This window comes from Coffea arabica, chromosome 3c (genome assembly GCF_036785885.1).
Source record: "Coffea arabica cultivar ET-39 chromosome 3c, Coffea Arabica ET-39 HiFi, whole genome shotgun sequence".
In the NCBI taxonomy this organism is placed as follows: Eukaryota; Viridiplantae; Streptophyta; class Magnoliopsida; order Gentianales; family Rubiaceae; genus Coffea; species Coffea arabica.
In genome coordinates this window covers 1334535-1610944 of record NC_092314.1, presented here as the reverse complement: position 1 = coordinate 1610944, position 276410 = coordinate 1334535, and the positions used below count along the sequence as shown (strand labels likewise).

The window sequence follows — 276410 nt, the reverse complement described above, 5'->3', positions numbered from 1 at the left end:
ATCATACTAGTGTGTGCTGGGAAGTTGCCACTGCATGAGCTTGGTGCTAGCACATTAATGCTTATGTAATGCGTACAAGGTTGTTTGCCATTGATGTTCCTGTACATCATGTAATATAATGATTCTGCTATTTCATTAGTATCAAGAATTGGCTTCTCGTGCGTTTGAATTACTCTATCTCTCACAATTTTAGTGAACATTTCCAATTCAATTTGTTCTATCTTACTTTTACTCTATATGAAAAACTAACTAAATTGCTTCAGGTGAGTTGGCTACGAGTAATGCATCTCTAGAGTTTAAATTCCAGTAGGCAGCAGAGGTATGAGAGGAGTCGCTCCTTTTCTTAACACTTTGTAACTTGAAGGAATAGCAGCATTAAGGCATTCCTCCTCTTTTCATGATCATTAGGCAAGTAATGCATTGTTAGAGGAAAGTGTAACGAATTATTAGGAGTGTAATAGTATATATATATTTTGGAGTACTTCTCAACGCGTTTTGGTTAGATTCAACTTCCACACCATTAAAACATCATTAGTTCTTCCTCGCTGTGCATAATAATCACATCTCCATCCTTTCTCCTCTAATTACCAAACAATGCGTTTAAAAAAACTTTTAGTCAGAAAATTAAAAAAAAAAACAAAAGAATTTGTTGTCATTTCCCAAGTCTTTCCCGTTGGCATTGCAGAAACAGCTAGCTAGCATCCCTTGTAATTTCTTCATTTCCATGCTGCGAAAAGATGTACTCCATCCGCTATCTGCTGCGTCCTATTGGCTTGCAATGGCCGTTTTCTTTTCTTCTTCTTCTTTTTTTTTTTTTTTGAATTTTCTTTGAGCAAGAATATCCACTTTTAGAGACATTTGTAATCCTCTCCTAAAAGACGCTTTCGGTTAAATCAGCCCAAAGAAATAGTAGTATTATAATGGAAGAATCGTACCGCCAGTGCTGGTGATTTTGAAGTATGTACGTAGAAGCAAGTGCACAAGATGATAGAACTCTGGAATTCGGTGCATGGACCTCAAATATATGTTTTGATAAGGCCAAAGCCAAGAATACAACTGTATATATTATGGTATCCCCAAAGTGAAGAGAATTTATTTGGTTCCCTGTGTCCCATGCAGCAGATTCCTTCCTCTTTTTTTTCACACACTAGAGGGTGAATTGATGCTGTTCTTTAAGTGAAGCCCAGCTGCCCTTCCAGCGCCCACCATAATTTCTTGTGATTAGGGGCGTCATTCTTTACGCAAGTGTCGGCCCCTAGGTAGAAAAAGGTGTTTCACAAGTTCGATGAGTTTGGCAAACCACGACTTCTGCTGCCTCTAACCCATTAATTAACTCATCGCTTTGGGACCATCCCTCCCAGCAAGCTGCTCGTGCAATAATCAATTCAACCTAGTACGTGAAAGCCAATTTGTCAGGAGGTAATTAGTCTTAAAAGTATTTGGATTTCTTGATTTGAAATTTTCTTTTGCTCTAAACTATCCAAGGAAGAAGCCAAGTTGTGGTAGTTTTCTTTCGTCCTTAATTTCTTTCTTTCTTTCTTTCTTTTTCGATCAATACCTAAATTCAACGATCTGCAGTGCTCCTACTCTTATTCTAACTTATCTAAAAAAAGGTTCAACTCAGCCAGCCAAGGGTGCTAGAAGGGGTGGTTTCCATATCTAAACCCAAGAAATTACACTTAGGCCTATAACTTCATATATACTTCACCTGTTGGTCAGTGCTAGTAGTCAAGTCCTTATTATGCAATAAAAATTGAGCTTCCAAAGCTCGTAGTCAAGTCCTTATTATGCAATAAAAATTGAGCTTCCAAATTGTTTCTAAATCAAGACATAGTAGCTAGGTAACACAAAGAGATCAGACTCTTAGTCCCGTTTAAGCTAGATTGGCGATTTTGGACGTCAATTTGATCAAATGCTTATTTTATGTTTGTAATCAGTTTTTAGAAGCAAAGTTAATATTACCAATTCATGGTCTGGCTAGCATGTTCAAAAAAGGTGCTCTTCTCTCATGCACGCTTTTCTTTTGTATTTGTCCCAAATTATAAGATTATTTACCTTTTAAAACGGAAAAATACAGGTTTTCGTCCCCAAACTTTGGACACAAAACACATTTCGTCCCTCATCTTTCGGGCATGACACATCTGATGTCTGAATTAAGAATTTTAGACCAAATGTCATTCACAAACGGCAATTTATCCACCATTTAACGAAACCGGTCACATGAGATTCACGTACCGTTAAGTGAAAGTTTCTGTCCGAAAGAACCCAGGTGGAAAAAGACGTTGTCTCCACTTTCCCTTTTCCTTTCCAAATCTGAACTCTCTCTCTCTACAAGCTCGCTTATATTTGTGTAAAACCATTTTCCCCTTTCCTTTGCCTTTCAATTTTTACACTTTCAAAAGCGTATTCCAAAAAATTATTGAAGATCGAAGAAGAAGAAGCTGACCTGCTGGCATCCACTAAGTAACAAAGCGGAAAAATATGTCGGTGCGAAAGAAGGAGTTGAACGATTGTGCCTCACCAAATTATGGTAAGTTGTCCAAGGTTTAATAATTTGTTGATTAAAGTATTAATAATGAAAATGTTGACCTTTTAGTGGCAAGCTATGTAGATGTGGTCCTTCACATGCGTGTTTGTGATATATTATTATTGTTTTTTTTAGCTGAAAATACTAGCAGCAGCTTGTCACATAACCTTTTAAGCAATCTTGGTAGGAAAAGTTGAGCTCATATTCATATCACATCAGCTTTACATAAAAGGGCTATATGGTTGGTATAAAACATTATTCTTAACGAAATGGAATTATCCTGTTTACCCATGAACATGTTCTACACCAGTACTCGAGGAGCATTTCATTGAAGAAAGAAGACGGTCGAAAGTAAAAACAAATCTCATGGATCCAGTGTTTATTCCAAATGAAGTGATACTCGAGTACGGTTATCCTTTGCCCAGTAGCTACATAGTTGGTTCATTGTGATATATTATTGTTAATGCTAGGTCCAGCTACAAAGTTTGAACTTTTTTTTTTAATATGATACATAGGGTCCTTGATGTCTATTTTACAGGTGTAAATCTTATTAATGTTTAGTCGACATTGTTTGAAAAGATTAATTTTTGTAATGGTTAGAACATATGTGTTTGAATTATAAATCTATGGTCCCCAAATTATTGCACTTTGCCGTCCTCAAATTATTGTTAAGCTTATAATAATAAGTTTATCCAATATTGTTAAAATATAAAAATAATGGTTTGGTTGCTTATTCAGTATTTGATATATTCTTTTTGTTTAACTATCAGAAAAAAGTAGCTCACTGATTACACTAAAATGTCACTGTGGAGGGTTGATATTTTACACTCCCCAACCGCATTATAAGGTGGAGATGTATGTGTCCTTGATTATGTTGAGAGTATAGGCTTGAATATTTTTGAAATGGATAGATTAACTGAGGATGTTGGTGTGTTTGGTCACAAAGTGTACTATGGTTGGGAGAATAATAGCTTTAAAAGGATAGACAATAGTAGAGAATTGCATGAATATATTCTAAGGACTGCTGGTTCAATTAGGGAAGTTATCTTGTACCTTGAAATCTCATTTCATGAAATTTTGGTTCACCAACTTGGCAATGATGCTTATAAGGTTGATAAGAATGAAGAAGGTCTTGCTAGTGGTAAATATGGTAAACATGATCATGAAGAGAGAGGAAAAGATAACAGTGATTCTGATTCAGCCAATGAGTCTTTCTTCTCAGCAGTAGATTTTGATTATAATCAAAGTGAAGAAGATGATGCTGATTTCAAAGATAACATAGATACAAATGCTGAATGGTTTGGTGTCTCACACTATACGGAATTGAAAACTAATTTGGCAAAACAAGGACAGGTTGAAGCTAATTTGATTCAGTCTGAAGATAATGATGTAGCCCCTGTCTCTGAATCAGATTTTGAGAGTTTGCATGGGTCTGATGATGAAAATGGTAGTAATAGGTGTGTTGTGTTCAATCCCAAGGACATGGATAATCCAAAATTGAAATTAAAGATGTTTTTTAGTACCATCAAAGAGTACAAGCTAGCTATTACAAACTACAGTGTAAGACAGGGGAGGCCTTGTAAATTTGTGAAGCAGGATTTGGTTAGATTGAAGGCAAAATGTAAAAGTGAAGGCTGCAATTAGCATATTTATGCTAGAAATTTTGGTGGAGAAGGAAGTGTGCAAATTAGGACATTTGAGGACATTCACAAATGTGACTTTACATATCAAAATTTACTTGTAAATTCTGGTTGGGTTGGTAGAAAGTATTGTGAGGAGTTTAGATCCAATCCTAAGGTAAATGTGAAGCATTTTAGAAAAACAGCGATGAAGGAAAACAAATGCTCCTTCACAAAAAAAACAAACATATAGGACTAGAAAAAAGGTTTTGGACATTATTCATGGTAGTTAAAGTGACCAATATAGCAAGTTAGGAGCTTACATGCATGAAATTCAGAAATATAATCCTGGTAGTTCTATCATATTAAATACTGTAGATGGCATTTCAAAAGGGCAACAAAGATTCCAAAGACTTTACATGTGTTTTCATGGAGTGAAACAAGGATTTTTGGTTGGGTGTAGGACTTTGATTGGGGTAGATGGTACATTTTTGAAAGGAATAGCAGGGGGTATTCTATTGATTGCTATTGGATTAGATGGTAATAATGGCATTTTTCCTATTGCATATGCTGTAGTTGAGGGTGAAAACAAGGAATCCTGGACATGGTTCTTTAAGTTACTCAAAGAAGATTTGAAAATTGAAAGAGATTATAAATGGACAATCATGAGTGACAAGCAAAAGGGACTAGTTCAGGCCTGTATTCATGTTTTTCCAAATACAGCTCATAAGTTTTGTGTAAAGTACTTACACAGCAACTTTTTTACTGTTGGGTTCAAAGGGGAAGCTCTAAGGAGAGCATTGTGGGCTGCTGCAAAGGCAACTACACCAGCAGAATTTGTTAGGAAAATGGAAGAAATGGCAGTAATTGACTTGGATGCTGCCAAGTGATTTGATGATAAACCACTATCTCAATGGAGTAGAGCTTACTTTAGCATCCATTCGAAATGTGATATGCTATTGAATAATATTTGTGAATGTTTCAATGGCAAGATTTTGGATGCAAGAGAGAAGCCAATCATTGAAATGATCGAATTATTAAGATTGTATATGATGCAACGAATGCAGCAGAATAGAGACATTGCAAGACAAAAATGGAAAGAGTATATGTATTGTCCTAGAATCATTGAGAGAGTACAAAAGAGAATGGATAAGGCAACACAATGTTTTCCTTTCAAGTCAAACGATGATTTGTATAAAGTTTCCTATCCATATGGTGATCATTATGCTGTGAACATTAAAGAGCAAACTTATTCATGTAGGAGATGAGAGCTGACAGGAATTCCTTGTCCCCATGCAATTGCTGCACTTTGGTTAGCTAAAAAGGATCTCATGTTATATGTATCCAGCTGGTATATAGTTGAGACATACCTAAAGAGCTATGAAGGAGCTATTTGTCCAATGAATGGGGAAGAAAATTGGGAGAAGACTGATGTTGATTGTCCAAAACCCCTTTATATGATAAAACAGCTGGAAGACCAAAAAAACAAAGGAGAATGACTGCTGATAAGGAACAGCAAGCAAAGGAAAAAAAGGCCAAGAAAATGAGTAGAGTGGGGCAGGTAATAAGATGCAAATACTGTCTGCAACAAGGCCACAACGTGAGATCTTGTAAGCTTAAAAATGATGAAAACAATGCCTCAAGATCCGGTATAAAAAGTAAAGAAACTGCCTACAATACAAGTTCTGATGAAGTTAACAGTGGAGACTACGATAAAGTTAATTGCACTGAGATTCTGATTACATGTACTTCCCAAATATTCGACAAGAATCCAAATAATAAGTTTGCCAAGCTAGCAGTAAATCTTGTATACAATTGTTTTGATGTTAAAGTTTTATTTTATCTCCCTCTATTCAATAGGCTATAAAAATTAAATTACTTTGAGTTGTTTTTCTTACTTTGCAGAAAAGTCTACATGTAAAAAGCAGAGTTCAAGATGGATCAATGCATGATGTAACAAAACTAGCAACTTCAACTGTGAGTGTTGTACATGCTCACCACAGCAGCAAAGTTTATCATTGCAAGTTGATGTTGAGACAGGCACTATCTAGTGAAAAGTAACAGGGAATTTGTTTTTGTCCACATATGGCCAACCGTTCATTATATATTAGAGCAATTTCTGTTGATGTTCATTATATATTAGAGTAATTTCTGTTCATTGCATCTGCCTTCATTGAGGGGTTTCCTTTTAGAGTCTTAAGTTCTTTCTATATGATCTAGTCACTTATTTGTTATCCACATACCATTTCTGGTGGTGCCAATACAGATTTTTTCTTTGTAATTTATTTATCTAGTTGTTTTCCATATGTAAAGAAGGTCTTTTATGTTCTTTAATACATTTAACCTTTCAGGAGACTAACCATTTAGAAGATATTGCTGTTACAAGTTCAGCCCCAACTTCTCATGACTTGTATGAAGTTTTCGGTCTAAAAAGAGCTCAAGTTAAATACAGTCAACTAGTACATGGAACAAAAGAGAAAGAGCATGTACAGATGCTTGTCAAGACCAAATCTGTCCACAGGGAAGTTGCTGCTGCTGCTGCTACCAAACGAGTTGTTGGTTCTTCAAGAATGAAGGGGAAAAACAAAGTACTATAAATATTGATAGTAGAGCCTTAGATGGTTTTTTTGTTTTGATGTAGATTATGGACTGAGGTTGACAATAGGAATGGTCCTTTTTTTGAAGCAGACATCATATTTTGGTGTGGTCACTTTTTTGTTTGTTGTCCTCAGAATTAGTGCTACGATGTGAACACATGGTTTTGGTTCTTTATTAATGGAAATTGTCTGGTGTAAAAATTTGTCTTGTCCATATTCAGGTGATTGGTACATTTCTTTATCTTCAAACCAATCTTATTGACAGATTATTTGTAGTCTAAACAAAAAAAAGAACAACCAAATTACCAAACTAATGCTACATAAACAAAAGAGGTATATAGAAACTCAATATTCCACATAAACAAGAAAGATACAAAGGATCAAGACCTAATCCTATATTCTCACTCGGTAAATTAAGTTAAAACATGCTACCATTTGCAACAACCAATCAATACTACTACTGCTGCTGCTAATCCAATCAAAGTTGTACAAACACTGAAATGAACTAGATTTAACAGCTTCAATGGAATAGCTCACTCCAAACTTAGCACTAATTTTCGCTCCATTGCATGTCCAGTCCTTTTTACAGTGACAGATATAATCAGCAGCATAGCCAACAGTATGATGACCACAATCAAAATTTTTTCCCTTCTACGGCTTTTTGCAATTGTTTCTTCCATCCGATTTACCCTTCTCAGCAAACCCGATATAATAATCCTTCCTCTTGTACAAATTGGTTCATCATGCCATTCAAAATATTTACACCTGTCAGGTCTCTATAAAGATAATCCCATTTATAAACATCAGCAAAACACAGTCACAATTCAATTTGAGTTGAAATAGTAACAAAACTAAAAAATTTCTTACTGGCCATCTTGAGCAACCATAAAATCGTCTCCCTGGATTATCATCCCGCCAATATGTTGCCATTTTTTGCCGCAATTCGCAACCACACAGCCGGGTGTTGCTGTTTAATGATGATGACGATAACGATGACGACTCAAGATTTCTAGATCTCATTTTAGAGAAATACAACCACAATGCTGGGTGTTGCCTTATGCAAGTTTCTACTTTATTTCTTGGCAAAATTTGATTTAGAAGAGGGGATTTGCTCTCAGCGAAATTTTCAGATAGAGCTTGAGCGTAGGCTTGGAAATTTGCAGAGGAAGTCGTTGAAGTGAAAGGAAAAGGGAAAGTGAAAGGCAAGGAAAAGTGGAAAGTGAACTTGTAGAGAGAGTGTGAGTTCAGATTCGGTTTTGGACAAGGAAAGTGGAGACAACGTCCTTTTCCACCTGGGTTCTTTCGCACAGAAGCTTTCACTTAACAGTACGTGAATCTCATGTGACCAGTTTCGTTAAATGGTGGGTAAATTGCCGTTTGAGGATGACATTTGGTCTAAAATTCTTAATTCAGACACCAGATGTATCGTGCCCGAAGGATGAGCGACGAATGTGTCTTGTGTCCAAAGTTTGGGGATGAAAACCGGTATTTTTCCTTTTAAAACAGTATCTAGTTTATCACTTTATTACTGTGTTCATATTTAATGTGCATCTTTATATATCAGTAAATTTATTACTCCATTAATCAATTATTCTAGTAGAAGTAATTTTATAAATATATTACGAACTAAAACTAGCATTAATTGAAGGGTGCACGAGGAAAGTACTAGCTAAAAATGATTACATGAACTATATTAACTTGCAATTCTTAATCTGCATAAAAATGAAGTAATTAACATATCTTTTTGGAACGGAGGGAGTATACAAATAAATACGTGTTTAACTTACGTCGTCGTGATTACATCGTAAAATTCAAGTGTAATAGTGTGCAAACAGCTCATAGTCCATGTGGTAAATTATCCAATTGATCTGAGATAGAACCTTCAAATATTAAATTGGTTTCAAATTGATATATATATAAATAACCAAAATGAAAAAAAAAATTTACTACAAGTTGAAAAACTATACAGCACCCACCAAGACATATAGTATAGGATTTTTACTCCCCTTTTCAGCGCTCAAAACATATATATATATATATATATATATATATATATATATATATATGCAAATTCAGTCACTAACTATCATTGAAAAAATGGCTACTGTTTCCTGTTTTCCTTCCTATTGTTTCTTGAGAGAAAAGGGATGGTAAGAAAGAGGGAGAAAAAATTGTACGATATGCAATGGACTACCTTGGGATGGAATGAAAGTGTACCTCAATACTCACAGAAAAACTTCATCTCATTTCTTTAAACAGAAATAATAACAGTCAGTAGACAATAGCCAGAATACGTAGAGAGAATCAGTAGATGGTGTCTTGGAAAAGCAGCTTTTAAATGCATAGCCACTTTTTGAAAGTTTCTTTTCATTATCTTTTACTAATTTTCCTTAAAAATTTAGCATTAGCGAGTGAATTTATACTCGTGGCATCTGTTCTCGCCAATGGTCCCATATTTACCACTATAAGCACGGAACAAAAGTTGATTTCCAGGCTAAGAACACATGCTCTCTGATAATTAACAACAATGTTCTTATCCTGGAATTTTTGATAATCAAATTCTGGTTTAAGAAGATTAATTGTTTGGAGCCATGGACCACCCAAATCAAGCATCAAGCCCCAAATGGTAAAGTCATGTTTGGGCCCATTTTGAACAATGAAATGAGAGACCATTCAAAGAACACCAACGCACGACATGAGCAATGGACAGACAGACTCCGGGCTGCGAAGATATTGGGTTGACTGCAGTAGCGTACAAAATAAACGGAGATGTCGAAAACAGGTTTATGCCCTGAAATAGATACAATACCATGCATTGTTATGAACAGATAGAACTACTCTGCAGCTGAGCTGAGCTGAGCTGAGCGTGTTCATGTACAAAGCCGCATCATCATATGGAGCATGACACAGAACCTAGAAAATGCTTAGAAGGACATCAAAGTGTAACTTTTATCTCCTTCTAGGCCGTAAAATTAAAGAATGTCTAGAATCCCTCATACCTAGATTAAACAATCACATTAACACATGCAAACCACCAAATATAATACACATTCAAAAATTCCCCCCTTCCTTTCCTTGACCGTTTTCCCCGATTTCCAATCTGCTCCACTCGGCAATCATGTTATCGCTTGAAAGAGTCTGCGTGCGTCAGCAGAGTTCCTTGGCCAAGATTAAGCATTTGATTTGGTAGTAGAGAGCTAGTTGGTGCAGTCAAACCCATGGCAGATGGATAGCCAGATTACAAGGACAAAAAAGAGGATAATTCCAAGCACGATCAATTTAATCTTCATATTCTGATACCACATTTTTCGCCGTATTTGTGTACCCTTGCTCTTGAATTCTTGAGCCTGTAGATAAGAGAGAGAGAAGATTTTAAGAAAGTCGTTGCGGTTCTTCGCACCGTTGTCTTGTGTTAAGTTCACAAATCACATTAAGAGAATGTGTGCAGGAAAGCAGACAAAGATTAAACCTACCGAATCACGTAGATCTTCAGCCTTGTTGGAAAGAATGGTTAGGTTTTCCCCTCTTTGAATTGCCTGCATTGTAGTATACGAACATCAAATTCTCAACAAAGAAAGCAGCGATTGATTGCTAATCACCAACAATTGAGCGTGGATTAAAGATTCATCAGTTCTCGGTCATGAAACATCAGTATCAACAATGATGAAGTATTATTTGCTACAAATTTCACATTATGGGCAAATATGAAAAACATACAGATGGACGGAGCCATCAAGTAAATTACTTCCTTCAGCCCTGCAGGAAAGTCCCTCCAATAAGCTGAAGTACCAACGATACGCTCTCACCATGGAACAAAATATGCATCTACCTTATCTATACATTTCATGAGGAATAACCACTGCTCTGAACCTTTAAGCTGTCGCATGAAAGCCTTAATCAAATCGAACTTATCCTTTATACACAGAGAGATGCTTAACACAGAAAGGAAGACCATGTACGACACGGATATGTAATAGGAGGTAGAGCAACATTACTAAAGAAATATGGATGGATTAGATAGAAGCTCAACTGTTCAATTACCAAACTCTCTTGAAAATTTTAAACAGAGTACATTGCCCCAAAACATTAAAAAACTAATCTTATCCCTTAAATGAATTAGGTTGTGCTAAGTCAAATAACAGGCATGAAATGACTAAATTAAGGAATGATAAAATCCAACATTCTACTTCAAGTTCAAAGTTGCACAGATAAAGAAGAAAGAGAAAAGTAGAATCCACAGGCATAAAGAAACATTGGAACAGAAGTTGCAGCTGAGCTTAAATCATTTTTTTGAAGCACGTTAACGTACCGTGTCTATATTCTCCAACATAATACTTTTCACTTCTGAAACTTGGGCCTTAACTTTTAACAGCTTCTCAATCTCATCAGCATGGTCAATTATGTACTGCATATGCTCCTTCATAATGGGTCTGTAAATAAAGTAATGCAATTACCCAAGTAATTCTACCTCTTCAAAAGCACAATGATTTGATCAAATAAACTTCTACTTTTCCACATACCCAAACTCCTTATTTAGACTTTTGGCAGCTGCTGTATCTGCTTTACCGCCACCATATCTCTTCTTAAAATCAGCTCTCACACGTTCCAGATATGCAATAGAAATCTGCTTCCCAACAGACTCTTTGGCAACAACACAATAGGCTGCATGGGGTAATAACATCAAAATAAGAGAGTCGAAGTCAGTGAAAAATATATTTAATTAGATCCATCACCTGACGAGGTCAAGTTAATGAGAAACACCACCTACAGGATGCGAAATAAACCTCATAGATATTGAACTCTAAGAAAGCTAGCACATGCCTTAAAATGTCATATGACTTCAATTTTTTGTCGTAACATGATTTCAGCATAAAGTATGAATTACATTGTAGGAAAATCAGAGTGCAATTCTGCCAAAATTTTCCAGGAAAACATGTAGCAACTGCAGATTATAATGACAACTTACAGCCACAGTTCTTTTATACAGATTCAACCTAGGATAAGCACCAAAACAATGATATAAAAGACAAGGGTGGTATGTGTAACCAAAATAGCTATCTGTAAACTACATAATGGAGTTACCACAAACCTATTTAGTCAATTCAGAACGACATCATTACCTGCCTTTTATTTGATCCAAGAAACTCCTGATAAGTGCAGGAGATAGAATGAAAGATGACAGAGCAATCAGAAGTTTAATCTTTTGTATTCCCTGTGGTCTCTGCCGATTCCAAAAGCTTCTTTTCTGAGTGCTTCATTTTCATGTTTAGTTTGCCCAATCATGTGGCAGTAAAAAAATTTTGCACAGTTGAGAGGAAAAAACTGAATCTAACTCTTAAAACTATAATGCTACATAACAACTTAAATGCTTCAGTTAAGATAATCAGATGTCTTCCCAGGACCACATCTTTAAGTCCTCTCTATTTCCAAGACTCCCAAGCATTTAAGCTCCTAAAGTTCATGAAGATATGAACTCTCTTATGACTTTGCCACATGTTTCAATATTCAGTTTAAGCGCTAATGAACCAATTACATTAATTCCATGTCAGGCAGCCAACCACCAAACATAAACATTACAAACCCGCTAATTGCCTGAACACAATCCATACTCAACGCTCAAGTAATATACTTTGCTTCCATGTATTGCTAAGAAAAAAACTAAACCTTAATAGCAATGAAACGAATTCGAAAATTCCAAACCATGAAAGAAACCTAAATTGAGCATTGCATATCTTCACAGCTTAATTAAGCAAACAATCTTTCTAAACTTCAATCCTCAATGTTTTCTTTATTAAACCAAGAAAGCTCAAACGACTAAAATTTACAAGCGAGAGCGTTTGTCCGGGTGGTACATCTACCCTTCCCCAGTGTTTTGCTGGGCTTTGGCTCTTGATTACCATTTGCAGCACCTATTCCCCCCAATCCCCGCTGATATCATCATAATTCCAATAACTTCATCCAGGTAAGTCCAAAGCAAGTAAAATATAAAAAGACAAAAGAAACCAACTAATTTGTTTGCTAAAGATGGAAACTTTAGATTCCGAAACGATAAAAACTCCACCTTTATACTCCAAACACTAGATCCAACAAAACCCACAAAATATTTAACTTGAATTCAGCTTCTTTTTTTCTTCCCAACTACTATAACTCATTTCATTTCTCAGGAAAAAATAAAAGAAAAATGCATAAAATTGAATTAGGCAAAAAATGTTCAAAGCACCAAACGAAGAGCAAACCACTAAAAATCTAAGTTCAGCTTTTTGCAGTGTCACGAGCGAAATAAGATAACGGGGTCAAAGAAATTCATCCAAAAAAGCCGAAAGATAAAGGAAAAAAAAAAAAAAAAAACTTGCCGTAACCATCTTCAACGAGGAAGTTAAAGGTGTGGTGGTCACAGTTGTAAGTAAATTTGTTGTTGGTTGAAGGCAATCTCTGAAGACACTGAGCAGCAATGGCCGGGAAGTTGCCGGTGAATTCGGTGAACTCTGCTAAAACCATTGTACCTCGTGCAACAAAGCTGTATATAAACGATTCTTGACCACCCATCTTCACACTCGAACACGAGAATTGGACAAAACTCAGTGAAGGATTCTGTTTGTTCTTTTTAACGTTGGAGAAGAGCAGTCCTGGGATGGGAAATTAGAATATCTTTGTCTGATTGATTTATTCATTTGTAGTACTAGCAAAAGTTAGAAGAATTATAATACTCGTATGGTAAAAGGAAACTATTTTTTATTATTTTCAATTGCTTTGTTGCGAAGGTAGCTAGCTCATTTCGCGTTTGGGAAATTTTGTTTTGATATTTTCAAGCCATCCAAGGAGGCAAGGACTCTTCTAGAAATTCAAGACTGGAAAAATGGAGGATGAATTTTCATGGAACACGGTGTCGTTCCAGTTTGAATCATTCAATACAGGACTCAGCATCGTGGAGTTGCCTCTCGGGGTGAAAGAATAGTTGATTAGCCATTAAATCAAATTAAGCAGTGATTAGTTCCATCAAATATTCCCATTTGGCCTAACGAGTGTAAATTTTGAGTCATACAGATAAAATTAAGATACTTAATATTGATCCGATGGAAATTATTTGAGTTTAACCTAAACAATAATCAGACTGAATTAATAAATTAAATTAGTTATGTGCACTAAGTATTGTATTAGTCCCGTTCGACTCCTATTTCATATTTCTAACCCTCGCATGCTTTTTACCATTGACAAGTTTTGCTTTAAAGGAAAACTCCAAAAAAAACTTTTGCAAAAGTTTCAAAGTCGAATCAGTAACTTCACGTTCGCGTGACTAATAATCTGTAACATTAGTCATTAGCCTATAGCATTAACATCTAATCCTGCCATACTAATACTAGTAGTATAATGGACTTGGATCCAAGTCAATAGAGGGCAGCCAAGAGCGGTGGGAAATGATTTGCACCGGGGAAAAGACTGAAGAGTGGGCTGCCATAATGGACCAGCATTTGATTATGTTTTTCGGCTGCAGGTAGAAGAAAGGTACGCTTTTACGATAGTTATTGTGGGGTGGGGACAAGAAATTTACTTTCAGCTTGTTTGTTTGGGAGGGGTTAAGGGGAAGAATGTGACATGGGATGATATGATGCTTGGAAAGGTCAAGGAAGGGGAATTGTTGGGAAATGAAGGCAGAGATGAAAGGAAGCAGCATGGCTTGGAAAGCAGGAAAGGTCTACAAGCTTTGAAGCAGCATGGCATGGCTTATGAAAGAACTGCTATTTTTAGTCTACATGCTAGAAAGTTAAACACGTTTAACAACTAGAAAGTCCATAACCACGATTTGCCTTGAAGCATTTCCTCGAAACAATCCCCTAATGTTCTAGCTCTGTTTGCTAGAATAACCTGCTATTTTCTTCCAAGTATAATTAACTGAACCTTGAAACTCCCCCTAAAGAACAAGGGACAGAAACTCCTGAACAAGAACAGAAATGGGAAGATGTACTCTTCCAAGTTCCAAGGGGAACTACGACCCCACTACAATTTAAGCATTAAGTCTTCTTCTTCTGGAGCTTCTCATCCCGCCCCAATTTAAGCACAAGTCCAGATCAAGAATTCCGGACTTGTGCTTAAATTGTAGCGGGACGAAACTCCAGAACAAAAATCCCTCTTCCGGATGGAGATTGCTGTTAGTTTATACTTTACATTTTTCCAATACTCAAGTTTTGATTCCCGAAAGGAAAGTACCTCCACATCCCAAAGCCAAACATGAATAAGAAGAGTTTGATATGCTTGAGGTTGAAATATTTTGTAGTTTGGAACACGTACATATGTATTGGAGTTTAGAAGGTAGTCCAATGGTGGAATGTTTGCTCTATTGGTCTCTGGTGTGGGATACCAACCTCGGTGACTAGAAATAAAATGAAAAGAAAGAAAGAAAGGCTTGTTTGGATCACAGTCACTGGGCTCCAAAGGGCATTGTCAAAAAACTTGTACTTGGAAATGGGGTGGGCTGCTACAGTACATATATATGTCATGGTCTGGATTCCATCTCCTCTTCTTGAGTGTAATGGGTCGAGTGAGTGGAGGAACGGTCGTGTCCAAGGCACAGTCCATGATGTGTGTGCAGGCTGCAGCTACAAAAAATTATTTAAAAATTTTTTAAAGATTTTTTTTTTTTCCAAACGATAAGAGATATTTATTGAAACCATTTTTTTTTTTGTAAGAATTGGGCCTTGTTTGGAAGACAAGTTTTTTGTCAAGTTTGTCTGCTACAAGTTTTTTAAAAACTTTAGTTACAGTAACCTCAAAAAATTTCTTAAAGTTTTTAAACTATACACTTCAAACTATTCAAAAAAAAAAAAAAAACACTTCAAAATTTTTTAAAAAAACTTCTGCAGTAAACTATAGTAAAGTTTTAAACAAACACCCAAAAAACTCACATGCCAAACAGGTTATATATATATATATATATATTTTAATACATACATAGAAAATTCACATTCATATAATATATAATGTGCAAATATACTATTAGTGTTTGGTGGTGGATAGTTATGAGAATAGAGGTAGGAAGAGATGCAACACTGACAACTATATATGAAAGGTAATTTTTAAAAAATCATAAAATGATAGCTTTTAATTTATATCAAGAGGCTCTCTACCCTTTTTTATGTGTAGTATATATGATTTGTGACAGTGAACAAATAGATAGAATCACATATCATAACCACATCAAATTTATTATAGAATTGGAAATTTTACTAGTAATCCTTTTTTAACGCCAAAAGAAAGAAAGAAAGAAAAAAAAAAAAGATGTAATATAAATTTACCTTAGTGATTGTGTCTACATGGATTAGGAAAAAGGTTGAACATTAAGTTAACAACAACATGTTATGAAGTGAAGCATCATTCGACTTACATTTTAAGAGATTAATCTACAAACCTCCTTGTGGTGTTCTTTTCTATATGCTTTGCTTTGATGACTAGTTAAAGATTGAAGAGAGATTGAATTGAATCATAACATTAAAAAAAAAAATTTTGTTGGAGGCCACAAACAACAATTAATGTAAAGGTCGGAGGAGTTAAATGCAATTAGCCACTTTTGAAACATGAATTTTAGGCTTTCACGGTACAACCCAAGCTTTCATCTCTTTTTTCTAGCATTAATCTACAGAGTTTTCCTCGCCTTTTTTTTTTTCAAATTCTTAAACTAGAGCAATTTCGCCCGCCCAAACCGCCACATTACTTGTGTTTTTGAACTATAGCAGTTGGAGTACTTGACTTCCGTTTGGTTTCTTCTTCCCATTATTCATTTTGTCCTCTTCTTAGCTCTAATCTTCAGTCTTGAAGCTACATCTCAAAACCCTAATAAAAAATTCAGAAACTTTGCTTCCAAATTCGAATCCATCCCACATTTTCTCCTCCCAAATCTACCATGGCTACCTCCGATTCCAATCCTTCTGCCGCCACAGCTCCCACCCTCTCTCCTGCCGTCCCTCTCTCCGCGGTATCTGCTCGCTTTTTTTTTTTATGCTTGCTTAGTTTTTTTTTCTTTTTTGATATTAGTGATTCCTGTCTCTTTAACATTCTTTGAATTTCGCAGAAGAAAGAAAATGTACCCGTTACTCCTAAGCTTGCGGTATGTTTTAATTTCTTTCGAGTTTGTTGTTATTTTCATTTGCCCTACAAAGGTTCATCTTGTCTCGATCGAGGTCGTACGTTAGGCTTTCAAAGGCTGCACCTTGTCCTCAGAGGGTGATTTTTCGCAATGGCTTAAAATTTTGGTTAGAATGAGGAAAACCCGGATTCAAGATTTGATCTTTAATTGATAAGCTTGCAGAAGTAAGGTGCAATAAATGATTGCTACTGGGCAAGTTGATTTGTGGTGTATATTAGTCTTTTTCACGGTTGTACCTTCGTCTCAGAGGATTGTTCCTGATAGTGGCTTTAGAATTTCATCAGCAGAAAAAACTATGTTCAAGTTTTGATCTTTACTTGATGATGTTGCGCTTTTCTCTTTGGTGGATACTGGATAGTGGTTAGTGACTGTGGCCTAGATGTTCAGAATGAACAGAACCAACTTGCAAGTTTTGATCTTTGCTTTTTTTCATTGTTGTCAATTTTGTTCAACAAATGACCTCATTGATGTTTGAGATGTAAATGCATTTGACTGCAGGAATTGAATGAATCAAGGCAAGAGCTGCTCAATAGAATTCAGAATTTGAAACAGGTAATGTCATATCTCACACTCTGTTTCTTATTGTGGTTTGTGTACCTAAAAGCTTATGCTTTAGTTTTGTTGATGTCTTCTGTTTGATGCTTTAGGATCTACAAAGTTGGAGGTCCAAGTTGGACACTCAGGTTAAGGTCTACCGTGATGTAAGTGTCAGAATTTGCTTTTTGTTGCTTCCTATCACATATAATTTCGTGACATTATTTAGTTGTTTTTTGAAATTCTGAATGCATCTTTGCTGGAAGCTAATCTTGAGTTAAAAGACCAACTGCACATTATTCTTTATCTGAGTTTGCCAAAGTGAGATATGTTAATGCAATTGATTTACCAAAATTCTTATACTAAAGATCTAATTCAATGGAAGGTATTAATGTTATTCATAACTATCTTCAAATTAGACTACTGCAGAAAAGGAAATTTGAAATGGAAAGTACTGAGGTAAACAGCAGATGCATGGAGGATTCTCTTTAGTGCTGATAGCATTCCCATTCCCCATGAGTTTGAATTTGGTAATTGTATGTCTGGCTTTATCTTCCTGCAAAATAGTATTTGACCTCATCTATTGTATGTTTGTCATTTGGCACCTTTTAGTTTTAGCTGCTTGACATTGCAAATGGAAACAAAATTATTCAATTGTCACTGCTGCTTGCCCTCATAGTCTCAAAATGGTGCCTGCCCCGCACGTTGGTATCAGCTGATAAGTTTCAGGAAATTGACTGCTCTAATTAGTTTGAAATTACTCTTTGCCAGATGGACTACTGCAATTGCCTTGCCCTCCTTTAGTGAAGTACCCCTTGATCATTTGTTTGGAAATATGTCACTTATGGCCTTGGGATCAGTAGAAGAATTAGCTGAATGGAAACAGCAGCACTAATTGTAGGATTCCCTTCCATTGCCTAATTTTCTTTCTTTCTGCAGGAGCTTTCAGAACTCAAGAAATCCCTCAATGTTGAAGTAGATCAGCTTCGATCAGTGAGTGGCCATTTTTACTGTCTCTCAAAAGCTTTTGGTGTTTTGACTGTGTACTTATAGTTGTTAAAAAATGTACATCCAGGAATTTCAAGATTTGAGGACTACTCTGCGGCAGCAACAGGAGGATGTTACTGCCAGCTTAAAAAACCTTGGGGTATGCTATATCATGACATCCCTTGACCATGCTATTATGTCATTCCTTGCTTGACCAACTGTTATCCCAATTGCCTGCTTTTAATCATCACTAGAGTATCTCAATGTTACTCTTTGCAGCTTCAGGATGTTCCTGTGGAAAATAAAGAGACTGTTGCTCCTAAGATTGAAGTCAAGGATGAAAAAGATCAGGATTTACCCAAGGAGGAAAATAAGGAAGAGGTTAATAGCTAGATTATGTTCGGCATCATCATGTCTGTTTCTGAGCTTATTAGCTCAGACGTGTGAACGCTTGAGTGGCAACCAGTTATATTGTCAGGAAGGGTTTCAGTTTGTCTAGAAATAGGTGAAGCTCTCCTCAGAAGTACTTAAATCCAATGAACATACGTCTAGCTGCCTCTCTAGCTAGGCTGTTGTAATTTGTATTATTTTCCCTATCCATGGACGAAATCCTTCATCAACAAACTAATATATCTCTGAAAGAAATCGATTCTAATTTACTAGTTGTAAGGCTGCTCTGCGTGTCCTAGTAAAATGCGGTGGACCATTTATTTTTGCCTCCAAAAGTTTGATGGGAAGGACACAATTAGACACCTTGAAAAAAAACTACTTAGCAATCAAACAAAAATTTGAAGTCGCCCTTGGACAATAAGGGATTTTTTAGTCCTTTTTCGTAAGTTTAACCTGCCTAATTGCACACACAAAATCTTTGTTCAATGATCTTTTATTTTTGAAACATTAAGATTCTATATTTAAGCCTGCAGGGGAATCCACACAATCATTCATGGTTAAAAGAAGTAAAAAAAAAAAAAAAAAAAAAAAAAGGGACACAATTCAAGTAGATAAAGGTGTGTTCCACTTTCACCTTGGCGTTGCCTTGGCCCTACATCTCATCTGGTGCCTGGTGGGTATTTATTTCACTCACTCAATTCTTATTTCGGAGCAGCTTAATTAGATCTCGAAATAGTGTGTCCGAGTTACCTCTTTATAGTGTGTTCGAGTTACCTCTTTATCGCTCGTGTATCTTTAGAGGCGGGATGCATAGGCACAGGAAAATTAATTTGATAAAATTGAAATACTTTTTGTGTTGAGAAAAAAAAAAAAAAAAAAAGTAGTGCTAGATAGTAGTGCTGCTACCTAACCCCATAACTCTTTCGTTTGACACTCGAAACACACTTTCGAGGCAGTAGAGTTTCGAAAGACACCAAAGCTAGCCTGTGAGCATGAATTTTCGTAGTCTTTTCTCCGGGATTTCTGTAGTCTTTGTGGTCTCCGACTTAAAGAGGCTCAATGACTTTGTAGCCGAACCCAAACATGTAGATTTGATTTACGTTCTTGTCATTTTATCAAACCTTTCCACAGGATTTTATACACATCTTGAAGCAACGGTCAATACACTCATCTCGAGTGCAGCTCGTAGGGGTTGAAAAGTTAAAAATCTAGTGAATAAATTCCTGAATAAAAAGCAGGGATAATTGCCGCAAATACATGGCAGCTCGGACACAGATTGGAGCGTGTAACATATAATAATTGCGTAATGGAAACTTTTGAAGTAGCAGTAGTATTTGTTTGCATGCATGCATCAATTGGGAGCATATGGTACAAGGAGGAAAAGACAGAGAAAAGCAAAAGACGTACATTCTGCTGCCACCCCACTTCTCATCACTTTGAAAAAGCAAAGGCAGCAAAGTTACCGTACGGTAGAATTGCATTCTTGGTGTACTCAATTGGTCGATCTCATAATAATGTAGAAAAGGCTTCTCTAAAACAAAAAACAAAAAAAAAAGATGCAATACCCACTATGTATTTAACAATAATATATATGGAATATACCTGTATTATTTTTGGTAATAATAATAGTAGTGCACTAGAAGAATTAAGTGATGTCAATTTGGGCATTTACCCAGGTTAGATTTTCGAGTAAATTGGTTCTAAAATGCATTTTGTCACTCCATTATATTAACCTGGGCTGGGAACCATGGATACTGCTGCTACTCCCCCTCTGAACCATATAGCGCTGTACATGCACGAAGTAATCCCTTCGTCCCGTCTATTTTGTCATGGAAATTCAATTTTTTAAAAATACTGATTTGATCGTGATGTTTGTGCTTTTTTTTTTTTTCAATTTTACCCTCATAAATTCAAATTTTAAATTTGAACAGTAACTTGCATATGATTAGAAAGAAATGCTACATTGAAAAAAAAAATTAAAAGATGTTTTGACTTTTCTAACATAACAATTGTTTTAAAACATTTTAAAATGAAAAGTATGACACTTTTAATGGAATAGAACGGATGGAATAATAACGTTGATCGTTGATTCTTAGAAATTCTAAAGATTAAAATTACATAACAATAAAAACAATCGTTATTAGTAGTAATTAACAATGATAAATCATAGAAATAATTTGGAAACAAAAACTAGTAATTGCAATCTTTTCCAGGACCCCTCACTCTTTTTTTTTTTTTTTTTTTGAAAGGACTCGTGCCCTCGTTCTTAATAGTTGTCCTTGTCGTCAATTGGGAATTCTATAGTACGTTTTAATTAATTGGTCATTCATTCGTGATACCAACCCCACAAGGCTAGAAATACTTTTGTTTTGGCGTTGGAGGAGGCAGCCAAGTCAAGCAATTCCATGCAGAAACTCGTAAGCAAAAGATATCTTGGCTATTTAACAATTACTCCCTCCGTCTCACTTTGATAATCATGTTTTTCTTTTTTTATCTGTTTTCACTTTGATAAGCAAGTTGTTGTTACTATAAACCTATCCCACTTAATGAGAGTTGATTCTTTTTTTACCATCAATTCAAGTTTCCATAAAGTTATACTCTAATTAATGTGAGAGTATTTTAGAAAAATAGTTGCCTAAATTGATTATTCCAACAAAGTTAACTACTTTTTCTTAAATTGTTTAAAAAAAATAATAAGAACTATCAAAATGGAACGGAGGGAGTACATGGTGACGGAGCATTGGATTGGGCAACAGGGCAAGTTGTGTGTGTGACTACCCTTATTCCCAGACGTTGATCCTCTCAACTTTTCTCCAACCCCACCGGCCACCCCACAAAAATTTCCTCCCAGGCCATTTCCTTTGCAAAACCACCATTAATTAGTGGAGGTGTTCTTGTTCCCTAGAACAAAATAAGAGAAGCCGAGAATACTCTAGTGTATATTGGTGATAGGAATCGACTTAATTCTGTTACGAAAAAAATAGAGCTGCAGCAAAGGAAGCTGCAATGATTTATCTTGAAGACAACCTAAAAAAATTTCTTATATGTTTTAAATCAGTTGAATTTTTTTTTTATATCTATTGATTGCATCTGATGATTTATTTTGCTGGAAGACAATTTGAAAATTTCTTTATATATTTCAAATCTGCTGAAAAATTTTTCAGATCTATTGCATCTGTTAAATTGCAATCTGATTTGTTATGTTTTTTCTAATGCATGTTCCACGTAAATCAAATCATGCTGGACAATTGTTAATGAATTTTGCTTTTTATCAAAAAGAGGAATTACCTCTGATACTACCTCTTTGCCAAATTTGGTGATGATAGTTTAATGATAGATTATCAATTGCTTTGACAAACTCTATCCTAAGCACCACTTTGTGGTTCAATTTGTTTGGTCAAACTCTTCTTGCCAAAAGTATTTAGAAACCATAGAATAGAAAACTCATAGATCCTAGCAAACGTTTTATGGTTGATGTCTATTGTCCGTCATTAATATTTAATATGGCTGTTTAAGCGTTAAATTAATCATTGTAATTTGAGAAGAAGTACCCTTGACCGGAAAATGTAAACATGGACTCTGTCTGGATTAACTGTTTTTGGGGGTGTTTTTAAAAAATTTTGCTGTAGTAGAGTTTTTAGATTATATTTTGAGATTTTTTCAAAAAATATTTTGGAATATTTAAGAGTAAAAGAGTTTTTAGAATATATTTTGAGATATTTTTTAAAATTTAAATTAATTTTTAGATTACCTTTTAAAGTACTTTTTAAAAATTTTTATTGTATTTGAAAAATCAGTTTTTAAAAAACACTTCTATCTATCCGCAATCAAAACAACAAAAAAGAATTTGGGATTTTCGGTGACATGTTTCTATACCAATTCAATGCCATTAATAGTATTGCGTCAAGTGTCATGTTATTATTTAAATTTGTATTAAACCAAGTCAAGTTGAATTATTAGAAAATTAAAGTGTAAATAATAACAAGACACTTGATCCAACACTATTGGTGGCATTGGATTGGCATAGAAAACATGTCATCGAGGATCTCAAGTGACAAAAAAGGATCATTAATTTATTAGCCTTGGTTACTGTGAACAATTCCGCAAGGAAATTTATTTATGACGACCCGATTCACGATGGTTACTAGTACTTAATAGGCGTAATAGAGCATGAAAATGTGCACCGTATCCATCGAAATTTTACATCCTAAAAGAATATCAATGACATTTAATGCAGATTTAAGAAAAAAAAATTGAATACATGCAGATTTAAAAAAAAAATTAATGCCTAACAAATACTACATGATCTGCAATAAATGAAGTATATCCAACTGTCCAAGTATTTTCCCTCGAAGAAGGGACAGATGCATGCTCAAGAAGAACAGGCATCTTATTCTTGCGTCATTCTCATCATATCGACTTTTGGCTATACCTGATAGCGAACCCTCCCTCCCCCCCCCCCCCCCTCTCCTTTTCCGCACCTTTCCCGCTGTAGGGAGAGTACACTTGGGACTAACAAACAAGGCACTCAACTCAGGTCTCCTTAAGCAGCATTCACTCCTCCTTCAAGCTTTCATTTCTCCCAAGTCCCCAAACTCTCCATCTCTCTCACACACAACACACACTCATGGAAGAACCTTTACAATATCAGGTATAATATATGCTATTTGTGGTTGTTTCTGCAAGTATCTAGTTAATTTCAGTTGTATTCTACTTTTAAAGCTCAAATATTCCTTCTTTTTTTTCAAGACATGGGCTCTAAAGGTATCTATCCACTGTCAAGGCTGCAAGACGAAAGTCAAGAAAGTTCTACAAAGCATTGAAGGTACTCTTTAATTCTCAATAACATGTTCCCTTCATCATTCTGCTGGATTTCCTAGCCAAAACCTGCAAGATATGACAAAAATATCTTCCTAAAACAGAGAGTTAACCTTGAAACCTCAAAAAAAAAAAAAAAAAGAACTCTTTATTGTCTCGAGTTTCTGAGAAATTTAGCCGTAGCCCTTTTTGGACTTCGTTTTTGCATGTACAGGTGTCTATGCAGTTGCTATTGATTCACAGCATAAAGTCACTGTGACGGGGAATATTGATGCACAGACTTTGATAAGGAAACTACTCAAAACAGGGAAACATGCAGAGTTGTGGCCTGAAAAACCTGCTGGAAAAGATAAAAAATCAGGGAAATCAAGCAGCAATGAAAAAGGGGGTGACTCAAAAAATGGTGAGAACAGTGAAGAAGAAGAGGAAGAAAGTCCAGCTGGGAACATGGAAGCAAACGTCAACCCTGCTAAGAACAGTGAAAAAGGTACAAAAGTTGTCAGATTTGCCGGAGTTGATGGAATTGCCGGAGATCAAAGGGAGATAAAGATTGATGGGAAGTTGCCTGGAAGCATTCCGGCTACTGCAGAAAAATCTCCGGCGAGTGAACAAAAAAGCAACGCTAACAATGGGGGTGGTGCGGAAAAGAATAATGGTGGAGCAGGAGGACATGGAAAAAAGAAGAAAAAGAAAGGGAAAAAAGGTAACAGCAACAATAACAGCAATGCAGGTTCAGCATCTGCTCTTGCTCCCTCAAGCACAGGAGTGGAAGGTCCAAGGGTGATGAGTCCTAATCAGGCTACAGATCAGATAAATCTCACCCCTTCAAATCAGCATATGTTCCAATATCCACCAAGTTATTCACCTTATCAAGCGTATGTCGTGAGTTACAACGCAGCACACCCAACCACCTGCACTGGTCCAATTTGGTACATGTCCCCATCACCATACCTGTATGCATGTACTTACCCAGAGGTTTATCCAGAGTACCCTACTCCAGCACTGAGTACGTTTGAGATTTTGAGCGATGAGAACCCTAATGGATGCTATATAATGTGATCATCCTGCTAAGATGAAGATGTTGTATTTTGAGATTTCAAGACTGAGACCGTGGGAACTTTCTTTTGTGTGCATCAAGAAACTGTACATAGTGCAGGCAATGGAGGAATGGGGAGTCAACGTCACCTTTTGAGTTTCCTGATGTACCTTTAATTTTGCTTAGGATTCACAGATTAGATTAGTAATGACTAATGACTATCTGTCTCACTTTTTGGAACTTCCGATGAACTTATAGAGTTGTATTAGTGGAGTACTTGTATTTGCCCCGATGCCCGTTCCTAGAGTTTGTTTTGGGTTACTACTTCTGATGATGAATTGAAGCAACTGACCACCGAAAATTACTGCTAAAAGCCGGTGCAAAGACTAATCACCTTGTGATCAAGAATGTAAGGGTGTTGGGATAGAGTATTATTTAAAATATATATTGTAGCACTTTTTGCTATATACATGTGAGATAAGAAGTTGATTGAAAGTATAAAAAGATATGTAAATGAAATGTTATTTGAAAAAAATTGGCTATTCGAATGTGTTTGGATTGCTGAAGTATTTCATAAAATATTTTGCTTGTATCATAAACGAATTTCTCAATTCATTTTTATATATTTTTAATTATTTTTTATCTGACATATACTCCCTCCCTTTTTTTATAACTGACGTTTAAGAAATTTGCTCTTAAGTACTTTTATCTGTCGTTGTATTATCTCCATGCAGCATTAATTATTTTTTTATAATTTTACCCTTTTATCTCTCTTTACTAATACAGGGCTCTTAATTACTATTCCTAGTAATTATTACTTCTCTCTTTGCTTTTGGCCTAATAAAACAACACCATTTAATACTCTGGTGAGAGAAAACATGAGTGAATTGGATAATTAATGAGGGTACAAAAGGAAAGTAGTGTATAGATTTAAACAATGAAAAACTTTTCTTAATTGGTGTGCAAAATCTTAAACGTCAGTTATAAAAAAAGGGGGGGAGTATCACGTTACAGAAAGTATTACAGTAATTATTTCAAGAAAGTGTTACAGTAATTATTTCAAATAATATTTCAGTATTAGATGTTGATACACTTGTGTACCAGACACAAGGCCACATCTCAAGTAATATGCTACATAGCATAGTGGAATGGAAAAGCAGATATCCCTTCATTTTTTTTTGTTGTTTGGGGTTTGGGGGGGGGGGGGGGGGGGGAGGGGTTGGGAAGATGAGAGTTAAGTAGAGGGGAATTGATCCCCTTCCGAGGCTAGGGCAGGCAATTGATGCATCTATTCACCTACTACCTATACAGGAGATTGTTGGCAGCGGGACTCAAATCTGAGCACTCCTTAGGCAAAGGGAACAAGCCTTACCAATTGACCGAACCCGATTTGGGAAAACCAAAGTGTGATCTAGCTTTTTGCTCCCGTTTTCGACTTCCCAATTGACAAAACAAGTTCCTACTTGAATCCCTGGTCAAGCAGGTTACAATTTAGGACATAATCTCGATCAGTGACGCTAAAGTTTAGCCATGGACTTATTGTTCTTGAACTTTCTGCTGGCTTTAATCCCAAAACAACAAAAACAAGAATGGCATTTTGTCCGTGGAGTCGTACTAAGTAGGGTTAATTACATTTACCTCCCCTGAAATTTGACCATATTACCAATCAATCTCTGTAATTTGTCCAAATAACGGTCTCACCCTTTGAATGATCAAACATTTAACAAAAACCCCCTTAATGCCGAAAATGCCCTTTTTGAGGCCATATTGCATTAAAAAAAGAACATATTTTTATTTATTAACCTTCAAGTAATCCAAAAAAATCATCAAAAAGTTTTTGCTTATTATTTTATAAAAATCATATCTTTGCTTCCATAAATAGTTTTGAATCAATAATTATTTGAAATCTTAAAAATGAATATTAAAAATTAGATAAATTGAAAGAAAAATAAAAAAGAAGCAATTATTTTAAATCCTCAAGTATGGTTCGAATTTGTGGTTCAAGGCATGTTGCGGAGAGCATAAGGTATGGTTTTTATAAAATAATAAGCAAAAACTTTTTTCTATTTTTTTGGATTGTTTCAGGGTTAATAAAATAAAAATATGTTCTTTTTTTAATGCAACATGGCCTCAATAAGGGCATTTTCGGCATTAAGGGGGTTTTTGTTAAATGTTTGATCATTCAAAGGGTGAGACCGTTATTTGGACAAATTACAAGGATTGATTGGTAATATGGTCAAACCTCAGGGGAGGTAAATGTAATTAACCCTACTAAGTAAGGAGTATAAAGGAAGTCAACAGCCTCTGCTTGAAAGTCGAAATTATTCCACTTCAAGGAGAACAAGGACTCTCAAAAAATGGGATCGTTTTAGAGCACAGATTCCAAACCACAGTTGCAGATATAAAGTTGGAATTCATATCGGGTGGTCTCTTATAGCCTCCTTAAATGCTCGAAAGCTAAAGCAGGCTCTTGACAAATGGACTGACTATTTATACTTCCTCACAAGAATGCCGCATCTTATTCACACCCCATCCTTTGATCAAAATCATATCCTATTGAAGGCCGTTCCCCACAGAAAATCATTTTCTTTTTATGTGGTAGAGCTAACTTCGTAAGGTCAGAGCTCTCATTATTGATTTTATTCTCTAAATCCCATTTGACATTCGGAAGCTGAAATGGAATAGACATGCTTGCTTGAATATTTGTGTTTCAAATCTCTCAAAAGGCCAAGAGGCAAGAGTGGGTATTATTCAACAATCGAGTACTTCTTGATTGTTCTGGTCCGTCCAAAGGAAACCTGCATCATCATTTGACTAGAGGCACTTCGCAATGATGGTTTGGGTACGTACATAAGCCAGCAAAGACAGCTGAAACCTGAAACTCTACCGACCTTTGTCCTCGATCACAATGGAGTTTTCACTTCAGTTACCGCACAGCTGTCTGGATTTTGGTGTAAAGATTTACCACATTTCCCACCTGAAACAGGAAAAGAGGAGGAGGAGGGAAAAGATAATGAAAAAAGCTACCCTTGTTAACTTCACCTGTTCGAATCTGCAAGTACCTCAGCAACGATGATTAATGTGTACTTCTTTGATCATTTGTAAATTACTCGTTACCATTCTATTCATGGTTTTACCATACCCAAGCAAATAAAGTAACACTCCATTATAACTTAGCAGCAAGGAATTGTCTTGGATCTCCTATAGGGGGAATCAGAGAGGTTGTTTGATGTGGTGCAAGCTAGGTCCTTCGTTTACTGGTGGGCATGGAAACACTTGAAAGCTTAAAGTAGCGGGCATAGATTACATTTGGAAATCTTGAAAGGTCCAGAAGGTACAAAGTTGAGCACTAACAAGAGGAATCATGTCAACATGCAAAGACGAAACATGATGAGACTGGATCGGCCAATAATAATCTGCACTGCGAATCTTTTTCTCCTGAATTGGAGCTAAATATTTTGATAGGAAGAGGCCCCAAAAGATTAGCACGTCATGTAGGACACAGTTTCCTCTAAAATTCTTCACTACTTTTGTTTATAAAGATTCTTCATATTGCAACCCCCGCCCCCCTTTTTCCCCAAAAAAAAAAAAAAAAGATTCTTCATATCTAAAATTGCTTCTTTTTTAAGCCTCCTGTCTACCTATGATCCCAAAATTGAGATTACAAAATATACCAGTTTGTGTGATGGTTGAAAAATTATATTAAAAAAAAAAACCCTTTTGGAATTGGAAAACAATTTATAACTTGTACAGATTGATAGAGATGTTTGATGGAGATGCTTAATGAACAGGAGCAATTATATACAATCCAAATCAATAGTAGTTTATCCTACCAAATGCCAAACAAAAAAGAGTGACTTTCCTCCCTCCTTTTCTAGTTTCTTGCAGTCATAATAAGCGTGCAGATGCTTTTGACGTTCTCTTATTCATCCCCAAGATTATCACGATTACTGTAATATCATCGTGATATTTCCTCCTCCTACCAGCTGGAATACTCATCAACTCCTCAATTGTGAAACCTGCACAGAATTACTAAAAGTTCTTACTAATATCTAACTGATACAGCTCCCACAACCCAATTATTGAAAACACGCCTTTTTTTTTTTAATCTAGTAGGGCATGGAAGTCCAAGTAATGCAATTGGTTTCCACACAATAAATACAGATTTAAAAGATAACAGAAAGAATAAAAATCTGAGTAGCCAATTCCAAGAAATTTGAAAACTCAAATTTCATCTTCTTAGCATGGAAGAGTACTCTTAAGAGTGAAAAAAAAAAATTTTAGTAAACATTTACACTTAAGGTGTAATTGTTTTACACTAAAATATTTAAAAATTTATGCTCAATTCCTTTAGAACTCTGCTGATCCTTGATCCTCAACACAAAAACTGAAAAAAAAAAAAAAAAAAACATAACACAAGGGTCATACCTGCACAATCTGCTGCTCTTACAAGAAGCTGCTCAACAAGGAACTTTGCTGGATCACCAGAAGGGTAACTTGAAATATAAGAATAGACAAGCTTTACAATTTCTTCATTGCTGAAGAAGTCAAACAAACCGTCACTCCCAAGAACAGCGAAGTGATCATAGTCAGAAATTTCATGCACTTTTAGTGATGGTTGTACAGATATGTAGGGAGGACTGAGAAGATTGCGAACTCGAAGGATGCCCATCAAAACATCATTCATATGCTTCTGCAAGGAAAGAATGGAGCAGATGTGGAAATGGATGAATTATCTAAAAATTCAGTAGAACATGTCTCAAGTCCTTGTACAAAATAGTAGCATGTAGATATGATATGGTTACAGGTAATGCGTATTTTGGTAATTTTCGCAATATGACTGCAATCCTTCAAATGCAGAAAAAATCATGTTACTCTACCTTCTTCAAGTAGCCTACTCCAAGCGCCCGAGTGACCTTCAACTTCCCTTTGACTTTTCCACCTACAATGATTGATGAGTCATGAGGATGATCTTGTAAAAGTTGAGCTTTTTCTTCTTCATTTTCTACAGTATGAGTATCAGAGAGCTGCACAGCTAGTAGCCCGTCATCAGAATTCATGTCACTGCATTCACCGCATGTCGCTAATACAGCTCTACTATCACCTACATTTAGTACGTACAAGTTCTTTCCATGGAGAAGTACAACCAATACACAAGATCCGACAGACACTAAGTCAGGGCGGTCTTCCATTTCTTGTTCAACCATGTGTAGAAAATCATTCTCAGCTTGAGCAAGAGCACGTTGAAGACTACCAAGCACTCTTTCCTTAATTAGACCGCATGATTTTTCAAGCTCCACAAATGAATCTCTAGTCACAATGCAATTGTCATCTTCACAGACATAAGGGATATATTTATTAGCATTTGACAAGTCAGATGCTTTAATAACTGCTTGATCAAGTTCCAAGTCTAGTAAGTTAAGATGATATCCTATTGTATCATACAACGTTCCAGCAAGAAAATCAGCTGCATCTCTTCCATTGAAGCCATCATATATGGCACAAAAGAGCCATCGATTCTCTTCAGAACAAACAGCTTGAACTCGATCTTCTCCAGCAGCACCGCCTGCAACTTCTACTTCTGTTGTGTTCAGGAAGCCATCACTCTTTGGAGCACTAGTTGACTTTGGAGAAAAGGAATCATAGCCATGTAGCTCATTAGGAGTCGATGGACTGCAACTCAAGTTTGACATGCTACTTTGAAGAGAAGATGATAACAGATCCAACCTTGAGAGAGATGGAGATGAGGGAATCCTCCGAAATGAATTAGGAGAATCCCATGTTGGCAATATTTCTTCCCCAATCAACCCGTTGCAAATGTTTGTGTTCGCCAATGTGGCATTGGCACTTAAAGCAGCACCAGACAAATAAGAGAATGAACCATTGGTTTTTTGGGTTTTTATTGCACAAGGGATGTCAATTCCATTTGATAAATTGTTATCATTCTCGTAGCTGCATTGATACCCAAAGCTAATTTCGATTCCTCTCTTTGCATCATTTATCACCTCTCCGTGCATATTTCAACCTGAGTAAAAATATCGTAATATATAGATAAAGATTTTTTTTTCAATTAATCTTCTAAATTAAGACAAATGCATATTAGCTATTTTTTGAAAATTTTGACTGTAAGAGCGAAGATATTAAAAAAAAAAACACGTTTAGTTCAATTTGCATATGAATGGAAAAAGGTCTAGACCCATACATGCCTTCCTTGATTTCTTTATAACCAGATTAGGTAAGGTAAATTGGTAGAAAGACAGAAAGAGGGGAAAAACACGCACACACAGAGGAGCCTCAACCTTGCAAGCATCAAGCTCACAAGATGAATCATGCAACGATCTGGAGCCCCTTACTGTGCAGGTTTGGAAGTCCTAAATATAACTGAAATCTATTACCCCTGTTAATTTCTCTAAAAGCACAACTAGAAAGCGTAGAAACTCTACCCACAGAACTAATATAATAAGAAAGCCGAGGATCCATAAAAGTTAGTCGAACTATTGGAGTACATGTACGCTGGCAGAAATCTCTATCATTTTCTTATTTCTCTAGGTTCTTTTGGCCTACAACATTGTACCATTTCTTTGATCAACGAAACTTCTGCAAACTAAATGAGTTAGTAAGTAATTACTGTTCCACTAACTTGCTTTAGAAAAAACCTAATAAACACGAACATAGAAGAACCAAAATTGCATTCTGAACTTGTATAACCGCTAAAGAAAAGCTGCAATAATTAGTTACAGTTCGATCAAAATCTCTAAAAGATTTGCTCTTCTGTATAAAGCATCATCAATTACTTCTCCTTCCATTAGACGTATCACCAATCATGATTGCAGCAATACGAGGCTAGTAAGTACTACAAGTAAAATTCTAGAAATCCCACAACAGAAACCATCACCATAACAAAGTCAAGCTCTCAAAAATCAAAACTTTCGCCACTAAAATTGAATTGGATTGCAAAGGAATCATGCACCAATACATGTAATATGCCTTCAAGACACCAAAGAAAAGGAAACAAGCAATTCCCACTTACCCTGTTGGATGCAACCCCTGATGATCAGCAGGATCTCAATTCCTCTAATGCAAGTATATCTAGACCATACACACCACCTTTCTCTAGCAGTTCTAATATGTTTTTTGTAGGAGAACTGAGGGAAGAATTGCAGTTAGTAAAGGGTTGATAGTGTCATAAACAGGCGTGTGTTTGAGTGTGTGTGCGGAGAATATAAAAAGAGAACGAGTACTAGAAAACCAATACCAGCTGGGATCAACTACTTTTTAGATAAAACTCAAACAAGAATCTGACAAGAGAAAGAAAAAAGAGAGAGGGAGAGAGAGAGAGAGAGGAGAAGAGTGAGGTGGGAGCGGAAGGCGGGGAATTGGTTTACCGTTTACCGAGTTTAGAATACATAATTCATTGGCTGACGTTTGTCGAAGATGGGAAGTCAAAGGTTTGAGGTTCACCATTACCGGTAATTTTGCTATGCAGCAAACAAAGCATACCAGACGGCTGCTGACAGTAATGCCACTAGTGAATGAAGAGGTGTCCTTTTCTCCTCTGCCTCTGGTACGGCTTTGATGATGATATTTGTTTGGTTTTGGACTCTCCAAATTTTGCTTGGTGCGAATTATTCTCCACTCTTTTTTTTTCCCCCTTTATGCAATGTTTCTTCAAAGATGTCCGCCCCTTTTCCAAGGGATATTGCTTTTCTCACTTTCTTCAACATGGACTCAAAGGACTCTAATCCATGCAAGGATGAAAAGTGAAAATTATCAATGTATCCTTTTTTTTTTTTTTTTTAAAGAAAAATTTGGCAGACAAGAGTAAGGGAGTAAGGGCATGTTTAATAAAATTAAAATCTAAAAATTAAAATTTGAAATTTGAATTCTGATTCCATTAAATTACTGAATTGTGTATTTGAAGATATATCACATTAAGTGATAATTGAATTACTTATCACTTATTTTTTAAGCAAGTTTTATCTAGAAAAATTAAATTACTTTTTTAAACGTTCTATTTCTTGTTATCAAATGCGTCTAAAGATGTTATGAAATGAATCCATTAAATTTAAATATTGAATTATCAAATAGGATCTAAATCATATTAGCGTGTCGATTCTAGCATGTTATAGTATTGGCGATTTTATTGGGGCTTTTCGTGGTGTAGAGAAGCTGTTTAGATAAGAGTGTTGTGGCAGTCGCAAGTCCCTTCCCTTGATGGGGAAACAAACTGTATTCGTAACAAAAAGTTATTACTTCAGCATAATTGGACAATGCATAGTCATACCATTTTCTTTTCTATTCCATCTCCAGCAGAGTTTAATGTTTGTATTTGAACGTAAAAGAACTACTATAACAAATATGGCTGCTTATACTTTCGATATCATGAAACAAAAACAGAGAGAACAAAAAGTGAAATTGGAGGCACTGAGGACTGCTTGCTTATCTGGAAGAAATTTTCGGTTTGTGAACCTTTCAGATTATCCTAATTTTCCATCCACAAAATATCCATTTCATTTCATGCAAACAACATGTTTTGTAGCGGAGGGGAGGAGTAGCCAATTTACATCTCTGATGTATGGTAGGGACACAGATGAGGACTGTGAAGGAGCCCAGAGCCTCAATTTAGATCGTTTCAGGGTCCATAGGTTAGTATATGGACAAATCTGTAAGCCTCTGCAGGATGAATGGTAATTAAAACCACTGGAATAGCTGTCTTATGGCTATCATGCATAGTGCTACGAACCAGCCGAGTCGAATTTTGGTCTAATTGAACTGGATCTTGACTTAGTTTTATTGAACTCGAACTCGACGAGCTGACAATTTAAAACTCGAGCTCGAGCTCGACTCGATTCAAGCCGAGTTTGAGCTCGAAAAAATGAAAAAAAAATTTATTTTTAAAAAATAAATAAAATAATATTTTTTTCTTAATAAATAATAAAATATTAAGAATATATATATACAATTTTATTATTAAAAAATTTAAATATATATATACTGCAAGCCCTTTTGATTTTTCAAACGTAGACTACCACTTGCAAGCTTGAGTACCTTGAAGACCCCAGTTCATTCATTTCAAGCTCCATCAGAAGGTGATTGATGTGCTTATTGAATAAAGTAGACGAAAAAGCTACCTTCCAAAGTGGCTCCAAAACCCCCATTGGCAGTATATGCCCCAAAAAAGCAGCAAACTTTGAAGCAGAAGCAGAAGAACAAGCAAAAGAGAAATGAAGCACGTTGTGGTATTATTTGACTAGGCACATTGCCCACCAGCAAGTTGGTTCAAGCGTAACTGTTCTTGAATATAGTCAAGCAAATAAATACCCCCAGTTAATACTGACATTGCAAAATGCTCACTTGAGCTGAACTTGTAATGATGCCATCCCTGATTATTCAATATTTATCTTCTTAATGACCAATGTCACCTTCAGATTCCAAAAGCTACTGGTAGGCCACCAACGTTTCCTAGGGCTCAACATTGTAGAAAACTTTAGTCATCCCCTTCTTCACTCGAATTTGAGAAACCTGGATGAGAAAGAATTGGTGATTGCACAAGAACTCAGGCCTTCCTAAATCATAATATATTGAACTAACCGTCCGGATTAAGTCGATATAAGTACCTTCACGCCCAATATTTCTGAAATGTCAGAAACATGTGTGCCGCCACAGGGACATCCAGGCTGTTCTCCTAACTTAATAATTCGAGGATTGCTTCCCTGCATGATTGTAAAGTGCAAGAATCTGATAAATAGTACCTTTGGTACTGGAAAGGGTTATGGGACGAAATCTGCCCAAACAGAGACAGGCAAGTCATTGATGAAGGTAATAAGAAAAGATAATACTAGTCAGCCAATATTTTAGTCATCTATCTCTCCTTTGCTTTCTTACTTGTGTGTCCAACGAAAATACCATCTCCTTGAAAAATAAGGCTGCACACAACCAGCAAATCATAGATCCCCAGGATCCATGGACCACATGGTTTGACAGCGTTTTGGAGTTTGGATCTTTTACCAATACAGCATCTTTATCAGATAACAGAAATATGTCATGAGTGCATTGATATCTCAATGATAGCATTTGACTACGACACACACAGAAAGGATTCCAATTACATTGTAAATGATTCATAGACCCTAAGAGAATATTCACCAAAATTGTCCATTACTGAAGTTTCATTTTAGTTGTTGTAAAAGTTTTTCTTAGAAAGGTTCGGACAAAAATTTTATAGCTCATATGCTGAAATACTGATATAGGGAAAGTAGTTGGTTGCGGGTAACCTATATGCAACAATAGAAGCTTACCTTGGGGATGTAGTCAGGGAGGCAGCCATCGCACAGCGCAGCAGCTTCATTGTATGGTAAAACCGAAGCAAAAACCTGAAAGTCATATGCAGTGTTTACAAACATGATTATTCACTTTTCTGGTTGAAGACGAAAGAAAAAGAAAACTTACTTTCCCACCCTTGGCAATCAAGTTGTTAGCTTCTAGCTCTAATTGCTGCTGCTTACTCTGCAATTCGTTCTGTGGAACTGTTCCTTTATATTCCACATATGGCCTGACAAAAATTTAAAATTGCACCCTGCTAAGGCAAATAAGCAATAAAACTGGACATTTACATGATCATTAAAATGTTTTTCGGTCACAGAACAACCAAGTTAAGGGTAATTGATGCATGGAAGTGTTCCAGAGACCTGAAAAACAAAATATCATTGATTGCACGGGGGTGATTCCTTTTAGATCAATGGACAACACATCATGCTGCGGTAAGGTCAAAAAAATGGAAGCTCATTGGGTGAACAGATTAAGTATGCTCTTGAAACACAGATAAAGAACATGCCGTGACAACTTGGAAATGAGCTTATTTTTCGTCCTCTAGCTTTTGCTGTTTGTCAATTTGGAATTCTCTACATTGTCGGCCACAACTAAGAGACAAGAAAAGTATGTTCGACATTTTGATGTGGCCACACTGTTAATCGTCCACATGATTATATGATTAGGAGTATGGAGGTTCAAAACATGATTGGAACATCTTAATGACAATGATAGCCCCTCAACGATTTTATAGTTCCTTTTCCACTATCATATGCTGCCAGTAAATTCTTCCCTCTCATATCAAGCTCACTCTTATGAGATATCTATGCCTCGGAGAAACGTAAAATGGATGCATGATATAGAAGAAAGCCAACTTATGTTCAAACTTCCTGAAATAGCAGACACAATACATTCATTGCAGAATCAGCATTTATATGCCACACAATAAGCATATGCCTTAAGTTCATGTATGTGATCCAAATCCATACCCATCAGGGAAGTGGTAACCTTTGCCAGCCACTAAATGACCTAATCCCGCAATTGCTGTACATGCATCCAGAAGATGCCCAGCTGAATGTAACCTGAAAAAGTTCTATTGGCTTAGAAAAATAAACCATGGCTACAAAGAATACCAAAACAATAGTAACAATAACTCCAAATTCAGCAGGATTATGTGCCTGTGAACTGTAACCATCTTGAGAATGTTGGAACCAGAAAGGAAAAAGAGTCCTATATAGACTAAATTGCAAACAATCATATTGAAAAGCCGAAGATTGTAGCTATCAAAGCTATTGAAAACTACTGTCTAATAGTCCAATTTCTCAGATGCAAACAAGTAAAGAAATAATTAGATTAAGCAACGTGTAAAAGATCTGCCTACAACCTAGTCTGCAGCCATTTCCTGGATTGGATTTGAATTCCACGTTGCACTTTCTTTTAAAAAATCAAATAAAAATTGATGGATTTCTTAGTTTTCCATAACTAGTGCAGTGCATGTTTTGAAGATCAAATGGACTTCATTCACCCAAAAATTATCAGAGCATCTTATTCCTTTATCACCATAACCATAGAAGAGACCTGAAATTGGAGCATCTTATGCCAATTCCCACCTACACACACATGCTCCACTTTTTATAGTGATCCAAAATATACAGCAAAAGTGCAGCAGTGCTTGAATGAGCAAACACCAAAATATTGATACGTAAAGCATTCAAAACAAATATAGTGATAGTCACTAGGGATTAAAAAAGAAGCACAAATCATAAGCAAGCAAATTGGAATGCTAGTTTTTGGATCTTTGAACATCAATCAAAACTTTGAAGCGTGTGAAGGATATTGCCTTCTCATTATAAGTGCTACAGACAGCAACTCTAACTCCTTTACCCAAAGTCTGATCAATCAACCTGTAAAATTTTTTAGACAAACTCCCAACCAAGTACAAATGGGAAAGTCCACAAGTGCAATTCGATTATTTATTCATTCATGGTGGGGAGATTATATTTGCTGAGCCATCGTGAGAATGGAAGAACAGAATGTTTTTTCCCCTTTGGCTGAATGAAGTCGATCCACTAAAAATGGCAAACACAATAATTATCATATATGCATCTAACTTTCGACAAAGAAAGTTGATCTTCCAAAGATGTAAAAATTTATCTATTTTTAACGCAAAAAAAACAATGTTTGAGTAAATAACCCTGGAACAGAAAAAGAAATAGCATACAAACATCAGATATCACAGCAACCAACTTATCATACAAAGGGTCAAAAGGACTGGGATTAATTCTCGACGGTGGCATACCTGGAATTGAGCTTTCGCCTTTCTCCATCAACCTGCAATAACACTTCAGCTCCTTTTTCAATTTTCGATTCCAACGCCTCATTTTCAGAGTTCGCGAAGAAACCATAATGGTACACCTTTTAATTTTCAAGCAAGCAATAACTTTGATAAGGAAGGAGACAGATAAAGCAATAAAAAAGAAAAAAAAAATAAACTTGACCAACATAGCAATACGAGGGGATAACAAGTAAAATCTAAAATTGAAAAAGCATACTATTTTGTCCTTCGATCGAACGTCTTGAACAGAAAACTTGAAGTCAGAATTGAAAATGAAACCAGTATCTGCAGGTTGGCCACCGCCTTGTGGATGAAAAATGGTGGAGTCCAATATTAAAACTTGTTTACCATCCTCACCCTACCAAATTGGATTGAACCCGATAATCATTTCCAAAAATAAACAAAACCCGTCAACCTCTTACTAGATTGTCTATGATTATCATACATGTTAACTTGTTTGGCAGTAGTATCAAGTTTCAGGGTGTGGACTGTGTGTTTCTAGCCATCACTGACTGATATGAGCAAGTATTAAACTAACCTGGAATGAAGATAGGATAGTTGCATTAGATTGAAGCTTCCACATTTCTTCATAGTATTCCAACTTTGTCGGATTAAGATTCTCAGCCATAACTGCAGATTTGCAGCTCTGTGGTAGTTATTAATGTTAAGGTAAATAGCAAGAAAATTTCCTTTCTCTGATTAACAGTATAGAAATGATGACATCAAAATTATCTTATTATTATGATGCTTTCACTTTAGAAAAGTCAACGTTGGCTGCCTCAGGATGAACAATAATTTGCTAGAATCGACAATTCGTTGAAGCTTCAATGGTGAAATTTGAGGAAATGTGTTAAAGAGAGGGAAAAAAGAAATGCTTCAACTCTCTCATGCTTGACTTAGACTGGGCCTTGATCGTCTAAATTAAAAGGCCAGCTAAAGAATGGGACTGACCGCCTACTCTAGTTGGGGATTGGGTTGGGCTTGGACCTGACATAATCCCCATTGTGAAGTTGGCGCTTAGGCCAAGTCTGCTTCAGCTCGACTAAGACATTGTATGTGGACCTGTTCCCAAAACCCAGGTCATGTGGCCTCAGTGTTGACTGGTCATTCTGATATTTTGTCGTGGTCCAACTTTTTTTTTCAACTCTTAAGCATTCATAAGTTATTATTCTCCCAAAAAAAAAAAAAAAAAAAAAGAAGAAGAAAACAGTTAGTGTCTTTTATGCCGTTTTAGCTAAATAATTGATTGACTTGCGAACAACAAAGTATGCTATTGGATAATATATTGTATCGTTTTTGTTGGAGATAGTCTTGTCATTCTAAAGAGCAAAGAAAGATGTAACCGTCATCATCAGAATCAAGATCATCCAAACTTTTTATCTTTAAAAAGAAAAAATTGTAATACATAATTCAAAATTTGCAATTTTGATGGCCTCTGTACATTCTAGTATAGAAATCTAAGAAAGTAGAAGCCAACCTTCCTGCAAGAGATCCAAACCTATTGGGACTATAAATAAAAATGATACTTCCAACAATTTCTTTGTTTTCGAAGCTTTCTAATTTCTAGGAATTAGTTATTTCAACAACCTTTGATGGTTATACGGATATCTAAAGTATAAACAAGATGAATGCTTGCTGTCCCAACAATTCTTTTAAATCCCGAGCCCTATTAGAAGGAAGGGGTAATTTATAACAAAGTTTTCGTACCGTTGATTTCTAGAAGTGGTGGTGCTTCTTTCTCTACGCTACCTATTAGTACTAATGGAATAGGATTAACCCATAATACAAATGCCAACAAGATTAAGAACCAAAAACAACTATTGATCTCGAACACACTTGACACTTGCTCCTAATTATTGTGTGTGTGCAGCAACCCTCTTTGATTATGTACGATCTACATATTGAAGGTGAGTTGACAAGTGGCTATTGTTATTATTATCATCTCAACAACAATGGAGTGTAGGGCAACCTTTTTTGATTACCAGTATTATATCATCCAAGTGCAACGAAAATGACTAGACGACGTGCAAGTAACTGCCGACAAGATTTCATATTTGTTGAAATGAAGGGGGCCGATTGGGGCTTTTCAAGGCAAGAATGGGACTAGCGTCATCTCTTGGGCATTTGCAGTCACGAGTCAGTCGAGTCCACATTTACTCCTTTTTCATTTTAGTAAATTTGCACTGTCTTCTTCCTTTTAAAAAAGAAAAAATGACGGATATGATAGGGAAGATGATAAAGTTGTGTGCATGAAAAATAACAAAAACCAAAAAACAATATGATTGATCACACACACTTTCGGAAAAAAAAAAAAGATCACACACACTTTCGGGTCTGTCGGGTCTAGTCGGTTCTATTTGATTTAGTCGGATCCGTAAATCTGATAGTCCCTTATACAATCTCTTTAGACTCCCATTCTCTGTAAAATAGAATAGGTTAAATCATATAAATGTTATCGTTATAATAAAAAAAAGAGTTAAAAACATAAAAAAACCCCTGTTGTATATCTAATACATAAAAAATTCCTATGTCATTTCAAAACATACAAAACGATACCTCATTTTTTGAACTAAATTATAAACTAACAGAATTCGTTAAATTTAACGAAATCCGGTAAATTTAACGGAATCCGATAAGTTTAACAGTCGAGACCGTCATTTTCGTTAATTTTAACGAATTTTGTTAGTTTATAATTTAGTTCAAAACATGAGGTGCCGTTTTATATGTTTTGAAATCACAGGAGATTTTTTTGTGTATTAGGTATACCACATGAGGCTTTTTATTTTTAATCCTAAAAAAAAAATCACACACACACACTTTCTCCTAATTATTGAGTATTTACTCACCATACTGTAATCTCACTAGTGATGGAGCGTACGACTTACCTTCTTTAATTATTGGAGCATTATTATGCAAACCTCGATTAGTAGGGGTGGGCGCGGGTCGGATACCCGCCTATTCATCATTTGACCGATCCAACCCGCACCTTGTAGGTCAGTCATTTTCTGACCCTTACCTGTCCCGCATTTCAGTGGGTACCCAATTATAAGATACTCGCTAAGATAGGGTCGGGTCAGTGAATACCCGCCTCGCCTCATTTATCATTTTATTTTTTAAAAAAAAATGATTTATACAAATTTAATTTTATATTTTACATATTCATCTAGTGCCTAAGAGAAAAGGCTTCTCCCTTCCAATCAACGAGGGGCAACACTCCAAAAAGGCTAGCGAGGTACTCTATCGATCGGTTTTTAGCACTACGAGATTTAATAAATTTTTTTCTAAAAAAAGGTTTCCCACTAAGGAACAAGAATGTGAAGATAACATAAGATAAAGGAAAAAAATTATAAGAGTTCAAAATCAATAAAAAGTTTGAAATAAGTAGTACAATTTTTAATATATATGTTTCGCGTTAATTAAACTTTTTTCTATAAAATATAAGATCATAACCTTTACAAATGAATCTTGTAAATAAACTATAATATCTCATACTCCCTCCGTCCCACTTTGTTAGTCTTGTTTTCCTTTTTCGTCCATCCCAAATTGTAGTCCACTTTCCCATTAAGAAATGTAGTAATCTTTTAAATTGTCTAAAATACCCTTATTAAATATCTTGTTATTAATACATTGTTATTAAATACTAACCCACTACATTGAATACATTGAACTTTTCCAATACATTGAATACATTGACTGCATTGATTAGCATAAGGGTATTTTAGGAAATTATTAATCTAAATTTATGTTTCCAACCAAATTAATTACACTTTCTTAATCTATGTGAAAAAAAAATCAAGACTAACAAAACGGGACGGAGGGAGTATTTGTAATGTAATTTGTTCAATAAAATTACTTATTTAGTTCTAAATTATTATTTTATATTGTGTGTATAAAAATAAAAATAAAAAATATATATATGCGGGGGCGGATCGGGTACCCGCGAATTTTTTAATTATATGATCCTAACCCGCCTTGCATCTTAGTGGGTACTCGACCCTCTTTTGACCCAATCAAATAATAAAAATCGAATATTCTAATTTTCGTATCGAATATGACGAATTTTCGTATTTAGCGGATAATTTTGCCCACCCGTCGATTACTTAGAGAGAAGAACAAGTGAATGCCGACAGGAAGTACTTTATATGCTTATCATTGTTCAAATCATAGCAGTAATCTTTCCAAATTTTGACTGAACTCTTGCTTTTTGCATTTTCGAGGTAATTGGAATTATAAAATGAAATACTTATTAAATTTTCTAACAGTATCCAATGAACGCCGGTTAAATTCCGTGTGACAGATCAGATCAGCAAAGTAGAAGTAAAAGATCACGCATGGAAATTCGAAGTCAAACTTCAGCCCATTGGATTCTAATTTTTAACACATTCCCTAGTGGATTAAAGTGAGTTGGAAGGTTCCCAGGTCCTAGTCAAGACCTCTGGAGCATCATCCACAACTTTATCTTCATATGCAACTTTGCATATTCCACGAAACCTGCTTAATCATAACTTTTTGCATTTTAAATGTGGTAAATTAAACTTGTATTTCGGCTTATAAGTATGTGTAAATCAGATCCTTGCAAGTCAAAGTACCATATCTCCTTCTCAATTCAGCTTGCTGCTTGTAGAATGTATATATATAGTTTGAATAATGCATTTCCAATCAATAATGTGCAAATGGTCAAATTAACACAATCTCGGTTGCACAATGTTCAATATCTCAAAAGATTGAACGGAACAAAAGAAAACAAGAAGATCATTTCTTTCTTTGAGTTTGAGGGACTCGAATAAGACGCTTTTTTTTTTTTTTTTTTTTCAAAGTTTAGTTTGAAGGGCTAAAAGGAAAGCTTCGTGGCTGATTCATCCATAATTGACCGGATTAAATAACTGGTGGAGTACATCTTTTTAAGGACTAAAACTGGTGGAGTCTCTTCACCTATAAATAAAGATGCAACAATCCATTTCTTCTTACACAGCAAGTAATCAACCCCATACTTCCTTTATTCCCTTGCATCAGTACCATGGCATATCTTTCCATATTTCCTCTCTGTCTCTTCTTCCTCCTGATCTCTCCCTCCATAGCTCAGACAACCTCGTTTAGACCCCGTGCTCTTGTCCTTCCACTAACCAAAGACTCAGCGACCGGTCAATACATCACTCAGCTCAGCCAAAGAACACCGCTTGTCGCAATAAGACTAACCGTGGACCTGGGAGGCCAATTCTTGTGGGTGGATTGCGACCGAAACTACATCAGCTCATCTTATAGGCCAGCCAGGTGCCGGTCAGCGGTATGCAACCTTGCCAATTCTAAGGCATGTGGCCAATGCAACGGCAGCCCCAGACCAGGGTGCAACAACAACACTTGTGGACTCTTCCCATACAACCCCTTCATTCGCACGTCCACTAGCGGTGAACTTGCACAAGATGTTGTATCTTTGCAATCCACCGATGGATCAAATCCTGGCCGCATTGTCTCTGCCCCGAGAGTTGCATTCACTTGTGGCCCTACCTTTCTTCTTGAGGGTCTTGCCAAAGGAGTCGTGGGAATGGCTGGATTGGGAAGAGGCCCTATTGGACTTCCTTCGCAGTTAGCCAGTGCCTTCAGTTTTCCAAGAAAGTTTGCAATCTGTTTGGGCTCCAAGGGCGTCATATTCTTTGGTGAGAGCCCGTACAATTTTCTCCCAGGTAAAGATGTTTCCAAATCGCTCATTTACACCCCGCTCTTCATCAATCCGGTTAGCACTGCGGGGTCTTTCTTCCAAGGGGAGAAATCAGTGGAGTATTTTATTGGGGTGAAATCCATTGAGGTCAACGGAAAACCGGTGGCAATAAATTCGACATTGTTGAAGATTTTTGACAAAGATGGGAACGGTGGAACCAAGATCAGTACTGTAAATCCCTATACCGTGATGGAAAGATCAATTTATAAGGCTTTTACTAGTGCATTTGCTAAAGCATTTTCAGGGGTGCCTAGAGTGGCACCAGTAGCACCTTTTGAGGTGTGCTTCAATTCCAGTAAGTTGGGCAGCACCAGAGTTGGTCCTCCAGCTCCTACCATTGACTTGGTCTTGCAAAGTCAGAGCGTGTTTTGGAGGATTTTTGGTGCAAACTCAATGGTGCAGGTCAAGGAGGATGTGTTGTGCCTGGGATTTGTGGATGGAGGTTTGAATCCCAGGACTTCAATCGTGATTGGACTGCACCAGATTGTGGATAATCTACTGCAGTTTGATTTGGCAAGGTCCAGGCTTGGTTTTAGCTCAACTCTCTTGTTCCAGCAAACCACGTGCTCCAACTTCAACTTCACATCAAAAGCTTGAAGAGGGCTTCTTCCACTGAAAACTTCTCAATGCCATTGCATGTGTGTTTTATATTTCTTTTTCATAACTTGTTTGTTGTAAATAAGTTATGTCGCCCTTCAGTTCACGAAAGTAATCTGTCATTTATTTTGATGAATAAATGAGGAAGTCCTTCTCTGAGTTAAAAGTCATATAACAGTGAGGCCTGAGCCTATTAACAGCAGAAATTTTATGCTGCTCAATTTCACCTTCATTCCTTCCTCCTCTGCTTCAGTAAATTGTCCACTTGGATTCGTCTCAAGATTAAAACTTGTGAACCTTCCATTGAAAGAATAGATTGAAATCATAAAGTATCTATATATTGTAGAGATATGATCACAATATTCCAATAGAAGCAATTGGCGGTCAATTTCATATATATATATATATATATATCTTTGCCTACATTATTGTGTCCATCCCATTAATGGTTATAAATACTCCGAGTGTTGAAGCAGACAAAAGCAGCTAGGAAAGATAAAAGATATCGGCGACGGATGAGACCAGCCAAATAGAAGTTAAAGATTTTGAGAGTTGTAAACTTGAAAGAGTTGTAAACTCACATGCACTAGCTTATCACTTGAGATTTTGAGAACACAATACTCCTTCCGTCCCACTTTGATAGTCCTGTATTCCTTTTTTATCTGTCCCAAATTGTAGTCCACTTTCCAGTTGAAGAATGTAGTTGTATTTTAATTTTCCTAAAATACCTTTATTCAATATAAGTACTCCCTCCCTTTTTGTATAACTGACGTTTAAGAAATTTGCTCTAGTATACTTTTATCTGTCATCTTATTATCCCCATACAGCATTAATTACTTTTTCACAATTTTACCCTTTTATCTCTCTGGTATTAATACACTCCCATGCATTGCTTTTAGCCTAATAAAACAGCACCATTTAGTACTCTAGTGAGAGAAAATATGGGTGAATTAGACAATTAATGAGGGTACAAAAGGAAAGTAGTGTACAAATTTAAGCATTGAAAAACTTTTCTTAATTAGTGTGTAAAACCTTAAACGTCAGTTATAAAAAGAGGGAGGGAGTAGTTGTTACTATAAACCTATCCCATTTAATGAGAGTTGATTCTTTTTTTACCATCAATTCAAGTTCCCATAAAGTTGTACCATATTTAATATGAGAGTATTTTAGGAAAATAGTAATCTAAATTTACTTTTCCAATAAAGTTAACTATTTTTTCTTAAACTGTGTGAAAAAAGAAACAGGACTATCAAAGTGGGACGGAGGAATTATCCATAAAGCATTGGGGTAAATATGCCACAAATTTAGAGATATAATAGAAAAAGAATAAAGTTAGATTTTAGAGGCTACGGAGATGGTGCTATAAATTCCAAGATCACAACACATGTTGCTATTTTTGCCCGGCTTTTGTTATCTTCCCTTTGTGTTGTTTGGCGAGTGACTAGGAAGTTGGAGTAGGGATGGCAATGGGGAGCGGATATATATATAAATATATATATAATTATATATAATATGTAAGTTAATTAGTTATAAACTTATGATAATGATATTATTAGTTAGATGTATTATATAATGTATATTAGTTTATGTAATATAATTGATATTATCAATTATATGAATAATTATACACGTCTGCTAATAGAATTTATTAATTAGTTATACTAAATTTACTAATACATTTATACTAAATTTCTAATTACACTTAATATAATAACATTTTTTTTCTCAAAAAAAAAGCACAAACACAATAATGAATTAGTGATTGCATTTGTACTAAAAGTGAAAACTTGACTATTTTAGTTATATTTATTTCATCATATTGGATTGTATTCAAATAACTTCTGTTTGATTGTTTTTATGAGTTTCAATTGTAAAATTACAATGAATAATAATTTGGTGATGTGTTGATATTTTAGTAATTGATTATTTATTAAAATTTAATTATAATAAAATTTTATTAACCCCGCGGAGGCACCGCGGGGGAAGCGGGGCGAGGGCGGGGCAAGGCGGGAGAAGCGGGAGACGGGGGACGGGGGGAACTAATAGGCAACGGGGCGGGGGATGGGGGATGGGGAAGGGGTCCTCCGCCCCAACCCCGCCCCGTTACCATCCCTAAGTTGGAGGGTTCCTTCGATTGGCCTCTCGCATCTTGCATCTTTATATATGTGCAAATTTGAATATTCTTCAAAAACTACTCAATCAAAGGCTTTTCTATGGTCAAATAAAGCAAATTTTTTTTTATGTAAGTGCTTGAATTTTGTAAATAGTTCAATTGAGCATTCTAAACGTTAGAAATTTGTACTTGGGCCAATATGGTTCTGTCTAAATTAGATCCTTGCAAGTTGAAATATTTTGTATTTTCTCAATTTAGCGTGGTTAAAATTACATAAAATAGTAATTTATATCATTTAAGGTCAATTGACCTAAAATGCCACCAAATTCGAACTCGAACTCGAACTCAAATCAAATCAAATCAAGCTCGAATTCAAGTTGGGAAAAAAAAGATGCCAATTTGTTTGCAGTCACGTATACAATAACACGTAGTACTTGGGTACAAGTGCAATATTTCTGCATAAACGATTTTTTAATGAAGTAGTAAAAAATGAGTAATGTTTGCATGCCAATAATTGTTCCTGGTGCTACACTCTTAACATTTCATTATATAAAGGAAAATGGAGTGCCAAAGGATTATTGAGGACCGTAAATATCATTTTACAAACACATAATACGTGACAAATTTCCATTGGTAGACTAAATTTAGAATGAAAGTTTTCATAAAAATTGCAAGTGAAATATATCGACCTTCAATTCAGGATAATGTAATTTGTATATCAACCAACCATTATGCTGAATATATTATGAGACAGTAAAGCTAGAGAAATTCCACTAAGAAATGAATCTGCTGAGAAATAATTTTGCTGGGCCTTTGTTAGACGCAAAGCTACAGAAACAGGGCTGAGTTTCAATCTCAATTTAGGCGCCACAAATTGGGCTTTTATCCGTGGGTTGAGTTCTCAATTTAGCCTGAGGGAGGAAGCCAAGAAAAGTAGGGATGGGATGACAACGGAGTGCGTCGCCGCCCGCCGCTCTGTTGCCCAAAAACTCCCTCCACCTCCGCCCCGCTCTACTTCTCTCGCAGGTGATAATTTGCTTTTTTTTCTTTTTCTAGAAGCCTTTATTCAATAAATCTAGACTAAATGCAAAGAATAAAATAAAATACAGAGCTGTAAGAAAAGTGTTGAAATAAAACACCAAGAAAATTAATAAACTCAATTGGATTGTATAAATAACATTCAAAAATATTCATAAAATACGTAATATGCTTGTGCCAAATATCAATTAGAAATTTGAATAGAAATAGAAAAAAGTTATGTTTAATTAACAAATATTCTAAATTTATTATTATTAGATTATATAATATATTACATTTATTTATACTAATAAATTGAAGTGGGGGATGGGGCGTGGTTATCGTCCCCCGCTCCCTGCTCCATTTAAAACAGAGTAAGAAAAATTCCCCTCGTCCCCACCCCCACCCCATTACTTCCCTTCGCAGGGCGGATGCCCGCATTGCCATTTCTTAAAAAAAGTAATCCCATTTTTTAAATTGTTGTTTGCATTACTAAATATTCCCTCAACTATGTAACATGACAACATAATTTGCTACACCCAACTAATTACTTGGGGCCCACATCGAAAGATCGTGGGGTTTTTATTCTGGATTTAAGGTCCATGGGGAGCCCTTCCTGTCACCAATTGGCTGGATAGGATTTCTCTGTGGATCCCCCTTAGATTGCTCTGTTGGACCGGTTTCTCGATGCTCTCTGCGTCTACTGAGTGTAAGTGTGTGTGTGTGGGTTTCTATCCTTGAGGTAAAAAAACTAATTACTTGGGGCCTCACAAAATTTATACACTCTAGCAATGTATCCCGGACAATAATTGACTTCTATAATAGTATTCACATGTTTTTTGATGGCAACAATAATTTTTTACACTAATAAAAAACTCTTATCAAGAAAAGTGACAGCTCTCTTGAAATCATTTCATCTTTAAAAATTGTCAACAACCTTTCCCCTAACAAAAACATTCCCATGAAAGTCGAATATACCATAACTTTCCTACCACGTACTAAAAACAGCGAATCCACCAAAACTTTGCGCAATAGATCTTCTATCCCATACTCTACTCTGTACCACTTTCTGTCCCACTTTTTATTATATTGTTATTTTTCCTACATAAATAACATGTTTTAATTCTTTTTTGCTCCCTTAAGATCCAATAACTATTAATTAAGTAAAAAATAAATATAACAGCTTCAAAAAAGCAATATATAAAGAAAATTAAAAAATACAGCAGAAAATTCATAAAAAATCTCATTTTTTATGCATTTTGATTTTTTGAGTTTGTTAAATTTTGTGTATTACTTAATTAATAGTTATTGGATCTTAAGGAAGCAAAAAAGAATTAAAACATGATGTTTATGAATGAGAAATAGCAATATAATAAAAAATGGGACAGAGAGTGGCACAGGGTGTGGGACAGAAGATCCGTTGCGAAAACCTTGCCGGCTACATACACTAGGATAGAGCCCATAAATAATGTCATCATCATAAATTCTACATTCACAAAGAGTTAAAATAATGATAATTTCAAACATTTGGAGACAATGGATGTTTGAACTATCACTACATAAATTTCATTCAACAATGCTTTCTACACGTTCAAATATACTTTTGGTGTACGAGCTAATATAAATTATAGCATGGTTAGCGGCTTAATCCAATATAAAGAAAGACTTTAGAACTAAACTGACCATGCTCAAATTTCACCCATGCGTTGTCAAAGTTGACGAGTAAGTTGTAAAGTATCCATGCTCGGCCTCTGAAGCATCCATCACATGTACATGCCCTCGTGCAAAAATTTGCATATTTAATCATTCATCCACCATTATTAGACATGCTTATTAATCACATGAACTTCTCAAATTCTCATCTCAGGTAACCTTAAAATAACCAAACTTCTAAGGCATCATTCATCTATAAAAAGCCCTGATACAACAGCCCAACCTTCCATCAAACAACTACTTTTCATCACGTACAATGGGATTGCTCTCTTCTGTAATTTCCATCTGTGTTTTGTTCTTCCTAATCACTTCCTCCACAGCCAAAACAAGCCCTTCAAAACCGCATGCGCTTGTTCTTCCACTAGCCAAGGATGCCTCCACCGGCCAGTACATAACTCATATCAGCCGAGGAACCCCCTCAGTCCCAGTGAAACTAACTGTAGATCTTGGTGGCCGGTCGTTGTGGGTGGATTGCGATCAGGGATATGTTAGTTCATCCTATAAGCCCGCGCATTGCGGCTCAGCTCAATGTTCACTTGCAGATTTTCATTCTTGTTGGGACTGCTTCAATGGTCCTAAACCGGGGTGCAACAATAACACTTGTTTACTCTTCCCGTACAACGCGGTAACCCAAAGTAGCACGATTGGGGAGCTTGCACAAGATGTTGTTTCTTTGCAATCTACTGATGGATCGAACCCGGGACAAATTGTTTCATCCTCTAAAGCGCTCTTCGCCTGCGGCTCTACATCTCTCCTGGAAGGTCTAGCTAATGGAGTTAAGGGGATTGCTGGACTTGGAAGGGGAAAAGTTGGACTTCCTTCTCAATTAGCCAGTGCCTTCAGCATCAAAAGAAAGTTTGCTATCTGTCCAGGCTCCAGTGGGGTTATATTCTTCGGCGATAGCCCCTACAATTTTCTCCCTGGTAAAGATATTTCCAAATCACTCACTTACACCCCTCTTTTCATCAACCCTGTCAGAACTGGCGGTACTTCTTTTGAAGGGGAGCCTTCTGCGGAGTACTTCATTGGGGTGAAATCCATCAAAATCAATGGAAAACCTGTGTCGATAAATTCGACGCTGTTAACCATCAAGGAAGGAAATGGCGGTACAAAGATTAGTACTGTTGATCCTTACACTAAACTAGAGACGTCCATCTACAACGCTTTTACTAAAGCTTTTGTTAAAGCTTTTGCTGGAGTTCCCAGAGTGAAGGCAGTGCCACCTTTTGGAGCATGCTTCAACTCGAGCAATTTACCTAGCACAAGAGTTGGTCCTCCAGTTCCAACCATAGATTTTGTGTTGCAAAGCAAAACGGTATTTTGGAGGATGTTTGGTGTAAACTCAATGGTTCCAGTGAAGGAGGACGTACTGTGTCTTGGATTTGTAGATGGAGGTGTGGAACCTAGGACTTCAATTGTGACAGGGGTGCACCAGATTGAGGATAATCTACTGCAATTTGATTTGGCAAGGTCCGTGCTGGGTTTCAGCTCAACACTCTTGTTCCAGCAAACCACATGTTCCAACTTCAACTTTACAATAAAAGCTTGAGCAGGGTTTCTTCTACGACAGACTACTTGAACAATTGTTGCTTGTTGGATTTCCACAGGAGTATTAACTTGGCTTTTTTGTTCTTTTTACCCAGTTTTTGCTGATGATTTCGGAGTTTCTATCTGTTGTTTAGTTGAGCCGAGCGAGGGAAATGATGTTTCAAGTTTGATTTGTTTTAATAAATGAGGAAAACTTTGATAAACCCAATTCCTTTCTACACGCTATGTGATAAAATCAGACCTCCACCCAATTTGTACTTTGAACCTTCTTAAGATACTGCAATATCGGATTTGCAGGCTGAAGCTACAGCAACGTTCCTTGCGGCATCAATTTTGCAATTTCGCCCTAAGCGCACTTACAGCTTCCAATTATTTCTGTCAAATGCAATTTGCATCTTTCAACCATTATCATTTTGCTATTTGCACCTTAAAGTATTAATTATAGCACTTACCATCTAAATTTACCAATTCATAGGAGACAGCTCGTTGCTCGAATGTGTTGCAACCTAATCGATTTTGAGAGAGAACTGAGGGGTTCAGGCGGGTGGTGCACTAGTACTAACAGTGCACCATAGTAGTTACAAATAGTATGAGGTGCATTTAGGAATGCATGTTTCGGTCAACCTATTTCTAGACATGCGCTTGTAGGTTTGACTACAAATAGAAATTTGACATCTGTTTCACACAGTTATCATTCATTTGCCTATTGACCATGGCAGAGCTGCTCTCATGCAAAACATTTGCCAGAACCTTAACACCATGACTGAAGGTTCACCAGCTGAATATGTCATTCAAGATATAGCCTTAAAATTTTCAAGCTAGGGCCAAAGTTGGCATAGTACACAACAGAAAAGATCTCAGTTCCAAAACGGAAAATTCACTCAATTGCTAAACAAAATAGGAATTTAGATCAATGCAAAATCTCATTATAGTCTAATTCTACTGTTGACGAGCTTCAACTTTCTTCTTTTGCCAAAGACGATCAAGGGCACTGTCAGCGTCACCCTGAAGAGAAGCGACAACAAATGTCAACTGTCAGAAAAGAAAATGAAAAAGAACAAAGAAGAGAAATTGTGGAAATGCATATATTTCACTGCCAAGTTAAGCACTTAACTTAGAAAAATGGCTAAAAAGAAAGTAGTAATAAATAGCCTGTAAATACTGACAAAAGGATAATTGGAACTGCCACTTAGTGTGTATATTGTAGCACACAAATCTCTTTAACAAAATATAGTCCACTGTTTCAAACCAATTTGGTTAGTACAACAAGAATTACAATACTTTGTCTCCCAATTTCAAGCAGGGGATAAAGTGCATACATTATCTTACCTTATACCACCCCCCCTCTCTCTCTTTCCCCCAACCTTCTCAAAACAAACCAACAAAAATAAATAAAGAACCTTTTTCCTGTGGGAGGAGGGGAAGTAAGGAACCTTAAATATCATTTACAGTCCTTTCAAAGTTATGTTAATGAACACATTAAAATTCCACATACTTGTCACCAATTATGGTCTCGGGAGAAACTAGCAAAAACCAATTTGAAATCCAACAGTAAGCTCCACTAAAAATCTCAAATGGATTGCATCAGAGAAGCACATAGGGTAGGCAAATAATGATCAACAAACATGGCAGGAAGAAGAAAAAAAGTCCAAATAAAATGAATCAGCATATTTCAAATCCCAAATACAAAAGCAGATAGTCAGTTTCAATGGTATGTACTCGACAATAAATGGTGTTCAAAATTTACAAACAAGAGGCCAACCTGGGCACGAACAAAACCACAGAGAGCAAAAGTAGAGAAGTTGCCAGTGTAGATGCCCCTCTCATCCAAATGCCCAACGTTGACCTGAACAGAGGCATGATCCTTTGAGGTGATCAACCTATTTGTAGCGGAACTGCAATTACATGACACCAACAAAGTCATAATGAATAAGAAAATGCCCAGCCCACAGAAAACCTTTGATTAGACCATAATGTGGGATGGAAAAGACAAAACTAATGCAATATAAACAGACAAATCTGCACAATTACCATTTCCTTGGGATGTAAAGATCCATGTTCTGTCCTTCCTCGTTCTGCATCTTTGCAACAGTTTGTCAAAGAACCTGTTTGAAGTTCAAATTGTAAGTGCTAGAAACAAACAGGTAGTGTCTAGAGTTCAAAATCATTAGCAGAGATGAATCATACAAATTATCCACATTCACACATAAAAATGAAAAAACACACTAACTCGTTTTTCATTAAAAAGATTAATGGGACACAGTATCGCTTTTTTCATGTATCTGATGCCAATTCACATTTCTGGGTCTGGATTGAAAACAGAGTACAAACACACATAACACTTTCGTTATCAATACACCGGAACAAGTCCAGAGTTTAATTTTCAAAAAAAAAACTACCAAAACTAAATCCCCAAATCTTCATTCATCCAACAACAATGAGATTACAATATTCTCCCAGGCCACAAATTCTATTCAAACGAAAAAGAAAAACAGAAACATCTCGGCAAAACGCATCCAATGATGAATTTAACAGCTAAATTTTCCTTTTACGGGGGCAAAATTTATTCTTTCGTAGCGAAAACTAAAAGAAAAAGTCAAACAACAAGATTACAATTAGCAGACTAGTTATCAAGTTTTTCCCTGACAGTCAACCAGTAAAACAACAATAAAATCATGGATTTGATTATCGCAAACTACAGAGACTTCATCTACAAATCTCTTATACCAGCAATTACAATGTACAAACAAATCTATACATACATATACTACTACTCGTTCAATGGAAAAGAGCAGAAATTACTCTAATCGGAAATACTTCCGATTTACCTGGCCAAATGCGGCAGATTTCGGTGGCGGGCAATTGAGGAGGAAATCTTAGCTCTGCGGCGTGAGGGTTAGGGTTTAGAGCGACGGGAGCTCCTTAAATAGATCACGCTTTTTTCTTTTTATTTTGGGATAATTTCAGAAACCTCGCATGAGGTTTCTAATAATTTCATCAGCCTCCCTTAATATTTGTACAGTTATACAAACCTCCTCTGAAGTTAAGGTTTTGATAGCAAAATTAATCTAATTAGAAAAAGTAACATTAGAAAAGTATTTTAAAGAAAAAAAATAAAACTTTTATTCCATAAATAGTCCTTAGCATGTATATAAATTGTATTAGTAAAAGAATAAAAAAATTAGAAATTAGAAACAATTACTACATAATTTCACCACTCAAAAGTTCGCATTTAATAATTAGACAATATAAATAATCAACAAAATTACACTAATGATCACAAGATTTAGCAAAACAAACCGATCATCTCTTTTAACATGATATTTGTTATGATTCTTGTGATTTAAAATAGAAAAATTTTCAAACTTTGCCTTTCCTTTTCCCTTTACTTCCACGGAATTATTTGACAAATGTTATAGCTTTAAGAGTTTTAAAGAAAATATCCTCATGAACAACTTTTTTTTTTTGCCTGTATTTTTTCTTCTACCAAAACCCTTTTTCTTATATTGTGTATAACTGATTTCTGGTCTTTGTCAAATTTTATCAATCACAATATAGTGCCATTAGATATATCAATTGATGGATTTTGTAATTACAAGTCATCGTTCATCATTAAAAAAATTTTCAACATTTATTTCCGTTAATTAGTGCTCGATCAATTACTTAATCATCAAATATTAGTAAAGGAAAAAGGAAGGAAAAGAAGAGCAGAATTTGAAAATTTGTCTTTTTTTTTAAAATCACAAGAATTATAGCAAACATCATGTCAAAAGAGATGATTAATATGTTTTCTCGAATCTTGTGATCATTAGTATAATTTTGTTACTTATTTGTGTTGTCTAATTTATTGAATGTGAATTTCGTGAATGGTGAAATGTGTGTATTAATTATTTATAACTTTTAATTATTTTCATTCTTTTAGTAATACAACTTATATACATGCATAAGGGGTATTTATGAAATAAAAGTTTCATCGCTCTTCTTAAAGTATTTTTTTAATATTAATTTTTTTAATTGGACTAATTTTGTTATCAAAATCTTAATTTTAGAGGAGGTTTGTATAATAGTTATAAACATAAGGGGAGGCTAGTGTGATTGTCAAAAATTTTAGGGGAGGTTTCTAAAATTATCCCTTTTATTTATTTTTTTCTTTTTGGCTGGGTTGCTGGTTTTAACTAATATTTAAGTCTGGGCCTTCAATTAGCTTACCATTTTACACATAGACCCCTAATGGTTTTCTGCATCGTTCTTGGGCCCGATTGAAAACTTTAAGAGACAGACTTAGTACTTGACTTAAACAACGACAGAACAATTTTGTCAATGAACAATTTTGTTTAAGAAAAGAAAGAAAAAGACCGTGGAGTTATAACTTATAACTGTAGCAAAATGACATTTGAGACATGTCTAAGAAGATCAAATCGCCTATTAATAGCCCTATAGTTTGAACTTGGAGCATAAATGCCAAAATGAACAATTTGTAATCAACCAATTTTATGATTACGATTTGATCAAAAAGCTAATAAAAAGCTCCTAACCTCTTTGGATCATTAGACAGTGAAGAATGAAGATGTTGCTGTAAGTTATTACCACAAGCTCCTAACCTGTTTGGGCAATACTTTTGTTTTTCTTGAATCTCTTGAGTATAGTGAAGCTTTTGTTGGTGGCAAACGTGACAGGTAATTGCCAGAGTAGAGTAGTGATTTATGACCTAAAAATTGGGTTAAAGTAAACGTGGATGGGTAAGAAAGGTTTACCATTTATGACCAGAAAACAAATAATTGGGTTCAAGCTAATGTGGATGGGGAAGAAAGGTTCATCAGATGGAAGAGCCCTCTACTAAACCTGTTTAAAGTAAATATGGACAGGGCAGCAAGGAGAAACCCGAGTAACGCCGGAGCAGGAGGAGTTATCATAGACGCAGTGGGAAGATAGATAGGTGTGGCAAAGCCATGCCTGCTACCTAGGCTTTTAGTCTTGAGATAAATGAGATGGCCTGCCTCTCCTTAGAACCCCAAAAAAGAAAAAAAAAAACTTTTTTTTAGTATTAAATTTTTTTTTTCAAGTAGAAAAGAGGTGTGGATTTAAAAAGTGATGAACGAAAATGAGATTAAATTTTAAGATTTTTAAATTGTGTGACCTCAATTTTAGCCACTAAATCGGGGTCTTTTCGACAACAAAAGGTTATTTAAAAATGATGAGCAACTAAGGGTTGTTTGATAATATAAAAAAATGCTGAAACTAAACCTTTTCAGACATTCAGATGTTTTGATTGTTTGATAAATGAAAATCCATGTGCTGAATTTATTAAGCAGTGCTAAACTTGTGTGCACTTTTTTCAGCACGAAAATGCTAACTGAATGCTTAATTCTGATAAGAATCAATATAATTACTTCAACTATCTTATCTTATCTATCAAATCTACTCTTGTTTGTTAATTATATTCAAAATTCTTGTCTAATTAAAAAACCTGATATTTTCTATCTAACGGTTTAGGTTTCTCTTTTCTCCCTTTTTCATGACTTTCACTTCTTCTCCACACTCCTCATATAATATATTTCATATTTTATATTAATTTGATTTAAAAATAAATATTGTTATTTTTATACCTAACAATTTTAAGCTAATTAAATCATAGGTTCTATTTTTTTTTGAATGAAAAGATATAAGGGCAAAATTGTCAACTTAAATTTATTAAGCATTTAGTTATAAATATTTATTAAAAACTAGGTTTAACATTATAATTCAGACATTCATATATTTCTTTTCAGTATTTAAAATTCAGCAAATTAATTGTTTCAGTATTCAGATTTCAGAATTCAGATTAAGTTTTATCAAAAGAACCTAAGTATGAATAAAGAGAAATGAAGCATTTATTTATTGTAAATGTCTCAGGATAACGGCAAAAATCCTCCAATTAAGTACATCAAAAGCACACACTCATTTATTTCTAATTCCAATATACATGAAAGCAACACATGACTGTTAAAAAAAATAGAAATAAAAATATACAGAAAAAGCAATTAGCACCCCAAAGAAACATGGGATTTTTCTAAGTCAAAAGTCTGTAGGCGGTAGTCCTAGTTTACGAAGTGGCAGTTCTTCCTTATCTCTCCTCGAGTGCCCGTGAGGAGTTCAATTGAGCCCATTCGCACCATAGCAGCTGCAAATTTCCGAGCCCACAAATTTTCATGGTCTGCATTGTTCTTCACCATCTTTCTTGTTGAAGGAGTTGTCCAGAGGACTTGATCAGAAAACAGCAACCCTTTATGCTTCTCCAGATTCTTATAGTAATGATTATCAAGTCGGTCAGGTGTTGTTGGATCAAATGACACCACCTGATTAGGACCTGTGCTAGCACTTGGGGAAATTCTTGGACATTGGCTTCTCAAGTAATTTGCATAAGCAGGATCAAGAGATGGATCTTGCGAGTATTTTGAGTTGAATGAGTACAAACGATGGACGAAATTCGAGCAGTGAGAGCCGCCTATGGAATGAGCACCAGAAAGTGTTACCATTTCCTCTAATGACAACCTTTTTCTGGCAAAATTTTCTCTAAGCACTGTAACGTTGGAAGTTGCCATCGGGAGATTTTCAGCTGCTTCGGAGGCTCGTGAAATTGTTCCGTCGCGACGCCCGCTGGGAACAGCGTAGTGTATTCCACCAGCCCTGGAAACACCATCTCTAGCCGCAAAGGCAATAATGTCTGCACAAGAAACTGTATTTGGACATTGAGCTTCTATCTTGGCCTTGGCCTCATCAATCAACTCAAAGCCTTGTACACCAAAGTTGGCGGGGCCATCTTTTTCAGCAACATTTCCTGGTACTGAATTCAGAAGAACCGATGCATCACAACCCTGCAAATTACCATGAAGTATTTTACTAAGTAGCACTAAAATAACAGTTTCGACAATCATGAATGATGCCATGTAGTTGCACAGATGGCTGCAACTATTCATTCAAACCAAACTGCATGCATTAGTTTTAAGGGGAAAAAAAAAGGAACCATATGCGTAGTATCTAAGATCCATTACCCTGACAAAACAGTCATGGAAGTGAAGTCTAATGAGAGCAGGAGCTATCCCTGAATCATTAGCATATGCTTGGCTTACAACACTTTCCACTATAGCTTCTGCTGATGGACATGTCTTTCGATAGAAGCCCACTTGCAAAGATGCAACTTTTGCTGAATAGCTCAAAAAAGTTGCAAGAAAAATTGTCAAACAAGTGAACAGATATGCCATTTTTTTTTCCCAATGAAGCTGATTAATCCTAGTATGCTGAAGTGTATATAGGTCTAAACTTAAGCTAATGTTCTTGGATAATTATGAGAAATAAAGAGAGCGATGTTGAGTTTGATGCGGAGTTCACAAGGTTTGGAGATTGCAATTTATAGCATGTTTGCTGGAGAGTTCAAATTTGAGTTGAAAGCTAAGATCCGCAGAAATGCTAAAACAGGCAATACCGGGGAGATGCTTGGCAAGACTGCTTTGACTATAAAATTCTCTAGATAATAATAAACAGATAAAGGCGTGTGGCTGCCACAGGATTTCCACAAGTCATTGTTAACTTTAGAATTAAAATATGCTAAGAATGCTTAGCTGGTCATCCAACACAAACCGCGGCTTCACCAACTCTTTTGATTCCATTTTGCAATCATAATTAAAGGACTACTAAACTTGGGATGCAGATATTAACCATGGTATAGACTGAAGTTAACCGGGTTGATTGAGGAATGACAAGAAACAAAACAATGCTCGAAACTTAGATTGCCATCAATCATTCTCCTATTTTAGAAATCCCTTTTCGATCCTATCTTCTCATGAAGAAGTGTTGCCAAACTCAATAGTGCTGATGATCATGACCTTGGTTAAACTTCATCATTGGATACAAATGCTATGTTACATGACAGATCTAAGCTGAAATATTACAGAATTGAAGTGCAGATGTATAGTTGTAGATTAACCATGAACCATTCACAACCATTGATGTCAAAACCTTGGTTAATGCAAGTGGCATGAATATATGCATCCGCCGGTGTGAACGTCTGAAAAGTAATGGAGAAGAAAAAGATACCATCCTAGAAAATTGAATGAAGGAACAGTCAGGAAACTAGTTCTGCTGTCTTCGGATTTGGGGGGAGTACATCAGTCTATCCTTCTCCAGCTTAGACAAAAAAAAAAATTTTTTGGATGAAAATTCTGTTTAAATTAATTTATTCCATATAAGGACAAAATTCGTGGTCGTGTAAAATTTGCATTCTTCTTCTATAGATTATCATATATGGTATGAGTAGCACCTAGTTTGAAACCTTGAAAGCATTCCGAATTTTGTAATGTCTTTGTCTTTCAAACTATCTTTGCTTTTATGTACAACAAGTATAGATAATTTCAGTTTAGCTCAGTAATATAATTTTTAATTTGCTAGGTCATAAAATAAAACAAACTCTAAAAGCAACCAACCTCTTTCTTGCTTTTTGTACTAGTGTTCTGAAAATATGGCCGGTTTGACCGGTCGAACCGTCAACTGGTCATGTCTCCGATCTGATCAATAGCTGAGCCAAAAATTTAATTGAACCGGTCAAATTTGATTAAAAAAATTAATTAAACCAGTAAAAATTGGATGATTCAACCAAATTTACTGACTTCTTTACTTTTTAAAATAAATATTACATCTTTACACATTATTTAAAATTAAAATAATTTTAAAAAATACTAATTAAACCTTTGAATCGAGCGAATCACAAACCAAAAGCGTTTCCAATTCATTTTCTGATCCAGATTTAAAAACATTGCTTTTCACAAAGGTTCTTATCGACTTCATTGAATGGTTACCATAGATAGCCCTTGATGAATAATGGTTATGTTATGAGCCCCAAGTTGTAAAACACATTTCTCTAAAGAGTTCAAATAAAAACCTTTGTGACTGGGGCTATGGTTACCCAATAGTCAACGTCTTTCCCGGCCCACGAAGCTTTATTGGGGACGGCAAATAACTGGATCTAATTCGTCCCTTTGGTGCACCCACACGTATAGGAAAGGAAACCCTCGTAAAGAATAAAGAATAGACGGGCGGGAACTCTGGGCCAGTGAATGATGAGTTCAACAAAGGCCTTGTTTGCTTCGGCATCAAATAGTTCAATACGTGTCCTTGTCTGTATGCTTGAAAACTTTCTAATACAGCCCAAAAGCTACCCACAAACTTTCTTTATTAGTATTAATTTTTTCTTTGACAAATTGGATCCTCTATATGCTAATTCTCGGGGGAAAAAACAAAAGAGAAAAAGGGCTGTGTCACACGGAACGGATCCTGTCCTGAAATGAGAGAATGGCCTTGCTAATTAACTAAGACATGGTCTACTAATTAGTCAAACCTTTCAGCTGCTGCAAGGGAAATTTTTGGGTTTTACTTTTTTTGTCAAAAGCCACAAAACATCTACTAACAAGGTTTGTTACCGAATCAAGTCGAATTCGAGTTGTTTCACTCGAATAAAAAATGCTTGAATTTGAATTTGTCGAGCTCGAGTTTGAGTTTTTTTTTTTTTTAACTTGAACTCGAATTCAAACTCAAGTTCAATCAAATTTAATCAATCTCAATTGAATTTTTGAACTTGATTTTTTTAGTTAATCTTTCACGATTTTATACTAAATAATTAAAAATTATATTATAAATGCACTGCTCAATAAGGTTCGACCAGTGCTCGAACTTTAATTTTTTCTATCATAAATGCATTGCTCAACTTTTAATTACCTTCTTATTGAGTAAGTAGCAATTGAAACTCGACCTTTGGCTAAACACACTCGCGTATTTTTTTTTTCCAAAAACGACAACAGTTGTATAACCTAATCTATTCTACACTAAAGGGGAGGGGACGGACCTAAGAAGATCCAGGGATAACCCGAAGGAAACTGAACCATCACCGAACCAAATAAGTACACAATACACCTGTCTGAATTTTTTAAAACAAATCATTTAAATGTGATATTTTGATAGGAGGCAAAGTTTGAACCTTGTTTCTCGCCCCCACCAAGGTTTGAATACGAGTAGTTTGATTGGTTTGCAGCCTATTAGCCTAACCAACACAGTAAGTTCCAATAGTTCTTTTGCCGGAAGGGAAGGCCATCTTTTTCGTTAGTGGAATTACACATGTGAGCGGGTGGCGTCCTACCGTAAACCAGAAGAGAGGGAACGGAGTAAGTGGTTGACAGCTGGTGACGAGTGGAACTCAATCGATCTGATTTGACTAATCATAATACAATGCGGTGTAGTGTTAGTATGTGGAGCTTGTTGATTTGCCAAATCACGTTCGTGGTGGCACACGTAATTGTAGAAGACAGACACGAAGAACAACTCTAAATTGAGTGATGAGCTTTTTGTAAACAGGGGGAGACTTTTTCAAAACGGTAGTTATAGTAGTAGTAGTGCTTCAGCCAAGAAAAAGGAAAAAGAATACGCGGAAATGGTAAAATTTTAAAATGGTCACAGATGATTGATACAATCTGGGCTGGCTTCAATTAAGATCCAACTTTGCACAGCCAAAAAAAAAAAAAAAAAAACTGGCCACATAGAGATAGGGGTGGCGTGCGTAATGGGGAAGCGGTGCTGGAATTTAAGTCCATGCAGCAAAATTAGGCTTTTATAGTAAATGCTTGGGGTTCAAAGCATGAATTGCTTGCCTTGTTTGGATTGCGGTTTTCCGCCGAAAAATTGTGTTGTTTTCCGTGATCACATTTCCCTATTACCTTTTTCCCTCACATACATCAAATCGCTACAGTAATTTTTCCATGAAAAATGACGGAAAATACAATCCAAACGGCCTCTAAGTAAATGAATGTCTCTCTTGCTACTTTGTTGCTTCGAATTTGTTTTGCCGCAGGTAGGATAATAACAAACAATAAAAACATCAACCAGAAGTAGATATATATTATTATGGTGGTTGCATTTTTTGGTAGAGTTTGAAGATAAAAAAGCAAAAAAAAAAAAGGGACATTTAATCAATGCATGCATGATTGAATGAACTTTTACTTCGTGATCATAATTTTTCCAAATTGGAGCCACCCTTGCATCCATCCACCGTCAAAAAATCAGCATCCAAGCTAGACATACCAACCAAGCTAGACATTTCGATCTCTGTTTGGATTGCATTTTTCTAAACTTTTTTATAGATAAATTATTGTAACAATTTGATATATATAAGAAAAAAATTGATTAAAAAATATATTTACATAAAACGTAACAATTTTTCTTTAAAAAATTGCAATTCAAACACACCATCGATTAATTACCTCCACTCAACCACCCCATCTCATCCTCTAAACCTTATAGTAGAGTGTTACACCAACCCGAATAAATGTCCACAGCTTATATAGCTTAAAGGTGGCACATCGTGGCCTGCAATGCCTCCTAGAGGATCTAAAACACTTCCAAGTCCAGTTGAACACATCATAGGTCTTAATTTTACACCCAAATTAGCTATTGCATATGAGTGTATTTGAATTGCAAATTTCCAAAGAAAAAATGCTATAACATATTTTTCAATTACTTTTTTATTTTACATGCGTCAAATTGTTATAGTAAATTTTTTTTAAAAAAAAACAATCCAAATAAATCCTCGATTTTTCCAGTCGTGTACATTTGCTTCCAAGTCTCAAAGCTTGCTGTCACAAAAAGGTAAAGTGAAAAATATAACAACATATAATAAAATTGCTAAAAAAATGGCATGGTCCATAAATAATCATAACGTCAAGGTCATTCTCAAAGTCCAATTTCCCATATAATTCCATCTCCTCCTTTCTCTCTCCTGTTCCCTAGAGCCAAGGCTCTTTTCCTTTCTTCTCACTTCTCTTGAGCTTTGAAGAGCAAACAGAGAAGGCCAAACGAAAAAAAAAACCCAGAAACCCAGCCCACACCCCAAGTTTCGCAAAGGAAAAAGAAAGGAAAAGGAAAAGCAGAATGGTGAAGCCAAGTGCTGGGCTTTTCTTGATCTCAGCAACCCTGTTTGCAGCGACAATGCTGGTGTCATTCTGGGCCGTGGGGGATGCAGCAAGTGGGTCCCACGAGCTCAGCTACTACTTCCCGGCGGTGACCACCTCGACGGCGTCGTTCTGCAATGGGGGCTCAATTGAGAGCTGCCTGATGAGCGAGCAAGAAGAGGAGCTGGAGATGGACTCAGAAACCAACCGGCGCATTTTGTATTGGAGGAGAAGGTACATTAGCTACAGTGCGCTGACGAGGGACAGAGTACCATGTTCCAGACGGGGTTACTCTTACTACAACTGCCGACCTGGTCGTCCGGTGAATCCTTACAACCGAGGCTGCAATGCCATCACCCGTTGCCGCCGGTGAAGCCTCACTAATTCCGGTGGTTTCTGGACCTTGTTCAAAAATGGATTGGTCACGGGCATATCTATCTGTTCATGACAATAATAGTATTTTATTGCTGCGCTACCTACTAAATGGTCTACTGCTGCCTTTTTTTTAATTTTATTTTTTAAATTATTACTATTATTTTAATTTTGGAATGAGCCAGCTGTTTCTGTTTCTGCATCATCATTACTTTTCTTTGTTGCTTTCCTCAGCATAATTTTGCCTGTCAGTTTCTCTCGTTTACGGTATGAGGGATGCATTTGTCGTCATAAAATTTCTACCTCTTGAAACAAAAATTGGTCATTCTGATTGATGGATGGGGAAATCATCGCTGGATATGCAATTCGTAAGATCTAAAGGATTCTGCTTCCTCCTTTATTTTGTGGAGAACTTTTTCTTTTTTTCAATTTTGGGATTTGTGAGTGTTGGTCGGTTTCTTTCGGGACCAATGACTAATTGAAAACCATATCCCACTAGATGGATTCCATAATTCTTGAGCAGAAAGCTGTATTCTGCATTTTTGCTGGGCTTCCTATTTCTCAACTTTAGCCATCATTTGCCATGAATGAAATGGGTTAACTCGTATGGACGCAGAATCAGAGAGGCCGCAACCAGCATTTTACTTTTTTTGTGGGGGGTAAGAAAAACCAGCAGTTTACTCACTCGCCCAATGATGATTGATGAAAGATAGGCCTTTCTGTAACAGTGCAATATATCTACACCTTCATTTACTTTCTAAGTTTAGCAAGAAGATTTTCTGATTTACCGGCAATAATGGTTTGAAGGACCAATTCCCAAAAGAGGTGCTACGAATTCAGGACAATGATCAATAAAGGAATAAAAACAAGGACCAAAAACAAAGAGAAATAACGTTACAATTCCACAGTTTGCGGACTGGGAGCATCACAGCCTCGGAGAAACAAAGCATGGGCATAGCAAGCACTAAATTAGTAGGTTTCATATACTCATATCATAGTACTACTTGAGTTGGTAGTGGTAAGGTAACACATTTTTAATGAAATGAAATGGATAATGAGATGCCATTTCATGATTTTCATCTGTGTTCAAAACAGAAAAGTAATCTCCCCAAAGTTAAACCCTATCGAAAAATGATGCGACACCAACCTCAGTTGAAATACAACAAAAAATTAGCAGTCGGAACGCAGACCACAGCCAATAAAGTGAAAAAACCATCAAGTACACAAGTCACCGACAGATTTCTAAGGTCACTGTCATATCCTGAACAAAGAGAAACCTCACACATAGCTATCAATTATTTTCTTCAATTAAAATCAGGAAAACCGGTCTTTATCAACTGACCAATGGCAACCATCACATGCTCCGGGTTTTAAGGCACACATTTTATGTCCCACAACTATAGAACTAATACTAACTGCAAAATCATTCCCACCAAGGAAATTTTCAGAGCTGGAAATTTTCAGAGCTTTCAGGATCAAAAAAAGGTACAATTTATGGGATGTTTGCAGTAGAACCTGGATCCTTCACAATTTATGGGATTCAGCAAGTTGCCACCAGCCAGGTTGCATGGACTTGCAGCTGCACGTGTAAAAGTACACTATCTACCAGTACAAAGAAACCATTTGTATTAAATGGCGCTGCACTTTAAACTCAGTCATTCTCGATATTTATAAGAACAAACAACCAAGTGAGTTCTTATAACGCTTTTCAAGTTCTACACGATTCACAGAGAGATTTAAGGAATAAAACCGGCAAACCAGAAGGCACTCCGTATCTTGGTACAATGATAGGCAGAGAATGCCATGGCAGATGAAATTAGGCATTCCAAGTAGTCACAAAATTATCGTTTACTGTTTCCAACTAATAGTATCATGACCAACCCACAAATATCCAACGCAACATGTCATTGCTCAATCTAAGCAGAATCATCAGCTGACTTTGGCTCATCTTTTGACTTCGGCTGTGCTGACGGAGATGGAGAGCCCTCTTGACCCATCTCAGCTCTAAGATCATTGATGCTCTGTTCCAACTCATCAATCCGGTTGCCCATCTCATCAAGTGGAAACATGGTTAAGAAAATGCATGCCTTAAGGCCCTGAATCTCATTGATGGATGAAAGCAAAATGTACTTCACATTTGGAGGACAGCAGGCACAAAATAAAAAGTAAACTGGCATATATCAACTTAAGAAGTTTTCGTTTCCCCCCTTTTCTTTTTCCTCTTTTTCCTCGTTTTCTTCTATAACTAAATGACACATTCAGCTCTTCACGGGAATAATGCATCTATGAATTTAATGATAGCATTCTAGAAGAGTTCTAAATCTTGTATTTAAACAGTGATTACCAAAAACATCAACATCACTATAAGAAAGACAATCAAACTTCAGTTAACACATTTTTTGGTCCATCCAAGTGCCTCAACGTTTGACACCGTATGAAGAAACCAAGGTGTAATGGGGCCTATCTAACAACAACCCCAATTTCCAAATTCAATTGCTTAAAACACCATAATTACCATGTAAACTCTAAAAAAAAAAAAAAATCAGAAAAAGTATTGAAATGTCCAATACAATTATTATTGCGCATGTATGGCATACAAACTACTCATGCAACTTTGACAACAACAAAGCAAAAGGTCCAAACTGCCCTTTGACTGCAAATCTCCACCTATTGTATAAGAACAGTATTTCCTCCTTTGGAGATCACAGATTAATGCTGGCACCACATAACAAGAGGGAGCTGCATGCTATAGTCTTAACTACATGAGAAGTTAATGACTAGATTTCCGAGCAAAGAAGGCAAGAAATTAGAACAGACAACAGATAACTTTTGCACTAAACTAAATTGATATACAGCATCTAAGAGAAGTTTATAAGACAAAGATATCAAAGTCATTATTTCATCAACAGAATGGACATGGATAAAATGGAAGGATATTCTTTGTAATAATTGATTCCGACATTGCTTGAAACCTGGATTGCTGAAATAGAAATGGTGTATGAGTGTCAACACAGCTTATTTAAAAGTTTGTGCATGACTAAAACAAATATATTACAGCCCAAAGCTATAGAAAGAAGAAAATGGTGCAGATTCAGAGTGAAATGAAAATAATAAAGAAACTTAGACCACAATAAGGAAGGAAAAAGAAGATGCAGACATACCATTTGTTGAAGAAGGTTTTGTACCTGTTAAAAATAAACATAGTCAGCGACTAGCACAAAGAGACAATATCAGATATTGCATAATAAGGATAACTTTCAACCAGATAGCAAACGCTCAGACATACGTCGCCAGAATTGAGAATGAAAAATTAGTCAACAGTAACTGACAACCAGTAAGACCATATGTAATCACAAGATATTGAAAATGTAACAAAATTTCACAACACAGGATAAATCACAGAGAAAGGATGCTTACAAAAGCAGTCATATCAGCAGTGCTTTGCTTTGAAGCATCACCATCATGCCCATCCTGCCAGCAAAAGAACACAGTATAATTTACACAGATGAAGGGCCATAAAAAGGCATTTCTTTGGATTTAAGTTACATCATACATGAATTCTATGTTCTTTCAATTTGAATCTTATAGCAATCAAAAGGTACACAACGCATCATCTAAATTTTAACGAACTGACCTTATTATCACCAATACAAGCAGATTTCAAAGCAACAGCACATCCAGTTAAATATGTAGTCACTAGTGACGATAACGCTTAAGATGTCAGACCCCATACTTATCTAGAATTTTAGAGTATGATATTACAAAACAATACCTGTGTGCTTATCAATGACATCTATTATGATGCTGGTAAGGTCCCACGTAATGATTCTTCTAGAGAGGTACCACTATCTCTCAGGTGGAAACCAAAGAATGAATCAGAAATCATGGAACCCAGTGACAATGTTGAGTGTGCTTATTGTAGAAAGAAAAAAATGATAATTATTAAGCACTAATGAAGATTGTTATCCACTCTTCAAACTATCATTTAGGAACAAGACAACATCTCAACTATTAAAATTTCAGAACAAATCTGATGCTGCCAACTTTTTTTCCCGTCTTTTCTCACCAAGATGGTCAAACACAATACCATTCCATATAAAATGGGATAAAAAAGCTTCAATTAGTTGGTCAATATCTTCCTTTTGACAACCAAAATACGTTAATAACCTAAAGAGCAAATCCCCACAGAAAAAAGAAACTTCAAATAACTCCTCATCCACAAACTAGTTAGAGGTAATTTCATTTTTTTTTTAGTTAATTTCGTTACTAGTTAAAAGACTAATATCCATGCTAAACAACACAACATCGTCTTTTGAAATCTAGATACATCGACTTAAGAAATCAATCATAACATTTTATAGCAAAACTGTCCTTTCTAATATTATTAGTTCAAACCCCAAAAAAGTGTATAGTACCCACTCATTCATATTTGGCTAAATAGTACATTTAATACCCAATCATCTTTTTAACACGCAGGTACACCAGCTGATGAAATCGATCTATACTCTTTCCACCCAAACAAACCTTAAAGTTCTCCTTAAAAACACAAGGAGTTTCCAGATTTCAAGAGTTATTGCATCTATCACTTTCCTTTGAAAGAAAAAAATCCAATTAAACTGTGCCCCTAATTTTTCCTTTTTGATAGAACAACAATGCGGAAAGAGAAGGTAAGGCCACACCACAATGAGCCAGGCGCAGCTAAAAACTGAGCAGGGAACCATATACTTCCTAGAAGGGTAGCCAGGAGCCACATAGAGACCCCATCCATGTCCCTAATTTTTGTTTCATCGCTAAGCGTTTTCTAAAAAAGTAAAAGGAAAAACCAAAAAGCACATACAGCGTAAAACAGATAACAGATCAAGCATGCTCGCAACAAAATTAAACATCACCAAAATCAGAAATTTTACAACCAGAAATCATTCATTGCTTGCAATGGAACAACAATTTGCAGCAAATATAAGGAAATTAAACCAAACCCTAGAAGCTAATTTGTGCGAAGCAGATTCGAAGCAAAAGAGATATTTCTGCTGAGTAAACAGATAAATCAATTGATACGAACATGGAAATTGAATTTAGCCACGACATTACCATTTTCTCGGCGTTCTCAGTGGCTGTTGGCCCGAAAGAAGGAGACAGAGTTAGTGTGTGAGTGTGTTGGCTCTCCCCTTTACAGAACGAAGAAAAGAATGATGTGGGTGTGATTTTGAATTTGATTGGCAAGCTCGCAAATGTGTAAATTAGGAAGACGCTTGGATGATGCGAAATGACAAAATTCTCCCCTTCGCATGTCATGGCTGGTAAGACGACGGGAATATTTGTTACGGAAAATCTACGAGAAAATGCATACGTATGTACATATCTTCTCTTCAAGCTACGTTTAAGGATGTAAATTAATCAAGCCATTCAATTCTAACTTGCAAGTAACTCAGTCAAAGGTTCAACTCGAATTCGAATTAATTTCGAGTTATTTGATAAGGAAATTGAGACGAATTCGAATAGAAAAAAAAATCAAAACTCAAATACTCGTAAAGTTATTATCAAATGGTGTATTTATGATATAATTTTTAATAACAGATTAAAATTTTATGAAATTCACTAGAAAAACGGGTTTGAAAACTTGATTGAATTCAATTAAACTTGATTTGGTCAAAATCGAGTTTAAGTTCGAATTCAATTTTAAAGAAATTTAAATTCGAATTCGAGCGCGATTAGTTTTACTCGAACAAAATTTGAGTAGTGCACCGCTCCAATTTAATTTAACTTGATAGTAGCACCGTGCTGTGGCTTCAAGTGAATATCTATCTATCAAGTATTTTTATCCACGAATTGCTCTTAAAATCACAATATGTAAATGGAGTCTGAAATGATAGACAATAAGATGTACGAAAATCATTTATAATTTCTTCTCTGCTTGAAAGGCCTACTTCAGTCACCATTTGACTGTTCTTAACATGTTCCTTGAATATGCTTTCTAGTTATTGCATTTTATGCTATCACTAATTACCCTGTATCAAGATGGCTAGTACATCAAACCCAACGAGGATAACTTCCATATGCCTATTCAGGAAATTCGTTAGTCAAAAAATTATTGTATACCCATATAAATCTCAACATTTGAAAGTGGAAGCACAAAATTCTCGTGCTCATTCAAAATAGTTAATGTAACACTTTGTGTTTGTAATGTGATATATATATATATGAAATAAAAAATGATTAAAAAGAAAAAAAATATTATTAAAAATGTATTTATGATACAAGAAAAATAAATAAAAAAAATCAACATCCAAACATACTCAATAATTGGTATACAATTTCCCAACAAAAAAAAAAAAGAAAAGCTAATTTACTCCGTTTGAATTAGTTATTTATTAGGGTGTTTTTTAAAAATTTTACTGTAACAGCGTATATGCAAAATTTTTACTATAATTTTTTAAAATATTTATTTTATTATATGAATGAAATGTTTTTGAGTTATTTTTATTTATACATTACTGTAATATTGTAACATTGTAATCACTTGAGCTATTCTGTGCACAGGAGCCTAGATCGCCTCACAAGTTTTGATTCCGTTCCTTATGCCTACCCAATTCCATTTCTTAAATAGTGATTAGGCTTTTACCGGGTCTCGCCTCTAATCATCCATACAGCACCGATTGTGGATCTGTAGTCTGAAGAAACCAGCCGAAGTTCCAAAAAGAATGGAATATGCTTCACCATCCCACTGCTCCACATGTCATGAATGAAGGATCTTCTTCATCAGTTGTTTATAATCATTGGTACCTCCCCTTTCAACAACTTCATCATTCTTTGTTTATTGACAATTAACAACTAATACTAATAATGATTACAATCGAGTTATAGAGTAATTGAATGGTTACTAATCAATCAAATCATCACCTTCCTAAAAATCCTTTCACCATAATTACCATATCAAGTCTAATATTGCATACCACGTATGCAAATTGATGGGTTTAATTAGCATTTTGAAATGACCCGTTTCTTATTAAGTTAGTAACAAGAATGTCAATGGAAACAAAGCTAAGATTTAATCAGGTACTTACACGGAAGGGTCAAGGATTGTGTGCCTTTTTCCACTCTTGAAAGTCGAAATGAACTCCATGTGTTTTATACTGTATAAGAAACACTGGATTTTCTAGTTTCTTATGATCAACACAAAAGCAAATTTGTTTTCATTTAGTCCGTCAAGTGATGTATCTTATGTTGTTCAAACATTGAACCAATAAACCATCAAGCAAATATGATTTTACTTTTAATATTTGCGTAAATTTTATATATACCGACTGACAGTATATATTTTATCACAGTTAGATTTATGACATACGTGTAAAAGTTGAGTTTTAAATTCAAAATTTATACAATTATTATTTATTCTTATCACAGTTAGATTCATGACACACGTATAAAAGTTGAATTTTAAATTTATATAATTATTATTTATTTAAAATACTGTCAATATAGAAAAAATTAATCATTAGTATTTTAGTACCCAAAAAAAAAAAAAGAGATTCAAGGCATCGGCATGCAACTAGAGCTGTTAATCGAGTCGAGTCGAGCCGAGCATTTGGCTGCAAAGCTTGACTCGAGTTTAATTCGAGCCGAGCTCAGCTCGAGCTTGTTAAGAAAACGAGCTTTAAAATGTGTTTGAACTCGACTTGTTAAATGTACATGTGACTCGAGCTCGAGCTTGTGCAAATTAACCTTAATAAAAACTTATAATTTTAAATTTTTATAATTTTGATTTCTAAAATAATAAATATGCCTTTCATTAACGAGATCTAACGAGCTTACTCGACTCGTTAACTAAACGAGCATGTTTCGAGTTCGAACTCGACTCGTTAATTATCAAAATTAACGAGCCAAGCTCGAGCCTTAACGATCTTTCGAGCTACTCGATTGAGTTAACAACTCTACGTGCAACGTGTATAGACAAGTCAACTTGGGTCCGGGGCAAAAAAAACTCCAATAAGGTAAAACGTCGCGCTTTCTGTTGGCTGTATCTGGTTTGTATTTGATCCGTTCCACCACATGATGACGGGACCCGCCGGACAACTAAGGCTGAGAGACATACCACGCTGATGTGATGGCTAAGTCCCCACTCTCGTACGCGTAAAAGTTCACGTTCAAACTTCGAGCCCTCATTACCTTAATCTACTCGTTTCGTTTGAACAACAAACAAAATGAAATCCTTAACAATGGGAAAATAACTAAGATAGGCCTCTAGCTTTTCACTGAAATTTGTTTAGTCGCTCAGCTATTATTTTCACTTAAATTGGTCCTCAAAATTTTTGTTTCTGTGTTAACTCTGTCCCCCTTGTAGTTGCTTCCCCAAATGAAAAGAAAGAATAACACTTCTGATTGATGCAAGGTGCATATGTAGAAACCATTGGTCATCTTACAAGTGGTGCTAATCTTATTTACTCTTTTCTTGGTATTTTAAATCTGTTAAGTAAATAATAGACTATGATAAAAAGTGTTACTTCCATAATATAATTGAATCTTTAATCAATCAAGGTCTCCATCTTAAATTTGACCAAAATTTTTTTTTTTAAAAAGAAGATTTTATTTCAAATGTGTGATCCAAATCATGCCCTTTGAATCTGCATGGCATTGAAGATTATTGGAAAGAAAAATTAGGCTAATATTGTGACAATTTTTTGTAATTTGTATATTCCAGGTAGAAATTTTATTAACAACATGTTTATGATGGAAAAATATTTTGAAAAAGAAACTGAGAAGTTCAAATGAACTCTTATGCATATATCGAGTCAAGCAACTATTGGGGGACGGAATTAGCACCTAAATAGAAGTTCGAGGACCAATTAAATGAAAACAGAAGTTGTGGGGGTAAGAAAAAGTTAGAGAATTGTTTTCGCTATTCAACCCTCCTAAAAAGGTAGTAGTAATGTGGACATATTCCCTCTGTCCGAACCCAACTCTCTCTCTCTCTCACACACACACACAGCTGTTCTCTCCTTTCCTTTCTAATAATAATCACCTTCTTTCCATATTCTTTTCTCTCCAGCTTCCTTCAAATCTCGCCTCTCACTCTCTTCACCGACACCACCCCCACCCAATCACCACTCGCCCAACAATCCCTTTACCCTATCCCGTACCGCAAATTCATACCCTAGCTCTACTTTCTTCAAACCCCTCACACATCTCAATTTGGTAATTCAACCAAAGGCTAGAATAGAAACCCATTATCATATTCTTCTTCTTCTTTTTTTTAATATCTCCTATATTTCCACTTTTCCAATGAAACCCATCTCCATTGTCTGACAATCGCTCCTAACATTTATTATTTCGTAGTACTAGACTTTGAATTATCACGTACTGTTTGATCTTTCCTCCTAAAGAAGAAAAAGATGCTGGAAAGATGCTTGAGCCCGCGTCGAGCTAGGCAAATGCAGAGGCTCTTGAGAAATGGGAAGCTCACACTTCTTTGCCTGTTTCTTACGGTCATCGTTTTAAGAGCTAATCTGGGTGCTGGAAAATTTGGCACACCCGAGCAGGACCTTAATGACATCCGGGAAACCTTTTCTTACATCCGCCGGCGAGCTGAGCCCCGCCGTGTTCTTGAAGAGGCCCGGCAAACCTTTACTGCCACGGATAATGGTGCTTCTGATACCAATAGTTATGCTGATTTCGATATTAAAAGGATAATCGCTGATGAAGATGACGGTGATGAGGTAGTGTACAAGAGAGATCCCAATCAGCCCTATAGTTTGGGCCCGAAAATATCGAATTGGGATCAGCAGAGAGCTGAATGGCTGAAGAAAAATCCCAACTTTCGGAATTTTGTAGCACCCAATAAGCCTAGGGTGTTGTTGGTTACTGGTTCGTCGCCTAAGCCCTGTGAGAATCCTGTTGGGGATCATTACTTGTTGAAATCGATAAAGAATAAGATTGATTATTGTAGGCTACATGGGATTGAGATTTTCTATAATTTTGCCCTGCTTGATGCGGAGATGTCTGGGTTTTGGGCGAAATTGCCATTGATCAGGAAGCTTTTGCTTTCGCATCCTGAGGTTGAGTTTCTCTGGTGGATGGATAGTGATGCTATGTTTACGGATATGGCGTTTGAATTGCCATGGGAGAGGTATAAGGATCATAATTTCGTGATGCACGGGTGGAATGAAATGGTTTATGACCAGAGGAATTGGATTGGGCTGAATACTGGTAGCTTTTTGTTGAGGAACTGTCAATGGTCTTTGGATATTCTTGATACTTGGGCACCTATGGGTCCTAAAGGCAAGATAAGGGATGAAGCTGGAGAGCTTCTGACTAGGGAGCTTAAGGATAGACCGGTTTTTGAAGCTGATGACCAGTCTGCTATGGTTTATATATTGACAACTCAGAGGGAGAAGTGGGCCGAGAAGGTGTACCTTGAGAGTGCTTATTATTTGCACGGTTATTGGGGAATTTTAGTGGATCGATACGAGGAAATGATTGAGAATTATCATCCTGGTCTGGGCGATCATCGGTGGCCACTTGTGACTCACTTTGTCGGTTGCAAGCCTTGTGGAAAGTTTGGGGATTATTCAGTTGAGAGGTGTTTGAAGCAGATGGATCGTGCACATAATTTTGCAGACAATCAGATTCTTCAGATGTATGGATTCACTCACAAGTCACTTGCTAGTCGGAAAGTCAAAAGGACACGGAATGAGACAAGTAATCCTCTTGAAGTGCAAGATGAGCTTGGGCTACTTCACCCTGCATTTAAAGCTGTTAAGGTTTCTGCTTCTTAGGTGCGCATTGGAGGGGTAGATTTGGAATCAAGATTAGGTTGCCCTATCTGCCTTATTTTTGTTTTTTGGGGGACTGTTAATCATAATACATGTCATTTTGTATTTTGTTGTTGTCTCTCACTCGTCTAGAGCTCTGGTTCTTGTATTCCTTTATTTGTCGCAATCTTTATGTGAAATAGTCTTAATGAAAGCATAGTCAGAATTTGTATTAGCTGTTAACTTTGGCAGTATACTTCAATTAATGCAATATCTAAGGAAATGCGTCTTCTGGGTTGCATTTTCTGTTTCCTGGACAGTGCGTTTAATGGATCACTGAATGTAGTCCAATAGTTCATCAACTTGCACTTATGGAATTTAGTCCATCATTAGGTGGTGAGCGTGATTCATAGTAATGTACTCCTTTTTATAGAATTTGGTTGCTTGTCTATATTTGGTTCCTTAGCATAATCTAAACCATTAATATGTTATGGTTGTCTGTCAATTGTCTATTATCTGATTCATTTGGGTGTTTCTAGTAGCAGAAAGTTGTGAAATACGCTTGTCATACGATGGCACATCACATCTTTCAAGTGTTTTGAGTTTCTGTCATATTATACCTTAGCGCAAGCAATGAAAGGCTTTAAACTGATGAAGTATGTGATTGAACATGCCCAATAAGCCACTGTCTAGTATGATGAACATGACAGGATTAAGTTGACAAAATATTGCGGCACACACAAGTTGCCTAAGGTTTGTAACAGAAGCTTGTGATATTTGAATCAACTGCTCTGTGAATACACCAGTTTTTTATAGGTAATTTGGTAATACTTTGTTCTATATATTCATTTATGAGCTGCAAGTTCAATACTACTGATTAATTAGCATAATTTTAACACTGGAAGCAGTTATGTATATGCATGTTGTAATAGTTCCATAAGAGGAAGAATGTGAGAAGCTTGGTGGATGGACTTCATTTCTTCTCAGTTATTAGTAGGCTGGACTCCTAATGACTTCAAGGCATGTCGTTTTCTGCTTTTCCACCATCTGTTATTTTGATAAACTTTTGTTGCTGCTCCTGAACTTGCCTGAGCGCTGGAACGTCTGTATTAGGTCTGCTTACAAGTTGGGTATTGCCCAGAATATGTTGGATGTAAGGTAGAGTTTTGATACTGATATCAACTTTAAGGGAATAGAGACACCATCAAATTCGTCTTGAACAACTTTTGCTGACAAGATTGGTTTCCGAATCCATTAGTGACAATAGGCTAACAAAATTTGGTGAATTGACGGGGCAATGTCCATATTGGAAGCAGTTTGAGATCGACCTGTTGTGTTTGTCAAGCTTATTGGTGAAACTTTGTTGACCATTTTTAAGGTGTCTGTCTCTGCTGCAAATAGAGTTCTGGCATTCCTAATATTATTGACAAGTTTCTAAATCTTTGAAATTGAATTGGATCTGTAGATGGAGACAGAATATCAGCCGATTGAACGTCTCAAATGTGTTCCTGATCTTGGTTCTTTCTTCCTTGTCTTGATATTTGGATTAGAATTATGGCTTAGTTCATTTAACGTGCGACTGTTACACAACAGCTGAAGGCTGGAAAGAAGGTGCTTGGCTAACAAATGGACCTGTTTCTGCTGTATGTATGTATGCCTGTTGTTTGTTATTGGAATAAAATGGAACAGAATTCTAAACAGTGTGATAGTCAGTATCTGACATGGTTGTAGACTTTCTCTGATCCTTACGATTCACTGCAAATGGTTGCGATGAACTCTGCTGGGTAATTGCAGCAATATGCTATGTCGTTGATCAGCCTGTGATGCGGTAACCGATAATACCTTGATGGACTAAGCTGTTATGTTGGCTTAACTCTCAAAGAGTTTGAGGCTTGAAATTTGCACAGTGCGCATAGATGCCCGAGTATCAAGGACGCAAGAATTGTTATGTATTTGGATTGTTAAGCATAAGCTTGAAACCTAGTAGTACTGCTGCCTGACTAACATGGAGAAAACAGTGACAAATACACAGTAGTATTCGCTTTTTGAAGTTGAATGGAAAAGGTTACTCCACAGAAGAGTTTCTGTATATAGTATAATTTTGTTCTTTGCGGCACTAGGAATAAAGGCCACGTTTGATAAGATCAGGCTCTGTGGTCTTAGAGCATGGGCGCCGCGAAATAATGAATGCAATTGCTGAAGCTGATGATAATACGCCATGAGCCAAAGGTCAGGTGCCAGTTGGCCTTTGGTGATGTGATAAACTGGTTGAAGTCAGATAGAAAACTGAGTGGTTTATGGATTTATTTTAGTTCACTTTTTTGCTTTTGGCCCTTTTCCTTTTTTGTCTTTTCACAATGCGGCCGACAGATGGAGAAAAGATGAATCATGGTTTAGCTTCTTGCTGCTGTGATTTCAGTCTTTTCTTTTGTTAGAACACTCGGGAAACCACCAAGAAGTTTGATTTCAGGCATTTCGTGGGTAGCTTGTAGTTGTAAAATATTATTATTGACTGATACCAAAAATGTGCGTGAATGATGATGAACCAACCCATTTGCCTAGACAATGAACTAATCTGTTTTGTTTTGACTGATAGGATTAAAAAAAAGACTAACCAGCACGAGGATACATAATCACACAGCTTGAAACAAGCTTTGAGGATCCAATTCCACGGACTTCATCATGAGTACTGCTTCAAAAGGAAGATGACTGGTTCAAGTTATGCTCTGTTAAAGCGCCATGCTTTTTCCATTGCATCCCCCCCTGATATATATTCCATAAGCACTAGCTTTTTTGTTGCGATTGGTATAACCTACAGCTTCGCTTTTGTGCTTTCTGCTCCTATAAGATTGATTGGGATGACTTAATCTGTATGGTGAACCTACACTACGCTACACTATTCAGAAGTATACCTTTGAAAAGCAAAAACGATAAACTGCTGTGCGTTCAAACAAGAAAAGCACCAACAGAGAATTAGTTCTAAAGCGTATGCTAAGATGTCCGAATTTTCTTGTAAACAATTAATTAATTACAGTCTTATATAAGAAATACTGCGAATTAGCAGTAAAGCTAAACCCTTTTTTTGCTAATACACACCCCATTGCTATCTATAGGGAAAAGTGATCGGAGTTTTGATTGAATATATTATTTAATGAACCTTAATTTTTATTAGCAACTATCAATTATGGTTATATGAATTATCAATAAATAATAATTATTTTTTATATATTTTATTTTAGTGAATTTTCTACATATTTACCATTACAGCATAAAACTACTTTTTGTGAAAATAATAATAATTTCAAATATATTCAAACACAAATTACTTTCATTAGTTGCATATGTGAACGTGTGTGCCTTAGACACTAGTCTTAAATAATCAATTACTTTAGAGTAGTTGGCTATCAAGAGAGGCTTAAGGTTTTACTTGGACGTAGGTCAAGAAATCATATCCCTGGCTTGCATTTTAAATTCAGAATTTTCTTAAAATATTTTACCAGCGGGTGTATAGATATCTATTTAGATCGATAGTGGTTTACTCTCCCAGATTTTCCGCTTGACCCTTTTGGGTCCTTCCTTTCTCCTAGTATAAACTATAAAGTAGGACTCCTAGTATAGGGTAGCAATATAGATATCCGTCTAAACTGGTGTTGGTTTAGTTCCTTCGAATTTTCCTCCTGACTCCCTTGAATCCTTCCTTTCTTCCAAAGTAGGACTTCTAGTATAAACTTCTAGTATAAAGTAAAAAGTAAAAGTAGGTGTAGATGTAGAGTAGAATCTACTGGCGGTAGTCCAGTCTCCTCAGGTTACCTCCTGACCCTTTTGGATCCTTCGTTCTTCCTAATATAGACTTTTAGTATAAAGTAGAGATAGACGTAGAATAGAATCTATCGTGTTGGATAATAAAAAAGGAAAAAAAAGAAAAAAGAAAAAAGACACTAGTCCTAAACAAGGTGGTAGAGTTCCAGTACAAGAAAGCTGTTGCGGCACTAGAACCGCCCCACTACTTTGTCACCTTCTGTCAGTCAGTCAGTCTTCTCTTAAACCCTAGATTTTCTCTGTCATCCTATACATACGGATATATACGTATACACATTTGTACACACACGAACACCCCCCAATTCTTATTCATACAGAACTAATTCCAATAAAGCTCCGAATTTTAGAGAAATTGAAAAATGGAGGTTCCGGTTGTAGAAGAGGGGAAAGAGCTAGTGAAAAACGAAGAATTTAATGTCGCTTCAATAACGGAGGTACCGGCGTCATCGTCTTCGAGTTCTTCTCCCGTGATTGGGCGGTTTAGGTTTAATAATGGAGTGGCGGAGCTTCGGTTTGGTGAAGATTCTGAATCTAATTTATTGCCTCATTTCGATCTTCGTTGCACTCAGGCAAGTTTTTTTGGTTTTCCTTTATATTCGTGTAAATTCTATATTTGAGATATAGCTTGGGGAGTGCAAGCTCCACATTTAGGATGTTTCATTAATAGAGAGAGATTGTATTGTTTGTTTTGTGTGTGTGAAATATTATTTTGCAATTTAAAGTTTGGAAGTTTTAGCTGGGAAAAAAGGACATATTTTTAAAGTATTTTATGGTTAAAAAAAAAATTATAACTCGAGGAATGTCCTTTCATCGAAGGCAACAATGCTACTAAGATTTTGAAAGAAGGTGTAAAGTTTATTATTTTTTTTGTTTAAGTTTAATGTCTATTTAAGTAGCTTAGAGCTGTAGATGTCCTGTTTTGCTAACTCGTTCCATGGTGTGTTAGAGTAAAAGTCGGAGGTGTTTTTGCGATAGATCTTAAGGAATTTGTGTGATGCTGTTTTCCTTCATCAATTTTTATCTTGAGAAATTGCAAATAGAAGTTAATTAAAGCAATAGAAAAGGTGGTGAAAAGCCTAAAACTTTAACATTTGTAGTAATGTCATCTGACTGTTGAGACTTGCTTGCAATTCTCTTGAAGCGTGAATCGTTTTATTTTCTTTTCGTTTTTGCCAGCTTTTTAAACTAAGCCAAGTTCAGTCAATGTGCATACAAGAAGCTTCGGAAAGTAATAAAGAGGTACAAGTTACTGATTATCAACTCTCATTTACTTTTATGAACCGTGCATTATATGGAATAGTTTTCTACATTTTAAATTTACTTGAGCTGTTCAACAATGGTGGACTTCTGATTTCTTTTCATCTTAAAAGAATGGCCATGTTTTACAAGCTCGGACTGATTTTTGGTATCTGATTTGACACCCGTTGACCCTGGTATGCCTACACATTCAACTTGTAGTTCCCGAGACCTGCAAGTTGGGACATTGTCCCAAAATTTTTGACTAGACATGCTAAGGATCTTGAAAGTTTTAATCTTCCAGATCTGCATTGTACTAAAAGAACCCCGGAAGGGGGGGGGGTTGTTGGCATCTTTTCTGATCCAATTTCTGTGACTATCAGGCTAACATCCTCTCTCTCTCTCTCTCTCTCTCTCTCTCTCTCTTTCTGTGCATGTGTGTGTGTGCACTGTACTGTATAACCTTGGATATATGGACTATTTTGTGGTGCAATTGCGGATTAAAGTTGTGAACTTTGAGCATTATTTTACTAATCATGCAGTAAGGTTTCAAATTGATCTTGCCAGATGAAATAGTTCTTCAACTATTTTATAAAAGCCTTAACAAAGAATTTACTTGTAGTATAAATTCTTTTATTTGATACCAACAAATAAACTGGAAAAGAAATATAATTCTCTTGTGCTTGGCATTATTGTGGAAGCTGCCCTTGCATTATCAGATGTCCTTGTGTTGACTTTGTGCTTTTGAACCAGAAAACCTATTCAAGGGGAATCACCATTCAATTTAGAAACGAGGAGGAAAGTAGGGCCTTCCATTGTGCATTTGATCAATGGAAGAAAGAAGTGGTTTTTCAAGGTCTGTTTTGATATTTATCTATGAGTTTTGGAGAATGGACTGGCATGTTGACTTTAGTTGCATATTGCATGCATCTTCTGTTTCACATGACTGAACTCCTCTTTTGTCTGTTGTGGGTGAGGTTGTTTCTTCTGATGCATTCAATGGTTAGGATAGTGTATCAAACTTGGACTTTTTGCTTCATTTTGTATACATAATTTTTCATTGGGACAAACTGCATTTCAAATGATATTGCATTTTCAATTTGCATTTAGAGGCAGTTCCTTGAGACTTTTAGATAAGAGATGGGCTCTTTATCATTACTTTGATTCCTGTAATTTTTAGATGTTTGATATTGGCTAAGAACAATAACTTAATTTGGCACTCATTCTTTTTCTTTCAGCCTCACATTTGCCAAATGGGACTGTGTTGGCATCACAAAGCAAATTTGATAGCAAAATAGAGGCATCTTCTGCTAAAATGTACTTCCACTATTATGGGCAACTATTGCATCAGCAAAATATGTTGCAGGATTATGTGAGAACAGGTTAGAATTGTAATCTGTAATTTTGTATTCCTTCAACCTCATCTATGTTGATATTTTGTTTGAACAAGGTATATGTTGCTACTAAATAGGATCCTTATTAAGCTGCTAATTTAATGCATGATGTACATGGCCATGGTCGAATAAAAATTAGGCTGTCTTAACATGGTTGGGCTTGTGCCCTTGCTTGGCTTAATGTAATGAATTTCACCTCATTTTAGCTTTTTCTTCCTTTTTGTTTTGTGAGTTCCTGTTTCAACCATTCTTTCTGTTATACACCTAGCAATCCCTCTCGTCGTTACAAAATTCCCTCTAATGGATTAGGCATTCATAGCTGACAAGCTTGATATGTAACATATATTCGTAATAATATGTATATAAGTAATTAAAATTGTGCAATAGCCTGTTCTGCGATTTCTGAGCTGAAACCTTAGCAATTGAAGTGTGTTTCTTGCTGTATGTAAATCAAGACAGATGGAAAATCAGTATGAACATCTTTTCTGGAATTTCATTTAGTTGCAGCACGATGCTGATACTTAAAGCAAGAGTTGTAATGATAATGCTAAAATTTTTCCCCTTTTGTTTGTTTTTTCTTAAACTATGAAGCCGTGCCATTAATAATTTGTATGTTTCAGGAACATATTATGCTGCTGTCATTGAGAACCGTGCCGACTTTTTTGGCCGTGTAGTTGTTGATGTTGGTGCTGGTAGTGGCATTTTGTCCCTATTTGCTGCCCAGGTTTTCCTAATTACTTGTATCTCTCAGAAACATTTGCTCTTTATTGTGGTTCCTTTTGTGAGAAACGATATGAAGAGTTGTTTTGGCAGCTTGCTCACTCTCTCTCTCACAGGCTGGTGCAAAACATGTCTATGCTGTTGAAGCGTCTGAAATGGCAGAATATGCGCGTAAACTTATTGCTGGGAATCCAATACTTAGTCAAAGAATTACTGTGAGTGCTTGTCTTGGCATTTGATTTGTCGGTGAGAATCATTATTAGCTGTTATATAATACAATTGGAAGTTAATATTCCCATCTATATTATAATAGGTAATCAAGGGCAAAGTTGAAGAAGTTGAATTACCTGAGAAAGCTGACATCTTGATATCTGAGCCTATGGGTAAGTTCACTTTGTCATACTCGAAAGGAGATCTAGTAGATGAGGTTCCTGGTTCTTGTCATTGCAATGCCATACTGAATGACTAGTGGTCTGAGATGGAAGAGATGAATTTCAAAACTGTTAATTGTCTGCTTTTTATGCATTGACGTTCATCATCTTCATTTTCCAAGTCCCTTTAGAAGTTTCCTCTGTCTTCATTTTGGGTCTTCAGCATGTACCTTGAATTTGTTTACACACAGCCCCTTCTCACCAAAAGAAAAGACCAAAAAGAAAAAAAAGGGAAAAAATTGATTGCTGAGTTGTGGCTGAGGAGTTTGGCATCTTTTCTTTTTCATACTTGTTATTTTAATTTTTTTTTTTTTTGCAGATTCCTTTCCTCTCCTATTGCCTTTAGCTGACTAGTCTGCATTTTTTAGTCATGAATGTTGTTATCGTAATGCATGGGACGGCAGCATGCTCCTTTTTGTTCACCCCTGTGCGTGTGTGTGTGTCTCCCCCCAGCAGGGCGGTGAAGTTAAAGTTTGATTGCCCTTGTCAAATAAATCTTATGTTATTACTTCCCATCCAGCGCATGCAATACTTGAGGCACATGTGGCCTTTTTCTTTATTGGGCTATTGTGATGAATATTAATATGTTTACCATCTATTTGACGAGAAGGATTCCCTCATGCAGGCACTTTGCTGGTCAATGAGAGAATGCTCGAGTCCTATGTGATTGCAAGAGACCGTTTCCTTGTTCCAAATGGAAAAATGTTCCCTGCAGTGGGAAGGTAATTTCAGTTTGTAAAAGCAGTGTTCTAGAGACTATTACAACCAAGGCACTCTTTACTTGTCATTCTATCTAAAAACTAAATTTTCTTCCCTCCCCCACCCAAAAAGAAAAAATAAGAAGCATTTTTAGGTTAACAAAATCAGTTAGCAGATTTATGGGTAGAGATACAATTTAACTGCCTTAATATGAGTATATTTTGTTCACATTTTGTCCTAGACAAACGGAAAGGTCAAATCTTGGTTCAAATGTTTACTTATTCTTGATTTACTGCACGACATTCTAGCAAATGAATTTCAAAAGAAGCATCAACTATTTTTTAATTTGCGAGAACTTTGTTTTTGTTGCTTTCTTTTCTTTACTAAGCATAGTCATCTGCTGCTGCTAAGCAACACACATGATTTTGTTCACATTTTGTCCTAGACAAATGGAAAGGTCAAATCTTGGTTCAAATGTTTACTTATTCTTGATTTACTGCACGACATTCTAGCAAATGAATTTCAAAAGAAGCATCAACTATTTCTTAATTTGCGAGAACTTTGTTTTTGTTGCTTTCTTTTCTTTACTAAGCATAGTCATCTGCTGCTGCTAAGCAACACACATTATCCATGTAATCCGAAGTTTTGTCAAATATGTTGAGATAGACCTTTTCCAGCCATATGTACCCATTTTCTAGCATGTTAAGGCCTTCTAGGTCTCTGTTTACCTCAGAGGTTGATGAGGCTTCTTTTCTCATCCAGTGTAGCAGTATGATTGCTTGACTTGTTTGCTTTTGCAGAATACACATGGCTCCTTTCAGTGATGAATATTTATACATAGAAATTGCGAATAAGGTATACATTTGAGGTGTATTGTTACCTACTTGCTCATTACTGGGTGAACCCCCTGGGGGGGGGGGGTGGGGGGGAATACAAAAAGTCTGTAATTTTTTCGAAGTGGTCCTAGTGTCATGGTTAATTTTACTGTCCTTTGACAACACATACCTTACCATGAATTTCCATTCATTTCTTGTCTTCTAGGCTCTCTTTTGGCAGCAGCAAAACTATTATGGTGTTAATTTGACATCGTTACATGGATCTGCATTCCAAGGATACTTTTCACAGGTCTAACTTTTTTATTTCTTAGAGTATTGAATTTGGACTTATTTATGGTTTATCTTGTTGATTTTCCTTTTTTACTCAACTGTTTTTTTGATGTTCTGAGGAGGGTGTTTTGAACACCAATACAAGTTAGAGCTATGTTATAAATGTAGAAATGTCTGATCAATATTAACATGTCTATGTTATTAAAGAACCTCTCAAGAGTATATGATTTTGGACTTTGTTATGGTTTGCCTTTAGCAGAATTTGTTGCAGGTTCTTTGCTATTTAATTTCCTATAACCTCTGTGACTAGTTGGAAAACTTTTAGCTGATAATCTTCAAATCAAAATGAAGGAAGGGGTTTTGGAAATAGAAGTGCATTTTCAGTGAACAATGTCAAGTAAAAGGAGGTGATGAGAAAAGCTTGCATTCATGATCAATGTGTGCTATATCTTAGCTTGTGCAAAATTTTCTGTAGACTCAAAATATGTTACATTAACTTCAGCCATCCTATTGGACTTGCTGGTTTGGTGGGACTCATAAACATCTGCATTTTTCTTCCAAGTCTTGAGAAGAAATTTTTATTTTTGTTCTCGTCCATCTCTGAAAATTTTTTCCTGTCACTTCTCTGCCCTATTTTGTAGTAAACTATCCATCAGTCTCCCTTTCTTTATTATTGGTAAACCCTCTATTTGTCTTTTCTTTGGAGAGAATAGGTTTTTAATTTTTGCCTTATCAATTATGTGCTTTCTTCTACTCACAACCTGCATCCTGTTTGCTACAGCCTGTGGTTGATGCTTTTGATCCAAGGTTATTAGTGGCTCCTGCAATCTCTCATGTGATAAACTTCACTTCAATCAAGGTACTAGTAAAATCTCTGCTGCTGCAAGTTACGTGCTCTTTACCAAGCAATGGTCCAGTCGTACCCCCAATTTCTTTCAATTTAATTAGGTGAAGAAGGGTCCTGTTATACCTTGAATATGCTGGGGTGTTTACATGAAGGAAGAAAAATTGGCTTTGATTTGATCCCTGATTGGCATCATGAGGATAATGTAAAATCTCAATCGTATTTCAGGAGGAAGAATTATATGACATAGACATCCCTTTAAAATTTGTGTCTTCTGTTGGCACTCGAATTCATGGTTTGGCTTGCTGGTTTGATGTACTATTTAATGGAAGGTAAGCCATTCCGTTTTTGTCTCTTCAGTGGTCATTCTAGTTATTGATTGCATTTTAAAGCAATTGTGTAAAATTTCTTTGCCTGCAGCACTGTTCAGAGGTGGCTGAGCACAGCACCTGGCTCACCTACCACCCACTGGTACCAGCTACGTTGTGTTTTATCTCAGCCAATTTATGTCATGCCAGGACAAGAAATAACTGGTCGACTTCACTTGGCTGCCCATACTGCTCAGAGCTATACAATTCACCTGACATTATCTGGTTAGACATTATAGTTCCTTCTACAATTTACTTGACTTGGACTTGTGATAATTTTAGTTTCTCTTAGTTGCCAATGTTACCATATTTTTGTTAGTAAAAGAAAAAACTCTATTGGTGTCATTAATAGCTAAGATGTGGGGCCCTGGTGCTGAACAAGGTGGAATACTCCAAACTTCAACGGGCAAACTTGATCTAAAAGAACCCTATTACCGGATGTCTCAACCCCAGGTCTGCCCTGCGGCCCAAGACCAACAATCGCAGCAATTGTTGCAAACACAGGTATTGACTGGCATCATGTAAAACCCTAGTTTATCTTCTTTGATTTTCTGATATAGTGATTAAGAATTGAACAATTGCAATACATGGCTTCTCCTTCGCAGTATGGTATACATGGACTTTTAGGACATGACCTTTCAGGATAGAAGCGTAATTGGTATCCCGCTTGTTGTGAGAGTGCTACTGTTGTAAAGCAAATGAAAACTGGTGTTAGTAGCATGCCGCTTCCCCCCTCCTCTCTTCCTTTTGCCCCCATCATTTCTTGTTGATTTATGAGCACTAGTTGGCTTTGTTATGCAATGGAAGGAAAAATGGCTTAGTGATTCTGGTACTCTGGTCCAAAATGGTCTCCTCTCCTTTGATTATGCTTTGCGACTTGTTTCTGGTTTTATTGGGGTCATGGCGGTGGTGGGATGCCGTAATTCTTTTTTCTCGATGATGACTCGTAACTTACGCGGCTTATCCTTGGTAGGATATACCAATATTATCCCAAGATGAAGATGGAGGATCAGACTTGATGCAACAACCATTTCAAGAATCTGGTGCTGAGTTCAATTCTCTTTGAAGCCATTGGTTGGTGCCGAGCTCCCATACGTGTAACATTAAGCCATTTGGCCAAACAATAGTGGAAGAGTCTTAATCTAGTCACGTAGTTTTAACCGATGGCTTTTCCATCTGTGCCTGTAAATTAAAAAAAAAAAAATACAAAGATTTACTTCATATTCTTCAAGTGGTGGCAGATATTTTACAACTAAATCGCCTCGTTGAAAATTACTGAGTCAGGCTTAGAGCTAGTTCTTCTATAGTGACTTTTCTTTTAATAGTGACGTTTCATTGGAATTGCGTCTCTTTCCGCGCAGTGGCGCGGGTAGACGCGGGTAATTTGCTCAAGTTAATTTTTGGTAATAAAAAGAAGAATTATTTAGTTTATTTCCTTAAATTTGCTGAAACAAAGATTGTTGAATCAAAATCCCTCGGCTAAGATTCTTTTTTATGTTTTGAAGGGTGCAAAATTTCTTCCACAAAACTTCCAGATTCTCGAAGCAAAGATTATTCGATAGGCGGTACCATAGGGGGGTCAAAGGAAAAAAAAAAAAAGAAAAGAAAAAGTAGTATTAGCAGTGAATAAAAATTCTGCAGCAGAGAGCTGCAAGCAATAGCATGAATAGGATACAAGACAAAGTTGCCATTCCCCAGGTCTAATCTCATTCGTGGCCGTCAATGAAGCAGGCGACAGGCAAGGCAACCCTCCGTTGGTTTTCCACTGATAAATCCCTTGTCCTCGTCTTTTCTGTAGTTTCAACCCGTCACCAGGTGTCGTATGATACTGGTTACTACTCCTCGCATGTCTGACGCAGAGCACAAACACGCCTCCCTCTCTGTAGCTTGTTTCTCATTTCATTCTATTGAACATTTGTTTCTCAAACCCCAGTAGATGCACAAGATCAAACATTTGATCATAAACCACCCAAAATAATTACTGGGACTAAATTTAACGAATAACTCTAGCAACTGCAACATGGTAAATGATGAGTTCACACAAAAGAATTTCTTTGGGGCCAGTCCATTAAACAGCAGAACTTAATCAGAAAACTGCCTTGACCAAATGTGCCATAGGACCGATCACCCCATCTAACTCTTTCCTTGAGCGTTCTATCAAGTTCGGGGGTCATCTCTGCGAGGGATTAAAAAACATAAAATAAATCAGGCAGGCGCGCAAGAGACGATTAGTAGTTTTTGTGAAAATCTAGATAAAAAAATTTAAGCAATCATTCTCCACATTGGCTGAGTAACCATATGCGAGAAGAAGAAACGTGCTGTTGAGGATGCATATCTTAGCAAGTTGCTCTATGCATTGATCAGATTCTTGATGCAATGATTCATGTACTTTTTTTTTTTTTTTTTTTTATAGTACTAACTAATACATGCAAATTAAAACAACCAGAAAAAAGAAAATCTTTCTTCTTGTGTACCTGCTTCTTGCAAACAGTTCGTCTTTCTCAGCTTCTAATTCCTGCATCCTTGCTTCAGCGTCTCGTTTCTCAGCCAACCCCTTGCCCCATTCCAATTTCACTTCCTGATAAGAGAAAATTGTAAATGGCTGAGGAGAAGTCAAGTCGGGAAAGATGGACAATGCGTATACTTGAAGAAAGAACAAGTTAAAATCATATATTAGTCTCATAAATGCCTAAGATACAGACCAGAACCTATATGTTGCCAATGAAACAAACTGCTTCCTGTTATTTATCCACAGAAAAAGCTTAGGAAAATACACTAAAACGACCACTAAACTATTAATCTAGTAAATTTTTGGCAGCTAAACTATTAAATATCTCCAATTACCATCAAAATCTTAAAGGTGTACATGTTACACTATTACGCCCATTATCAGGCGATTAAGCACACAGAAAATACCAAGTGAAAGTCACCTGATATATTTTCTGTGGTCATTTATGTCAGCATAATGGAAAACCAAAAACAGGATTAAAAAAATAAGGAAAAAGTACAGCCTCCATCCTCAGGCCCGAACAGATCCACCATTAGAAAGGGCACAGCACCAAGGTGCAACACCACAATTCCCTAAAATTCAGCTCAACGATCAATAACCAATTAAAGCAAATGTTTTCGCCCTTAAAAATAGTTGAAACACGAATTCATTACTTTCGAATTCAAAACCAATCGTGCTAATTTCTTATTTAAAGAAAAAAAAAAAACACAGCCTGTGAACCAAAATTCTGTAGCATGGATATAGAACTCGGTTCTCATCCATCACCAGCAGTAGCATTGAGTTACTCTCATCCAACTGTCCAATAGAAAAGGGAAGATGTCCTCCTTTAACTTCTTCCTCCTTCCCAAATGAAAGCACTAGCCACCCAAGATGGGACGGCTGGCATTGAAGTTGATCAATTGGATGCATTTCCATTGCTTTGCCGGCTAAGACATTGCCACCTGATATGGGTGGTGTGACATAAAATACAACCCAAATGAAAGCACTATCCTAAAACCGAAGACAGACCAAAAAGGGGCAAAAAAAAAATACTCCTAATCTAGAAATTTTCTAGCCAGACAAGTAGCTCTCGGGAATGCTTATTTGGGTCAAGATAAGAGAAATACTGAAGTCTTGCATCAAAGACCGGGTTTTTTTTCCCTGGGTAAATACACAATTCAAGTTAATCCTCCTCATCAATCGTATCACCGAGGTAAGACACATAAAAAGCAAGATAACGTGCACTAACCAATATAATTCTTTCTCTTCTTCTTTTTGGTCTGAAGCACTATCCATAGATTTAACTGTGGGAGAGCAACTAAAAATTTCAGAACCATACACAATAAATCATGAATTTCATTGCCAAATCGCTTGGTTATTTTTAAGAATTAGGTCTGTTTAAAGAAAGGAGAACCTGGAAGCTACGGTGACGGCGGTGGCAACTGAGAATGCAGTGGCGGGACCGGCGATTGCAGCTGGGAAAAGCGAAGGGTAGAAGCGGCGAATGCAACGTGGGCGGTGTATTTTGGATCTAGACTTTCAGGTGATGTTGGAAATTTGAAGTGACATAACACTGAGGATATGAGCTGCAGACTTTTATGGAGGAGCTTCTGCGTTCTGAATATGTATAAAACTACACATACGAAGACGAACGAGAAAGCTGTAACTAATTTGTGATGTTGTCGGTAGTTTTTGTTGTATTCTAATTATATATATATATATATATATTTTATTCACTGCAAAATTAAAATCTATAATCATTATAGTTTCTAATTTTGAATAATTAGTTTTTGAGATGTTTTCATATTTTAATGATATAAGTATATGTTTTAATCACTAAAAGAATTTAAAATATATAATCAGTCAACGAGCGGATTTTGCTGAATCTGATTATTTAGTTTCCATATTTAGATTCCGCAAAATCTGAAGCAACCGTCGAACTCTAAACTGAAGTCGATTTTCCAATATCAACTCCAGCTTTTAAAACTGCCGCCACTCTTCAGACTGGATTCTGACTACTTCATCTTGTACTGAATTCGAGGGCTTCGTGATTGGACAGCATCATAATGGAAGAAGCAACAATTCAATAAGTATTAAACTGAACAGCTTGTCATCGTAATGGAAGCAGATGAAACAGTTTTTGCATTAGAAATCTTGAAAATGCTTCTTGCACTGATCAGCTAAACCACTCGCAGCTTTTCTACACATCCCTTGTTTTGAATACAATTACCGGTTTTCCTAACAGCAAATGGGATGTACTACTTCCCCCAGAATTGCCTCTAAGCTGTTCAGATCAATGTATTTACATATCAATTGACACCAAAACTTGCAAGTTCCAAAATTTGGGTCTTCTTCAAAATAATGAAATCCGAGTAGCTAACTTGCGAGGCCCGATGATAGCTTGGCTGAACTGAGAGTGATTCAAATATGGCCTTCAAAAAGCTTATCAGGGCTCTCTCACCTCCCCAAGTTTTTCATTCAGCTCACAGCTGCCAGAGCAGGTTCTGGCTGACCGGCGACAACATTGTAACAGCGGCTGCAAAGTGAAGGGTGCTCATCAAAAGAGCCAACTTGAGGCGAAAAATTCCAACATCGTTCACATTTTGAGCCCGCTGCACGCGTTACGCGAATCCATACTCTGTCTTTTCCTCCAATGAGAAATTCTCCTGTGTATGATGCATCTTCAGTATGCTCGTTTTCCAGGGATGGAAGAACCTCCACCTGCATCACACAATTAATCATCATAGCTGACAAGGCAAACTCAACCCTACCCTCATTCATGTCTTGTACCTGTAGTAAACCAAACAATTATTTCTTATTTTCAAAAGGATTAAAATATAACCATCAAAGAGGTGATGTATAAAATCACTCAATAACTACTAAACCTCTCCTTTATGATGGTTATGGCCCAAGTTCTGTCTAAAACATGACTTGCAGTTTAACCAATATTTGGAATCTTACCTCCAACTCAATTCAAATCCTCTTCCAACGTATCAAGTAAACCCTTTATGAGACACAAGTCATAAAATTAAGAAAGGCTTGATTGGACAGAATTAATTTTGTCCACCTTCAGTGAGAAATTTCGTAAAAGCATTCGATGGCATCTGAAGTGCAATACCGGGTTAATCCCCAGAAAGCCTAAATTCAAATGCTTCAGAAAAGATTGAAGAAGAATATCAAGATATATAGTTGCTTATCCCAGCTTTGAAGATATTTGAGAAAATAACAAGGGCACTTTACTGTGTGTCGCTTTTGCCTTAGTCTGCGTGACCATTGGCTGTTCTAGTTTGTGTTGTGAGTCATTTGCACGTCGTGGGTTTTATACTGTAGTAAGACCTTTATTTGTTTACTGACAGCTTTTAAGTTTTGAGGGAACAAAAGAAAAAACAAGGGGAAGGACATTGTCAAACGGAGAACGACCAGGTTCCCACATAAACAAGACAAGTCTCTCAGACTGTAATGGTAACCTCCTTAATAGTGTGCCACAAGCATGGTATGGAGGACTGCACCATGGCATAACTGCCCGTGCTGCACAAGTCCAGGAGTTCCAAAAAAGGCAAATAAAAACAAAGAAAGAGAGTTCGTTAATGCATTGTCTTGGGTAAACTAAATGCAAAGAAAATCGGCTTGTTATACACATCAGACTAACTTTTACGTGATTTACTAGTTTAAATTCCAAGAGTCAGCAATTGCAAAGAGATATAAACCATGAACCAAATTACCTGAGATGTAATGAATATACGAGGTAGCGTATCAGCATCAGTTTCAGATTTACAAGCTTCTGTCAATCTTGCAGCTAGAGTATCATCTGATGTGTGGAGGTAGACCTTCGCCTCTAAACTTGAACCAATTAGCTTCCCAGATCGAGCAACCTCTAGCACTTTATTTACCTCAGTTCTTAGCTGGTCAAAGTATGTTAAGTTAGAATTAGTTGTTAAGCTCAAATCTGGTTGATAGAAAGAAAGATATGCATAAATGTGCACGTGTATACACATCTTTAGAGAGAGAGAGAGAGAGGACAAGCATTTTACTTTAGTTCATACATTTTCTCAAATCACATTGAGAAATTGTGAAGTTGACCAATGACTTGACTAAAATAACAAGCTACAAGAAATGTAGCTGTTCAGTGCCATCATTAAGCAGCAAAAAACAAGGACTTAAGGTGAGAAATGGAGCTAAACCAAGGAAATCAATACTGAAGTAAATTGAAGGCCTATAGCTTTCAATTCTTCACCACAAATCTATGCATCTATCTAATACGAAAAAGAGGGGATTAGGCAATATCATCCAAATTTGGTCATCATGACAACTTTATCTCTTAAAATGCTTTTTACTCTAGATGCACTTTTTGTCTTAAACACACAGATTTGAAACTGCAGTTACTGCACATATCTTGTAGTCTTTTTTCACAGATAAGTATTACCTCAAGAATTTTCCCCCAAAAATTGACTTCTTCGACAGGAAAAGCGAGATATCTTTCCTTAATTATAGGCCATCTTGACTCAAAGACAAATTTGGCAATTTGCCCTTCTTCATTAGTATATTGAAAAGGAAGATGTTGCCAAACATCCTCAGCCAAATGCGGGAGGATGGGCGCAACCACCTTTACTAGGGAAAGTAAGTGTTCTGCAAGGACACTTTGGCAACTCCTCCTCGTAAAGCTCGTTGTTCCCCTAAAATTAATGAAGTAAATAGAAGCCTCATTAACACATTTTAATTGCTTTTCATGAAACAGGGAGGCAGGAGAAAAATGGTATATGTCCATTGAAAGCAGAAAATATCTATGAAAATGCATAAGAATGATTGAATTTTATACCAACACACCATCATTCTATTTTTGGATCATATTTCTCATGAAAAAAAGGACAAAAAAAAAAGATAGAAAATGATCAAACCACAAATGCATGGATAAAGAATATTTGACAAATTGTAATCGCACCTCAAACAATGGACTGTAACTTTTGCACAAGAAACACGCTTTTATAACTTTTTCTAGAACATGAAGAGATCCTCAAGACATAAGCAAGTCAGCTCAACAGCATAAAGCAGGTTTTGAAAAAGAAGCTTACCCAACGTAAAGACGATCTTTGGCAACGTCAAAGTAAAAGTTTGAGAGATCGACGATCACAAAGCGTTGAATAATCTGTAAATATTTGGACAAGATAGGAAGGGAAAAGAATATGAGGCTCACTGCTACAACATCAGATAAAAAAAATTCTAAGAAACTATCTAATAAAATCGTAGAATATCACATATTTATCCACTATGCCTAATTCTGAAAGTTCCTGGTTACTGGAATCTCTATGGACTTTCTTCTTCTGTTCTGGTATTCCACTTGTTGCCAGTTATAATCACTTAGGAGGCATCCATTTGAAGGATACAAGGTAACAAGTCTAAAATGCCATTGGTCAAATGTTCCATGCCAAAATCCTTAGAAACACTGAGTAAACACATAGATCTAGCATTATGCTGCATAAAAGTAGCTTGTTATATGCATCACCCACCGGGAAAATTTCCAGCACACTTCATTGACATTTTAAGAATAGTATTTAGGAATCATTCTTTTCTCAGAGAAAACTCACTAACACGGTTAAATGCCCTCAGGACCACGTTCTGAGAATTCAAGGAATAAACTGTTCGATGGACAGAGGCAACATCTTCTAACAAAATTTTTTTGCCACACTGAAGTGAATGTTGCCTGTGACAGCCTCAACTCTTGATCAAGCATTACATTGTGTTTTCTGTGTATGTGACAGGGATCAATGACAATCTTCAGTTTGACTTTTCTTTCGTTCCAGAATTTGGAGTTTCTTTGCACAGGGAAACATTTATGGTTTCGGCATAGTTCAACAGGAGGGTTGGCTGACAGGATTGCCTCAGATGCCAGGCACAATGTCCAAATAGTTTTAATGCAGATTCTTGTATTGTTCAAAGTTTCTCATAGAAATACAGTTCAAAATTAAGAATAAGCAACAAAAACACTAGAGCAAGTAAGTGATAGACAAATAGTCATTAAAAAAATGGATGGCTTCAGAGAATCCAGGAAGTGCCCGAATCAACGATCAATGTGCGAATTTGAGCTTTTAATAATGAAAGTCAAACCACCTGATTTTATGTGATCAGACTTGTTTGTGAGTTCAAGTTGGTACTGCTCATTTAGTTTCATTTTGCATTTGAAGTCCTATAACATGGTCAACTTTGTCCATGCTGTAGCTTCAATGGGAACTATTCCCAAGTCTCTTCATCATCCAGAGAACCATCTTAGGCTTCTGTCAAGCAAGCAAGTACATTTTCTGGTATAAGGGAACTATTATCGTTGCTACTCGTATATAAGGCTCAATCACATTACTCGACAGAGGTGTTTCACATGTGGTTTTTGTCTCATTCCTGAATTAATGCAGTCAATACATCAAACAAAAGGTATACCTGAAAAATTTTGAAGAATTGATATTGTTCATAACCCTCCTTAATGTTCTTGACAACATTCTCAAGCTGAAATAATGCATGCTGATCAATCTTTGGAAGTTCATGATATGGAACAACATAATCAACCTACAAAATGAAACCGCAAATGTTAAGACTAAAAAGGCTGATGTGAATATACACATGCTACATCTGATATTTCAGTGTGTCCGTTTCAAAACAGGGAAGAAGAGATTAATGATAGAGATATTATCTTGTTGACATGTATAAAGGAACACTATTGACACTTAAATAGTAGACAGAATGTATATCCCAAAACAATACAAGCAATCATAAGAAGTCAGCCTTACTTTCCAGTCATGAAGGTTTGCCAAAAGAAATCTTAGAGTTCCCCGTAATTTCCGGTAGATATCAGACATTTGACGGAGGACTTGATGCCCAATCATCACATCCCCAGTATAATCTATGCTAGAAGCCCAGAGTCTTAGGACATCAGCACCATAAGGAGGAGATTCCTATCAGAAAAATGCAGTTATCACTAATTACAGAAATGAGGACGTTACACCTATACATGGTATATGGCAGACTGGTACTAACCACTTTGTTTTTTCCTCCTTCAATGATTGTAACTGGATCAACAACATTGCCCAGAGATTTACTCATCTTAAATCCTCTCTCATCCAAGACAAACCCATGAGTTACAACAGCAGAATATGGAGCCCTTCCTGAAAGAGAAATGAATAAAATCACAAAGCTTATGTTAGAAGGAGAATATTTTTGTATAAAACTGCACTCAGAGGCTGACAAAATGCAAGTAGAGAGAAAATAAACTATTTAAGAAATACTTGCTCCAACCAAAAGCTTCAAACTTGAGGCACCATATTTTAAGCAGCTATGATAATCACAAGGACAAACTGGAGATGATGGCAAGAACCCCAAGTCAAACAACAGCGGCAGGAACCAAAAGTGAAAATTTGTTGCAAGCCATTAAGGAAACTTGGGCAGAAGTTTGTACAAAAGGGAAAGCTAAGGTTCCCATCCTTGATCAACTAAGAATACTATCCAACTAGATTTTGATAATGAAATTCAAACTATGTTCAAATTTTGAGTGCCTCAATTCTCCTCTTGACACACTACACCAACTCAGAATGATAGCTTTACTTATGCTAGTCACATCAAGAAAAGTACATGACTACTAACTAACTACAGTCAGAGAGTGGCTTTACTAAGCAAGAAACTGCATATTTTTAGATTTTCAATTTAATTTCTGGCAATGTCCCTGTTTTCCCAAAAAAATTTTCCTTCCTTGTTAGACAATTTTGAAATGATATGCTGAAAGAAAGCTTCCTTGCATACAAGATGATGCGTTATGAATTCCATCTTATACATCCACAGTGCTTCACCAGAAACACCTGAGCTGGTCAAAAAGACATCTGGACAGTCCACAATCAGGAGAAAGAATAAAAAGTCTAAATATCTGTACAATGTGACCAAGTTCATCCCAAGCCCAGCATAAAATAGCTCGTTTCCATCCTCCCAACTGGGACATTTTGCATTACTTGCACAATCAGATTCCCTATCTATAAAGGTATCATATGCCTATCCCACTCAGTATGATAGCATGCTTTTAAGTCTCTTACTTTTCATGAATACAGATCGATAAAAGAACTTACGGTGAACTTGGCTCTAAATGATTATTGCCCTCCCCAGAAGTTGTTGATCAAGTGGTGAGAGCAGTCATACAGTTAAGCAGGAAAAGAAACATGAAAGGAATCTCAAAAACCTAGACTTTGAACACAATAAAAGCATAAAGGTTGGCAAAGGAGCAACTAGGAGGTTGTTTACCTTTAGTAGCAACACTTGTCAACAACGAGCTTTGGAACCAACCGCGATGCTGATCTGTACCCTCAAGATACAAATCTGCAGGAGAACTGAGTCCATTTCTTTTCTCCAGCACAGCAGCCCATGAAGACCCTACAAATTAAAAACAAACATCATACCAAAGCCCTCAGAGATTATATTGAAATTCTTAATTATCAATAGTCTCAATATTCAATATCTTATTTTGACATTGCACCCAAGCAAAACATTGCCATGGCACAATACAAGTTATGTGCCAACAAAATAGGCAAAACAGAACTGTCTTAAATATAACAGGAAACTTACTGCCATCTACGCAGTTAAGGAACATAGTATAACAAAACCTTTTAAATCAGGAAGGAGAATCCATTGCTCTTTTGTTTCAGCAAGCATAAATTAGCATGACATTTATGTGTTATTGTGTCCAATAACCAATTAAAAGAAGGAAGGCCAGCACAAGTGGGGCTTACCTGAGTCAAACCAAACATCCATTGTATCAGTCCCTTTTTCATAATCTGATGCTTTATCATGATAAGTATCAGGAAGTAATTCCTCTACCGTCATATACCACCATGCATCACTACCCTTTTGAGAAATTATAGCTGCAAACTCAGGATTGGCCAACCAAAATGGTAAAAGTTAGATTAGACTTCCCACACGGGGGAAGAAAGACACTTAGTAGTCTCATGAACCAGCCAGCATAAGAAGGTGTAACACATGTATTACACAGAGAGAGAGAGAGAGAGAGAAGATATACACTAGTAGTGTTAATAACCAAAGCAAACAGCAGCTAAAATGGAAAAATTACTTATGAGTTAAACAGTAATTCCAAGTTTTAACCTAAGTAAAAGAAAAAAGAAAAGTATATTAGTAATTAGAAGAGTCCCTCACATTTGACATGATCAATGGTTTCTTCATTCATCAGTGGCTCCTTTGTTTCCACATGGTAAAACACTGGAATGGGAACACCCCATGTCCTTTGCCGTGATATACACCAATCAGAACGGCTTGAAGTCATTGCAATGATTCTTTTTTCTCCCTGAAAATTTCCCCAAAATAATAAAAAAAAAGTACATACAATTAGTAACTCAAATAATTAGCGTTCAAGTAGGATTCTGACTGAAAATACCACACAAGGTAGGAAAATACATTTATGGATCACCAGTTCTTAGAACAGAAGCAGGAAGGAAGTATGCCCAGATATACTCCAATTTGTAACGATATCTATTCTACTGTGACTTCCTGAATAGGAAGTGCAAAGTTCTATGAATGGGCAAATTTGAAACTTTACTAAAGCACCAAGAAAAATTACAAGCGACTGCAATATCACTTACCTGAGAAGGAATCCATGTCACTTGGCTGATTGCATCAATTGCAGCATTACGGAATCCTTCCACTGATGCAAACCATTGTTCAGTTGCCCTAAAAATCGTGGGCTTTTTTGTCCTCCAATCATATGGATACTTGTGTTCTGATAGAAAGATATTTGTGAAGTTAACATGCTTGTGATCCTAACTCGATAACGCCAACAACAGATGGATCCACAATCTTGGACTGCAGGAGATAGAGTAGAACTTACTGTAGGGTTCCACCATAAGCATTGACAAATGCTTGTCCAAGTATTCTATAACTGCAATATTTCCATCACCAAGCACATCAAGCCCATTGAACTGTGCAGCTTCTTCTGTGAATTTGCCATCATCATCCACAGGGGAAAGAATAGGTAGACCATATTTGAGGCCAGTTACATAATCCTCCTGGCCATGACCAGGAGCAGTATGAACTAGTCCAGTTCCTGATTCTGTTGTGATGTAATCACCACCAATGACAACAGGACAGTCTCTGCCATCTATTGGATGAACATAGCTGAACCAGCAAGTGGCAAAACACGTTAGAAATGTAAACCTTGACATTGACTAAGAAGAATGTCAATTCTTCAATTAGTCTCATTAATAGAAGACAATTGATTAGCAGACGAACAAGACACACTCTCTCTCTCTCTCGCTTCCCCCCCCCTTTCTTTAGGACCTTCTAACAACTGAAACAGCCACAAGAAAGACAACCTCTAGATATGATTATCAGGTAACATCAAGCTAAATGCATGTCACACATTCTATGCAGAAAGTAGCTTCACGTGCACAAGGCCACAACATCAGAATTGAGAACCATCAATGAAAGACGCAAATTCAAACTAACCTGCAATTTTCGAGATCCGAACCCAACAGTTTTTTCTTTATAAGAAGTTTTTTGCCCCATTTTGCTTCTAGAGTTGGTACAAGGTCTAATGCCACAATAAGGAACAGCTTCTCATATTCTTCAAAAACATTGCCAAGTTTCTTTTTTGCATTGCCAGACAGTGTAGAACTATCTGTGGAACCCGACTGCACTTCAACAATGGCATATTGAAGCTTAGGATTCACTGCAACAGCTGAGAAACCAAAAATACGTTTAACCAGAGGTAAAAGAATGGATATATGGAGGACATTACAGATTGAGTTGGACACATTGAATTGCATGTGTCCATCTTTCCATAACTTTAAAATATCACATGCACATTACGTATCCTCTATAGCAGTCATGTACTTCTAAGTCCAACAAATTTTGACAGAAGATAACGTTAAAAGTAATAGAATTCCTGCAAATAAGCCTAATTATCTCCTTTCTAACACATGACAATTAACTTACCAGCATTAGCAGGTATAGTCCATGGAGTTGTGGTCCAGATAGCCAAGCACAAATTAGGGAAGAATTCCTCCAATAAATTGCACAAATTCGGAGCATTGACTAGTTTGAAAATGGCATACATGCTGTTGGAAACATGCCCTTCAGGATACTGCAGGTGAATTTCAAAGAAGATAAGGTGTATATAGATGAGAGGCATGTTAAGTTTGTTCATCGGGATGAATAATTATTTCAAGCACCAAAAGTTACACCATATCCCATCTTTATTGGCCCTCAATTCTCTTAGGTGTCCCAAAAGTTTTACCAAAATCAATGATTGAAGGTAAATACTTTCAAATTTCATTAATAGCCCTTAATTGTTAGAGATTTTAAGGTATAAAATTTTTAAGCTATTAAAAGTACGATTTGAATCAATGACAAAAGAGCAAGGGTATCAAAGCACTTAATGTACATCTCTAAAGTTCCTCAGAAAAGGAGAATGGAAAGGAGATGGCATGGCCAGATTTTGAATTCTTTAGTGGCAAAAGCATGCAGAAAATACAGGAAAATGGGCCCATTGAGAAGATGTATGGAAAGATCCATCTACCTCCAACTCTGCTTCAGCAAGAGCAGTGCGTGATGACGGACTCCAGTGAACTGGTTTTCTTCCCCTATAGATAAACCCTTGAATAGCCATTTTGCCAAATACTTCAATCTTGCAGAAATCAGGTAAAACAGATCAATAAGCTTCAACTCCTAAGTAGTAAACTATGAAAGCTGCAAATGCAAGCAGGTGTATATTGGCCTTCAATAAGATAATGAGAAAGATGTAAAACACAAAATACAAACGTCCCTGCCCCCCCCCCCCCCGCCCCACAAAAAAATTCAACCATGCATTGTCGAAATTGACCTGCTATAACAAGATGTGCTACAAAAATCTTAACCAAGGAAGCCTTAAAATATAAAATCCCTTAATAGCTATTCCAACTACCTGTGCAGCTTCATACTCTGGATCAAGAGTTAGATAAGGATGATCCCAGTCTCCCCATACTCCATATCTCTGAAACCCACTTTGAAGGAACCATTAGCACTGAAGAATTTCTCAGACACCCAGGGATTGATTTGTGAGAAAAAAGGTTAGCCTATATTAGTCTAACAATAAAAAACTCGAGTGAATACCCTAAATGATGCCATTTGAGCTTTCACAGTTGCAGTGGCAAATTTTGCTGCCTTTTTCCTCAACTTTAATGGTGTCAGCTCCTTCCTGGTAACCTCATCTAGTGACTGCAATACTGAAATAATTCACAAAAAGATGGAGCACAAACATATCTGTTAGATTCCCAAATTACAAGGAATTTTTGTTCTTATTAACAAAAATAAATTTGCCAGTTCAAATAAGCATACTTGAAGTAATTCTAGTTTTTCTCCTAAAGTGCCATTCTTGCCTTTCATTTTTACATTTTCTGCTTCATGCATAATTTCTAGCTTCTATTTTATATATTACAGTAACCCCTGACCAAAAGCATCATAGCATGTGAATAGTTGCCAACCAAAAATGGGAATAATGAATTAAACACAACAAATTATTACATTAATAGCCACTGATACGTGCCTTTTAGTTCTATTGGTAAGCCATGACAATCCCACCCTGGAACGTATTGAACCTTAAAATTTTGAAGAAGCTGTAAAGAACAAAGAATTATTAGACAACAAGATGTTTATGAGAACATGTAGGCACAGATGCTTGAATATGAGTATCAGCCAACAATAACTGAAAATCTGGAAAACATGGATGAACTTTCATTATCAAGATCAAAGTAGCAATATGAAGGACAGCATGGCTACCTTGTAACGGTTTATAATATCCTTCAAAATTTTATTTAAAGCGTGCCCCATGTGCAAATCACCATTAGCATAAGGAGGACCATCATGGAGAATAAAACTACCCTGTCAAAGTAACAAAACATTAATTACAACAAAGGGAGGTATGAGACAGATTCAAGTGTGCAGAAATACTTACTCCATCATTCCTATCAACAACTCTCTTAAACACCTGATGCTCATCCCACAATTTCTGAATCTCAGGCTCCCTTACTGTAGAATTTGCCCTCAAGCCAAATGTTGCCTGTGGTAGGTCAACCGTGTGTTTGTATTTTCCATCATCCTTCTTTAATCCTAAAGGGTATCAAGTACTTAGCAATTACAAAGACAGGATCCAAATCAGTATTAAGGAGTGACAACAAATATCCCTCCCTCATAGACAAGGCAAACTTCACTTGTTCACCCACACCTTACTGTTCAACTTATATTTTGCCACTTAAATTTAACTTTTTGCAGGTTCATATTATTTGGTATATTTCTTATCATCAATTAAGAAATATTTCAATTCTCAACTTCCCTGTAACCATAATTTTTATTTGGGACTTCTATGCTATTGTCCTATTCAGCCATCCCTTTCAAAGGAAAGATAAAATAAACAGGAAAACTTTATGAAGGACCTAAATATATTCAAAACAGAAGGGGGAGACTGCAAACATCAGAAACCATCAAAACGAAACCTTGAGTTCCAATCTATTCACAGTGGAATTCATTCAATTAGGTTAACTTATGCACCTTCAGACGCTTTTTTTGCTGCCATAACAGGTCCACGAGACCTTCTTTTTGCAGATGAACAGATTTCAGGACCAGGGTAGGTAGAATAGTGTCTCACATTTAACAGAGATAACAGAGATAGCACTTGAGATGATGAACATTTTCTGAGATACAGGAAGCTAACGGGTGGAGTTTTCCTGAATGATGGACAGTTCTTCAGCAATATCACCTGAGGAAATATAAGATACCAAATTAAATTGCTCCAATTCTAAAGAGGAATGATCAAGTCATTCTGCAGGATCTCTCATCTAGAATTCTTTCTAGATGATGGACAGCCTTCCACAAGCTTTGGTCAATAAGAAACAACTGGAATAGGAGACTGACACATAAATAACCAAAACAAAATTCAATTTAAAACTTCTAATCGGCCTCAGATTACCAGGTGACGAATATTGTCACTTCTCTATAATTCATAATTAAACAAAGATGAAAAGCAAAATTGGTCTATGCATACATAAAAAGCTCCGATACTTTGTTGCCAATACTTAATAGAAGTAGAAATTTTTCACTTAAAAAAAAAGTCACTGAACAGCACACACGTCTTACCATACTTCCCATGCTTAGAAAATCAATGTAGAGAAGTCAAAAAAAAAAAGGAAAAAGAAAAGTAAACATAAAAAATGGGACATGTGATCAAGCACCTAGCGTGCCAGCCAATTCAGTAAGCATCACTTTCCAAATTTCTTTTCATGATAAGAGAAACAAAGTATTCAAATATCATCTGTTTATCTCAAAAAAGGTAGAGCCTTTCTTGAAAGAAAAAAAAATAAAAATATACCCAGCAACTCAATGCCCACAAAAAGTACTGAGAAGATTGATTTAACGGTGCCTTATTCAAGTGCAATGATGCTATTGCCACGCCTTCACATCTCTATAAAGATTCAAGCTTTTGAAACTTTTCAATGCAAAATTACAACTTGAGCTCATAACTCATTAATCAATCGATAATGTTCCTATAAACGATACAGTAAGTGATACTACCTTGTAAGAGGAGTTTTGGACAGCCATGTGGACTCGACTAGTAGCAAAAGCAAACGGATTTAGCGGAGTAAAGGATTTAACGAAGAGGGTTGCTTCCGTTCAATTGCTCCACTTCAGCTTCCCCATTTAAAAGACAAATAAATACTCTAAGGGTTCAGAAAATCGTTTGAAATTTTGTGGATAAAATGGGAGTGGGGGAAGGATGTTGGCAGTGTTTCAGCTTCACAATCACAGGTTCTTCAGCCACAGACGGTTTTACAGAGTTTACGATTACTTATACTATTCTGTAATTTTTATTTTTATTTTTTTACAAAATGGCCTCAAGTTCTATTTATAATCACGTATGGCTCCGCACCCCTTTTTGGTGCTGTTCTAGAATTCTACTACAGTACATTTTATTTAACTAATTAATTAACAACAACATTTGCAAAGGTCTAAATTTTCTGGAGGAAATTAGTACTTGAAAGGTACTTCGGCCATTCTCAACGCATCTTCTGTTCTACCCTCAGTTTCACTGCCATCTCACTTTTTATTATGCTCTTATTTCTCCTTTGCAAATATTATTATATCATAAACACTGGACAAGAGTTATTATCACTTTGCTTTCTTAAACGATATTACTATTATCAATTTACCCTTAATGTATCTTTTAGTCACTTTACTCCATAGTAATTTAACTCAGCATGTTAATTAATTTTTAACAAAAATACCCTTTTATTTTATAACATTATTACATTGTTATTATCACTTTTTTTTTAAATTATAATGATATAATCGCTTTACTCTCTAATATTATTTTCTAGATATTATCTTATCGTTAATTTAAAAAATATGTTCAAAAATTTTTAAATGTACTTATCTTTTTTATATAATTCATGTGACCTTTCTTTTATTTGGAGTTGTCATCAAATATTGGGCGTTACATGTATGGATGACTACATAGTTATCTCATATACTCCTTTAGAAAAGCTTGGATATCGTATTGATTTAAGTTTTATGGTAGATCCAGACATGTAGACAAATTAAAGTGGAGCTTCTACATTTCAGCTAAATTGATTGAACCAAAAGTTTTTTAACAGGGAAATGCCTACTTAGTATTTTGGTTCACAGTCAGGGGAGTACTTTAATTGCTGTTCCATTGGAGGACAATTAGGTTCTTTTTGTAGCCACATCAAGTTAACAAGATGATTGCTATCTCTTGATGCTTTGCCCCAGAGGATGAAAAAGCAAGCTAAGAGTTGTTTTTTCTATGTTGGATTTCAACTGTGATGAGACCATGTCCGTTTGCAGATTCATCTTTGTGCAGAAGTCATTCTACCAGATGTTTCTGCATGTTTTTGTTATATTTCAGGGTTAATTATAGAAGCATCTTACTTAATTTCTCCCCTTTTTTGATATTCAATCAGCTCAAACAGTAGTATCAAGGTCCATCCTTGAACCGAGTTTGAGCTGCTCTATATTGACTGAATATCTGGCCTGACTTACTGAATGTCAGGATATGCCCGACAAAAAGATGCAAGTAACTGTGAGATTTTGTCTTGCAGAATACAGAGGTTCAGTATCTAAATGGGGGTTTCCATTTCGTTCTAATTTTCCTGATAAAAGAACATTAACTTCATAAGCATTTCTTGGTGTTTGTACGATATATCAGTTTTTTGAAATTTTCGGTTGAACGAAGTTGTTGATTAGGATGTATGTGCATGGAATGGTAATATGTTCTTGGTCCTGTTAAAACTTGCAACTCCTATAAATTGTGCCTTTTGTTGTTTGCAGGCAGAATGCTCAATTATGGCTACTGATTGTCTGCATTTCTCTTTGATATTCTACCCGGATTAGTTTTGCATAACTGAGTCACTAATAACTTGCTAATTTGCATATGTATCAGTAACCAAAGGTTCTATAACCAAATGCTAGTAATAAAGGTTCTTCTTCAAATCGCTAGATGATTGGTTATTTGGTTCATAGTAAGCAAAAACATACTCAGTTGAATCTGGAAAGATGTTCTACCGTCATCTGCATAAATAGGGCCAAAGAGTTCATAATATTACACAAGTTTGGAAATGCTGGAAGTTAAACAAATGGCAGCAGAAAAGCTGGGCTGTGCTGCAAAGGAAACCACATGTGGTGTATTCCCTATCTTCGACCAACTAGTGTGAAAAGATTTTTCCATATGGTATTGGCAATAGGAAGAAGACCCAATGTAGCAATTATAAGTTGATCAGAACTGCTTATCCGCGTAGAAACCTGCCCTCTTTTGTTACTGTTGAATCCGGCTCGAACAGTCATATTGGAATTTCGTCCCACAGATAGCTGGGACTGCAGGTTCAATCCCCATACGAGGTCTCCTCTCCACTTCGTAAGAGACAGGCCAAGTGTACTTTGGTCCTGACCAACTGGATAATCCTTTTCCCTAAGCCGAATTCCCAAGTTGGCTCCATATGCTGCATCAGTTTCACACTTAACTAGCCCAGTACTTCCCACCAAAACCAAATCTTTTCCAAGTGCAATCTCATCCTCCACCTTGAACCCAGCAATCAGATTTTCTCCTATGCATGTAATGGATACCCCTGCTGCAGTTCTATTTACTCCGAAATTACTTAGTTTAGTATCAGCCTTCAGGGTATAAGCAAGTTGCTCTCCAACTGTCTCAATATCAAATCCTGCCATTGTTGATCCTTTGTCCCCATGCTTGGCTGCAACGCAAGAATTTAAGCGGATGTTGAACACTTCCTTGTCTTTTGTCAGTTGAACATCAATGACTGCCGGAAAACGACCTGCAATGCCAAGATTGTCTTCAATACTGACACCATCATATCCACAGTCGTGGTCCCAACCATGCAAGTCCAGAACAGGCCTTGTTATACACCGCGATGAGGATTCTAAAAGTCGGTATCTATAGGCAGGATAGTCTCCATCGAAAGAAAGTGGAAGTACCATGTCAGGTACGGGAACTGCTACAGCTTCTTGGCAATCCATGTCTGGATCCTGACACTCATCCATGTCTTTTTGTTTCTTCTTTGCATCTTGAAACCTTCTAACCATTCCACTCCACTGCTTCTTTTGAAGTAGCTTTATGCGATAATCATACTCTTCAGCATATGCGTCTCTTTGTTCCTTGTTTAACTTGGCAATCTCAGATTTTGTCAGTGGCCTGAATGGTGGCAGTTGGTCATGCTCGTTCTCACTCTGTTGATCGCAATCAGATGAAAATGCCAATTCAACATCCGAGTCAAAATTCTCACCGCCTTCAATAGAAGAAAGTTTTGGATGAGAATTGGATTGTAAGAGAGAAGACATGAAATAGTGCAGAGATGGAGATGGAACTCTGAAGCCAAACAACTTCTGATAATCTGTGACTTCATCAGTTTTGACTTCAGAATCTATCTCCAATAAGATCTTCATGGAGTAACACAACAGCAGTAATTCGGATCTCCAACTGTCTCCATTGGTTAGGAAAGTCTGCTCATTTTTGTTCATTTCACACATAGAGCAGTTCTCTACGAGAGCAACTGGGATAAGACCGGGTTTCATGGTATGCAAATTACCAACAGAGTGGCTAATCAACTGCAGAACAAAACGTGATCTTCCTGAAACATATATATCATAGCTCAAGGGGTCCCCAGACGGCCCTTCTGGAGGAACTGAAGCGGCATGCGTCAAAATCAGAATGGTTTTATACCATATTGATGAACCAAGATAACCGGTGACTAACTTAAGCAACGGCAAATCACTAAGATCTCCGGTTTGGGTGTCTATACGATCAACGTAGAGAACAACATCCGGAGGAAGTTTCTTTGTGAACCTTTTTATAGAGGACAGAATCCTCCGATTAAAAGATTGATCCCCGAGAGAAGATCTAAAACCAGGGGTGTCCAATACACGAACTTCAGTGCCATTTACTGTTCCCGTAATCTCGTTCACACTAGTTGTGGCGGGTTCAAATGCATTTGTTGTTGCTTTCTCTTCACCAAAAATAGAGTTTATGGTTGCACTCTTGCCAACTCCACTTTTCCCAATAACTAGGATATTCAAAGAGAAGTTCAAGTCTTTCTTACCCTCTGCTTCAAGCCGAATTGCATCCTGCTTAGCAAAATCAAAATGGAATGCTAGAACAGAGGGCCTTCCAGCAGCAAGCTCTAGTTGGTATAAAACCTTTACAGCAACAGGATCCTCAGTAGACCTATTTAACCTATGGAGAAGCCGCAAAAATTTCACCCTAATTTCATGCAATCTGTCAATCTTCCTTTTTTCTCCTCGACTTAAATTTTCTACTGATTCACCATTGTCCATCCGCCCTGCAGTAAAAAGAGTAGGACTTAGTTGAGCAGTAGGTCTCAAACCAAGGAACCTAGAGTCTGAACCAACAGGTTGCTCCAGAGGAAACAGACTTTTGCCATCAACAGAAGTAAGCATAACGCTGCTGCTTTCAGATTTAACCCCTGTGGCAGCCCTCAGTAGTGCTGCAAGTGAAAAAGGATCAACCATATCTTCCCATTCACTCTGCCTATGCACATCCGCCTCATCACCCAGATCTCTAACAACCTGTGCCTGCAAATGACTATGAGAACTCTCTCCATGAGAAAGTAGACTGGGGGCAGTAGACTGCTCAAGTTGATCTATAGTATCCACTCCATTTGAACCTTCAAAATCCAACTCCTCGGTAACATCATGACCAACCAAATATTCATCCTCTTCCACTAAAACTGCATCGTCTTCCTCTTCACGAGTTCCTTCTGGTCCCAATTTGGTGCATTTTGATATAGCTTGCGGGATGGGGGATCCACTACATAATGAATCTTTCATGACAAGTCTTTGATACACATCCAAATCGCCATTCGTATAGCCCTCAAGATTCTGAGCAACATGTTCGTCTGAAAGCTTGACAGAGTTCATCATCTGTACTTCCTCTTCACTCGTAGCATTATCTAGAGAATCAACATTGTGGGGATCATCAAAACAATGAGACTTCGATTTTTCATCAATCTTGTGCTCAATTTTACAAACCGACTTCTCACCCTCATTAGGCTGACTGCGAACAATGGACCCATTTCCATCATTATTTGCACATTTCCCACGATCCATGGATGCAGCTTCAAATTCGTCTTTGGCTTCTCCTTCTGTGGCCTTAGCTCCTGTGAGCTCCACAGCATTAATTTCAAGGATATTTGAGTTGACAACAGTAGTCGGGTCAGGATTGTTTGCATTAGCGCCTATTTCAAAATTCATTTCCCCATTATCTCCATGGAAATCTTGAAGGTGTTCATCTAACTCGGCACCTCCTGCTTCTTCAGCAATTTCAGGACCCTTGTCTTCAATCACATCTGCAGACATGAGATGATTAGAAATCTGCTTTTCTTCCCCGTTGTCACCTCCAACCAAAACGGAGTCCTCACCAACCTCAGCTTCGGAGCCATAGTCAGATACTGAGGCATACCCATCTCCTTCTCCTACCTCGAAGATCCTGACTTTAGGGGCACTAACTAATCTCTCCAGAACCCCGGAACTGGGAACTCTCGCAACACCTAAAAATGTTTCCTCCTCTACACTCTCACTTCCCAGAGAATCATCATCACTGAACCCAGACAGCTTGGCAATTGGCACCCCTTGCTTTTGCAGCAATGGAATTTGAATATCAACAAGCGGTAAGTGATTCCCAGGAGCAGTTTCATGCTCCTCTGTGGATGCCCCTACATCTTCTACACATTTATCAGCTAAAATTGGCCTTGAACCGCTATATTCACCAGCAACATCATTTCCTACAATTTCTTCATCTGTGCAAGGCAAGACAGGCCTAGAATCATCAAATTCTCTATCTGAACTACTTTCATCATTAATCTCTTTAGGTGGGCATTTCACGAGAGGCCTAGAAACAACATATTGTTTGAGAAAGCGAGTTTCTTCGCGAATTTCATCATTAGTTTCAGCCACAAAAGCCCTCTCAGAAGCAGTTTGAATCCCTTCTTCACCACTCAAAAACCCATCAGAATCAACGCCGCTATCACTGCCATAACTACTAAACCCACTGTCTTTTTGACCATATTCAACGTCAGAATCATCCAGAGTAAGGGGAGCTCTAATACCTGTTGAGGCGGAAGAAGGTAGCATTGGAGGAGCTGATTGTGTAGCTGAAACAGGGACACCAAGAAGCCTTTTTGAGTCCATTTTATCAACTTTTTGTTAGTATTTGCTGATTTCCTTGGTCAATGAACAAAGATAAAATCCACGCCCAGGATGTAGTTTGGCATTAGGCAGGAAAAGAGTAAGAAAGGCACAAAAAGATTCTTTGGAAAAGATGGTGGTGTAAACTGTACAGGATTTTCTTTTTGGGATTTTCTGGGATTGGTGTTGTGTTGTGTTTGTTGTTTGTTCGAGGTTTCTGATTGGCAAAGATACTGCTGCTGTTGAAGTGTGGCGTTGGGGGTTTGGTCAAGTGAAGCCATAAAACATGGTTGGAGTTCGAGAGATAAGGTCAAGCGGTTAACTTAAGGCTTGGCAATTGGCATGGCTGCTTCCGGGGCCTACAATGTTCGGCTGTTCATTTTCTGGGCACAAATATTTTGCGAACCCCGCGGTTCCTTCTTGGATTATTCTGCACTTCTACTATTTTTCAAGGCTAGTCTTGGTTGTGTGTCACGCCAAGTGATCACGGGACTGAGGTTTTTTTTTTTTTTTTTTTTCTGTCTTTTGTTTTTGGGTCAAGAAACCTAATGATAATTGCTACTGTATATTATTCAAAAGCAATATTGAAACCGCTGAATAATTTAATTATGAACGTACATCTATACTATTATTTGATTGTAAATTTTTTTTACTAAGAAAAGAAAACTAGCATTTACATGTACTCATGTCCTATCATTCACGTTATTTATTTTTTTACTTGGAAAAGTACACATTGGTTGAATTAATTATTTTCATACTTCCTTACTTAAATCAACGATGACAGGAGAAAAAAAATGTAAGTGAAAGATTTCGAATTTGACACGAATCAAAGAAACTTATTCAATGATCACTCTTAATTGCTTTTTGGCCCCAAATCTTTTAGAGTTGCTTTTTTCAATAAATGCTGATTATATATTTTTTATGTTATTTATACCAATAATTGGTTTATGGACGAGTGCTCTCAAAGTAGTTGAGAGCTAAATCTACATGCTTGGGATTTCATTTCTCAATAAAGACTATCTAGAAAAAATAAATAAATCTGCGTGTTTGGATTGTCATTTTTTACAAAAAAATTTTAAATTTTTTATAAATTCATTTTCTAATCTCCTTTTTGTTTCATATTTTTTTATTAAAAAACTTTGAAAAAATAGCAATTCGAACTCATTGGCACTTTTTTTGCGATGTACTCGTTCAAACAATGCATGACTAGTTAAACATTATTAGAACAACTTTTTATGAGATTGAATCTAATATTGACAATTAAATGATTTAAATTTGGATTCCTGTACCTTATGAACGAAGACGTATGCTTGAGGCTGGCTTCGTCAGTTTCTTCTGTGGATTACTTAATTCTATAAAAGCCGTCGTAAATAATAGCAAGACTTTTAACTTTTTGTGCCATGCTGACGAAAAAGAGAGTTTTTATTTTGAGACTGAATACTTGCAAATTGAATATATAAATCTCCTCTCCGGCAGCTGGAGTTCTCAGCCTATCCTCCGCAGCAATGGCGGCTCTGGGAAGCGGCACCATGACCACGGGCCTCCCCCACCCAAATTTCGCTGCCGCCACTCCAGTTCTAAGGAGGACGCCTCTCAGACTTGTTTGCTCTGTTCCAGCTCCGACCCCAAGAAGGCTCACCAACAGAAAAAACTACCTCCGCCAAAAAGTCCTTAAAACCCTAACTAAACCCTACCCCAGTTCTTTTACTGTTGAATCGCCCCAAAAAAACCCAGCTATCCCAGTCGAATTGAAACAGGAACAAGTTCTAATCGAGCAATTTTCCGGCGATTCTTGCCCTGCCACTGTTTTAAATGAGCTGGAAGAGCGGGAAATGCAAGAATTTCGAGAAGCTGAAGTTCGAGAACCTGTTAAGCTGGTGGACGATAGAATTGGTAATGTTTCTAAAAATTCAATTTTTAAACATGGTTTGTGGTTAGTGGCGGCTTTTTTGTTTCAGACCATTTGTGCTGTTTGGGTATTTGGGTCAGCTGAATTTGAGGATAAAAATTCAGCCTTGGAGGTTGATGTGAATGGAAAAGGTAAATCAAACGTGAAATATCTAAGGAACACTGAATTGAGATTGGGAAATGGTGGGTTTGTTTATGTGGATGAAGATGAAATAGGGAAGAAAATTGAGGAAATACAAGTAATGGCGCGGGAGGCGAGGGCGAGGGAAAGATTGGAAAGAGAAGTTAATGGTTTTCCTGCTGGAGATAGTGAGGGAGAGGATGAGTTTGGCCAGAGTGGTATTGAGAAAGAGGTTAATGATCGACTGGCCAAAGTGAGGAGGAGGTATAAAGATACTCGTGGAACAGCGCCTGTGGGATCAGTTGATCGTGTGAAGGAAAATGCGGTCAGTGAGAAGAATAATTTGGCAGGGCGACAGCCAATGGATGATGTGAAGAAAGATGGTGTGAGTGAGAAGAAAAGTTTGGGTGGGAAAGAATGTGAAGAATCATTGATGTTTAAGAAGAAGTATAGATTTAGAGGTTTATCTAGCAAGCCGAGTGATAAACCCAAGGGTTTTACTGGTTTAATCGATCATGGTGTTGGTAAAGAGGCAATTACTAGTGAAGGTGGTGGGGGTGAGGTGTTGATGAATGGTGGCATAGGTGGTGATGTTGCAGATTTGTTGGTTGATGTGCGCAAGCAGGACCTCTGGCCCAGTGATTTTAGAACTGGCATGTCCATTCGTTTGGAGGATGGTGAGAAGAAACAAGTGCTGGAAGCACCTATGCTTCAAGGAACTGCTGAAAAGAAGTTAATGAAAGAAAAAGACAGAAGAGAAGCAGAAGAGAAAGTAGGCTTTGTTAAGTCCAAATCAGACGGTATTTTTCTTGAACACGTTTTTGAGATTTAAACTTACATATGAGCGCCCTTTGTGCAATTGGTGAAAGTGTGCATCATCTAGTATCCTTTTTTTTTTTTTTTGTTCAGCAATTTTCTAAATTACAGGTCTTGCACAGGAGAGAAACCAGGGAAAGCCTCTGACAAATGCTGAGATCTCAAGAAAATCAAATATTTTGGAGAAGACTGATTTATCCAATGAACATGATGTGTTGAACAATACCGGCAATTTGAAAAGCAGAGGAACTGAGAACTACCAATCAGCCTCTAAAATTGGACAGAATAACTTAGAAAATGTGACTGATTGTTGGTGGTTGAGGCTTCCTTATGTTCTTGTAAGTTCATTAAATATAATTATCTTGTTCCTTAGTCCTTCCTTTGTCCCTTTTACTATTATACCGTCACTTAAATTTTCTGGTTGTTTAAGGAAACCATCTATATTTTGCTCCCGTGTTTAGATATTAAGAAAATAAGAATGCAAAACTGAAGTGAATTACTGTTGTTGAGAGAATGAGATTTTTTCAGATGAATCACGCTTACAGAATGTTCCTGTCAACGATTTATATTAGGGTCCTTTATATCTGTCTCTGCTACTTAGGCACAAGTATTTGTGTGCTGTGTTTGATCAATAGCTGAAGTTGCTGTGCATAAGATTGTTCCCCATGTGAAAGCAATTTGTAGAACAGTTTCTTCCCCAAAGAGTCATGAAGTGATTCAAGTGAGTGCAACTGATTGTTTCGCCTTCTTGTTTGATATGTCATATTTTTTCATGACATCTTTTCTACCCTGTCCTTGTAAAACAAGTTGTGAAGTTCTATTGGATGTGGAGAATAGCGTGATCATCGGGAAATACAAGAATTTGTTTGAAAAATTATATGCAACTGATCTGCATTTTCCTCTATTTAGATGGTGGGTAAAATCTGATTTTGTTTGTTACTGCTGGTTTTTTCAGGTTATCCTCATGCAAAGAAGACTTGATGGTAATGGTGTAGAACAAGGCCTATATACTTTGAGCAGTCCTTATGCAGAGAACGACTCATCTCACATGGTTGCTTTTGAAGATCGTAGTGATGCAACCAACTTCTGTTATCTGGTGCAATCCTTCTTTGAAGATCTTGAAGATTTTACTGCTGAAATTGTTCCCTTATCAATCGAAGTAAGAACCTTGAGCTGATCTTACTAGCCAATGAATCCTGCTTCGTTAGCTTCTTTGATTTCTTCTTTTTTTTTTTTTTGTTCTCTATGCTTTGTACTATTTAAGTCCCTCTTTTTTCCCCAAAAGAAAATCCATGTATTGCGAAGTGTGAGTTATCCTGAAAATGGCAGTGAAAAAGTGTTCTACTTCACCTAAAATTATATTCACGAACCTGAGTCTTACAATTCTGCAGCTAATATGTGTATTACCCTTTTCAGGAACTCAAAGAACGAGTCAGTTCTCATACTTTGAAAGTAATTGTGGTGAAGAAGGGGCAGCTGAAGCTTTATGCTGGGCAACCGCTACCAGATGTGGAGATGGCCTTGAGGTCTCTGGTTGGACAAAATTGAAAGTAACTATGGTCCTACAAAACCAGATAGGATGACAAAAGAACCTTCGTTCTGCGGTGCAAATTTTCGTGGAGTGGTAGTGGTGGGAGTTTGCATCTGCTGATGCAGAAAAAAGATTACATTTTCATATGGTATTAGAATTTTGGGGTAGGCCTGCTACAAATTTCAAGATTGTACGAATTCTTTGTGTGCTAGGAAATGGAGAGAAGTACTTTCTTCTGTTTTTTTTTTTTTTTTTTTTTTTTTTTCTTCGCGGGCTATGTTTTTTGATATACTGGCTACGTTTCAGTTATTTAAGCTTATAAAAAGTGAGAGAGGGTAATAAAACAAAAGCTAGCCAACCTCTATTCTTTTGTCGCTTCAATGAGCACTTCATTTCTTCGGATGAATAGTAAAGCGTCAATTGTATTGACTTTTTAGCTCAACTGCCTCATGAATACCATAAATTCTCTTGAAAGCCAAAAGAATTGTGGACAAGTAGCCTTATTGCTAAACATGTTTGCGCCATCTGCATGGTCAATACTTCTTCGCCTTAATCATTTCCCTCGCACAACAATCTTGAAAACCTAGCATTCACATGAAGGAATACAAATATATGGTTCCTCCAACTGCTAACGGCACTACTGCCACCTTTTGCTACTACGCTACTTAGCCAGTAGTGGCATGAGTATTGCTAAGAAACAAGTTTAATCATAGCTTGTGCATGAATAGCTGGGAGATTAGATTGGCAAAAGCTTTGCCATTCCTCCTGCTTCTCTTCTTCATTTTCTGTAAGAGCTTCATACACCGAAGCAACAATGGCTCGAGCTGCTTCTCTTGCTTCAGGAAGCCTATCATTCAGCAATTCAGCAGCAGTTTGTATCAAAGAAACCAACCCAAATTCTTTCATTCCTTCCGGTTCCTAAGATTGATATTACATAATAAAGCACCATGTCACCATTATGAAAAAACCCTTCATAGTTGTAATCCAAAAGTAGAGTTCTTTTTTTTTTTTTTTGGCATATAACCGTACCAGCTTGGAGACGCAGCGTGAGATTGAAATTGCGGCTTTTGCTCTGATCCTTAGGTTTGAATGGCTAACATAGGTTTTGAGCTTACGGAGCAAAGGCAAAGGGGTCATGGACTCCACCATTGCCTTCACTGCATTGTCTGCTTCTTCACAAACAAACCTTTTATCTTGTGAAGCTTTGAGCAGCAGCTGCAAAAGCTGTAAGTTGACCAAAAAGCAGTCCAACTCTTAATGAGAGCACTTTTACACCAATATGGCAGAGGGAATGAAAGTTAAGTTACAGATTGCGGCCACTCTTAAGAGCTAATTCAGTCTAAGTAAAACAAATACAAACCAAGATTAAAAATGAGACTAAGATGCAAACCAGCTCGTCAAATGCATCAGATGTGGAGGGTTCCAGCAACTTATCACCGAAGGCTGTGAAGATATCAGATGAAGTCATGATAGAAGTCTTGCAAAGAGCACTTCTTGGGTTCTTCATTGCCTTCGCTGTGACCAACATAACTCTATCCCTATATTAGTACAAGATCTGCATTAGCACAATCTCGTTTCTCAGTCCCTTTTTTCTTTTTTGGTTGGGGGAGAGGATGGTTGAGAGAGAAGAATTAAGCCCTTGTTCTAAATCAAGGAACGAAGGCCCTTAAAGTCACGTCGGGTCCTCCAATGCTCAGTGCATATTTTAGGACAAACCTATGAATTAGGCAGGAAAAAATGAGAAACTTACAAGATTGGCAGCAGGAGAATGGAATGATACAGAGCGAACCGCCTAGCATCATTTAATGATTCACAAACCTTCACCCAATCTTTGGATTCCAATCCTTCAATAAGTCCCTGAATTTCAAACAAAAGACAAACGGGATCCATCAAAAACCTATTTTTCCTCTCAGAATTCAATTAAAACGTCGGTAGAACATTCAATGATATACTCAAATGAAAAGCCAATTTTTCGAAAAGCAGGTAGGGAGTTTAGGACTACTCGGACTTCGGCTTCTGGGTCAGCAATAGGTTTGAGATTTTCAGAAGGGATATAATCAACGGAGGCATCAGCAGTTGCCTGTGGAGGTTTATTTTCATCATTTACTCCATAATCAGGCTGTTGTTTCTCGGCTGTGACTGCAATTTTGGGCTGCTTCTTTGGTCTTTCTGATGGGATTTGTAAATCATCATCAGGAGGTCTCAGCGCCATGTTTCAATCAAGATCGATAACAGAATTTCACGGATGAATTAAAGGGGGTTCTTGAAAAGATGACCTTTTGAGATATAGGAAGAGAGATTGGAAGATAGAGTTCTTAGATGATGGGGTCTGACCTCCATTTCAAGAAGCGCTACTTCAATTGAAGGAGATAGTAGTGCAACGGTTATTTCGATTTTGAATTTTGAGGCTAAGGTTGAAAAACAAGCAACTTTAGGCACACTTTTGCTAACGGTTACTTTATTTATTCTCTTTTTTAAGATATTAAATTTTGAAAGTTATCAAATACAGAGTCTATAACAAAAGACCACTAATATCTTCAAATTGTTCATGCTAGCTCACAAGCTATTATGATTACAGTAGTTTTATGATAATATAAATCCCTTAATACTAACTCAGACATCAATCCTTTTTTTTTTTTTTTGTTTTCCTTTAGGTAGATTAAGAAAATGAAAAAAAAAAAAAAGATAACTCATGGCGAAGTGAATATTTAAAAATGCATATATGACAAGCATAACAAATAAGTTTTGACCACAATGAAGGACCAAAAGAACAACGGGAAATGAAAAAGGATAGCTCCTACCGGCCCTCACTTAGGCACTAATCGTGAATTAGTTTGAAACAGGTTTTTTTTTTTTTTTGCTTTTTTGTTCTTTCTTATTTTGATAAAAGAAGATATTATTAACTAAATTGCTTAACAAAGTTGAGTGAAGAATTCCATTAGGTTTGAAATTTTAGCATAGAAAACTAAATTCATATGCCACTTTAGCGACACCCATTTGGAAGCCAAATTTTTTGTCAAGTTTGTCTGTTACAAGTTTTTTCAAAACTTTAACTACAATAACTTCAAAAAACTTTTTAAAGTTTTTAAACTATACACTTCAAAATATTCAAAAAAAAAAACACTTCGAAAATTTTTTTAAAAATTTCTACAGTAAAATTTTATACAAACACCTAAAAAACTCACCGTGCAAACAGGGTTACATCAACATATTTTGCTTCCAGCGTGGAATTATTGGCCACTAGTTGACAATTCCTTCATGGGGTCTGTTTGGATTGTAAGTTATTTGGGATTATTTGAGATATTTTTACTGTAGCACTTTTTATGATGTGATGTATGTAAGATAAAAAGATATTGGGAAGATAAAAAGGTGTATTGGAAATTATAAAGATGATGTAAGCAAATAAAATTGGGAAAAGAAATGCCTGTAATGATAGCAGCTTCCTCCTCCAGTCCAGAAAGAGTTGATCAAGTAAATCAAAATATGTTATTAGTAAAGCAATAATTGAAACTCATTAGCGTAATAATTATGCCTTTTATTGGGTGTTAGTCAACTTCAAAGAATAAAAAGCATTAGTCAATTTTACAGTCATGAGGGGCGGAAGAGCATCTCCGTTGCTCCTCTTTCCAGTTTCGAAAGGAAACGTGGTTCACTCACAAAATAAAAAAATAATAATAATAAAATCCATGTATTATTGAGAGTTAATAAGGAATCAAATGCTAATATTTTAAAAGAGCGAGGTTAAATCACGAGCAAGGAGTAATAACAGCATAGGTTTGTCTAATGAGTGCCTTATCAACGCTTAAGATAAGTTTCACATGTGAGTGTGTTTGGATGGTAAATTATTTGAGATAATTTTGTAAAAAAAAAATACTGTAGCACTTTTTAAATATGATGTATGTGAGATAAAAAGATGATTGCAAAAAATGTATTGACGATGCAAGTAAATTAGTATGTGTAAATAGGTTATAAATAAGGTGTAATAATATACAATCCAAACACATGTTTTTGAAAGAATAAAGCTAATTCGCGTCAGTGTCTGATATGCACTAAAATGTTTCAAAGTAATAAAGTACTACTTGTGTGTGTCTTGAATATCGAGATAGAAATACTAAAATGACCAACACAAATTGGCTCGATTGATAAAAATGGATCATTTTTTAGCAAAAGGTCATATATTTTGAATCTCACTATTGTATAAAAGGTGTGTTATTGGGTGATACGTAAGAATCCTGGTAAACGACTGGAAGTTTAATCCTGTGACAGTGATCGAAACCGAATACATCCAAATTTTTTCTTACTTAAAAAAAAAGTATTTAAATTATCAATGTGTGTTTGCCGGTTTAAGCGGTAAATTGTAGTACTGTATTAAATTAAACGAGTGCCCATCAATACATAATAGAAAAATCCTACCAATGCTTGAAACAACCGGCGTTTCTGTATGTCGTTTTGAGTAAGAGCCTTTTGGTAACTAGAAGTCCTCTCGCCAAAATGGCCCGTTAATTTCGTTTCGGTCAAGGGGGAAAAAAAATCCCGAGGAAGATTTCCATTTCTCTTCTCAGTTCTCCCAAATTTCATAGAGGAGACCATTTGTCTCCAAGAAAGAATGGCATCAATCCAAACAATCCTGAAACTTCTCCATGACCAAACACTAACCATTTTCACACACCTCACGCACTAGATATAATAACATGGAAACACACTACCCTAACGCTACTCTCACTAGGCAGCACCACGATCAACGGACGGTTCAGAATCAGAGACCTTACAGCCACAGCGGAGGAGCCGGAGGAGGACCAAGCCCTAGCATTGAAATGCCGAAACAGCCTTCCCATACGCCGTCCGATAATGACCAGAGCAGCGCCAGTGAGCTCCGGGCAGCGGCACTGGATTGTAATCTCACTTCCCTTTGTGACCACATCCAATTGGAAGGTTTCAATAATGGCGCTTTCTCAGACGTCATCGTGCATGCCATGGGGTCCACTTACCATCTCCATCGCTTAATTCTATCTCGTAGCTCTTACTTCAGGTCCTTGTTCTTCCTACTTTTTTTATTGTTTATAGACATAACTGCTGTTGCATGGTGGGAATCGTGTAATTTTAGTCTGAATTCGTGAAAAGATGTAGTAAAGTTCATATCTTTTAGCTAGAATCATGAAATTAGAGTTCTCTGGAGACTAATTTTAGGAGGAAATTTCTGTTGGGAAGGTGTTTTAATGCTTTGGTTTCTTTCTTAACCCCATTATTGTTTGATAGGATGCCAGTGAGTCTAACCATGCTGAACACCGCAATGCTCAACCTTGGTGTGATTTTAAGATTGTCTTCGAGCTTGGGTCAATTATCATTTGAGCTGAGCTTATGTATACAAGTTTTAAACTTAATGAATTTGTGCTTCTTCTTCTTTTTTTTTTTAAGCATTATTGAGGTTGTGCTTAAAAGGTTGATGAAGAGTAAATCTTGTTGCATCTTGGTTTGATTAGTTGAATCTAGCAAGCATGACTTGCTGCCTCTTGCTTTATGAACTTGGTTGCTGTGCTTATATGCAAGAAAAAACATTCCTTCGATAGATGTATGTTGAATGCCTCGTGTCTTGGATCACAGTTGTTTGTTTTTGTACTTTGAGCTGCAGAAACATGCTTCAGGGACCCTGGAGAGAAGCTAATGCGCCAATCTTGACCTTGCATGTTGATGATAGCAATGTAAATGGGGAGGCTATCTCAATAGCTTTGGCATATCTCTATGGACATCATCCTACGCTTACGGATAATAATGCATTTCGAGTTCTTGCAGCTGCATCCTTTCTTGACCTTCAGGTACTTATTAATTCATGGGATCTAGTTATGGTTGTTTAAGCATCCATAATCTCTGGAAACAAGATGTCTGGGGTTATCTACTAAGTTGAATATTGAGAGCTGTGCTTTGGTTTTAAGCATTAAATAATGCTTATGTTCTGCTTTCTAGTAAGTTAGCTTAGCAAATTTACTAAATTGATATGATCCATAGAAACTGTATGTGGTACTTGTTACCCAATTCACTTGTATTACTCATATACACAAGGATGAGCATTGGCACACTGATAAGATCTCTGCATTGTGATGAAAGAAGTCATAATTTTAAGCTGTGGAACCAGCTTCTGCTTTCACTCCTTCGAGACCTGTTTATTGGTTCTATTGACCATTATTATGGAGGGTCCAGATTGGGCTTCTGGTTGATGGCTGGGCTTCCTTAGTTTCAATATTCAAGTATGGTTTGTGTTTATCCTTTGATAGGGCAAATGGTCATTTTTACCAATCCAGCTGAGTTCCTTGTCTTTCCCTTTCTTGAATCTGTTGCATGTTTCTTGGCTTATCTCCATGTGAACCTGTGATCATCTTTAGCAGTCTTCTGGTGGATGTACTGAATTGTGCTGTCATAAGTCAATGTTAATCAAGTAAAATGAGATTGAATTTTCGGGTATTTGGTTCTGATCTGACTGTCAGATCAAATTATTTATCTCTCTACACAACACGAGTTTTGGATAACCTGAAAGTTAATCTTGTATCTGTCAAACTGTTAGCATGTTTATTTGCTCTTCTGAACGTGTGTGCACATCTTCCTGGTGACTTTTCCACCTCCCTTGCATGCCATAGTAACCCTTGATGTTTTACATGCAGGATTTGTGTGCATTCTGCACAGATTTCATTGTGTCTGAATTGTGGACTTCAAACTTCTTAGCATATCAGGTTTAAGATTTCTGGTTATGATCTCTATCTTTTCATCATCAACATGTGCTTATTTGATACTATTAACTTGGACTTCTCAACTAGGTATTTGCAGAGAGCCAGGATTATGGTATATATGGAGAACGAGTTAGGAACGCTTGTTGGGGTTACCTATGTCAAAGTGGTGCCATAGAACTTAAGGAGGTGACAACTGGAAATGCCTGTAACACTGTGACATATGATGTTTAGAGAATTTTTTTCTCGAACTACCTTTTGAACATGCAGCTTAATTCCCTAACTGATGTATATTATTGGAGAAATTGTTTGAAATTCGTAACCTGGAATAGCTAATTCTCTTGAATGACATGTGCTTCAAAAATTCATTAGTGTGTTTTCAGGATGAAGGGGCTAATTTGAAAGACTATTAGCATGAGTAGGTTCTTGGAATCTTGCTAGAGGAAGAGTACTAAGTTTCCCATATTGGAAATGGATAATATGTTTATTTTATGTTTTGTATTTTTACTTGTAAAGAAACTGACAAAACCTTGATTTCCTTAACTATGTCACCTTCTTGAAAGCAGACACTAACTGCATAGGTTTCTCAGAGTTTTTGGGAAAGCACATAAGTCTGCGTGATTATAGATCATGAATTAAAAGGATATTTAAGTAAATCACAATATGATTTTTTTTTCAAACAGTATTGGAATAATGCTATTGTGGATTTTGGCTTAATACTTGAACATTTCTATTCTGTGATGATGGAAACTGTTTTTGCATGCATTGTTTCTTCTTGTGAATGATGTTTTATCTATGCCTTTTGCAACTCAGAATCTTTTCTGATTTCATTCTATGCATATAACGATGACAATACTGATAGTCTCTTACCTAATCCTCTGAATAAGACAGGTGCTGCCTAAGCTATCCTCTCAAACTTTGCATGCCCTGTTGACTTCTGATGAATTATGGGTGCCCAGTGAAGAAAAAAGGTGAGGAACTATTCTTTTGATTTGAATTTCAAGATTGAATCACTCGTTTGGGTATACAATGAATCACCACTCATCTGGAAGCATAGATTATAAGTAAACTAACACCTCGTAATTCCTTGTGCTGGCTGGATTGTTTTAAATAAGTCTAAACAATCAAACTCCGTGATGGTGGTGCAGCAAAATTGAAGAGCCATATTGGATTGATAACAAATCTAAATGCTAAAAAGTGTATGTTTTCACGAGGTTTTAATAGACTAACAGTTAACATCCCTGTTGATGAAAAGGTTTGAACTGGCATTATATGCTCTCCTTGCAAAAGGTGCTCTTGGCAAGGTGGAGAACGAAGACTCTGGAAATTGCAGTTCTGAGGTGGGAAAAGCTGATTATGCTGATGATTCTATAGGAAGTGGAAATAACTTGATTGAGGATTGCCCTAAAAGATTGGAACTTGAACTCGGGTGTATCGATTTAAAAGATGAGCACGAAGGCCAAAATGCTGCGCACAACATTTTGGTTGAGCTTGCTGATCAGGTAGTTGATTCACACTCTGAGGTTCAAAGTTGCAAACAGAAGGTTCAACAAACAGCATGTGAACAATCCAACACGGTGGCAGAATACCGTTCCAAACTTGGACAAGCATCATCAAGCAGCTCCTTTCCATATACAGGTGGTGGAAGTGGGTCTTCATGTTCTTATTTTGAAATGCCAAGTGGTGTTCGTCCTTGTGGATTGGGGGGAAGTACAATGGCATTGGAAGGACCTTCTGAGGAAGATTCATGCTACCAACTGAATAATAACAGTTGGCTTCCTGGAGATGAAAGACATAGCATGTCCATGAACTTTTCTCGTGATGCAAGTCTGTCCAGCGAATGGGGAAGATGCAATATGCCTCCTCTATCATGGGGTGGTAGGACTGTTGGGCGAAGAGAGGTGAAAAGTTGCTTGACTGGGCATGATGGTCTGAGCAGGGAATATTATGATGCTTTTGTCAGTATATTTGAAGCTGGCACTCTTTTATATTGCAATATGTCTTTTGAAGCTCTTCTAAGTGTCAGAAGGCAGCTTGAAGAAATGGGATTCCCTTGCAAAGCTGTGAATGATGGGCTTTGGCTGCAGGTTTGAAACTGAAATCTTGCATATTTTGTACATGTATCTTGATGATGCAAACATCTGATTTGTCTGATATCTCCTTGCTAGTTTGACATAGAATTTTGAATTAAAAATGTATAACCTGCCAAACGTGAGAGGCTATTTGCTGAACAAACAGTTGCACTTCAACAGAATATTTCACGTATCTTGTGAAAAGATTTTGCTATTCTTTACTTTCCTGAAAGCTAGTAGTCACTTGTTTCTCTATTCTTTCAGATGCTACTAAGTCAGCGAGTTCAAGAAATTGGAGCTGAGACATGCAAAAACTGTTGCCTTACGAGTATGGTATGTGCATGTAGGCAACCATATGGATATCCTTGTAGTGTTCCAGCTACTGGGTATTACATGCAAGATCATGACCAGAGTAATCCATCCAGTGATATTGGAAACGTGTTTGTTACTGGTTCTGTTCAGGGGGAAGGAAATGGCCACTTCAGGCCTGTGCGTGTACATATTCGAGGACCTATTGATGGGCTTGCTGGTATTGGACGAGGAACTACATGCGTGCCAGCAGCTGCATGGACTCCAACACGTTTTGTTTTTTCTCGCGTACCATTTGGTATGGGTAGCCGGAACTGTCAGCAATCTATCGGTAATGATGATCCAGAGAATAGAGCTGAGCAAAATGGAGACCTTGCTGGGGATGGTTTGACAGCATTGGTTGGGTTAAGTCAGGGAGGAAGTCATATGGGTAATATTCATGGGGAGCAGATACCAAGAGATTATGAAACAGAATTACAAAGCAGACTGGTAGATTCCTCTGTGACTGGGCCAAGTACTAGTGGTAGGCATATGCAAATGCTGGATTCTTCTGAGCATGATATTGGAATTGAGTGGCAAAGCACGAACAATGGGATATCATTGGACATGAAGACACCTCTAAGTCACTTCCCTCCCTTCCGCTTTGCGTGAGTAATTATTCTTTATGACTATACATTTCGCTAATTGGACAACTGCATACATGTTCAAATGGCTTCTTTAGTAGATTTTTGCAACACTGTTTGCGGGTTCAGATGTTTGATACATCTAATTGATATTGGTGTTGCACTGCCCGCAATAAGCTCGTATCTCCACTTAAACATGGAAACTGTTTGTTACTGCTTCTTCCAGAAATATGAATGAGATCATGAACTAGATTTTATTTCAATGAGGTCTAAAACTGATATAGATGGAAGAATAACTACCCCTTTCAGGTGTGTCTCTGGCCCTATGACATTATGACACATCGCATATATTTTCTATAAAGACACAGTTATTGGGCCTTTCCTTTTTTAGATAATTTTTCAGCAGGGGAAGGGCAGGAAGGAAGAGGCAGGAATGAAGGGAAATGGAGGATGAGAGTTGATCCTTTTTTCTGAGATGAGGAACCATGATCCTAAACTACTGGGTCCTATCCAATTCTCAGGGGAAAAAAAACTAATTTAACCATGAAAATTAGCAGACACCATGGCGGCTTTTTTTTTTTTAATTAATGAATATTTTCTTGAGTTCTTTGATGCTTGACCTCCCCTTTGATTCTTCTGTTTCCCACTCGACAGGGTTGAGTTTCAGGATGTACACAGGCTGGGTGATGGTCAAGTGAAGCACTCTCCAGAAGTCTTTTATGCTGGTTCGTTGTGGAAGGTATCTGCCATTCCAGTTCTTTTGTAAATGTATGTCAGATGACAACTCCCCCCCCCCCTCTTCCCCCTCTCTCTCTCTCTCGCAGTTGTAGTTTCATCCAGGTCCATTGTGATACTTCACACATATTTGTATCATTTCCTCACCTTCTTTTTTACTCACTTTTTTGGGTGTCATGAATTAATAGGTGAGCGTTCAGGCTTTTAGTGATGAAGACCCTCAAGGGCGGAGGACCCTGGGTAATTTTCCCCATGCTTCATATTAATAACTTCTACTCTCGATAGCCGTTATCTCCATCGTTCAGGTCAAGTTTTTAAATTCTTTTGAATTCAGGACTTTTCCTTCATCGGCGGAAGGCTGAGATAGCTGGTACAGTGAGAAAGGTCAGCCTTTTTCCTAGGTGGTTAGAACATGACATGGTTTCTTTGAGTGATTACATTGAGCTTCATAGAACATGTGCTTGGGAAAAGTCGTATAATGTGATGGATTATCCTATTCGTGGATTATGTTTTCTAATTTGCTGGAGTTCGTGGAAGGCCTTTAGAGTATCCAAACTTTGCTCTTCCCTTGTGGTGTTTTCTTCCACTTAGCTTTCAAGCTAGCCTCGTTTTCTTTTATTGTTTTTCAGGTCCATATGTATGTTGATTCTCGTGAAAAAGTCACTGCTAGATACCAGGTGAAATTTGATAGAGGACTCTCTTATCAAAATCTTCTACCTAGTTTTTTCAGATATGACGCACTGCAAGAATATTGTGTTAACAAATGCGGTGTCTTCTAACTTTACCTTTCTTGAGCCAGTTGATATGTCCATCAAAGAGAGAAGTAATGGTCTTTGGAAGCTTTAAGCAAACAGGAACACTTCTGCCCAAGGCTCCCAAGGGATGGGGCTGGCGTACAGCTTTGCTGTTTGATGAGCTTGGTGATCTTCTGCAGAATGGGGCGCTGCGGGTTGCGGCTGTTGTACAGCTTATGTAAGGAAGCTTGGGCAGATAAACTGCAATTCTTGAACATTTTGGATATCTGAGTCCTACCATGAAAGTTGACTGACAACACTACTATGATCTGTGTTCAGATGAAAGTCAGCTTTGCAGTTTGAGGACTGCAGTTCGGAGCTTTGTCAGAACTTTTAACAAGAAGCTAAATCTTTATCGCAAGAGTTTTACAAAGGCCAACCAACATTGGACTGGAAACACGAAAAAGTTCTTACTTGTTTTCGGAAGTTATTTAAGCGAGCTGCTGGAAAGAAATATACATCCAATACTTGAAACATAATTAGCCCATTGTGAAGGGGTAATGTGTATTTTGAGCTATCTTTATCAACATAATTAGCTCATTGTGAGGCTGATAATGAATGCTGAATTAGTAAATGATGTTAAGCGTTATTGTCGATAGAGATTCGAATCTTCTATTGAAACCCGTGCCATCATTGTCTATAATGTTGTATAAGTTGAACTATATATATATACTAGGCATTCGACCCCGCGGCTGTCCGCGGGGTGCCCATATTATGGTGTTATTGAGTGATGAAGAATGTAAAATAAAGTAGAAGAAATTATAAATAGAGGGTTATTGTTTTGTTGAATAGTATAGTAGTGATTGTAGAATAAGCAAAATACACCAAAATGGAAAAAGTAAGGAGATTTTTTAAATTTGCTAATAGTTTATGGAGTCACCTAAGGTAAGTAAATTCAGAGTTAATGCAGACTAAAAAGCTGCAACAAAGAAAAATGATTCTGTGCGAAGTAGTCAGTTTTTTGGCAAAAATCATGGGAACAAAACAGATATTCTTAGGTAATTAATAGGGAGGAGAAAATGATAGAAACATAACTTCAATCACAAGGAAAGAAAATAAGTAACTGTAGATTGATTAAGAGTAAACGAGGAAAAGGACAACCAAGAAATGCAGTAAAGAAAAACAAGGACATACCTGACTGAAGCCGGCGCGAAGCTGAGAATTTGATAACAGGCTGAGAATTTGAAACAGGGATCAGGAAAAGCCAATAGAAAATAAAGAGCTAACAGGAAGGCGCAAGAGAAAAGAGAAACATCTCTAAAGCATTATAATAGTTGGTAGTCCGTAGATAAAGAAAACCAAACCAAAGAAACTGACGGTGAAAAGGTTAATATAGATAGAACGCATATAGTCTTCAACTATACAAAGAGTTTGAGGTTTGGCAGAAGGAAACACATGCATGCATTAAATCTGACTAATGATTGCAAGTCCACTATGACAGTATGTAATCTGTGAAAGAACCGAACGAAACAAGCATATCTCTATCTGTAAGTACATGACATGAACTGTAACTACAGGTGTAACTTCTAATATGTAACCACGTAAGATAAATTTTGCGCCACGTAACCTTTAATCACCAGGGAACAACCACGTAAATTTTGATAGCATGCGGTGGCATTGTAGAAGAATTGCTATATATTTTGCTAAAAATATCTTAAAACGCAAAAGCTTTAAATTAATAATATTAGATACACAAAAAATTTGTCTCGAAATATTTTTTTTTTCAGAAAATCAATATTTTTGTTCAGATATATATTTTGCCGAACATGCACATATATAAAAAGGCACACAACTAATTATCACTTTGTCCTAAACACATTTATGTTATGCTATTCAATCTTAAAACGCAAAAGCTTTAATTTAATAATTGAGTAGTTAACAAATATTATCGAAGTAACATTTTTGAAATAGAGGAAAATTATCCGATATTTTTAAAAATAATTGATCGTATTAATGGAACCTAATACAAAGCGGGACAATTGATTTATATTTATTAGATATGCACATATTGGAATAAGATGAGAAAATAGAATATGAGCACAACAGCAAAAGGAGACAATTAACTTGTAACTGGAGCTTGACGGCAAGCTTTAAATTAATAATTGAGTAGTTAATATTAAAACACAAAAGCTTTAAATTAATAATATTAGATACACACAGAATTTGTGTCCATATATATATTTTGCCGAACATGCATATACAAATATTATCAATCTTAAACGCAAAAGCTTTAATTAGCTGTAATTTAATAATTGAGCAGTTAACAAATATTATCGAAGTAACTACTCAATCTTAAAACGCAAAAGCTTTAATTTAATAATTGAGTAGTTAACAAATATTATCGATCTTAAAACGCAAAAGCTTTAATTTAATAATTGAGTATATTAGTGTAACATTTTTTGAATTTTACTTACAAACATTTACGTTTTTAACATAAATTAAATGATTCAAAGTAAAATGTTCATAAATAGCTAGTACTTTGTTCATGTAATAGAGAAAACCAGTAAAGAGCCGGTATGCTTTGGGCAATTTCTTTTTTTACTTTCACATATTTAATTTATGTTAAATACAAAACCTATGAGTTTCCCTTTCATAAAAATATTAGTGTAACACTTTTCCAGTTTTAGCTACAAAACATTTATGTATTTTACACAAATTAAATAATTCAAAGTAAAATGCCCATAAATAACTAATATTTTGTTCATGTAATGCAAAAAACCCATAAAGAGCTGGTATGTTACAGGCAATATCTTCCATTTGTTTATTAATTATATGTACATGTATTTTATATTGGAACATGTGTAAAGATTTGTAATATAAGTTTTGCAATGTAGTATGGATTTGTCATATTTTGTATTATTTTGAATGATTATGGTTTTGATATGTTTTTCTATTGGTAAAGTAAGTAATTGTTTTGCACTTTTTTATTTTTTTGGTATTTTATTGTTTACAGTATATTTATGTTTTGTCTAATTGTGATTTGATTATTGGTTCTAATTAATTTTATGCTAGTGAAAGTTGTGAGAGTGGATTAATTGAAGGATTTCTTAGTGTGTATGATGGTATAGTTTGAGGTGTATTATTCTAGGTTGTGTTGATTTTTGTAATATTTAGTATTGATTAGTAATGTGTAAATTGTATAAAATTTTTAATTGTTTGTTGCTGGTACTATTTAACCTGTGAAGAGTAATTTGGCAGCCAAGGTTGCTGATTTTGTTTACGTATCATATATATATATATTTTTTTGCTATATATGGATGGATATAGTGGTATTTTTCTTATGTCCGAAACCCAAACACAGTGGACCAACATAAGGCGGCAGACCAGAAAAGATTTCGCAAAAACCGTGAGAGGTCCAATAAATCTGGGCAGACATATGCAGCAGGCAACGGGCCAACCACTAAAAATATTATTTACAATAAAAAGACGAAAAAGGCCAAAATCTGTAGAGAAACAACAACGAAACCAGTGTAAAAGGGTAAAATTGGAATAAGGCGACCAAAATTTAGAACCTGTGGCCGACAAGCATGAAACAAAGATGACCCCACAATGAGTTCCATCACACCTACAAAGACAAATGAGGACAAAATCAATGCTCAAATTACAAAATAACCAGTGGAAATCACTGTTGCCAACCCTTCGGCGCTTTATGTAGTTAGAGATATGGGTTGCGTAATTCTACTTATCTGATGAGGTCGACAGGGAATTGTTATATTATCTGCAAAACCTAACTAAACTGAAATCTGAAAGAAAACCCATAATCGGTGAGCGCAACTTTTTATCTCAGTTCACTTTTTTTTTTTTTGGCCCGTTGGAGTTTTAGCACAAATAGATATCATCTTTGCACAATTAATTTTAAAAAAAAGTGGTTGGAGAATCACTTTCGTTCACCGTCCTTAAAGAGTCATGCTGCTGTACAAGGATGGAGTGCTCATCAGTCCTGTTTATTTATTGTTCGATTCGTACTCATTTCAAATTACCCTGACGTGGTTGTTGTTCTACTCTCTTAGTACTTCTTATCCTCCTGTTTTATGTTCCTTTTTCGCATGAAGGAACAGCTGATTATAATTACTGAGTGTGTTTGGATTATATATTATTTTCTCCTTATTTATATACACTGACTTACTTGCATCATCAACACGTTTTTCAATCACCTTTTTTATCTCACATACATCACATTAAAAAAGTGTTACAATTTTTTTTTCACAAAATTATCTCAAATAATTCACTATTCAAACACACTTTTTATATTTCATGGTTCTAGTAACTAGATGGATGTTATATATGATAGTAGTATTTTATACGAATCTCGGCACGCATCAAGAGGAAGTGGAAGTTGGTTTTTCCTTTTCAGCCGTGGACAGGCATGAATCCTTCCAGGATTATCTGTTCCTCTATTCTAGCTTTTTATAGTATATCATTTCGCTTGCATCATAAACACATTTTCTAATCCAACTTTTTATATTTTTAACTTTCATTTTTTTATTTCCCGTTTGTTCGTCGCATCGTAAAAGTGTTATAATAATTATTTCAAATAATTTCTATCCAAACTTTGCTGTGATAAATACTAGTGTTGCAAGTTTGTGGCCTGCTACCAGTGGAAAAGCCGAGCTGTCATGTTCAGATCAGATATTTGGGAGACGTGTTCGAGTTCTTCTTTTTTGCCTTGTAAAACGCATCAGTCAGATTTCCGATGTTCTGTTTCCATTTCGTTTTCCTGAGTTCTCAGATGCTTTCAAACAACCTACTAATTGATTGCACTGTTAAACGCTGCTCCTACTATGGATTGGAAATGCATTCAATTATTGCTGCTTGGCTTCGTTTGTCCTGGAGTTGCGATCGAATTTGGTCCTCCTGCGGGTTCCCTCAGAAAAAAAAACAAAAAACAAAAAACAAAAGATTTTTGTGATCCTGCTGGAAACACCTGCTGCGTCCGTTATTGTCATATCCTACTAGCATGCCGACTCCTACCACCACGGGAGTATATTTTTTAAAAAGAAAAAAAAAAAAAGTATTGCGATGATTTGATATATATATATATAAAACTAAAAGAATCGTTAACAAATATATTTATGAAAAATATTATAAAAAATTGCAAAACAAACAGGGCAAAATAAAAATAATTGGTGGAAGGATATTCTACGCACAAATGGCGACAAGCAGAAGTGCCTAGGTAAAGTCTTAGTCGACCTGGCACCATTGGAATCCAAATAATTGGGCAGTTTGTGGCCAATTTGATCTGGACTTTCTTCAATCGATGGACAGGGTCAAGAGGGCTGGGATGAGCTGGTCCCTCCTGACATTTACTGAAAGTTGACGTGCTCTTCTTCATCCATCATTTTAGCTTAGCTTAGCTTAGCTTTGGCGGTGGGATTCACGGAGGGTATTGGGCAAATAAAATATTGGCGTCTTGTACATTGTTGTTCTTGGCACTCTGCCATTGGCGTTCCAGAATTTATCCTTTTTTTTTTGGTTGATGGAAAAGTGTGGACGCACCTCACTCATGAATCATGGTGCATGCACAAGACTCTAATGATCTAATAATAAACAAATGGTGGCAGCGGACAAAGCCACCGCCGTGAGATTTTGATTTCGCTCAATTAGGGGACAGTAAAAAGGCACCTTTACCCGCTACTATAGCCACGTGACATCCTGCTAAAATCACGTGCTACATTGCGCATATCGAGATTCTCCAATGATTGTAGAAGCTTAGCGCCGCCAACCAGCTTATTTTTTGGGTTTTTTTCATACTATAATGACCTTGCTTGGCACTTGAGTTTTTTTGACAAGTGTATCTGTTACAGATTTTTTAAAAATTTTACCTACAAAAGTTTTTAAACTATATATTTTAAAATATTAAAAAAAAAAACATATTTCAAAAAATTTTCTAAAAAATTCTACAATAAGTTATAATAAAATTTTAGACAAACACCTAAAAAAACTTACTTGCCAAACTACTTAACTTTCTCAACTGTGAAGTACAGTAAATTATTGCTCAAAATCTTTGGCGCTTTCATCCAAGATAGACTATATCTTACTTGGGCCATCTCAAAGCAATATCCACTGTTCTAGTATAGTAGTAATATTTAGTAGTATTTCTTTTAACGGTTTGTTTAACGGGTTCATAGGACGTTCGTTAAAATATATTTTAAATATTATAATTTTTAAAATATAAAAATAATTAGAAAAATTAAATAATTACAAGGGAGGAAGGATAAGATTAAATAGGAAAAATATATAAATGCAATAAGGATGATAATTATTAATATTTGTGTGTGTGTGTGTATATATATATATATATATATATATGATAGGTTAGATGAGTACTAAATGTGTTAACGAACATCTAAACAATACCTGTCAAAAAAACACTTTATTTGAATTGTTGGCCAGACACTAAAGCATTTATATTTTCGAGGTAGTAACCGTGACATGTGACAAGGACATTATCCCTTAATCACCTATGTTTGAATCGAGTGTTTCTATAAAACTTTTTAAATAAAAAAAAACTATTGTGTGGTGATTTTTTATATTCATTTCTTGGAAAAGAATGCTTTACATTTTTTTAAAAAAATTACTAGTGATAGTAAAGCAACAGGTTTAAAGTCCGTAAGAGGTTTCTGTTCATCATGAATCATTATTCTGTCCATTGCGAATCACGAGGCAACGCCCAGAAAAGCAACAAACAAACGAACGAACGAACAAAAACCCCACCACCTTTTGAGGTTTTCTCCAAGAACTATAGAAACAAACAAAATTTAGCAAAAAAGAACAAAGATACGAAAAAAAGAAAGGGACAATTCCAAAAACCTCATTTGAATGTTTTACTGGCTCCCTCAAAGTTTCGAGAATTACACTAACTTTTCTTGAGTTTAATTATCTTATAATATTTAGATCCGATCAATAATTAAAAATTATATTATGAGAGAGAAAATAATATGATTTCATCATCATTTCTCATCTACTATGTTATTTAATTAATTTAATACCGTTCCACTTATTAAAAGAAAAATACTAAATTTTGTTATTTATTATTAGGAATCAAATCACATACAACATAGTATATTATTTTATAAACAGTTTATTAAAAAATAGCATATTATAAAAAATAATATATTATTTCATATTTTTCATCTAATACAATATCCAAATTACTCTTTTCAATTACATTCTCAATGTCAAACATAACCACCAACAAATAATCAAAAATTTTGCAAAAAATAAAACACAGAAAATAGACTTTAACATCATAAACATTCTTGTTGATATATTAAGGTTGGTTTTTGGAATTTTTATGATATTAAAGTTCACTTTTTGTAATATTTTGGCTACAGATTTTTTTTAAAAATTATTTGTTGTTGATCGAATTTGACAATGGCTTTATGATTGAAAAGAATAATTTGAATATCATATTTAATGAAATATATGGAATAATATACTGGGAGTGTTTGGATACAAAACTTATCTCAAATAATATTTCGCTTGCATCATACACATATTTTCCAACCCACCTTTTTATATTCCCAACCACCTTTTTATCTCACATACATCGCATCACAAAAAGTGCTACAGTAATTATTCCAAATAATCCCTAATGATAAATAATAAATTATAGTATTTAATCCCTAATGATAAATAATAAATTATAGTATTTTATTTAATGTCTGGGTTGATATTAGATTAATTAAATAATTTAGTAGATGAGGGCAATGGGAACATCATATTATTTTCTCTCTACTAATATTACTTTTTGATTATTGGTTAGACCTAGATGTTATAAGATAATAAATTTAAAAAAAGATTAGTGTAATTTTTAAAATTTTAAGTGAAATAATCGGAAACCTCGAGGGGAATTTTTTAAATTATTCTAAAAATAGAATCAGCAGGCCACCACCTCCACCTCCACGTAATACTAATAGTACTGCTGTACTGGTACCCTCCTTCCTCGTTTGACCTTCCAGAAATCCTCGTTACCCGCAACTCCCCCATTGCCACGCGCTATTTCCTCTCCTCCGCTCACATTGCCTGTTTCTATCAAAAAAATATCTCTACGTTTTTTATGAATATATTTTTTTATTTTATATATATCAAATTATTATAATATATATTAAAAAAAACCTTCAAAAAATTGCAATCCAAACACTATATAAATTATTCTCAATTTTTTCCCTCCTTTCGTTGCGTCTCTAAATCTAGTCCAATGATAATCGTTGATTGATGAATACCAGTATCAATACAGTATAATTTGTCTATTATGCACAATAATCGTGTGTTGGTCACTTTGTCTCGAGTTCTTGAGATAGAAAAATGGTTCCGTTTGAATTGTAATTTTACAAAGTTTTTATAGAAAATGTATATATAAAATAAAAAAATAATTAAAAAAATGTGTAAGACGGAAAAGTGAGACATTTTTTTTCCTAGCAACGGTATAACCTACTCTATCCTAATCTATGGGGGGAGGGAGAGCCTAAGAAAGCTGTGATAAGGAGCTAGTAGATATACAGACCCAACTAAATCAAGGGAATTCTACTTAAGTTTCTTCCTGGTGGCCACCGAGCCGTTGACCCAGTGGTTAAAGTGAGACATTTCAATGCATAGTTTTCTACTAAGATGTGTACATGTTTTCTCCTACTATATAAGTAGCTTTTAGTAGGAGAAAAAAGGCATGGCCGGAGAGGTGAGTTTTCGATGCATGGGATTCAATTACATGCGCCATGTGAATGTTTTCTCCTACATGCAGCTTTTAAACATTAATTATTATTCTTATTTTCCTTCAAAGAATGTATCATTTAGTACCAATCGCTTGTCGGTCCTATGCATGCTAAGAATGACTTTCGCGTCCCCTAGCATTGCGTTTTTTTTCGAAAAATATATTATAGTGACATGATGTATGTAAAATAAAATTTTAATTTAAAAATATATCAAGAAAAATTCTAAAAACTCACGATCGTGCACTTAAACAATTTTAAAGGGTGCCATATGCACAAAAATGACTACTTTCTTCCATAGCACCCTGAATGACACAAAATTATTATTAGTCGCGCTTTTTTTGTGATGGAAAAGGATACAGACGTTAAATCGTGAAAAGGCATACCCAAAAAGTTAAAAAGGGATCTTTTTTTTTTTATATAATAAGAAAAATTAAAAGAATCTTGATTGCTACAGTCTCACCTTTTTTCCCATATTACGGAAGATTTCAGCTGTCAGTGGGCCGCTGGCTGCATTTCTATATTGGCCTCTTCTGACTGCTCATGTAAGCGATGAATAAGTAAAAAAAACAAACAAGATCCTGTCTTCTTCAACAGCTGCAGACTACAGAGCAGCGGAGTGGTACTATTTTTCTACAAAGAGTAGATATTTCCTATGCAATTACTGATTTAAGAAGGCTTCCTCGTTACGAGTGTACAAACCTGTCAATGGAGTAGTTGCTTCTATTTTGTCTCTTTTCTCGACTTATTTTGAAAATTCTTCTGAACAATAGTAACCACATCGAGTTTGCTTTCATTTCTGTTGAATTTTCTGCCCACAAAGTTCCTAATGCATTAGCAGGTGAATTTTCAGTTTCCATTGATACGTCTCTTGTGTTTACTTTGACATAACTCTATTTTCCGTGCTGAATCTAGCATCTGAAATTTTGAGCTCTTTGCTTGCCGGCTGCCGCACATGTATTTCTACGAAGTTCAGGGAACCAAGTACTACAAGGTTGTTTCTTGATAGGTTCAGCTGCTGTTAGACTAACTGATGCTTGTTGCTTTGCAGAGGTAGAGGGGAGGAGGATCGTCAAGTTGACTTACTAATTACTATGGCCATGGCTTCTAGATCCTGGCTAACATCCCTGGAGTGTTCAACCTCAACCATCCCATCGTCAGAAGGCCTATCTTTTCTTTCAGTTTTAAAGAACTGGTCGGAGTTCATTTTTTTATCACCATGTTCCCAGAGGATTCTTTTTTCTTCAGTTGACCTTCTTTTCCTAATCGTCTGCCTTGCATTGGCTGTCCGCAAGCTATTTTCTAGATTTTTTACAGAAAAAAATTCAAGCTCTGATCTTGATAAACCTCTACTTCCAGAAGAGAGGTCTCAGCTTAAGGTCACCCCTTGGTTCATAGCATCCGTAGCCGTGACTGCTCTTTTAGCTCTATCTTATATAGCCATCTGCATATTAGCCTTCACTCGAGGCGTTCAATCACCATGGAATCTCGCAGAAGCATTTTTCCTTCTGTTTCAAGCGGTAAGTCATGTTGTGATCTTGGTTTTGGTTGCTCACGAGAAGAGATTTGGTGCTGTTACTCATCCTATGGTCATTCGAGCCTACTGGGCTGTGAGCTTGATTGTTGTAGCTTTATTCTCGGCCACTGCAATCACTCGTATGGTAACCGTTGTTGGGGAAAACTTGGATCAAGAAATGAGAATAGATGACATCTATTCCTTGGTTAGTTTACCCTTTTATGTGTTTCTATTCATAGTTGCCATTCGAGGATCATCGGGACTTACTGTGGTCGAGGATCTACGAGTGGAGACGCATGATTCTGTTGATGCAGATGTTAATATCAGTGGCTTTGCCTCTGCTTCTTTGATCTCCAAAGCAATTTGGCTGTGGATGAATCCCTTGCTGAGTAAGGGATACAAAAGCCCTTTAAAGATGAATGAAGTGCCAACACTTCCACCGATTTTTCTAGCTGAAAAAATGGCAGAACAATTTGAGGTTAATTGGCGCAAGTCTGGTGAGAATTCAAAGAACCGTGTGATCTTTACATTGATTAGATGTTTCTGGAGGCATATTACCTTCACTGGTGTCCTGGCTGTTGTGCGGTTGCTAGTTACATATGTTGGTCCTATCCTGATCCAATCATTTGTTGATTTTGCTTCTGGGGACAGAAGCAACCTTGCTGAAGGATTTTATCTGGTATTGATCCTCTTGGTTGCAAAAGTTGTCGAAGTCCTTAGTTCACATCAATTCAATTTCCAGACCCAGAGACTTGGTATGCTCATTAGGTCCTCTTTAATCACTGCCTTGTACAAGAAGGGGCTCAGACTTAGTTGCTCCGCTAGACAGGCTCATGGGGTTGGACAGATTGTGAATTATATGGCTGTGGACTGCCAGCAACTCTCTGACATGATGCCCCAGATGCATGCTTTGTGGTTGATGCCATTACAAATTGGAATATCTTTGGTTCTTCTGTATCTATACATGGGCATTTCAATGCTTGTATCACTAGTAGCAGTTTTTGCTGTATTGATATTCACACTCATGATTGCGCGCAAGAACAATTTCTACCAGTTCAATCTTATGATGAGCCGTGATTGTAGAATGAAGACAACCAATGAGTTACTTAACAATATGAGAGTGATCAAGTTTCAAGCATGGGAAGAGCACTTCAACAAAAAAATCCTGCAATTTCGCGAAAAGGAATACGGGTGGCTCAGCAAGTTCATGTATGCAATTTCATACAATATGGCAGTACTTTGGAGCGTCCCAGTTGTTATAGCAGCTCTTACCTTTGTTGTTGCAATTTTAATGCATGTGCCCCTTGGCGCTGGAAAAGTGTTCACTGTGACGACAATCCTGAAAATTTTACAAGAGCCCATCAGAACCTTCCCACAATCTCTTATGGCAGTTTCTCAGGCAATCATCTCTCTGGAAAGGTTGGATGGGTATCTGACGAGTCATGAATTGGACACTAAGACCGTGGAAAGAGAGGAAGGCTGCAGTGACCGAATAGCACTGCAGGTCAAAGATGGTACCTTTTCATGGGAGGATGAAGGAGCAGAGCAAGTTTTGAAAGATGTCAATTTCCAGATCAAGAAAGGGGAGCTTGCTGCAATTGTCGGAACTGTTGGATCAGGGAAATCTTCCTTACTGGCTGCAGTTCTTGGTGAGCTTAAAAAAATATCAGGAACGGTATGCATCTGTTTTTTATCCTTTTATCGAATCGATTGCCTAACGTATAATGATATATATGATCCTACCTCTTGCTTGACGCATTGTACAGGTTAGAGTTTGTGGGAGCACTGCATATGTGGCACAAAGTTCATGGATACAGAATGCAACTATCCAAGACAACATCTTGTTTGGTTCACCCCTAAACACAAAGAGATACAAGGAAGTAATAAGAGCTTGCTCACTGGAGAAAGACTTGGAGATATTCGAATATGGTGACCAGACTGAGATTGGAGAACGTGGAATCAACCTTAGTGGTGGCCAGAAGCAACGTATACAACTTGCAAGAGCAGTATATCAGGATTGTGATATCTATCTTCTTGATGATGTATTTAGTGCGGTTGATGCTCACACCGGGACGGAGATATTTAAGGTCAGTGCACAGTCTTGTGCCAATTTCCGTTGGTTATTGGATTTTGTCTTTCTTTAGATGATAGTTTATAGATATTAGACTATGATCCTGCATAATCACTGTAATATTTGGGCAAGTGATGGGACTGCATGGAAACCTAATGCAAAATGAATTTTTGCAGGAGTGTGTGAGGGGAGCTCTGAAACATAAGACAATCTTACTTGTGACTCACCAGGTTGACTTCCTGCACAATGCTGATCTTATTCTGGTGAGTCTAAGCAGGCTCCAAATTATGACGTTCGCTTCTACTTGATAGGCAAATTGATGACTTCAGTGATCTGAAGCTGTCTCATATTTATGACTTTCTTTCATCAGTTTATAAAAAAGAGAGTATACATGCAGGGTTTTAACATTCATAAATATTTGACTGTGGTTTCATTAATTCATGTCTGAGTTTGTATCTAGATGTTTTCACTTAGTTGATTTAAGTAGTTTACATGTGCCATATCTGAAGCTAACACGTATTCTGCAGATAAAATTTTCATTATCCACGTCTGGTAAAGTTTGATCAACTCCACCTTTATTGCATCTTAGATATGGAAGCTTCCATCGTAATATTAGCATGTTTACATGAAAGTGAGTATGTTGCACAGAATCTCCCAAACAAGGCTATAATGCTAAAGCATGGATGAAAACATTAAACCAAAATTCTGTAGCTCAAGGTGCAATTCTTGTGCCAGGTGATGCGCGATGGGAAGATTGTGCAATCTGGGAAATATGATGAGCTTCTTCAATCTGGGATGGATTTTGGTGCACTTGTAGCTGCCCATGAATCCTCTGTAGACCTTGTAGAAAGGAGTGCAAATAATTCTGATGAAAGAACACAAGAAATATACTCCCCACGCCCACTCCCCATAACACCAAAATCACCCCACTCACCAAAGGCATTAACACCCATATCACCTGTATCAGGCCAGGGTGATCCAACTGATGAAAGCTGGTCCTTAGACGAATCTAAATCTGAAAAAGGCAATTCCAAGCTCATTGAAGATGAAGAGAGAGAAACTGGTAAAGTCAGTTTAGCTGTCTACAAGCAGTATTGCACTACGGCATATGGATGGTGGGGAATAGTAGCTATTGTAGGTTCATCCCTGTTATGGCAGCTATCCCTTATGGCGGGTGATTACTGGCTTGCATATGAGACTTCAGGAGATACTCTATTCAACCCTTCGTTGTTCATTGAAACGTATGCAGCTATAGCAGTTGTTTCGTGCATACTGGTGGGCATCAGAATGTTCTTTCAGACGTTTATTGGTCTGAAAATAGCTCAAAGTTTTTTCAGTCAAATTCTTGAAAGCATCCTTCATGCGCCAATGTCATTCTTTGACACCACTCCATCAGGAAGAATATTAACTAGGGTAAGTTTCACCTCCTTGTCCAGTTGGAAATTTATTATAACTCTCTAGTACCTGGACTGATAAAGGATCTATTTTGCAGGCATCAAATGATCAATTCAACATTGATATATTGATTCCATTTTTCTTAAGTCTGACGATTTCCATGTACTTCACAGTAATTAGCATTTTGTTTATCACATGTCAATATGCTTGGCCAACAATATTCCTCATAATCCCACTGATTTGGCTCAATTACTGGTACCGGGTATGGACATTTTTCCATCTATTTGATTTCCATTGTTTCGAATTTTCATTTTCTGAAAACTGCTGAGCTTTGATGGCTATGTCTGGCATCCCTTCAATAGTATTGGATGTTTTGCATTTTGAGACTAATAGTAGATGTGTCCTATAGATTGAAATCCTATGGAGATTGGTGAGTATTTGTGTCGCTATCTTGTACCGAGTATGTAGCAGAAGTTTCTTTTCTACACCATTCATGGTCCCATAGAATTCAATTTCGCATCAACTAATGTTCACATCAGCCTTGGTTTTAACATACATCAGAGGCTTTGCCAGCATATGTTTAAATTAAATATGCACTAGACACCAACCTGCCATTGTCTTCCCAGTAACGGATCTTATCCATTTTATGGTTCAAAATTTTTTGGCTTGCAGGGATATTATCTTTCCTCATCTCGTGAACTAAGCCGTCTTGATTCAATCACCAAAGCCCCAGTCATCCATCACTTCTCAGAGTCGATTTCTGGTGTTATGACCATACGTGGCTTCAGGAAGCAAGAGAAGTTCTTTCAGGAAAATTTTGATAGAGTTAACGCAAATCTGCGCATGGATTTTCACAACAATGGATCTAATGAATGGTTGGGTTTCCGCTTGGAGATGATTGGCAGTTTTCTGCTGTGCGCTGCCACAGCATGCATGGTCTTGTTGCCAAGTACTATTATAAAGCCAGGTGGTATTCTTTATAATTTAGAAGTATGCAACTCCTTGTGAAACGCATATCTCCTTTAAATCTTATACAAGGCTGAATTTATATATATCTACCATCATCATACATAAAAGGAAACATCCACAACAATGCCCAACTTGCATGTGTCTCTTCAACTGGCATGGATCCCATACCCCTAGCCAGTGTCATATTAGGAGCTAAACAATAGTTACAATAAATTATTCTTTTTTACATGTTTACCAAAAGTATTTAAATTTGGTAACAAACAAAAGCAATTGCAAATTTTTTTTGATGGAATGAAGAAGATAATGCTAAGCTCAATATTTAGATTTCCAAAGTTTGACATTTTGGTTTTCATGCTATCAGAATACGTTGGCTTGTCTCTTTCCTATGGCCTGCCACTGAATGCCGTGCTATTCTGGACTGTGTACATGAGCTGCTTGGTGGAGAACCGAATGGTTTCAGTTGAGAGGATAAAACAGTTCATAACCATCCCATCTGAAGCTCCATGGAGGTATAAAGAGTTTGTTCCACCTTCCAACTGGCCAAGCCATGGTGACATTGAAGTTACCAACTTACAGGTAATCTGCTTACATTTCACCACAAAAGCTTGGAGTATTTGAGCAGCTTTAGCTGCATTCCTTATAGCATGTAATTCTAATAATCTTACTCTTAAGTTGACAAAAACCTTACTGCAAATTGAAGATTAATTAGGATTGTTTTTCTTCTTCTCTTTTAGCATTGAGACTTAATTTTATTGGAATTTCCACAGAGGGAGGTATAGATGCACAATGTTTATGATTTATTTTGTACTATTGCCTTAAAGGAAATTAGGGAATACCATTAGTTAGCTTTTATGCTTGTTTAAGTCCTAGACAATGCGACTGATGTTGTCCAATATTCAGTAAATATACTAGAAATCCTTCTGAAAACTCATGTTGCCTGAATCTTGATTAGTAGGAACTGGGTGCAATGTACAGAATGGCTTTTAATCAATCTTGTCCCGCAATTTGTGGTTGGCATGATACATAGTAGTAGTTTCACATAAATTATGAAATTCATGTGCTTACCCATACTAGCAAGTAGACTTTTTTTCTTGCATGTGGAAGCTCTTGGTGAATCTCTATACCTGACTTTGAGCAGGTTAGGTATCGAACAAATACCCCTCTTGTTTTGAAAGGGATATATCTCAGAATCCATGGAGGAGAAAGAATTGGTGTTGTTGGCAGAACTGGAAGTGGAAAATCTACTCTTATCCAAGTTTTCTTTAGGTTGGTGGAGCCTGCGAATGGCAAGATTATCATTGATGGGATCAACATTTGTCAGCTAGGCCTCCATGATCTTCGATCTCGCTTCGGGATCATCCCTCAGGAACCTGTCCTTTTTGAAGGAACTATTAGAAGTAACATCGACCCCATTGGGTTGTATTCAGATGATGAAATATGGAAGGTAGTTACTACATGTCATTTAATGATCCGAGTTTCAGATCTTGTAGTATTACATTCTGACACCTGGGCGTCATCTGTCATGTTTTCCTTGTCTGTCCAGAGTCTTGAACGTTGCCAACTGAAAGATGTAGTGGCTGCAAAACCTGAAAAACTTGATGCTTCAGGTCTCCATTGCGGATCTTATTTCCCTTTTGACTCTGCATTTCTGGTTTATGTAGACTTAATGGTAATACTTTTATTATCTTCAGTGGCTGATTGTGGAGACAATTGGAGTGTGGGCCAGAGACAGCTTCTCTGCTTGGGGAGGGTCTTGCTGAAACAGAGCAAGATCTTATTTATGGATGAAGCAACAGCTTCTGTTGATTCCCAAACTGATGCTGTGATTCAAAAGATCATTCGTGAGGACTTCTCAGCCTGTACAATCATTACCATAGCTCACAGGATACCCACTGTCATAGACTGCGACAGGGTATTAGTCGTAGATGACGGTCAGTTTCTCACTACTTTGCTGATGAAGCATTCATTATTCCATCGTTAAAATTTTACAAAAGCTCTTCCCCATTCATTACAAACAGTCGAGTTTCATAGGATATTAAGTGCTCACTATATCATGAATCGTTTAGACCTCCAATTTGAGTTCTTTTTCCCTCCTCAACCCTTTCAATGCTGATGCATCTGCTTTTTGATATTTTGAGGCTTCCAGTTCCAAGACCTCTTTACAGAAGCTACAGAAGTTACATTTAGGTACTCTAATTTATGGCTTTGGTGTTATGTTCGAACAGGATGGGTAAAGGAATTCGACAGACCATCTAAGTTGCTAGAGAGGCGCTCGCTGTTTGGGGCACTGGTCCAGGAATATTCCAACAGGTCATCAGGATTATAGCACGTCCAGCTCTCCAAAGGTGCTAGAGGTTGCAACAACCAGCTCGCTTACACCTTTTCTCTTGGCTGCCTAGAACCCAATTTTGACGATTCGATTCGATTCGAGGAGGCAAGTGAATGGGGAGGGATCTTGGTGATGAAATTTTGCCTTTCTTTCTCCTGCTCATAGGCAGGCAACTGTGGTGAAGTAGTAGTAGTAGATTCGTCAATAAAGTTGCTATGATGGCGGCCTTGAGAGAACGCTGCAACAGGGTTGAAATTGCCGCGATTCTGGACTTTGCGGATCTTTTGGAGATCAATAATCTGTTAGGCTAGCTTTTCTTGTGAGACATCTGTAGCATGGCGCTAATGGCAGATTCTTGTACATCTAGAGGATTAGTTCATCATCAATTTTGAATTGTTTATGGCTAAGAATAATCAGAATAGATGGGACTTATCCAATGTTTTTGCAGGTACATTCAGCTTTTTCTGAAACTAAGCGCATTTGTTTATGTGCATCTGGTATGATCATGCATGAAACAAATGATCCATCAAGAAAAGTTTACGAGACAAATGCTAAAGCTATATGTTGTCGATACAGGAACTGAAGGCCTTACATCTAATTGGAGGAAGTGCTGCAAGATTTCGCCCCACATTTTATGAAATCTCACGGCCATGAAATCCAATACTACTATTTTGCATCCTTTTGATTTGACATCTTTCGCCCCACCAGACACCACCACAGTGACGGTGAATGCTGGACTAGTTTTTTTTTTTTTCTTAAAATAAAATTGGGTAAGTAAAAATTTATTATTAGTACATAAAAACAAACCCAACAAATGGGAGGTTTCAAGTCAACAATTCTAATTTATACAATTTATGCACTCGGATAGCACTCTAACATGTATTTTTGTATATGAAATCCAGGATCAGATAAAACTACGAGATAACATCACAATACAGTTTGTTTAAGTATAATAAAAATTTTGAAAATAAATATTAAATAATTCTCATTCTTCTTCGAGAATAATAAATATTAGTATGAATATATTCTAGATATATGAAAAACTTAAACTTGTCACGCTCCCTTACCAGAAAAATTTCTTCATACATTGTGCATTGAAGTAACTTTTTCAAATACCCCAAGTTCTATAATTGTTATTCTGAAGATTAAATCAGACTATGATTATCAACAATTAGCTGTTTGGTAAATCATCTCATACATAATTTACAATTTCACCAACACATTGTACAATTTTTTCATCAACCACGTCACACAATTGTAGAAACTATATGAATTTACTTCCAATCTCTCAATTCTCAATAGTAGCCCTAATACTACAATTGAAATTGGGATTTTTTTTTCCCCTGAAACTGAAAGTAAAACCGCGAAACCCATCAAAACCCTTTCCTTTTCGGAATCCCCCATTTCTCTCCAGGGCCCCCTCTCTCTCACACGCGCACGCACAGTGGAAAACACACACACACACTCTCTCTCTCTCTCTCTCTCTCTCTACACGTATAAAACAAGTCAAATTTTCAAAATTGATAGCCTAATTTTCATATTTTCGGCAGATCGATCGCTCCAATATTTGATCTTCTATTTCCCAACGGACTCATTCATCAGAAGCAAGCACTAATTCCAGTAGTATTAGTTCTCCCTTTGTTTTTATCTGTTTGCGGGTTAAATTTCGAAACCCTAATTTAATCTCCCCCTTTTCCATCAATTTATGCTTCTTCCTTTCCATTGCCCATACATTTCATTATTGTAGCCTCATTTTTGTTGAGCGTCGGAGAATTGATAGAGAATTTGCCGGCAATGGTTTAGGTTTCTCGATGAATTTTCGGAGGTTTTTTTCCCTGCTACAGTTTGTTAGAAATCCAGATTTTGTTTATCCATGGGTGCGTTAACGAGTAATAGGAAGCGCGGATACGACTTTAGCAGCAGCGTGAATTACGGAAGCCTAGTTTCAAATTCACCTGTTTCTAAAAAATCCAGACTTCCGGCGTCTATAAATCAGACTACAGGTCGGACGGACCGTATAACCGCAGTTTTCCAGTTTTTTAGGTATCCCGTTGAGAAAACTTTGTTCAAAAGGGAGCCTCATGCCCCTGTTAGACGGCACAGAGGTGTGTCTTCTGTAAATTTGGGGAATTCTGCTTCTAAAGTTAGTTACAAAGTCGGTTCAGCTGACGAAATGGGGAACCTTTTGAGTGGGCAATATAAAAGTACGAAAAGAAGTGCATTGGATACATTGAGGTTTAATGAAGAAGATAAGAAGGTGACTGAGGTAGCTAAAGAGGAGGTGCAGGAGGTTTCTGAAGATTCCAGTATTGAGGAGGTTGAGATTTTAGAGGTTAGGGAGGACCAGAAGTGGAAGGACGGTAATGGGGTTGTTGATGAGGACTCGAGGAAATTTGATGGGATTGCTGTGGATAAGGATTCTCGGCCATCAAGTTCGTCAGCAATGACAAATGTGAGTGATGGGATTTTGAAGGTGGAGACTACAGAGAAGTTGCTGGCGTCTTTGTCGTTAAGTCAGGAGTTGGGCGTTCCACAAGAAAGCGTGCACAAGAAATTGTTATATGTTGCAGAGAGGAGGAATGATAAAATTAACTCGTTGAATTTTCAGATTGAATATACTGAGAAGCAATTGCAGCTACAACAGTTATTGCGTCCCCAGAAGAAAGAAGAAGCTGCTAAGAAGGTAATCTTTTTGAGCCATGAAAGTATGGAATTTTCTTGCTGTGTATATTTATTTATTTATTTTTGCTTACTTTGCTTGCATTTGATTGCAGGATGTGACAGCAGAAGCTTTTAAGCCTCTTACTGAGGAAGAAGAGACTGAGGTTAACCGTGCTCTTTCTAATTCCAGTCGGTATGAGTTAATGCTGTCTTTGTTTGCCTTTAAATGGCTCCATATTGGTCCATTTTATGCTGCTGTTATCATTTCATTTTTATTCTGTGGTTTATGTACAGGAGGAAGCTTTTGGTGACCCATGAAAATTCAAATATTAGTATTACAGGAGAAGTTTTGCAGTGCTTGAGACCACGTGCATGGTTGAATGATGAGGTGAACTTTGCTTTTTTGTCAGCTTCCATGAACTTGGTGAAAAGACTTCTTATCGAGTTAGCACAAGCATTTGACAAAGGTTTTTTCCCTCTGTAAATGGGCTTTCTTCTTTTGCAGGTTATCAATTTATATCTTGAGCTTTTAAAAGAAAGGGAGAGAAGGGAGCCTAAAAAATTCTTGAATTGCCATTTCTTTAACACTTTCTTTTTCAAAAAGGTCAGTGAGCTCTCTTTTCCGCATTTAGGCAAGAAAAGGTTGATTGGTTGTAATAACTTCTATATGTATTGGTTCTTTTAGGGCTTAGACTTGAATGTGTTATTGTACCCATTTGTCAACATTTCATGCAATTTGCTTCAAAACTTACAAAATAGAAAATTAGAGTAAAAAGGCTAAGTTTGGAATTTGAATATCAGTCTTCTAGATTTTTACCAGCATTTTTTAGCATCTATGAGATTGGAGAACTTAAACTGTACACTTTTTGGGAAGCATTGGAGGCCTGGGGCCCTGGGCATGAAGACTTCTATTGCAATTATGAGTTTTCCTATTACATAGTACATGCATAGAAGTGTGGAAAGATGGATAAGCTTGAAAGAAAAATTGGTTGTGTTTTTGTAAGGTGAATATAATACTAAGGATGGAAATCTATTGCTGATGTTAAATATTGACTGCTAAGTAACATATGCCCCGTCATTCTCAAATTCTCTGCATGTTAAGGATTTCCAATTTGTTGGTCAAATCAAGTTAATGAAATTCTAGAAATTGGACTCCTGTTGCTTTTTAAATATACGGTGCATGCTTCGCTGAGATCTAGGTGGATTCAATCAATCAACTAAACCTACTTTGTGATGGTTTCTAGTTTTTTTTTTTTTTTTTTTTTTTTGAGAATGCTTTCTGCTTTACTATGAAAATTTTTGCGTGAAGTAGTTGTAGAATTGCAACTTATTCATTTGAAAGAATTGTGAGGTCATGAGTTTGATATATGATGTGATTTGATAGGTTATCCTTAGATTTAAGAACTTTTTTTGTCTTCTATGCCTCAATCAGTTTTTTGGGTGACATTTGAAATTGCAGCTAGTTAGTGGAAAGGGCGGATATAACTATCAATCAGTTCGGAGATGGACTTCCCAAAAGAAGCTTGGATATTGTATCTTTGATTGTGATAAGGTAGGATCCTTAGATCCTTAGGTTGTTTTTGTGGAGTACTGGATTTGATCCCTTGGCTTAGTTTAAAGTTAGATGATGTTTCTAATTTATTCAGATTTTTGTACCAATTCACAAAGAAGTCCATTGGTGCTTAGCAGTCATCAACAAGAAGGATGAAAAGTTTCAGTATCTTGATTCGCTTGGTGGAGTTGATAGTCAAGTGATTAAAGTACTGGTAAGCTTTTTTTTTTTTTTTTTTTTTAAAGTGCTTTGAGTCCTCAATTACAGGGTTGATAAAGTTGTCAGAGGAGTTGACTCACTTATATGGTCTTCAAACAGAGTCATAATGGGCCTTGCTTTCACTAGTTTAAGAAATCCAAAACGAAATGTCCCATATTGTTGTCTACATGTTAGCTGCAATTCTTCAATTGTTCCTATGATTGATTTAAATTTTTTTTTTCTTTCATTATAAAGAAGTAAAAGAATGTTCCTGATACATAAAGAAAGAAGACAAAAGTTTTGGTGTTTAACTCATAGTGCTATGTGGTGATGAAGCCAGTTTTTTGATATTTATATCTCCAGGCTAGATACATTGTAGATGAAGTCAAGGACAAGTGTGGCAAAGGGATTGATGTTAGTTCCTGGCAGCAAGAATTTGTTGCGGACCTTCCAGAACAGGAGAATGGGTACTGAAGTTTCTTTTTGGTCAAATTTCTGCTTGCAAAATGGTTTCAACCTGAGAAATAGTTCTAAGCTAATATCCATATCATTTAGTGATTTATCTTATGTCTAGGAAAACGTTCCTTGTAAACTGCTAATAGCCTAATACATAGCCCTTTATGTGTATGAAAGTTAGCAAAATTCTGGCCCTTCCCACCCTCAACAATAGCAGCAGGTATATGAAATAAATTTGCCTCGTGCATCTAGTGATATTTGGATAGATATTTGACATCATATCTATGTGTGCTCTCTGTTAAATTGCTTATAAGCACCAATTATAATTTGAGGTTAAAATGTGGGAGGTTAAAACGCCTACTATATCCTGTCTTTAGTTAGTGAATCTCCTCTTTGTCATCTTCTTCATTCTTAGCCCAATTTCGACTTTTGTTATTGCAATATAGATCGTGTGAAATGGCAGTCATCATCACTTTCACAGGATACCTGATTAGTCTTTTCTGCCATTTACCTTTGGGATGCTGTTCACTTTCTGTTGTTAATTGTTGTGGTTTGCTCATGTGGTATGAGCTTAAATGATTGTCCCTCTGTTTTGTCACTGGTGCAAAAAGATTGATTTCATTTAGCTCTAATATAACTGTACAAGCGAAATTAAGAATTCTTCTCCATTTTTCTTTATGAATTGTTCAATAAAACAAGGTTTTTGTCTGTGTTATGAGCAGATTCGACTGCGGTGTGTTTATGATCAAATATGCCGACTTTTACAGTAGAGATATTGGACTCTGTTTTAATCAGGTAAATGCACAACCTGAGAGATATGGTTTATTTATGTCTTTTAAATCTTCTTGAGCCTGCGATTAGCTTGACTTTACAGGATTTCGTTATTCTTTCCTGTTTGAATTTGTTGGATACTTCAGATTCTGAAGGAGATTTTAGTTTAGTATTGCAGAACATCAGAAGGAGGCATGTGCAGATTGTTTATAAACCGCAGTGTATTAAATATCTTCTCTCTGTGATGCTGTCGTAGTTCGGTGTTGAGATAGCCATAACATATTATTCCATGGAGCATTCATGTCTCTAGTTGTATGTCCTCTGTTTATGAAGGGATCAGGGGTGTATGTTATGTCAGATGAGAGTTAGCTGACACTGAATTGGTGAGATAATTAACTAGAAAGGACAGAGTTATCATGGGCCAAAGTAAAAAACAAAGTGTTTATTACTTCCGGTTGTACCATTAGCAGATTTGGTTGTGTATTATTCTAACATTAGTAGGATTGGACAGCATTTCATGGAAATTTCTGAAGCTTAGTTGATGCCTTTAGCTGCCATGTTTACCCAGTGGTTAATGTCAGAACAGGTTGTCTTGATTGTTTGGTAATTTGTAATCTGTCTGTCTATTGAGCTTTCTCTGTCTATTAAGCTTTTTCGTTATTCTGTGCATCTGTATGTCAAAGATCGAGGTATGGGTGGGGGAGACGAGGTTTACTAGGGACTTAAGCATGTTATTCATTACTGCTTTTAATATCTCCAAATGTCGTAGTTGCTGCTTTAGCTTTAGATTGAAAGGGCTCTTCTTTCTAACTTGTGTTTTCTTCTTGCCTGTAGGAACACATGCCATACTTTAGGCTGAGGACCGCTTTAGAGATTTTGAGGTCAAAAGCTGAGTGATCATTCTGGATGCTGTATATTTGCTAATTGACAGATCATGGATATGCATGAAAATGCTGGAGAACGAGGAATGAACAGATTAAAACAAAAAAATGACATCACTTGACATCCTGGTACGAGTGACGTGGCATTTTATCTTTGCCCAAGAGTTTGGTAACCTTTTTCCCCACACGTGAGGCAAATGGACAGCTATCAAGTTTTTTTTTTTTTTTTTTTTTTTTCTTTTCCTGGTATGGTTTTGTTTGGGAGCTTGTGGTTTTGATGCTGGTCATCTTCTCTGAGTGACTGCCTATTATTGGTGCGCCGAGTAAAGGTTACCTTCATCGGAGATGTAATCTCTGGGGCCCTTGTTTCACTAGGAAATTGGATTGATTCTATAGTGGTCTGCACCAATTTTTTTTTTTTGGCTTAGAATGTGAAGGCATGTATACTGCAGGATCAGGTCTCCATATTGTTAATCTTGTCTGTTTTTCCCCGTATACTTGCATTCATTTACGGAGGGATTTTTTGCGCATTCATATCTTTCCTTTCCCTCCCCCGTCTGCTGACAGATCGCCTGTAGCTGTTTGGGTGCGGTTGGATCCAAACAGGGATTGGGACGTTACCGAGTTTTATGGCTTAAAACAAAAAATACGTCTACACCTGTATTCCAACTCGCAAATCAGATTTAGTGCTTCACAAGCCCTCTTTTCGCTACGGGTATAAACGAGACGAGATTCTTCTGTCAACAGGCTCTTAGTAAACATAAACGGAGGGGAAATAAAGGATTTGGAAGTGGGTAAAGAGTGAAGTATACTCCCGAAAAATGAGAAGATTATCCCTTTCAGTACAAAGCGTACGTCTCCAAATCATTTCAACAATCATCAAACAAGAAGTCCCATAAACCCACCAACGAAAGAAGACATCACTCATTTTGGAATACATTCTCTATACAACCAACACCACCTACGAATATGATTTCTTGCATCATTGTTTGAGCCAGCAATTCTGAATGTTAAGCCTCAGCTTATACAACTTGAGTTACAACAAAGCCTATAAACGTCTCAACATTGCAATGACCACGTCACTCCGTCCTCTGCAACCAGTGCACTAGGCAACTTTCGAAGATCTTGTGGTTTATCCAAGTGCATGATGCAACTGCACTGCTGATGCCATTCTTGACAATCATAAATGTCCACATTGATACATATTTGACAAGTACTTTTCAGCTGTACCAAATTGTGACATGCAAAAGTCAGTGGATATAAAGTAGATGCGGGTCATGACATTTACAAGATATTTACCCCTTAGCGATGCACCCGCTTTCTACTCAATATTTCTTGTTCCTTCAGACGATGTTGGAATCTGGCAAGACGAGCCTGTAGGCTGACCAGACTTGCTGCTTTACGTGAAAGCACAAAACTCAACTGTGTCACGTAATTATCAATTAGGCTTCCGGGTTGATCCACCTCCGCGAGTAGTTTCATTTCCTGAAATCAGGAGCACAAGTTAGGCTGATAAGCAGTGGCACTAACAAGCATCTCTCTACAAAGATCAAACCTTTCTTTCACACCCAGACATTTCAACTGGCATATGCGCTCAGTAAAGTTACTATTTTACACTATAAGAATCCACGAGGTGCAAGCATAAGTCAGAAGCAGCATGGAAAGTACACTTACTTCACGAACAATCTCCATTGTGTCTTCAATTTCCTTTCTATGGGCAGCAATGAGGGCCTCTTCTTCCTTCACAATCAAAACAGTGAAACTACCATTTCAGCATCTACTAGAAAAAACTACTCAACATGCACAAGGAGTTTGCTTAAGCACACAACAGAAACCAACCTCAAGTATCTCATTGATACTATCTTCATGAGGTTGCTCAGGCTCATATTGCTTAGACCCAACACCATTTGTGTCGGCAATATTCACATTTTGTTGTTTATAGCTAGACGACGAATCAAAATTAGCAGCATCTTTTCTTGGCCAATTTCCCAGTTTTTCGGGCCTTTCATCCCTATATGTTTTCCGACGGGGAGGAGACACTTTCTGCACTTTCTCTTCTGTATCGACTGGAATCTGAGGATACACCTTTCGACGTGGAGGAGAAACTTTCTGCACTTTCTCTTCTGTATCAGCTGCAATTTGGGAAAATGATGTCAAGTTAATTTTCTGACTTGAACCACCATGACTGTTTTTCATATCAGACCTCTCCTTGTCGGGAGCACTGGAAGTTGCTGTACTTTCCTCCAGTCCAGAAGTATAATTTGATGTAAAACTAGAAGGTTGTTTATCAACATCACTTGAAGAATTGTAAGAAGTAAATTCCTTTTGTACAACCCTTCTGTTATCCACTGCTTTAGATTCCTGATGTTGGTCCACCAAATCCTCTACATCAGCAGAGAAAGAAGAAAATGGTGCTGATGAGGATTCCTTAGTACTGGAAGGTGGTAATGAACTTGAACCCTGATCCTTTTTTGTATTTCCACTTTTGGAGAGACTTTTAACCCTGTTCATATGATGAGCTTTAGTGACATAGTAAACTGTTATGTTATAACTCAAATTTGGTCCTACCCACCACCACACAAAAAAAGGAAAAAAATCTCAAAGAGATGACGATACCTATCAGCATATCTCAATGTATTGAGTGTGTGTTCACATGAACCAGCATTAGGAGAAATGCACGATATCATAACAGTCCTTGAGTTGCCGACAAAGGAGTCACGGAGCACCTCAGTAAGTTTGCTCCCACGAAAAGGAATATGGATCTGGTCATTGTCCAAGGCACGAATACACTCCTTAAGAGCCAAAAGACTCTTGTTAATTTCTGCTCCTTCAATCCTTAAACAGAATAAAAGTAGCGTTTGAGTGCAAAAGTGGAGCTTATTTTAAGCACATAATGAGTTAACGTGATACAAACAAGAAGAATTGCTCAACTAAGTAAAACACTTTGTTTGAAGCATCAAAAAGAAGTAAGAGAGAAGAAGAGACTTTTTTTTGAGAAGAAAATACGTTATTTAGCCAGAAAGCAATTAACAAAGAAAAAATAACTAATCTCTGAAGACGAGGTACTACTTTAGGCACTCATAATCAAGGCAATAAGAAGGCATTCTCATTGGTAAGTCAAAGATAAAGCCAAATGAATGTTAAATCGGATCAAACTCAAGAGGAAATGGCTGAGATCCAACTCCCTGCCCATGCGGCAGAAGGTTTGAATGACAAGTCTTGTAAACACATTTCCCACTATTCTGCAAAAAAACAAAAGTAGTTTCAGGAATTATTACCGTGTTTGCCGGTCAGTGTCCGTTGTATCAGCACCTCTCTCGCTACCAGCAAGATCAATGAAAGAAATCTTCCCAACAACCTTCCCGCTCCTGGATTCATTTCCGTCATTGTTCCTCCTGGAGTCTTTAATCTCATTATGCTTTTTGATAGCAAGTTGTAATATTGCATGTGACCGCGACGATTCCTCATTGGCACCAGTAGAACCTGTACTTCTCGCCGCATTTCCCCTCTCAATAAATTCTTTAACAATCTGGACATCAGATACTTCAAATTCTTGTAGTCCAACAATGCAAACTTGTTGTCGTCCATCTTCTCTCATGCACAGTTTTCTGCATTTGCACAAGAAAATGAGTAACCAAAAACAAGCAAACATCACCATTATCAAGCACTTAAATGGAGAACTTCTCATGATTGTTGCATCAAGCAAGAAACCTAACAACGCCAAAGAGAGTACTAACTTCCTGTCACTGAGAAGATCAAAAAGTTTTCCGCCATATATCTCAAAGAAGCTGAGCCACAACTTAAATCTCTGATTACGATAAACTGGCTGATGCAGCAATCTAACAATGTCTTCTGCAGCTCTAAGAGGTAATGGCTGCATTGTGTATGTCTTGCCACTCCCTGAAGAAATCACAAAGGAAAAGAGAGAAGAATGTAATTTAGTAGTATCTAACACGATTAGAATGAACAGAGGCCCATGACTAGTCAATGATTCAGAGAAAGGTCCACAAAACCACTATAACTACAGGAAACTAACTATCATGCACCCTCAACAGTTGACTAAGGAGAGGTGGTGTAAGGAAATATGTGTCATTCAGACCATTTTAACATAAGAAGTTGCCGATGGACAAGATCATAACCAACAATCCAACAAAAGAGACAGAAAGTACCTGTCTGGCCATATGCAAAACATGTGGCTTTTGTCCGCTGGAAGATGGTAGGAATAATTGGTTCTACAGTGACTCGATATACCTGATCCAATTGACAGAAAGAAGGCTTAAAACCTTCAAGGGTCAAAGAAACAAAAGTGGACATATTACAGAAGATGCAAAAATGAAAACAGTTACTTCCCAGCCTACAAATGCAGAATACATACTAGTGACACGCAGATGACCCCCAAGGAAGACTCACACAATTAGAGAGAGAGAGAATCACCTAAGTACAGCAGCACAGAGGCACGATAAAAGACTTTTTTTTTTCTTTTATGAACCAAATTCACAATTACTACAACCCCCCCCCCCCTCCAACCCAAAAAAAAGAGGGAGAGAGAGAGGAACTCTCTTCACAGAAATTTCAGAGCAATGCAGTATTCAAGGCTAATTTGTGCTACCCAAACATCAAGGGTGTTACCTCGTCATTTGTCACATGCTCATCCAGAACAGCATCAAAACAAAACTCATGCTTCTCAACGTAGGCAGTCAAGTCAACCTTCAAAATAAAATTATGGATAGTGTCATAACTAATGCGGCTAGAAAGCAAAATGAAAGAAACATGATTTTTATATTCAGCTTTCATCATCCTAAATTTCCTATGACATGGTAAAAAATTATGAAGCCATCATTTTTAAATGGTTGAGATATATACCTTTAACTTCGGTTCATGAACAGTCAAATAAGCATCCTCATGTACAGTTACAATGTCATCTTCTTTACGAGCAATTTCCTTCTTGTTCAAAGGTCTTTTACGCACCTAAGACAAACATGAAAATATAAGATGAAATGTCCTGTCACAAGAACAGCAAAGAGTGGCAAAATAGATCAGTATACATAAAAACAGCAATAAAACTCAATCTCTGCTGCAAATTGTTATTGTACAAGAATTTTATGTTATCTTATTTCATAAGAAATACTACCAAAGATTAGGCATCATAAACAATGTACTTATGGTAGATGAAAAGTATTTATTAGAAAAAATATAAGAGAGGGGGTTGTAGCTCCATAAACTTCCAACCTTTTGTTTGAATGTACTTCAAATTGGGAATTCCATGGGAATAACAGGATCTTTAGTGTCCACAAAAAAAAATGGAGGGTTCTATGGATGCTTCAGTTAAAAATTCGGGAAGAAAGAGAAGTTTTATGGTATGGTATCGAGATTGTTGGATATCTTCATCAGAAGATGAGGTAAAATAGATCAACAAATACTAAATCAAAACTTTCAAACAATTGAAATGACAATAAACTTTTCAATGTGACATCCAGTCCAACTTACGTAGACAACACTCTTAGGATTGTAACAAATGGATGTGTGTCCTTTTTTCTGATTAAACACATGAGCAGCAATTGCATATGACAGAAGCGTAAAAGGAAGTATATGTCACTGCAACCCACATTTGAAGATATTACTTCCAATCTCTTAGCAGATGGGAACATAGAAAGTTTGCATTAGCAACATCCCAAGAAGAAATAGTAATTAAACTTTCTGATGGAAAAAGCATTAAAAGATACATGTGTACATATAGAAGAACTGCAGCAAATGCAACATTGTCATGCTTAAACTGAGGCCACATAGAAAATGGTTGGTAGAAGAAAAATAGAACAAAAGCAACAACTCTTGCAACAATACGAAGGCTTACACAGCTCCTAGCAGGTCTTGAATTTACAGACCAAACCAAAAACAAAATGACAGCTCACACTCTTGTTCACACATAAATGCCATGTCCCATCAACAAACCAGTAGCCCAAATATATACTCTGTACCCCACCAATTACACAAAGAAACCCAAACACAAATCCACGCATAGACACAGAGGGATGTTGGGGAGAGTGTTTTGCAACAAGAACAACGCACCACAACTTTAATCTTAGCCACATTGTTTTCTCTTGTGTTTATATCTTTTTCACTTGCAAGAAATCCAGATGGAACATCTGCATCAGTTTGTCCTTTTTGAAGCTGACTGGGTATCACCTCAAAATCACTGTCAAATGCTTTACTCACAGCTGGCATGAAAGGTGACGGCTCAAATGGTTCCGAAATGACATGCTGAAAGAGGAAATCAAAGATACCAACCATAAGTATGTATTAGCCGTCAGCAAATAGATATGAACAACCAACTACACACCCAAATTCTGCAGTATAATGTCATCACAGCAACGTCAGAATTCATAACCATGCCAGATGATTATAAATGACTACATTTACAATTTAGTAAATCTACACATAAAATTTAACTGCCTTTAGATAGCCAAATTTAACTGTCTTTAGATAGCCACTAAATTAAACAAGGAAGCTAATACTCAAAAGCCAAAATCATGTGAAAGCGTATCTCATAATTTTTCTTTCACAAAAGAATTTCATAAACATATCTGACATGTTGTAATTCCTCATTTGAATGTAATTCTAATATATGTCATCATGTGCCATAGTGTAGAAACCTGATCAACAAATAAGAATCTCCATTGAAATAACTTGCACTGAGGAAAAAACAAGATGTCTAAAACTGAGAGTAAATGCTAAAGATCCCTTATCAAATAAATGCCCAACATCCCAAATCATATAAAGGGAACTAACAATTTAAAATAACCAAAATGGCACATTATCATTCCAAACCCTTTGACAAGTGAATGTACAGCAGGAAGCACCCAATTGTATCAAATTCGAAACTCAGGAATACCAGATAAATAAGAATCAAACCTCAGATAAGAGCTCTGTATCATCCATAGAGTGTAGGTCCAAAAGGCCAGCACCAAAATCCCCTCTAAATTCAGGAGAATAAAAGCCATCTGATGCTGCAAACCCACTCAAACTTTGGGAGGTAGGAGTGTACGGCTCAGAACCAGGTTCACCGTTAAAATTCAGGTTTCTCATTAGTTTAAATAGCCTTTGTTTCTCTTCTGCAGATTGTGCTCCATAGCCCTTTTAAACAATATCAAGTTTCTACAGTTATTCATGAACTAATATAATATAGCTAAACTGATAGGATAAATACATGCAAATATAAGATTTGGCACTTGATATTTCTTTTTTTGATAATTAGATTTCTTCCATATCAAATGCAAAATGCAAAAGTATATGATTTTTCATTTCTATGAAATGTCCTTAAATAAAGCCAATTACACAAAGCAATTTCCGAAAGAAACTGTACGAGTTACCATTTATCAAACGAGGATAACGAAAACCCAGGAACCATCAAAAGATATCAAGCGACCTATCTCCCTCCCTCTCCCTTCCCCTCCCCCTCCCCCCAAAAAAAAGGGGGAAAAAATCATGAAAACACAATAAGATATTCTGAAGCAAAATCTGGCGAGTCCTCATATCAAATATCATTTAACTTCAAAGATCGAAGGTGAAAGCATAAATAACAGACTCTCAATCTAAGTAGAAGTTTCAGGTATGAAAACCTCAATGCCCAGATAATACCAATCGAAGCACCTGATTCTAAAAAGAATTAGTCAGTGCACTTTCTTTTGGTTCGATACAAAAGTTCAATCTTTTTAGACATTTCCTTGAAATTTAGAAAGCTGAGAATTGAAGAGACATTATAGGTAGAAAAGCACCTGCATGAGAAGGTTAGGAAGGAGCCGATGATCAATACCAGTAGAGGCCAATGGAGAGGCCAGATGCTGCAACCCGGCAGACTGAAGCCACCGCGCCATAACGGCGTCTCCAGCATCACCGCTGGCGGGGCCCCCATTGCCGGGGTGATCATACAGAGCAGTGGCGGCAGCGTTGCTCTGCTGCATCTGGCCACCCATGTGGCGCTGTGATCGCCGCTGAGGAGCCAATTTTCAAGATCTAATTCCCAAAGCTTTCCCACCAAAAAAAAAAAAAGGTAATACAAGTCACCGCTAAATTCCTAAAAACACTTAAAAATCTGCCAAAACCGAAGAAAATTTTTAAAATGCTAAATTTTACTTACAGTGAGGTGAAAAGTCCGAATCAAAGCGGCACATTAACGAATTGAAACGCCCAAAATCCAATTCAAAATCAGAAATTTCGCCGGTGATCACAGAAATGAGATTAATCGGAGTTAAAATCCGCCCTAGAAATGATCAATTCCACAATGCATGTTAGGTAGCAGAAATTAAAATAAAAAACCTTATCTTGAATCTCGATATCTAAGCATAAATTTCGCAACAGATGACGCAAAAAAAAAAGGGAGCGAAAGCGGGGGACAGGGAGATCACCGGATGCCGGAGAAGAGTGAGAATTGTGCGATCTGGGGGAATGAATCAGGCTAACTGGGGGAATAGATCTGGGAGAAATGAGCAAAAAACCCTAACTTGATGGTGTAAAGAAAATATAGAGAATTTGAAGTGTATGAAATTGAGTGGGTGTTGTGCGTGTTTTTGGGATTGCTTTGGAGGGATGAGAAACAGAGAGAAACTGAGGTTAGTATTTTATCACAAGCCGGAGACACAAGCAAGTTCTGATGGAGAAATTATATCTGTATAATCTATAATCTATATTCTAATCCCATATATCTCGTTTGTTGGAGGTATTTATTGGAAGGTGATTTTTTTTTTTTTAAAAAAAAAAAAAAAGGGAAAACTGAAACGGCTATATTTGAGTATGTGAAATGACATCTTTAGTCTTTACCCTGCTTGCTTATTTTCTCCATAAAGCTAAAAATTACCATTTGCAAGATTTTATAAAATGGGTGCAAACTAAAACAAAATGAAAGCTCCGGAAAGGGTTAGATTTAAAGAGCAGAGAGGAACTCAGAGAAATTCTGAGTCCAATAAATTGAATTTCTGAGACATTAATCTCAACCACTATGCATGCCTTCAAGTGATGTATTTTTCAAAATGGCCTCCCCAGTTTTGAATAGCTTCTGGGATGCTGCCTTGATTGGAAGCTTGTGCTATAAAGAAAAACTATAATCAAAGTCATGGAGAAAAATTGGACATTCCATTCTCAGCACTTTCCTGATTACAAGCTGGTAATAAGATAGGAAAATGAAGGCATCAGTAGCCCCCCTTTTAAAGACATCAAACCCTTTTAATGTGCCAAGAAAAGTTTCCACCTTTTAATATACCCATCTTATACTACAGTTCTATTATGTGAACACCAAGTTAAACTAAACCCCTTTTTTTTTGTCTTTTGGGTAGGTTAAACTAAGCTAGTGAAATAGAGAGAGTATTTTAGTGCCCTTGTGGCATTATTGTTCTCAGAAACAGATCTGAGTAATTTTCCTGCATCTCTGACCAAACCAGCTGTGGCATGGGCATGGGGCACAGTGTACAATACGCATAGTTCTATAACTCTCGGAGTTGGAGGCAGCAGACAATTTACCCTTAGCTAGCTCAAACTTGCATGCAGTCTGATTCTCTTGTCGTCACTGCAGCAGCCAGGGATGATTGACCTGACTTGTCCCATTATTTATTTTCAAGGCAAAAAAAAAAAAAAAAAACTAGGCAGAGTGATGACATTTTTTTGTCCACTTTTAGTTTTATCAAACATATCAACTCCCACTTTTATCGCTTTCTTGATTCCACCAGTACCTACTGTAAATACTCAAAATTTGATATTCTCCTGTTCTTTCTTTTTTTTTTTTTTCTTTGGAACCTTATTAGCATGTTATAGTATGTGGCTGACTGATATTTTCAGGTTTTAGTTGAAAAAATGCTCAAATATCTATTTGATTCGGATGCCACCATAAAAATATCATCATTTCTTGATTTTGAGAAACCCCCCCCCCCCCTCCGGTCTCTCTTTATAGTTCTTATCTGACAAAAAATTATATATACATAAACACTAATGAATGCCATGGATATTGATGGTCCAAATAAACAAAGATGCTAGAAGACAATAAATAACTTCTTGCCAAGACCACAAAATAACCCTATACTATGTTAAAATCAGAAAGCAAAAAGAGGTGGTTTACTTTTCATTTCTGCTGTTTAGATAAATCGAATATGCAAATTCATCTTCTTCTTATCAACAATGCGTCAATGCCCCACCCCACAAAATAGAACAAACAAGAACCTCGATGTGTGAACTCCACTCAAAGAGCTGGTAAATAAATTGGGCAAATTAAATAAGGAAAACAGTTATAAATGCGAAATTCTGCCATTGAGTTCCACCCAAGACTCGTAACTAAAGAACCTAATGGGATCTTTATCTTTTTCTTGAACCTATTTATGTTTTATCAGACAACTCATGCTCTTAAGCTTGCCAGCCTGCTCAATATGTAAACCTATACATTATGCACGGCTCAGAAGTTGGAACTTAGAACCCATTTCGCTTTTTCTTTTTTCTTTTTTGGGTTTTGTAGGAGGTTGTTTTTGTGGTTGGGGGGGGGGGGGGGTTTGGTGGCATGGTTGGGTGGAACTCTCTTATCTATAACAATTCTTGATGTTTAATTACTTGAATAGTATACACGTGAGGCGGTCTCTGGATTTTAGTGTAAAAGCAACTGAAGCACTGATCTCTTGGCAATGCAATGTCTGATCCCAAGAACCTTCGTCATCTTAATTCGCTTCCTTATCCAAGAACCTTGCAGATGTACTACAATGGAATGGAGTGGACCCTTTACAATGAATCACGATTAGAAAAAAAAAAGGGCTGATTCAACAAGGCAAAAGTTAGTAAATTTGATTGTAGTAATAGTCAACAGAATCGTGTCCAAGTTCTTGTTTTCGGGAGACAATTGGTATATAATTACAAGGAAGAAAATCTGAACAACTCTGTACTCATTCTGAGGTTGTAATATGATATGGACTAGGAGTTTCCTTTATTTAAATGTTTTAGGTGGAAATGGACGCTAGGGGTTTGCAAGATGCTTTTGACTGCCGGCCTCTCAGATAGACTATATTCTATATTTAGGAAGATCCTTAATCAGTTTCTTGCTATCTTTTATTCTTTTGTTTTTCTTTTTTCTTTTCTTCTCTATACATAGTGATAGTGTGTGCATTCATGGCAAAGGAGTAGTACATACTAGTATAAATTAATGGTCAATTTAATTCCAAGTTGATTGAAGTTAATTAATGCGAACCACCCGAATAGTGGCAGCCCTCCGTCCTAATCCAATGAGTTGGTTGGCAGGACAGGAGGTGCTACATTTCCATCACATGCAACTATTATGAGAAGTTTGGCAGAAATGCAATTTGCAGCTAGTCTGATGCCTATGTTGCTGTTCAAATAATTTTTGCCTTTTCTTTTCGAAAATTCTGAATTGAAAATCTTGATAATCTTGATCATAGCTATTTCCACACACAAATCAAGCTGTACTAAATATGAAAGTACGAGCACCCACGAGGACTGATAAGTCCGTCTTTACGGTAAGATCCCGTGTTCGACCTTCGCTGTGGTAAAATTGCTAACATCCTTGGATAGGGCTCTGTTGGGTTTAAGGGGATTAGTCTGGCAAAAAAAAAAAAAAAAAGGCTGGAACACCCCCTAAGTGGAAAAAAATATATGAAAGTATGAGGGATTCCTCAATATGCTCTATTCTTCCATTATCTTTAATACATGTCCAAAGTCTTTTCACTAAATGTTATAGCATCTTGTAAACTTATCGTGTCAACGTTAACGGTTTATGTGTTGTACTTAACTAATCTAATCTACATTGCGCAAGGTTTAGTACATGAGTTTTACATGGATCAAAGTTAACTGAGAATTTTCTGTTCTTTTTAAATCAACCTAGCCACTTCAATTAGACAAAAAGAAAAGAAGTCTTCTTGGACGAGTTTGATTAGGTGGGCAACAAAGAAGAAGAATGATGCATACTTGCGTATTTCAAACGTGGAGCCTTAAGCACTTTTGAATCCAAGTATACAAAGATGTGCATATAAATTACCTAACTTATCATGGCTTGCCGTACACTTCTTTTGCAAAAAAAAAAAAAAAAAAAAAAAAAGCCTTGCTTTTACTTAAAGTATGTGGGGTGGGGTTGATGAGATTCAACGATTAAGAGTGCAATTTGAATGAAAGTTGGTTTCATCCATCCACTGAGACTCTTTAGCTGGTAATTAGCTCCCACCACCCTGTGCGCTATAAGCTATGATGCACCAACTTCCCAAAGATTAGCAATGATGCAGTGCTGGTATATATTATTAACACTAATGGCCTTATTTGCAGTTATTAATTAGCTTATTCATAAGATCAAAACTTGGGTTATAATAATATATGATGGATCTCACAAGGTGAGCATCTGTTATTAGGCTCTGCATGTGGCGTAATCTGAAATTAGGATATCATAGTCCAAGTTGACAAAGCAATCATGATGGCGTTGAATAATTAATCAATGAATACCGGTGGATACAGATGAAATACATGAGAATAGAACCCAATTTTCTTGGAAATATCTGATTATATCTAATGGAAATGGAAACATCTAATGATATCAAATGGTAATTACAATTAAGCCAGCAGAAGAGAGGATTTCTACTTACAGATGGTTTGTAACTTGATTGCGGAAACTAAGAAGGGACTGATTGAAGAAAATAATAAATTTTGTCCGACAAAGTAACAAGAAATTTGTTGTGTATGGATTGCATTTTCCATGATTTTTCATGGAAAAATTACCGTAACGATTTGATGTATGCGAGGGAAAAAGGTAATAGAGAAATATGATTACGAAAAATAACGTAATTTTTCGACAGAAAACTGCAATCCAAACAATTTGTCCGAGTATATTTGAATGGAATATGCATACTCCGTCCGAATTTGAAGTCACGGTCGTTGAAACTGTTAAAACTACCCTTTTAGATTCAAGATCGTCGTCGGTCGCGGCCATGGCAGCGAAATTCTTTGGTCACGTAGGATGATTTTCTGCAAATTAATAAATAAGAGTGAATTTTTGCTTTTGACAAAATAAGTTGGAGGCCAAGTAAGATATACAAAGACAAGGGTGAACATAAATAGGTTGGGGGGTTGATTACACAACCCAACACGTAACGAATATAAAGGCCCTCTCTGGTCTTCTCTCCAATTTTGTGTGAGAAGATATACGTATATTATATATACTAGTAAGGCCTGGCTGTGTCTACCCACTCTAAAGTGTTTAAAGGTAACAAAATTTGAAAGATTGTTTATGAGTTAAGTGTCATGCGTAAATATATTATAAAGAGCATCTTAATGCATTGCTGGTTAATAAAAGGAAAAAATTTGTTGTAATAAAAAGCAAGTATTAACGCATAAATAAAATAGATAGGAAAAGTGTATATTATGTTTGATGACAATTCCAATCGATTTATACAGGTTTAACAATTTGAAAAAATCCATTCAATTTGACGATTTGTAACAAATGCAACTTAATTTTAATATAGCAAACAATTCTCCAAGGCCTTGCAGCAAATATAGCAAGTAGTATATTACATTTCATTAAAGATGCTCTGTTATGTGAAGACAGAGGTAAAAAAGAGAAAATCCAGAAACGAAACAGGGAACATTTCACTAAAGAAAAAAAAAAAAAAAAAGAGTTCAATAAATTGAAACATCAGAATTTGTAGGAACTGAATGCAACATCTTTCTTTTCATTGATGCTTAAAAAAAAGATGGTTAAAACGGAAAAACAAACCCAAAGAGCTAGTTGACCAGGAACTTGAAGGACAACAGTACAACAAACTTTGCCTGGTTTATCTGCCGTGCATTGGACAGAGACCAAGTCTTCAGGAGAAAAAATTGGTTTCCTTAAGAACTCCGTCACTCGTCGCGAAATTCCGACATTCAATCCGAATTCAACGGATTGGGAAAGGACATCGTCGTTGCAAATCTAACAGCCTGCGGATCCCAGAATGCCTATATAAATGATCAAATGGGATGCGATCAGGTCATTCATAAATCATACTCAGCACTTTTTCCATTCAACGAGAAGACTGATTGAAGTCATCAAATTAATCAACAAATAAACAACAATGGCGGGTGGGAAACAAGTGATGCTTCTTGCAATTGATGATAGTGAGCATAGCTTTTATGCTCTTAAGTGGACCCTTGAGCATTTCTTTACTCCTACATCGAATGCCCTGTTCAAGCTCGTTATTGTCCATGCCAAATATCCTCCTACGTCTGTCATTGGACTTGCAGGACCTGGTAAATGAATATTACCTCTTTTCTTTTCATAAAATTTCAGAGATAAAAGGAAGCTTGTCAATTGTGTAACCCTTTCATCTGACAGATTTTCATTTTCATGCATACAATCGAATAAACTTTTAGGCATTAAGGCATGCTCTTGTTTGCATTAACAAGATTTTGTTTGCTTGTAGGATCCACGGACGTGCTACCACTTGTGGAAGCCGACCTGAAGAGGACAGCTGAAAGGCTTATCGAGCAAGCTAAGGAGCTCTGCAAGGAAAAAGGAGTGAGGAAGCTGAAAATTTTGAGCATCATTTTTGTATAGTGCAAAGTTTCTGTAGTTTGATAAGAGCCTGATGCATGATTACGATAAGCCAATCATAATTTTCTATGCAGGTGGAAGATGCAGAATTTGAAGTGATCGAAGGGGATGCCAGGATGGTCATGTGTGATGCCGTTGACAAACATCATGCATCTCTCTTGGTTCTCGGTAGCCATGGATATGGGGCTTTGAAAAGGTGAACCTATTTTCAAGTCTTTAAAAGATGGTACCAATGAATCCCTGAACTCAACCTTGTTAATTCTGCAGGGTTGTTCTGGGCAGCGTCAGCGATCACTGCTCCCACCATGCTCACTGCTCTGTGATGATCGTGAAGCAGCCTAAAGTACACCACTAAAGCCCAGGCCCTCCTTTTCGATCAATCAGATGGCAAAGAGGTTTCAGTTTTCCAGATCAAGTTTTTGACTGACTCCCTAAATGACCATCAAAGAATACAAGGATACAGTAATCTTCTATTCGCTGATCTTCTTCAATGCTGCAAGTTTAGTGTTTAAGCAATTGGTCAATCCAGTCATCAGTAGTGAGCTCATGCCAGAATAAGAGTATTTCCTTCTTTTTTTTATTTTTATTTTTTGTTGGAAGAAGCATTTGTTTTCTTCTTTTAATAGCTGACAGGGTTAATTATATATGATATTGTAAAACTAAAAACCTACTATGGGATTAACCCATTGGTCTTTAACTTTGATTTGATTCATCCTTCAGACTGGGATTAAGATTTTATGACTAATAGTCTCAGGATGTTTTAACCCTTTTGGTAGCCAGTGATCAGGTGTTTGATCTTACAAGTATGCAGACACATTATAGTCCTATGCGACACACTCGATCACTGTTCCAAGATATACAGTTTTTTTTTCTTCCTTCTTACACTTACCATAATTTCTGAGAATTTGAATAAAGCTTAATCCATAAACATGAAAATTAACTAAAATGAGGCAGAAAGAGCTTTACAGAGACACGCTAATTGTAATGGATAGCCTTCCATCTTTCCTACGAGGTTAAACTCACCACCCAAGGAAGAAGCCTAAAGTACACCACCCAAGGAAGAAGCCTAACATACACCACCAGGGACCCTCCCTCTCGAGACTTGATCAATCATATGACAAAGCGGTTTCGAGTTTTCCGGGTCACGCTTTTGGCTGCCTGCCCAGATGACCATCAGCGCATCACTTAACATAGGATGCAGCAGTCTCATTTGCTGTTCTTCATCGACATAGTAGCGAGCTCAAGCCCTCATACAAGTACCTTGCTTTTTCTTCGTAAAATTACCTGCCCATCCTAGGATTAACCCAATGGTCTTGTGACTTGTATTCAATGCATCCCATAGACTGGATCTCAGATTTTGGGACTAATAGTCACAGTGCTGCATTATACCGGTTATCAGGTGTTTGATCTTTACAATGTGTAGCCGACATATTTGCCAAATAAAAATAGATGTATATCTACAAGTATGCAGATACACTCGACCGATGCTCGAGATATATAATCTTTGAGATTTTTCTGAACTTACCATAAATCCTGAGCAATCAACTCAATCCCTGAGTAATATTATAATTTCTAAACACGCCAATTAGCTAAAAGGGAGGCAGAAAAAGCTTTACAAAGACACGCTAATGGGCGCGGGTAACATTACCAAGAATAATTAGAGAATTTTGTAAATTATAAGATACCTCTGATCCAGGAAAAACAATCATTAATAGTCAAGGAAACTCGATAAGTTGCAAAGTACACAGATCAAAAATGCAATAACAACTACTAAAACTACAGCAAGCACCAGTCCCTCTCAAAGCCCAAAGACAACATTATTTTTATCTAGCACTTGACCTCCTTCAGGCCAACGCCAAAATACAAGAAAGTCGGATCGGTGGCACCATCCTTGTAGTAAGCAAACACCAAGGTACTGTCATCGGCCATGCTCTCCCCCACAAAACTGTCAACATGAGTGAACCTTGACCATTTAGTATAAAAACTCTAATTTGCAGTGTGCTCAAACAATCAAATACTTCCAAAGAATTACAGGCAGAAAAATAAGAAAAAGAAAGGAAAGTGAACGAGGGGGCATTAAAGGAGGTTGCACTCACAATTGGAGGTCACTGAGCTTTGAGAGCAAGTACTTGGTTGCGCCCTCAATATTCTTCTTAAAATGCTCTTGCTTCTCTGCATCTATCTTTGGCGTCAACAACTTGATATACTTCTTTATGTATGCAACAAATTGCTTCTTGTCAAAAGGAGGTTGCTCCTGCAAGGTAATAAATTAGCTTCATATTCCCTAAATGCAATAGTCAACCTCATCCAAATAGTAAAATCAGACAAAAACCTGGAGCCTAAATGTGTCAACTATGTCCACCACCTTCACAGCCTGGTCATCAACACCCTCGTCCTCTCCACAACCTTCAGCAGAAGGGTTTGCACCAATGTCTACTTCAACAGCTCCTTGGACAACCCACTGGAATTTACAAATTTGCAGTAAATCAGACTTTACAAAACTCTTAATCATTTATACTCTTATGTAAGGTAAAAAGATGCTGGAATAAGAAACTCATTGGTTGCCAACATACCAACAATAGACAAGTCATAATGCTTGCACAAGTAATGATCATCATAATAGAAATTCAGATCTTTTCCAAAATTAAGCAAGTTAAACAGAAAAGAGAACAATTTTCACCTTTCCCTCAACTTCCCAGAGGATCCCGTTCTCAATTTCCTTGTATGGAAATGAGTCCGAGAGAAGCTCATCACCTACACAATCATAGAAGTGAATCAAGAAGAGAGTTAAACACAAGATTCACCAAAACAAATCAAAACATACTCTTAAAAGCCGGTGTAAGAGAAAGTAGCAGGGGACATTAATCAGCAATAGCTAATAGTACAAAATCGGATTAATTAAAATGAGCACAATCCTTCTTTTAAATCTCTTTTTATATCCAAGAGAAAGTTTAGTCCCACTCTATCAATTCAATAACAAAAGAAATTTCACACAGACTTCCGATCCAAGTTACAAAGCAGAATCAGCCTTTCTCCAACCCATTCCAAAATGTTCATAGGCAGAAAGACCAACTGGTGTTTTGGGAGGGGGATGTCAAAAACCGGGTAGATATCCACTCTCAATAGTAACAACACGTGTATATCCACCTAAAAACTGCGACAACCAAACAATTCCGCTGACCTTTTGCACCAAAAGATAAGTTCTGTAATCAACCAATTCCCGAGCGCATGCGAAAAAGACTTAATCTTTAACACGGAAATTTAAAAAAGACTTAATTTTTAATAGGAATCAAATCACAAACAATCAGTAAGAGCAAAAACAAAGAAAAATTAAACCATTGGTAACAATTCAGAATCCAATTAACCATCAAACCCCTCAAAAACTAAAGGCCACCTCAGAGCAAACTACAGATTCAATCTAACACAGATCTAGAAATTAACCTTGCAAAAACCCTATCGAAAACCCGTTATACATAACTAAAAATCAAGCCCAGAAAGCAAAAGCAACTCAATCAGATCACACATCTATAGAACTACAAATTCATTCGTAAAACCAGAAAAACAAAAGTCAAAATTGTGTGTACCGGTGAGTAAATCCTGATAGACCAACATGATGATGATGAGGACAAGCCTAGCTCTCGTATCGCTCCAGACAAAAGGGTACTGCTACAAGGGAGAGAGATTGAGCGAGAGAGGGACCTCTGAAGCTTGGGCAGCCACAATATATAGGGCGAGGGTTCTGGGGGAAGAAGAAGAACATCAATTTACGAAAATAGGATAATCTTTTCGTTTATTGACAATTTCATCCTTCTCTGTCTCAGATGAATCGGGAGTTCCAGATTTGGATTAATTCGCGGGCTCAATGACAGGACGGACTTTTTAATTTTGGGTTGGGCTCTATACTCTGTAGCAATGGAATTGTCCTGGGTAAGAAACTTGGGCCTATCAAAATTGAGGTCTGCTCTTTTGAGCAGAAAAGTTCAGCCTAACTTTTGCAGTCTGTACTAAAATCTATCACCGATGAAATTGTTCTGTCAGAAAATTTTAATTTCTGGCTACTATTCCTAAGTAAAACAATGTATAAATAAATGGCAAAAAAGTACTAATTGAAAAGGATTAAAGCACAATTAGTGCACAAAGAAATCTAGACATCTGCATGGCATGGCATGGCATCTAATGCTCTGCTCGGACCAAGTGATTCATTGAGTTGAGTGAAAGGTCTAATTCCCTTGTCATTGTAATTTGAAGTGAGTTATTAATTCTCTACTCAAGGCATATAGTTTCCTTTGAATCTATTTATTACTAAAAGAAATTGTTTTCAAATATGGATCCTCTTTGTTCTAGTGGATGTAATTAAAGTTTATGCCTCATGAGTTTTTGCCCAAGAGTGTTGATTCAAAATTTTTTTTTTTTTGGTATTTCGAACGTTCAATTGAAATAATCATATTTGTAAAACATTTTTGTTTCAAAAAATTTTTTAGATCATCTAACTGATCCCTAAATAGTCACTTGCAGATTTGAGCAAACTTATTCGCTATATATTTTATTCAACAAGTTAGAATAACTATTAAAGTATGAAGACCAAACTATGGATTAGGATGCATTGAAAACTGATGGTTCATGAACTACAAAGCTTTTAATTGGATGGAGTTGGACATATAACCTTCTGATAGTATTTAACAGCTAGAAAACTAGCAAATTAATAAGCTTTAGATACAGGTGAATTTGCGATATAGTGTTGCATTGGAGCTGATATTGCAGTCCATGGTTTAGAAAATTATTTTAAGAATTCGAAAAATATATGTACATATTTTTATAATAGAAAGAATGACGAAAGAATTCAAATAAAATGATGAAGAAAATCTATTAGCTGAGTTATGTTGCATTTTTAGTTATATTAATATCTATAGGCCATAAAAAGCAAACTTCTTTTAACTTCCATAAAACATAAATAAAACCAAATAAGATCAATACCTTACCATTGACTTTACAAAATCTAAAAAAAAAAATGCTCATATGTTTGTCATATCTTTCATTACATAGATAGGGTTTCAATTGTTTCTTTCACTGCAGTTACTAATTAGAAATTTATTATATTGTATACATTTTTAGAAAATAAAAGTGGATAATAAGTGTTCAGTTAGTGAAAACAATACTCATTTTAGGTTTTATTAATTTTCTCCTAGGTATTCCCCATGCAATACATACAATTATTAGGATGCAAGATCGATTATCATTAAAGTTTTTGCTTAATCATCACTTTTACAAAGTATAGATTAGAATCGCAAAAATACCAAATATTACTTATTTTTGAGCGAGTGTAACCTTGTTAGGGTTAGTTGTCGTCGATGACTTATACGTTATTGAGTTTAATCCTTAATTAAATGGTTACAAGATTATATTTCTCGCTGTACATGTAATATAGAAAATAGGGTTTAGACTATTAATTAAAGATATAATAATTTGATGTTACTTTATAACTCATCATTATGAGTGCAAAGTCTCCAGAAATATCCCTAGTCACGAGCAAATTAAATCCTAACCTTAATGAAAAATTTTGGTTTCACAGTTACATGTGCGTACATATACCCTTGACTAAATGCTTCAGCAGTGTAGTAAAATAACTAAAGTTGACGTTTTATAAAAGAAAATTGTATGCTTTGATATACTCATAATTCATTTGTTGCAGCACGCCATTATGTTGTTATGCTTAAAAGTTGTTTGACATGCATAAATGCTCAGATATGTTTTCATAAATTGTTTTGGTCCACAAGTTTAATAGTGATTTATTTTCTGTGTCAGCAAAATCAAATCTAGAGCAAGGTTGCACCCAAAAAGACAGGTAATTAAGATTTCAGTGACAGCTTGGATATACTTGAATAATGCCGAACAAAGTACATCAATAACTAAAACGAGTAGAGGGGTGCATCAGTTCTTTAAGAAAATTCATATTTCTCTTGTATCTTTTGGGTAATGTTACATTCGCCCCTTGAGTTTTACTAATGAAAAAAAGGCCTTCTATACTATATGTTCCTTTGTAAGCTCAACATACATGGCATTAGGGAGAGAGGCAGAATGGGTGATGAGTTTTTGTCTCAAATGTTAGAGTTGATGTTTTGGTGGTCAACTGCTACATGTAAAAGTTTAGAGGGCCAATGTTACTCTAGTTCAAAAGTACATTGTAATTTGATTTTGCCTTTTGGAAATATGGTAACCATTATTATTTACTTTCCATATTAACAGAATCATTTATGACAAGGAGCCATTCTACACCGAAGCCCAGGTGGATACACTTGACAAGGAATAAAATAGTTCATGAACCTGCTAATCTCTATATATACAAGCAAATATTATTGGGTCTAATATCTGTTAAGATACACTGTGTAGAGTGGGAGCAACAAGTGCCTGTGAGATTAAGAGTTATGGCTTCCAGAAGTCAAGTTTCTTCTGCTGCACAGGAAACTCCATTCATCGGAGAGTGTTCAATTTGCTTGGGGGACGTGGTCGACAACAACTCCCGAGCCATTGCTAAGCTGAAATGTGGCCACTCATTTCATTTGTGTAGGTTTTAAGTGGATTTCCTAATTAATGTTGCTCTTTTCATTTGCTTGATTATTGATTATCTCCATACGTACGTGATTGCCTGAGATTGAATTGTCCAAAGTCTTGGTCTTATAAGTTTTTTCACCCTACAAGTTACGTATAGCTATCTCGCTCTTTCTCTCTATCTTTTCTTTTTGTTTGTCCTTTGATTTATATTCAGTGTTCGTACCTGTCTCTCTTAGAAGGATTCTTTGATCTCGGATGCTTCCTTTCTCTTTGGTGTTTTTCTGTCTGATTTGAGTTTATGACCTTTTTTAAAATTTTTTTTTTTTTGTTTAATGGGTTATCCTTGTTCTATCTAGCGGGGGGAAAAGACAATACAACGTCAAATGGCATAGATCACCTCTCAAGAAATTCTGTCTACCTAAATGAATCTGAATTTACATGAAAGCAAGATAAGGGGAGACGATTTTGCACCATTATACTTGGTTATAAATCTTTTATTCCATTTTCTTCTCTGATTTGTGGGTGCAATTTTTACAGTTCTTTAATTACTTATAACAAAAACTAATGAAGTCCATCAATTAAAAGAACTTGGGGGTAGATACTCTCTTATATTCAATCCCAAGGGTATATCGGTTTATATTTTTACTTTATAACATCTTAAAGATAAAAAGGGTTTTGACGATTTTTCTATACCGGGGCATATAGTATGAATACTTATTGCCTGATTGACTATATTATCTTTTCCCCGGATAGAGAATTTCATATGCTTAGCCACATTCCTCGGATAATATTCGTGCCATTTTTTCATCTAATGAATTAATTTTTGTTGTGGAAAAAAAATACTTCAATTGGTTATTTCCGATTTTTCGAAGAACTTGTGGGCAAGATTAAGCATACCGGCCAGTGTATAGTTAAAACCAAAAAAAAAAAAAAAAAAAAAAAAAACTTCAATGGTAAATGGTATAATTTACCTTACAAGTGGATCGAAATTTTTGGTTTACATATATAAATCTGAATTCACATCAAAGCAAGAAGAGGGGAAGACAACTTTGCCCCGTCTTACATACATCTAAATCAGTAATTCCTCATGTAGCTTTTACAATTATTTACTGGCATTACAAAATCCAGTTTAGTGTATAGAATAATTCTTGGATAGGTCATAGGTACTTTCACTTAGAATTAAGCTCAAAGGTAGGTTTTGTTATGTTATCATACATAGGAGTTCGAAACTTGTACTGCTTTCTTTTCTTGTCTGCATCATATTTAAAAGAGGGTTTTGGTGATTCTTCTGTTGGGGAATAAAAAGAGTCCTTTTATGATTTGTTGAAGATCAGACCGTATTATCTTTTTCCCCATCCAGAATTTCATGTCCACAAACAATTGTGACTTTTCTACTAGAACTAGCAGGTGTCAGCTACCCAAATAAGTAAAGGAATAATAAGTACGTACAATTGATTCAATGGGCAAATTGGCGAGTCCACACTGTTGTAAATATTTTATTTTGCTTGATCTCTAAAAAAATATTTTATGTATCAACTTTTGTTCTTTACAAAGTCATAAGAATATTTCGGCTTAAACTGGTGGTGAACTGGTGATATATAAGCCGTTTAAGTTTGAGAATCCATGAATACCTCTCAGAAGAGAGTGAGCAAACAAAAAATGTCCTGTGTACATGTCTAGTTTTTCCTGATCTCATGTTAGTGGCATCATAACTTTTACCATAATCTCTTCCTCCTTTTATTATTATTTTTTTTGTTAATTCTACTTCTTTTTTCTACCTGCAAGTGATTTAAACTTGTTGTTTTAACTTAACAATTTTTTGTTTGTCTCTTGCAGCATGCATTGGATGCGAGTTTAACGCCAGGGGTGCAATGCAGTGCCCCAACTGCAGGTCGATGGAAACCAGCGATTGGTTGTACTGCATGGAAGCTCCTGGGCTTGATACCATTGATGAAGATCCTATGCTTGATGTCATTGCTGAAGAGAGTGATGAGGAGACCAGCAATGCAGATGCGGTAATACCACTTCTATGTCTTTAAATCTTTTTTTCAGTTCATGTTGTACTAAGGTGAAGAGTACAATTAACGTCAAATAATTTGCTATCCGCTAGATTAGGCTTGTGACTTGTAAGAACAGGCAGTACAGACGAAGGCCAGGAGAATGCAAGGGAAAATTTTTTGAAACCCAAGACAGATAGGAAGCAAAAACTAGATAGGTTTAGCCCTATATGGACTATTGCTTGTGCTTTGTCCTACAAACTAGAATGGTTTAATGATAATGGTAGCTGTTGCAAATCCAGTGAAGATGACTGGCAGTGCCGTTATCGGCAATTAACACAGAAGATATAGCCATAATTTAAGAGCAATTTTACTGTGACATCCGTTTATATATGCTAACAATAGAACTATATATAATAATTCTTGCTATGTTAATTCAGAGTAAATTTATACAGATAATTAAAGCCAGGCAAATTTACTCTAGTAATTCAGTTGCATGGCCATGCTGCTTTAGTAGACATGTAGAGGTTCTGTACCCCTTAGTACAAAGAAAGAATGTGAGCAACTTTGCTGTTCAGATTTCCAGCTTAGATACTTAAAAAAAAATGCCAATCACTAGACGATAATAATCATACATCTTATGCATTATACTTCAGCGATTGCTAACTGTAGTGCTTGAATTCTCCATGACCAGGAGCAGGAGCAGGAGCAGGAGCACCAGAACCAAAGCTTTTTTCAGTGTCTACATGGGCATCCTCACTGCCCAGGGCCCGACGAAAATGATGATGCATGGCCTTTACGAGTTTACAGGTGAACACTTTACTGAAGAGCTTCCTGCCTTTAAGATTTTGATCCTTTCCTTTTCCTTTTCTATCAAAAATTAAGCATTTGACGTTGAAATCTTCGTTTACATACCTTCTTCATTTTTCTCAGAGATGTTAAGATACAGTTACTTGTTGAAGTTAGATATAGTTTGTGAAGAGTTTTGTTGTGGGGAGGGGGGGGGGGGGTGAGTGCTTTTCAAGCTTATTACTTCTAAGTTAACATTTTTTATTCTTCAAAATATATTTCAAATTTTAGGCCTGTATGCATCTGAACTATTTCAATGCCAAATTGAACTTAAGCGTCTCCACTAAATTGACATATAATTTCAAGGAGGGCCAGCAAATAAATTGACATATAATTAACCCGGAATTTTATTCCCATGATAGAGAGAGACATGAAATTCGCTTAGCATATACTATATTGAACTATTGATATCATTCTTCTACATTTGGCAGGCCAACAGGGGCACTCCAAGTTGGAGGTAAGTTCTTCTTTCGGCAAAAACAAAAGGTTTATTTTCATTTTATTAATCCTTAAAAAAAAAAAAACAAGATGTTTGTTCGAACATGTCATGAACATGCAGGCAATAGCAGCAACGTTGGTTTCCCCGACGTCGGTGTCCCCCAGCATAACTATTTCCCCTTGACACTAGCACGGCTGGCACCACCCTCCACCCCTCTCCATGCAAGCAATATTAATGATGCTGCAATTGGCCTTGCCAACAATGTCGTCAACTATAGGCCCCCTGCTGCTCTTGTCCCCATTGGGTAAGTTCTACTCTTTTTTTTTTTAGTAGCAAGTTAAATATTCTGCCAGCTTGTTACATGATTAACTAAATGCATGTCCGAGATCGATATCCAAATGAGTCAAAACCTTTTTCTTGTTATCGCATGATCCGTCATTCAAATCCATGTTTTTTTTAATGAATTCCACGTATTTAATACCTACTGTTGAGTGTTAACCGATACTGCTACTAAATGTTCGTACATCAATATATGCATGTCTGTAATTACAACTAGTATTTTGATATAATTAAGCATATAATTATGAAGAAAATTTATTATATATCCTTCTGTTGGCAGACCTCATTTTCATCCAAGTCTGGCGACGTACCCCATTTTGCACGGGGGCAATCCGCCATCTCCATTGATGGAGGTTGTGTTAGCCAGTAGAGGAGGACCATATTGGGTTCCTCGCCATGAGCTGAACCTAGCTGGACCAGAGCCATCGGTGTTCAGTCAGGGCAGAGGCTGCACTACTGCTGCTGATCATCATGTGGAGCTTTACATGGAGCAGCCGCCGCCTCTTTTTCCATCTACCGGCGACTATGGCGGTAATCCCAGTGAGGCTGCGAATCCAGAAGATGCAGATGCTCCAAGAATGATACACTTCCTGTGAAGCTTATCATGCAGAAACCATTAATAACCCTGGATATCGGGCAACCAAACCTAGTTTGGTCTAAGGGAATTTTCCAGAAGACTTTGTTTTCTTAATCCAGTCATGTTTCGACTGCTTTGTTTTATGTTTGTGTTGTTGCGAGACATTCCTTGACTTCCTTTAAGTATTATGCATGCGTGTAATAAATGGTTTTCCCTGTCTATACCAGCTGGTGGTGAGCTGTATCAAGGAAAGAATACAATCCAATATTTTCTATAATATGTTTATTGGACTTTTTGCGTTCCTTAATCTGTCTGTAGACCGTACACATATTGCATCATTTCTGAGTCTTGCAGGGATACACTTCGATTTTTAGGTGCGGCCGAGTAAGGCATACATCTCATCTCATAGGGGCGATATGGCAAGTAGATATAGTCAGTTGATAGCAAAAGTCAGTCGTGTAGCTTTATTTGCATTACAGTTTTGGATTTCAATGTCACTTAATTTTATCGGCATATACAGTTTTATTTTCAAGGTTGGATCATGATACTTGTAAAAAGAAGCCAAAAGATGGCTACAGCATACAAGTATTAGCCAACATCATTGTCATGTAGCCTAATATTATAGGGATGTTGGACATTTCTGTGTGTAAGTTCGTCAAAGACTCAAAATTATATGCTTGGGTAGGAAGAGAACGTTAATGACTCGATTGTTCAAGATAAGTGAAAAGTTCCAAGCCAGATAGATATCATACCCAGTTAAGCACGCTTTAGTCAAAAACTAGAGAGGAATATCGTATCATTACTAGCTAGAAGGTTTATATCCCAGTCAGCCGTTTACAACCAAAATATCTGCTTCCATTTTGAAAATATGCAAACCACAATAAGGGGGTTTATTAATTTATATACCCTCAAAGTGGAAGCACTTACAAAATAAAATAAATTGGAAGGATGTTTGGCCAAACATCTAGCAGCTTTGCTGTCTCTGTTATGGCAGATAATTTGCTAGTGAATAGGATTCAGCTGGAGCATTTTCTTGCAGTCCAGCGTCAGTATCCTCATCAGGCTTGCCTCCAGTAGAGACACTGGTTGAACCTGGTTAATTCTTTCGTCAAATCAAAGGCTTGGAGTCAAAATAATGAAGACTCTATGAGAATAAGCACGATTTAGGAAAAGGAAAGAGAGTGAGATATTTATGAGATGTTTTTCTCATTCACTTACAGATGTTAATCATATTATTAGCAGTATATATAGTGCTAAGGACGAATCCCAGGCTTTGTAATGAGGTGAGTAATTGCATTTAATGAGGAGGTGTATACCTACCAGACGTACCAACCTTTTTTCTTTTGCCCTTGCGTGTGTGTGTGTGTGTGTGTGTTTGGGTTGAGAAACACAAAAAGTGCTCAATATAGAAAATGTAGCATGGAGAGGAGAAGTTGCAGATTGTTGGTTCTAAACTCACATTCCATGTAATAAGCTGTATGTTGTTGCTTATAAACTCTAGATTTGCGTAATCTTATGGTTCATGTTGTGATCCACATTCTGCAACCAAAAGAAAATATAGTTAACCAAAAGAAAATATAGCTAAATAGTTTTCATTATTGCTCGATATTTTTCGAATCCTTCTGAAAATTTCCGGAGTTGAAAGGATCAATTCTCAACGGTGGTGCTATTTGTTTAGCTGTGAAATCAGGCCATGGACATTGCAACTCTCTAATTGACCTAAACTAGGAATATATGTAAATCTTGCATGCCATGAAATGCTATTTGTTTTACATAACCAGTGTTTATTTCCTAAATCATTCTTCAAAGGAACTTTACAAAAGTGGAGTATAATATTTTAGATTATCTTCTATATACTGAGAGTCCATATACTTTTATCAATGAATGTCCGATACATAATTCGAATATAAATTTGAAATTCAAATTTTACAGATATATCATATAACTAATTATGATAGTGTATGTATTGTCTGTATAAATTACTCTAGTATTTTTGCATATAAAATTTTGTCATCAAAATAATTTTCAGGTATAAATTATTTTTCCCCGGGAAAGCTAGATCCAATTCCAAGTAGAACTTTTAAGCCCATGCAGCAAGTAGCGTAGTAACGTAAAAAGAGACTCTAGTATATCCCTTGTTCCTCCCGCTCCTGAGAATGAAACCGTGCTGGTAACTAAGCGCTTTCTAGAGTACATTCGAGACCCAAAAAGGCAGCTCAGAAGCTTGAAACCGTGCCTCTAAGTAAGCGCTGTCTAGAGTACTTTAGACGCTACGAAAAGGCGTTGTTAATGTTGTATGGAGCAGTATTTATCCCAATGTTAGAGCGGGAAAGCCAAAAAATTTGAAGCCCTCAGCCTAGAAATGAAGATGAAAGTTGCAATCTTGAAGAACGACCGAGCCATGGACCTCAGTAATAGATAGAGCAGCAGAACCCTTCAATCTCCAGAGCCCAAAGTCGATCAATTCAACCATGGATGAAGAATCCATCAACAGAATTCTTGCAGAACTGGAAGCCCAAAATCCCCTTTCAGCAATTTCTCTCAAGGACCTTCAAACCCTTCTGGATTACACACTCAGAACCAATGATTCAACAGATCTTGAATCTTTTTATGCTGAAATTTCTTCAAGAAACCTCTCTTTAACTTCATTAACCAGTTCCATTTCCTCCCTCATGGATTCTACCGGACCCACAAGAAGTACTCTTTCCCTTTTAGCCTCAAATGTTTACCTTTCTTTGCTTTTATCCCCTAATTCTCCTGTTTTAACTCTGTTCACTCCCATGGCTTTTGTGTCACTGTTGCGGTCGATTCGTTGGGCTTTCAAGAACCCATCTCTGGTTTCTAATGACGGTCCTGGGGGTGACAATCGGGGTAGAAAAAAGCGCGGTGGAGGGAGGCTAGGGGTGGGGAAAAATAAGGGAAAACAGGTGGAAGAGAGTGAAAATGACGGTGAAGAGGGAGTTATTGAGGCGAGGGTGTTTTTTAGTGTTCTGGAGAGGTTGGAATCAGTGTTGGGCTTGGTTCATTTGGATAGGTTTCCGGATAGTTTGAGGAGTTTGGTTCAGACAGTGGCTGAGATTCCTGTTGTGGCAGTTGAGGTTTGTAGGAGTTCAGGGAGTTATGAAAAGTTATGCGAGCTGAGTTCTCAGATTTTGAGTGAAGTGCTTAAAGCTGAGCATGGGGATCAGACAGTTTCTGCAGCTGAAGTTTTGAAGTGTTTGACACCTTTGATGTTTCTTCCTAAATCACAGGCTAAAGGTTTTGGATTGCAGTTTGTGGTGAATAGAATGATGAGATTGGCTAACCATTCGAGTCAGATTAAGAAAGCAGTTGTCAATTTGCCCAAGTACTTGGTGCATAAGGCCCCGGAAAAGGCTGAGCCAAGGGCTTTGGCTGTGGAATCTATTATGGAGATTGTTAAAGTTTTGGCGTTTGAGGATCAAGTTGAATTTACACATTATGTAGTCAAGATGAGCCAAGGAAAAGGTCAATTTAGGCTTCTGTCCGTTGACCTAATTCTTATGTTGATGACGACATTGAGAGACCCCTTGGGATTGGATTCAGGTGATAAAGTTGAGAACTTGTGGGGTTTGACTTGTTTGGAGGCATTAATTGAGCGTTGCTCAGATGTTACTGCTGGGATTAAAGCGAGGGCCTTAACCAATTTAGCTCAAGTTGTAGGATTTTTCTCTGGGAATAATAGGAGCAGGGCATTGTTGAAGGAAGTGATGGGGTTTGGGAATGAGGGCTTGAGTAGCACGAAATGTAGGATGAATGATCTCTTGCTGAAACGGTGTATGGATGAGAAGGCTGCAGTCAGGAAGGCGGCTCTTTTTCTGATCTCCAAGTTAACAGTACTTTTAAGAGGTGCTCTTGATGGAGAATTGCTGAAGATCGTGGGCATGGCTTGTTCTGACCCCCTTGTTAGTATACGGAAAGCAGCAATATCAGCTCTTTCAGAGGTTCATTAGCTTACCCTGAAAATATATTTTATTGATCTTTATTTTATTTGTTTTGCTTATCTAAAGTTGTTGTCTAGGAAGAATCCAATTGCATACTTTGCTCTGTAACCTAGATTTGCAAATACAATTTGTCAGATTAACATGCCTGAAATGCCTTTTCAGTTATCCATATTCACGTGCATGATTTTGCAGTTCCTAAAGCACCTTTTTGTGATTTATTCTTTAGATTTCCCTTCCAATGAGATATGATAAAAGATAAAGCCCCAGGGTAAAGCATTTTGCAACCATTGGTACTGCATGCCTCGCACAAAGCAAACTATTCTGCCACTCTTTTCTCCCAAGTTGTTATTGGCTGTATTAATCCTTTTCTTCCTTGGATGCTATAATAGTTTCAGATGCATTTTCTTTACTGCACATTGAATTAGCTGGATTTGTAATTCCTCAATCATATCTTGACATGTGTATTGCTGTGTAGGCCTTTAGATTATTCTGTGATACAAACGTAACTAAAGAGTGGCTACATTCTGTTCCACCTTTAATAGCTGACAATGAATCTAGCATCCAAGAAGAATGTGAGAGCCTGTTTTCAGAACTTGTTCTTGATCGAGTATCTAAGGTTCCATCAGATACCACATCCCATCATCATTCTTTCACGGATAAGTCAAATGGAAAGTCAAGGATTTTGGATAGAGAAATTGAGTTGTTATGTCCTGAGGGAGTTTTGTGTATACTAAAAGAGACTTGTGATGCAGAGGTGACTTCTTGGGTGAAGAAGATCTGTACAAGCTTAGGAAAGAAAAAAAGGCTCAAACCCAAGATTGCTACAGCCCTCCAGAATATCATAAGGGCATCTGAATCCCTGTGGTTGAGTCATTCTATGCCAATCGAGAAGTGGACAGCACCTCCAGGTGCCTGGCTTCTGTTATCAGAGGTGTCAGCATTCCTTCCAAAGGAGGTGGAGTGGGAATTCCTCCATCATCATTGGCAGCTCGTGGACAAGTATGAACCTGCTGGTGAGCTTAGGAGCCCACACGAAAAAAGAGATGGCAATGAGGAAATGGACATAGAACCTAATTCGGTTGCTTGGGCAGGGGACCGTGTCTTCCTCTTGCAAACAATCTCTAATGTTTCTGTGAAGCTGCCTCCTGAACCTGCTGCTGATCTAGCTCATAACTTTCTCAAGCGACTTGAGGAGTTCAACATGCATTCAACTGAGGTATCTATCAAACACTACTGTATTTTGTTCTATGAATTCCATCAGTATTGTCTTCTATTCTTTAAAATGCATTTCCTGTCCTAAATTTTTCTGTTGAATGGCCTCAAGAGTTGTAAAAGACATGAGATTTTACTTGGTTAATTAAACGGCACATCCAAAGAAGACTTTTGATATTTATCGATAATCTTCTTGATAGTTTCACTACAATAAAGCATGAGCATTTTCAGTCAATTAGGTTTCATTCACTGTCAAAAAGAGTATGTATGGAAGGCCAGAAAGCTGCATAAATGTGGTTCATATGCTTATTTTTATCCCTTACCTGCCTTGGCTTGGAAAACAATGAGTTGCATGTTCTTTATTCTCCGGTTGCTGTATGACATCTTTGGCACATGTCTAAGCAGCTTTCAAACTTTGACAGGTTAATGCTCATGTAAAGGCACTCAGAACTCTTTGCAAGCGTAAGGCCTTAAACCCAGAGGAGGCAGATTCCCTTGTCATAAAATGGGTGCATCAACTTCTTTCTAAAGCCTCCCATGTACTAGACATGTATATCTCACAGGATTCTAATAAAAACAAAAACACCTTTCTTACACCACATAGTGGTGGCACTAGGCATGGAAAAGCAGTAACAGCATCCATGAGTAAATTATTGTTACAGGCAATTACTGCAGTTTATACGATTGGTTCTTTAGTAATCATTTGTCCTTCAGCTGATTTAAAGGCAATAGTTGCAGTTTTACATACCATTATCACCTCTGGAAATTCTGATACAAAATCTAAGATATCAGTGGGGCCTGCATTTTCTGTAAAGGAGGTAGCACCTTCTTTGTACATTCAAGCATGGCTAACAATGGGCAAGATCTGTCTTGCTGATGGAAAACTGGCTAAGAGCTATATTCCTCTTTTTGTGCAGGTATGGTTTTCTCGTGGATTTAATCCTTTTACTGTTTCCTTAGAAGCCTTAAATCCTCAATGCAAAGAGAAACTAAGTGAATAGAAGTTTCTTCTAGATTTAAAGACAATGCTGTGACTGAATGGATGTGTCATAAACCCATTAGGTGACGATAGCTTTTTTATCTTCACTAATTTGGGAACATCACACTTTGTTCACATCGAGTACAGCTTTTCAAAGATTCCAAAAGTAAAAGTGAGAGGATATGACTTTGCTCTTATTCCTTTGTTTGCAGTCCTGATCATTATTCCGAAAGAGTTTTAACAGGACTAGCTTACTTCTACCTTCTTGTGATTTTCTACATTAACAATTCTTTGACTAGTACTGGTATATTCTCTGCAACCACCTTACTCTTAATGCTTATTATGGCTTAGGAGCTTGAAAAGAGTGATTGTGCAGCTCTTCGCAATAATATAGTTGTGATGATGGCAGATTTCTGTGTACGACATACTGCATTGGTTGACTGGTGAGGTTTAGTACTTATATCCAAGTCCATTTCCACATGAATAAGAACTGATTTTCTGAAAATTTAATCAATGTGCTCCATATGATTTTCACACCAACAGTTACATGACAACAATTACCAAGTGTCTACGTGACCCATGTGAACTAGTTAGAAGGCAAACGTTTGTCCTGCTTGCCAGGCTATTACAGGTGATCTTTCGTTTCTCAAGATCAACTGGGAACATATACTGCATTCCGGCCATTATGCTTCTCTTCCTTTTTCCCTTTTTCTCACCTTTTGGATTTTGTTGTTTGACTTCTTATCATGTTCAGAGGGATTATGTGAAGTGGCGAGGAGTGCTTTTCCTTCGGTTTCTGTTATCCCTTGTTGATGAATCAGATAAAATAAGGCAATTAGCTGGTTTCCTCTTCGGAAACATTTTGAAAGGTTAGACCGGCTTTATAATTTGTTGATGCTTACTGCAACATATCATCAATGGAGTCTGACTTTCATTTCTTGTGTTTCTGCAGTTAAGGCACCACTTCTAGCTTACAATAGCTTTGTAGAAGCCATTTTTGTTCTTAATGACTGCAATGCCCACACCGGACGAAGTAATCCCCAGAACTCAAAAAGTGAAAACCAGGTGTTTTGTATACGGTAAGGATGCTTTAATCCTTTGAGACTTGGAGAGTAAATCTGTAAACATTAAATAACCAGGGAATCTCTATTTTCAAGAGGTAATGACGACCAATCAAGGTCTAAAAGGATGTATGTTTATGTCACTTTGCTAAAGCAAATGGCTCCAGAACACCTTCTAGCCACCTTTGCAAAGGTTTGTGCAGAAATTCTTGCTGCTGCATCTGATGGTATGCTGAATCTTGAGGATATTACTGGACAGTCAGTTTTGCAGGTAATGATTTCTCTAAACTGCTCTCTACGTGTATTTCGGATATGCTGTTTTTGAAGCTAGGTTATTTGAATTAGACCATTTTTTCAACTGTACCCACACCATTAATTAAAGTTTTCTTTTGGTTTACCTTTCTGCTTTCCATACCTTAAGTCATCAATTCCCAAAGCTGCCTGAACTTAGAAAAGCACTGTTGTGTTGGTTAACTTCTTTGTTTTCTTCACATATTTTTGAAACTCGTCCTTCACCTGAATTTGCACTATTGGGGGATAGGATGCATTTCAAATTCTATGCAGCAAGGAGATCCGAATTCCATCCATCCGTGCATCATCATCTGACTCAGCGGAGCTGGAAGAAGATGGAGGTGAGGGCGGAGGATCAGCAGCTGTTGCTAAGGGAAGAGCTATTACACAAGCCGTTAAAAAAGGCCTAATTCAAAATACTGTCCCCATTTTCATAGAGTTGAAACGGTTACTGGAGAGTAAAAATAGTCCTCTGATTGGTACCCTTATGGAATGCCTCCGGGTCCTTCTCAAGGACTACAAGAATGAGATTGATGAGATTTTGGTAGCTGATAAGCAGCTTCAGAAGGAGCTTACTTATGACATGGAAAAATATGAAACGGTGAAGGCCAAGTCAGCAGCCGCTGAAGCTATTGCAACGAGACAGAGATCAGAAACCTATCAATCGCCCGGTGATCCTAGGATAGCAAGATCTGGTCCCTCACAAGAGCCTCTACATAGCCATTCAAAGGTGTCTTCAGCCATGGCAAGTGCAGTAGCTGCAACCAGGGCTCAGGCCGTGCTCAAGCAAGTTAACCAGGGTGCATCAACACCACCACTCAGTGCTATGAGCGTGCCTAAGCTCAAGTCTCGCACCAATGCTGTTACTCGAGGAGAGAAGTCATCAGATTTAATAGAATCTTTACGACGAAGACAATCTTTTGACTCTGACGAAGAGAACTGATTTGCTATCAAAGTATTGCAAGTCAGATCTGTTTCATGCAATTTTTGTATCTTTCTGATATAGTTTCTTTGTTCTGAGATGGAACAATGCATCATCAATCATCATCATCATCTGTGTAGGTGGCTCGAGATGGTCTTGAAGTGCACAAGTTCTGTCACCTTTCAATATTTTTGAGGGACACCTGACAATATTCCCACACCAAACTACCATTATTGACGTTTCACCCTCATGTTTGATGGTTCTAAAATTTTGACACAGCAACCATGAATGGAAAACTACTGTCCTTGTGTTCTATTTAGGGTTAAGGAGTATATTCGGATCTATAACTACCTTTTCAGAAAGAACGCACATGGCCTTAATCAGGACACTCGTTCACACATTTAACAAGTAGACCTTTAAGAAGCAAAGGGAAAATGATGGCATTGCACAAGCACTTCCATGCCATGCTTGACGCAAGGTGTCAACCAAAAACAAGAAACGAAGATGGGAAATAAGCAAGTATAATAGAACAACTTTTACATTCTCCAAAATGGTTACTGCCATAAGTCTTCAAATTTTTGGATGAATGTAGGTGTGGAAGTGGAAGCTCCTAAGGAAAAGGAGAAACAGTTTTGTCCGAGGCGAAAGAATGAAATCTTTCAAAGAGGTATGTTTCCAAGTATTATATATTTGCTAACTATAAAAAATAGTGTGAATAATAAAAAGTTTTATGAGGTGCAAAAGAGAATTGGTCGGGGACATTTTCATAATGTAGGGAAACCTCTCCCCGTCTCTTTCCTTCCTTGATCATTCCCCTGCTCCAAACAAATGTTGTTTAATCTAGCAAGTAATTTTTATTGCCTCTTTTTCCTCGGGCACCAATAAACAGGAAAAATGAAAATGTTACCATTACTAACAAACCGTTTTAAATTAGAAAATAAACTCAAAAAAAATTAGGAAATGATTTGTTTGGATAGTATATTATTTAAAATAGTTATTATAACACTTTTGTGATGTGACACATGTATACTAAAAATATAATTAAAAATATAAAAAAACAAATTAAAAAAATGTGTTTATGATTTTAAAAAAATATTATTAAAAAAAAATTTGGTATCTAACAAATACACTATCAGTCAAGAAAAACTGGCTGCTTTCACCACTTACCTTTTCTATTTATATATATTTTTTGACACAAAGATCAAAACTTCCCCCTCTCAAGAGCCCCATCTTCCCCAATTTTCCTCTGGGTCGGCCTTAAAAACTCGCGATTTCCTCTGTGCAAAGTGAGTAACTTCACTTCTTTTCTTTTATTTACTTTATTGTATAATCCATATTACATGTTCATTATCAAAGTTTCATTCGTGACTTTTGAAAGCCGCCCTAGTTTTATCTACCCTTTACCCTTTATCATGAACATGTAGGAGTTGTACCTGCTTTAGTAAATGGGAATTCTTTTGATTTTTTTTTTTCAAAAATTTCGTTGATCAGGTTAATTTGATGTCTTACTTACCATAAGATCCTGATTTTTCTGTGAAGGGGTCAAAATTAGCTCTTGGATAGTTAGGTTTTGGATCAGAAGAAAAGGAGAGAACATTGGGGTTGAATTTAATGGCCGTATCTTGAGTTAAATTGTTGAATTTTGAAGTGGGTTTTTCAAGGTCATAATGGATGGGAATAAAGATGAGGCTTTAAGGTGCATTGGCATTGCCAACGAGGCAATTGCGTCAGGGAATAAGCAAAGGGCCCTAAAATTTATCAAGATTGCGCAGCGATTAAATCACTCTTTATCGGTGGACGACCTGTTGGCTGCTTGTGAGGATCTTGATTCGTCGTCTGCTAGTCCTTCAAGTACTGTGTCGAGCAGCAATCATGTGAGAAATGAGGAGGGTGGGGTTAAGGTTGATGCGGTTTCAAACGGGGAGAGGACTTATACGGAAGAGCATGTCCAATTGGTTAAGAAGATAAAGAGTAAGAAGGACTATTATGCAGTTCTTGGTGTGGAGAAGAATTGTTCGGTTGAGGAGATTAAGAAGGCATACAAGAAACTGTCATTGAAGGTTCATCCTGATAAGAATAAGGCTCCAGGTTCAGAGGATGCATTTAAGAAGGTTAGCAAGGCGTTTAAGTGTTTGAGTGAGGATGACTCGAGGAGACAGTATGATGAAACTGGTTTGGTTGAGGAATTTGAGCATAATCAGCAGTATAATGTGAGACGGCGGAGAAGAACAACTGGGTATGGCATTTATGAAGATGATTTTGATCCAGATGAGATTTTTAGGGCCTTTTTTGGTCAGAATGACATGTTCAGGACAGCTCATGTTTACCGAACCAGAAGCGCAGGCGGTCAGCAAAGAGGAGATTTAGGTGGAAATGGGCCTAATCTCATGCTGCTACTTCAGTTGCTGCCATTTTTGCTAATCATATTGCTCGCGTATCTTCCATTTTCGGAACCTGAGTATTCTTTACAAAAGAACTACACCTATCAGTTCAGAAAGGAAACAGAAAAACATGGAGTAGAGTATTTTGTTAGGTCATCGGAGTTTGATCATAAATATCCAATGGGCAGTCCTGGACGAGAAAACATTGAAGTTAGTGTGATTAGGGATTACAAAAATATGCTTGGCCGCTATTGCCATATAGAACTCCAGAGGCGTCAATGGAACAGAAACTATCCAACTCCTCACTGTGACAGGCTACAAGAGTTTGGAGTTGCCTGAAAATTGGTAAATTTCTTCTATTTTATAAGAGACACATTCTTTATGTTTGATTTAGCCAGTTGTTACTTTTGCTGTGCAGTTCTTCATTGCATTTTTAATAAAAAAGGACTTTGTAGGGATACAATATTAATTGCTGTTGCTAATGGGATTAGATTCTGTGTTTCCCCTCTTATTATTTGATAAATAGTATTTGATTTGTATAAATGAATGAGCATTGAAGCTTCTGAATGAAGCTTATTAGTGTTGCCTGTTTGGAAATTAGATTTTCTCTTTAAGGAAACTAATGAAGTTAGGATTTGCGAGCTGTCACTATCATACTCAACTTTGAGGGTACTGGTAGATTTAGCTTCTGCATGGTTTTATTTCATCCTTGAATAATTTAATTTACCATTACAATCACACAAAGAAAGATTTAACACTTACCATATTGAGCTCCGTCTTTTAGGCAGTGATGTGCTTCTTGAAGTTGGAGTAATGTGCTGTACTTCTCAATATGTAATGAAATATGCAGCGGTGATGAAATGCAGTATAGACCCTTCTGTTTGTTGTACAGTGAGAGTCAGTTTTAGATGGAAGTTTCGTTAATCTCTTGTCTACTATGTCGTAATTCTCAACTAGTTTTTTGACTTACTGTATTCGTACTGCAATTTTGTGAGTAATAATATGGATGATTGCCTTGTCTAGTAAACATTATTGATATCCTATGTGGTCTCATGTTTTTCTCTGTACTGCCAAGTTCCCATCCTTGAGAGATAATTTAGTGTATAAACATCAATTTCTACATTGAGGAGGTGTAAATCATTATATCTTTTTACTGTCAAATACTATTTCCCTTTTTTTGTGTATCCTTGTTTTCCTTCTTTTTCATTCTTTTAGCTGTCCCTACCCCCCCTTCTCCCCACCGCCCCTCTCTCTCTTTTGTGCAAAGCAGTTTTCGTGTTGTATACATATAGGCCCACTGAATGATTGCTGGTTCATCCCTGCCAAATATAGGAAGTAATAGGTGAACAGAACTTTCCCATATCTGTAAAACGTATCTCCAGTTTAGAGATGCATCTGTCATGGAATTCCATTTTCAGGCTTGTCATGACATTCCTTTCAAAAGTTTAGGTTAGGTTGGCACATAGGGATATTGATGGCTTTGAAAAATATTGATGTCAGTCCATTTGACTTTATTTATACCTTTTCAATTCCACTAGAAACATACCTTTGACATGCGTTCAATTAAATCTCATTTAGTGTTGAATTGTTGACTACTTGCCCTTTGCTGCTTTTCATCATATGATGGTTCTCTAAGTTTTGTGCTATTGCCTGTGATTTATGTAATCTCATACTTTGTTAATCAGTAAGAAATTATATAGACTCATGGTGATTTTGCATGTTAAGGTTCCTGTACAACTTGACATGCAGATTCTTGTTGGCCGTTGAAGGCTGTCGAATTTCCAGCTGGGAATCTAACTCGGCTTTGCTTCTTTGTTGCGCTGATTTCAGCTTGGAGTAGATGGCGTGATATTGCATGACATTTGTTTGACGGACCAAGATATAGTTGGTGGGGTAGTTGATCCATTGCTCCATCACTGTTTGATCTCAAAACTGCAGAAGATGGTTTCGTGCGTCCAGGTCACCTAGTAGTGCTATTCTTATCAGTTGTATAAATAATTTGTTTAGAAATTACCTGCATTATTGCATAGTGAAAAACTATACTGGATGGAGTGACAGTTGTAGCAAACCCGTAGTTCACTTTATAATAAAATGATATCGGCAGCAGAGCTTCCTGGTTATGCAATTCGTTGTGTTCTAGGTAATTCATGATATGCTTGTCTCTATAGTCATGAATTTCTTTGCCTTCCTTCGCGGTGGTCTGGGTCTCGTATCCTTTGACTATCATCACAGCTGAAAACTCACCATTTATGCTCCAAGTTCCCTTCAGGCGTCCATCCAGGCTTTTGAGTTTCTTGTGGTTTGTGTATGGCATAAGAATCATCTTTCGTACAGGTTATATGTAAACGCCTTAGCAGATGCTGCTTGATACTTATGATTACTGGTTCTTGGCTCTGCATAAGACCCCAGTGTGTGGGTCATTGATTGTACAGTTTGACTTAGTTATCCTCCGCCACCCCCCCCCCCACCCCACCTGCGTTTATTTCAAGTTTACTGGCCATTCTGACTCTAGCTCAGTACTCTTGTGGGGATTAGTTTTACACCTCCATTCCCAAACGTAAAAGCAGAAGATATCCCCACATGCATGTGCCGGCTGACAAGCGTACTCCTAGTTTGTTTTACTCCTGGCAGTATATGTTGGTACTCGCTTTAATCATTCTTCATGCTCATGCGGGCAATGAAGGCCCCAGCAGACAGAAATTAGTAAATGGTCCATGGAAATTGTTTCGTAGCAAGGAAGAAATTATTGGGGGGACTGCTAGATGTACTATGAATGAACTAATAATTAGCCTCTCCCCAACAGGGCACCATGTATGTATGTGAAGCTTTTGTTTCTCTAACACAAATATCAGCCATTCAAGTTCTGTTCTTTTACACTTCTCTAATAGTCTCACAATTACGAGGCAGCTGCATTCGTTTTAACCTTCACGGTTGTTGAATTGTTGACGTCTTCCAAACACTTTGCAACCACAGGTAATACTACTAATAGTTGTTGTGCGCATCCCCGAATTGGTCCCAGTCTGACTTATAGTGCGTTTGGGAGGAAGGATTTGGCCACAAAAGAAAAGAGAGTGACAGATTGGGAGATTTTTTATGCCAAAAAAAAAAGAAGGGAAATGGGCCGATATGGTCGATCCATTTGTAGGCTACAGTAGAGAAAAAATTTCTGCCCGTTTTGGCCTGATTTGGACGGAAAGTGGAAGAGTGGCTAAAATTTTTTTATTTAAATATCAATTGTGTCCTTAAATGGTTATTGAACAAATTTTTAATATATAAATATATATCCAAAATCTTTCCATTTTTTCTTTAAGTTATCAAACAACATCAAATTTTTTTCTTCTTTTTTTCACATCCTTTCTTTTCTTTCACAACTTAAGGTTTCTTTTCTATCCTAAACTCCCAAACTAGCTATTCGTTTATAGGGATGTCAAAATGGCCGGAAAGTGTGTAAATTGTGCATGTGAATGTTATATAACTGTTATCGTTGTGACCAAAAAAAAAAAAAAAAGAAAGGGCATGTGAAGAAGGCATGAAGAAACTTTTCTACTTTGCAGAGTCATATTGTTTTGTTTGGTAATATGAAAAATATCTAAATTTCCATTTGTCAGTAACTGCAGAGTCATCCCACTTCTTCTGACTTTGCACCACAATTCTTCGAAAACCACATAAAAATAGAAGTCAAAATCAACGTGCAAAAAACCTAAATTAATGCGTTGTAGAAGTGAAGAAGACAGCCAATTGAAGAGAGCAATATGAACACCGGCCACCGGCCGGAATTGCCGACAGCCAATCGTCGGGTCTATGCCGGCCCATAGTAATAATAATAATAATAATATACCTCCTTCCTGTACGATTGATAAAATCTTAAAAACAACAATGGATTAAGCAAGAGTGATTTTGTCACATTGATACCGGCCATATTCACAATGCAGTACAAATGGACATAAATTGGCAATAATAATAACAATATCCGCAGCTCGCGGTATATCGCAATGTGCAAGCCTCAATTTTCATACAGCAAAGTTTTCTCTACGTCCGTCCATACAGTAGTACTGTTTACGTATACCCTTACCAGTTACCAGACAAAAATTAATGAAAGATTAAAAAAAAAAAAGAACAAACGTAAGCAAGAAAGCATAGCAGTAGCAGATTAAAATACTAATAAGTAGTAGTAAATCACTTGATCTAGTTGAAGCACGGACAAGCCCCTCCCAGCTGATTGTTCATTCTCCTGAATCATCATCACCTCCAAAGATGGAAACGCGGTTGTAGAGAAGGAACAGTATGAGTACAAGAAAGAGAGCAACGCCTACCGGAGAACCACTAACCCGGTGGATGGTGTTAGGCTCTCCAGTAGAAAAGATGCTAGAAATGAAGGAGCCACTTTCTGAAGAGAGGAACTGGATGGTGAGGAGGAGGATGATGGGGAGGAGTAAAAGTCCAACTGGGCTCAGAAGATCGGCTATGAACTCGGTGATAGCTTCACCTTGATCTCCTACAAGCATAGGGACTGCTAGCACCACCACCACCACCGCCGCCAACAGAATACCATGCGGAGGGCCGCGGCCGCGATCTTCAATCATTTTTTTGATCTTCAATGGAGAGATCTTAGCTGGTTTCCTTCCGGTTTCAAGAATGTGGTTTGGTTTTCTGATATCTTGAAGTCTTTCTTCTTACTCTTGCGGAGCTGTGGTTGTGGGGGGGATGTGTTTGCTTTTCCTTTTTCTTGCTTGGCTTTATGATGTTTGTTTGTCTTTCTTTTAGACGGCTAAATGAGTGAGACGAGTAGGCTGGAATGGCCTTAAAATGTATAGTAGTCTCATGGACGCGCTTTGTTTGAATAATTTTTTTCTTTTACACCTGAGCTATGGAAGTTGAAAAAGGGTTCTGGTTTGGATTGGTCTGCCTCGTTTCATTGCAAGAATAACCGACCGCGGGGCGGGCACTAGCATTCCTTGTGACAACTATCAGCTTGTTTGGATGGTTTTTTTTTTTTTTATTTTGTAGAAAAATATGTTATGGAGATTTAATATATATATATATATATATATATGAGATAAAAAATGATTAAAAATATATATATATATATATACATAGTAACAATGTATTTAAAATTATGGTACTATTATTTTAGGCCATGATACGAAGAGCAATACAAAATTATAGTGGGGTTTCGTACTCCACTTCCAGGAACATGCAGAAGAGTTTCCTACGTCTTGATCGCAGATTTGGAAAAACTTTTTTTTTTTTTTTTTGGGTTAATTACTGATCATTGTGGAACTTGAAACTAATTTTGCATTAACCACAGTTGTATAATAAATGTAACCCAACTTCTTAAATCATGTATTCAATAGAGGAGCCGAAGTGTTTTTTTTTTTTTTTTTTTTTTTTTGTACTTTCATTGTATGCCAATGAGCCAAAAAGTTAACAGTAAACTTTAGATTTGAGTTTTTGACCACAAAACAGGAGTTAAAAAAAGAAAAAACCAATAACTTTAATGTTTGAGTTAAAAGTAAAATATATTGGTCCCAATTTTTTTCAATCCGTCAGGATTTTTGCCTGCTGCTCCCACTCTAAACAAAACCACCCTAGGAAAGAGATAAGAGACTTTCTTTCTAGGTTCCATGCAATGTCCTACTGCATTCAATTTCACTAAGTGCTGTCCCTTTTGCCATTGATATTCCATTTCTTGATTTATCACATCATTCTCAATTCTCATAAGCAGCCGGGCAATTCCCTCAAAAAAAATTGCAGTTCATCTTGTCTAGTGCTAGCTGCTTTTCAAGGAAATGCTTATTCAATTACAGATTTACCATTGGAAGATAGTAAAAAACTACTTAGTTAAAAATTTTGCCAAGCAGCATTTGTTATAGAGTGTAAGTAGTGAGGTTTCGTTATAATAACAAAAGAATAGGAAAGAGGGCATTGGCGAATACGAGGTCTCCATCTGTTGGCTAATAATGGTCATAGAGATTCTTTTGTTATTATGATATTTTTTTAAGAATAAAATGAGAAACTAGAAAGGAAAGAGGAAAACCCAAAATTAAAAGAATTGAAAGACTAAAAAAATTGTATATTTAGAAAAGTGATTTGAATATTTTTTTTAATCATTTAAGGAGAAGATAAATATCTGCAATTTTTCTTTTTTAATTTCAATCGTTAAGGTGAAGATTTTTGTGGGAAAGAGAAAGAATTAAATAAAGAAGAAAGAAATAAATGAAATAAAAGAAAGGAAAACAAGGTAAATGAAAAGTCAAAATAATACAAGGGCAATTTTGTCCTAAAGGGGGTTAAGTGAGCAAAATTAAAGGTTAGGGGGTAAACTGAAAGATAGGATATTCTTTAAGGGGATAAAATGTGATTAACCCTTGTAATAACAAAAGAATAGGAAAGAGGGCATTGGCGAATACGTGGTCTCCATCTGTTGGCTACTAATGGTCATAGAGATTCTTTTGGGGGACCAAATTAATTAACCAAAATCTCGTAGTGGTTGCATCATCAAATATATATTTTGCCTCCTCAGTCGTCAAGAATCATGACATCTAATTAAACACCTTCAGATGGGAGCCGCGTTTTGAAATTTAAATATTTTTTGTTTAATTATTCACTAAGGTCCACAGCAAAGCAAATAGTAGTAGTACTAGTTTATGGGAGGGAGCCAAGGGGATGGCTTTGTATAAAGACTAAAGTTGCATCGCTTTAGTCAAGAAAGCCAATGCCCAATAGGTGTGTATCATGGACTTCGAGGAATTGAAAGTGTGGGAGCCTTGAAGCAACAAAGCAAAAAATGCGGTCGTTTCCATGCACTCGGGACTTGCGACTTTTACGACAAACCACATACACCACATGTTTCTCTCTTAGCTATGTATATATTAGGGCAGTAAACAAATCCAACCGCTCGCCGGTCAATATTCGATTCGATTTCGATTAACATTGAATTCAAGCTGGCTAAATTGAACTCGATTTTAAAAATATTAAATTTGTTAGATTCGCGAGTTCTAGTATATATATATATATTTTTTTTTTATTTTATTTTATTTTAATCATGAGCTAAAGTATATATTTTTTATTTTAATAGTAAAATTACATAATATATCCCTAATATTTTATTATTTATTAAAAAATATTATTTTATTTATTTTTTAAAAATAAAATAATTAATTTTTATTTTTAAACTCGATCTCAAATTCGAGTATGAATTTTATAAAACTAAGTCAAGGCTCGGTTCGACTCTACTCGACTCATTCGCAACTTTAATATATATATATATATATAGAAGAAAATATATATTCCAATTTAGTGGCATTTTTCTTGTTAAGTTGTCATTTGTCACTTGCTCTGAAATATTGTAATGGGTAATCTTTGAAGCCAAGCCTCCCCTTTAACAAGTAGGTTTTCTTTCTTCTTTTATCAAGCTTAAGGCGTCCTTGACTAAAACTTCCAATTGGAAGGTAAAATGTCCATATATCATCATTCAGGGGAAAATTTTTTTTTTTTAAAGAGGGCTTGAGATAACAAATTAACAGGTTTTTTTGAGATAACAAATTAAGAGGTTATCTTATTAGGCTTGATTGAAACATGGACACAATTTGAATGGCATGAATGAAATTGACCTTAAAAAAGAAATGAAGGGACGAGTTAAGTTAGATCCCATCATCATCAGTTCATCACATGGAGTAAGGTACGTAAACACATAAAAGAAGACAATGCAAGTTTTCTTTATTCATATCTGATGCACATCACTGACAATTTAATTAGGACCCATATGTGGAATACGGTTCTAATATGTAATGGAGGAGTGGTTGATTGAGGCTTGTCATGGTTGCTTATGGTACAAAAATAAGCCTTAAAATCTCTTAACAGAATGCAAACTGCAGTTGGGCAACGAAATTTGTTTTTTTTTTTTTCCACTGAACTATACATCAGCACAGGCACACTGAGAATAAAAAATATATATATTTGTAGCACTTAATTTAGGTTTTACCAAATTGCATGAGTTAATATCATATACAACTTAAAATTTATTTAAAAAAAAAAAGGAGAGAGTGATTTTTTTAATTTTTGTTTGATAAGAAAATTAATGGGTTGTGGAAAATAGGCCGAGGCCCAAAATCACTAATGGTTTGACAAAAAGCCTAGCATGCCATAAGGTGTAACTTGCAAGAGTCTACAATCCATTCCTTATCAATTATGCTCAAGAAGTTTTAGCCTGAGGTGCCCGTCCATCCACAAAATCCCTCTTTCTTTCACCCCTTCAGCAAATCCCCAGGCAATACTCCTTCAATACGACAAATTTCATTCCCTGCAGGAAATCTGTGAGCCCAGATAAAGTTAACATTGCTGAGGTCTAGCCCATATGCTATTTCTTCCCTTTCTTCACTAGAGAAGAAACACTCAATCCCAAAAGAGACAACAGCTACAGAAGATTGATCTTTCTTGTTCAGAAATTTGATGATACCCACATGATCATTATCCTCAGTACTGAGCTTTGATTCTTGAATAAGTGGACCTATGGTTACCATATTTTTCCCACAAAAGATAGACAGGTAATCAAGATATTTCTCATCAACTTCTCTGCTACTTTTGATCATAAAAAACTCAGAAGACAGTTCAAAACATCATGCAACTACTTCCTCAGCATCTCTATTGTATTCAACCACGGCTTTCATTTTCTTTCTTTCATAGTCCGTCAGAGAAAGTGCCTAAAATGGAGAAGTATCAGTGTTGATTCCATAAGCGTGCAGATGATAGTATAAGGACAAGGATGCAGCCCCAGAAGTTACACAGTGAAGACAAGGGATATTATTTATAGCAGCCAGTTTTGGCGCCCATGTTTGGAAGCTGTCATGTCATATATTAGCAAATCAGGGTTCAAACAGTTGAGGGTTTCCTGAAGCTGGGCTTCGCATTTTGAAAAGAACCCATGAGGATTGATGCGAGATGGGATGGTAGGTTTTTTTGTTGTGTGATAGTGCGGAGGAAGTTCAGGCAATTCTGGCAGATGAAGTTCCACTAAAATTCTATTTGATGAGCTGGAGCAGACATCTCTTCAGCAAAATTTTTTCTTCATGAAACTCAGATTGATGGCTGTAGAACAGAAGTGTACTTTGAATTTTCTTCTATTTGAGAGTTGTTTGGAGAGTTCGCAGAATGGGAAGATGTGGCCAAGAGCTAACCATGGAAACCCTGCAGACTTGAAGGTCGAGGCAAAGGGTGCATGAGTTCTAGTAGCATTAAGATAAAATTCTTGTGGACATAGATTGCAGGAGTTATTATTAAGGTAGAATTCTTGTGGACATAGTATTAAGGTAGAATATTGCTTGTGACTCGTAAAGATGATAAGAGCCAAAACCAACTAAAATAAGATAGGCACAAATACACATTCCAACCTGCTCTTGCATCATGATTCCTGATTAAGCATAAATCTACAAGATACAAAGTTGAGAGTGGGTAAATAAATCCAATGATGTTAGACGTATCAAGGGCCTAACATCTCTGATCCTTAATTACGTAATGGCGAAATAGAAATGTGGATGCAATATTGCAATCCCACTTCAAATCCAGCCTCTTTAAGATTTTCATGAATCCAAAAAGAATTGTTGTTGTACATGCCGAAGATCACTATGGAAAGAATGTAGCAAATCAGTGTTCAGTAGTTGACGGTTCCGATGAACAACGTAAATCAGACCGCAGGCGCAGGCCCTCAAGTTTCATACTACATTTTTATTTTGAGCTTTTGAAGTTTTCTTCATTTGAATTTTTTCCCATCTTTCTAGGTCAAAGTCCCTTAGATAATAATATCATCCAATCAAGATCTCGACAGATGTTAGCACAAAATAATCATTCAGTGAAAGTAAATATAATATCTCTAATCAAATGATCAATAATTGATAAATTAAGAAACAAACTTATAATGTCAATCAAACGGATGAACAAAGGATAAAAGAAACGAAGAAGAAGGCTTGGAGCAAAATAATGATTCATTCTCACAATAATACTATCCGATAGCTTTGCTCAATTAACACAAACCAGCCACAGGACCATTAAATAGGACACCAGACTAATTAAATCCTAAATGAACTTTATTATCAGTTCCACGTAGACAATTTTCTAAATAACTATAAAACCAATTCTCGTACAACTTTAACAATCAAACCAAGCACAAACTTGACATTAATATATCTATATAATAAAAGAGAGAGTTGGAAAATGAATAGTGAATTTTGGTCAAGCGGTTATGCTGCTATTTTTGTGACTTTGAGGGGCGTTTTGGTCTTTTGGTCATTGAGAAGCCTCCAGTCATCGTTCTGGTCAAATGCTACGGTGATGAAATCTGAGCTGAAAACCAAAGCATAATAACGAAAAAAAAGAAAGGCAAAAGGCATAACTTTCTATGTATCTGTACAAAGAGCAATAAAGGGACGCAGCAGTTAAGCTTCTGAACTTGTATAGATTTTCTCTAATTCAGTCAAATAAAGCTCAAGAATCATACAAATAATCTGGGCTAAAAATAAAAATTGATAATCAAGTTGGATTAATATATTTTTTCTAATTTTATTATGAGGTTTCACGTATTTCTATTTGTTTCTTATTCTTGATAATCTGTGTATTTGTTGGTTTTTCCTTCTTTTTTTTTTTGCACAGATTAAAACATTTAATCAATATAATCACAACAATTATTTTTCTTTCATATTTTTGTAAAATGCCGCTCAATAATATTAGATCATTAATCAACATTAAGACATTGTTTTTGAAATTTACAGTACTTTAATTTTTTTAATGTAAGAAACAATCTAATTAATGTTGAGTGTTCTGTAAATACACAATTATTGAGGAAATAATTAATAAATTATTTTTGGCTTTAATGACTTTAAAAAATGGATTTTATTACTGCGACATGAAATAAAAATTGTTTGGAAAAAAATGAATGCATATATTGCAAAAAAATGAAATAAAATAGTGCTCTGTAAAATTGTTGAATGCAGTGGTTATTTAGCATGTTCAAGAGTAGTTTTTGACTGCACGATTCCTAAAAATTGAACAACAGAAAAAGAAAAAAAAAAGCGAGAGACAAGTCCAACATTATTATCACAAATAACCAAAATCAGTTAAGGTGTTAAGGGTTTGGACTAAAAATGGTTTCTAATCCTACTACTTTTTAAAATATACAATTATAAAGATATATTAGTCTATATATCCATATTTACTCTATATAATTATTACAAATTTTTAATGCCCTTGTTTTTATTCTTATTCCTTTCATTCTATAAAAAAGAAAAATTAGTTTGTTATTTACTAATAGCTTGGATATCTAATAACAATTGCAGGATAACCGCTCGACAAAAAAACACTGTTTATAGGGCAACTCTCACTTTTATATTGTTAAATAGATATCCATATTTAATGTATATATATAATTATTATAAAATGTTTCCTAATGGCTCTAAATTTAATGTGTATATATTTATTTTTCCTAATGGCTCTAAATTACTCTAAATTGAAAAGCAATGTTGTATGCTATTTTTTTATTATTCTTTTAGTCAAACATGCAACATTAATTACATTGTTTCTTACATTAAAAAAATTAAAGTACTGTAAATTTCAAAAACAATGTAATAATACATGGCTCTTAATGTGGATTAATGATCTAATATTAGTGAGCGACATTATACAAAAATATGAAAGAAAAACAATTCTTGTGATTATATTGATTAAATGTTTTAATTTGTGCAAAAAAAAAAGGCCCATATTTATGGAACTTAGTGAGTAATAGAGATATACATAAATATAAATAGGTATCTTTATAATTACCTCACCCAAACCACATAATTTATACAAATCATACCACACAAAATGTTGACACTGCATTGTCTCAATTATAGTACTTTATTAACCATTATATTACAAAATATCCTTCATACTTCACAAACTATTAACACTATATTCACCCAACCAATTTACCGCACTATTATTTTATAATTCAAGCCAAACTTATACCACCTATATAATTCTCTATACTACAACAAATATACAATAACTAAAACTTGTGAAACTTAACATGGGAAATATTGCGCAGGCCGTCCCAACTAGTAATACAACTAAAACACCAATTAATTTTTGAATTCTAATTAGCTTGGTATAAATTATTCTAACAATAGAGATATATAAGTAGGGCCAAACATATATATGGAAAAAATTGTCATGAGGGCCTTCGGCTTCTCTGCTGATTGTGCTTGCTGCATAGATTCCTAAGCTCCTCCAAAGCTTCATCCAGCTCTGCTTCACCTTTTGCTCTCAACTTCTTGCCCAATTCTCTAGCCTTTCCCCTTATTTCTTCCCCATTTTTCTCTAAAACCACCAATTTTATAACTCTAGCAACCTCTTCTTTCCTTATCTGCCCATTGTCACCCCTCAGAACCTCCATTCCTACACCAATTTCCACCAAAAGTCTAGCATTAGTAGGCTGATCAAGATGCATAGGCATCGCAATCACTGGAACACCATAGTACAAACTTTCCATTATAGAACTCCATCCACAATGACTCACAAATCCACATGTGCTTGAATGCTCAAGAATTTTAGCCTGAGGTGCCCATTTATCCACAACCATCCCTCTTTCTTTCACCCTCTCAAGAAATCCTTCTGGCAATGCTTCCTCAATGCTAATTGTGTTCCCCTCAGCAAATCTAACTACCCAGATAAAACTTAAATTACTGAGCTCCAGCCCGTATGCTATTTCTTCCCTTTCTTCTGTGGACAAAAAATATTCACTCCCAAAAGAAACAAAAACCACCGAAGATTGTTCTTTTTTATTCAGAAATTCGATGGTACCCACATCATCATCATTCTCATAGTTGTGGTGTGATTCTTGAATGAGTGGACCTGTAGTTACCATCTTCTTCCCACACAAGAAAGACAAGTAATCAAGATACTTCTCCTCAACTCCTACGCAGCTTTTCATCAAAACGATCTCAGAAGATAGCTCAAAGCTTCTGAAAGCAAAATCCTCTGCAACCCCCCTATTGGATTCAACTAAGGAATCGAATTTATCTCTTTCGTAATCCCTCTGAAAAATTTCAGAAAAAGGAAAAATACCACTATCCCTTCTTGAACTAAGCTGATGATAAAAGAAAGACATCGTAGCTGCCCCTGAAGTCGAAAAATGAACTGAAGGAATGCTATGGATTGCAGCCAGTGTAGAGGCCCATGATTGGAAACTATCATAAATAACCAAATCAGGTTTCAAAGCTGTGACGATGCTGCTAAAGCTTTCCTTTGCACTTTGAAAAGAACGCATGAGGGTTGGCATGAGATGGGGTGGTAGTTTCGTTGTTGTGTGATAGCATGGAGGAAGGTCATCTGACAATCATCAGATGAGCTTTCACCTAAGTTTTTCTTGATAAAACTGAGGTTGATGGCCGTAGAACAGAAGTATATTTGGAAATTCTTTTGGGTCAGTTTTTTGGAGAGTTGCAAGAAGAGAGAGATGTGTCCATGAGCTAACCATGGGAACATCAGTACTCTGAAACTAGTGGACTCTTGTGCCTCTTCCATCTCCATGGATCTATGAACAGTCAAAATCAAACTTTGTCAAGAATTGATGGAGGCTGATGAGAATGCGAATGGAAGGTTGAATGATGGATATGATTTATTTTCTGCAACGGTCGAGCATGACATACCAAAATTTCCAATAAAATATGGCGGGCGTACCCACCCCTCGTTGTCATTGGGCCTTTGGTCCGGTGGTCATCCAAACCTTCTTAGATTTGGTGGTATGGGAGGTCAAGAATTCGAACCTTACCTCCCACAAAAATTGTCACAATATGTGACGATCTTCGTTGACCAGTTTCGATGGAATTTCTACTCACATCGAGTCCCCTCCCCTTCCCTCCTAGAATAGACTAGTTTAGGTTATAGAAATTCTATCGTGTCGACAAAAAAAAAAAAAAGTACCCACCCCTCGTTAGAAGTTCCGAAGCCAAAAAAAATTTTCAACAAAAAAATAAAAATAAAAATAAATGAAAGAAACGACAAGCATGACTCATCTGCCCAGTTGAGAAAGAATATTACTAATGGAGAACTGAATAGTTGGTCAGCTATGATTTTGCTCCAATGACTTCTCGAGAGAGGAGTGGGGTGGGGGGACAAGGATAAAACAAGATCAATTGCGAAAGCAGGAAGTGGATGTAGACTTTATCGTGAACCAGGAATGGAGTTGTTTTTCGGTTCTTCCCCTTGACCAAATGATTTACCCAAAATTTTCTTTACCTTTTTATTTATTCCATGTGTGAAAGTCTAACCACTTACATCTGCCCAATGTTATGATGTAACTAAACATAAACACTTACCGTCCATTGGTTTCATATGTTGCAATTGGTGATTAGATTAGATTATATCTGACAATTGAACGGATTGAACGAGTTATTTTTTTCACAACTTATTAACATTTTTATTATTTATATTTATTTTATTGTAAATTGAAATATTCACATCTGTTTTATTAACACTACTAGTATCAGAATGTCAAACTCAGTTCATCGCCCCATTAGCAACTTAGACAAACAGCTAAACCCTTTTCCCTTTGCTAGCAGGGCTGTCAACGGTTCGGGTCTGGACCCGGACCCGAATCGGACCCGTCAATATTTTTCGGGTATGGATAAATATATAGAATCGCGATCCGGACCCGAACCCATTTTATCTAACAGAAAAGCGGATCGAATACGGGATATATCATTCCAACCCGTATTAGACCCGACCCGTTTTAATTAATTAATAATTAGAAAAATATACCAATCTATCTATCAAAAATCACCAAAAGACATACACCTTCTTTCATTTCCCCAATTTTTCGAACCCTAATGCCCCAGCCGCACATCTCCCTCTCACTCTCTTTTCTCTTTTGCTGTGCCTCCGCCCTCCGCCAGTCCGCCGTGGAACAGGCGAAGCCAAATCCATTTCTGACGCCTACGCTGATGGTTGCAGCTCCAAAGAAGCCCAGCTCTTCTAGGCTTCTAGCAGTTTCTGTTTTGCTGCCTCCGCCAGTCCGCCGTGAAACCCGCTTTCTTTGTAGTTCACTTCTTAAACCTCTCAGAGTAAATTTACTTCCTTCACATAAATTGGCATTGGCCGTATGCCTCAGTTTGCAAACATTAAACGAACTTGTATCCTACTTTTGAATGCTTGAGGAAGCAAAATGCTGTTTCTTTCTCCCAAGCCTTAGCTAAGATTTAATGATGATTGAAGTTAAATAATCTGGCCAGCTGCCTAACATTTTTAGTGAAATATTCTGCCTGAATTGGAATCTTACCGGACCCGGACCCGGGACCCGGCGGGTGCGGTTCCGGGAGACAGATTAAGAGATCTGTCGAGTATTTGGATCGGATCCGAAATTAATACAGTGTGACAGGTTTGGGTTCGAATTTATCAATTCCGATCCGGACCCGACCCGTTAACAGGCCTATTTGCTAGTCCCATCGTACTGGCCGTCCAACCTGTACCATTTATCTCGCCCAGACCGCTTCTTAAAAGCCATGAATCAAAGCTTGACCATGACATAGGCAGAACCAACGCTGGCTATGAATAGAGTTTCATTATCTGCAGTCACAAACTAACCAAGATTAGAAACATTTCTACGGGAGGATCATAAAAAAAATAAAAAGCTCTTGTCAATATTCTATATATATTATTATTCTGTATGATAGGACGGTAACTCACTGATCGCCATTGCAATAGGACTTGAAACCGAAAAAAAAAAAAACATTATTCTGTATAATGTTTCCGAGAACGTAAAATCGTAGACAAAATTTATCGCCCAAACGAATAAAAATAACGGTCAGTAAAACAAATCCAAACTTAAATCGCAACGGATCTACAAAAAACTTTATCAAAACCGCACTTACATCCCAACCAACAGATTTAGAAAACCCTAGCCAGATAGCATTGCAAGCTACCGTCCAAACAACGGGAAATCACGTTGAATCAGAAAAGCAAAAGCAAAAGCACAAAAAAAAGGTAGAGCACCTTCTAGATCCGACTCAAAAAAATAAAAAATAAAAAGAAGAAGAAAACACGTAGGAAACTGATCATAATCTATTTGAGAGAGATCGAGGAAGGAAATCTTCTTCTTACCGGAGAAATTTCAGCAACTGAAATTGGGTAAAGGCCGGTGGTGATAGAGCAGCGGCTGTAGGGATCATGCAGAACGATAGAGACGAAGGAAAGAAAGTAACCGCATTCCCCTTATAAATTTTAGGAGTACTTTGGATCCGACCGTCTAGCTTATTTCGGATGAGTCGTGTGGATGCAAAGGTGCCACGTTAGCAGTGGGTGTGGATCATGGAGCTGCGGTCTTTGTTCGAGCTGAAATGGTATGGGTTGGGCAAGATCGGCCTTCAAATCAGTACAGCCGATGAAGGGGTTGGTGGATAAACATCTGTGAATTGGGCCCAACATTGTTGGTGCATCTACATCACAAGCCATCGTTGGTTCAAAAACAGCTTGAGAAAACACTTGCAACAGAAAAAAGATGGAATGAAACATACATTGAGGACCAGATACCAATCAACGAAAGGGGGATTAGTGGAACGGAAATGATGCTGATGAGCGCAGGTGACAGCACGGTCTGATATGTTGCATATTTCTGTTACCAAATGGGATTTGATATCTGAATCAGTTCCGATTGACGCAAAAGATGAATCCGGTGATAACTGACCTGGGAACTGAAGAGTAAAACAATAATGAGAAATGTAAGAGTGCTTATTCAAAGTTCTATGTACGTAATTTACTAGCATTTAAGGAGATAACTACTAGGGTGGAGCGGTTAAGGAAAAAAAGGGCTTGCTTTGCGGGGCACAATTTGGTTTTGAAAGTGGATCAGTACTTACTACTCAGTAGGCAGCTATAAAGGTGAATTTATGGAGAGGATAATATGTCTTTCACACAAATTTTCTTGGTGGACTACCTAAGCAGTCATTTGAGTCCATCAGCAAGAAAGCTCACACAGTATAAGAATCAAATATTGCCCTACAACAAAGGGTATATATATGTCTTCTTCTTTCTTCCTTTTTTCTTTTTGAGCGAATTGCGCGAAATGTCACTAAACTATTTCAAAGTGCCGGTTCTGGTCACTAAACTTTTTTATTAGCGCGAAATGTCACTGAACTAGTAAATCTATACCGTTTTGGTCACTCCGTGTATTTGTGCCGTTAGGAGAGACGGAAATCACTTTTTAAGGGGTAATTTCGTCTACACAATAGTTAAAAAATTTATGCCCTCATTCTTCTTCACCCACAACCATTCATCACCTACATTGCCACCCACCGCCATCACCTCCACCTCCACTCTCCTTCCTTTCCCTTTTTCTTTCTTCTTCCTCCTCCTCCCTCTTTCACCATTTGTAACAAAGAACACCCTTTATCATTACTTACCTTTCCTTACATTATTTATCATTACTTACCCTTTATCGGTCAAGAGCACGAAACTAACCTTTCATTGGATGATCGATGGACAGTATATGCACAGGACTCATGAAACTAACCCACAAGAAAAACGGCAGCAAAGCAGAAATTCAACTAGACAGGATTATTGCTCTGATGCAGAAAGGTCAAGAGCCAGGACTGAAAAAACGAGGGCGCAAATTACTAACCTCAGTTCTGATTGTCCGCCTATTCAGGAAAGGACCAAGAGGGAAAGGAAACCCAGTGATATTGAAGTAGAACCTTCCGCCACTGCTACCACTCGTGCTGCTGATGGCTTTTCCGGAAGCAACTATCAAATTGACATTCTTGATTACTTTGGGTTTTAATTGAAAAGATAAGCCATTTAAAGGTGACCCACCAAGGAAAGCAGTAGTGTTTGATTCTCCTGAAGATGAATGATTTGGCAATAAAGTGGACTTCGGCGAGGTCAAATTGATGCCTGCCACCATTTTCAAATAAAATTTCCTCCCACGCTCCCACTCCCCAAATTAGTGCCAAATTAGCGTCAGCTCAGGTGAGGCAACGCAAGAGTTGCAAATCTAAATTGTGGCCGAGAGCGCATGGTTTTAGGATTAAGTATCAGCCCCGAGGGCAATTGAATCAGGACAAGCCCTTGGGTTAATTTCGTGACACGTGGACGTCCAAAGCTGAGAGTATACACTTGGATTCCGATAATCCAAAGCTGAGAGCATACGTGGATGAAACTTCTCTGAGATGGGAGATTTTCTCATTGCCTAATCTTTGAAATCTTGAGGAAAAAAAGGAGATTTTCTCATTCCCAATTTCCAATTTTTACCGTTTGGAGCTGGTGCTCTGTGGTTTTGTTACAAATGGTGAAAGAATACAGAAATCAAGACTGGGTAGTGGGTAACTAAAAGAGGCAGAGAGTCAAAGACCAATTTCCAATTGAAAAATAGTGCCTGCATTTTTTGGTTGAAGTTTGATGGTGCCGCCATTCAGATCAGCCATCTCCTTTATGTCTTTGCCGGATACGGAACCATGGATTATGTAAAAGCTTCAAGGAAAAGGTTGTGCAGACAAATTTGCCCCTCAAAAAGTTGATTTCCGTCTCTGCTAACGGCATAAATACACGGAGTGACCAAAACGGTATAGATTTACTAGTTCAGTGACATTTCGCGCTAATAAAAAAGTTTAGTGACCAGAACCGGCATTTTGAAATAGTTTAGTGACATTTCGCACAATTCGCTCTTTTTTTTTTTCGTAAGACTCAATTCTCAGCGCCACTTCCCTTTAATTGCAGTCCTCCATCATTGTACGTTGTATCCATCTAAGGTCTGTACACAATGAGTAGAGATCCTGTGACTTGACTTCCATGGTCATTAGTTACTACTACACGTTTGCAAGTACATGAACATATAATCCTAGAGCCACAAAGGATTGAGTCCTCCTCCTTACTTTTAGTTTAACAGTACAAAATATGTGGTTTTCAAGCATCTTTGTTCTCGAAAACATGTTTGACAGAGCTCTAGAATCGGGGAGTTCAAGATTGAGCGCATTTCATGTTTTCAACATCTCCAGAATACAAAATAAAGTGAGCATTGTGAGTGCACTGAATTCGATAAAAAGAACCAAAAGGAAAAAAGAAATAATACTCCATCCGTCCCGTTTTGTTAGTCTTGATTTTTTTTTCCACACAGATTAAGAAAGTGTAATTAATTTGGTTGGAAACATAAATTTAGATTAATAATTTCCTAAAATACCCTTATGCTAATCACGAAGAGTGCCAATTAATATCAGTTACAGCTAATGGGTTAGTATTGGAAAAACTCAATGTATTCAATGTAGTGGGTTAGTATTTAATAACAATGTATTAATAACAAAATATTTAATGAGGGTATTTTAGACAATTTGAAAGATTACTACATTTTTTAATGGGAAAGTAGACTACAATTTGGGACAGACGAAAAAGGAAAACAAGACTATCAAAGTGGGACGGAGGGAGTATGTAGTATTTGTTCTCTTAAAAGAAGAGCTGATATATATATATATATATATATATATTTTCTTTGGTGTGTACCTCGAAAATAAGGGCACAGAAAATTGCAACCGGGTCATAAGATTGACTAGAGCACCGTGACCTATTCAAATAAACAGAGCCGAGATGATGGAAGAAGTTAAAGTTAAAATCTTAATAGGCTACCAACTAAGAATTGGTTAAATACTAGTATATAAATCTAGCAGTAGCTCCTACTGTACAGGAGGATTCTTTTGCGATGCAATGAGAGCATAATCATCATATGATGAACGTTTCACCAGTATTATATTTTCAAGTTGCATTAAAGATAATTAATCGCATTTAAGTCCTCACGAGCTAGGCCAATAAAGGGATCCTTTAATCAAATGTGATGTTGCATGTGACCCGCATGCAAATGTACAATTCCAACCTCTCCGGTTGGAGACATTCATGGTAGGTAGGAAGCCTGGTGGTGCTGGTTCTGTACATTGTTGTGCTGTCCCGCCTTTTTCTTGGCAGATTGCCAAAAAAAACGTCTCAGTACATATATATAAAATCCTGGTATGGCCCTTCAAATTCACTCCAAAGTTTGATAGTTCTACTACCACAAAAATTTTGAATTGCACTCAATGTAAGATTTTGGTTAAAAGTGAAAAAGAAAATCCCTCGATTAGATACATTACCCGGCGGTGTCACATAATGAAGAACTACTAGTATTTGTTTAATACTGGAGTACATAGTTTAGACTTTAGACAGAAAATCCAGTTTCCAAGTTTTGGTGACAGCTGACGGCTGAACTTACCTAATCTTGATATCACACTACTGTAATAGCTTAATGTATTAAAACAGAGCCACGAGATTTTTTTTTAAGGAATAAAACAGCTGTAGCAACTAATTAAAGTACTATTCCTTATTGGGATTCTATGGTCAATGCCATGCTCGTTGTAAGCAGCGTTGGTAAAATTTTTGCAGGCCCAAGTTCTTGGCCTCCTGTCGCCTTGCTGGGTTTCTGCCCAAATTTTCTATTGCCGCATCAAAAGAATTTTCAAGATAACTTCTCATAATGAAGACATCAAAAGAATTTTCAAGATAACTTCTCAGAGGTTACATATATCTATGCCAGCACTTTCACTACTAGTATCAGAATGTCAAACTCAATTCATCGCCCCATTAGCAACCTAGACAAACAGCTAATCCCTTTTCCCTTTGCTAGTCCCATCGTACAGGCCCTCCAACCTGGACCGTTTATCTCGCCCAGACCACTTCTCAAAAGCCATGAATCCAAGCTGGACCAAGACATAGGCAGAACCAATGCTCGCTATGAATAGAGTTTCATTCCCTGCAGTCACAAACTAACCAAGATTAGAAACATTTCCACGGGAGGATCATAAACCCCACACCCCCCGGCACCAAAATCCCAAAAAAAAAAATTTTAAAAAAAAGCTCTTGTTGATATTCTGTATATTATTATATTATTATTCTGTATGATAGGAAGGTAACTCACTGATGATCAGCATTGCAGTAGGACCTGAAACCAAAAAAAAAAAAAACATTATTCTGTATAATGTTTCCGAGAACGTAAAATCGTAGACAAAATTTATCGCCCAAACGAATAAAAAAAGGGTCAGTAAAAAAAATCCAAACTTAATCGCAACGGATCGAGAAAAAAATTTATCAAAACCGCACTTACATCCCAACCAACAGATCTAGAAAACCCTAGCCAGATAGCATTGCAAGCTATCGTCCAAACAACGGGAAATCACATTGAATCAGAAAAGAAAAGCAAAAGCACAAAAAAAAAATAGAGCACCTTCTAGATCCGACTCAAAAAATAATAAATAAAAAGAAGAAGAAAACACGTAGGAAACTAATCATAATCTATTTGAGAGATATCGAGAAAGGAAATCTTCTTCTTACCGGAGAAATTTCAGCAACTGAAATTGGGTAAAGGCCGGTGGTGATAGAGCAGCGGCTACAGGGATGATGCAGAATGATAGAGACGAAGGAAGGAATGTAACCCTATTCCCCTTGTAAATTTTAGGAGTACTTTGGATCCGGCCGTCTAGCTTATTTCAGATGAATCGTGCGAAGGCAATGGTGCCACGTTAGCAGTTGGTGTGGAGCATGGCGCTGCGGTCTTAATTAGGGCTGACATGGCATGGGTTGGGCAAGATCGGCCTTCAAATCAGTACAACCGATGAAGGGGTTGGTGGAAAAACATCTGTGAATTGGGCGGGCCCAACATTGTTGGTGCATCTACATCACAAGCCACTTTAACATTTAGAAATTGTTTAGATTGTTTGGGGGAATGGACAGATGCTGAGAAGCAAGAACAACGGATACACGAATTAGGTACGTAATTTTATTTTTCATTTTTTGGCAAATCGAGATATGTCTGACATCGGCTTATTTCTTTGATTATTATCCAAAAAAAAAAAAGAAAATCATAACAATAATGCTCTGACATGGTTCTAGTGCAAAACTAAGCCCGGTAAGCAAACTAGGCATTTGTCCGACTTTCTACCAGGCTGTTAACCTGACAGCCTGGTAGACAAAAATTTTTTCTTTTCTCCATTGGGTTTAGTCAGCCCGACAGCTACTGGAAATTTAAAAAAAAAAAAAAAAAAAACTTGAAAACCAAGCCCGGCGGCCTTTTGGTTAACCTAATACACCGAAAATGGATACACGAATTAGGCACGTATTTTTTTTTTTTGGCAAATCGAGATATGTCTGACATCAGCTAATTTCTTTGATTATTATCAGAAAAAAAAATCATAACAATAATGCTCTGACATAGTTCTGGTGCAAAACTAAGCCCGATAAGCAAGAGAAAATTTTTTTTTTTTAAAAAAGATCATGTCAATCTTCTTTTTTTAGTGGAACAGCTCTATTCCAGTCAAGTACATACTCTTCCATCCATTGTACGAGCACTTCTAAGACTTTACTTGGTCGGTGACCGCAACGGATCTTCTGTACCACTCCCTGTTTCACATCTTGTCCCATTCCTTATAATCTTGCCAAGTGTTTCTTAATAAATTAAACCCTCAAACAACTCAACTCGAACCATGTTAATTGATTAATCGATTAACCGGACAGAAAACTTAATCTCTTTAACCAAAACCAAGTAAAATAAAAACTCTTTTAACCAAAATCACAATTTATCAAATTAAAAAATCCTAAAACCCAAACAACCTCTGTCCTCTCTTCATCATCTTCACCATTCAAGCAGACAACTTGATGATCCATTGCGCAATTTAACATGCATCACTGACGCCCACAAACATTCCCGCACTAGACTATCTTTCTACCCCATTCACACACACATATTTTGCAGACTAAAATCTAGCAGGAAAATTCAAGATTTCTGAGAGGAACCCAAGTTTTATTTTCCTATTTCCTTGCTGGGTTTCTTCGAGGAACCCTCTTTGCCTCATTTTCTCTGTTTTGCCAACTTTGGGGGTTTCAAGTATTCAAGAACCACAATTTGAAAGCCAGAAAGAAGTAATATCATCAGGCTTCTCCGACAGAAAGGTACTGAGGCTTGAACTGAGTGTACATATAATCCTAGTGAAGTTATAGCTAGCTTGATCATTTTGTACACCAACAGCTTGACAAAATGCCTCCGAGAAGCTGAACCTGTAGTTTCTGAACGTAGGTTATATGGCTCAATCAGTTATCCACAACTAGTCTTTGAAAACCTGCATGCTGAAATGACGAAATGTTCTATTTTATTTTATTTTTTTTGCAATAAAAATTCCTCTAGTTCTTTGCCAGAACCTAGGAATTGTAGTTTAAAGATTACTAATTTATTAAGATATGAGGGTTCCTTTTTGTAGCTTTCTGTCTTATATGGTAGCTTAATTTTTGTCATGTATCTAATTCCAGAAATTTCTTTTTCCTCTTGTAGGAAGAGTCGAAATCAGAAGTTTTCTGATGGCTGCAAATAAGCCTCGAACGAGTAGTTTCTCTCGAAATGTTGCAGTTTCCTTGCTCGGTTTCTTCTTAGCTCTTTTTTCTTGTAGAAAAATATTTGGTTTTAGTGTAAATTTGCACCGGGTAATGGATTTTTCCGCTTCCGAAGTTTTATTTTTGGATGCAAAGTTAATTTAGCTTCTGTTGTTTGGTCAAAGCTCATCAGATTTCGTGCTCTCAATGGGCAATTGGACGAAGCTCACCACCTGTTCGATCAAATGCCTAAAAGGAAGATGAACCAAACTGTTCTGGAAAAGTTAGGTAAAAGTCTTGTAGTTTGGATACAAATGCTTAATTAAGTTCTTGATAGATGCTGATTGCTTAGTTGCCCTTTCTCCTCTTTTAAACCAAGTCTAAACTCATTTAGATTATTCTATTCTTGTTCTTGAATATTTCAGCCAATGAATAAATTACTGATATTGGAAAAAAAAGAAAAACATTTTCATTTCTTGAATTTGTTCTGCGTTGTGGAAAGTCGTTAGATTGGTTTTGGAGAAACCAAGAAAGATTCGTGTTAATGCATCTTTCACTATGGAAGCCTATATCATTCTCGTGCAACCTTGATGATGGACAAGAAGTGCAGGAGAGGAAAAGGTTCTTGAGTTGGATGGCTGAATGTTGACTATGTCTGACCATGAGAGCCAGTGTATGAGTTGGATGGCTGAATGTGCTAAAGAGAAGGGTGCAAAGGTGTATAGGGCCTGGTTTATGGACATATACTGATATACATGGTACAGCATCAGCAGCCAGGGAGGCTACCTTTTGATATCTTCTTTTGAATTTCAATAGTTTCTTTCAAACATTATTGGAAAAAGTCCAAAGGCTCTCTTACTTTGGCACAAATCAAATACAGCAATTGTAGTCACAGTACTTCGGCACTCTTATTGCATTATCATCTTCCCACCTGTCGATTTTAGAGCACTGATGTACCCGAAAACATGAAAAATGTGCAAGTAAACACATTGGTAAACAACGGTCAGCAGATCAAGCTTTAGCACACTTCTCAATTTGAATTGGTATAATGAGCAATGTAAATGATCATCTGTTTCATGAGTTGACAGAAAGAGAACCAGAAGAAAACACCATCAAAAACGCTTTCTTGTATGCATCAAGAATCCAGAGCACGTCATACCCGAGATTTACTTTTCCTTGGCCTTGAGCATTTTTCAATCTTCTATACCAACAAGTATCAGGTATATCTGGTGCTGAATGTATAAGCATCAATACAGAAACATTATGCTATTCAAATCCATTAACAAATAGAAACGCAAGCTCTTGACTTGTTGCATCAACTAGTATATCTTCTCTTCTACAGTTTAGTCAAAAGAACGTTTATTAACACAAACTTAAACAAAAATATCAAAATCAATTGAAGTATAAGCACAAAGTATTATTTCATTGAAAGGCCTAACTAATTTATGAACGCAATCCCACAATCTCGTCCTCCATTTCTTCAGAAACATCTTTATTCAATTTTCCCATTTTCAATTTCATCTTTAGCAACTTGTTGATCAGTATCATCATTATTTTGAAGTTCTTGTGCCTACAAAAACAAATGCTAAGTTAGCAAATATATTGAATTATAATTATAAATTATCAAACTAATATATATAAGATTAAATAATTAATCAAGGTTTTTTCTTACTTGGACAAAACTTATTGATGCATGTTGTTGTGCTATTAATAGGGATGGCAACGGGGCGGGGTTGGGGCGGGGGACCCCTCCCCCGTCCCCCGCCCCGTTGCCTATTAGTTCCCCCCGTCCCCCGCCCCGTCCCCCGCCTCCTGCTCCCCCCGCCCCGCCCCGCCCCCGCCCCGCTTCCCCCGCGGGGTTAATAAAATTTTATTATATAATTTTATTATAATTAAATTTTAATAAATAATCAAGTACTAAAATATCAACACATCACCAAATTATTATTCATTGTAATTTTACAATTGAAACTCATAAAAACAATCAAACAGAAGTTATTTGAATACAATCCAATATGATGAAATAAATATAACTAAAATAGTCAAGTTTTCACTTTTAGTACAAATGCAATCACTAATTCATTATTGTGTTTGTACTTTTTTTTTAGAAAAAAGTGTTATTCTATTAAGTGTAATTAGAAATTTAGTATAAATATATTAGTAAATTTAGTATAACTAATTAATAAATTCTATTAGTAGACATGTAGAATTATTCATATAATTGATTATATCAATTATATTACATAAACTAATATACATTATATAATATATCTAACTAATAATATCATTATCATAAGTTTATAACTAATTAGCTTACATGTTATATATAATTATATATATTTTTATATTTTTTTTTGTTTTGCGGGGGGCGGGGCGGGGGATGGGGCGGGGGTATACTCCCCCGCCCCCCGCCCCGTTTCTAAGCGGGGGGAAAAAATTCCCCCCCGCCCCCGCCCCACCCCCCACCCCAACCCCTGTCCCGAGAGCCCCCCGCGGGGCGGGCACCCGCGGGCACCCGCCCCCATTGCCATCCCTAGCTATTAAATTTGAAGACATCAAATCATAGCCTTGGTAGAAGGGTCCAACATCTGCCGGAAAAATAAGAAATAAAAGACCACACATACAAACAAACAGCTATAAACTTGCAAAACTATAATACTTGGAAAAAATTAAGATAAATAAGAAACAACATGCAACTAATGGTTGACATAATATCTACAAAAGCATACTATTCACTTGTAATAATTGTGTCATGTTCTTAATATTTTGCCTATTGCAAATGTCTTCTATTGGAATTCCAAATTCCTGATATAATTAAAGAGAGACAACCACAAATTAAAAATATCATTGACAAAATATATCTTCAATGTAGTTTTGTCATCTAAAGAGTAAAATATTAAAATAAAAGTTTAGAATGAATTACTTCACGAGGTTAGAAGTTATGGCAAGTTACTTTTGGAAGGAAAAAAGAAATGTTTTTTAACAAACCTGAAGATCATCATGTTCCAGTTTACATTGCTCGTGTTTTTATATCCCCCGTCCCAGTCATGCATATAGCTTTACTTTTCCTTCATCACCCACGAGGCAGAGGCAATATTGATAACTTAATCTAAATTTGGTTTACCAATCAACAAAATTATTATTTTCATAGTGGATATTTAATAAGCTAGCTGCTGCATTCTTGTTTTCAAGTCTACAATTTGACGAAGTACTCGTGTTTTTGTTCATATACCTGATGTGCGTTTGTCTAATGAGCACGCCGTGATCTTCAGGCTTTATCTCATCTTCGTTTAAAACAATGTTTCCCATGTGCAATGCCAATGCATCTTCCTGCAAACCCTTTTCGGTATGGAAAGGAAGTTCCTTGAAGAAACCCAACAAGGAAAAAGGAAAATAAAACTTGGGTTCCTCTGAGAAATCTTGAATTTTCCTGCTAGATTTTAGTCTGCAAAATTTGTGTGTGTGAATGGGGTAGAAAGATAGTCTAGTGCGGGAATGTTTGTGGGCGTTGGTGATGCATGTTAAATTGCGCAACGGATCATCAAGTTGTCTGCTTGAATGGTGAAGATGATGAAGAGAGGACAGAGGTTGTTTGGGTTTTAGGGTTTTTTAATTTGATAAATTGTGATTTTGGTTAAAGAGTTTTTATTTTACTTGATTTTGGTTAAAGAGATTAAGTTTTCTGTGCGGTTAATCGATTAATCAATTTAACATGGTTCAAGTTGGGTTGTTTGAAGGTTTGGTTTATTAAGGGACATTTGGCAAGATTATAAGGAGTGGGACAAGATGTGAGACAGGGTGTGGTACAGAAGATCCGTTGCGGTCGGCGACTCCACCTCAAGTGATCTTTCTTTAGAACATGACTGATGCGTACTTAATGTACTTTCCTTCTTGTTATTTATTTCAGAATTCCACAGACAGAAAGGGAAACCACCAATTTACATTTTGGTTCTCCGAAAAAAATAAAAAAAAAACAATATTTTTAGTTATATTCGATCCATTGACTAGCACTGCATATACTTTGCCGATTGATTTATGTGACAAGGGGTGGCAATGATATGTGGGCTTTTATTTTATTTCCCCCCCTTCATTTGCATAAACTTATTTTTATGCCAAAAGTTAAAAAAGGAGCAAGGCTGTGGTGATTAGAGGTATTTAAAAGACAAAGACGCACGAGAGAGGTAGCATCACAAATTTGAGACAACAAAGGCAACCAGCTTCCTTTGATTAGAACAATGAGCCCAACATCTTGAAATTTGAATTACAAAATGATAAATGCACTAAAATTATTGATTGTTAGGAGCATAACAGGAGCTCCATTATTCTGAAATCTTCATCAAAAAAAAAAAAATCCAAAAAGAAAATGAAAAAAACTATTACCCACCATAATCACACATAGCGAAGGAGCATCTATTTTGGCCTGAACATTCTTCAAAACAAGCACCACAATGTTGAGGATCATTTTGAATGTCTACACATTTTCCATCACAGCAAATGAGCCCAAATGCACAAGTACTCCCACATGCCCCGCAGTGGCGCGGGTCACTTCTTGTATCCTTGCAAAATTTTTGGAAACAGCAAGTGGTTCCCCCCCAAGGGTTCTTCTCAGGATCCAAGCACAAAGTTGGGTGATTTGCACAAGTGAAAACTCTGTGTCTTCCTCTCAAGAAATTATAATGTGTTGGTATATTTGCAGAATTAGCACTATCCCTTTCAGCTGCGGTCAATCCAGGGGAAGTCGATAGAAGAATTAAGACAAAAAGGGGCCGAAGATGAGTGAAGATGATAGCTTTACATGAGCGTTTTCCAGCAGCATCTATAGAAGGGAATGTTGGACTGGTAGTTATAAGCATGGGAAATCAGAAAATGAAGTTGACATTGGTCTTTTGTATTGATGAGGACGAAGGGTTCTTCTTGATCATCAGATGGCAGTGTGAAGAAGACTCGGTCATATTTATTGAATTGTCTACATTAGCAGGTAAGTTTAATTAGTCTGTCAAATCGGGGCAGTTTTATTAGGTCAGAGAGCTTAACGTAACATCTTTGAAATTGATCATAAGCATGCAACATGTACGTGAAGTAGATATGAATAGACTCATACAAGTTGTCTATATAATATGATAAAGATGATTTTCTATCCTTTGTTTCTTTTGTTTACAGGTCGAGAAGCATCTTTAACTACACAGTTTTTGACTTCTCAACAGTAGAAGGAAAAAAGAAAAAGATCATCAAAAGCGTGCTATCGCAATGTTCAACCTCTTCAAACAAAACAAATTTGACATGTTGAGGCCTTCATTTAGTGGCCATTGACAACTTACACATCATATGCTCATGGCCTCGTACTCGAATAAACAAAGCTATGTATAGTTCAGATTTAGTTATCAAGATTCACACATATTCGAATTGTCATTATCTACATATTGCAGCTGAGGCAGATCATCCAAAAGGCACCTCTAATAAGGGTTCTTCTAGGAGTAAAATGATAAGATATTTGATCGCAGTGACACTACTATTAATCTTAGCGTAAACAGTCCATTTCAGTCTCATTAAAAGCTGAGGTAAAGGTTATTCAACTATCACTCAAACTATAAGCTAGGTGAGTGTAAGCAAGCGAAAGCACAAGTAAGCTCCTTCATACATTTGATATTCAACAATGTAAATATAAATATTGTCAAGACTTTTTTTTTTTTCTAAATTTGTTGGGATTACTTTTCCAAGAAAGTTAAAGTACCAAAAGGCATATGGGGCAGAGGAAGTGGAAAACAACATGGATGATGAATTCATTTTTCACCTCAACCAATCCTATTGCTCAACTTTTTACAAAAGCAAGGGCAAGTGACATTTGCACTCCAAGAATAGCTACTGGCACTCCATTCTAGCATCTCATTACTTGACGAATGGTGGAGTGCCAGAGGATTATTTTGGAGTGCAAATATCATTTGCCAAAATAAATCACAAAAATGAAAATAAAATAATATAAGATAAAAAAAAAAAAAAAAAACTAAGCTGTCTCATTTTGGGCCGTGCGCCTAAATATGTGCAGTGCGTGATATCCAAGTCCTTAACGTCTTGATCAATTCGGGCCTCAACAGCTGAACTTGTTACATGGCAACCACTTAAGTTAAAGAGAACACCAAGTCTCTGGACTCGGAGACTCCGAAGTCCAATCACTTCTGATATGGCTTTGTAGAGTTAGGTGAGCCTGTGACCCATTTCATTCCAACGCACATATATATGTCTTCCGATATTTTATATTTTGTTTTTTCAAGAATTGGTAGAACCTTTATGTTGGATGTTTCTTTTCTAGTTATAGTAGTATTTGCTCACCAACATGTAGCTTCACATATCACTTAGAATAATCTTAACTATACTTTTCTTGCAATTATGCATAAAAATGAAAACATGGAAAAAGCAAAGACAAGGACAAGAGCAATAGAACTGACCATTTTCCAGTCATCCCTCATTTTTCTAGTGTCAGGTTTACTGGTAAATATGCTTACCGCTTATTGGTGCATTTTTAGTTACTTCCTTGGGTTCTCCATGATTAATATCATTAGACGATTTTGGTCGACAAATTATGAATTTGATGCATCTGAGTTTAGGTAACAGTCTTGTAGAAGCTAAATGAAGATGCTCGTCCTACTTTCCTTTCAATCTTTCATCTACACATGATTACATGTGATTTGATTTAATGTCCAGAAAATCAAGAATCTTAAAAAGGACGCAAATGTTTCTGTGCCCGTGACAGAATAGACCTTACCAGTGCAGTGACACTAGGGACCCCAATCCAAGAACTCAATAATGGAGTCATCCACTTGCTGAAATCTCATAGCTTTGCAATTTGCACTACCACTGTGGCAAAAGAGGTAATGGGATTGTGCAGTAAATTCTGGAATCACAGTCTGATTTTCACAAGTCATTCACAGAAGGCCTGAGAGAGTAAGCAAGCAGTGATACAGAAGCCTCTGCTAATGTATCTTGTAGGGTCTCTTTCGTGACAGCCTTGCGAGGGTTGTCATTATTGGCCTCCATCAAACCCAACAAAAGAAATTAAATTTGATCATCACACTTCCATGTTGATCACATGACCCGCTATGTCATCGGAATTATATCCCAGAATCTAGCTGTTTTTCAGGAATCGGGACCTTCTTTTTCTTCATCTCTTCTCTTTTAGTATGGAGTTTGGCTTGTGTTTTAGTGCTAAGCAAGTGTCAGATAGGTTATGCCAAATAATGTATATTTTGGCAAGGAATTTTGGTGGAAAAAAGCTACTCCAGTTGATAAAAGGGAAATGGTGCACGGTTCTGTTCTGACAGGTCAAGGAATCGATCTGTTCTGCATTTGGCTTCTTCTAGTCTTCATACGTGCTAAGGGTGAATCAAACTTTTTAGTGTCCGAGCTGTATTTTGTTTTATGTGATACCAGTCTCTGCATGGCAACCTACTCTACTACCACATCAACTCACGACCTTGTAGAAATTAAGAATTTCATTCTGTATAGAAAATGCCAGCAAATCATTTAACATGATGATCTTTCAAGAAAATAAACGACTGAGATAAATAAGCAAGCATGGTTAAAAATCTAAGCACGAAATATGCCCTTGTATCATTTTGAGAGAAATATTGCACCCCCTGTCACTGTTAGGTGATGAGAATTCAAGAAGATAGGGATGTACCTCTAGAAAAAGATGTTCCCCAAACTCCAGTACTCAGAGCTCCATCAGAAAGACTAGATTTTTTTTTTGCCCCTTGTAAGAATGCATAATTTCTTTCCTGAAACATCAATCAGATTTCCTATTCTGCTACTAACCACAATTATCTTTTTCACAACTGGAAAGCGAAGACCATAAGGTGTCGGGTTGTTTCCCCTTTCTTTGTTTGTCTGACAATAATAGGTGTCTCTGTTGGTGAGCACGCGTGAATTGAATGTGAGTAAGCTTGTCTAGAAGATGTAGAAAAGGGTTAAACATCATGGTGGAGCACTAATCCACCATGACTAATCAATTTGCCCAAAAGAAAACAAAGATGCACTGAATTTAATATAAAAAGGACCATACATGGGAAAGGAGTCAAGTACATACATCAACTTCCGAAAAGGCACTACACATTCTGCTTAGCAGGAATAGTTTTCAGATAAGTGTATCATTCATTTGAAGATTTTTCCTACTCATTCTTCACCAACTATCAACTGTAACATTCTTAAAAAAAAAGGGAACCTGTTGTTAATATGGCTTGGATAATGATCTTCAGTGACTAAGAAAGTGCAGCCAAAACATAAATTTGTTTCACTCGATTACTTTCCCTCCTTCGACAGCCCCAACGGCCATATCTCTGTCTTACTGCTAATACTCAGTAAGAGAGGGACCACAGAAGTTTGGGAGTTTTAGCAAACAATCACGAGCAGATGTTGCAGACCTCTAATGCTCTGCAACGTTTACATACATATCCCCCTCTTATCTGCCTCTTTTTCTTCTTCCTTTTGTTCTTGATGAGGCTAAATTGTTGCAGAACTCAATGGCTTCCATCTCTGGTTCTGCTGCTTCATCCTTTTCCAAAGATAACACTATGAGATTAGACATTGAGTCTGTGAGTGCACTTGCCACTACAATCAATCAGCACATAAATGCATTGCTTGCAAATAATAAGGCATGGATGTCTTTGAAATTCAAATGCACTTCCAAGCTTAAAATTCGGAAGCAACCAACTTTTGAATTCTCAGAGTATTCGATAGTATCAAATCTGTATTGGGGTATTGAGGCTATTGATGCGGCAACTCAAGCAAAAGGGGAAGAAGAGAGAACCTCGAGGCTGCAGAATTCAGAGAAAATGCTTCAAGTTCCTGCTTCACTCCATGAGCAAGGATTTACATCTGGAATTCCCAATGAATATTTGATCTGTTGCTCCTACTTTTACCTATCAGTTGTCCGGAAGCTCCAAAGAGATGATTGGCAGGCTGCATTACACTTTCTTCAAGCTCTTCTTGTTTCCCCTAGGCTTGTCCGTGATGAATTCGCGCCAGAGCTTTGCCAAAGTATCATGCATATGTACATCAGGCATAAAAGGCAGGAACGACCTGGGAGTAGGTTATCAAAATCAGCCACTGTCATAGATCTTGATGAGGATCAGGCCAATGAAATTATGGGATGGATGGCTAAGGAATATAAAGCCTGGTTGTTATATTACCAGATCATGTCTAATGGTGAGCATGATACAAAGCACCTTGCAAGCATAGGCAATGCTGTCCCAGACGACAAATCAAAGTACATAATGTGAGAGTTTTTCTTGACGCTCATTTCGTCTCAACTGGTTGGCACTTACATGCTTTATGGCAAAGTGATTGCTAAATTAGACTTTGAACTAGTAAAATAGAATTTACATACTTATGCATCTTGTCTTTTACTATTATAAATTTTTTTAACAATTCTTTCTCTGAGAAATGCTCAATACTCTTGAACTAGCCATATCTCGTTATTAATTAATGACTATGAACAGGGAACCAGTTTTCAGAAGTGCCAATGGGAAAAGCCAAGGGAGCAATCTTAGGGTAAGACTTTGCCTATGTTTTATCTTGGGAGCAATTAAGTATAGAATTGAATTCTTTCAGAAACTTGAAGATTAACTATTTCCATATGCGCATGCAGACCATCTATCGATGTATGTAAATCAAGTTGCATATCCAGAAACGACACAGAAAAAAAAAAGGGCTCAGAAAACATAAAGGATACATTCCTTCAACTTGTTTATAATGTTTAACCTAGAGGAAAAACGAGTCTGTTAGGTCCACCTTGATTATACAGAATACATTACCAATAATGGGATCTGATAATCAAGATTTCAGGGTCCTAAATGATGCAATAGCTATTCCACATTTGACACAGGGCTGTTACGCAGAAACCATGAGAAGCTCGAGTATGAAATGCTTAAAAGATATCCTAACTGAATCACAGTCTGATACCCCAATTTCCATGGAGTCATGCAACAGCAGTTCAACAGAAGAAACGTTTACTGAGGTAATACCTTCCTAGAAAGATGAGTATTTGAACGAGGAGTTCTTCTATAAATAGATCACACAATTTCTTCTTCTTCTTCTTGAATCAGGGAAACCAGAGAGGCTCGGCATTCTCACTGAAAATCAGAAAGAAAAATGCAGACGACCAGCAAGCTGAAGTTGATGACCAGTTTGGTGCATCGTCAAAATATTAAAATTCTTTTTTAGTGACTGATCTTTCAAAAGATATTAATGTGATAGACTAATATGATTTATTTAACTGAATATAGGAACTTGCAAGCTTCTTGCTACAAGCAGCATGCAGAAATTACAGCGTGTACGCCCCAGCATTCTACACATCTAATGCGTAGAGATGGCCGAGGATTGGCTGTTCTCAATCTCCTTTCTAGAACATTAACCAGCTCATTCAGTGATATAGATGTATCAGCTACAAGACCGAAAGACAATAATTCACAAGTCCCTGTACATGGAAAAAGAAAAAAGGATGCTGCTCAAGGCAAATTGGAGTTACAAGATTGGCGACAATCTAGTTTTAAAGAGTTGGCAACTCCTCCAAGGGGTCATCAGTTCCACCAACTGCATCGTACAAGAAGTTTAGTTTCTGATACGGGAATGAAAAGCACAACTTTTGGTGATACTTTACATCAACTTCAAAAATATCCTGAAGAAACATCTCATATCGAGCAGGCCCAAATACTAGAAAGGCTAATTTCAAAGCTTTGCTTCTCCGAAACACTGGGAAATCTTGAGGAAGATTATACAGTTGAAATTTCAACGGTATACAAATTGTTGAACAATAGAAGAGGTTTGAAGTATTCCCTACTGAAGGACATAATTTTGGATCAACTGCTAATGGCTATTTCAACCTCCAAAAAGGAGCAGGTGATCAGAGCTTCAGTGACTATACTGTCAACAATAGTTTCAGGGAACAAAACAATTATTGAAGACATCAAGCGCAAGGGGTTGCAGTTGTATGATTTGGCAACTGCTCTTAGAAGAAATGTGCATGAGGCATCTATCTTAATCTATTTGATAAATCCTCCACCTGAAGAAATCAAGACATTAGGAATTTTACCTTGTTTAGTGGAGGTCGTCTGCACTTCTAACAGCTACAAGGATGCTATAACATCAATTCGGCTGACACCTCGGGCAGCATCACTGATGATTATTGAAATACTTGTGACTGCATTTGACTATACAACAAATAACATGCACCTGTCCACTATCAGCTCACCTAGAGTACTTTCTGGGCTCCTTGATGTCCCAGGAAACAATAACCTTGAAGAGTTCATCTCTTTGGCTGCTATCCTTGTAAGATGCATGCGTTATGATGCACACTGCAGAAAGTTCATATGCGAGTTCGCTCCAATTACTGAACTTTTCTCTCTCCTACGAAGCAATCAGAAACGAGCAACATCAACAGCCCTGGAATTTTTTCATGAACTGCTTCGCATGCCAAGGTATTATAATGCTGCTTTAAGTGTTTTGAGTGTAATGCCATTAGCTAAAAGCAAAGAGCTGAAAAAATAAGAGAGAGAGAGAGCGAGAGAGATGGGGTAAATTTTATCAAACTTTCTCAGATGCATCAGCATTCTTTCAGCGATTCAATGTGTCAATAGACTAGACCCATTATTCAACTTAAATAACCTATTCAACTAACAATGTGGACTCAAGGTGGAGCTTCACTAAAAAATAGCAAAAACCCTCCTTGCATTAACAGGAACAAGTAATTTCCAAAAACAAGTTAACTGGACCCTATGTTGTAAGTAGATCATGATCCTAGTTGTGGCAGTCTAATGAGACACTTCTGTATCAGGTCATCAGCAATTAAATTGCTGCAAGAGATAAGAAAAGAAGGAAGCATCAACAGCATGAGTGCATTGCTACTTCTCATCCAGAATTCTCAACCTGAGCATAGACTCTTAGCAGCAAGTTTGTTACTCCAATTAGACTTGCTGGTAACGTAAATTTGTTTAAGTTCTCCATAAACAAAAATTAATATCCACATATGTTACTTAAGACGATTTAAGGATTTTCCATATTTCAGGAAGAAGCATCTAGCAAGCTCATGTACCGAGAAGAAGCCATGAAGGAACTTCTTGAATCACTGATATCTGAGGAGAACTCTGCAAAACAAGCATTATCAGCATTCATCCTATCAAATATAGGTGGAACTTATTCTTGGACTGGAGAACCATACACAGTGGCGTGGTTGGCAAAAAGGGCTGGTTTAACCTCACTACATCACAAGAACATGATAAAGAATTATGACTTCTCAGATGAAAGTTTGCAGGTAAATTGTCATCATATTGTCAGCTTGGAACGGTAAAAGGAAACAAGGTGCAATTATCTGAAAAAATAACCCATGAGCAACTGTAACAACTTATGTGGAACTATAGGATGCTGGCATAGACGCATGGTGCAGCAAACTTGCAAGACGCATTATGAAGTTTGGCGCTCCTGTCTTCCATGATCTGGTGAAGGGACTTGACAGTAAGTCAAAGAGGATTTCTCGAGACTGTCTCACAGCTATTGCATGGATTGGATGTGAAGTTGCAAAAAGTTCTGATGAGTTGCGATCCAGTGCATGTGAGATCTTGTTGAACAAAATCGAGCAATATGTGCATCCTGGATTTGAACTCGAGGAAAGACTATTGGCATGTCTATGCATCTACAACTATACTTTGGGTAGAGGTAAAGTCCCCATAGCATGATAGGGCATCATATAGATTGAACAAAAATAAGAATGTGATAGACTAAAAACAGGAGGAAAATATTCCAGCTTCTGAGGCTGTCATATCTTGTCAAAAAGGCTTCACGAGGGATTACACTGTCAATGGTTGGAAAGTTTGGCTTCTGAATTCGTAGGGGTGTCTTAGTGTATATGTGCAAACATAACTGACTAAACGATATTATGGTGAGCAGTTACCTGTTGCAAGAACAAGGATAACTACTTAATTTACATCTAAGCATTGATTAGCAAAGAACTTAAAATACTTTATTACGGTTAGAACATATTGAAAGACACAATGATGTTCACAGCAACCAAATAAAAGGCCAGATACTCTGTGAGCCCTTGAGGAGACTGGTTCCAAAGCAGTGAGCTGATGAAGAAACTATTATGTGCAATGTTTTCCATTACACTGTCAGACCAGTTTTTTAGCTAGATTATGGGAGAGCAAGCTAGAATCTGTCACATATTTATTTGTTGAACGACCATAAGAATCATGTTCTTCCACTTTAAGGCTATAATCACCTACAATCACCTTGAGTAAGGACCCCATTTTAATCAACTAGATTCTGGGAGAACAAACTAGGATCTGTCACATATTTATTTGTTGAACGACCATACGAATCATGTTCTTCCACTTTAAACCTATAATCACCTACAATCACCTTGAGTAAGGACACCGTTTTAATCAACTCATTAATTAACCTCACAGTATTGTTTAAGCAGGGATGAAGAAGCTGATACACTTTTCAGAAGGAGTGCGAGAATCACTGAGACGCCTTGCAAATGTCACCTGGATGGCAGAGGAATTACTAAGAGTAGCTGACTATTTCCAACCTAATAAGTGGGTAAGGTCTGCAATTACATCCACAGTTTTCTTATCATTGAGTCCAGGATGTGCATTTTTGTGTTGATGTAATCATCCATGAAGCATCACTTTTTTGTATACTTTCCACCCCCTTTCTTTAGCTTGGTGGATCAACAGATTCCAGCTTTGCAGGCAAGTCCTACAAAAAGAATTTTACTTCTTTAAATAAAAGGAGCAAATAGATTAAGAACAAAATATGCCTTGTTTTACTCTTAAGTCTAGCACTTGGCATTTGGATCTACAAAGTAGAATTACAGCATAAAGTCCATAGCAACTCAACAACACTTCTAACACACATTAGAATTTGTTTAATGAATCGCAATAAACTTGCAATGTCACTAGTAGCTTAATTTAGTTGCACCTAATATTCCCCAAAATGTCAAGAAACTGGTGATAGACATCTTGTATGTTCCCGTACTGAGGTAACATTCAAGTCCTCTCATCTTCCTCAAAGAATATAGCTACAAAATCTCATAACTTTAAGTACGATAATTTTTTAAGAAGGAAGCCAAGTGAAAGGATGCAGGTGTTTGAAACAACATACCATTGTGGATGAAACGATGAATGCCAACGAATGCAGCTGACAAAGAGGTATCCAGCAACCAAGTTTCGATGGAATAGACATCAACACGAAATTTAGGATAAACGTCAAGCATGATCCATCACATTCAAATTCACAAGGAAAAAGAAAAAATCACGATATCTGGTACATGTGCAAATGTGTTTTTCTATGTTTTCAAGTACTAACCTCTGATACATTGGCATCATGCAGCGAATATCTTGTGTTCATACTCAAACTTTGGAGGTTGGTCATGGTCGTAATGGAGCTGTAACTGCTCTCATATACTACAGGGGACAGCTTTGCAGTGGATATGCAGATGGTTCAATTAAGGTTAGTTCTGTCTCTGTTTTTCACACTTCTTAATCACGAAACTAAATTAGTGCCAAAAGCATGTCATTCCCCACCAAGTTAGTTTTTGGGCAAGCATTTCCCTTTTATCTTCTCTTTATGTTGTTGAACTTGGCCAAAAGCATGGGAGAATCTTCTAATAGCCCATCATGGAGTTTCAACAATATATTTGACTCCCTCGATCTCAAGAAGCATAACATGGAATTTGATGCAGAAAATCATCATAACCTGCAGTTTGATATCATAGGTATGGGACATTAAGGGACAGACTGCAACATTAGTACAGGACATGAAAAATCACAATAAGGCAGTAACATGCTTTGCTCTTCTTGAACAAGGGAATTGCCTGCTGAGCGGATCTGCAGACAAATCAATAAAGGTAGGAAAACCATCATTTCTCTTATCAGTTGTGCTGATGGCAGAAAAATGACAAGCATCTTCATAAGAAGCGTTGCTTTTTTTTCCCTCATGCAGATTTGGCAAATGGTCCAAAGAAATCTTGAATGCATAGAAATAATAGCAACCAAGGAATCAATTCAAAGTATTGATACTTTTGGGCAATTAATTTTCACAATTAGCCGAGGTCATAAAATGAAGGTAATGATTATGATGAGCGAACTTATAATTTGGTCATGAACATTATTCTGAATGAGTGTACGAACTAATTACCTTTAACATTATCCTATCTACTAGGTTTTTGATGCCTCAAGAAATGCAAAAGACATTTTCAAGAATAAAAGTGTAAAGGCCATGACGGTTGTACAAGGGAAGGTATACGCGGGGTGTGTAGATTCAAGCATACAGGTTAGTTTGAGGCTTCAATGAACACACAGCTGGTTCCCAATATAATACACGCAGTAATATACACCTTGATTCAGGAATTGGCCATAACAAACTGCAGAGAACAAGAGATTAGAGCACCAGCAAAGAAGTGGCTGATGCAGAATAAGCCAGTCAACACCCTAGCTGTTTACAAGGACTGGCTATATGGTGGAAGTGTAGTAGTTGAAGGTTCTACAATAAAGGTATACTATTTGTTAACATCTAATCTATTAAAACACTTCAGTAATAGGACAAACGTGCAGGATTGGAGACGAAACATTAAGCCCCAAGTATCAGTGATGTCTGAGAAAGGTGCAAATGTGCTCGCTATGGAAGTAGTAGAGGATTTCATATACTTGAATACCGCTGCATCAAGAAGCAGTCTTCAGGTAAACAACAATATCTAGTTCATAAATTGACTGGTTCATGTCAAAATCAGATTAATTATAGGGCTTAATGCCTTGAAATAAGGTAAGTCGAGCAAGACGACTATCACATGTAGATAACTGCTAGGCAAATATGGAATGTCAATGCTCCACTGTAGAGTAGGAATGAACAAGATCTTCATATGTTCTTGAACAAAAAAGATTAAACACATTTTCCCTGGACAAAATCATTTGGTGCCCTCATCTTACCTGTATTTCATATGTGTCCAGATCTGGTTGAGAGGAACACTACACAAAGTTGGAAGATTATCAGCTGGCAGCAAAATAACGAGCCTACTTTCCGCCAATGACATGATTCTTTGTGGTACTGAGACAGGACTCATCAAGGTTAGTTAAATTCAGCAGAAATTACAATTCGGTTTAATTCTGTAACAATTAATCCTCGTACTCGTGTAATATTGTCATTGTACAGGGCTGGATTCCACTGTAACAGAAGACGGACATGACCCCAGATATGGGTAGACTCAAATGCTTAGAATCAGTTTGAGCCATTTTCCCCATGTAAAAAGTTTATATATAAATATATATATATATATATATATATATATATATATAAAGCAAAGAATGTAACTAGAAAACAAGAACATCATACGATAAAATCACTGTATATCATCCAAAATTGTGTACGCCTGGCATGAAAATTAGTGGAAAATCTGATATTTGTTTGCATAATTCAATTGGGGCACAACATCTTGCACGAAGTTAGTCCTAACCGCTCCCTGCATGTCAAATGACTTGAAAGTTTTACCATCATGTACAAACAACTTCGCGTGGTTTTACCGGGATCAAGTGTTCTTAGTACGTGGATAATATAGCAAGTTTTGGCATTTGCTGCATGGAGCAACGTTCCAAACATCCGTCCTGTACAAACTTTTTCAGTAACTGGGAAAAGTTCTGTTTTCATAGCACAGCTGTAGCAAGTGGAACTGAAGCTTTAGTGACATATAAAATGAAATGGTAGAATCAAAAGTAGGATAGTCCTGAGTCGTTATCTACAATTCCCTTTCAAGGTTAAGATAAGACAATTGTATGAGCAGAACTGCACCAAAATGAACGGAAATGTGATACTGCCAGAAAACGAAGCTAAAATCATAGGTGCAGTATGCTTAATGGTACCACTGGGATTTGCCGTCCCTTTTGAGTTTTTCAGTTTTTTAAGTTTTAACAAAACGTAAGCGATTAAGCCAAAAACCCAAGAAAAAACCAAGATAACTACTGCAAATAGAAATATTCCATTCACTTTTCCTCTTCTTCAGGTTCTCAATAAGGGGGCCAGAAGCTATGAGCATCCAGGCTGAATAATCAAACATATCACAAGAAAACAAAAGCTCCGTGTGTTTTCCCCGAAAAGACATCCTATTAAGGAACTAAGACTATCTCGTATTAGATTAAATGATATTCCAAGTGGATGTAATAACATTCAACGAATCACAGATTCAATCCTTTTGAGGATGTCCTTCATAATTAAGAAACTTGGCAACACGTTCAGCTTTTGCTCCAGATTTGTGGTCAAAATATTCAACACCAGCAGCCCCAACTAATGCAGCAAGTGTCAGCGCTTGCGCATGCAACCTGATTCACGAAAAGAAAAGTCAAAATACCAGAACCCAAAAAAAATAATAATAATGGAAAAAATATAGGCACTGGAATATTAACCAAAACAACCTACCACAATCCTAATTTCTCACAGCAGGAATTCAAAAAAATTACTTAGACATAATAATTTTCAGATCTAGACCATAGGCGACTAGAAATCAGCTAGAGAGAATATTTTGAAACATTCATTAATCTGACTACTTCATATGTGGAGAGCCTGAAATAGACATGTGAGTGGAAAAGCCACCAAGAGCTTGTGTAAAGCTTCAGAAGAAGAGCCATGCTGCTCCCACAGCCCCTACCATGTACTCTAAAAAATACATTAGATAAAACCGAGGATTCTGCAGAATCCAAGGGACGGTAACATTTTGTTAATTCAGCAAACCTGATCTCCAAACAGGAAAGTCTTATCAGGGGCTAGTAGGCCAGTATCATAGTAGTCAATAGATAATTTAGTCAGCCTACCATAACAGTGAATCACCAAGCATGCGAAGTATCCAGCACTAGACAAGCCTGGAAACGAAAATCACTGATTTTGTGAGTGCTACATTTACATCAATTAGTGTGCCCAGGCACTTAGAATTATCATTCTTGCTTTCCTTATTTCTGCCAAAAAATTTTGAGGACCTCATAAAGTCTAATTTTTAATCTCCCATCACACTACTTAAACCGAAAGCCACTCTACAAGAAGTTTGATTTGCTCACTATACCAGCAGTTAATGCTTCTGATGTGGTTATCACATTAATTCCTACAACTATTAATATCTAAATCCAGGTGGCTGCGCAATATCAAAACTAAGTTTGATCAGGGTAAAACATGAGAGTTAAGCATAACTCACTTCATTATTGCCCATTGAACGATAAAGAGGTCACTGGTGGAATCGTATCATTTCACACTACGACAAGATCATTCAGGATTTGGGATCCGTTAGCCTAAACACAACAAACTCAATGGTATCAAAAAAAATGCACGTTCACTGTTTCATTTACTTCAATGAAACATACAAGAAGAACTGCATATAAAAACCTTCATCTCTACGTTTCTCCTCCTCAAACATACAAGAAGAGAGGGCTTTAAGCAACCTCAGTAGGTACTTGAGGCCGAACCAAGAAAAGAACTGCAGGCGAAAAGGTAAATTTGGGATCGGTCATTTTTGATTTCAAATTTCCTCACCCAATTCCTACCTCCCAACCCCACTTTTCTATGGAGCAACAAATCACGTCTAAGAACTAAAACACATACAAACGTACTTTTCCAATAACATAACATTTAAAATGTAATAAAAATTTAATCTTTATCAAGTGTAACAAATTACAGCTGATTCAAGAATCGTTCCTATATCACACTCCTGAACAACTTACATTTATCTCTGAGGAAGCAAAAGGGCAAAAATATACAAACCTGGCGTGAATAATCTTAACGCTGGTTTTCATGTTGGGTTGAGACCAATTGTAGGCAATCGAACCCGCTATTCCACTCAGCCATAAACACCCTTCGTATTAAAGCAAGAAGAAAACAACTGAGCCCATCAAATATAATATCACAAAAACAAACAGCAATAAAGGAAAAAAGAGTAAACTTTACCAACAGTACGAAGCTTGTGCTCGGCAATCCATTCACGGACAGAATCGAAGGCGTTCTTATTTTCCGTCATCTTTTCGTCTTTTTTTTTTAACTTTTTTTTTTTTCCCTATTGCTTTTCTGAAGCACTTTTTCGTTCCTTTGGGTCAAAGAGGAAATGGAAGTAAAAGTTTGGGGAACGCGTGTTTTTGTGTTGGGTTGGCAAGGTCCACGCAGTTTCTCGATTGATTGTTAGCCTTGCACGTGTCTTTCGGCATTGTAACGTTTGGGCTCGTTTGCCGACTACGATGAATGCAGGCCCAACCCATTTTTATTCGGTTTTGGACCAGACATTTCAGCCCAACTTTATCTTGGGGAGCGGAGAGGGGATTGGATTTGGAGCGTTACGTGCGGAATGAGCCACAGGCGTGGCTGGATTCTCATCCTGGTCATGAATGCAATATTTGCATTTTGCAATCATTGCGTTGGAGCCGCAAATTAGCCGGTTTCGTCTTCAGGATGCCTTGTGTTACAGCTGAAAGTGATCAAGAGTCAAGACCACCAGGTGAATGTTTTTCTTTTCCAGTGGACTGCATGGTGTGCGGTTTCTCCTAATCAAGTTCCAATGACATCAAATGTTGTACTAGTAATATGTTTTGCAGTTTCACCAATATAGCCATCAGATTCGACTAGACTTCCCTAAAATTAACTGGTACTAGCTATTTTTGGCTAATGTATCTTTTACCATGGTGAGTTGTTCTAAATCTACTGCTCAACTTGTTATTAGTATTGACTAAATCATCTGGACCAGATGACCTGAATTTCTGCCGAAATTTAATCACTTGAATTTTGGTTGCTCAGTGCTTCCGGATACACCATTACACATCCTGCAGTACTTAGTAGGGTTGTAATCGAATCGATCTGCTCGTGAGCAGCTTAATCAAAAACTCGACTCAAATTCGGATTGATCGAGTTCAAGTAATCCGAGTTCAACCCCAGTTCGAGTAGCTCGACAAGCCCTAACGAATCGAGTTCGAGTATTCAGTAGTAAAACTCAAAAGCTCATCGAATCTTATCGAAATTTTTAATTTTAATTTTTTAATATATTATTTTTATAAAATTATCCTTATGCTTACAAGGATGGTTGAATTTACAAAATGTCTTAGGTTGTATAAAAATTTTTGAAGAGTGATAATGTCATTCGCTCAAAATTTGTTAAAAAAATGAAATTTCCAAATTTTCGTGAATCCAACTCGATAAGGTGAACCAGATCCCATGGGAGTCAAGTTCCAGTTCTATGAATAATGTATCAAATTCCAATAACGCTACTCGCTTGAGCTCGAGCTCAAACTCGAGTATCATTCCTGCAAGTTGAGTCGAACTCGAGTATGGCGATATTCGAGTTCAACTCGACTCAATTACATCCTACAACTGTTTAGACAATAAACTTTACAATCTTAAAAGCAGGATACACCACCATTCAGCTTGACTACTACAAACAAATTAGCAGGCGTTCTAGGCTGCTATTGATGTGAAAGTGCCAAAAAAACAGCTATCATCCTCCTCCACAAAAGAAAACGTGTAATATCAAGCTTGTAAATTGATTCTGCTACAATGCACACGTGTTTGAGACGATCTTTTTCTGTCTGAAAAATCAGAAATTAATGAATTTCTTGGTGTTATATTATATATCCTCTTGGAGAATTACACTAGTATTAGCCTCTTATGACCCCCCCCCCCCTTTCGTAGCAATACTGTTCAGTCTAGCACCAATCATAGAAAAATAAGATGTTATTAAGCGTAAAAGAATCTCAATTAGAAAATCCTTAAATACTAATCCGCATTCCACCCCATCTAAGCTAAAAAAGAAAAAAAAAAAAAAGAGGAGGAAAATTAACTACATTCTAACTAATGATTCAGGTAATTGCTTTGAAGGGTATCCGTATATATACATAGGCTTTTCCATTGTTGCTCCAAATTTCGGCAATGAAGGCACTAAGTATATTTTCTGGTTGCCAGAATTAATGAAGGTGGTCCAACCCCATAATGTAATGTGATGAAGATGTTTACCATTGCTTAAAGGAAATGTAATTAAAGTCAAAAGCAGGTGGCATTTAATTAAGAAAGCAAAGCAGACCATAAATCAAGATGAAAAGCGTTAAGCAGAGCCGAAAACCAGAGAACCATTGGTCACGCGCGGCGGGACAGCGATCTTACGGCGAAATTTCATGCAAAAGTCTACACCTCGCCACTCTTCAAACCGCCATCTCCGAACTCCTCTTGGTTTGAGTCTTTCTCACTTAAAGATCCCTCACCACTCTCCTCCTTTCTTTCATCTCTCTCTTTCTTTTCTCTCTTTCTCAGAAAAAAAAAAAAAACACACACACACACACACACTCATTTCTTGTGCCATATTAAGACCACCAAATGCACAAATCATCACATTTTTGAGATCAAGAGAGAATAACTCTTAAATGGTGGAAGGAGACGGAAAAAAATATATGGGTTCATCCGGGAAAAGCCAGGCTATTAGGCCTAGAAAAAGGCTATCTTTTGTAACGTATCCGATTCAATATGTGCTGGAGGAGCAGAGGTTGGTATGCCTTTTGATCGGGATTGGCATTGCATCTCTCATTTTCACTGCCGTTCCTGCTTTGACATCATCATCATCATCATCTACCCCGAATCACCATGGATGGATTCCAGATTCTTTAATGGAGTCAACTCATCATGTCCCTCGAAGAATTGCTCTTGAGCTGAGCGATTATGACCGTGATCAATCGTCCAATGGAGGTAATCAAATTACTTGAATTGTATCTCTGAATTTTGGCATAAGTGATTCTTTATGGTAATTTAGTTATGAATATTTATACTCTGTTGCAAGTATAGAGATGTGGCACTAGTGATGAAAGGAAAACATCAGAAACAAGTATTGGCGACATGAAGAACATTTTAATGCGTATTGAAAAATACTACTCTGTACATTCGTTTCACCTCCTGCTTTTCATGCATGTTAGACTAGAATTTCTTTTTGCGTTTTGTGTTTTCTTTTTTTTTTTTATATATAAAAAAACATATTATTTTCAATCTAGAAAAATTCTATAATCACTCTAGAAATCGAGTTTGATAGCAGAGTATTATTATCAATCGGGTTCGATGATGTTGTTGGGACTAAATTGTTAGTATATATGATGCAGTTGCAAGGTTACCGGTGGGGTTGAAGAACAAAAGGCTGAGAGTTTTGGTAACGGGCGGGGCGGGGTTCGTAGGGAGTCACCTTGTGGACCGTCTGATGGAGCGCGGGGATAGTGTGATCGTGGTTGATAATTTCTTCACCGGTCGGAAAGACAATTTAGTGCACCATTTCTCCAACCCAAGGTTCGAGCTGATTCGGCATGATGTGGTCGAGCCGATCATGTTGGAAGTGGACCAGATCTACCATCTCGCCTGCCCGGCCTCACCCGTCCATTACAAGTACAACCCCGTTAAGACCATCATATCCTTTTCTTGCACCTAACTTCCAAAGATTAGTTGTTTGTACCAGTACTAGCTTTCTTTCTCTTTCTCTTTTTCGAGTTACTATATCAATTATTAGTGTCACTTTCTAAATTTACGTTTCATGTCTTGTCAAAATAGTTGAATGGCTTTTTGTCACCATCCCTTTTGTCAAAATGCACGTGTGTGAGCATGATTTTAATGCTGGCTTTTGGAAGAATCCTTTAACTTTGATGGATAGAGATCACAAGACAAATGTAATGGGGACATTGAACATGCTTGGATTGGCGAAGAGGATTAATGCTAGATTTTTGCTAACGAGCACCAGTGAGGTGTATGGTGACCCTTTGGAGCATCCACAAGTCGAGACTTATTGGGGAAATGTCAACCCAATTGGTGAGTCACTTTTCTTTTCTTGTTTTCTTTTGATGATTACTTTTCACCACCTACTACGGGCTCTAGGAACTTCCATGTCCACTTCCATCTGTCAAACTTCTCAACTTGTGACCGAGTGTTTGGCTTTGATTGCCTTGGAGTACTTTCTTCAATTATATTATATAATAATCAAAATCTAAAGGATTGGAGTGGTTAATTAAATAGGATTGCGTGTGAGAAAATTGAGTGGTCTATTCTCTTTGTTGGTAGATGACATTTTTATTTGTTTCAACAATGATGATTAAGCAAGTGAAGTTACACCTTAGTTTGGTTAACACCTTAGTTTGGTTTGCTTCTTCATTCAGGCGTTCGCAGTTGTTATGATGAGGGAAAGCGTACAGCTGAGACCTTGACTATGGATTATCACAGGGGCCTAAATATTGAGGTACTCAAATCATGGAGCGACCTTTAATTAATTAACCATTGATAGTGATGGAGCTAATTATTCTTTTTAAAAAAAAAAAAAAAAACCTTTTTCCTAGGTGAGAATTGCTAGGATCTTTAACACTTATGGACCACGTATGTGCATCGATGATGGGCGTGTGGTTAGCAATTTTGTTGCTCAGGTTTGCTTCCAATTAGTATATAGTTGTGTTCTTTCGCTTTGGAGATGCAATGGTCCAAAATGTAACGCTACTTTGCATTGCAGGCTTTAAGAAAGGAGCCATTGACTGTTTATGGGGATGGGAAGCAAACTAGGAGTTTCCAATACGTTTCTGATCTGGTAAAGGGTCTATGGCCTCTCTGCCTGCGCGTAAATTGAGCATTTCTTCTTCTATGTTTTGATGGATGCCATTTGTCTTTTAGAATTTGCTTCAACCTTGTCATTTCTCAGTCAATCTTGCGCTAGTTATTTCATTTGAGCATGATATGGATTCCAGGATATAGCAAAAGGGTTTGGCCCGTTGGTTTCTTTTACATTTTTATTTTTTGGGAGCTCCTTGCCAGAATTTGTTCCTAGTAAATTTCATCCAGTTTATTGAATGCGGGCCTGAAGAAAGAACTCGTACCATGTTGCATGATGTTGCAGGTTGAAGGTTTGATGAGGTTGATGGAAGGAGACCACGTAGGACCTTTCAATCTTGGAAACCCTGGTGAATTCACCATGCTTGAACTTGCCAAGGTAATAATAAATTCACGCATACCAAGAATATATTTGAAAGAGGAAATGAGGAGGGGAGGGGAAAAAAAATGCTTATTGAGCCTTCAAATTGCATTGATACAGGTGGTGCAAGACACAATTGATCCAAATGCAAAGATAGAGTTCAGAGAAAACACTGCAGATGATCCTCACAAGAGAAAGCCGGATATTTCAAAGGCCAAGAAACTCCTTGGATGGGAACCGAAAGTGTCCCTTCGCGAGGGACTTCCTCTCATGGTCTCTGACTTCCGGAGACGCATTTTTGGTGACGAAAAAGACGCCCAAGGCAGTCAAAAGCTTGCAGAATAGCTTCTAACACGAGGTTATCGCCGCCTTGGATATATAGGTGAAAGTTGCTAGGAGAAACCATGGAAACAAATTAAATAGAGTAAAAATAAGGGAAGAATATGAGATAGAACAAAAGGTCATAGCTTGATTCTATTATTTCCTTCAAGAATAATGGTGTCCTAGATAAGGAAGCTAAGAAAAGTTTTACATTAGTGCTAGTGGTAACAATTCCATTTGTATCTGTATACAATCCAATTGCTACCTTTAGTTAATCTAATGCTTGTTTGACATTCACGATCTTGGATTGTCATTTTTTCCACAAAAACATTTTTATGTTTTTTTTAACATATTTTTCAATCATCATTTTATCTTATATATATCAAATTATTATAATATTTTTTTTTTCATAAAAACTCCAGAAATAAGCAAGTCAAATGGGCTCTTAGCCTATTAGCATATACATTCCAATTTGTGACAGGCAAATTTTAAAAATGTATGTTGAAGATACAGAAAGTTTAGCAACCACATCTTTTGAGGTATAGCATGCGTCCAATCTTCAAAAAGAAATAGTACTCTCTTATTGGGGAGGAACGTAGCTGATTGAAGAATTGAGACCTCCAAATTTCGCCCTTTAATGGATCTCTCCTCCTTTTGTGTGCAATATTATGTTTCCATTTTGGTCTATTTGAAAATAAAAGCATAAAGAATATGAAATTTGTCAATATCAACTATAGAAAGAAGAACTTGGATTACGACCAAAGTTTTTCACGATTTGTGAGTGATTGGAAGTTGAAAATCTTACATCAGTAGATTTTGAAGATTAATAATGGTTTGTAGATAAAGACCGGACAAATAAGAATTGCATCTCCTCTTTCACAAAGGAGGGGAAAAAAAGAGAAGCAAATAAAAAATAGAAATAAAAATAAATGACTCCATCATGTTATGTTATGAAACAGATAAAATCACCGCAAGCAATTTTTTTTCAAATAATTGAGAACATTATTCATGTCAATCACCAACATCTTTGTAGAATCATTAGAATAATTTTTTTTAAAAAAAACTTGTGATAAAATTGTCATCAATTATTGGGTCAAAAAAAACTTCTTATTTGCTCACTTGTCTCATAGCATCTCTCTAAACTATCTATTGTTCTATAAGCAATGCCAATCCATAAAAAATCATTCAATTAAACCAAATATCATTTTTTGTGGATATTTACAAAATAAAAGAAAATAACGATCTAGAGCAATGTGTATATTTGCATGTTTAGCAAATATTAACCTCAAGATTTTAACCCAGAGAAAAAGCTCTGCAGGGCAGTAAAACCATCAGTTTTTAATTTTTACTGAGAATCTTTGACCACTTGCTTGTAATTTTTTGGGAATTTCGCCAATTTGGTCCCTAATCATTTTCACTTAAATCAATTTAGTCCTTAAAGAAATATTTTAACTAATTTAGTCCTTGAACTAGTTTTTTACTTTCAATGTAGGACTTTTCACTGCATTTTACTCAATTTGCGTGAACCAACAGGGATATAATTGTCACATTGGTTTAATATTCTACAATTAACCGATGAAACAAATTAGAGATCATTACAAAAAGGGGCAAGCATCTGGGTTTGAAGATATTAGGGCTCATCACAATTTCTCAATTCTATCTGCAAAGGAGCATAGGTAAGATGCATTAAGGGAGAAACTATTTCAATTGGGCATCAAGTTCGTGCAACTACCAACACTCAAATCCGTATTACTCAAGAGACAATTACTTGAAAGTATATGAACCAACCATAGCTCCAATGAGTGGTCCGAATGCTTGGGTCTAGTCAAAAAAAGATCCAGTGCTACCTTCAAAGAAGTTAAAACTCCCAGTAGGCCACGAAAAGCACTGAGAAGAGAGCTTGATGTCAGCTAGTGCTTGCACCCTCACTCTTTTCCGGTTCCTTGGTCTTGCGAGGAAGAGATGGCACAAGCTGTCGAAACAAATGGGATTGGTGGGTTCAGAAGAACAGTTTGAAAGTGTAGGTGAATTGAGCCAGTTGCAAAAAGGAGAAGCGCAGGGAAGCGGGTGGTAGCGGTACGTACAGGAAGAGGGGTTGTTGCAGGTGCATTCCACCCAGCTGAAAGAGGCAATGAGGTCAATGAGTAGTTTTGTGAGCTGCTGGTAAGGGGTTCTCAAGTAAAGTAATAGAAAGTGAAGCCGAGTGGAAGGATCCTGGAGAATGGGAGCTAAAACAGCTGAAGAAGAAAGGTGAATGCATAGAAATGGAACGAAAGAGAAAAATTGGAGCTTGAACTTAAAGAGGTGGCATTGCTTCTCTTGAGGATTGAATTCCATGGTTTGGAGTAGAATGAGGTAGAAGCAAATTTGCAGTGTAGGTGGAAAGAAGGAAGTATTAGCCATTAGGTCGAAGTTATCCAACATAGTAGATGATGCAAGTTCATGTATTAGTCATGGCCTTTTTGACATGTGTGTTGTAGGGAAGCATGCAGGAGGATGATGGTAGAATGGTAGTTTGCAACATGGAACCGGAAGAAGACATCTGGAATTTCAGGGGATGATGATCCATCCTTCAGCAGGCTTATTGCAACTGCAACTCGATGCAGAAGAATTCTACCACAATGTCTAGTCTAGGTTCAGGCCTCCATAGTTCTTAACCAAAACCAACACTTCGACACAAAGTAATTTAGTTTCTTACTTAACCCATCAGATGACAGTAATATGTGATGATGGCTCTTCTTATACAGTTGTCGAACCCGTCAATGACAGTAAAAAAACAACCCATGATGATCTTTACTAGTGTAAAACTTACAAGTATCTTGTCAAATCTTAATCAGCAAATTTGGTAGCTGCACGAACTTGATGCCCCATTGAAATAGTTTCAAACCCAGATGTTCGCCCCTTTTTTGTAATGATCTCTAATTTATTTTGTCGGTTAATTGCAGAATATTAAACTAGTGTGACAATTACGCCACTGTTGGTCCACGCGAATTGAGTAAGATGTAATGAAAAGTCCTGCATTGAAAGTAAAAAACTAGTTCAATGACTAAATTGGTTAAAATATTTCATTAAGGATGAAATTGATTTAAATGAAAATGTTTAGAGACCAAATTGGTGAAATTCTCTAATTTTTTCCTATGCCCCCAATAGCTAAAGCCCTAACCTTAAACCTCTCTTGCTCAGTCTCTCAACCCCTCCTCCTTTCGAGCTCTGTCTGTTTCACACCCCTTACTTTCTCTATCTACAGCTTCTCTATCGTCTATTTTCTGGTAAGTCGTCTTTCTATTTACTGATTTATTTACTTTATATGCATGTATTGCATTCATCTTCTCCCATGTTCTTTTTTTTTTTCCATTTTCCTTTGGGATATTTTAGGACAGAAATTTTGAATCTTATTGTTAGTATGCTAGAATTCAAGGGGAGAAATAGGAATTTGTTTGCTAAAATTGATGAAAAAAGTGGGTTTATATGGGATTTGCCTTTGGGTTTTCTACAATCCAATTCTCTTCTGAACAAAGCCCTAGCAGTGCTACGGTGGGAAATTTATCGATTTTATTGGGTTCGATTTTGAACGTACCTTTTTTCGATTTTAAGGTTCTTATTTTAGGGAAAATAAATGTAAAAATCAATTTTTTGCTTGTTGAGTAATTTGATTTTGTTATATGGGCTAACTAAAATGCGAAAAGAAAAAAAGTGGGAAAAATAAACCTTTTCCTCCTTGTGAAGTTCTTTGCAGTATTCTGTAAACGATGCATTTGGAAAGATGTTTCTGTGGATGAGTCTCTAGGGTATTAGTGATTTTTTATCTTGTCTTTCTTGGATTGATCTTCACATGGCTTGCAGTATAATATCTATTCTTATGGAGCAATGCCAGAATTTCTTTTGTGATGTGGACATACTGAGCTGCCTCAAATTGGTTACTATATATCCATACATATTTACTAATTGGGCGTGAGGGAAGGGGTATGCATGAAGGCTTTATGTATAGTTCTTTAACAGGATCGTCTCAAACTCATTTAGTATAAAAAGCTCCAATTTTGTTACCTTTCTATAAATTCATTGCTTTAGCATAGTTTTGACTTCTGATACTGGCAGCTTGGCTGTTGTGGCATAGGATTCATCTTCTGTGTAAGAAATAAAGAATCAAGAGCTCAGGAAATCCTAGCTGCGTTGGATTTAACCTTTCTTTCGCAAGATTAATTTTCTATATTTAGCATGAGGCATTAGATATTACCTATATTAATAAAATTTGGTCCATCGAGGAGAGCATGTGAATTGGAGTGAGTATTTTACGCAGAGGTGGAGCATAGTAGGATATGTATTGATGTACTTACTGAATGTTCGATGATTTAGGAAAAATATAGATCTGACTTTCAATTTAAGGAAGATATTAGCTCACAAACAAGAAGTAATAGTAATGCATATCTTTAACGAAGCATTGTTATGCATCTTTGAAGTAATCAGAAGTCTGTGTGGTGGTGATTGAGAATTGATCATGAAGGCCTACATTGTGGTTTTGCAGTATGTTGAGTACTTCTTGAATGGTCCTCGATGATTTTTTAAGATTGTTTTTTTCTTTTTTGGTTCTTTTGGTGTGGTGGTCTTGGAATGGTGGAGTTCTGCATATGGAGGCAAAAAAAACTCCTCTTGGATGGATTCCTGACTTTTAAGCAAAGAGAGAACAATAAAACTCCTGATGCAGTATGTTTTCTCTTTGCTTAAAAGTCAGGAATCCATCCAAGAGAAGCTCTTTTTGCCTTCATATGCAGAACTCCACCATACCAAGACAACCACACCAAAAGAACCAAAAAAGAAAAAAAATCTTAAAAAATCAACGAGGACCATTCAAGAGGTACTCAACATCAACAGGCCCAATATATATAGAAGTTGACCTTTGACAAACAAAAAAAAATCAACAGGCCCAATGGCTACCAGGAGAATAACTGTGTGAGCCATTACACTTCCAAATAGCTGCAAAAGGTTAAATCGGTAAATCAAACTGAGAATCTCCCATCAAGAGTTGTACCACATGGCTCAACAAAAAAATTCACATGGACAACAAAATTACTAAAACGCCAACCATCTTGGACAAACCAAAACCTTCAAAAGCTTGGAAAAGGGTAAATCAGTAACCCAAGCTAACATTCCCTGCTTTAAAGATTATACCACAAGCTCCATCAATGATTTACATAACATGAAAAAGTACAAAAAAAAAAACCACGGGGAGGCAGACGAAAAGCTTAACAAAGTTGTTGCCAAAGTGCTTTCTATACTACATGTAGGATTACTATTTTTTGTTTGGAGCTTGAATTAAAATTTTTTGTTTGTCATATAATAAAGCCTTTCTGTAAAAATTTGACCAAGAATCGTGCCACCAAATGCAATTTTAAAGGAGAAAAACATACTTTATTAATACTTCAAAACTCTATAACAACGGGGCAACGTAATTGGTAGAAATATGTGCATGAGAAACACAATATTTCAAAATTATCAAGAATTCTACATTCAGAGAAACAAGATTCTTTCATTACTCATTAGTCAACACAAATGCATGCTGAGAAGGTATTGCGTACATCGCACATGCCACATGACATATCAAGTTGTGTACTAATACGAATTATTCATCAATAAATAATAGCGACGGACCGTTCCTTGTCTCATAAATATCAGATAAGGAATGGTGCACCACATTACTTGGTAACTTTTGATTGGTTTTAGTACAATATCATGTGGGCAAAATTCTCTAAATATTGTTGAAAAAAAAATCGGGAAAATGTGGCTAGTCAAGGGGATTTTTCTGAACATATGGCCCCCATGTTTTCAAAACAAAAAGGGCTGAAAATTTTTTCCTTAAATTCAAGGCCTCCTCGTTTCAGAAATGCGAGGACCCTTTTTGCACAATAGTCCCTTACATCATATACAGGGAGCAATTAGTAAAAGGTAATTGTTTAGCAATTTAAATTAGATATCCATCGCATTTTCTTAAATTTAAATGCTTAAAAGTTGCATCATAGTTATAAATTTCAACTTGACCCAATGGTCGAATCAGTCAATCCGATGAACCGGCAATAGGAGCGAGTTGGGTTGCTAATTAAATCAGTTAAGCAATAAATCCGTTAACTAGTGAACGACTCGACAGTTTAATCGGTGAATCGAGAAAAAAACTATCAATTGAACCACCAACTTAAAAATTTTATTATTTTTATAATTTGAAATATATTATTATGTTATATGATATACCTATCGTGCAACACGCAGTTGAACCGGTGACTTGGTCAGCTCTTTGGATTGAGTACCGAGTTGGGTTTAATAACTATGAGTTGCATAATTAGAACAATTTACATTTAAACCCTAAATTCTAAGTAATACAATTAGTTGCATAATTTAAATTATTTATTTATTTATTTTGATAATGTTCCATAGTTTTAACTTTTTTAGATAGTTAGAACAGGTACTCACGAAAGTCAAACAAAAAACTAATGAAGGCCTGCCATGTTTCTGAAACAATTATCTACAATTATCTTTTGTTAAACATGTACTTTTTGCTAATCAATCCCTTCATGTGGTGGTAGGGACTATTGTGCAAAAAAGGAGCCCTCTCGTTGGGCCTTGGATTTAAAAAAGAGAAAAAAATTTTAGCCTCGATGGTTTCAAAAACTTTAAAAAAAAAAAAAAAACCCTTGGCCAACCATATTTTTCGGACTTTTCTTTTTTCAACAATACTCATAAAAATTTGCCATGTCACATGGCATACGTGGTTCAACTAATATTCACTAAATCATTTTTCCCTAGAATACCACAAGATGCCTCGTACAAAAGCATCATGTGATTGAGGACTATTCAATTCTTTATGTTCTCGGAGGATATAAGGAGGGCTACAGTGCTGCCTTTCGGCGAATGGCCAACAATCTCAAATTCAAAGTTGATGCTTCATTACAATCATGTAATAATACATGTCGTTTGTAATGTTTTTAATAGTTTTGTGATCATTCAAAACTAGAAATAGCTATTCACACTTCGAAATATAAAACTAGAAAGTGATTGCGGGTAAGTTAAGTAATGCTCGAAAATTTGTGTGGGATTGATGAGATTCAACGATTAAGAAGTGCAATTTGAATTAAAGTTGATTCATCCACTAAGGCCAGTTAGCTCCTGCATCCTCTTGAGCTAACTATCATCCATCAACTTCCCATAGATGAGTAATGAAGCAATAGTTGTAATACTATTAATGACCTTAATTGTAGCTAGTTATATAGCTGATTCATAAGATCAAAACTCGAGCTATACTACATGATATCACAAGGTTGAACATTTGTTATTAGCCATTGCTCGTGGTGTAATCTGAGCTTAGGATATCATAATCTGAGTTGACAAGGCAATAATGGAGTTGAATGATTAATTAACACCTATGGACAGAGATGAAATGCACGAGCAACCATCTCATAGTAGTGCCAAACAAATGTTTCCTAGTTGGCAAATGCTTTGCTTTGTTTGTTTTCCAAACGAGATTATAGTTGGGCAGTTGTAAATGTTTTTCTTGTTCTTTAGGGTTTTATAATTTCGATGCTCTCTTGCACTCAATTTTCTGGAAATATTTGATTATATCGAATGGAAATGGAAATATCTAATGATATCAAATGGTAATTAATTTTTGCTGTTTGGTCCGATTTTGGTTGAGGTCCTTGCAACTTTCGAAATTTCTATCATCACATTGATAATTGGCTTTGCTCAGTTGCCAGAATCATTCTCCATGCCGTCATTTACTCTCAGGCTACTGTTTTACTTTCATATGTTGGAATTTTTTGCAATTAATAAGAGATCTCATCATGGTGTCTAATCATAACAATTGCCTAGAACTGCATTGTCTATGTTTACACTACGGTCATGCCAAATCAGGATAAAAACATAGCAGCATACAAGCCATTCCTATCCTAGCCTGGATGGTTCAAGTTAAACATTTCTTGATCATCAGTAGCAGTAAACTAGAATCTGTCAGTTTGTTTGATGCCCATCAACTGGTGCAGATCATGAGTTTGATCACAAACTGGGTTATGAGCACAATAGTGCAAGCAACCGATAGGCCCAAAAAAAAAGAAAAGAAAAGAATGGTCAGTAGGCTCAAGAAAACTATCTATTTCTTTCTGATTGTCTTCCACCCAAATTCACATACATATTTTCAGCCACAAGAGTATCTAATCATCAGCATAATTACTTAAGTAGCAATTCAACCAACCAAACCCAAAACTTCTGAAAAGTCATATCATAAGCAACACAAAAAGACTTGTAGTCATTACCAATCATTTACTAGCAAAAAATTACATCATGATCAGTCTCCTGATAACCTCGCCTTCAAACAGGTAACCAGCCTAATAAAAAACAACACAATAGTTTCAGAATATGAACCAAAAGCAAAATAAAATGCTAACTATAGAAAGGAAGAGAGGTAGAAAAGGATAACTTTCCTTCCATAAAGACAAAAGGATAACTATCTCGCCTATATGGAGTGTTTCTAATCTAATCAGTTTGATAACCTATTATATACCTGATTCACATGAACAATCATGTTAAGGTTATGATTGGCTTTGATCACAAAGTGATCTATGCGGTGCTTATTGGAATCGAAGGAATCCCCCACTTGTGGGGTGAATTTCTCCACACCATAGGATGGGAGAATCTAACCAACGAAAAAAAAAATTCAAAGCTCAATTAATCAAGTAAAAGAAGAAACGATTAAAATACTATGAACCCAAAATCATTGATTGAAACTAAAAAAGTTCCAAACCCTGTCGAGGCTTGCTTTAGGAATGGTCTCGTCTGCCAACAAGCTTTTTGCAAGAGCCTGCATTTATAAAAGATAAAGTACTAATACTATCATAAAGCCCACGTCACCATCAACACATTAAGTGTTATAAAACTAATAAAATAAATTATTATAATAGAAATTGAAATATTAGAGAAAGAAATAGAGAATTAGAGAATGATGTTTTTATTGTTCCAACTTCTAACTAATAAAAAAAGTACACCCAAGAAGTGTCAATTTGCCTCTATATATAGGTACTACAAAATTAAAGGTATATCAAATCTATTAAACACACATTATTAAAAGAACATGAATAACTATATGAAACGGTTCATCCAATGTAATTTCTTTACATAATATAGTAATGAATTATGAATTAATCCTCTTGGAATCATTGAATTATGAATTAATCTTCTTAAGAATACAAATAAACATCCACACTTTTACTTGTTTCATAACACTCCCCCTTGGATGTCCATTACACAGAGAATATATCTCGTTAAAATCTTATTAAGAAAAAATTTAATTGGACAAAAATTCTAGTGAAAAAAAAAGAGTACACTATTCCTGTGTATTAATTTCTCCCCCTAATGCAAACATCATTTAAGATCTTTTAATCGTCGCATTCCAATATTTTTTACCAATTTCTAAAATGTTGTAATCGACAATACCTTGGTAAATAAATCTGTCAAATTATTATCTGATCGGATTTGTTGTACATCAGTTTCATCATTCTTTTGCAAATCATGAGTAAAAAAAGAATTTTGGTGAAATATGTTTCGTCTTATCTCTTTTAATATATCTTCTTTTCAATTGAATTATACAAACTGCATTATTTTCATATAATATAGTTAGAGAATTTTTGTTTTCGAAAGATAACCCACAATTCTTCCGGATGTAGTGGGTCATTGATCTTAACCAAACACATTTTCGACTAGTCTCATGAATTGTTATTATTTTAGTATGATTCGATAAAGTGACGGTTAATAATTACTTTGTACATCACCAATTAATGACTATACCTCCATATATAAATAGATAACCAGTCTGAAATCTTGTTTATGCGGATTAGATAAATACTCAGCATCAATATAATCAAACAATTCAGGTTTGAATTTATTTGAATAAAAAAAATCAAAATCAATTGTTTCTTGGAGATAGCGAAAAATATGTTTAATATTATTCCAATGTCATCTTGTGGGCGAGAAACTAAATCTTGCTAATAAATTCAACGCAAATGATATATCAGGTCTTATATAACTAGCAAGATAAACTAGTGCACCAAATATACTAAGATATGATATTTCAGAACCAAATGTCTCTTCATCTTTCTCTTATGGTTTAAAATGATCCTTATTAGGATCTAATAATCTGACGATCATTAGAGTACTTAATATATGTATCTCATTCATATAAAATAGCTTTAATACTTTTCGAGTATAAGTAGTTTGATGGACAAAAATTTCACCTTTCAAATACTCAATTTATAAATCAAGACATAATTTTGTTTTTTTCAAAATTTTTGATCTCAAATTTCTTTTTTCAAATATTCAATAATATTTTGAATCTCTTCAAAAGTTCCAATAAGATTTATATCATCAATATATACAACAATTATCCCAAAATTTGATTTGATTTGCTTTGAATAAATATTTTTAGTATTTGATTTGCATGCTTCACGTATGTTAAATCTTTCGGAGATTCTCATATAAATATCATTTTTAATATTTTCATATAAATATGTAGTAATGACGTTCATTAGACGCATATCTAGTTTTTTATGCACTTCAAAACTCATAAGATATCTAAATGTGATAGCATCCACTACAAATAAATACGTTCATCGTAATCAAATCCAAACCTTTGTGAAAATTCTTGAACTACAAGTCATGCTTTGTACCTCACAATTTCATTTTTCTCATTTCTTTTTCTCACAAATACCCACTTATATTCTACTGACTTTATACCTTCAGGTGTTTATACTACAGGTCAAAAACTTTTTTTTAACCAATGAATCCAATTCAAATTGGATCGCATCTTTTCATTTTGGCCAATCATTTCTACGTCGATATTCATCAATCAATCTAGACTCATGATTCTCGTCATTTGCCACAATATCAAATGCTATATTATATGCAAAAATATTCTCAACAATTATTTATTTTCGGTTCCAACTATTTCTTGAAGTGACAAAATTTATTGAATTTTTTATAATTTTATTCTCTGTAAGAATTGACTCCTTAGAAGCGACCTCTTCAGGAGATTGAATTTTGTCACTAATTATTAATTTATCTACTCTTCTTTTCTTTCAAAAATTTTTATTTTTGGAACCAAAAGGTCTCCCATACTTCAGGCGCACTTGAAACTCATTAGCACTTATAATTTGTTCTTGAGGGACATTAATTTTAATCGAAACATTTTCAACAGGAATATGTGATTTAGTAACTTTTTTGGAATCATTAAATGCATTCAGTAATTGATTTACAATTTTTTACAAATGTATAATCTTTTGAATTTCTAATTCATATTCTTTAACACGAGAATCAAAGAAATCCAATGATATTTTTCAAGTGATTTTCTTTTTCGGTTGATTTTTATTTCCCTTAATATCGAAAAATGTAATTCATCAAAATGGTAATCTACAAATTTAGCAATAAATAAATCACCTATCAATGGTTCTATATACTAAATAATTGAAGGTGATTCATATCCGACGTATATTTCCAATCTTTTTTAAGGGCCCAATTTATGACGTTGGGATTGTGCAATTGGAACATATACTGCACAATCAAATATTTGTAAATTAGAAATGTTGGACTCATAATCAAAAGTTAATTATAGGGGTGAATAAATATAATAACTTGTCGGTCTAATTCTTACAAGTATTGCTGCATGTAATATAATATGTCCCAAACAGATGAAAGAAGTTTAGACCTTATCAACAATAATCTATCAATTAATTGTAACTGTTTAATAAATGATTCGACTAGACCATTTTGTGTATGAATATAAGTTGCAAGATGTTCAACAGTTATTCCAATGACCATACAATAATCGTCAAAAACATATGATGAATATTCGCCAACATTATTTAAACTAATTTTCTTTATTGGATAATCTATAATTATACTCGCAACTTAATTATTTGAGTAAGCAATCATGCAAACGTCAGGTTGCGAGTTGATAATAAATATACATGTGACTATTTAGTTGATGCATCACTTAGCACCATAAAATATTAAAATGATCCACATGATGAATCTACAAATTCACATATATCACCATGAATTCGTTCTAGAAATGTATGGGATTCAGTCCCAACTTTAACTGGCGATGGTCTAATAATTAATTTTTCTTGGGAACAAACAACACAGAAGAATTCATTTGCTTTTAATATCTTTTGATTTTTCAATAAATGACCACGTGAATTCTTGATTATTCATCCCATTATTATAGATTCAGGATGTCCGGGACGATCATGCCAAATCATAAAATCATTGGGATGAGTAGACTTCTGATCTATTAGGTGATAAATTTCAACTGCACTAATTTGTGCATAATATAAATCAGAAGAAAAAGAAGGTAATTTTTCTACTACATCTTTCCGCCTAAAAATGATACTTGTGATTAATAAACATTCTCTATTTGTCTTAGTCATTGTCTAGATATGATATCCATTTTCACAAATATTTTTAAAACTCAATAAATTTCTCCGAGACTTGAGAGAAAGTTGTGTATTATTTATGATAATTTTAGTCCCTTCAAGAAGAAATAGAATGGCTCTTTCGAAACTTTCAATCAATTTTGCACTACCACTAATGGTATTAACATTTGTCTCTCCCATTTTCAAATAAGAAAAATATTATTTATTTTTCAATATAGTGTGCGTAGTAACACTATCAATGAGACAAATGTCATCATCACCATTATTTAATCCCAAATATTTGGCACCCATTTCTCAATAAGTAGACAGAAGTTGACGGAAAAACACGAGCAGAATTTCAGCAGAATCTCTTGTTTCACTTTTACTCAAGGTAGAGGCTCCGTTTTCACTTTTTTTGCTCAAAAGTAGAGACTCATGCTGATAACGTGTTATAAAACTAATAAAATAAATTATTATAATAGGAATTGAAATATTAGAGATGGAAATAGAAAATTAGAGAATGATGAACTAGAAAATTAGAGAAGAAAATAGAAAATTACATAATGATGTTCTTATTGTTCCAAGTAATAAAAAAAGTACACCCAAAAAGTGCTAAGGTACCTCTATATATAGATATTACAAAATTAAAAGTAAATCAATTTTAGTAAACACTCATTACTACAAGAACATGAATAGTTATATGAAACGGTTCATCCAATACATGAATAGCTCTTATGGATTGAAAACACTTTTAGTTGATTCAATCCATTAAGCAATTAGTCTTTATTTAAGAAACATTAACAATATTAAGCTATTAGTCTTTATTTCACCAACACTGACCAATTAGATGTAGCAAAAAAAATGAGGATTAACCTATCAAACATTGATGTTGAATGAAAAACTCAGAAATGTTGAACAAAAGTATACAATACTTTTTTGAGCAACATTTAAACTTTTAGCTAAAATATAGCATTATAACTTTTAGCCGAAATATAGCAAACCAAGCCACCTTACCCCCACTCATCCATTTATTATACACCCGTATATTAACCCTAAGATTTTTTTTAACATATAAAGGCATATCTTTAACCAAAAAAAAAAATCATCCAGAGACGAAAATTTAGTAAAAACATAACTTAAGGTAATACAACCCAAAAGGGTGGAAAATAGGGGAAAAGAATACAACCCAAAAAGGGGGAAAAAAGAAGAAAAAAAAACGTATCAAATAGAGTACTTTGAGTCTTTTTTGAGCCTCTAAGTGATCAGCTCCTCCTAGAATCTTCAGTGGATGGTTCTTGTTGAGGATCCTTTCCTCACTTTGCCGTACATGCCTTACAATATCTGCAGTGGTTAGAGATACATCTTTCAGAGCCATTAGTGTCGTGTTATCCATCTCAATCGTTCGCTCTTCTTTTCGTTGAGAAGCAAGTTCACCAATACCAGCAAAAATCGCAGCCACAGCAAAGTTGTTGAGAAAGCCTTTTCCTTGTTCAGATTTTAGAAGTCTAAACAATTTGTTGATCGCCATTTGTGGGTGATTCTGAAGACTAGCTTTTTCTGAATTGAATGGGCAAGTCGCGGGTGTCCAACAATTAATCGCTGGGATTAAGTAGTGATACCTTTTCCCTAAAGAACAGGAACACAAACTTCCAAGCAATTACGGGCAAAACAAATAATGCTTAAGATATTTTTGAGTAACAAAGCCCACAAAAAAGGGATGATAATCATAGTTATAAAAGGGAAAAAATACATACCTTGCTCTTTTTAGCCTCCAAGTCATCAGCTACTCCCAAAACTCTCTTGTTGCAGCTACTTTCCTCACTTTGTTGCACGTGCCTCACAACATCTGCAATTGTCATCGATAGCTCCTTCAAAGCCAACAATATCTTATTATCCCTCTCGGTCATTTTCTCGTCTCTTTGTTGAGCAGAAACTTCGCCAATTCTAGCGAAAATTGCAGCCATGACCAAATGGTGTACGGTGTACGGTGACCCTTTGGAGCATCCGCAGGTCGAGACTTATTGGGAAAATGTCAACCCAATTGGTGAGTCACTTTTCTTTTCTTGTTTTCTTTTGATGATTACTTTTCACCACCTACTACGGGCTCTAGGAACTTCCATGTCCACTTCCATCTGTCAAACTTCTCAACTTGTGACCGAGTGTTTGGCTTTGATTGCCTTGGAGTACTTTCTTCAATTATATTATATAATAATCAAAATCTAAAGGATTGGAGTGGTTAATTAAATAGGATTGCGTGCGAGAAAATTGAGTGGTCTATTCTCTTTGTTGGTAGATGACATTTTTATTTGTTTCAACAATGATGATTAAGCAAGTGAAGTTACACCTTAGTTTGGTTAACACCTTAGTTTGGTTTGCTTCTTCATTCAGGCGTTCGCAGTTGTTATGATGAGGGAAAGCGTACAGCTGAGACCTTGACTATGGATTATCACAGGGGCCTAAATATTGAGGTACTCAAATCATGGAGCGACCTTTAATTAATTAACCATTGATAGTGATGGAGCTAATTATTCTTTTTAAAAAAAAAAAAAACCTTTTTCCTAGGTGAGAATTGCTAGGATCTTTAACACTTATGGACCACGTATGTGCATCGATGATGGGCGTGTGGTTAGCAATTTTGTTGCTCAGGTTTGCTTCCAATTAGTATATAGTTGTGTTCTTTCGCTTTGGAGATGCAATGGTCCAAAATGTAACGCTACTTTGCATTGCAGGCTTTAAGAAAGGAGCCATTGACTGTTTATGGGGATGGGAAGCAAACTAGGAGTTTCCAATACGTTTCTGATCTGGTAAAGGGTCTATGGCCTCTCTGCCTGCGCGTAAATTGAGCATTTCTTCTTCTATGTTTTGATGGATGCCATTTGTCTTTTAGAATTTGCTTCAACCTTGTCATTTCTCAGTCAATCTTGCGCTAGTTATTTCATTTAAGCATGATATGGATTCCAGGATATAGCAAAAGGGTTTGGCCTGTTGGTTTCTTTTACATTTTTATTTTTTGGGAGCTCCTTGCCAGAATTTGTTCCTAGTAAATTTCATCCAGTTTATTGAATGCGGGCCTGAAGAGAGAACTCGTACCATGTTGCATGATGTTGCAGGTTGAAGGTTTGATGAGGTTGATGGAAGGAGACCACGTAGGACCTTTCGAGTAAATAAATGTAAAAATCAATTTTTTGCTTGTTGAGTAATTTGATTTTGTTATATGGGCTAACTAAAATGCGAAAAGAAAAAAAGTGGGAAAAAATAAACCTTTTCCTCCTTGTGAAGTTCTTTGCAGTATTCTGTAAACGATGCATTTGGAAAGATGTTTCTGTGGATGAGTCTCTAGGGTATTAGTGATTTTTTATCTTGTCTTTCTTGGATTGATCTTCACATGGCTTGCAGTATAATATCTATTCTTATGGAGCAATGCCAGAATTTCTTTTGTGATGTGGACATACTGAGCTGCCTCAAATTGGTTACTATATATCCATACATATTTACTAATTGGGCGTGAGGGAAGGGGTATGCATGAAGGCTTTATGTATAGTTCTTTAACAGGATCGTCTCAAACTCATTTAGTATAAAAAGCTCCAATTTTGTTACCTTTCTATAAATTCATTGCTTTAGCATAGTTTTGACTTCTGATACTGGCAGCTTGGCTGTTGTGGCATAGGATTCATCTTCTGTGTAAGAAATAAAGAATCAAGAGCTCAGGAAATCCTAGCTGCGTTGGATTTAACCTTTCTTTCGCAAGATTAATTTTCTATATTTAGCATGAGGCATTAGATATTACCTATATTAATAAAATTTGGTCCATCGAGGAGAGCATGTGAATTGGAGTGAGTATTTTACGCAGAGGTGGAGCATAGTAGGATATGTATTGATGTACTTACTGAATGTTCGATGATTTAGGAAAAATATAGATCTGACTTTCAATTTAAGGAAGATATTAGCTCACAAACAAGAAGTAATAGTAATGCATATCTTTAACGAAGCATTGTTATGCATCTTTGAAGTAATCAGAAGTCTGTGTGGTGGTGATTGAGAATTGATCATGAAGGCCTACATTGTGGTTTTGCAGTATGTTGAGTACTTCTTGAATGGTCCTCGATGATTTTTTAAGATTGTTTTTTTCTTTTTTGGTTCTTTTGGTGTGGTGGTCTTGGAATGGTGGAGTTCTGCATATGGAGGCAAAAAAAACTCCTCTTGGATGGATTCCTGACTTTTAAGCAAAGAGAGAACAATAAAACTCCTGATGCAGTATGTTTTCTCTTTGCTTAAAAGTCAGGAATCCATCCAAGAGAAGCTCTTTTTGCCTTCATATGCAGAACTCCACCATACCAAGACAACCACACCAAAAGAACCAAAAAAGAAAAAAAATCTTAAAAAATCAACGAGGACCATTCAAGAGGTACTCAACATCAACAGGCCCAATATATATAGAAGTTGACCTTTGACAAACAAAAAAAAATCAACAGGCCCAATGGCTACCAGGAGAATAACTGTGTGAGCCATTACACTTCCAAATAGCTGCAAAAGGTTAAATCGGTAAATCAAACTGAGAATCTCCCATCAAGAGTTGTACCACATGGCTCAACAAAAAAATTCACATGGACAACAAAATTACTAAAACGCCAACCATCTTGGACAAACCAAAACCTTCAAAAGCTTGGAAAAGGGTAAATCAGTAACCCAAGCTAACATTCCCTTCTTTAAAGATTATACCACAAGCTCCATCAATGATTTACATAACATGAAAAAGTACAAAAAAAAAACCACGGGGAGGCAGACGAAAAGCTTAACAAAGTTGTTGCCAAAGTGCTTTCTATACTACATGTAGGATTACTATTTTTTGTTTGGAGCTTGAATTAAAATTTTTTGTTTGTCATATAATAAAGCCTTTCTGTAAAAATTTGACCAAGAATCGTGCCACCAAATGCAATTTTAAAGGAGAAAAACATACTTTATTAATACTTCAAAACTCTATAACAACGGGGCAACGTAATTGGTAGAAATATGTGCATGAGAAACACAATATTTCAAAATTATCAAGAATTCTACATTCAGAGAAACAAGATTCTTTCATTACTCATTAGTCAACACAAATGCATGCTGAGAAGGTATTGCGTACATCGCACATGCCACATGACATATCAAGTTGTGTACTAATACGAATTATTCATCAATAAATAATAGCGACGGACCGTTCCTTGTCTCATAAATATCAGATAAGGAATGGTGCACCACATTACTTGGTAACTTTTGATTGGTTTTAGTACAATATCATGTGGGCAAAATTCTCTAAATATTGTTGAAAAAAAAATCGGGAAAATGTGGCTAGTCAAGGGGATTTTTCTGAACATATGGCCCCCATGTTTTCAAAACAAAAAGGGCTGAAAATTTTTTCCTTAAATTCAAGGCCTCCTCGTTTCAGAAATGCGAGGACCCTTTTTGCACAATAGTCCCTTACATCATATACAGGGAGCAATTAGTAAAAGGTAATTGTTTAGCAATTTAAATTAGATATCCATCGCATTTTCTTAAATTTAAATGCTTAAAAGTTGCATCATAGTTATAAATTTCAACTTGACCCAATGGTCGAATCAGTCAATCCGATGAACCGGCAATAGGAGCGAGTTGGGTTGCTAATTAAATCAGTTAAGCAATAAATCCGTTAACTAGTGAACGACCCGACAGTTTAATCGGTGAATCGAGAAAAAAACTATCAATTGAACCACCAACTTAAAAATTTTATTATTTTTATAATTTGAAATATATTATTATGTTATATGATATACCTATCGTGCAACACGCAGTTGAACCGGTGACTTGGTCAGCTCTTTGGATTGAGTACCGAGTTGGGTTTAATAACTATGAGTTGCATAATTAGAACAATTTACATTTAAACCCTAAATTCTAAGTAATACAATTAGTTGCATAATTTAAATTATTTATTTATTTATTTTGATAATGTTCCATAGTTTTAACTTTTTTAGATAGTTAGAACAGGTACTCACGAAAGTCAAACAAAAAACTAATGAAGGCCTGCCATGTTTCTGAAACAATTATCTACAATTATCTTTTGTTAAACATGTACTTTTTGCTAATCAATCCCTTCATGTGGTGGTAGGGACTATTGTGCAAAAAAGGAGCCCTCTCGTTGGGCCTTGGATTTAAAAAAGAGAAAAAAATTTTAGCCTCGATGGTTTCAAAAACTTTAAAAAAAAAAAAAAAAAAAACCCTTGGCCAACCATATTTTTCGGACTTTTCTTTTTTCAACAATACTCATAAAAATTTGCCATGTCACATGGCATACGTGGTTCAACTAATATTCACTAAATCATTTTTCCCTAGAATACCACAAGATGCCTCGTACAAAAGCATCATGTGATTGAGGACTATTCAATTCTTTCTGTTCTCGGAGGATATAAGGAGGGCTACAGTGCTGCCTTTCGGCGAATGGCCAACAATCTCAAATTCAAAGTTGATGCTTCATTACAATCATGTAATAATACATGTCGTTTGTAATGTTTTTAATAGTTTTGTGATCATTCAAAACTAGAAATAGCTATTCACACTTCGAAATATAAAACTAGAAAGTGATTGCGGGTAAGTTAAGTAATGCTCGAAAATTTGTGTGGGATTGATGAGATTCAACGATTAAGAAGTGCAATTTGAATTAAAGTTGATTCATCCACTAAGGCCAGTTAGCTCCTGCATCCTCTTGAGCTAACTATCATCCATCAACTTCCCATAGATGAGTAATGAAGCAATAGTTGTAATACTATTAATGACCTTAATTGTAGCTAGTTATATAGCTGATTCATAAGATCAAAACTCGAGCTATACTACATGATATCACAAGGTTGAACATTTGTTATTAGCCATTGCTCGTGGTGTAATCTGAGCTTAGGATATCATAATCTGAGTTGACAAGGCAATAATGGAGTTGAATGATTAATTAACACCTATGGACAGAGATGAAATGCACGAGCAACCATCTCATAGTAGTGCCAAACAAATGTTTCCTAGTTGGCAAATGCTTTGCTTTGTTTGTTTTCCAAACGAGATTATAGTTGGGCAGTTGTAAATGTTTTTCTTGTTCTTTAGGGTTTTATAATTTCGATGCTCTCTTGCACTCAATTTTCTGGAAATATTTGATTATATCGAATGGAAATGGAAATATCTAATGATATCAAATGGTAATTAATTTTTGCTGTTTGGTCCGATTTTGGTTGAGGTCCTTGCAACTTTCGAAATTTCTATCATCACATTGATAATTGGCTTTGCTCAGTTGCCAGAATCATTCTCCATGCCGTCATTTACTCTCAGGCTACTGTTTTACTTTCATATGTTGGAATTTTTTGCAATTAATAAGAGATCTCATCATGGTGTCTAATCATAACAATTGCCTAGAACTGCATTGTCTATGTTTACACTACGGTCATGCCAAATCAGGATAAAAACATAGCAGCATACAAGCCATTCCTATCCTAGCCTGGATGGTTCAAGTTAAACATTTCTTGATCATCAGTAGCAGTAAACTAGAATCTGTCAGTTTGTTTGATGCCCATCAACTGGTGCAGATCATGAGTTTGATCACAAACTGGGTTATGAGCACAATAGTGCAAGCAACCGATAGGCCCAAAAAAAAAGAAAAGAAAAGAATGGTCAGTAGGCTCAAGAAAACTATCTATTTCTTTCTGATTGTCTTCCACCCAAATTCACATACATATTTTCAGCCACAAGAGTATCTAATCATCAGCATAATTACTTAAGTAGCAATTCAACCAACCAAACCCAAAACTTCTGAAAAGTCATATCATAAGCAACACAAAAAGACTTGTAGTCATTACCAATCATTTACTAGCAAAAAATTACATCATGATCAGTCTCCTGATAACCTCGCCTTCAAACAGGTAACCAGCCTAATAAAAAACAACACAATAGTTTCAGAATATGAACCAAAAGCAAAATAAAATGCTAACTATAGAAAGGAAGAGAGGTAGAAAAGGATAACTTTCCTTCCATAAAGACAAAAGGATAACTATCTCGCCTATATGGAGTGTTTCTAATCTAATCAGTTTGATAACCTATTATATACCTGATTCACATGAACAATCATGTTAAGGTTATGATTGGCTTTGATCACAAAGTGATCTATGCGGTGCTTATTGGAATCGAAGGAATCCCCCACTTGTGGGGTGAATTTCTCCACACCATAGGATGGGAGAATCTAACCAACGAAAAAAAAAATTCAAAGCTCAATTAATCAAGTAAAAGAAGAAACGATTAAAATACTATGAACCCAAAATCATTGATTGAAACTAAAAAAGTTCCAAACCCTGTCGAGGCTTGCTTTAGGAATGGTCTCGTCTGCCAACAAGCTTTTTGCAAGAGCCTGCATTTATAAAAGATAAAGTACTAATACTATCATAAAGCCCACGTCACCATCAACACATTAAGTGTTATAAAACTAATAAAATAAATTATTATAATAGAAATTGAAATATTAGAGAAAGAAATAGAGAATTAGAGAATGATGTTTTTATTGTTCCAACTTCTAACTAATCAAAAAAGTACACCCAAGAAGTGTCAATGTGCCTCTATATATAGGTACCACAAAATTAAAGGTATATCAAATCTATTAAACACACATTATTAAAAGAACATGAATAGCTATATGAAACGGTTCATCCAACGTAATTTCTTTACATAATATAGTAATGAATTATGAATTAATCCTCTTGGAATCATTGAATTATGAATTAATCTTCTTAAGAATACAAATAAACATCCACACTTTTACTTGTTTCATAACACTCCCCCTTGGATGTCAATTACACAGAGAATATATCTCGTTAAAATCTTATTAAGAAAAAATTTAATGGGACAAAAATTCTAGTGAAGAAAAAAGAGTACACTATTCCTGTGTATTAATTTCTCCCCCTAATGCAAACATCATTTAAGATCTTTTAATCGTCGCATTCCAATATTCTTTACCAATTTCTCAAATGTTGTAATCGACAATGCCTTGGTAAATAAATCTGTCAAATTATTATCTGATCGGATTTGTTGTACATCAGTTTCATCATTCTTTTGCAAATCATGAGTAAAAAAAGAATTTTGGTGAAATATGTTTCGTCTTATCTCTTTTAATATATCTTCTTTTCAATTGAATTATACAAACTGCATTATTTTCATATAATATAGTTAGAGAATTTTTGTTTTCGAAAGATAACCCACAATTCTTCCGGATGTAGTGGGTCATTGATCTTAACCAAACACATTTTCGACTAGTCTCATGAATTGTTATTATTTTAGTATGATTCGATAAAGTGACGGTTAATAATTACTTTGTAGATCACCAATTAATGACTATACCTCCATATATAAATAGATAACCAGTCTGAAATCTTGTTTATGCGGATTAGATAAATACTCAGCATCAATATAATCAAACAATTCAGGTTTGAATTTATTTGAATAAAAAAAATCAAAATCAATTGTTTCTTGGAGATAGCGAAAAATATGTTTAATATTATTCCAATGTCATCTTGTGGGCGAGAAACTAAATCTTGCTAATAAATTCAATGCAAATGATATATCAGGTCTTATACAACTAGCTAGATAAACTAGTGCACCAAATGTCTCTTCATCTTTCTCTTATGGTTTAAAAGGATCCTTATTAGGATCTAATAATCTGACGATCATTAGAGTACTTAATATATGTATCTCATTCATATAAAATAGCTTTAATACTTTTCGAGTATAAGTAGTTTGATGGACAAAAATTTCACCTTTCAAATACTCAATTTATAAATCAAGACATAATTTTGTTTTTTTCAAAATTTTTGATCTCAAATTTCTTTTTTCAAATATTCAATAATATTTTGAATCTCTTCAAAAGTTCCAATAAGATTTATATCATCAATATATACAACAATTATCCCAAAATTTGATTTGATTTGCTTTGAATAAATATTTTTAGTATTTGATTTGCATGCTTCACGTATGTTAAATCTTTCGGAGATTCTCATATAAATATCATTTTTAATATTTTCATATAAATATGTAGTAATGACGTTCATTAGACGCATATTTAGTTTTTTATGCACTTCAAAACTCATAAGATATCTAAATGTGATAGCATCCACTACAAATAAATACGTTCATCGTAATCAAATCCAAACCTTTGTGAAAATTCTTGAGCTACAAGTCATGCTTTGTACCTCACAATTTCATTTTTCTCATTTCTTTTTCTCACAAATACCCACTTATATTCTACTGACTTTATACCTTCAGGTGTTTATACTACAGGTCAAAACCTTTTTTTTAACCAATGAATCCAATTCAAATTGGATCGCATCTTTTCATTTTGGCCAATCATTTCTACGTCGATATTCATCAATCAATCTAGACTCATGATTCTCGTCATTTGCCACAATATCAAATGCTATATTATATGCAAAAATATTCTCAACAATTATTTATTTTCGGTTTCAACTATTTCTTGAAGTGACAAAATTTATTGAATTTTTTATAATTTTATTCTCTGTAAGAATTGACTCCTTACAAGCGACCTCTTCAGGAGATTGAATTTTGTCACTAATTATTAATTTATCTACTCTTCTTTTCTTTCAAAAATTTTTATTTTTGGAACCAAAAGGTCTCCCATACTTCAGGCGCACTTGAAACTCATTAGCACTTATAATTTGTTCTTGAGGGACATTAATTTTAATCGAAACATTTTCAACAGGAATATGTGATTTAGTAACTTTTTTGGAATCATTAAATACATTCAGTAATTGATTTACAATTTTTTACAAATGTATAATCTTTTGAATTTCTAATTCATATTCTTTAACACGAGAATCAAAGAAATCCAATGATATTTTCCAAGTGATTTTCTTTTTCGGTTGATTTTTATTTCCCCCTAATATCGAAAAATATAATTCATCAAAATGGTAATCTACAAATTTTGCAATAAATAAATCACCTATCAATGGTTCTATATACTAAATAATTGAAGGTGATTCATATCCGACGTATATCTCCAATCTTTTTTAAGGGCCCAATTTATGACGTTGGGATTGTGCAATTGGAACATATACTGCACAATCAAATATTTGTAAATTAGAAATGTTGGACTCATAATCAAAAGTTAATTATAGGGGTGAATAAATATAATAACTTGTCGGTCTAATTCTTACAAGTATTGCTGCATGTAATATAATATGTCCCAAACAGATGAAAGAAGTTTAGACCTTATCAACAATAATCTATCAATTAATTGTAACTGTTTAATAAATTATTCGACTAGACCATTTTGTGTATGAATATAAGTTGCAAGATGTTCAACAGTTATTCCAATGACCATACAATAATCGTCAAAAACATATGATGAATATTCGCCAACATTATTTAAACTAATTTTCTTTATTGGATAATCTATAATTATACTCGCAACTTAATTATTTGAGTAAGCAATCATGCAAACGTCAGGTTGCGAGTTGATAATAAATATACATGTGACTATTTAGTTGATGCATCACTTAGCACCATAAAATATTAAAATGATCCACATGATGAATCTACAAATTCACATATATCACCATGAATTCGTTCTAGAAATGTAGGGGATTCAGTCCCAACTTTAACTGGCGATGGTCTAATAATTAATTTTTCTTGGGAACAAACAACACAGAAGAATTCATTTGCTTTTAATATCTTTTGATTTTTCAATAAATGACCACGTGAATTCTTGATTATTCATCCCATTATTATAGATTCAGGATGTCCGGGACGATCATGCCAAATCATAAAATCATTGGGATGAGTAGACTTCTGATCTATTAGGTGATAAATTTCAACTGCACTAATTTGTGCATAATATAAATCAGAAGAAAAAGAAGGTAATTTTTCTACTACATCTTTCCGCCTAAAAATGATACTTGTGATTAATAAACATTCTCTATTTGTCTTAGTCATTGTCTAGATATGATATCCATTTTCACAAATATTTTTAAAACTCAATAAATTTCTCCGAGACTTGAGAGAAAGTTGTGTATTATTTATGATAATTTTAGTCCCTTCAAGAAGAAATAGAATGGCTCTTTCGAAACTTTCAATCAATTTTGCACTACCACTAATGGTATTAACATTTGTCTCTTCCATTTTCAAATAAGAAAAATATTATTTATTTTTCAATATAGTGTGCGTAGTAACACTATCAATGAGACAAATGTCATCATCACCATTATTTAATCCCAAATATTTGGCATCCATTTCTCAATAAGTAGACAGAAGTTGACGGAAAAACACGAGCAGAATTTCAGCAGAATCTCTTGTTTCACTTTTACTCAAGGTAGAGGCTCCGTTTTCACTTTTTTTGCTCAAAAGTAGAGACTCATGCTGATAACGTGTTATAAAACTAATAAAATAAACTAGTATAATAGGAATTGAAATATTAGAGATGGAAATAGAAAATTAGAGAATGATGAACTAGAAAATTAGAGAAGAAAATAGAAAATTACATAATGATGTTCTTATTGTTCCAAGTAATCAAAAAAGTACACCCAAAAAGTGCTAAGGTACCTCTATATATAGGTATTACAAAATTAAAAGTAAATCAATTTTAGTAAACACTCATTACTACAAGAACATGAATAGCTATATGAAACGGTTCATCCAATACATGAATAGCTCTTATGGATTGAAAACACTTTTAGTTGATTCAATCCATTAAGCAATTAGTCTTTATTTAAGAAACATTAACAATATTAAGCTATTAGTCTTTATTTCACCAACACTGACCAATTAGATGTAGCAAAAAAAATGAGGATTAACCTATTAAACATTGATGTTGAATGAAAAACTCAGAAATGTTGAACAAAAGTATACAATACTTTTTTGAGCAACATTTAAACTTTTAGCTAAAATATAGCATTATAACTTTTAGCCGAAATAGCAAACCAAGCCACCTTACCCCCACTCATCCATTTATTATACACCCGTATATTAACCCTAAGATTTTTTTTAACATATAAAGGCATGTCTTTAACCAAAAAAAAAAATCATCCAGAGACGAAAATTTAGTAAAAACATAACTTAAGGTAATACAACCCAAAAGGGTGGAAAATAGGGGAAAAGAATACAACCCAAAAAGGGGGAAAATAGAAGAAAAAAAAACGTATCAAATAGAGTACTTTGAGTCTTTTTTGAGCCTCTAAGTGATCAGCTCCTCCTAGAATCTTCAGTGGCTGGTTCTTGTTGAGGATCCTTTCCTCACTTTGCCGTACATGCCTTACAATATCTGCAGTGGTTAGAGATAGATCTTTCAGAGCCATTAGTGTCGTGTTATCCTTCTCAATCGTTCGCTCTTCTTTTTGTTGAGAAGCAAGTTCACCAATACCAGCAAAAATCGCAGCCACAGCAAAGTTGTTGAGAAAGCCTTTTCCTTGTTCAGATTTTAGAAGCCTAAACAATTTGTTGATCGCCATTTGTGGGTGATTCTGAAGACTAGTTTTTTCTGAATTGAATGGGCAAGTTGCGGGTGTCCAACAATTAATCGCTGGGATTAAGCAGTGATACCTTTTCCCTAAAGAACAGGAACACAAACTTCCAAGCAATTACGGGCAAAACAAATAATGCTTAAGATATTTTTGAGTAACAAAGCCCACAAAAAGGGATGATAATCATAGGTATAAAAGGGAAAAAATACATACCTTGCTCTTTTTAGCCTCCAAGTCATCAACTACTCCCAAAACTCTCTTGTTGCAGCTACTTTCCTCACTTTGTTGCACGTGCCTCACAACATCTGCAATTGTCATCGATAGCTCCTTCAAAGCCAACAATATCTTATTATCCATCTCGGTCATTTTCTCATCTCTTTGTTGAGCAGAAACTTCGCCAATTTTGGCGAAAATTGCAGCCATGACCAAATTGTTGAGAAATCCTTTCCCTTGTTCAAATTTTAGGATGGTAACCAATTTCTTGAAGGCCATTTTCGGGGTGATTCTGAAGACTAGAAAAATTCGGGCATGTCATCTTGTATTATATTATCCATGAAAGTATATGGAATACTTTTAATGTGAAGATTGTTTGTTGTCCTACTTTTAGAATAGACAATGAGGAATTATATTTTTGTATTTACACCTATTAAAAATATTTTTAACCGTATCACTACATAAATAGACAATCGGTTTTTATTAACTATTTATTTTCTAAAATAAATATTTTAGGCTCCGTTTGGATTAGCTGTTTTTGGGATTATTTTTCAAAATACAGCACTGTAGCATTTCGTTCTTGAAATACAAGTCCGTTTGGATTAGTTATTTTTGGGGCTATTTTTCAAAAACTATATGAAAAACTTTTACTGTAGATGTTTTTTGGATTATTTTTAGAGGTATTTTTAAAACATATTTTTGAGTTTTTTTATAAATTATAAATTTTATAATGTTTATAATTTTTATATTTATATACATTTATAATACATTTATAAATATTTATAAATAAATATATTTATATATATATAAATATAAATGTATTATAAATGTATTATATTATAAATAATACATAATATAAATATATTTATAAATGTATATTATTATAATGTATACATTATAAGTGAATATTATATAAATGTATAAATTATAATTTTTAATTTTTATATTTTCATATAAATATACATTTATACATTTATAATACATTTATAAATATTTATAAATAAATATATTTATATATTTATATATAAATGCATTATAAATGTATTATATTATATATAATACATAATACAAATATATTTATAAATGTATAAGTGTATATTATTATAAATGTATAAGTTATAAATGAATATTATATAAATGTATAAATTAATATATTATAAATATATATTAATATTATGTATAAATGTAAAATTAAAATTATGTATATTAATATAAATGTATAAATGTATTATAAATGTATTATACTATATATAATACATAATATAAATGTATATTATAAATATACACTAATATATATATTATGTATAAATGTACATTTATATAAATGTATAATATATATATAATATATAATATATACTATATTATATATAATTTATATAATAGATAATATTTACATAAATATATAAATATATTTTTTTAAAATAAAATGAAATATTTTTAATATGTATAAATAAATATATAAATATTTAATATATATATAATATACATTAATATTAATTATAAATGTTATAATATTATAAATATGGTGTTTATATAATATTTCAATTTGTAATATTTATTGTATATTTCATTATATAAATATTTATATAATTTATAATTTATAAATCTATAATATATAATTTTCAATTTGTATAATATACATAATATTGTATATATAATATAATATACATAATATAATATATTTTACATAATATACATTTATACATTATTACATATCTTGTATATTATATATTATACATAACATTATTATACATTATTATACACAATAGTGTACATAATAATATTATACATTAATAATGTATATAAAAAATGTACATAATATATTATGTATAAATATTTATACATTTATGTATACAATATTACATATTATGTATATTACATTATATTATGTATAATATTAATGTATATAAATATTTATATAATATATAATATATAAATATATAATTTTTCAATTTGTATATTTCAATTTATATTAATATAATATACATAATTGAAATATACAAATTGAAATACACCTATGGAGTTGTTTTTTATATAATATTTGGATATGGTGTTTTTGGAGTTGTTTTGGAAATACACATTTACTGTAGCATTTGGAATGTGAAAAATAATTTTTCAAAAATAGAGGCAAAAACAAGGAATCCAAACAGACTCTTAGTTTTATTCAAAATTTTTAATACTAAAATGAATAAAAAATTATTAAATCTTTGAATCGGGGTCGAACTGATCGAACCGTGAATCGGAAGATTTTTCGGTTCACTCTCTGGTTCGGATTTAAAAACATTGGTATGCAAAGTGGGAATTTATTTGAAATAATTGCTTAAGCAGCAATTCAACCAACCAAACCCAAAAATCTATATGAAAATAAAAGCTTAAAGAATATGAAATTTGTGAATAGCAACTATAGAAAGAAGAACTTGGATTACTTCCAAAGTTTTTTTACGATTTGTGAGTGATTGGAAGTTGAAAAATCTCACATCAGTAGTTTTTGAAGATTAATAATGGTTTGTAGATAAAAGACCGGACAAATAAGAATTGCATCTCCTCTTTCACAAGGAGGGGAAAAAAAAGAGAAGCAAATAAAAATAAACGACTCCATCATATTTTGTTTTCCAAATAATTGAGAACATTATTCATGTCAATCCCCAAAATCTACAATTGTAAAATCATTAGAATAATTTAAAAAACCTTGTGATAAAATTGTCATCAATTGTTTGGTAAAAAAAACTTCTTATTTGGTCACTTGTCTCATAGCATCTCCCTAAACTATCCATTGTTCTATAAGCGATACCAATCCATAAAAAATCATTCAATTAAACCAAATATCATTTTTTTGGATATTTACAAAATAAAAGAAAATAACAATCTAGAGCAACGTGTATATTTGCATGTTTAGCAAATATTAACCTCAACATTTTAACCCAGAGAAAAAGCTCTGTATAGGGTAGTAAAACCTTGAGTTTTTAATTTTTACTGAGAATCTTTGACCACTTGCCTTTTGTTCGTAATTTTTTCCTATGCCCCCAATTGCTAAAGCCCTAACCTCAAACGCCTCTCGCTTCAGGCTCTCAACTCCTCCTCTCTCAAGCTCTGTCTGTCTCACCCCCTTTCTTTCTCTCTCTACAGCTTCTCCATCGCCTATTTTCTGGTAAGTGGCCTTTCTATTTACTGATTTATTTACTTTATACACATATATTGCATTCATCTTCTCCCATATTCTTTTTTTTCCCATTTTCCTTTGGGATATTTTAGGACAGAAATTTTGAATCTTATTGTTAGTATGCTAGAATTCAACGGTAGAAATAGGAATTTGTTTGCTAAAATTGATGAAAAAAGTGGGTTTATCTGGGATTTGCCTTTAGCTCTTGCGGGTTTTCTGCAATCCCATTCTCTTCTGAACAAAGCCCTAGCAGTGCTATGGTGGAAAATTTATCGATTTTATTGGGTCTGGTTTTGAACGTACCCTTTTTCGATTTTAGGGTTCTTATTTTTAGGGAAAATTAAAGTAAAAATCAATTTTTTTCCTTGCTGAGTAATTTGATTTTGTTATGTGGGCTAACTAAAATGGGAAAGGAAAAAAAAGTGGGAAAAAAGAAACCTTTTCCTCCCTGTGAAGTTCTTTGCTGTATTCAGTAAACGATGCATTTGGAAAGATGTTTCTGTGGATGGGTCTCTAGGGTATTAGTGATTTTTTATCTTGTCTTTCTTGGATTGATCTTCACATGGCTTGCAGTATAATATCTATTCTTATGGAGCAATGCCAGAATTTCTTTTTGTGGGGTAGACACTGAGCTGCCTGAAATTGGTTACTATATATCCATACATATTTACTAATTGGGCGTGAGGGAAGGGGTATGCATGAAGGCTCTATGTATAGTTTCTTTAACAGAATCGTATCAAACTCATTTAGTATAAAAAGCTCCAATTTTGTTACCTTTCTGTAAATTCATTGCTTTAGCATAGTTTTGACTTCCGATACTGGCAGCTTGGCTGTTGTGGCATAGGATTCATCTTCTGTGTAAGAAATAAAGAATCTAGAGCTCAGGAAATCTTGGTTGCTTTGGATTCAACCTTTCTTTCATAAGACTAATTTTCTATATTTAGCATGAGGCATTGGATATTACCTATATTAATAAAATTTGGTCCATCGAGAAGAGCATGTGAATTGGAGTGAGTATTTTAATGCAGAGGTGGAGCAAAATAGGATATGTATTGATGCACTTACTGAATGTTCGATGATTTTGGAAAATATAGATCTGACTTTCAGTTTAAGGAAGATATTAGCTCATGAACAAGAAGTAATAGTAATGCATATCTTTGAGGAAGCATTGTTATGCATCTTTGAAGTAATCAAGAATATTCCAGGTTTTTAACTACCTTATTTTGTGCACTTACTGGTCTTGTTTGTGAATCCCTCAAAGCAAGTGAAAAGTGAAAGTTTTCTTAGCTTAATGCTGGTTTGGACATTAGCATCCACTAAAATTCTTTCTGATTCATGTAAGCTGGGAGAATCTATTGTTGGTGAAGCCATGATTTGGTACTTATTTTTGTCATGCAGTTTTTTGAAACCTTGTAACTTGGTTATTTGGGTCTTCCTTGGAAAAAAGAAATAGCACGCATGTCTGGTCTGTAATGGAAGTCTATGCTAGTGATGTCATTGATCTGCTAGCTAATTGATTGGCTTTTGTTTGATGCAGGTTGAATTGCTTTGTGTGGTGACCCGCTGCCCTCTCGCTGAATTTGGAAAATTGTTCTTGTAAATTACAAAGTTACTGAAGATTGAGAAAAATGTCTCGAAAAGGTTTAATGGAGCAGGATCTAAGCAAGCTGGATGTAACAAAACTACATCCACTCTCACCTGAAGTTATTTCCCGCCAGGCTACGATAAATATTGGTGCGTTGATGTTCGTCTAATTCATAAATGCTCATCCAACATACATGTGATTATGTGTGCTTGATTGATATTTTCAGTCTCTCTATGAAGACTCCACTCACCTGTTAATTTTGCGTTTTGTGTTTTCCTCAGGCACTATTGGTCATGTGGCACATGGCAAGTCAACTGTTGTGAAAGCCATATCTGGTGTCCAAGTACGGTGGTTATTTCATTTCACTGTCTTTTTAAGTTTGGGCTGTTACCTGAAAACTTGCTTAGAGATTGTATCCTCGGGTTAAGAAGTTGTAGTTTACAGGAAAGTTTGCCTGTCATGTAATTTTAATTCTGTATTGATATGTAAGAAAATAAAGTGAAACTGGTCTAGATCGCATTCTTCTCAGGGGCTTTAGATTTATTTTGTTTTCATGCCGAAGCAATCACACTTTTTCTTGGGTGCTAAATCTCTCATAATGTGAGGTGGTGTGTTAATGAGTTGTGAGAGTATTCTTGGAAAGACAACCTCTTCAGAGTTGAATTCAGATTATCTTGTGGCCAACAGAGTACTGAAGGTTTGTTTTGTGGTTTTTGTATGAAAGGCACATCTCTTCATACATAACAATTTTGAGCGTAGATGCTACTTTTTGGTGCATTTGTGTTTTAGGAGCTTATTTCAGTTTAAAAGTCTATTCTTTATTTTATTTTTCCTTTTGTGAGTATCTTGTTGTCTGATCAGTAGCTGTTATAAGCTCTTTATCGTGTTGTCTTGTTTGATTCTGCAGACTGTTCGTTTTAAAAATGAGCTGGAGCGTAATATTACTATAAAGCTTGGTTATGCCAATGCCAAGATATATAAATGTGAGGATGATAAATGCCCTCGACCCATGTGCTATAAGTAAGTTGTTGTCCACAGGGTGTTGTAGTTATCGTTATCCATTTCAAGTTGCATTTCTCATGTTCACATTTTCTTCAGGGCTTATGGAAGTGGAAAAGAAGATAGTCCCATGTGTGACGTTCCTGGTTTTGAGAACTGCAGGATGAAATTGTTGAGACACGTCTCTTTTGTTGATTGCCCTGTAAGGATTTTGTATCTTTTGAAGCTGCTTTCAGATGTCTCCTTGATTAATAGGATTTGTAATTACATCTGTGTTCCTTTTCCTAAGATCTCTATACTTTATGCTAGACATAATCGCGCAATGGCATATATATTCACTGATATCATAGTATGTCCACTTGATTTGTCTATTGGGTCTTCGCTAATTTTTAAGGTTACTGCTACACAGGTGTACATACTGGGTTCAATGCTGCTTATGCATTAAGTGAGAGTCCAGTCCAATTTTTTTTGGTGTGTCCTTTCTAACATTTTGTTACTTTTGAATTTTTGTTAATTGGTGCCTCCTCTTTTGGCCAGTAGCATCTGTTTAAGTCCTTAGCATCGAACAGCCTCCTCTTATGATGAAAGACAAATTCACTTTCCTGTTGCTTTTGTTTGTAATCCCAGATGATTTACTATTCTTTTTATACTTCTTGAAATATGCTAATCTTCTGGGCGATAACTTTACTTTATGGTTGAATTTCATGCTTCTCTTAATGAGATCTTTTGTTTGTTTTCTTGAATTATTTTAGGGTCATGATATTCTCATGGCTACAATGCTTAATGGAGCGGCTATCATGGATGGGGCGTTACTTCTTATAGCCGCGAATGAAAGTTGTCCACAACCTCAGACTTCTGAGCATTTAGCTGCTGTTGAAATTATGCGGCTCCAGCATATAATTATTCTTCAAAACAAGGTTGATCTTGTCCAGGAAAATATAGCCATCAACCAGCACGAAGCCATTCAGAAATTTATACAGGTGAAAGACGTTTTTTCACCTTGTTTGCAATTACATGTAATAGACTTGCGTTAATGCTCTGTTAACACTAAATACTTTCAATTTCTCTCTCAGGGAACTGTTGCAGATGGCGCGCCAGTCATACCAATTTCTGCACAGTTGAAGTACAATATCGATGTTGTGGCTGAATATATAGTAAAGAAGATTCCTATTCCAGAAAGGAACTTCATTTCACCGCCAAATATGATTGTTATTCGATCTTTTGATGTCAATAAGCCTGGTTTTGAAGTTGATGAGATTAAAGGTGGTGTCGCTGGTGGCAGTATCTTGAAGGTATTTCTTACTTTTCAGTAAGCATTTTAGTAGGCATGTAGGACATATAAACCATAAATGCTCAGTAAAGATGTTAAGAATTTATTGATTTCTGCATGCAGGGTGTGTTGAAAGTAAACCAATACATTGAGGTTCGTCCTGGTATTGTTGTAAAGGATGAGAATGGCAACATCAAGTGTACACCAATATATTCCAGAATAGTGTCATTGTTTGCCGAACAAAATGAACTTCAGTTTGCAGTGCCAGGAGGCCTTATTGGAGTTGGAACCACTATGGACCCTACATTGACTCGTGCTGATCGATTGGTGGGTCAGGTTCTTGGGGAAGTTGGGTCGTTGCCTGAAGTTTTTGTTGAACTGGAGGTAAGAAGTTGCTTGAGAAGAGAACGTAATGCAGTTTAATACTTGGAACGTTTTTGAGAGGCTTTATTTAATGTTGTAGCTAATGTTTCTGTCAGTTGATTTAGTGCCTCCTGCAAAATTCTTCCCGTGTTGCTTTCCCTTTAATTGATTTGGCATGGTGCTCTTATTGATCGCCTTAATGTAATTGAGTTGATGCAGGTAAACTTCTTTCTGCTCCGGCGGCTTTTAGGCGTCCGGACAAAGGATACTGAGAGACAGGGTAGAGTCTCAAAGCTAGCCAAGGGAGAGATCCTTATGTTGAACATAGGGTCTATGTCAACAGGGGCTCGTGTTGTTGCTGTGAAGAACGTATTTGCAAAATTACAACTCACATCTCCTGTCTGCACCAGTAAAGGGGAGAAAATTGCCCTCAGTCGCAGAATTGAGAAGCACTGGCGTCTTATTGGCTGGGGCCAAATTCAGGCTGGTATAACTCTGGACGTCCCACCCTGCCCTATCTGAGTGAATTAGACGAACAACCACTTACAAAGGAGAGAAGAAAGCAACTGAAACAGTTGAGAGAACTACGGATTAGATGTGGGAGGGCAGGCAACTGCAGCAGGGAACAGTTTTTGTTTGTTGGCGGAGAAAAGAAAATGTTTCAGAATTTTGGATACTTGATTATTATTCTGTGCTGTTTCGGCCACTTTTTATCTTTGTGCAAGAGTCTGTACCTTATCTAATTCTTTATTAGTTGTTGCGTTGATGATTGGATATTGTTACGTATAAGAAACCAACATTTTGGGAGGAGCCTCGATATCCAAAGCAAACAATGCTGCTGTTTGTATCATACCTCCCCTGTTTGACCGGTGGTCTGTGTCGTCAGCGTGTTGATGGGAAATGAATGCCAATAATGATATGATATGGTAAAAGCATTTTTGATATGTCGATTAATTCCCACATCTCAGACTCGATGCCTAACTATGCACATTTCTGAAATAGGGCTCGCAACGGTCGTCTATCTTTTAATGATTTGCTACTGGACTGGAGGGCTCACTGCCGTCGTCCAGAGATGAGCCATAGAAGAGTACAATGATTTGTAGTGTTCAACCAAATTGTCTATGCATTTCTTGAATGGTCTTTCGATGCTGTTAAATTCTTTCCTCATCTTTTTCCCCTGAAGTTATTGGATTTGCCAGTAAAAGGGTGAATGAGCCCATGACTCATTCATTATTCAGGCAACTTCCACCTTATTATGCACTTACTTGTTTCGAACTTCCCATTTACGAAACAGATACTCTCATCATATATCAACAGTGACAAAGTTGCCTTCCCTCCAATTTGCACCTGTATAGGTAGCACCATACTGAAGATTGTAAATTTGTCCCTCCTTTTTGTTTGGAGATCAAAATTACATGATGTAAGTTCTTTGATGCATATTCGTAGGACCACCTGGAATTGTGAAAGCCACAAACTCGTCGCAAAACAGTTTCGATCACAGGGTAAGAACGCGGGATTCCAAAAGGACCACCTTAACTTCAACTTTCTTCGTTTCTCCTACAATCTTATACTATATTTACCAAATTCTCTTAGGTAATATAGATGCAAGTGGTGATGTAACACAGCCCAATCTCAAAACTAAGCACTGTCACTGTTGCAAGGGTGAAATCAATTCGAAGATTTTCAAAGAGCAAAGCTAAAGTAGGAAGTGTTTTGCTCTTGCTTCTCCCAATTGCAGCAACTTGGACCATCTACATAATGATTAATTTGCTTTCTGGAGTTGAAAGTGCAGTTTTCATCATAACATGCCAAGAGACGCATGCCATTGAAGCTTAGGACCCTATTAGAAGTCTCATAGGGTGAAGACCACGAAGGTGACATGCATGGCGATGATTAACTTACATTCTTCTATCGTGAATATGACTGTTCAAGAATGAAGGCAAAAAGGAAACAATTGTTCTTTTTGACTTCAAATGCAAGTGATACAAATTCTCTACTCCATCTTCATTTTGACAAGTATCAGCCATATGAAATTACGGCCATGCATTTTTTGCAATAACATGGTTCCTCCCTCCTATAAATTGGCCACTTTGCATAGGGCTTGTCATCCCACCAGCCAAACCACAGATTCCTGCTAGAAACCTCTTTGCAATCTACATACCAACCATGGCTATAAGGTCCATTCTCTTCATTTCCTTGGCGGTTGCTATAATGGCAATCCCAATTGCAGAAGCCCAATTAGGAGGACTCATCAGTGGCCTCCTTGGTTCTATTAATGTCAAAGGCATTGTATTTTGCACTCTTGATGGCAACATTGGCATCAATGGCACCGCTACCCCCGTCTTTCCGAGTAAGTTTTGCCTTGTTAGTTCAGAGGAGAAACACATGGTTTCCTAGTGGTTTAGTTTCACGCTACCCAATACTAAACCATGCATGCATAAATGTTACTACAATTTTTTTGTTTTGTTTTTTCGGTTCTGGACAGATGCATTAGTGCAATTGCAGTGCGGAAATGGAGATGTGGTGTCTACTACAACAACGAACAGCGCAGGAGTGTTTGGTTTTGTCTTGGATCCTCTTCAAATGTTACTTTCTTCTTTAATAACCAATTGCAGCGTGGTTGTGAAGACTCCACTCTCAACATGCAACGTCAACCTGCCATCGGTCGGAGGCCTACAATCACCACTCAAATACGTGGGAGACACCGTTCTGGGACTCCTCAACATCGCAAACTTGATTCCTTCAGGATTCCGACTTATTCCTGGCCTCGCCAACTAGTGCAACCTGGCATGCTTGAATCAGGATTAAGGATGTGTGTTTCCTTATGTATAATTAATTAGTAATAAAACTGTGTGACTGTTTGTCTTCTTATCTGGATTGTTAAAGTCCCTCTCTCTGAATTTTCTGCATTATATATATGTATTGCCGATGATCAATTGTAATTTGCAAGCTTGCAATATAAGTCATGTTTTCTTTTCTAGTTTATAATTTGTCACTGCACGGCACAGTTTTTTGTTCTCCTTTTTTTTTTTTCTTTTTTTTGTGTTGGTTTGTGGGCTTCAAGAAATTCCATGGAATGCTGACTAAATCAAATAACAATATTGAACTACATTTTACAAGAAGAAGTTTTTGTTCCAACCTTGTAAGGTTACATCTTAAAGTGCAATTTCAGGTGGTTTTTGAGCCAAATTCCGGAAGGGAAACAATTAAATTGAAACAAGAAGTGGAAAGGCTCAAGATATGCTCGACCTTGTTTAATCTGAATTATGGAAATCTATAATAGTACTACTATTCGTAATCTATGCTACTGCAGGAATGATTGTGTGACGAGCAATTCACTGATTTTGGAGAAGGAATTGTTTCAATACCGAGGTAAGACAAATTTCATATAGTCTTGGTCAGAATTTCATATATGAAAAACGTGGGGATGAAATCTTTTTTTTGGATAAGTAAAAGAATCTTTTGGCACAAAGAACCATGAACTAGACATTAATAGAAGAGAAATACAGAGCGACTCGAATAACTTGAAAAAGGGGGAAATGAGGAAGAAAGAAAGCCATAAAGTAAAGTTAATTAATTTTGTTATTGGGAGTCACAAAGTAACTGCAAACTCTTTTTTTTTTTTTTTGGTATCTTTTCTGGGTATATTACTTTATATGCAAATTTTGTTGTTACTTGATGCAAGAAGATTTTGTTGTGATTTATTTACTTGATTCGGGAAGAGTTTGCCGTGATTTACTAAATGCAAGAAGAATTTGCCAACATAATAGCTGACACGTAAGTGCATGTTTGGCTCTCTTAAGTGATCTATATCCTCACAGTTAATCAAGGTTTTGAGGGCACAATACGTAAGTTTTGAGCGAAGCACAAAACATCCTAATCAATCAACTATCCCAACTCCCAAGTTTAGTTTAAACTTAATGAGCACAGAAATCTAACTATGATAGTTGAAAGCAAACCCTAGTCCAAGAGCAACAATGTGACATACTTTTCTTTAACAAATGAGGAGGAAAAAAATGCAGAGTGATATACTTTTCACCTTCAAGTAAGCTACAAGGAGATACTAAAAACAAACCATACACAAGGGCTTCAAACATCTTTTGGTTTTAGAAACATAAAATTAAACGATGTTAAGCTCATGGTTGTAGGCCCTAAAAATCGATTTTGAAAACCTTCAAGAACCAGAGAAAATGCTTAACTTGGGGACAGTTAATTAATATTTACAGAGATTCAATTCATCTGCATAAATAAAGCTTGTACCATTGACATTACCAATTTGTGCTTCTCAAAGACGTAGAAAACTTGAACAACTAATTTTGCACATATTCGGTGCATCGTGTGATAATATTTTTTATTTGCTGTGGGGCAACTAGCTCGGAGACATTTCCAATCACAGATTAGTTGGATGCATGATGTGTCATGATCTTATTGACACGGCTTAAATCTAGAACTTGTTCAAAGCAAATTATCGATTGGATTACTTCACATCCGAAGGCCATCTTTCTCCTTCTATATATGCCTCGCAATCTAGAACTTGTTCATGTTTTCTCTTTTGAAAAGCTCCGCATCAATTTAGTCTTCAAATGATTCGCTCTCTCTCCCCCGCCAAGGTCTTTGCTTCTCTACTCAACCGGTGAGTATATACACACAACCGAGATTTATTTATGCAATATATAGATGCATCTCTTTTTATACCTTAATCGTACACAAGAAAGGAAAAAAAAAAAAAAAGAAGCATATGCAGCTAGGTAGTGTTATACATCATGCCGCTGAATGATGCATCATTCTTTCCTATGACAAGAAATTGCCTTCTCATCAGACGACATAAAATGCGGGACAATTTTTAAGTGCTCAAGAAATGTTAATGCATCATCCGAGGTGAATTATAACAAGACAAAAACTCTGTCTCCAACGCTCGATCGACGTGCCAAAAGAAGTTGGATACATAATAATATTATATAATCATTTCTCAATTTTGATGATCCAAAAATATAATACACTCTTGATTTGAGATTGTAATAATTTGTGTACCTCAAACTCAAAAATCATGGTTGTATTTTGTGGCATATATAATAGGAGAGGTTATGGCGTTGCATCGAGAGGTGGCGTTTGGGTGACAAGCCCAGAAGAATCAGGATCTAGGATTCAAGATCTTGGTGTCAAAGCAGAAGATAAAGATGCTGCGAACATGGAGGAAAAGTCCGGGGTCCTTTCTGCATGGACCCCGGACCCCGTTACCGGATTCTACAAGCCTTGCAACAGTTTGGATGAGGCAAATCCAGCTGAGCTTCGTAATATGGTCTTCAACCAGCACAGGGTCAATAAGCCACATGATTGAAGACGGGTTGCATTGTTATGAACAACATCGATGCTAGTTGAATACGTGGCAGCGATCACTGTCTCTTTCAAACACAAATTAATGCACTCTCTTCTGTGATCTCTCTCGTCATAGCCTACTCATGTGTGTATGAAATTATTTCCGTACAGTTGCTGTTCAAGATGAAGAGAACCAGCAAAGAAATGACAGCATGAAAAAAAAAAAAAATAATCAAAGTTGTAAGTTCTTGATTAAAATTAAACGGGAAAAAGAAATTCTCAATCAATAATATTTCCTTTCAGTGCCATGCCGTTTGTAAGTTGGTGATTTGAAATTTGTTGAACCCTTTTCATTTAACGTCAACGAGACTGCGACTTGATTGTTTCTGTAATAATTGTACTGTATATATATTACCATGAGCAGAAATCAATCCTGAATCCCTCTTGCATTTGCAGCCCTAGTTTGCCCACTCCTCCAACCATCTCCTTCCTACGTAACTGGAGCATCATAAATAGTAACGCTAATACTGAAAATGCAGAGGCCCAATTTACGCACAAAGTTTACGGGCCTTTTAGGTATTTTGGGCTTCCTAATCGGAATTGAATTTGGGCTTTCTAACCAAAATTGATGGGCCTAAATTCAATACCCAACAAGTAACGAATTCCTCCAATTTTGGTCAGTAGGTGCTACTACAAGTTCTTTTTTTTTTTTTTTCAATCAAGAGATATGGTCATTTTTGTTGCCAAAAAAAAAAGGGAAAAAAAGCTCTAAGATGGTGTATATTAGAACTTGGACTCAGTCCTCATTCCTAATAATGGTAACATACGTAAAAAGTTGTTTGGTTTAAAGATGAGGAGAAGTAGGCGAGTACATGGGCAGGGCAGCGGCAGCGGCGGCAGCAGCAGCAGCGGCAGCAGCAGCAGCAGCTTGCTGCCGCTAGTACAGAGAGAAGTGACAACAGAGGTGAGGTGAGGTGAGGTGAGCTGGATAATGAAATCTGACAAAAGTGAAACCCGGGCCTAGAAAGTTTTCATTTCAATAAGATGCAGCAGTATTTTAAGGGGCTGTTGAATGGGGACTTAACGAGGGAAATGGACCCACTCCTCTCGCACGGCCTAATATCGTGCATGCCATTCAATAACTTGTCTGACCGATTTTGCGTTAGATTCCAGTGTCCTGCTCCTGCCTACCCTCTTAGGCATTTTTCCTCCCACCATAAATCCTGTCCTGGGCTGGATGACCAATTTGTACATGTAAAAAAAAAAAAGGGGGGGGGGGGGTTGTAATTTTGGTCCCAAATGTACCCTTTAGGGTACGGGCGATTCTAGTCCTCAAAATTTGGAGGAAATTCAATATACACCCAAACATTTCAAGTGTTAAGCACATTTAATCCTACTTATTGATTTTTGTCAACCACGACCTGGAAAAACGCTTTTAGTCGCATATATGGCATTTATCAAGAAAAACACCACTTTATCGCCAAAATTAAAATAAAAAAAATACCATAATATAATTTATAATGAAATCAACTTTTTGTCTTCTCTTAAGTCTTGTTTGGATTGCAGTTTTCTCCCAAAAAAAAAATTTATATTTTTCATGAATGCATTTTTCAATCACTTTTTTTACCTTACATTTATAAAATTGCTATGGTATATTTTTCAATTTGTCATGCACGATTAAGATTTTCTTTTTATGCAGAATGACAGTCAAATGTGTTCCTAGCAGGAGTTTGATTAAAAAAATGCATTTGCATTGACGTGCATGTGCCTTTCAATAGCAGAGTATCATTTATTCTTTCTCAAATTATTAACCTCCTGCATTAATTTATTTACCATTGCAAAAGCAGGACACACTCTATTTTGTAAGCTAAAATAACCTTCGCACTGGGTGAGCAATTGTATATTTGTGCAGAAGATTCTGCAAAGTGCAGCAATCATCCAAAGGGACATACAAAAGATTAATGATTCACATGGGACCCTATGAACTAAAAGTTTTAACTATCCATTCTCGGAATTAAGAGATGCAAAGTCCGACCCCTTTCTCCAAGGGAAATTATCATGAGAAACAGGAGCACTATGATAAAAAGAAGCATTTAAATGCGTTTTTACTTGATATACTTAATTTATTACATAAATTCATTAACACATTTGCAATTTTTATTTTTATTGAATTGAAAATAAATAAAATTTACAGATTTTTAATTTAATTTTTACTTCATTTAATTTGAAGAAACTAATACTACTTAGCGTCTTCTTAACTGATAGGACTGAAAGACGAGTACAATTACTCGATACTTGAATAGAGTTTAATTTGGTAAGAGTTTGTTTGCAGTTAATCAAACTAAGCTTCAATAGTAATTTGTATTTGATGAACTTTCAAGTTTGGTTCGAACTTGGCTCGATTAGCATATAGCAGGGCAACGGCCGTCATGCGGCCTAAGGCCGCCATGAGGGGCACCGTCGTGCGTTGTGAAGTGTAGATATAAAAATTTCAAACTACTTGAACTCGACTTGAATTCAACTCGATAAAAATTTTGTTCAAACTCGACTCAAAAAGTAAATAAGTTGAACAAAATTTAAACTTGTCAAAATAATCAAATAAGTTTGAATACTAAAGTATAGTGTCTGTTTAGACTCATTTGTACCCCTGTAATAAAAATCGATGCCTATTAAGTACCCGTTAAATAAAGTATAAAGAAAAAAACTCAATTATGCCGACTGTCATTTGTTTTTTATGTTCTAGGACAAATATATAGACCTTGTTCTAGGTTAGCGAACTCTCAATTATAGTTCTATATAGTGAGTCGAAGTAAAAAAAAAATTTTTTTTGAGGGCCAAACTACATCTAAGAATTTGGTTACAAAGATTTTCTAATAAAATGTGGCTTTTGCAAAGGCAAATTGTGTTGATCCCAGATGAAATGTCATGTATAATGTCTCATAATCACGGCAATTTCCCTAATGTTCTTTCTTTCTGATATTGCCTAAACGGCCTCCAAAATGTAAGTTTCTCTGATATTGAATTTGTACTGCGGAAGGGTCCTCAACTGCTAATTATTATTGTAGCCTTTTTTGCTTCTTCTCCCACTTAGGGGTTAAGGACTTTCTTTCCCCGCCCCGAGACCAGAAGGGGCCCAAAAATCTAACCCAGATGTTAGCGCATATCATTTTGAAGTACATCCATTTTATCATCTCATCCTCAATTGCCAGCCTTGAAGTAGACAGCCTTTTTCTATGTCGTCATTGTGCATGCATGTGTATGAGTGCGTATATATATATATATCATGTGTCCTCCCTCCCGTGCCATCATTATCATACGTCTCTATCCTCAGTTTGGTATTATTCAAGGCCCCAAGAATACTCCACCCCATTAATGCCGCTTCCAAAACTAAGCCAATCTCGATAAGCAAAAAAGAAGAAGAAAGGGGTAGAAATGCAGTCAATTTCTTTCAAGAAAGTATGGGAAATTGTCAACTTCTTTCTGTTTTATTAGGCATCATCTGGCAATTGCAATCTGGTCTTTTGTCGAGGTAATGGCAGTGAAACAAGAGGATGCTCTGTGTATAAGTAGAATTAGTTGTTATACTCATCAAATATAGCTGAAAAATTAATGGGAAAACCAGTTTTTTGAATAACACTTGATTAGGGTTACTTCCCCTAGAATGATTAATTGATTGTGCCAACTTACGAAAAGATCCTCGAATTTTTAGACGAATGAATTCGTTAACATTATTGCAATTCGTCGATATTTCTAACTATTATTTAAAAACAAAAAAAAAAAACAAAAAGCGAATCACCATGTCTTCTGGTACATTAATTGTTATTATTACACAATCAAGCTAGTATTAACTACTAGTATTAAATACTAAGCAAAAGGCATCATCTACCAACTGGGAAATCAAATTATAGGTGATTCATATGGCCATCATTTGGTATATTAATTAATCTATTGTGCTGGTATTCCCTTTGCAAAAAACTTCTGCAGCCTTTCTCATAACCAAGTTCAATAATTTGTTGATGCAAACTTTAAAGGGCCTCTCTCTCAGTTTAGCTAAACTATGAGCTTCCATGTCCAAATCACTAGAGAGATGCATCTATTTTTTTTTTTTTTCTCTTTACCATCCAACCCAATCCTACCGTCGTCGACAGAGCAGTTTTGTTTTCTGTTATGTATATTCCATAACCTATGTGGAACCTTTTTTTTTTTTTTTTCAAAATTTTAATTTAAGGCCATTTCAAAGCCTACTATAGTTTGTTTGCATACAATTCCAGCTCAATTTCACAAACTTGACTCGATTTTAATTAATTAAAATCCTTGTCCAATGGCCAAGCGATAGAAAAAGAGAGAGAGTAATGAACCTTTTATAAATAGTTAGTATACCAAACAAGACTTGCCACTTGGCAACACTGTGAAGAGCACTTGTTGGGGCAAAGCTTAATTAAGAAATCTAATACTATAATATACTACGAGTCTAGTCTGGATCCACCCAAACCCCAGTTGTGCCCTTGACTAGGTTGCTGCATGTGTCCATATCCCGCCATACATGTGCTTCCATTTGACTCAAAATTTGAGAGTGATTCTTCATCTTCTTCCTTTCCTTTCCTTTTGAGTTTTGAGAGCGATTCTTCATCTCCAATTAACAGTTCTTTTTGTCACAATTTAATGATTAGTTGTTCTTACAGCTCCCCTTGCACATGCTCGGTTATAATGGCTAATCTGCTTGCCCTTTTCTTGAGTTCGTGCAACCCGTTCTTTATTAATTTCAGCCAGCTAGATTGACGCAACAAACACAAATAGATAGGGACTCCTCCATGGAAACATCAATAACAACTCAAGCAAAACAATACACAATCCTGTTGACAAAAAGCCCCTACAAACTTTTTGCATCAAAGTCGCTCAAAATTCTATCCTCACCAAACCTGATTTCTATCTATCTATCGTCTTTTTTCCTCTTATCATTAGCAATTTTCGGCCCCAGAAGGGTAGGGACAAACGTATAGGGATCAATCACCACGACAAGGATCCGACCGCCAAAGCCACAACCGTATTATTGCAGCGGCCAAACAGTGCTCCCTAAACATGCAACTACGTTGCACATCATTCCAAATACATTGACATACAGGTAGATGGATATCCAAAATCAAGTAACAATTGCATGGCATATCCTGTCTATATATGGCAGGAAAACGGGGAAAATATTTCAACAAAACGCAAAGTTCCACCAACAAGAAGAGAACGACACGTTTGACTTCTGAAAAATCATGCAGTGTTTGGGTCCTTCTCAAATTGAATTAACATTATGCATTTGCTGATGAATATTCTAAAGAAATGAGGAATACCCTCTATTTAGCGCACAGTCCCACCACACAACGATACAATTAATCGGATTTGAATCCACAACAAGAAAAGTGATCAAACAGGGATGTTACTCATAATATTAGGGAAGATAAACACAGGTTTAAGACAAGAAATTTGTATAACACTAGTATAATAAGGTAGAAGTGGTAAATAATTTACTCCTTAGCAGTAACTTAAAATTAAGCAGCTGCCTTCTTGTAGCTTAGCCTTTAGCCTCTCGCAGCCAACAAGGAAGGAATTGCAGCTAAATTTGGGGCAGCATTCTTATTTGAAGCTTCTCTTTTTCCATGATTTGAGGGCTTCCCAAAAGCTCTCATTGGACTTGCAAGTGCCCATCCCCAACTCTTACTTCTTCCATGAGCAACATGTCGCGCGCTCCCTGGTGTTGATGCTGATCTTCCACCATTCACATTATCCTCAGTTGAAGATGAAACCCAATATGATGAAGATGAAGAAGAGGAGGAGGAAGAAGTAACCATGAAACCACTGAAAATCCCACCACACTTGACTCTCTCCTTGATGCAATCTTGTCCTGCACCACTGTTCCTGTGCATTGAAGGCACTTTAGGCTTACCTTCCCTCTGAGATTCAACTCTTCTGAGAGTGCAATCTCCAAAACCCGTGGAAATCCGCTCAAAGAAGTCCCCTGAAAAGCTCCTGCTTCCACAGCCAACAGATCTAGATCTCGACACCTTTCTATCAAGTGCAGCCTGATCAGGGCTCTCATTTTCATCCACCACAACAAGCTCTTCTTTCTTCTTGTCCCTTGATCTCGTAGAACCACCAGCTGCAGCTCCAACTCCACTTGCACTTGACACTGATGGCGCATAGCTACTAACATCTTTGAACGACCTTTCACCTTTCTTGGCAGTGGAATGCTTGGGCAAGTAAAGAAATGACCAGAACCCTCTCTTGTGAGGGCTGTAATCTTCAACATCATCAGCATCCAAAAAATGGATACCATTTCTTCTGGGAGTTGTGGTAGATTTGCTTCTTTTGAAAACAATGCTGGTGGCATCTGAACTTGCTGCAGCCAAGACACCACCGGTGCCATCTTTCTTCTTCTTTCTCCTGTGAGTAATCAAACTAAACGGCATCTTAGACCTTCTGGTGTGACACTCGCAGTCATTGCTTAGACTAATGTGACGAGAAGCTGCTGAGGAACCGTGATGAGGAGGGCGAATAGCAGAGGAAGATGATGCACTAGTAATGCCACCACCAAAGTCAGATCTAAATGAAGGAGACGAAGAAGAAGAAGAAGACGGGAAAATAGCAACAGGGAATGAGGAAGAAACAAGCTTGCCAAGCTTCTCTTGAAGACAAAAGGCACAGATCCCACCTGGGGTGCTGTTCTTGTAAGGATGGTCGGTGCATTGCATGTTTCCATCCCCCATATCTTCTTGAACAACTTCCATCACCATTTTTCTTTTGTTGAACTGATATTCAGAAAGCGGGACTGATGCAATGGTAGCTGTAGACGATTTCTTGACGATGATGATGATGATGCATGTGATAAGGAGAATCCTCTTGAAGTCGAAAGGTGAAGATGGTTTGTTTGACTGCTCCTAAGAATTAGTAACACCTGAAAATGGTTGAAAACAGTGACATTTAGGAAGGGGGATTGGCACAGACTGGAGAGGAGTTGGGGGCTGTAATGTGAGGGGCAAATATTGGCCGGGTAGTATCTGGCTTGTATGTATGGCAGAAAATATTGGTCAAAGGGGCAAACATAAATGAAAGCAAGAAAACATGGCATTAAAGTAAGTAGGAGAGGTGGCGAGGTGAGGAGAAGGGAACTGTTGGAGGAAGACTGGGGACTGGGAAGAGAGTCCCCAGGAGCACGTGGAAACCTGACTAGTGTAGATTATTATACTGTTGAATAAGACAAGCAAAAGTGCATAACCATCCATCCCTTGATGGTCAATTCCTTTTTGTAGTGCTAATCAAGTGCCCCAGTGGGTAAATTTTCGCTAATGATGCAATTGTGTTGAAATCTAGAGTTTAATTTCATGAGAAATTCGTGATAGCATTAACAAGTTAATCAATTTTGTAAATAGTAAGCTAGAAATAGGGTACTTTTTAATCGGATAGTGATATAAATCAAATCGTGTTGGACATTTTTTAGAGATCCGTTAATAAAATTTTTTTTTTTACCAAAAAGTTGATTTCAGTCAATTGTGGGAAAACTTGTAAAGATTTATTCAAAAATGGTTGAATAGTTTGCATTAAATTGAGTCATTTTTGAAAGCAAATATCTACATATATTATAAGAAATTGAGTTGAAACCAATGCAATAGTCTATTTTGATAGAGTATTATTTAAAATATTATTTAGAG

The 276410-nt window shown here is 36.3% G+C and overlaps 34 protein-coding genes, 10 long non-coding RNA genes, 1 other non-coding gene and 1 pseudogene across 64 annotated transcripts in view; 23 read left to right on the top strand and 23 right to left on the bottom strand.

Moving 5' to 3' along the window:
- LOC113734241 (flowering-promoting factor 1-like) overlaps nt 1–172 on the top strand; it is an 818-nt gene extending 646 nt beyond the window's left edge. The window contains exon 1 of the mRNA XM_027260664.2: nt 1–172. This exon is cut by the window's left edge and continues 646 nt beyond it. The gene's annotated coding sequence lies outside the window, so the exon portion shown is untranslated.
- A 7125-nt stretch (nt 173–7297) lies between these two features.
- Nucleotides 7298–8017, bottom strand: LOC113735331 (uncharacterized). Its single transcript, XR_011841825.1, has 2 exons — nt 7611–8017; nt 7298–7519 (listed from the first exon to the last, which is right to left on the bottom strand). It is a non-coding gene; the product is annotated as an uncharacterized lncRNA (long non-coding RNA).
- A 1496-nt stretch (nt 8018–9513) lies between these two features.
- On the bottom strand, nt 9514–13467 carry LOC113733978 (vesicle-associated membrane protein 724). The gene is made up of 5 exons (XM_027260236.2): nt 13097–13467; nt 11264–11405; nt 11053–11173; nt 10217–10279; nt 9514–10090 (listed from the first exon to the last, which is right to left on the bottom strand). The coding sequence occupies exons 1-5, from the start codon at nt 13287–13289 to the stop codon at nt 9941–9943; spliced, it is 669 nt and encodes a 222-aa protein (XP_027116037.1). The 5' UTR covers nt 13290–13467; the 3' UTR covers nt 9514–9940.
- Nucleotides 13468–16494: 3027 nt separating this feature from the next.
- On the top strand, nt 16495–18989 carry LOC113733977 (uncharacterized). Its single transcript, XM_027260235.2, has 7 exons — nt 16495–16710; nt 16807–16842; nt 17380–17433; nt 17529–17582; nt 18355–18408; nt 18491–18562; nt 18682–18989. Exons 1-7 carry the CDS (start codon nt 16639–16641, stop codon nt 18793–18795), a joined length of 456 nt encoding a protein of 151 aa, XP_027116036.2. The 5' UTR covers nt 16495–16638; the 3' UTR covers nt 18796–18989.
- A 4232-nt stretch (nt 18990–23221) lies between these two features.
- On the top strand, nt 23222–24938 carry LOC113734832 (heavy metal-associated isoprenylated plant protein 35). Its single transcript, XM_027261571.2, has 3 exons — nt 23222–23443; nt 23542–23617; nt 23825–24938. Exons 1-3 carry the CDS (start codon nt 23420–23422, stop codon nt 24667–24669), a joined length of 945 nt encoding a protein of 314 aa, XP_027117372.1. The 5' UTR covers nt 23222–23419; the 3' UTR covers nt 24670–24938.
- Nucleotides 24939–26994: 2056 nt separating this feature from the next.
- LOC113733976 (probable protein phosphatase 2C 40) lies at nt 26995–32267 on the bottom strand. Of its 2 annotated transcripts, XR_011841380.1 has the most exons (5): nt 31677–32267; nt 29527–30671; nt 29075–29339; nt 28480–28665; nt 26995–27623 (listed from the first exon to the last, which is right to left on the bottom strand). XR_011841380.1 is itself a non-coding variant. In XM_027260234.2 (4 exons), the coding sequence occupies exons 2-4, from the start codon at nt 30661–30663 to the stop codon at nt 28535–28537; spliced, it is 1533 nt and encodes a 510-aa protein (XP_027116035.1). In that variant the 5' UTR covers nt 30664–30671; nt 31677–32267; the 3' UTR covers nt 28365–28534. The 2 variants fall into 2 exon arrangements, 1 of the variants encoding a protein (XP_027116035.1); XM_027260234.2 differs by lacking the exon at nt 26995–27623 and having other exon boundaries at nt 28365–28665.
- Nucleotides 32268–33867: 1600 nt separating this feature from the next.
- LOC113733975 (uncharacterized) lies at nt 33868–38191 on the bottom strand. Of its 2 annotated transcripts, XM_027260232.2 has the most exons (8): nt 37828–38191; nt 37507–37647; nt 37254–37369; nt 35944–36036; nt 35096–35198; nt 34945–35019; nt 34264–34359; nt 33868–34168 (listed from the first exon to the last, which is right to left on the bottom strand). In XM_027260232.2, the coding sequence occupies exons 1-8, from the start codon at nt 37915–37917 to the stop codon at nt 34109–34111; spliced, it is 774 nt and encodes a 257-aa protein (XP_027116033.1). In that variant the 5' UTR covers nt 37918–38191; the 3' UTR covers nt 33868–34108. The 2 variants fall into 2 exon arrangements, with proteins under 2 accessions (XP_027116033.1, XP_027116034.1); XM_027260233.2 differs by lacking the exon at nt 37507–37647 and having other exon boundaries at nt 37828–38067.
- Nucleotides 38192–42234: 4043 nt separating this feature from the next.
- Nucleotides 42235–43777, top strand: LOC113733974 (probable aspartic proteinase GIP2). Its single transcript, XM_027260230.2, has one exon. The coding sequence runs from the start codon at nt 42307–42309 to the stop codon at nt 43600–43602; it is 1296 nt and encodes a 431-aa protein (XP_027116031.2). The 5' UTR covers nt 42235–42306; the 3' UTR covers nt 43603–43777.
- A 4886-nt stretch (nt 43778–48663) lies between these two features.
- LOC113733768 (probable aspartic proteinase GIP2) lies at nt 48664–50118 on the top strand. Its single transcript, XM_027259947.2, has one exon. The coding sequence runs from the start codon at nt 48702–48704 to the stop codon at nt 49992–49994; it is 1293 nt and encodes a 430-aa protein (XP_027115748.1). The 5' UTR covers nt 48664–48701; the 3' UTR covers nt 49995–50118.
- Nucleotides 50119–50757: 639 nt separating this feature from the next.
- Nucleotides 50758–52960, bottom strand: LOC113733973 (small ribosomal subunit protein eS21y). The gene is made up of 4 exons (XM_027260229.2): nt 52822–52960; nt 52025–52098; nt 51756–51888; nt 50758–50998 (listed from the first exon to the last, which is right to left on the bottom strand). The coding sequence occupies exons 2-4, from the start codon at nt 52072–52074 to the stop codon at nt 50933–50935; spliced, it is 249 nt and encodes an 82-aa protein (XP_027116030.1). The 5' UTR covers nt 52075–52098; nt 52822–52960; the 3' UTR covers nt 50758–50932.
- A 2885-nt stretch (nt 52961–55845) lies between these two features.
- Nucleotides 55846–57359, bottom strand: LOC113733778 (peroxidase 5-like). The gene is made up of 2 exons (XM_027259957.2): nt 57025–57359; nt 55846–56847 (listed from the first exon to the last, which is right to left on the bottom strand). The coding sequence occupies exons 1-2, from the start codon at nt 57232–57234 to the stop codon at nt 56071–56073; spliced, it is 987 nt and encodes a 328-aa protein (XP_027115758.1). The 5' UTR covers nt 57235–57359; the 3' UTR covers nt 55846–56070.
- Nucleotides 57360–61942: 4583 nt separating this feature from the next.
- On the top strand, nt 61943–62335 carry LOC113733970 (protein RALF-like 33). The gene has a single exon (XM_027260227.2). It carries the CDS (start codon nt 61943–61945, stop codon nt 62333–62335), a length of 393 nt encoding a protein of 130 aa, XP_027116028.1.
- A 1666-nt stretch (nt 62336–64001) lies between these two features.
- LOC113733969 (heat shock factor-binding protein-like) lies at nt 64002–67641 on the bottom strand. The gene is made up of 5 exons (XM_027260226.2): nt 67423–67641; nt 65752–65805; nt 65496–65519; nt 65272–65314; nt 64002–64393 (listed from the first exon to the last, which is right to left on the bottom strand). The coding sequence occupies exons 1-5, from the start codon at nt 67624–67626 to the stop codon at nt 64251–64253; spliced, it is 468 nt and encodes a 155-aa protein (XP_027116027.1). The 5' UTR covers nt 67627–67641; the 3' UTR covers nt 64002–64250.
- A 3648-nt stretch (nt 67642–71289) lies between these two features.
- LOC113733968 (xyloglucan 6-xylosyltransferase 2) lies at nt 71290–73396 on the top strand. The gene has a single exon (XM_027260225.2). The coding sequence runs from the start codon at nt 71721–71723 to the stop codon at nt 73101–73103; it is 1383 nt and encodes a 460-aa protein (XP_027116026.1). The 5' UTR covers nt 71290–71720; the 3' UTR covers nt 73104–73396.
- A 3569-nt stretch (nt 73397–76965) lies between these two features.
- LOC113733966 (probable histone-arginine methyltransferase 1.3) lies at nt 76966–85127 on the top strand. Of its 3 annotated transcripts, XM_072081692.1 has the most exons (16): nt 76966–77107; nt 77246–77467; nt 78075–78137; nt 78888–78990; nt 79373–79516; nt 80149–80252; nt 80365–80463; nt 80562–80631; nt 81305–81401; nt 82179–82233; nt 82420–82503; nt 83266–83343; nt 83557–83660; nt 83749–83921; nt 84049–84200; nt 84670–85127. In XM_072081692.1, exons 2-16 carry the CDS (start codon nt 77258–77260, stop codon nt 84760–84762), a joined length of 1629 nt encoding a protein of 542 aa, XP_071937793.1. In that variant the 5' UTR covers nt 76966–77107; nt 77246–77257; the 3' UTR covers nt 84763–85127. The 3 variants fall into 3 exon arrangements, with proteins under 3 accessions (XP_071937793.1, XP_071937794.1, XP_027116025.1); XM_072081693.1 differs by having other exon boundaries at nt 76967–77467; nt 84302–84690; XM_027260224.2 differs by having other exon boundaries at nt 76970–77467.
- A 163-nt stretch (nt 85128–85290) lies between these two features.
- Nucleotides 85291–87917, bottom strand: LOC113733967 (uncharacterized). Of its 3 annotated transcripts, XR_011841379.1 has the most exons (5): nt 87599–87917; nt 87434–87488; nt 87312–87345; nt 86171–86274; nt 85291–85872 (listed from the first exon to the last, which is right to left on the bottom strand). It is a non-coding gene; the product is annotated as an uncharacterized lncRNA (long non-coding RNA). The 3 variants fall into 3 exon arrangements; XR_003459185.2 differs by lacking the exon at nt 87312–87345 and having other exon boundaries at nt 87599–87910; XR_003459187.2 differs by lacking the exons at nt 87312–87345; nt 87434–87488 and having other exon boundaries at nt 87599–87903.
- Nucleotides 87918–88300: 383 nt separating this feature from the next.
- Nucleotides 88301–101008, bottom strand: LOC113733965 (isoleucine--tRNA ligase, chloroplastic/mitochondrial). 2 transcript variants are annotated; one of them, XM_027260223.2, is made up of 22 exons: nt 100762–101008; nt 99742–99949; nt 99149–99303; nt 98974–99075; nt 98741–98810; nt 98308–98420; nt 98120–98188; nt 97736–97843; nt 97153–97300; nt 96664–96895; nt 96047–96333; nt 95802–95938; nt 95359–95506; nt 94938–95069; nt 94453–94581; nt 93205–93332; nt 92958–93122; nt 92611–92736; nt 91254–91327; nt 90608–90857; nt 89907–90086; nt 88301–88905 (listed from the first exon to the last, which is right to left on the bottom strand). In XM_027260223.2, exons 1-22 carry the CDS (start codon nt 100786–100788, stop codon nt 88663–88665), a joined length of 3231 nt encoding a protein of 1076 aa, XP_027116024.2. In that variant the 5' UTR covers nt 100789–101008; the 3' UTR covers nt 88301–88662. The 2 variants fall into 2 exon arrangements, with proteins under 2 accessions (XP_027116024.2, XP_071937791.1); XM_072081690.1 differs by lacking the exon at nt 94938–95069.
- A 1737-nt stretch (nt 101009–102745) lies between these two features.
- LOC113733964 (translocase of chloroplast 101, chloroplastic-like) lies at nt 102746–107321 on the bottom strand. The gene has a single exon (XM_027260222.2). The coding sequence runs from the start codon at nt 106921–106923 to the stop codon at nt 102895–102897; it is 4029 nt and encodes a 1342-aa protein (XP_027116023.2). The 5' UTR covers nt 106924–107321; the 3' UTR covers nt 102746–102894.
- A 1004-nt stretch (nt 107322–108325) lies between these two features.
- LOC140037493 (uncharacterized) lies at nt 108326–111532 on the top strand. The gene is made up of 4 exons (XM_072081689.1): nt 108326–109749; nt 109877–110103; nt 110721–110924; nt 111182–111532. Exons 1-4 carry the CDS (start codon nt 108426–108428, stop codon nt 111311–111313), a joined length of 1887 nt encoding a protein of 628 aa, XP_071937790.1. The 5' UTR covers nt 108326–108425; the 3' UTR covers nt 111314–111532.
- Nucleotides 111526–113772, bottom strand: LOC113733963 (uncharacterized). The gene is made up of 5 exons (XM_027260220.2): nt 113299–113772; nt 113047–113153; nt 112687–112834; nt 112326–112520; nt 111526–112214 (listed from the first exon to the last, which is right to left on the bottom strand). The coding sequence occupies exons 1-5, from the start codon at nt 113506–113508 to the stop codon at nt 111987–111989; spliced, it is 888 nt and encodes a 295-aa protein (XP_027116021.2). The 5' UTR covers nt 113509–113772; the 3' UTR covers nt 111526–111986.
- A 2031-nt stretch (nt 113773–115803) lies between these two features.
- LOC140037492 (uncharacterized) lies at nt 115804–123255 on the top strand. Of its 2 annotated transcripts, XM_072081687.1 has the most exons (13): nt 115804–116325; nt 116926–117109; nt 117950–118018; nt 118103–118201; nt 118904–118983; nt 119268–120099; nt 120349–121040; nt 121671–121755; nt 121940–121991; nt 122086–122135; nt 122381–122428; nt 122551–122723; nt 122825–123255. In XM_072081687.1, exons 1-13 carry the CDS (start codon nt 115988–115990, stop codon nt 122826–122828), a joined length of 2706 nt encoding a protein of 901 aa, XP_071937788.1. In that variant the 5' UTR covers nt 115804–115987; the 3' UTR covers nt 122829–123255. The 2 variants fall into 2 exon arrangements, with proteins under 2 accessions (XP_071937788.1, XP_071937789.1); XM_072081688.1 differs by having other exon boundaries at nt 122551–122906.
- An 8480-nt stretch (nt 123256–131735) lies between these two features.
- On the top strand, nt 131736–139984 carry LOC140037491 (ABC transporter C family member 4-like). 3 transcript variants are annotated; one of them, XM_072081685.1, is made up of 12 exons: nt 131736–131875; nt 132305–134444; nt 134536–134856; nt 135017–135103; nt 135576–136253; nt 136333–136497; nt 136908–137202; nt 137566–137780; nt 138343–138648; nt 138748–138811; nt 138896–139135; nt 139430–139984. In XM_072081685.1, the coding sequence occupies exons 2-12, from the start codon at nt 132348–132350 to the stop codon at nt 139528–139530; spliced, it is 4569 nt and encodes a 1522-aa protein (XP_071937786.1). In that variant the 5' UTR covers nt 131736–131875; nt 132305–132347; the 3' UTR covers nt 139531–139984. The 3 variants fall into 3 exon arrangements, with proteins under 3 accessions (XP_071937786.1, XP_071937785.1, XP_071937787.1); XM_072081684.1 differs by having other exon boundaries at nt 131839–132094; XM_072081686.1 differs by lacking the exons at nt 131736–131875; nt 136333–136497 and adding an exon at nt 131891–132094.
- A 941-nt stretch (nt 139985–140925) lies between these two features.
- On the top strand, nt 140926–146354 carry LOC113738100 (ubiquitin-like-specific protease ESD4). The gene is made up of 9 exons (XM_072081683.1): nt 140926–142216; nt 142308–142387; nt 142489–142582; nt 142700–142798; nt 143654–143746; nt 143841–143960; nt 144308–144411; nt 145123–145195; nt 146006–146354. Exons 1-9 carry the CDS (start codon nt 141407–141409, stop codon nt 146066–146068), a joined length of 1536 nt encoding a protein of 511 aa, XP_071937784.1. The 5' UTR covers nt 140926–141406; the 3' UTR covers nt 146069–146354.
- Nucleotides 146355–146843: 489 nt separating this feature from the next.
- Nucleotides 146844–154739, bottom strand: LOC113733954 (kinesin-like protein KIN-13A). Of its 2 annotated transcripts, XM_027260210.2 has the most exons (15): nt 154455–154739; nt 154187–154309; nt 153825–154075; nt 152962–153183; nt 152119–152310; nt 150916–151020; nt 150682–150759; nt 150222–150303; nt 149790–149952; nt 149331–149660; nt 148669–148887; nt 147892–148555; nt 147727–147792; nt 147352–147537; nt 146844–147276 (listed from the first exon to the last, which is right to left on the bottom strand). In XM_027260210.2, the coding sequence occupies exons 3-14, from the start codon at nt 154020–154022 to the stop codon at nt 147355–147357; spliced, it is 2502 nt and encodes an 833-aa protein (XP_027116011.1). In that variant the 5' UTR covers nt 154023–154075; nt 154187–154309; nt 154455–154739; the 3' UTR covers nt 146844–147276; nt 147352–147354. The 2 variants fall into 2 exon arrangements, with proteins under 2 accessions (XP_027116011.1, XP_071937782.1); XM_072081681.1 differs by lacking the exon at nt 146844–147276 and having other exon boundaries at nt 147347–147537; nt 154455–154734.
- A 4989-nt stretch (nt 154740–159728) lies between these two features.
- LOC113733953 (universal stress protein PHOS34) lies at nt 159729–161325 on the top strand. The gene is made up of 4 exons (XM_027260209.2): nt 159729–160302; nt 160476–160570; nt 160681–160802; nt 160874–161325. Exons 1-4 carry the CDS (start codon nt 160128–160130, stop codon nt 160959–160961), a joined length of 480 nt encoding a protein of 159 aa, XP_027116010.1. The 5' UTR covers nt 159729–160127; the 3' UTR covers nt 160962–161325.
- Nucleotides 161326–162294: 969 nt separating this feature from the next.
- Nucleotides 162295–164348, bottom strand: LOC113733952 (translationally-controlled tumor protein homolog). Its single transcript, XM_027260208.2, has 5 exons — nt 164191–164348; nt 163287–163360; nt 162939–163067; nt 162703–162860; nt 162295–162551 (listed from the first exon to the last, which is right to left on the bottom strand). The coding sequence occupies exons 1-5, from the start codon at nt 164216–164218 to the stop codon at nt 162434–162436; spliced, it is 507 nt and encodes a 168-aa protein (XP_027116009.1). The 5' UTR covers nt 164219–164348; the 3' UTR covers nt 162295–162433.
- Nucleotides 164349–173684: 9336 nt separating this feature from the next.
- On the top strand, nt 173685–180027 carry LOC113733951 (condensin-2 complex subunit CAP-D3-like). The gene is made up of 9 exons (XM_027260207.2): nt 173685–175318; nt 175794–176534; nt 176953–177447; nt 177861–177952; nt 178053–178140; nt 178264–178378; nt 178462–178588; nt 178667–178841; nt 179112–180027. Exons 1-9 carry the CDS (start codon nt 173828–173830, stop codon nt 179802–179804), a joined length of 4017 nt encoding a protein of 1338 aa, XP_027116008.1. The 5' UTR covers nt 173685–173827; the 3' UTR covers nt 179805–180027.
- A 910-nt stretch (nt 180028–180937) lies between these two features.
- Nucleotides 180938–184289, top strand: LOC113733950 (chaperone protein dnaJ 49). Of its 3 annotated transcripts, none has more exons than XM_027260203.2 (3): nt 180938–181069; nt 181323–182509; nt 183995–184289. In XM_027260203.2, the coding sequence occupies exon 2, from the start codon at nt 181451–181453 to the stop codon at nt 182501–182503; it is 1053 nt and encodes a 350-aa protein (XP_027116004.1). In that variant the 5' UTR covers nt 180938–181069; nt 181323–181450; the 3' UTR covers nt 182504–182509; nt 183995–184289. The 3 variants fall into 3 exon arrangements, with proteins under 3 accessions (XP_027116004.1, XP_027116006.1, XP_027116007.1); XM_027260205.2 differs by having other exon boundaries at nt 183914–184289; XM_027260206.2 differs by having other exon boundaries at nt 183890–184096.
- A 1756-nt stretch (nt 184290–186045) lies between these two features.
- Nucleotides 186046–187021, bottom strand: LOC113733949 (uncharacterized). The gene has a single exon (XM_027260201.2). It carries the CDS (start codon nt 186745–186747, stop codon nt 186388–186390), a length of 360 nt encoding a protein of 119 aa, XP_027116002.1. The 5' UTR covers nt 186748–187021; the 3' UTR covers nt 186046–186387.
- A 3306-nt stretch (nt 187022–190327) lies between these two features.
- Nucleotides 190328–191567, top strand: LOC140037490 (uncharacterized). The gene is made up of 2 exons (XR_011841377.1): nt 190328–190710; nt 190850–191567. It is a non-coding gene; the product is annotated as an uncharacterized lncRNA (long non-coding RNA).
- A 2540-nt stretch (nt 191568–194107) lies between these two features.
- LOC113736089 (mogroside IIIx synthase-like) lies at nt 194108–195794 on the bottom strand (annotated as a pseudogene).
- Nucleotides 195795–199591: 3797 nt separating this feature from the next.
- Nucleotides 199592–200188, bottom strand: LOC140038015 (uncharacterized). The gene is made up of 2 exons (XR_011841824.1): nt 200000–200188; nt 199592–199930 (listed from the first exon to the last, which is right to left on the bottom strand). It is a non-coding gene; the product is annotated as an uncharacterized lncRNA (long non-coding RNA).
- Nucleotides 200189–202655: 2467 nt separating this feature from the next.
- LOC113733947 (uncharacterized) lies at nt 202656–203987 on the bottom strand. Its single transcript, XR_003459180.2, has 3 exons — nt 203534–203987; nt 203121–203144; nt 202656–202955 (listed from the first exon to the last, which is right to left on the bottom strand). It is a non-coding gene; the product is annotated as an uncharacterized lncRNA (long non-coding RNA).
- Nucleotides 203988–204227: 240 nt separating this feature from the next.
- LOC113733945 (uncharacterized) lies at nt 204228–206466 on the top strand. Its single transcript, XR_003459179.2, has 2 exons — nt 204228–205147; nt 205524–206466. It is a non-coding gene; the product is annotated as an uncharacterized lncRNA (long non-coding RNA).
- A 3573-nt stretch (nt 206467–210039) lies between these two features.
- Nucleotides 210040–213453, bottom strand: LOC140037489 (uncharacterized). Its single transcript, XR_011841376.1, has 2 exons — nt 213237–213453; nt 210040–213053 (listed from the first exon to the last, which is right to left on the bottom strand). It is a non-coding gene; the product is annotated as an uncharacterized lncRNA (long non-coding RNA).
- Nucleotides 213454–214037: 584 nt separating this feature from the next.
- Nucleotides 214038–221651, bottom strand: LOC140037488 (uncharacterized). The gene is made up of 5 exons (XR_011841375.1): nt 221536–221651; nt 219917–220306; nt 219713–219748; nt 215578–219307; nt 214038–214633 (listed from the first exon to the last, which is right to left on the bottom strand). It is a non-coding gene; the product is annotated as an uncharacterized lncRNA (long non-coding RNA).
- On the top strand, nt 214075–222018 carry LOC113733943 (putative E3 ubiquitin-protein ligase LIN-1). Of its 5 annotated transcripts, XM_027260194.2 has the most exons (17): nt 214075–214829; nt 215053–215104; nt 215439–215570; nt 215659–215738; nt 215839–217029; nt 217386–217527; nt 217617–217862; nt 217969–218263; nt 219027–219148; nt 219941–220060; nt 220326–220457; nt 220553–220675; nt 220772–220882; nt 220957–221103; nt 221164–221289; nt 221557–221673; nt 221759–222018. In XM_027260194.2, the coding sequence occupies exons 1-17, from the start codon at nt 214075–214077 to the stop codon at nt 221774–221776; spliced, it is 3909 nt and encodes a 1302-aa protein (XP_027115995.1). In that variant the 3' UTR covers nt 221777–222018. The 5 variants fall into 5 exon arrangements, 3 of the variants coding, with proteins under 3 accessions (XP_027115995.1, XP_027115997.1, XP_027115999.1); XR_011841373.1 differs by lacking the exon at nt 221759–222018 and having other exon boundaries at nt 221151–221289; nt 221557–221590; XM_027260196.2 differs by lacking the exons at nt 221557–221673; nt 221759–222018 and having other exon boundaries at nt 221145–221282.
- Nucleotides 222019–222559: 541 nt separating this feature from the next.
- Nucleotides 222560–224695, bottom strand: LOC113733986 (uncharacterized). Its single transcript, XM_027260245.2, has 3 exons — nt 224528–224695; nt 224345–224435; nt 222560–222918 (listed from the first exon to the last, which is right to left on the bottom strand). Exons 1-3 carry the CDS (start codon nt 224595–224597, stop codon nt 222783–222785), a joined length of 297 nt encoding a protein of 98 aa, XP_027116046.1. The 5' UTR covers nt 224598–224695; the 3' UTR covers nt 222560–222782.
- Nucleotides 224696–226670: 1975 nt separating this feature from the next.
- Nucleotides 226671–230152, top strand: LOC113734231 (UDP-glucuronic acid decarboxylase 2). The gene is made up of 8 exons (XM_027260642.2): nt 226671–227296; nt 227701–227999; nt 228247–228394; nt 228739–228818; nt 228916–228999; nt 229083–229157; nt 229464–229556; nt 229659–230152. The coding sequence occupies exons 1-8, from the start codon at nt 226978–226980 to the stop codon at nt 229881–229883; spliced, it is 1323 nt and encodes a 440-aa protein (XP_027116443.1). The 5' UTR covers nt 226671–226977; the 3' UTR covers nt 229884–230152.
- Nucleotides 230153–237972: 7820 nt separating this feature from the next.
- Nucleotides 237973–238695, bottom strand: LOC140038014 (uncharacterized). Of its 2 annotated transcripts, XR_011841823.1 has the most exons (3): nt 238642–238695; nt 238402–238533; nt 237973–238225 (listed from the first exon to the last, which is right to left on the bottom strand). It is a non-coding gene; the product is annotated as an uncharacterized lncRNA (long non-coding RNA). The 2 variants fall into 2 exon arrangements; XR_011841822.1 differs by having other exon boundaries at nt 238402–238684.
- Nucleotides 238696–244264: 5569 nt separating this feature from the next.
- On the top strand, nt 244265–245466 carry LOC113735325 (UDP-glucuronic acid decarboxylase 4-like). Its single transcript, XM_027262342.2, has 5 exons — nt 244265–244346; nt 244691–244770; nt 244865–244948; nt 245032–245106; nt 245413–245466. Exons 1-5 carry the CDS (start codon nt 244265–244267, stop codon nt 245464–245466), a joined length of 375 nt encoding a protein of 124 aa, XP_027118143.2.
- Nucleotides 245467–249971: 4505 nt separating this feature from the next.
- On the bottom strand, nt 249972–250694 carry LOC113735323 (uncharacterized). 2 transcript variants are annotated; one of them, XR_011841821.1, is made up of 3 exons: nt 250641–250694; nt 250401–250532; nt 249972–250224 (listed from the first exon to the last, which is right to left on the bottom strand). It is a non-coding gene; the product is annotated as an uncharacterized lncRNA (long non-coding RNA). The 2 variants fall into 2 exon arrangements; XR_011841820.1 differs by having other exon boundaries at nt 250401–250683.
- An 8344-nt stretch (nt 250695–259038) lies between these two features.
- LOC113733942 (eukaryotic translation initiation factor 2 subunit gamma-like) lies at nt 259039–264210 on the top strand. Its single transcript, XM_027260193.2, has 9 exons — nt 259039–259171; nt 260721–260917; nt 261050–261111; nt 261676–261788; nt 261867–261969; nt 262520–262747; nt 262841–263059; nt 263161–263421; nt 263620–264210. The coding sequence occupies exons 2-9, from the start codon at nt 260812–260814 to the stop codon at nt 263920–263922; spliced, it is 1395 nt and encodes a 464-aa protein (XP_027115994.1). The 5' UTR covers nt 259039–259171; nt 260721–260811; the 3' UTR covers nt 263923–264210.
- A 1318-nt stretch (nt 264211–265528) lies between these two features.
- Nucleotides 265529–266380, top strand: LOC113734618 (phylloplanin-like). The gene is made up of 2 exons (XM_027261221.1): nt 265529–265750; nt 265886–266380. Exons 1-2 carry the CDS (start codon nt 265567–265569, stop codon nt 266176–266178), a joined length of 477 nt encoding a protein of 158 aa, XP_027117022.1. The 5' UTR covers nt 265529–265566; the 3' UTR covers nt 266179–266380.
- A 1506-nt stretch (nt 266381–267886) lies between these two features.
- LOC113735434 (uncharacterized) lies at nt 267887–269024 on the top strand. Its single transcript, XR_011841819.1, has 2 exons — nt 267887–268033; nt 268477–269024. It is a non-coding gene; the product is annotated as an uncharacterized protein (transcript).
- Nucleotides 269025–273965: 4941 nt separating this feature from the next.
- LOC113733994 (uncharacterized) lies at nt 273966–275883 on the bottom strand. The gene has a single exon (XM_027260260.2). The coding sequence runs from the start codon at nt 275493–275495 to the stop codon at nt 274284–274286; it is 1212 nt and encodes a 403-aa protein (XP_027116061.1). The 5' UTR covers nt 275496–275883; the 3' UTR covers nt 273966–274283.
- Nucleotides 275884–276410: the final 527 nt, after the last annotated feature.

Excerpts from the sequence above, each read along its gene's own strand:
- LOC113733978 (XM_027260236.2), bottom strand. The coding sequence starts at position 13,289 with ATGGGTGGTCAAGAATCGTTTATATACAGCTTTGTTGCACGAGGTACA. Across the intron at positions 11,174-11,263 it reads AGTCTAAATAAGGAGTTTGG|ACCCATTATGAAGGAGCATA; the intron begins GTATGTGGAAAA and ends CTTTATTTACAG. Across the intron at positions 10,280-11,052 it reads TGTTGGAGAATATAGACACG|GCAATTCAAAGAGGGGAAAA; the intron begins GTACGTTAACGT and ends ACTACAATGCAG.
- LOC113733977 (XM_027260235.2), top strand. The coding sequence starts at position 16,639 with ATGGCTACCTCCGATTCCAATCCTTCTGCCGCCACAGCTCCCACCCTC. Across the intron at positions 17,583-18,354 it reads AGGTTAAGGTCTACCGTGAT|GAGCTTTCAGAACTCAAGAA; the intron begins GTAAGTGTCAGA and ends TTCTTTCTGCAG. Across the intron at positions 18,409-18,490 it reads AAGTAGATCAGCTTCGATCA|GAATTTCAAGATTTGAGGAC; the intron begins GTGAGTGGCCAT and ends ATGTACATCCAG.
- LOC113734832 (XM_027261571.2), top strand. The coding sequence starts at position 23,420 with ATGGAAGAACCTTTACAATATCAG. Across the intron at positions 23,444-23,541 it reads AAGAACCTTTACAATATCAG|ACATGGGCTCTAAAGGTATC; the intron begins GTATAATATATG and ends TTTTTTTTCAAG. Across the intron at positions 23,618-23,824 it reads AGTTCTACAAAGCATTGAAG|GTGTCTATGCAGTTGCTATT; the intron begins GTACTCTTTAAT and ends TTGCATGTACAG.
- LOC113733976 (XM_027260234.2), bottom strand. The coding sequence starts at position 30,663 with ATGCACGGAGAGGTGATAAATGATGCAAAGAGAGGAATCGAAATTAGC. Across the intron at positions 29,340-29,526 it reads GAGTAGGCTACTTGAAGAAG|AAGCATATGAATGATGTTTT; the intron begins GTAGAGTAACAT and ends CTTTCCTTGCAG. Across the intron at positions 28,666-29,074 it reads AAGAGCAGCAGATTGTGCAG|GTTTCACAATTGAGGAGTTG; the intron begins GTATGACCCTTG and ends AATTCTGTGCAG.
- LOC113733975 (XM_027260232.2), bottom strand. The coding sequence starts at position 37,917 with ATGGCTGAGAATCTTAATCCGACAAAGTTGGAATACTATGAAGAAATG. Across the intron at positions 37,648-37,827 it reads CTATCCTATCTTCATTCCAG|GGTGAGGATGGTAAACAAGT; the intron begins GTTAGTTTAATA and ends CCAATTTGGTAG. Across the intron at positions 35,199-35,943 it reads GGTTACCACTTCCCTGATGG|GCCATATGTGGAATATAAAG; the intron begins GTATGGATTTGG and ends AATTTTTGTCAG.
- LOC113733974 (XM_027260230.2), top strand. The coding sequence starts at position 42,307 with ATGGCATATCTTTCCATATTTCCTCTCTGTCTCTTCTTCCTCCTGATC.
- LOC113733768 (XM_027259947.2), top strand. The coding sequence starts at position 48,702 with ATGGGATTGCTCTCTTCTGTAATTTCCATCTGTGTTTTGTTCTTCCTA.
- LOC113733973 (XM_027260229.2), bottom strand. The coding sequence starts at position 52,074 with ATGCAGAACGAGGAAGGACAGAACATGGATCTTTACATCCCAAGGAAA. Across the intron at positions 51,889-52,024 it reads CTTTACATCCCAAGGAAATG|TTCCGCTACAAATAGGTTGA; the intron begins GTAATTGTGCAG and ends ATGTAATTGCAG. Across the intron at positions 50,999-51,755 it reads GTGGTTTTGTTCGTGCCCAG|GGTGACGCTGACAGTGCCCT; the intron begins GTTGGCCTCTTG and ends GCTTCTCTTCAG.
- LOC113733778 (XM_027259957.2), bottom strand. The coding sequence starts at position 57,234 with ATGGCATATCTGTTCACTTGTTTGACAATTTTTCTTGCAACTTTTTTG. Across the intron at positions 56,848-57,024 it reads TCCATGACTGTTTTGTCAGG|GGTTGTGATGCATCGGTTCT; the intron begins GTAATGGATCTT and ends GGTAATTTGCAG.
- LOC113733970 (XM_027260227.2), top strand. The coding sequence starts at position 61,943 with ATGGTGAAGCCAAGTGCTGGGCTTTTCTTGATCTCAGCAACCCTGTTT.
- LOC113733969 (XM_027260226.2), bottom strand. The coding sequence starts at position 67,626 with ATGACATGCGAAGGGGAGAATTTTGTCATTTCGCATCATCCAAGCGTC. Across the intron at positions 65,520-65,751 it reads CTGCTGATATGACTGCTTTT|GTACAAAACCTTCTTCAACA; the intron begins GTAAGCATCCTT and ends TATTTTTAACAG. Across the intron at positions 65,315-65,495 it reads AAAACCTTCTTCAACAAATG|CAATCCAGGTTTCAAGCAAT; the intron begins GTATGTCTGCAT and ends TTTCTATTTCAG.
- LOC113733968 (XM_027260225.2), top strand. The coding sequence starts at position 71,721 with ATGCTGGAAAGATGCTTGAGCCCGCGTCGAGCTAGGCAAATGCAGAGG.
- LOC113733966 (XM_072081692.1), top strand. The coding sequence starts at position 77,258 with ATGGAGGTTCCGGTTGTAGAAGAGGGGAAAGAGCTAGTGAAAAACGAA. Across the intron at positions 78,138-78,887 it reads CTTCGGAAAGTAATAAAGAG|AAAACCTATTCAAGGGGAAT; the intron begins GTACAAGTTACT and ends CTTTTGAACCAG. Across the intron at positions 78,991-79,372 it reads GAAAGAAGTGGTTTTTCAAG|CCTCACATTTGCCAAATGGG; the intron begins GTCTGTTTTGAT and ends TTTTTCTTTCAG.
- LOC113733965 (XM_027260223.2), bottom strand. The coding sequence starts at position 100,788 with ATGGCTGTCCAAAACTCCTCTTACAAG. Across the intron at positions 96,896-97,152 it reads GACTATACCTGCTAATGCTG|CTGTTGCAGTGAATCCTAAG; the intron begins GTAAGTTAATTG and ends TTGGTTTCTCAG. Across the intron at positions 91,328-92,610 it reads AATTCTTCAAAATTTTTCAG|ATTATTCAACGCTTTGTGAT; the intron begins GTATACCTTTTG and ends AAATATTTACAG.
- LOC113733964 (XM_027260222.2), bottom strand. The coding sequence starts at position 106,923 with ATGGACTCAAAAAGGCTTCTTGGTGTCCCTGTTTCAGCTACACAATCA.
- LOC140037493 (XM_072081689.1), top strand. The coding sequence starts at position 108,426 with ATGGCGGCTCTGGGAAGCGGCACCATGACCACGGGCCTCCCCCACCCA. Across the intron at positions 109,750-109,876 it reads TGTTAAGTCCAAATCAGACG|GTCTTGCACAGGAGAGAAAC; the intron begins GTATTTTTCTTG and ends TCTAAATTACAG. Across the intron at positions 110,104-110,720 it reads TGAGGCTTCCTTATGTTCTT|GTTATCCTCATGCAAAGAAG; the intron begins GTAAGTTCATTA and ends TGGTTTTTTCAG.
- LOC113733963 (XM_027260220.2), bottom strand. The coding sequence starts at position 113,508 with ATGGCGCTGAGACCTCCTGATGATGATTTACAAATCCCATCAGAAAGA. Across the intron at positions 112,835-113,046 it reads ATTCTCCTGCTGCCAATCTT|GGATAGAGTTATGTTGGTCA; the intron begins GTAAGTTTCTCA and ends GTACTAATATAG. Across the intron at positions 112,215-112,325 it reads CACGCTGCGTCTCCAAGCTG|GAACCGGAAGGAATGAAAGA; the intron begins GTACGGTTATAT and ends TATCAATCTTAG.
- LOC140037492 (XM_072081687.1), top strand. The coding sequence starts at position 115,988 with ATGGAAACACACTACCCTAACGCTACTCTCACTAGGCAGCACCACGAT. Across the intron at positions 120,100-120,348 it reads ATGATGGGCTTTGGCTGCAG|ATGCTACTAAGTCAGCGAGT; the intron begins GTTTGAAACTGA and ends CTATTCTTTCAG. Across the intron at positions 122,429-122,550 it reads AAGTCACTGCTAGATACCAG|TTGATATGTCCATCAAAGAG; the intron begins GTGAAATTTGAT and ends TTCTTGAGCCAG.
- LOC140037491 (XM_072081685.1), top strand. The coding sequence starts at position 132,348 with ATGGCCATGGCTTCTAGATCCTGGCTAACATCCCTGGAGTGTTCAACC. Across the intron at positions 136,254-136,332 it reads CAGGAAGAATATTAACTAGG|GCATCAAATGATCAATTCAA; the intron begins GTAAGTTTCACC and ends TCTATTTTGCAG. Across the intron at positions 138,812-138,895 it reads TGAAAAACTTGATGCTTCAG|TGGCTGATTGTGGAGACAAT; the intron begins GTCTCCATTGCG and ends TATTATCTTCAG.
- LOC113738100 (XM_072081683.1), top strand. The coding sequence starts at position 141,407 with ATGGGTGCGTTAACGAGTAATAGGAAGCGCGGATACGACTTTAGCAGC. Across the intron at positions 142,799-143,653 it reads ACACTTTCTTTTTCAAAAAG|CTAGTTAGTGGAAAGGGCGG; the intron begins GTCAGTGAGCTC and ends TTGAAATTGCAG. Across the intron at positions 143,747-143,840 it reads GTATCTTTGATTGTGATAAG|ATTTTTGTACCAATTCACAA; the intron begins GTAGGATCCTTA and ends TAATTTATTCAG.
- LOC113733954 (XM_027260210.2), bottom strand. The coding sequence starts at position 154,022 with ATGGGTGGCCAGATGCAGCAGAGCAACGCTGCCGCCACTGCTCTGTAT. Across the intron at positions 151,021-152,118 it reads TGGCTAAGATTAAAGTTGTG|GTGCGTAAAAGACCTTTGAA; the intron begins GTGCGTTGTTCT and ends TGTTTGTCTTAG. Across the intron at positions 149,661-149,789 it reads GATCTTCTCAGTGACAGGAA|AAAACTGTGCATGAGAGAAG; the intron begins GTTAGTACTCTC and ends GTGCAAATGCAG.
- LOC113733953 (XM_027260209.2), top strand. The coding sequence starts at position 160,128 with ATGGCGGGTGGGAAACAAGTGATGCTTCTTGCAATTGATGATAGTGAG. Across the intron at positions 160,303-160,475 it reads CATTGGACTTGCAGGACCTG|GATCCACGGACGTGCTACCA; the intron begins GTAAATGAATAT and ends GTTTGCTTGTAG. Across the intron at positions 160,803-160,873 it reads GGATATGGGGCTTTGAAAAG|GGTTGTTCTGGGCAGCGTCA; the intron begins GTGAACCTATTT and ends TTAATTCTGCAG.
- LOC113733952 (XM_027260208.2), bottom strand. The coding sequence starts at position 164,218 with ATGTTGGTCTATCAGGATTTACTCACCG. Across the intron at positions 163,361-164,190 it reads CTATCAGGATTTACTCACCG|GTGATGAGCTTCTCTCGGAC; the intron begins GTACACACAATT and ends ATGATTGTGTAG. Across the intron at positions 162,552-162,702 it reads AAGCTCAGTGACCTCCAATT|TTTTGTGGGGGAGAGCATGG; the intron begins GTGAGTGCAACC and ends TCATGTTGACAG.
- LOC113733951 (XM_027260207.2), top strand. The coding sequence starts at position 173,828 with ATGGATGAAGAATCCATCAACAGAATTCTTGCAGAACTGGAAGCCCAA. Across the intron at positions 175,319-175,793 it reads CAATATCAGCTCTTTCAGAG|GCCTTTAGATTATTCTGTGA; the intron begins GTTCATTAGCTT and ends ATTGCTGTGTAG. Across the intron at positions 178,379-178,461 it reads CTTCGGAAACATTTTGAAAG|TTAAGGCACCACTTCTAGCT; the intron begins GTTAGACCGGCT and ends GTGTTTCTGCAG.
- LOC113733950 (XM_027260203.2), top strand. The coding sequence starts at position 181,451 with ATGGATGGGAATAAAGATGAGGCTTTAAGGTGCATTGGCATTGCCAAC.
- LOC113733949 (XM_027260201.2), bottom strand. The coding sequence starts at position 186,747 with ATGATTGAAGATCGCGGCCGCGGCCCTCCGCATGGTATTCTGTTGGCG.
- LOC113733943 (XM_027260194.2), top strand. The coding sequence starts at position 214,075 with ATGGCTTCCATCTCTGGTTCTGCTGCTTCATCCTTTTCCAAAGATAAC. Across the intron at positions 217,863-217,968 it reads TCTCAGATGAAAGTTTGCAG|GATGCTGGCATAGACGCATG; the intron begins GTAAATTGTCAT and ends GTGGAACTATAG. Across the intron at positions 220,676-220,771 it reads GCCGAGGTCATAAAATGAAG|GTTTTTGATGCCTCAAGAAA; the intron begins GTAATGATTATG and ends CCTATCTACTAG.
- LOC113733986 (XM_027260245.2), bottom strand. The coding sequence starts at position 224,597 with ATGACGGAAAATAAGAACGCCTTCGATTCTGTCCGTGAATGGATTGCC. Across the intron at positions 224,436-224,527 it reads GCACAAGCTTCGTACTGTTG|GGTGTTTATGGCTGAGTGGA; the intron begins GTAAAGTTTACT and ends TTTAATACGAAG. Across the intron at positions 222,919-224,344 it reads GTTAAGATTATTCACGCCAG|GTTGCATGCGCAAGCGCTGA; the intron begins GTTTGTATATTT and ends TTCGTGAATCAG.
- LOC113734231 (XM_027260642.2), top strand. The coding sequence starts at position 226,978 with ATGGTGGAAGGAGACGGAAAAAAATATATGGGTTCATCCGGGAAAAGC. Across the intron at positions 227,297-227,700 it reads TGATCAATCGTCCAATGGAG|TTGCAAGGTTACCGGTGGGG; the intron begins GTAATCAAATTA and ends TATATGATGCAG. Across the intron at positions 228,000-228,246 it reads ACAACCCCGTTAAGACCATC|AAGACAAATGTAATGGGGAC; the intron begins ATATCCTTTTCT and ends GATAGAGATCAC.
- LOC113735325 (XM_027262342.2), top strand. The coding sequence starts at position 244,265 with ATGACCAAATGGTGTACGGTGTACGGTGACCCTTTGGAGCATCCGCAG. Across the intron at positions 244,347-244,690 it reads GGAAAATGTCAACCCAATTG|GCGTTCGCAGTTGTTATGAT; the intron begins GTGAGTCACTTT and ends TTCTTCATTCAG. Across the intron at positions 245,107-245,412 it reads TCCAATACGTTTCTGATCTG|GTTGAAGGTTTGATGAGGTT; the intron begins GTAAAGGGTCTA and ends ATGATGTTGCAG.
- LOC113733942 (XM_027260193.2), top strand. The coding sequence starts at position 260,812 with ATGTCTCGAAAAGGTTTAATGGAGCAGGATCTAAGCAAGCTGGATGTA. Across the intron at positions 260,918-261,049 it reads CCAGGCTACGATAAATATTG|GCACTATTGGTCATGTGGCA; the intron begins GTGCGTTGATGT and ends TGTTTTCCTCAG. Across the intron at positions 261,970-262,519 it reads TCTCTTTTGTTGATTGCCCT|GGTCATGATATTCTCATGGC; the intron begins GTAAGGATTTTG and ends GAATTATTTTAG.
- LOC113734618 (XM_027261221.1), top strand. The coding sequence starts at position 265,567 with ATGGCTATAAGGTCCATTCTCTTCATTTCCTTGGCGGTTGCTATAATG. Across the intron at positions 265,751-265,885 it reads CGCTACCCCCGTCTTTCCGA|ATGCATTAGTGCAATTGCAG; the intron begins GTAAGTTTTGCC and ends GGTTCTGGACAG.
- LOC113733994 (XM_027260260.2), bottom strand. The coding sequence starts at position 275,495 with ATGGTGATGGAAGTTGTTCAAGAAGATATGGGGGATGGAAACATGCAA.